Source organism: Engystomops pustulosus, chromosome 1, assembly GCF_040894005.1.
Source record: "Engystomops pustulosus chromosome 1, aEngPut4.maternal, whole genome shotgun sequence".
Lineage (NCBI taxonomy): Eukaryota > Metazoa > Chordata > Amphibia > Anura > Leptodactylidae > Engystomops > Engystomops pustulosus.
This window is the reverse complement of record NC_092411.1, coordinates 49,832,786-50,076,578: the sequence shown is the minus strand read 5'-3', so window position 1 is coordinate 50,076,578 and position 243,793 is coordinate 49,832,786. Positions and strand designations below refer to the sequence as shown.

General features: G+C 41.5%; 1 protein-coding gene and 1 long non-coding RNA gene across 7 annotated transcripts; one reads left to right on the top strand and one right to left on the bottom strand.

Annotated features, from left to right (window-relative positions):
- Positions 1–347: 347 nt before the first annotated feature.
- Positions 348–117,896, bottom strand: PAM (peptidylglycine alpha-amidating monooxygenase). 6 transcript variants are annotated; one of them, XM_072140103.1, is made up of 26 exons: positions 117,740–117,896; positions 114,488–114,939; positions 110,323–110,443; positions 101,076–101,133; positions 78,830–78,917; positions 66,669–66,754; positions 63,427–63,510; positions 56,990–57,038; positions 54,561–54,628; positions 49,995–50,075; positions 49,842–49,918; positions 47,212–47,315; positions 41,861–42,045; positions 41,684–41,755; positions 27,055–27,366; positions 18,773–18,902; positions 14,719–14,835; positions 11,969–12,041; positions 10,961–11,165; positions 10,680–10,880; positions 7,939–8,054; positions 7,667–7,766; positions 4,664–4,717; positions 3,465–3,677; positions 3,248–3,304; positions 348–1,092 (listed from the first exon to the last, which is right to left on the bottom strand). In XM_072140103.1, exons 2-26 carry the CDS (start codon positions 114,577–114,579, stop codon positions 908–910), a joined length of 2,928 nt encoding a protein of 975 aa, XP_071996204.1. In that variant the 5' UTR covers positions 114,580–114,939; positions 117,740–117,896; the 3' UTR covers positions 348–907. The 6 variants fall into 6 exon arrangements, with proteins under 6 accessions (XP_071996204.1, XP_071996218.1, XP_071996211.1 ...); XM_072140117.1 differs by lacking the exon at positions 117,740–117,896 and adding an exon at positions 115,539–115,562; XM_072140110.1 differs by lacking the exon at positions 117,740–117,896 and adding an exon at positions 115,473–115,495.
- Positions 20,028–41,518, top strand: LOC140121026 (uncharacterized). Its single transcript, XR_011854018.1, has 4 exons — positions 20,028–20,238; positions 34,417–34,482; positions 40,730–40,808; positions 41,440–41,518. It is a non-coding gene; the product is annotated as an uncharacterized lncRNA (long non-coding RNA).
- Positions 117,897–243,793: the final 125,897 nt, after the last annotated feature.

Genomic DNA, 243,793 nt, shown 5'->3' with positions numbered 1-243,793 from the left:
CTTTAAGGTTCTAAGCAAGTCAGGATGGGTTTCATTTAAAGCCATTTTTTTGAGACTAAAATATTCATGGTTGCCAGTATAGCCCCACCTTCCAGAGACCCTCATTATACTAAAATGCAGTGGTGAACTCCATTGTTGGGGCATTATACCCCATTGTGCATAATTTTGCTGAAATTGCTGAATAATAACAGATGTACTAGAGCATTCATATATCCTGTTTGTCGGATTCTTGTTTGTGTATGTGCATGTGATTGGGACCCTTCTAGGATGGGCTGCATCCTCAGTATCGGTCAGAGATTGGGGGGCCTATACTACAGAAAAAGGAATGCACAAATGCCAAAGTAGTCTGAATTTAATGCTCTGCGAACACTTTATTACACAAAGTACATTCAGTTTCTGAAAATAGTGTTCTAAACAGTGTAACCATCAAAAAATAAGACATCCCAATAACACCAAACCAAAACGAAAATTAAATAGTCTCTTTTTTTTATATCTTTTACAGTTTTAGTTATTTTTGGATGCTATATCATTGTGAATTTAAAAAAATAGAAGAGATTTAGCAGCTTTGCATTTTATGTGGCACACATCTTTGTACTGCGATTAGTAGTGACCTTAAAAGGCATTAAAATAATAAATTGGCAATTAAAGTGCTATTGGAGAAGCGGAGAAAGGCCATAAAACAATGAAGAACTCTCAATGAACCAAAAACGTAAGAAGTACGCGGTCTACGAAGCTTTCTATAGTGATAACAAAAGGGGTTCTGAATGTTCACATAAGGACTACAACTGCACTCAGAAGGGAAAATAAAGATAACATGACACTTGTACAGCCCACAGAGACTAGTACAGTTACAATTAAATACACAATCTTAAACGTGCTAAAGGGCCAAGGGCTGAATGGAAGAGTTTCAGGAAGAAGATACTGGCACTGGTGGGATAGTGGGTGCCGAATACTCTTCTTCTGAATCGGAGCCATCATCGTCATCTTTTTCTTGGTCGCTGCCTTCCGTGCTAAGTCTGTCAAAACCTTTTCGGCTGTATCCTTTGTGACTAGCAAAGAAAGTTCCTAAATTGAGGCCTCCAGTTCCTTTTCCTACAAAAAAAAGATATAACATAAAGTATAATGTAAAATAGTTACATGGCTATTCTGGGCACAACAACTTCTCCCCTGTCCACAAGACAAGGGATAACTTACTGATTGGTTGAGGTCCTATAATTGGAACCCCTAGTGCTGCCGATTTATTCATTGTCTATGGACCACTGTGCCGTGATCCATGGATGTGCCAGTGATCCTTCTCCTGATCATCAGGTTCAAAGTCTACTGGGGTAAGAGATCCAACATCCCTCTCCCCCTTTAGTATAGACTGGATGATTTAAAGGTTAAATACACTTTTGTATCGTATATTCCTGCTCCCATAAACTGATACATCATTCTTCAACTTCCACTGAATGATATTGGAGTGACTAATAGTAAAAGGGTACATAGCTTTTCAATAAAAAAAAAATATTGGTAAAAAAGTGTGACATTACAATAGAACCTGGTGTCCTAAGAAACATTTACACACTATAAATCATGGGGGTTTCCTTTCTCAGTCCTAAAAAGACCTAAACTGTACAAGAAAAACCTTACCTTATCACCCACAATATATCCGGAACACGATAATCTTATGAATTCACAATATGTGGAAAAAATTTACAGCAAAAAGCGGACTTATAAGAAGTTAAACACAAGCCACATGTGCACAAATTAATTAAATTGTGGCTGTTTTTCCACTACAGGCAGTCCCCGGGTTACATACAAGATAGGGTCTGTAGGTTTGTTCTTAAGTTGAATTTGTATGCAAGTCGGAACTGTATATTTTATCATTGTAATCCCAGCCAGAACTTTTTTGGTCTCTGCAACAATTGGATTTTAAAAATGTTGGGTTGTCATAAGAATCAGGATTAACACTAAAGCTTCATTACAGACACATTTGATAACTGTTACAGCTGATCATTGTAGCCTAGGACTAAAGTACAATAAATTACCAATATCCAGAGGTCTGTTTGTAACTAGGGGTCGTATGCAAGTCGAGTGTTCTTAAGTAGGGGACAGCCTGTACTTTTTCCAATCTTTCAAAGATCTATGAGGATAGGACCCCCTCTAAGTCTTACTGGACATCCTTTTAAACCAATATCTGCAGCTCTTAGAGATCACACATAGTACACACATGTATTGACCTGAAACAGTGTGTTCAGATGTTTTTGGCCAAATGACACAGGGACACGCTCTAATTTGGTCCGTGTTGTGGACCACTGACTTCTGTTAAAGCTTTATCGTAAAAATAGAACAATCATGGAGGACGCACATCCATAATCTCAGGATTGTGCACTGTCCAAGGAGAACACCACATCTGCGCAAGGCTTTACGCCAGTACAGTTTAAACCCAGTGAAAATCAGGTCCCGAAACCACTTAAAAGAAATCTAACACCAGTATTGTAAACCAAGCACACTTACATGCTGGTGTGTGCCCCCTTCTCCTTTTAACTTCGTTAAAGCCTTTACAAAAAAAAAAAAAAGACTTAACAAGTATGCAAATGAGCCTGAGGGGCTCTGGACTCCATAGCATAAGAAGCTCAAAGAAGAGCAGATGCTGCCAAAGGGGCAAACACCAGTATGTACGTGTGCTTGGTTTACAATCCTTCATCCTGGTGGTGCATTTCCTTTAATCGATAACTACATAAAAAGCAGCATATCATGACACTGCGGGTTGGTTTTATGTTGTATGCAAATTTCTTTAAATTGTGTAAAGGAAAGCTTTCTGATCAGTCAAATTACAAATATATGAATTGGGATAAAGCAATCATAAATTACAGCTTCAGGAAGATTTATTTACTCCAGTGCTAAAGAGCATCAAACTTTCCATGCCTATATCCTATAAACTTTCCATGCCTATATCCTATATACTTTCCATGCCTATATCCCATATACTTTCCATGCCTATATCCCATATACTTTCCATGCCTATACTCTATATAGGACAAGTGAAAGAAGGGACTGCAACCTGACAATGGAAGGAACTGGATTATTTTCTGAAAGAATAAATACATACACTAACCCGCTGTAGGTAAACTAACCCACAGGATTATTCCGCTGTAGGTACCCCCCCCCCCCTATACCTAAACTGCCTAAACCTAAACACATCACTACAAGACTAAAAAATAGGATTTATTTCCATGGCATTTCAGTATACAAACAAAATCCAAACCTCTTAGTTTTCCTAGGATTCCTCCAGATGAGGGTTCGGATTTGTGTTCCACGTCACCTGGAAAAAGTACCAAAACATTGGCTGCTCTTAAGCCATATTTCTACTGCCATGGATATGAAATGGTGATGTGTTTAATGGGTGTCACTACTTCAGATCACTATGACCTATGAAGAAGGAAAGTCATCTCTTCTATAAGTTGCCACTGCTTGGTACATACCCCCATATATTCTGCCCTTCCTCCATCGTATGAATATCGCTATAGCAACAAGGACCACTACAGGAATTATCAGCAGAGTGATAATGAGGATTAAAGGCACTCCAATTTTGTTTTGTGGAATCATGGTCTGCTTTGCTTGTTCATGGTGCTGTTCTTTGGCTGTAGTGTTCGATTTAGGTCGGGTTCTGACATGTGTCTCCAAAATTTCAGTTTCTGTCAAAAGAGTATTAGCAGACAATCAGTACAAAAGAACACATTCACAGAAAAAAAGAGAAAAAAATCCCCCAAAAACTTATTTTAGGCAGCCTGCATTTGTATTATTTTAGGGGTCATTAGTAAAATGAGAAAAGGGATTACACATATAATAAACAGCACAAGTACAATAACCATGAACCAACTCAGTAATTGATACAGAGAAAGGGAGGACTACACTATTCAAGTCAAGACTGAAGACGTTTCTCAGGTGATATAGCACAAGTAGCAGGGATTTTTATTTCTAGAAGAAAATGTCCTTTTAAAGGTTACTTTTAACATTACAATAGTGAAAATGAATTTCTTGCCATACTTGGGAGCCCAAAATTGTAGCCCATATATACTCGAGTATAAGCCGACCTGAGTATAAGCCGAGGTTCCTTGATTTTACCCCCAAAAACTGGGAAAATGTACTGACTCAAGTCTAAGCCTATAGGGTGGGAAATTCAGCCGCTACTCATCAATAAATCTCCAGTAGTCTTCCCTCATCAATAAAATGTTCTCAGCAGCCCCTACAATCAATAAAATATCCAGCAGAGTGCCCCCATAGATTTAACCTCCAGCAGAGTGCCCCCAAAGATTTAACCTCCGGCAGAGTGCCCCCAAAGATTTAACCTCCGGCAGAGTGCCCCCTTAAAAAAAATAAATGTAGTACTGCCGGAACAGTACTACTACCACCGCAGTAGTACTATGGTACCATGGTGCAAAGTGGAGAACCCAGTTAAGCAATATGTATTACAGATGTGGAATAATGCCACAGGATCTCTGTACTACTGGGTGACCACCATTGTTACACATGAGCATCAAATTAGAATATTTCTTTAAACCAGTGATCCATGAACAACGAAGCTAAGGTTTTGTTCAACAGAAAGCATGCAAAAATTAAAAAACGACATGTAAGACTATACTAAAGTGATCACATTTCCATGTCGCAGTGTAAAGCACACCTGTTATTTCTTCAACCTCAAAGCCGTCCTTCTTCACTGATCGATGCTCGTCAACTAAACGATAAAAAAGATAAAATAAACATAAAATACAAAATGATGGAAATGATGGACTGGTTGTGCCAAGGATTATTACTGCCCAAAGGCTTCTTTCTCCAGAAAAAAATGTATTTTCATGTCCATTTATCTTGATGCTTTACCAGAGACAACTAATACAGGACTATGCAGAAGATAGAGTTCTACATAAAAGTGGTAACCAATATGTCATCTCTTCTATACTGGCAAATAAACATAGGATGTATCACCTAGAGCAGTGATGGCAAACCTTTTAGACGCCGAGTGCCCAAACTACATCCAAAACCCACATATTTTTCGCAAAGTGCCGATGCGACAATTTAAACAGTAACTTATTACTCCCTGCTCTGTCACAGGTTTAAATTGTATAGGCACCTGAGGACACCAATAAAGAGAAGGAGAAAAAGCTTTGGTTATCATTGTAGCTTCCTTCTAGGGTCCTTGGCTGCCTGGGACTGCAAGAGGCCTTGAGTCCTGTCTGCCGCACTCTGCCCTGGGGTGATGGCGCAAGTGCCCATAGAGAGGGCTCTGAGTGCCACCTCTGGCACCCGTGCCATAGGTTCGCCACCACTGACCTAGAGTTTACCGAGTAAAAACACCCTCTCAAATACTTTTTAGAATATTTAATTGTCTATGCTCTGTATGTGATTAAGGGTTAGTCATTTGCTTGAGCGGCTACTCAGCTCTGCTAAGGGTATGGGGGCGGGCATCGGCCCGATCGCGTATGCGTTTCTATGGAAACACATGCAATCGGTAACCAGAACCACAGTGCTAGCGGTACGTGTGACCGCACCCTAAGAGTTGTAGCTATATAGTTTACAGCTGTTACATGGCCCATACAGACCTTTGGCTAGATATCTTCATCGACTTAGGGTCAGTTCACATGTCAGTTGTGTCTTCAGTTATTTTTATCAGTTATCTTGAGGTAACTACGTAGACTTGAGGAACAAAGGAAGGACTTGCACCCGTGTGTTCGGCCACACATGGTTTTGGCTCACAATAACTAATGCAAGTAACAGAGGACAAAACGAAGATTTGGCCCCTAGGCTACATTCACACTGCCGCTGGCCGCCTGCGGTACACTCCCGCCCCTCTCCCTAGGGATATATGGCGCACGGGGCCGTATTCCGGAGAAAGATAGGACATGTCCTATCTTTCTACGGGGTACGGAGTGGTACAGTGCTGCACCGTGCCGCTCCCGTTTGGCGCCGTGCGGCCACCTGTCCAACTGTTCGTTAACACTTAATTTCTAATCAGCCAATCACATGGCGGCAACTCATGCATTGAGGCATGTAGACATGGTCAAGACAATCTCCTGCAGTTCAAACCGAGCATCAGTATGGGGAAGAAAGGTGATTTGAGTGCCTTTGAACGTGGCATGGTTGTTGGTGCCAGAAGGGCTGGTCTGAGTATTTCAGAAACTGCTGATCTACTGGGATTTTCACGCACAACCATCTCTTACAGAGAATGGTCCGAAATAGAAAAAACATCTAGTGAGCGGCAGTTCTGTGGGCGGAAATGCCTTGTTGATGCCAGAGGTCAGAGGAGAATGGGCAGACTGGTTCGAGCTGATAGAAAGGCAACAGTGACTCAAATCGCCACTCGTTACAACCAAGGTAGGCAGAAGAGCATCTCTGAACACACAGTATGTCGAACTTTGAGGCAGATGGGCTACAGCAGCAGAAGACCACCCCGGGTGCCACTCCTTTCAGCTAAGAACAGGAAAATGAGGCTACAATTTACACAAGCTCATCGAAATTGGACAGTAGAAGATTGGAAAAACGTTGCCTGGTCTGATGAGTCTCGATTTCTGCTGCGACATTCGGATGGTAGGGTCAGAATCTGCCGTCAACAACATGAAAGCATGGATCCATCCTGCCTTGTATCAACGGTTCAGGCTGGTGGTGGTGTCATGATGTGGGGAATATTTTCTTGGCACTCTTTGGGCCCCTTGGTACCAATTGAGCATCGTTGCAACGCCACAGCCTACCTGAGTATTGTTGCTGACCATGTCCATTCCTTTATGACCACATCTGACCCAACATCTGATGGCTACTTTCAGCAGGATAATGCGCCATGTCATAAAGCTGGAATCATCTCAGACTGGTTTCTTGAACATGACAATGAGTTCACTGTACTCAAATGGCCTCCACAGTCACCAGATCTCAATCCAATAGAGCATCTTTGGGATGTGGCGGAACGGGAGATTCGCATCATGGATATGCAGCCGACAAATCTGCGGCAACTGTGTGATGCCATCATGTCAATATGGGCCAAAATCTATGAGGAATGCTTCCAGCACCTTGTTGAATCTATGCCGCGAAGAATTGAGGCAGTTCTGAAGGCAAAAGGGGGTCCAACCCGTTACTAGCATGGTGTACCTAATAAAGTGGCCGGTGAGTGTATACGTCCCCCATACGGCAGTGTGAATGTAGCCTTACATGTAGGGCATGTTCAGTAACCGTCCAGAGATGACTGTCCAGGGAGGGAGTGGAGGGAAATTGCCCAACGACCTATTGTCAAGTTGAATCTGGTGTTATTTGTAGGGTTGGGGTCGGTAGAAAGTACAAAGTCCAGTGCTGGCTTCAAAGTGAAACTGTTAATTATTACGTTTAAGATTCATTAATTAAATGCAGAATTTGCTCCATTTTTTTTTTTAAGAAATGCTAATCATATAAATATGTTATGTTTATCAATGTGATGTCCATATTTATTTATATTGGGTTTTCCTCATGGTCTGATTATATATTAAATTAACTATACAAATATTGTTTACCTAGAATTATAATTTTTGATTAAGAAAACCTAATATCTGAGGTTCCTGTGCTACAAACTAACTTATTGAATGTGTTAAACAATGTACTTGGTGGTTTAAAATAAATAAGTGGCAAATTACTGTAATAAAATACAGTGGACTGATTCACAACTTACTTTCCGAAGGAGAGAATTTCCATACAATATCGGCGTGAGCATCTCCAACAAAAACAGTGCCCTCTTCAGAAGAGACAATGTCATGAGGCATATCAAACGTCTGTAACACAAAGCACATGACTCTCATGTGGACTGAAGATCAATACTGGGTCAAGTGTTCTAGCACATGCTTGCTCAATATCTCGTTGTGTATTTTGTGTGTGGGTAGAACATGGGTTCTGGACCCCCCAAAAGGTCAGCTGCCCATGCCAAGCCATCCATAAGCAACTTACCTTTCTGACTGGGACAAATGAGCTTAGGATCTCTCCCAAGGAATAGTTCATCACAAAGCCTTGCACGGGCATAGAATCCAAATAGGACTTGCCATTGACTGCAAATAATATGCCACCTGGAACAAAAATGTAATACAAATTTGAATTGAAAGTAAAAAAAAATGTCTTAAAAAAACTTTAAAAAGCACTGACATTTTTAAATAATAAAATGTATATTTAGTGGATATTGGCGTAAGCAGTGCCCATTTTCATTAGGAATATAGGATTAGGTTATCCAATTACTGGAATTGTTAGAATGTTCAAGGTGCTAATAGTCAGTATGCCATCCAAACCAAGTACTATTCAAGGACACCGACTATGCAAGAGACTAGAAAGGAGCAACAATGATAAACCAATTCTATTAAAACTTCTCCATCTTATGTGAAATCTCATCCATTTACCTATTAAAAAAACCTCCTCCAAAGTCATGTGAAAATGAGTCATATTTTACCTGAGATGAGTAAACCTTAGAGGCTGCAGAGAACTTGTTCAGACGCCCCTAACTTTAATTGTATAGTATCTAGTAACATTTCTCTGGTGCCATATTATAAAGTAACTGTCATTTCACATACCGTAATTTTTAAAATTGGGTGGGGGAGGTGTTGTGAACATTTTTCTAACATACCATATATACTCGAGTATAAGCCGAGGTACCCAATTTTATCACAAAAACATTGGGAAAACCTGTTGACTCTGTGTATAACCCGAGGGTGGGAAATGCATTGATCACAGCCTCCCAGTATATAGCCAGCCAGCCCCCTGTAGTATATAGCCAGCCAGCCCCCTGTAGTATATATCCAGCTAGCCCCCTGTAGTATATAGCCAGCCCAGGCTGTCCTCTGTAGTATATAGCCAGCCCCCAGTAGTATATAGCCAGCCAGCCCCCAGTAGTATATAGCCAGCCAGCCCCCAGTAGTATATAGCCAGCCCCCAGTAGTATATAGCCAGCCAGCCCCCAGTAGTATATAGCCAGCCAGCACCCAGTAGTATATAGCCAGCCAGCACCCAGTAGCACATATCCAGCCAGCCCCCAGCAGCATGCAGCCTGCCAGCCCCCTGTAGTATACAGCCTGCCAGCCCCCTGTAGTATACAGCCTGCCAGCCCCCATGTAGCATATAGCCTGCCAGCCCCCATGTAGCATATAGCCTGCCAGCCCCCATGTAGTATATAGCCAGCCAACCCCCTGTAGTATATAGCCAGCCACCCCCTGTAGTATACAGCCTGACAGCCCCCCTGTAACATATAGCCAGCCAGCCCCTGTAGTATATAGCCTGCTAGTCCTTGTAGTATATAGCATGCTAGTCCCTGTAGTATATAGCCATCCAGCCCCCTGTAGTATATAGCCCGCCAGCCCCCTGTAGTATATAGCCCGCCAGCACCCTGTAGTATATAGCCCGCCAGCCCCCTGTAGTATATAGCCAGCCCCCTGTAGTATACAGCCTGCCAGCCCCTGTAGTAGACAGCTTGCCAGCCCCTGTAGTACAAAAAGAAAGATTAATACAGTACTCACCTTTCTGACGGTCCTCTTCTGCTTCCGATGCCGCCTCAGGTTTTTTCGCTCCTCTTCGGGACGTTCCATTCCTCTTCAGGTCTTTGTGCTCGGCCGGCACATAAAATGACATCAGCCGCTTGCCGAAGCCATTGTTTGTAAGCCGCCGGCATCATGAGGGGATCCGAAGAAGAGCAGAAATTCCCGAAGAGGAGCGGAAGAACCCAAAGAGGGTCTGAAGGACCCGAGGCTGCACTGGAGCATTGGACGCAGAAGAGGACCTACGGGGGACATCGGAAAGGTGAGTACAGTGTTATTTTTTATAGACTGAGTATAAACCGAGTAAGGGTTTTTCAGCACAAATTTTGTGCTGAAAAACTCGGCTTATACACACGTATATACGGTACTTAATTAAGACATCTGCTCCCTCCATGGCAGTAGTATTCTATGAGGATTATAAAACCTCAAGCTCAAAGTGAAAGGGTTAATGCTAACTGCTCAGAGCTGTTTAAAAAAAAACTGGGAGATTAGATGGAAGCTTTTAGCCGGCCCCATAGACACACACTGTACAGGTTGAGATATGGATCTGTACAGGAGGGAGTTGCCGTTCATTTACCAACCAAGCAGAATTTCTTTAAAAAGTATCCTATAAAAATGTTCACTAAATGTTCACTAAACTCGCCTCTCAACATAATAATAAAATTATATTAAATGACGGTTACACTTTTAAAGATAAGAATCTCATTTTTTTGTCACATCCAGTTACTGAACCAGAGTAACTGAAATATGAGATTCTTAAGTTTAATATGACAAAAAACAAGTTCCTACTACGTATAGATGCTTCTTTGCTCACGTTCACATGACTTTGGAGGACAAAATTTACAGGTAAATGGGCAAAGTTTCCCATAAGACAAGGAATTCTAGAAAGGACATTTCATACCGTACCCGAGGGGGTAAGTACCGTAGTTTAAAATCCGTAAAATCTGCTGACAGGTTCCCTTTAAAGTTTTATTTTCTTAAAATGAATAACCTCTTTGCATGAACTCCAATTTACAGTATGCTAAAAAGTTCTTCATAAAATACAACTTCCAATACCACAGACACAGGGGCCACACTTATACATGGAAAGGAACTTGCTATGAACTGTTAATCTAATACACAGGAAGAACAAAAAGGTTTATTACTAATGTAAAATACATTTTGACAAAGTACCTGAAATATAAGAGATGGCAAACACCTTTGACCCAAATTCTTTGTGTTTAATTTCTTTGACAAAACGTCCAGTTTCTGCCTGGAAACACTGGATCCTCCCGTTCTCTCTGTCGGCCACGCACAGCTGCCCATGGTCGGGTATCATGGCCAGACTGTGGGGAATACTGAATTCACCAGGCTTAGCCACTCTTAGAGACGTTTCTGGAAAAGATATTCATTGCTTCAGTTCCACCAATAAATAGAATTTAGACAGTAGGACAGTCTCCATCACAAAGTCTCACCTTCTCCCCACTGCATGATGAACACCCCATGGGGTGAATACTGTACAATTCTACTATTGCAATAACCATCAGCTACATAGAAGTTGCCGGTTATGGGATCAACAGCAACATCAGTTGGCTGACAGAAATGTCGCCTGTCACTGCCGGGTTGGAAAGCTACCCCAAGGGTCAAAAGAGGAGCGCCATAAGGCCCAAGCTTGAAAACCTTTAACCAAAGAAAGAAAGAAGGTTTATTAGTTTTAGTACCAACAGTCCAAAATACGCTACAAGTCTATGGATTACTAATTCCTCCAATGATTTAAAAATACAATTAAAGGAAATCTACAATGAAAACCAGGGACACTTACTCATAGATCCAGGCACTGTGATTGTGGTAATCTTCCTTTATTTGGTATCCATGGCCTCCTTCCTTCTAAAATAAAATTTTAAAATGAGGCTATGATAATGAGCCTGAAGGGCTCTGGGGCGGTATTATCAGAGCACCTCCGTGCTGCAGTTTCACAAGCTGTACCACGGTCTCCCCCACTGCACTTCCCCCGCTGCCTGTTGTAATCTCACTGCAGCATAGAAAGTTTTAGCACACAGTGGAAGAGGGGGAATTGCTCTTTGCCCAGTGTAACAGCCTGTAAAGCTGCAGCAATGAGGGGCTCCCAGAGCCCTTCTGCCTCATTAGAATAGTTAGAGAAGTTGATTTTAGAAGGAAGGAGGACATGGATAACAAATATAAGAAGATCACCACAGTCTGGGTGCCTGGATGTATGAGTAAGTGCCCCTGGATTAACATGATGGATATTGAAGGTAGCTTTTCTTTAAGCAACTTTGTAAAAGCTTCTACCATTTTGTGTATAGAGCCCCATGTTCATACTTCACTTTCATGTTTCCTATTGTGTTTTATTTTAGGCCTACAAAAAAATATTATGTGTGCTCCTTAAGTGTACAGAATTTTCATCTAACACCATAACGTGTCTGGGAGTATACAGCAAAACACATTTTTCCACCGCATTTTACCTGGTGAAGGGCAACATCAGTGACCCAAAAATTGCCATCTCCATCAACCGTCAACCCATGGGGCAAATAAAATCTACAAGAAAAAGATGTCAAATTTTGGTTGTTTGTAAAGCTATACAATGCGTAGAATGATCATCTTGATGTATTCAAAATGCATTGCATATACATTTATCTAAACACCAAAGAAAGTCATGAATAAGATTTTATTCCGAAACACGTAGAATTTGTAGATGTATTTAAGTGGATTTCGATATTCAGAATAAAGCATTTCAGATTTTATATTAAAGGGGCATTCTCATGAAGACAAAATTCTTACACATTCTCTAAGTCCAACTTGTCTCTATCAGCCCTGGTGTTTACACTTTTGGTTGCCCCTGGATCCGACTGTAAATCAGACTATGGTTGGGCTGGACAGATTTTTCTCATGAAGAGTGTGATGAACCCTTACTCTCGAGTCCAATCAAGATGGAGCCCCAGAATTTAGCCCTTATGCTCCGCCCACAATGCCATCTCCACGCTAAACTTACTCCCAAGCACTCGGCACCCAGACAAACTCAGTGCCACCACCCACAAATTACTGGCACTTCCGCCCAGCAAGCAACAGTGCTATAGGCAAGATAAGGTCTTTATTTGAGGGAGTCATATAGCAGAGCTGCTCTATGTTTAACTGATTAGGAGAGCTAGCAGTGCTGAGAGTTTCATTGTGTTTTATATCCATCTCATGGATTTCACAAACTCTGATCTGTCTCTTTCTCAGATACTAATAGAATGTTCAGAAGCTAAATGAAAGTGTAGATAAACCCTGTACCATGATAATCAAAGCACATTGTCAGAACACAGCATCTCACAACAGCACTAGTGAAATCATCAAGTTTCTGCTTAGACCGTCCCCGTCCACACTTTGGAATTTTACACTGACCAGTGATAAGAGCTAAAACAGCAATAAAACTGACAATTGTAAAGTAAAGTGTTAAAAATTATCTTTATCGTGTAAACATTACTAGGGGATTAAAATTTGAGAACTTTCTTTCATGGGCTGGAGCTGGACTTATTGGATCTGATATACATTTATCTGTTGCATAATGAGACACATACCAGGTTGTCTGTGACTTACATGAAGAGTCTGCAGCACCCTGTATAGTGGCTGTGCTTGGTATTGCAGGTTAACGTCATTCATTTAAAGGAGACTGAGCTACAACAGCCCATGTGACGAATTTACATGTTGTCACCAGCCTGTCAAGTAATAGCGACGCTCACCAGAGGGTCACAACCACTTTAGGCAACTAGAAGCTTTTTCAAAACCAGACCCAGACCTGTTTATGGCGGGAGGATACACACTGATACAATCAGTATACGATGTTAAGAAAGTGCCCTGTGTCAAAAGAAAATGACAGCAGGAATAGCTACGGCTTGGATAAAAGGGAATTCTGGGTAATATGACAGGGGGCTAATAGACCCTGATCTAAGCTATACCAGGAACAATGATGCCACCATTTTAGAAATCCACTTGGACTTATCAACCAGTTACCATACAGGTATAACTGCCCACAATAAGCCTTCCTGCTCACTGTATGGACATTTTCAACTTCTTGTCTTGAAGTTTAATTTCCATAGAAATGAAAAAAATACCCTGGAGAAATGTTCGTCAGGTGGAAGATGCAGTTTCCACGGCTGATGTTTGTGGCCAACACTTTGCTCTAAATAATTAGTGAATGTGCCCATCTGTGAGCGCCAGCGCCCTCCAGATACAGACGAGCGTATATTTTCACATCACATCAAATCTTACGTTATTAGTCTGTCATATTACGTTACACAAGATAACGCCGTGTCACAGGGAAACTGGTGGAAATACTCAACCTCCTAAGGACATGACTATGATTATAAGAAGATGTAGAGTCCCTGCTCTCGCAGATGGGTCAAAGATATAAAATTAGTGCTCTACTCCTTATACTGTTTGTCAAATGGCGAGAGCCTCTCACCACCTCTTCATGGACTGGAAATAAAAGATATCCCCGACTCCTTGCATCGCCAATCGTCCTCCTTTAGTGGGTTGAAACACAATCCTCGTCTCGTTACCGTGTCCGCGGTGTGTTCCCGATTGGCGATGCAAGGAGTCGGGGATATCTTTTATTTCCAGTCCATGAAGAGGTGGTGAGAGGCTCTCGCCATTTGACAAACAGTATAAGGAGTAGAGCACTAATTTTATCTCTTTGACTCTGTGACTTTGTGGCGTATACGGGAGTATGCCGTATTAGTGGCTCCTCCATATTTTGTATGTTACATTTTCCAGATGGGTAACTGGGAGAGATGAAGCTTCAGCAAATGACTAGAAGTGGAGAGGCACAATTTATTTTTCTTCTATGTGGGGGAGTGAGGGCAGTGCTTCCCTCTAAGAAATAGGACTAACAAAGGTGTCAAGCTGTGGGTATGATCAGGCCCGTTCAGCCCAGTTGCATGATGTTTTATGGACGGGTAGTGTAAACTTGGTTGCATAGTACCCCATTTCTGGCTAAGGTTTTTCCAGTCTTGTGCCATTTGGTCTTTCACCTACTATTGGCCATGTGATAAATGTCATTTATACACTAGATCATCAGATTATACAGCAGAAAATCTGCCCCTCTGGATGTACTTTCCAACAAGTTGATCTCTTGGACTATAGATTATAAACAATTCACAACCAGCAGTGAGATACAGTAAAAGTATATAAAGCCATACACAATATACACAATGGCAGATCACACTGTACGTACAGGTTTCTGCCAGTTGAATGTAGAATGGCAGAGCTGTTTGGGTTGACCACCAGTATGGTGCTTTCTTCAATGGGTCCAATTCCTCTTTGTTGATAAACATATTTCCCGTCAAATGAGCTGTAACCAAAAATATCAAAAATTAGTGCAAACAGAAAAACATCCAATATAAAAATTAAAACATGCCAGAAAAAAAAGAAATTCTTGAATCGATGACCTTTCTCAAATAGTAATATAACCTGTATAATGATGTGGTGGCTTACCATGAACAATGAGAAGTAACAAGCTTCCCCTTTCCCACAGACAAAGAAAATGAAAAATCATGGCTGCAATTCAACATTTATTCACCAGAGGGCACAAAAGTCAAAGTCATGAAACAGGTCTAGAGTTTAGACGCTTGTCGGGAGGGGGTAGAACTCACTAAGGAACCATATATATTACAGACATTGTAGACATTAACAACGCAGAGAGAGAGACGGGCACTAGTGATATAACGATAGAGGGTGAAAAGGTTGTACAATTTAACGGTAAAAAAATGTAAAAAAAAGTTTTCGCTGTTTAAAAAATGTTAAAGTGTTGGCCACCTTATTTTTTTTTTTTCAATATTGATTTTTATTGAAATTTTTTAAAGTATGAAAATACAAACATACATCACATCAGAGTTGCGTATACATCAAAGGTATATAGATTTTACATATGACAATAAAATATCTCCAATATCAATTGCGTTCTGTTATAATAGCTGGAATATGCATACTTTCTTACTGTCCTTTATTCTTCCAATTGTTATGCCATTTATTTAGGAGCTATTATTTCCATTTAAAGTGGTAAAGTCTCCTGTGTGATGAAACAAAACAAGGAAGAGCAGACTTTTGTTTTTCCTCCGGACCTAAAGCTGGTCGAGTAGCTCTGCTCAACCTTAATTACCATTAACCGCAACAAATTTTAACTAAAACAGTTAACCAGAACTGTGACCCGGTTTGCCTATAAATCTGATTTTATTCAGAATAGTATTTACTTGATATCCACTTCCCCCAATTTTTTATGAATTTAGGGTGTGTGTGATTCTGGAAGGAGATGATTTTTTCAAATCTGCAGGTTGTGTTAACCAGACTCAGTACTTCTTCTATTTTTGGGCACTGCACCTCTTTCCAATGTCTCGTAATAATAAGTTTGGTTGCCATTGCTAGGTGAATAGCTATATTTCTATTATCTACTGGAAGTTGATCTATATCTATCATTAACAATGCAGTAGCTGGGAGTAGGGAGACTCTGGTATGGGTGACGTTCTTATATATTTTGGACGTCTCTTCCCAGAGTTCGCTTATGACTGGACAGGACCACAGAGTGTGTAAAAGAGAACCAGGTTGGTTGCAGTTCCTCCAGCATAGATGCGTGGAAGAAGGGAAGATTTTGCTGAGCCTAGTTGGGGTAAAATACCAGCGTAGGTGTGTTTTGGTGATAGCTCTCACCGTGCGTGCCACGGATAATGCTTGGAGCAAATTAAATTCCAGCCAAAAAGTAGGGAAATCAATTCCATACCAGCAAATTCCATTGGAACTGCTGAAACTAAACATATCTAATATAAATGTTTCCTCCTGGCATTATCTGGGCATCCACTCCTTAGAAGACATCAGATCTGGCAACACAATAGCACCCTTTAACCTACTCATGAAAAAATATTCTATCACAGAAAGAGAATTTTATTCTTATCTGCGGGCTAGACATTTCTTGCAGGGCCTCTCAAACACTGGACCTACACTAGACTCATATCTTTTTGAATTATTACATAGCCCTACCACCTTCAAAAAAGGAATCTCCCTATTCTACAATATGATCGGAGGGAAAAAACTTTTCTCTAAACTACCACATATGACACGTTGGGAACAGTCTTTAAACGCTATATTTTCTGACAAACAATGGCAGGGAGCTCTGCGTATGACGAATACATATCTTAGATGCACATCTCACTTGGCCACCTTATTTGATTATAAGTGTAATGTGTGAGGGGCAAGAAAGCAATTCAGAACAATTTCTAAATTTCTAGAAAAGTAAAGTAAAGCCTCCTGGTTCAGAAATGTCTTTTAACTTAAAGGACATCTACCACTAGGATGAAGGGTTCTATGCAAATGCGTAGGTGTTTAAAAGGTGTTAATGGACTGGGAGCCCCACAGGCTCATTTGCATACAGTCTTTCATCCTGGTAGTAGATTTCCTTTAACAGCTGCCATTCCTGTCCATAAAATGGGTGTGTATGGAGGGTCATGTGATCTCTAACTGTCCATGACAATCTATCTTCTAGGACCTTTAAATTGTATTCATGAAGTATTCATAAGGTCCTAATAGGGACCTTTATCTGTGAACATTTAATGGACAGGAATGGCTCCAGATTAGGTAAAGGACATTTCTGATCAGGTTATTTACTTTACATTTCAAGAAAGCAGCTCAGAACTTTCAATAGATGTATATTTCTAAATTACCTAATTTCCTGCCCCCCCCCCCAAACCTGAAGTTTTTAATGATTAGTAAAGTAAGAGTACAGCAATGTGGGCTTAACTAGTGCATGCCATGGACTCTGAAATGACCTAAGTACACCACTCATCCCAGCAAATAGTGTGGTTAGGGACAAAATCCGATAGTTTAGTCCCAAAAAGGGTTTTATAATATACACAAAGGAGGCTCTGGCGCTCTACTTCCATCACGGGGCCGATTCCATGCCCCTCCCATAATTAATTATGCATGCCTCCAAATTTTTTTTGGTCCTCCTCCTAGTGCAGAGAGCCAGTGACGTCACTCAACTCTCAGGACTTCTCATGCATGCGCCGTCACTAAACTTGTGCAACCCAATATATATATATGTGTAGCTGCTGGCTGTGTAAGATTAAGAGGAATCGGTCTGCTAATGTAAGTGGAGTGCCAGATCCTCATTTGAATATATTATACAATCCTTTTTGTGACTAAACTATTGGGTTTTTGTCCACAACCAAACTATGTGCTGGGATCAGTAGTACAGAGCCCGGAGCGTGGTGTCCTCAGGTAATTTCAGCCTAAGTCAAGTGGTAGATTTCCTTTATTTTACATTTAGTTACTAAAATCTAATTAAAAGTTCATCAGGACATCCAAGAATGCATGTGGCAGGAGATGCAGTAGAACAGCCCAAATCTGTCTGGAATCGTGGAGTGTGGTCGGGGCTCAAGTGAAATTCTCCAAAAGAGTCTTCTTTGAAGATGTTTATTAGGCAATAGCAACACGTCTCAGAATACCTGACGTAGGCTCGGATGCCGAGCCGAAACACGTTGCTCAATAAACATCTTCAAAGGAGGATACTTTTGGAGAATTTGACTTGAGCGCCGACCACACTCCACACTTCCAGACAGATTTGGGCCATTCAACTGCATCAAGATAGCGTTTCTGATCCCCCTGGAGCAGTTTACCGATACGAAATGGATGTTGGCAGCCATCCTAAAGACAACACCTGAAGGCGAGCACATTACCAGTAATTTATTTGATCTTTACAGTTGATCTACTATACTAGGACAGCGCTTTCTGTCTCTTTTCGGTCTTTGATACTTGACCGTATATCTGGGGTTCCCGCGAACTCCAGAAAAGGTCTCCAGGTGATTTCTCCGCTATGTGGCAGAAGAGGAATCATACATGCGCTGCTTTCTGACAATTGACAATTAGATGTGCATAGATTTGGCAGACACTGTGTATGCTTATAGATTATGATAATAATGGAGACAATACTGAGAATGTTATTAATGGAAATGTTCTGTATCCCTGTTTTACCCAGGTCATGGTCACATCACCATCTTGCCTTCCACTGTTCTGCTGTGTTATAGAAATAGAGCAAGAAACAGATGGTCCAATGTGCAAAAAAAAAAAGAGGATAACAGTGATGTCTACATGATCCGATTGACCATAAAGGGGTCCGCCATATCTTATTTGACTGGATGTAAATCTTTTTTGTATGCTATTTATAATGAAATCTGTAAAAGACAGGTCTAGCCTGAAATATGTATAACTACCTATATGCCTAGGAGTTAGAAGTTACTTACTTTGCATCCCACACATGGTCACCTCTGTGAAAAATAACTAAGTTGTTGTTGCCATCCAGAGCTAGTCCTGAGACTTGTCCTAGGTTTAGGTTTACTCCAGGCCAGTCAATATCTTCTTCCAAGTGATAACCTGAAGGCAAAAAGCAAATAATAATGTCTCATAATCAATGCTTAATGTAGTGTGTGTGGTCTACAGATAAAGCAGCCAAATCTAGAGGAACTACCGTATGTTAGTGCAGCCATTAAAAGTCACAAAGTTTGGTAAAACCAAAATCCTAATCCCTAAATAAGCATTACTAAATTCTGGCGTAATATCCATTGTACAAACACTGAGCAAAACCCCATTTCTGAAATCACAAGATACTGATATTTTGGCTCATATTTATACAGGTAGATAAAGAACATATGGGCTATATGAAAAGCCACATTGTCATAAAGGTCATAGAAATACAATTGTATGGACAGAAAACCATCGAAAATGTACCAGATAATATGCTCTCATGTCACAAGTAACTACTATTTAAAAGGCTTCAGGTATTAAATAACAAGGGTCAACTATGATATTAAACATGTCCAAACCAAAGCAAAAAGTAGTTAATACAGTTCGTAATCATAAAAAAACACAAAAAAACTGCACTAACAGTACTGGTCCTAAGAATTCCAGTCATTGTATCAAATAATATCGGATAAGTTAGCTCATCATAGTGGAGGAGATTCATTGGGGCACATTAACTAAGGGCTTTGCGAAGCACTTTAGTCGGACTGTTCCTGTTCTTCATTGCTAAAACGGCTTGCACAGGTATTTAAGAAGTGTCTGCACTGGAATTGTGGCACACGAGATCCTTTTGTGGCGCAGCTGCGCTAGCATCCATGCGACACAAATTAAGGGGCGTGCCGTCAGATGGTCCAACTGATTCGGACCGAGCGCAGTATTTGCAGAAGACCTGTCACCGGCCTATGGAGTAGGAAGGGCGGTCCGGGGGTGAAGCAGCACCTTGGACCACCCCCTCATGAATACGCCTGACAGCTTACAGTGCGGCAGTGTTTGCTAGCGTTTTCGGAGGTTTTGGTTAACGCTAGCAGTGTAACAGTGTAATTTTTATAGGTGACAGGTCCTCTAACTTTCAAATTGTGTTGAACGCCATATGTGTGAGATGCACCACAAAAAAGATGGTGAGACTGGAGTGGGGAAGCAATATATTCACGATTTGTGGTGCACACTGCATTATAGACGGACAATGCACTTTCTGTGAACTCGAGTGACCAGGTAAGTAAATGTGCCCCATTATGTCTTCTCTGACCCGCATGCCACTTTGGATGTGTCGGGGAGCAGGGTGGGCAAGGGTGTCTACGTCCAGCCCAACAGATTTACTAAACTGCCAAACCAGCGGAGGCTTTAGCAGAAAACTGCCAGATCAGACTATGCAGGTCCAAGCCGGCGGGGATTGTGTTGTGTTTACGAAGAGGTTGGATCTTCTTAGTAGATATGGGCGCCGGATCAGGAATTTTAAGACTGGCATTATAACGACTGTCTTAATGAATTCCCCCCACTAGGAATATAGGGCAATGTGGGCACAGTAACACATAAAGTGCAAAGGCTCAAATAGCAAAGACAATTCAGAAGGCCGATAAACCAAAAGAATTATGAATGAGTTGATATACCAGTGCCTAAGGGATGATGCCAGACTCCCCAACACTTGTTCTGTTTCCCGTGCTTCCTTGTGGCCCCTGAGCATCATTGCAAAGCGGTGTAAAGGTGCTGCTTCCTGGTCCGTCAGACCAGATTAATTGTTTTAAAAAGGGAGCAACAAGGAAAGTGGAAACCAGTAAGTAAAATCACTCAACAGTAAATACACTGCTTTTAGTATTTATATTTCCTGGATATTTCTGTATCCGTTTTACAATTTGAATGCATTCAATCCTTCTTCATGCTTTATACCGCGATGTCACACTCCCCATGGCTCTGTAAAAGTGTCCTTTGGAGGTTTCATCCTTCATATTTGTATGATGTAAGGTGTAAAGATAGATCTAAAAGTCTGCAAACCACAGGACACTAATGCCCCATATTGTAGATAGTTATTCTGTAATTATAAGGTTTAAACTGTGGAGAATCTTTCTTATTGATTGAAAATTAAAATGTCATATTGGCCATAAAATTAAGACATTACAACAGAAATAATTCTGTCAGAAAGCAGCTATATTTTTCTAATCCTATGAGTCCCATTCAGCAGCTTCTAATAATCTGGTCTCAGATGAACATTCATAGAAAAAACTCCATTTATAAATCAGGTTGTACTATAAAAATACATTAGAGAGAACAGGAAATCCTTCTAATATATATCCTCATGGCACCAAGGGCACACACTGGCCTGATAACGACAAATGCGAAGACACGGTAATTAGTATTGACTGTTAAATTAAGAGACTGAATGGTCATTAGAAAATTTCAAGACTTCAAGCTATAAATCAGAATGGCACAAGCGGAGTGCCAAGTGAGTTGGAAGAAAGTGTTAGAACATGACGGCTGTACTATTCATCGCCCTGTGAGTGCCGCGTGAGCCAGTTATCACGGTTATATTTGTGTCTGATAAATTAGTTCACAGTGTAATTATTTCTAGTCTCTGCCAATTGCTCTACCATGCCAAGCAATTGTCTTCCACAGAGAAATCACTTATCGGTTTCACATTGGTGCACCATATAAAAAGCACAACCAAGAATTTCAAGACTTCTAGAAACCAGCAAAGAGTATTTCTAAGATGTCAAAATCTGCTCTTAGAAAACAAAGCAGGACATTGTTTTGTGCTCACTTCTACTGTCCTCCTCAGATTTTAACTTAAACTCCACCAGTGTGTCCTGTAAGAACAATGTGAGAGACTAAGCGACATAGAAATGCAGTTATATATGTGTTAGTTTATCTGCCCTGCTTGCCAATTTATAAACAGAAGAAGGACTGTATGTCAGGAGGCGGCAGTTCTGGCATATAAAATCAGATTTTTAGTTTTACCAAATGTGCGTTGGAAGAGGGGTAGTCTTATATGGTATATCCCAAATTCTATATATTTCATCCTGCCGCCTCCCATGATGTCACTATCCTAATATGGACAGTGACATTACTGGATCCCCCTCTGGCTGAGATGTATTTGCTTGGCGGGGCTGTGAGAATAGATGCAATATGCTGCATCCGCTCCCCATAGTCATCCATTGCCTCCGCTTAGCGCATGTGTCACTAAAAAGATGGCAATGAAAAGACGTTTTGCAAAATGGCGAAAAAGTGGCGTTTCAGACATTTGGGCACTATTTTATGTTATGGGGTTAAACGCAGAGAAAACTGGTATTACTTTTGATAGATTTGACGCGGCAATACCTAACATGTTTATGTGTACCCCCCACATCAGCCCGCCACAGTGCCTCCCACATCAGCCACAAATTTATTCACCTTTCCCCGTTCCCCCGAAGCAGCGGCCGCCCTCTTCTTTACTGTTGTGAACGATGGCTGTACACCCCAGCTTTGAAGCCGGCAGTGTTGTTGAGGTCATCACACATGTCTGCCGGCTTCAGAGCCGGCGTTCATAGCAGTAGAGAAGACGATGGCAGCTTCTTCAGAGGAGCGGGGAAAGGTGAGTTTTGCAGTCTTTAGCTGGACCAAGATGGTGGTGCCCACATTTAAAGATTTAAGTCCCGTGATCATGAAGGAGTTAACACCCAGGATCTTGCTTCAATAAGGTGCCCTCCCTCACCCAGCGTAGGAGACAACCCTTAACTTTTGAAAAGAAGTTTGGGGGTTTAAAAGTCGTCTTATGTGGCAGCTAGTAGCTTAGATTTTAGTTTCTAGTGCCCAGACATATTGGAATTGTATTTAAAGTTTCCTAAAAATTTTGAAGCAGATGATTTACACCACAAACACAGTTCCGTAACCACATAGATGCTTTCTTCTCTGCATTATCAGTACATAGCTTGAAGAACCTGCTATGACAACATGGTCAGAGGAAGCTCATCTCATTTCCCAATTGCCACCAGCACACCACCACCAGTGGGGGACAGCATTAACTTTTATACTTCCTCTACCAAACTAGTGGAAGCCCTTCTATGTTGGCAGCGGCAGTTCCCCCACTCCTTACTCCCTAGCAGCAATATTCTCCCTCTTGCCCTTTCTCGGTGGACACATTCTCTACAATGCAACCATGACATCTTGCTTTCCACATCTACTCCTCAAACAGCCAAAAACTTTGCAGAATTCTCTAGGAGTGGACACATTGGTATAGGCCGGATGAAGAAGAAAAGGCAAGCGAATACCACACAGGACATAAGACAACACCAGTGAGTCCCGATATATAATAGATATTCATACTGTATGAATCTGGACAATGCTGGATGCACTTGTGCACCCTGTGTACATCTGGGATCTCACCATTATATGAAAACTATATGGTAATATTACTGGTTTTTGGGTAGCAGTATGATAAAAACAGCTGCCAGCAACTGTACCTGCTATTGTTCTATCAATTAGAAGAAATTAAAATTTTCCACAATCTTCCATTATATATATTAGCCTACACACAAATATTATTCATTTACATAAATGTACATGAGCTGAGGCCTGTGTCATGTAATGTGGCCCTTTTCACAGCCATGAACATCATTTGAACATTGGATTCATAGTCAGTATAGTCATGTGTGCCATCCAGAAAAATACTAACGCCAACTTAGCCTGGTATCTATAACTCAAACCAGAAACTACTAACTCAACAGCTGCCACATTGTTGCTTGAACCTCATAATTAGGTTTCTATCAGATACAATCTACCCAGAATACATGTAACATAAGCTCAGCGTTGCCAGGGAAACCACCCATTTTCCCTAAAAATTTACTGTTTCAAAATAAAACTGAAAAATAAACCAGGGACTTTTAACACGTTCCAGGAATGTCGTGCAGTAAGACATGGAAGAAATATTTTCATACTTGACGATCCATTTGTGAAACGTTATATTAGTCACTGGTGAATCTGGAGGAAATGACACTGCTCTTTTTGCGTTTTATAATTATCCAGCTTGTTGGCATTCAATCCAAGAAAACATGGTAGAAAAATGTATCTGACAGTTCATAAATCATATTGTGTAATGTACCAGGGATAATTACACTAAAAGCAGCTATAGCAGCATTCAGGAATCAAGTGCTCGCGTTATCCTTGTCCTAAAGAGAACTAGAGCAGCTAAGTACAGCAGGTAAAAATCATTAGTGCGTGGCTTCCCTACTTATTCCCAAGACCAGTGTTATTGGCCAGTGGTTAGCGGACCCCGACGCCCTTCCCCATCTTCCCTCCCTACACCTCTCCCCCTTCCCCGCCTGCACACTCACCGGGGCACATTTACTAAGAATGTGGAAAACTGCTCTAAAAGTGCTCTGCCTGTGTATAGTGCAGGGTGTGACAGATTCATTAGGGCTCATTTACTTACGTTCCTGTAAGTCCGACAGCACTCCCCCCAATTTGTGCTGCATGGAAGCCCAAAAACGATTGCATGCGCCAAAATCCCCGCGCAGACACCTGTTAAATACTGGCCCAAGCCATGCAATCCCCGAAAAGGGCGAACAGTCTGGCAAAAGTGCGATCCGTGACCCTTAGTAAAGAGCCCCATTAAGAATGTGCGCCAGAAATCATGAATCTGGCGCTTCCCTGCACTGGCCTGACAGGCTTCACCAACATTTTTGTGGTGCACCTTTAACATTGAGCATGTGACAGACTTTACATAATAAATCAGGCGCACGGTCTGACTGAGCGCTGGAACACCCTCTGATTTGTGTCGCATGGTGTCTAGTGCAGCTTTTTATACCCCTACACAACCTAGTGTGCAGAGACGTGCAAGGGCGGGGAGAGGGACAGAAACCTGGAACAGAAAATAGCAGTATTCTATGTGCTCAATACCTCTGAGTATATTAGGCGCATTATGCACCAGGAGAGAAGAAGTGTGATGACTGGCGCACAATGTGATAAATCTCCATCACTACTAAATGTATAAGTAATCTGTAATCTGTGCCTCTGGCTGTAGAGTACTGCTGACGATGTGCTGAGTCAGTTTGTTATATTCTACCTCTTAATGTGAACATTGGTATATCCATTCACATGGCAACTTTTAGTGATTTGCACCACACGCATCTGTCCCCTGCAGACTCTTCTCTGGTTCACTAATAGTTAACTAGCTGACACAATCTCTCCATTCCCATTGTCATCCTGTCTGATGTCAGAGTATTTATCCAATCACCTTTGTACCAGGGCTATAGTCCTGTTGATAAATACTCTTTGCCTGCTACAGTCCTGTGCTTGGCTAGCCGTCTCATTCTGTCATATTTGACCCTTTGCTGGTATTCTTGACTATCCGTTTTACCTAGTGATTTTGTACTGCATTTCCTCTTGGTTTTAACCTGTATTTGTTGACCATCTCTCTCTGTTTGTATTGTCTTGTAAATTTAGACAATGGATTTCTAAATAACTTTTTATTGTACCCAGGTTATGAAAAACTATAATCTATTGAAAAAATTCGTTAATTTGCAGCAAACCTGGACACAATGCTACGCTAATAATATGCATTTTTTACCACTGTGTGTAGTATAACCCTGACAAACCTTGTAATATTACTAGGGTTGGTCAAGTTCCAACAGTTCCTTCACTCACTGATCCAAAGACATATGATGAAGGATAGCCCTGCACAATGCAATGTCGAAATTTATGCCATGCCGGGAAGAAATTGCACAGTGGCTGTTGCTTTTTACTAGCACTGAGACCATTTGGATTAAGTGAAAGTGGAGGACCTAGTAGGTGGACTTTTTTGACCACCAACTAATGAAATACTCTGGCAACAAAACACAACATTGCGTAGCATGAACATGAAAACAGCCTTCTATACATTGTCTCTCAATGTCCTATTACTACAAACATGGATTACAGATTTATTATCCATTATCTACCCTACTCGTGTAGTCAAAATTGGTCTTTTAACCATGCTTACAGCATACATATATGACAAAAAAAGGATAGTTACAAAAACTGCAGAACCAGAGAATAGATAACGGTTATATCATTAGTCTTAAACATCTTTAAAAAGTAAACTGCAGGACACAACAAACGGTGCAGTCAATAATAATGACTTCTATTCATTAAGATATTGCAACATTAACTTGATGTATTAACAAAGATACCATAGAGCTATTGATTTTTTTTTTTCGGTCTGCAACAGAAGCATCATGCAATACGAGCTCTAAATACACAGACAAGGAAAAAGGAAAGGAATGTAGTGAATGATTAATACGAGACGGAAAGATGTATTTGGAAACATGGAGTCGGCAGCCAGAGAAGTGAAGACAGCCTGCAGAGCAGCCCACGCACAGATGTCTGCCATGCATACATATTGCTTACTTTTAAAAGGATAATCGCCACATGCCATACTATTATCTGGCTTTCCACATTAGCAAGAAAGACTAAACACAATCAATATCGTAGAGACCACAACACGTATTAAAACAAAAGCAATGCCGTCAGGGTTTGCTGCCATAGAAACCTGAAGGGAATGAGTCAGGATTGGAAACCTGTACTGTGGACACAGGGCAGAAGATAAAAAGGCTAATTAGTACAGCAGGAACTTTAGCGCCTTTTCACGCTGTTCTGCTTCTGATTTCGGCTCTCTTTTAAGCCCGAATACTGTTCAAATTACAAATGACATCCATAGGTAAGGGCGCCTAGTTGGACTACTGCTGAGCAGTTCACAGTCAGGGGTCGGCCCGATGTTCAGATGTATGTCGTCTCTATGTAATATGATTTTATAGTGGGTCTAAACTTTGGTACATTGAGTATATTTGCAGTCATACAGCTCTTTTTGCTAAGATTAAGCTGCAAGACGTATTATTTTTGATTTGCAACAACAATAAAAAAAATAGTCGGGCAAAATTTTCAACGTTGTGTTACAGTGGGCTGGTGCAATGGCATATCTTATGAAACCAAAGATCTTCAGGTTTTTAACTTCAATGTGACCACATTTATAATGACTGCTGAAATGTAGGAGACAGCACAACCAAAGTCACAGTGTAGCCCTTGCTTTAAGCTCTGGTTGTGGATGTCACCATGATGCAGGCCTCAGCAGAGGTCACAGTTTCTACAATGGGTAGGTTACACGGCTGTGTGTTTTTTTTCACGTCAGGAACGTCACAGGCTTTCTGGATTATCACCAGACTTCCCTTCAGGCTAATGTGGAGCGAACATAAGCAAAACTACAGGAGAACGTTTCCCAACCAACCTCCTGGACGCTGGTTGTCCACTTGATGGCGTCTAGCTGGCTGCACCAGGGAGAGCATATTGCCTGGTGGTCTCAGTGTGGATTCTAACTTGTGGAATTTGTGAATTCGATCTCTGACCAGAATGGCATCAGGCCTCTCGTCATGTGCTAAGACTTGCCTGGATATGTACAAGCCAGGCTCTTTCTTTTGGACCACATTAGATATCTCTGCTACCAGATCAGACCCTATTATATCAGTGGGGTTATATTTATGGACATGAACAATATCTTCCCTTTCTCCTAGGAGTTTGGAAAGGACGGAATAGAAATCACCTGTGCAAGGAAAAACAGAACAGATAAAAATAGAAGAGAAAAGGAGAAAATAAGATTAAGACAGATCACAGTGGACACAAGTCAATTTATCTTAATTACATTCACCTAGCACATCCATACGTCATATACAATACTCAACAAACAACATTTTCTGAGGCTACAAGTGCATCCAGTACATAGATACAAGCAGAGGTGTCCGCATTGTGTTACTAGGTAGGATCATTTGACTATCCTTTGTAAAACGGTATCATAGGAACGATCACACATGAAATTATTTTTGGGATTTTCTTCTTAATATAAATACATATCATTTAGGCGTGACTTGTCTCCGGTCTTATTGAGAAATATATCTCATTTTACAGTATACTTATTTCTAGTTCACTATATGACTGTAAATACATCACCTTCTCCACTCTACATTAAATAAGCCAGAAGATCTCAAATGAAAAATAATGGTCAAATTCAGTGAACTGGTGACCCGACATGAATTAGCCTGTAAAAAGCAATACAGTATATCCAGATACCTGACCTGCAAGGTCTACAGAGAATAGAAGCATTGTGTAGAGCTCTGGCCTCCATAGGTCTTTATTTAGTCTGGAGCTCCTCAGGCTCATTAGGATAATTTTAAAGCCTTTTTTTCTTAAAAACAGGGGCATAGGAATCTCACAGAAAAGTGGAACCTGCCAGAGGAGGGACACACCAATATGTCCTTGGCCAAGTGTGCAATTCTTCTCCTGGTGGTAGATGTCCTTTAAAGAATGGGGTAGTAGGGAGATCCCTAATAAGATGGAATGGCTGGGATTTACTAACAAAATAAAGTAATACGAGAATATCTGGTTTGCCAGGCGGGCCAAAGGGTATGGTTAAGTGGAGGAAGATCTGGGCAAAATAGGAATAATTACATATGTCTCTTTTTTTTCTCTCTACCAGTAGGAAGGGGAGGTTGTTGAGGGTGGGGGATAGTTGAGGGAATGAGAAAATAAATGTTTAATCTGTATGCTATTTTGTCTGTGAAATTTACAGCGAAATGTCAACTTTTTACTGCTGTTTGTACTTTTTGGATCACTAAAAATGACATAAAAATAAATAAAGCATTCTTACTTTTGTGGTTTAACCCAAAATAGCTTAAAAAGTGAAGTTCCTACCAATGGTTTAAGCATGTTCTGAAAGATGGAACCCATATCCACTCCACATTAGAAAAATGTGACATAGACACTACTTAAGCTCTGACAAATACACATTTTTTTAGGTGGTAGTTGATACTATATAGTTACACCGTAGTATGCCAGTGGTAATTAATAGTGTTTAAACCAAAGATTTCTCTCTGCAACCATCTATGTATTACCTTCCTTTTGCTGTAGTTCTATAGATGTATAATAGTATACTGGATAATAATATGCAGGATTGTACAGCTCTGGTGGCCTGACAGCAGCCGCCAGGTATCTCAAAGATATGGGCTTATCAACAGAAAATTGGCCTGCAGCTTCAATTTAGTGTCCGCTAAGTCAACCAGTTTCTACCCTGTTTCCCCGAAAATAAGACCAGGTTTATAATAATTTTTGCTCCTAACAATGCTATGGGTTTTATTTTCTGGGGATTTTGATGAACAAAAATTTTGAATTATTGTTGAACAAAAAATATGGTACATTTGCCGATCCTGGTAGTCATATCAATCTTCTGGATCCTCAGCAAAACTCTCCAAACCCTAAATTTCATGCTGAATTTCTTGTAGAATCATTGGCCCCAATCTCTCATGTTTAATGATAGTACTTTCCATAAATGAGCTCTTATTGCACAGGAACCTGCTTGTAGTGCAGTCGTAATGCAACTTTCAGTGATTTTATCCAATGAATTCTTCACCCATGTCACAAAATGTCCAATATCTACTTATATTAATGAATGGCGTGGAGGGAGCTACAACAATGGCTACCGCTAGGTCTTATTTTCAGTGGAGACCTTATATTAAGAAGCGTGAAAAAAAAGTCCTAGGTCTTATTTTAATTTTTTTTTTTGGGGGGGGGGGGGCTTATATATATATATATATATATATATATTTTTTTTTTTAGAGAAAAATGGTATTTCTTCCGTAAAATTCAATAATTATTTTTGTCCATCTCCTTCTACTATCTTTTGCTCCTCTCCAGGCCCCTGGATACTTGCCATGAAGGTGTTCTTGGTGTGCACATCACATTAGGCTTTCCTAGTGTTGAACTATTAATACAGATCAGTAACATGTGGTTAGAGAGAACTGTCTAGCTATAAATTGTTTCAAATATCTCTCTTTCGGAAACTAGTACAGGTCATACTAATACTGGTTGTATTAACAATTCTCAATGACTATTGTGACTGCCACCATAAACTAGTAGGTGGTATATAGCCAACAGTATGTCCAACTATTAAAAACGGATTATGAGGACCCGATGGAAACCATATGCTCTGCTTGGGAAAAATGAAAAAAACCCAATACAACTCCCACGCAAAGTATGTTTTAATATATAGTGTAACATTTTGTACAGAACCTTCTCAGCTCTCAGACAGATCTCCTGAGCCTAATTAGGTATTGCATTAAACTGGCTAGACTAAACACACAAGGGGATTTGAATAAAAAAGTTGAATAAAACATATTCAGAGAATTTTCTTCAAAGTAAAAATAATCTAATGAACAAAAAAAAAACTGACAGTAATCAGTGAATAATAAGACTGAAAATACCCGACCTTCACACAGAGGCTGTGGCTATCCTTCCGTTATTGATGTTGGACCCCCATTGATCTGATACTAATAACAGAGCCGTATTTACGGTACCTTTCACAAGCCCTAGGCCAGTAGTAGGGAACCTATGGGTACCAGCGGTAAAAGTGAGAGCCCTCAGTGAGAGTTCACCCAACAGGACTCAGAAAGAGTAGGAACGTGTGGGCAGGTACCAGATTATCTTTGGAGCTCCTCCTGCTGGGCCCATCATTCCTCCCGTTAGAGAGGGATCCCTGAGAGAAGCTGCAATGATAGTTGATTTTGCCCTACTTCTTTCAACTTTGTTGGTGTCCTAAGAAGGCCCATATGATTGAAAGTTTTGGAAGAATAGGGAGCAATAAGTTACTGATTAAATTTCTGTGTTGGCACATTTGGTTAAATAAAGGGGTTTTGGTTGTAGTTTGGGCACTTGGTCTCTAAAAGGTTCACCATCACTGCCCTGGACACTTAGGTCAGGCACACGGCCCAATTAAAGAACCATTTATATGCAACAATTATCTTCATCTCTTAGTGCTATTCATCAAATGTGATTTCATATAGGCCAGAACATGTATCCCCATTTCTAAAAGACTATGAGCCTCTTGTGACTCACTCCAGTAAACAATTTTCCCCAGTGACCTTAGTTCTATACATTTCCCACTTGATTTCCCACTCCTATTAACTATGACCTGACCATGGAAAATAAGAATTTTCAAAAAATAAAATTACAAGTACCGTATAAGGCGCATTAGTCCGATGCGCCTTATATATGTAATAATTACATATATAAGGCGCATCGGACTATAAGGCGCGGGGTCCGGGGGCGTGGCGGAGACCCGACGGGACGCGACGCGACGCCGAGACGCGACGGGGAACGCGGGGAAGGTGAGCGGGGAAGGTGGAGGAGGGCAGCGGACCATACTTACATAGGTCCCCGCTACCGGAGACAGCAGATCTCCAGCGGGAATTGCAGACCATGCGGCAGAAGTTGTTCGTGCCGCGTGGTCTGCAGTTCCCGCTGGAGATCTGCTGTCTCCGGTCTCCGGTAGCGGGGACCTATGTAAGTATGGTCCGCTGCCCAGCGCCATACATAGGGCGCACCGGACTATAAGGCGCACTTTGGATTTCCACGGAAATCCAATGCTTTTAAGTGCGCCTTATAGTCCGGAAAATACGGTACCCACACATATTGGCTCCCATGGATGCCCCTCTGCAATAGGACGCCCTATGCACAGGCCCTGAGGTGCCGAATGGCAAATATGGCCTTGATTGATAACCTATTCTATTAGTCAATATAGCTATAATTTGCAAAGAGAAAATATCAGGTGCTGCAATGACTTCACACAATACAAAGCAGTTGTAAGACCACTACATAATGAGATTTTAATGAAAGCAAAGAAACTCCTGTTTTAATGTGGTGACCGCCAACCTGGAAACATGACCTTAATAGACTATGTCATGTTTGCAAACAATCTTCAACTTCCCAATTACTTGAAGCAGAATTTCTATGCACAGATCCATGAGAGGAGTCCCTCAGGTGAGATAAACTCATCTCAGGAAATAATTACTACAGTTATTAGTACACCTTCCTAAGTAAATTATAATTAAGAAAACCACTTTCCTGTACCTGGAACACATCGACAATGATGATGACAAGGAACAAAGCATCATTACAGCTCACAGCTCAAAATATCATCTTAAACTGAATTGTTTACTGGCAATTAAAGTCTAACAGCTCTCCAGACTGTATTAAACAGTGAACAACAATAGAAAATGATGCATACACTAAAGATTAGATACAAACCATCTAAAATTATGCTTCTCTAAGCCAACAATATAATAGCTAAGGATGTATATGTCTAGTTTTGCTTCTACAATCTATAATGAGTCTGACATTGTCTCACAAGGTAGCACTAGATCTTGCATCGTTTATAGTAGGGGGAATTGACCTACAATAAAACATTCCGGCACCAGCTGGTGAGAACTAGTACTTTGCAAGAACTACTCCAAAATCTTATTCAGCCAACCTGAACTTATGAGGATAAAAAACTATGAAACCGTCCTGTCTGTGGATGGGGGGTCTATCGTTTGACTGAATTACTCGTATGTAAAGGGGTTATGCCAAGTTTTCCTGTTGTCTATTAACAGATAGGGACCCCTATCCATCACAAGAATAGGGCTCCCAGCCATCCAAAAAATGGAGTCCTGTTCTCACTAATGGCTGGTGCGGCAGGTCAATCATGCACCCTATCGGCACGCTACATTCACTGGCATGGATAGGTTGGAGGGTCATGTGTAAAGAAGTTATGGCAAGTATTCCTGTGTCTATTAACCTGTTGGACCCCAATCTATCACAAGAATAGGACTCTAAGCAATCCAAAACAATGAGTCCTGTTCTCTCTACAGGGTGGTGCGGCACATTCAGTGGCGTGGGAGGGACGGAAATTGCCAAACACAACTCTTGGCTATCTGTGGCATTCACTAAGACCGCGAATGGAGATAGATGACCTCTGTGCTCCGCATTTTCCAATACATGCAAACTATTAAACAGAGCTGAAGGATGCATGCTTGGCCTGCCAGTCCACCCAGGACCCCTGTTCTCTGGATTGCTAGGGGTCCAACCCTTACCAATCAGCTTATTATTCCCTATCTAACTCTGTCCAACCCCTTTAAAGAGGCTACAATCAGTTAAACACTGGCTTAAAAGATAGCTACGGGTAGGGGGCTTATTCCCATCCCGTTCATCTAGAGGAAAGTTTATTTGCTTATTAAAAAATTATTTGCGGGTTTTGCTCCTATGCCGCTCCATAACTTACTAAAATGAAACTTTGTGCAGTCTGATCCAGCAGTAACATTAATACTAATGTACATTTGGAAACCTAACTAGACGTACAAGATGAATGTTATGTTTACTACTGAAAAATAAAACCACAGCAAACCACAGTAGAAAAAAAAAAAAAAATTTAATTCAGGTCAGGCACTGGGATTTGTGCAATGAATAATAATGTTTTACAATAAAAAGAAATTTCCTTTATATAATAAATAACATTAAAAATCACCTATTATTACCATTTGCCGCACTAGTGTTCAAGGCCAGCGGAAATCGACCATGATTACAGATCGGACCTGCTGTTTTGCAGGGAAGAAGGGACTCTTCATCTTATAATACTATGGAGGCATGAAGTCCCATTATCTGCACCGTGGTTGGTCCATGAAATGCAGGCAATGCATACAGACCAGCCACAGCTGTGTTCTGCTGGCCGTGGTGTAGCGGCAGTGCTGAAATTGGTATAATGGGAAATAAGCCTTGAGGACAGGGTTTAGGTAAAAGTGATATCTGATCTTGTTATTTTTTCATGTATCAAGCTTACAAACCTTTTAACAATATGTTGTCCTAAAATCCTGACCAGTTGTTTTTTAGAGCGGCTGGAGGGAGCTGTAGATGTGCACCATCGCTAAAAATAACCATATGTGAAGGACAGAATTGTCCACAACTATGTGAAAAATGGATCACCCATGACAAAAATTACTTAAGCATCAAATTTTTGGAACATTTATTACAAATGTTCATTATCCTCTGGTCTTTGCTGTTAAAATGTCTCATATGTTGGTTGAGGTTATAGCTGAAAGCCCTCCACATACCACATAAAAAGAGTACTAATAAGGCAATGATTACTATGGATGCATCACATGCTTCTACAATTATACACAATATTAAAAGATGTTCCACACTAAATCTATAAAACACTTGGCCTAAACAAACCTCTTACAGCTTCAGATTCTGTATACAAAGTCTTGAGATGTAAGTTAGGCATTGGTGTGGTATTTTAGATCTATATAGTGTAGAGATCTACTTGTCAAACGTATAGAAGTCTAAAATTATAAAGACCATTCCTGGCCTTACCAGCTATTTTAGGATACAAAGGTACCTAATTTCTTTTTCTTTCCCTTTGCTGCTTTGGAGAGATTCATAAACGTTTTGTAATAATCATCAACATACACTAAACTAGCAATTTAAACATTTTTATATTAAAAAGTAAAAACTTAAATGGTTTTTGTGAAGACCTACTTTCGAGTTAGATGTGTAATCAATTTCTGATTGCTATTGTGCGGGAGGGTTAACTGTTAGGACTTTAGATTACTCACTGAAGCAAGTGAAAGGACTGTGTGGTTACTAGTCTAGGGGAGAGCTGTCGTTATCTTGTAGGCAATAGTGGAACGGAAAATTTTTGTTGGGTGTCTCTCGAAGCTAAAAGGTAAAAATGCTGCTTTTACTGGAGCTAGACACTTGACTTTGATATTTTCTTCATTTATTTCCACAGTAGCAAAGTCAAGATCTACCAGCAGGTGCGGCATTACCAATGTAGTCAACTTGAACTAAGCATAGGGTGAGTAGTTGCTTTCCAGAGAAGATCACAAGAAAGAGGACAAAAATGTTCCAAATATTGTAATATGGCTTATACCATTTGCTAGAATGAAGAGGCAGAAGTATTAGGAAAGCTCTGTGTTACTTTGTCTCCTGTCAGCTCTACTTAGCCTTAGTAAGTTGCATGGCTGACTCATTATGGAAGTCAACAGAGCTTATGAAGCACCCAAGTGGAGGCGACAAGAGATTAGGTATTATAGGACCTTACAATCGGCCACAGAAGTCACCACCCACCAATCAGCCATCGATTGCACATCTTCCTAATTTCAGCTTCTTTCTGAACATAGACTCGGAAGGTTACGTGCCCGGCCACAATATTTGAAGACTCTAGTACAGAAGAAAGGTCTGCGAGCTGACCGTGAAATGATGTATGACAGGTGGCAATGTGCTGTTTATAGAAGTCATCCATCAGTCCCGACTCTTCATCCTTCTTATCAGAAGGAAAAATGCACAGAAGGATAGACACTACATTTATGTGCAAACACAAGCCACACACAAAGGTTATCATTACTCAGCCTGTGACACCCAGTATCACCCAGTATCTGGGATCAATGGTCGCTATGCTAAAGGACATGTTATTGCTTAGGTGTAAAAAGAAAAAAAAATCAAATACTTGCAGCTCCGTCTTCAAAGCCTATTGTAATAGGTTGTCACTGTGACCTATGAACTAATAAGGAAAAACTAGGAAGAAACATATTTAGAACTAGCTCAGGTTCCTCTGGAATTGCAATTGGAGCCCACTTCTTCCAATATTAACTCTTCCAACACCAATTCTTTTATTATCCAAAGCACGACGGTTTGTTGGTAATAATAATCTTTATTTATATAGCGCCATCTATTTCTGTAGAATTTTACAAATTTACTTTAATGGGGTTTTTTGTAGTTCAAAAATGTTGTCATATGGACCAGTAGTGGATTACAATATAGACAGTTCAGGCGGTAGCCCAAGTCCCAAGCTTTCTAGGAGGCCATGGACACCCAAACTGCCCCCCAAATTTCATAATGAGAAGGACCTTCACCCATTAAAAATCCTTTTGCTTGTTTTCCGTCTCTCAATACACATGTTCACAAGAGCCATTTTAGAACCTTTGAAGGTCCTTCAAAAGGTCCTGGAACCACAGATGGAAAGCAGACAAAAGGAACACATCCTCCATTCTCCAAGAAGCTTCATTTTAGTACCATATGTAGGAAGTGATTCCAGACTTGTATGGGCTATAATATTCATACAGCCCAGGGCTCATGGCAGTCTAAATATGCCCCTGATATGGAGCCATCTATTGTGGAGGCAGTCATGATGAAGAAGAAAAAGATTCCAGATCACTGATTAAGTCATTAAATCAGATTTATTTATTCATCTGTATATAGATAAGAAAAAAGCCTGACAATAAGATCTCAGCATTGCCAGTATGTTTAATGAGTGGGCCGGAGAGGATGTCTTGAAGTTATATCATTAGCCAAAAGTTACAGAGCAGGAAAAGATTTTAGAAAACCGGGCTTCATTTTGTCAACTTTCGCTGTAACGCCCAGTAACATGCAGTCATTGTGCTGTATTATTGACCTGTTCTGGAAAAATGGGTTTAAGGAAAAGATTTTAGAATGTATTTTATTTTATATTTTAAAAATATTATGTATTATTACACATAATGAAACCGCTACCATAAGGAAACGTTATAAAGGTAATCAGCTTCATTTTATTCTGGCTTCTGCCTTGTGGTTGCTTTTTAGAGTCTTAAAACAGAAACTCACACCATTTTTATTTTACATCTAAGGCTGAGTTCACACTACTGTCAGCGTTTCAGTTTATCTCCATTCAAAGAAAAAAAAAAAGGTGATAAGCTGAACATAACTGAAGACATGTGAGTTACTGTACTTTTTAACATTTATTGTGACAAATCGTTGATCTATATCTTATGTTTATCCATTCATCTATCCATCTGACAAGAGTGTAAGCTAACACCCCCCCCGATGTTCCTGCCACACACAATGCCACACTACCATCTAAGTTTCCATCCATCTTTTGTATAGTTTAACTATACTCTATGGGGCAGATTTACTTACCCGTCCCGTCGCGTTCCTCGCTGTGCGTTGTCCGACGAGGATTCGGGTCTGCCGGGATTCACTAAAATCGTGCGTCCAATTTCCTGCATGTGTCGCTTCCCCCGCTGAGGTCCGCCGGAGTTCACCTGACGAAAATGCGGTGTTCGGACCCTTAGTAAATGTGCCCCTATCTGTCTAAATTCACACTACTACTCCTTTCCTCCGTTAAAGTTATGTAGGTTCAACAGAGGTTTAAAGTATCGGTAAAAAATCCCATTAACATCAATGTAAATTTTATCCAATCCATTATGGTCGGTTTGTCTAGATCCATTATCCATGCGGTTTTCTTTCAAATGAAGGAAAACTACTGCAGCCTCTGTCATTTTTTCCATCCAAAAAAACGCTTGGAGAACGGATCCCTGCCAAAACGGAACATAACTCATGACATAAAATTTACATTGACGTCAATGGGATTTCTATGTGATCCATTAAAAATGTAAAGAATTGAGGTTTAATGTAGGACAGGAACAGTAGTGTCAAATGAGCCTAAATCTATAAATCTCTCAATCTAAAAAAAAAAAAAGATGTAATAACTATCCGTCTCCCATTGACTTCCATGTAAAAATGATGACTTCTGTTATACATAAGTTGTTTTCAAACGAAAAAAAAAAAGTAGCCTGCATAACCGATGACTGCTGAACTGAACACAACTATTATCATACTATTATCAACACCACTGTCATAATTAATATTAAAAAGGAAATTATGAACATAGGAAAGCACCAGAAGGCATCCGACACTTAAAATTTGAATAAACATAACCCACAACTAAATCAGATGTACCAGTTAAGTGTATGTAGTGTATATATGAATCATACAAAGGATTAGCTAATGACTGTATGCAAATATATTCCACAATAAAACAATGGAAAATTTAAAATTTTAGGTCAGCATCCAACACCATATACTTTAAAGGAAACCTATCATCAGCAATCTACCTATTAGGGTAGATCTGTTGGTACGTTCCTAGTAACATGCTAAGCCCTAAACTATCTTTCCCTAATCCTATAATATTTTGCAACCCAATCTATACGTTATCCAACGAATATGCTAATTTCCGGCGGAGGCTACTGGGGCATGGAGCACACTACTGGGGCGCGCGGCTGTCGGAGCAAAGGCTACTCCACTCCATAGGAGCCTCTGCTGAAAATGTGCATATTCATTAAATAAAGTGTAAATTAGCTTAGCAAGTATTATAGAATTAGGGAACGATGGTTTAGGGCTTAGAATGTTACTAGGAACATACAATCAGATCTACTGTATAGATAGATTCTTAATTGTACCTTTCTTTTAATAGAAAATAAAGTAAAATGGATGAAAACATGAAGCAGGCAAAATGCTGATACTGCAGAAAATTAGCATCTCTTACACGGCTTCCATTGTCATAGAAAAGGATTATCATTTCAATGCTATCCCTCTTTGGAAATCTTTGTGACTGAGGAGGTCTGAGCATACTGTGAGGGGGACATAATGGTGGGAATGCACTCACTGAATGCCAAAATGAATGTGTGCCCAAAGACTATAGCGGCTGCTCAGTCAAGCAAAAGACACACACACAAAAAAGTAATGAACATGAAAAGTAAAAAAAAAAAAAATCTCTTGCCTCCTTCAACAATACACTGATATGCAGAAATCTCACCAAATGTCATATAGACTTCTAATAGAAGTTCACACTATTGTTGGATTACTTTCACCTGGCATTTTACAGCAATATTTTGGAACAGTTTAGCACATTTTGCAGACTTTAAAGGGAACCTACCATGAGGAATCTACCATTGGAACATCTGATGGTCGATTCCTTCTGCCAACCTCAGTGCTAAACTGTAATTTAACAATACTGGAACCTATCCGGTGTATTAAAAACAAAGTAATATGTCAATTACCAGTTATGGTTACTGTGGCATGGAATAGCCTGGCTGGGCACTGGGAGAAAAAGCTACTCCACGCCCCACTAACCATAGTAGTGCCGCCTCCTTCGCATCCTTGGCACACTCTTCTTCATCCTCGTTCCTGCGGTTTCTGTGGAGCTACTGCACATGGCAGCACGGGAGCCATAGCTAGTGTGCATGCACCGTCATTCCACTTGTGCACAGGAAAAAGGAAAGTGCCGGCACTGCCAAGGATACTGGGATGTAGAGTAGCCTATTTATGTATTACCAGCATAAAAGTTTTTAACAAGTTGGTTTAAGTTCCAGGATTATTAAATTACAGATTAGAGCAGAGACAGGAAGGAGGAATCTACCATCAGAACAACACCTAGATTCTCCTGCCTGACTCCCCCCTAATCTGTAATCTAATAATACTGGATCCTAACTTGTTAAAAAGGTAATTCCTCATGGTAGGTTTCCTTTAAGGTGTACCACAAAGGCACTTACTTACACCAAGTTTAAAAATTGTAAGTCTTAAATTTGATGTAAAAGTAAAACTGTGTAAAAGTAAATTATTACAGTTTGAGTGACAGATATTTAAATAATAATAACATCCCATATTTTTCGGACTACAAGGCGAACAAAAAAACCTCAGATTTTCTCAGAAATCAAAAGGTGCGCCTTATAGTCCAGTGCGCCTTATATATGAACCGTACTTACAGACAACAGCTGCCTGGAACTGTGCACAGGTCTGCCACCTGCTGGTCATTCATCCTTATAATCAGGTGCACCTTATAATGCACTGCACCTTATATAAGAACCTAGACATTTAAGCAGGCATTTATATTCAGGTGCGCCTTATAATCCAGTGCACCTTATATAAGAACCTAGACATTTAAGCAGGCATTTATATTCAGGTGAGCCTTATAATCCGGTGCGCCTTATAGTCCGAATAATATGGTATATAAAATAATTCTATATACATGGCCTAAGAAAGCGCTCTAATGGTTTAAGTACTGCAGATATTTTCTTCAGTTATATTTCTATGAATAGGATGAAGCTGAGAACACATCACTCAGCCATGGGACAGGCAAAGCACAGTTTTGGGAAAAAAACTTTTTTTTAAAGTTCTGGACAACCCCTTTAATGTATTTTTTATGTATCATGCTTTATGTGCAGCTCCGGTTTCTCATCTAATTTACTTTCAGTGATGCTGAATTAAAAAAAAACTTTACATGAGGCATTTCTGAATGAGAAACCCCATTTGAAAGATAAATTCTGGTCTACTTTATTTGATTACGGGTTGTCCAAAAGAGTAATTAAACTTTTCCATTATAATACGAATAAATACATTTTATTTTATTATATAGGATATGTAACAAAATATAAAATGGCATATAGCTGCTTTCTTTTAAAGGAAATCTACCACCAGGATGAAGGATTGTAAACCAAGCACACTGACATACTGGTGTCTGGCTCTGGCTTTCTGCTTTTCTTTTAGCTTCTTATTCCCTGGTTTTACAAAAAAGGTTTTTGAAATTATGCAAATGATCGTAAGGGGCTATGGGCTTTATAGGTGTTAATAGGCGTGGAGCCTTTCAGGCTCATTTTCAAAATTCTAAAGCATTTTTTCCCCTAAAAACAAGATCATAAAATCTCAGATCCTGCCAGAGGGGGCACACAGCAGTATGTCGATGTGCTTGGTTTACAGTCCTTTATCCTGGTGGTAGATGTTCTTTAAATTCAGTGCTGCACTTGTGTGTGCCACTACAGCCAGGATACACCAAATAGACACATAGAACATTTAGCATGGTTGTGTAGTGGAAGTCAAAAGTTATAATCCAGTTCTGCAGTTCTTGCAAGGGCTCTGGGTCGGTCTTTCAGCCTCTCCCCTCTGCTACTTGTATAAGCTGTATCAGGATTTTGTTTGGATACTTACAGCAGTTACTCAGAGCAGGGGGGAGGGGCTGTGGAACAGCGGAAAGCTCTTCAGGCTCACAGACCTGGGTAGAGCATGTTTCACAGTCCCGCTCCTACTTGTAAAACACACAAAGGTATGGTTACACAAGTCTCCAAGGCCTATACCTGCAGGCACTGTCTGCAGTGTATTTTGATCAAAACCTATGATGGATTCCCTCTAAATGAGGTGGAGTTGCAGATCACATTGAGCTATATATACATTTAATTAACTAGAATTGCAGATTGTTAATACTAATTTCTGATTATTGTCCCACTTTAATGAAGATTGAAGAAACATGACAACGTGACATCACAGGAGCCGTCTCTAGAGCCTTCCTGGCCTTCATCTATACAGAGGTCCAAGGTAGACTGTGTAGATAAGCCTCGAGCAAACAAAGGTATTAAACTGGGACCTAAATCTTTTTATAGAGCGAAAACATTTATTATCTGAAAACAAGATCATCTGTAATTTGTAACACTTCTTCGATTCAACATCAGAATGACATCTCCCTGGAGACCAACTCTCTCAAGGCTCTCTCAAAGAGTTAATGATGGTGGTATCACCATAGCAACAGCATGTCTACGCTATGTGACAAGACCTGCGGCCTTGGTGCTGAATATAAGTTATTTTTATACATTTCTGCAGTGTTATGTCATCCTATTCTCACAACAAGTGAATAATACATATATTAAATGTATGGAGAGGTATTTGCGTGCCCAAACACCCACATACTTTTTCATTTAGCAAAACTCATCCTGACATTCATGACATTTAACCTGTGGTTTTCTAGAAGCTCCGGTACTCATTTAATAAGAAAAGCAGCTGTGCATAGATGTATTGTTATAGTTTTTACCTTTGTACAAGGGCATATTGTAAAATGAAATGTGATATCATACTGCTCATTATCTGGCTGTGGCAAAGTGGAGAAAGTTCCCTATTATCTAGCTTTCTTTAATAATTAAGAGAAAATATATTCTCCTCTCCCCTCTCACAGCAGGAAGTCCCAGAAGCTGGAGCAGCAACCGATTGTTATATAATATCAGAGAGTTTTTGGATATTAACAAAGAGACTGTGACTGTATGTACTACATTTATTTATGAATTAAAAAAAGTTAAGGTTAAGTAGGAATTCTGTTCTTAATTTTTTAAATTGGATAAAGTATTGGTTAAGTAAATGCTTTCACCATACAATACATTTATTTATTAACAACTAATAAGGATATTGATATGATTACATACCCTGATCCAACACTTCTTCCTCTTCTCTCTTAGGTTGCTTCTGTATGTTTCTTGCTTCTGGCTCCTTCAGGTCTTAAATTAAGTAAATACATATAAATAGAATATATACATAGAGATATATACATACAAAGTACCGGTAAAGATCTACAGTATATTTTAGAGTCAAAACCTACTTACCATTGTGATGGCCATGATGCATCATCATATCAGGGCTAACAGGTATAGGAATATTAGCTATTTCAGGGATGTGTTGAAATAGTTTTGGGTCCCCGTTCCTTACACATGTCATGTATGAACTGGCATGAGCAGCATCCATATAATACATAATATAAAGGTTGCACATTTCGTCACTTGATGTTCCTCTGTTGCAAGAAAATATAAAAAAAAATATATATATATATATTATACAACCAATTTTACAAATATCAGCTTATAAAACACAATAGATTATACATAAAATATATACAGGCAGTCTCCGGGTTACATACAAGATGGGTTCCATAGGTTTGTTCTTAAGTCGAAACTGTCTAATTTTTAAATTATAGATCCAGACAAAAATATTTTTGTCCTAGTGACAAATGTAGTTTCAATAAAGCTTGATTACAGACACCTTACAACTGATCATTGCAGCCATTGCAGCCTAAAACATTCAGAGAGCTTCACCAGAGGTCACAGTAGGCAGAGGGGTCCGTCTTTAACTATGGGTTGTCTGTAAGTTGGGTGTTCTTAAGTAGGGGACCGCCTGTACTGTATATTATAGTTTATATATATTACACATATGTGTCTAGCTTTACACGACTTTTGTGAGGGCTTAAATTGTGCCAAAACTTTTGGTACATGATGGGCCACATCCAATTCAGCCTCCTGTTCACTGCGCTGCAAGAATGTCTGAAATACATCAAATTATTTTTACAGCTAGGTCCAGGTATCTGCTGGATAGTAAATGTAGTACATTAGGGGAAATCTAAAGTCTAACATGCCTAGAGCCAGATTTGCCACCAGGTGTTTACAACAGTTGTGAGACACTGTTATAGCTGGCATGTAAAAAGGTGCGGATTTACAGACAGGTTTGTGTGTCCACAGGTTTGTGTGTCCACCCGTGGAATACATTTTTAGCAAATTTTACTTACATGAAATAAGCCAATAAATAAAAGGTGGAAAGTAACACTAACAGTCAAAAAATTTAACTGATTTATCCAGAATGAGACACTTGCAGTACATGAATCTGTCTCTGTACAAGATTAGTATATTGTTGGATATATTTGCTGCTGGTTATTGCGGTAATTGATAAAAGGGGTTGTCCACTTTCAGCAAATAATTGATATTGTTCGTGTGATGAAAAATTATGCAATTTTCCGTTATACTTTCTGCATTCATTGCTTACAGTTTTCTACATCTCTGCTTGCTGTCCTGTATAGAAAGCTTCTATGTTTACTTCCATTAGATATTAATCTGTCCATAGTCATACAGGTGCACAGCTTGTTATAACACACAGCTCTGATTACTCTCTGTGATATAATGACCCGTGCACCTGTGTGACATCACATGACCAGGGACAGATTTCCATCCACTGGAAGTAAACATAGAAGCTTTCTATAGCAGGACAGCCAGCAGAGATCTAGAAAACTGTAAGGAAATGAATGCAGAACGTATAATGGAAAATTGCAAAACTTTTCCTCACACAAACAATATCAATTATTTGCTGAAAGTGGACAACCCCTTTAACCTTCTCCAAATTAGTAGTTTGTTCCATAATGTAACATTAAATGATATTCTACCCACAATACATCCCTCGCTAGCTCTAACCAGCGCTCTGTTCAGCACAGAAAAGATGATTACCATATTGTGATGGTACGACTGTGATTTACATGGGGCACGCAGCAAAGACGCGACATCAAATCACCGCTGCATTTCTCAGCAAATATTCTCCTTATTATCTTACAAAGAACTATATTTATTTGACATATTGCACAACCTGTTTTAAAATATATAAAGACAAAGATGAATATAAGAGGAAGCGAGGGGGTGGACATTTGTTCGGCTTTGAAATCTGTGCCAATGCTGTCTTTTCCAGTGCCGTCTAGCAGGATTCACTTATTTACCATAGCAACAGTAATGATATGAGGCAGAGGCAAAAGCACACACACAAGGGCTACAAAAAATGGAATTGGTTTCTTCCGTGCGATGAAAGCAGAGAGCCCCCGAGAGACCACACGAGTCAGTCTCCCACCTATGCCCTTGCTAGTGATGCTGTGAAAATGGCTGTGCCTTACTGTGTGCATGGACCAGCCGCCCCTGTAATTGCTTTCTCCAAGCACACAGGCAGACAAACATGTAGTGCGAAGAAATTCACCTACAGTCACAGGAGACGAGCTTCCGGCACAAACATATCACTAAACTATTTTAATGCTATTGATTTTCTGCTTCTTGTATCAGGGCAATGCAATGTTTCTAAGCAAAAGCCACTTGTTGGGAAAATAACAGAACGGGAAAATCATTGTTACAGAGCCCGTAGGATATTACAGACATGTCACGATTCACTGAGGTTTTTTTTTTCCCAGGCTAAAGGCAAGAGGAAGCGATATCTGTTTGACACTGTAATACAATCACTCATCATTTAGAACCAAGCACGGATTCTACAAGAAGCCTACAGTAGTCACTGACCTTTATGTCAGGCGTACATGCCAGCTCCTGGAGGCCTGAGGGGGGGAGATGGCGAGCAACAAGCCATCAGGGTTGTAAATGTATTCCCTCTCATAAATATTTAGATTCACATTCATTATATAGGATGATTCTGTTTCAGCTAGGGTTTGTTGAGAGATTATGCAGTCATATAAGAATGGGATAGGAGATAGGAAATGAACACCCTATTGGGTGTTCTGCATTTGTGAAAGGGGTTGTCAAGGTGAAAACTATGACAAATCAATCTAGGAAACTACTGCAGGCAGCGGTGCTGACACATGGATAAAGTGGGTTTAGCTTCCAACATAATGGGGCACATTTACTTACCCGCTCCAGTTGCTATCCCCGGTGTGTGTTGTCCGACGATCATGAACCCCGAGTGCGATTCACTAAGATCGTGCATGTGTCGCTTCCCTGCTCAGTTCCGCCAGAGTTCACCTTCCTCTTCCTGGTGCAATTAAATGTTAAATCCCGCGCTCAATCCGATTATTTCGGATTGTCCGACAGCCCCCCCCCCCCCCCCCCGATTTCTGTCGCATGAAAGTCGGTGCTGATGCGTCAAAATCGGTTCGCATGTGACACAATCCTCTTCTAAATGCCCGTCGCAGCGACGCGATCCCTGAAAAGTCAGAAAACCCGACGGAAATACAGCTGCGGGACCCTTAGTAAATAAGCCCCAAATGGGTCATCTTCCCCACTGAAAGGAGGCTGACTTCAAGATCATGACTTCAGTACAGATGGGCCCCTACTTAAGAACACACCGACTTACAGACGGTCCCTAGTTCAAAACAGACCTCTGGATGTTGGTAAGTTACTGTACTTTAGTCCCAGGCTACAATAATCAGCTGTAACAGTTATTAAACGTGTCTGCAATGAAGCTTTATTGTTAATCCTGGTTATTATGACAATCCAAAATTTTTAATATCCAATTGTCACAGAAACCAAAAAAAAAAATTCTGGCTGGGGTAACAATTATAAACCTATCTTGTACATAAGAAGGGACTGCCTGTACTGGACAGAGGAACTAGATTAGGGAATCAGTAGCAAGCAGTAGTGTTGAGTGTACCCAAACCGAACCTTGTGAGTTTGGGTCCCCCGCTTGTTCAACTCAACCCACCTCACCGTTAACACCCAGGATCGGTGCTGGGCAAAGTTGGCAGCAGAATTTAAATTAGCCAGGGCTGTGCGTGCCGTACCATGTCAGCTCATCACTAGCCGGCGACTCAAGGACCAACTATACAATTTCTGGTTGCACCCATGTTTACCTTTGTCCCAAGTTCTCCACAACAGCATTTCTGTCTGGTTATAAAAATATATGACATTGCAATGGGGCAATGTATCAGGCAGCTATACCATTTATAATGACTAATCTCATTAGGAGTCGCCATAGCGACAATGGTTTCACGCATAGTATTTTCAGAACAAGATATCATTCAGGCTTCGGTGACTATTGTAGTGCTCTTTACACTGGAGATGTAAAGAAAATCCTGCTCTCTTTCACTATACCTACAACGTAGGTAAAACAATTATATACTGGCACCCATAGTGACTTCTATGTATCTCACTCTTCTAGTATCGCCGGAAGCCTCTCCTACAAATATCTCAATCGACTATGAAATCTTGTTATGCTTACTAAGCTTTAGGTCTCATTTTTACTCTTCTGTTCTCTATAGCAGGTCTTGGTTTATGGGTGAATACAGCTATACATATGTTGAACATATGGTAAAATTAACTTAATCAATTTCATCAAAATTGGGATTTTTTGTTTCTATTACATACATCTAAACATTTCAACAATGGATCAGCACTGAATAGTCAGATGTTTCTCTTCTGTCCTTTTCCTATTTAAGCGTTAGGCAATTTTATGCAAAGAGTGGTCCAAATGGGAATAAAATCAAAGACATTCCAGACTGATTCCCAATTAATCCCTAATTAGAGGCCGTTTTACGTCATTTGGAAACCGGCGCGTTTAGAAGCCATGCCTGAATGAAACCCACATGGAGTAAAGTCTACACTTTGGGGCTAAGGAATGTCAGCTGTAAATGCGCTGGTACTATTTTACAGCTACCTTCTGGCATAGGATGTTTGCCTGATGCCCCAGATAGCTAGTAGTTTAGAAGTAAAAAGTAGCTCTTTATCTCCACCCACTCTCTATTATCTCTACTAATATATCGATTCAAATACCCATTATCACAGAACAATGATCCAAACATACAGATCACCGCAATCTAGAATTTTGGGTCATTTCACCCTTTTTTTAAAGGATCTGGGGCCATAATACAGTCTGTGCACAGTCTTGCCCAGTTTCGTCACACAGTACTTCTCACTCCACCTTGATCCGGACCCGCTTATACCTCTATTTCCCACCTCTTCGGATATGGGCAAACCGGGAGGACCTACCTTGTTGCTATGCCTGTGTTGTGCTCCAATGCTAATATGAACATAGATTAAAAAAAACAACCATGTCTTTGCATGCCATTCACTGATTTTCTCAAGAAAAACCTTCTAGTATAATACTTACTGTAAAAAGGCCCGATGCTTTTCTCCACATTGCTTCCCTAATACAAAGGTATATATCATGTACTGCACTCACTACGTATTACACACACACACTCAGAAATAAATCTATTATTCATAACAACTTTCTATGGCTCCCCAGAAAACCGAACAGCGCAGGCGGCTTACAGACAGGATTGCCATAGGATATTTATGTCATGGAGGTGGCAGAGCGTCCACAGCTCTGGAACAGCAATCAAATGTTTCCCTGGAGTTTATTTCTAACACTCATAAAATAACAAATTGTGCAGAACAGTAATTTTTTTTTCCTCTTCAATACAGATACTTACCCAATATAAGTACTGGATGTCCTGCCCTGACCGGTGAAAACACATCTGGCTGCTAGAATATCTCCAGGACGGACTTCTAGTGGATCTTCTACAGGATAAAATGCCTAGAAAGCAATGAAAAATGTCAATTCTGAAACATGACGCCTGCAGACTGTTTTCAGCTTTTGAGCTCATTTAATCCTATAATTCTACAGGATTATTAAAAGTAAGGAAGCCCTCACCAGGCATATAAAATGATAGACGCCATAGAGCAGATGCACTACTTTGCTTTCAGAAACATATTTTATAAATCTTTACATGTCTTAATAAATATATACACATACATACATATTTATATATATGACACACTATGAAATGTTATGGCTTCTCTGCTGTGTTTCAGAGAGTGGGAGTAATCACATTTAAAAGAAATCTTCCATCAAAATCCATCGTGATAAACCAAGGACACTTACTTATAGATCCAGACACTGTGACTGTGATAATCTTATATTTGTTATCCATGGCTTCCTTACTACTAAAATCAACTTTAAAATTATGCTAATTAATAATTATGTTCCAAGGTGTGTTACCAGAGCCCCTCTGTGCCTGGATCTATGAGTAAGTGGTTTTTCAGGCTTGATTTTGGTAGATTTCCTTGAGAAGCTTGAGAAATAAGTTTTATAACTTATATAACACATGTTTGAGCTAAGCTCACTTACTGTTTGGTGTGTTCTTACTGATAACTGTGGTACTTTTCTTTTTATGGGAAACAATCTCTTTTATGTGGAAAACAAAAAGGTTTAAAATCCACCTCAGGCACTGCAGTCAGGCGCTAGGTCTTTTCATCTTTTGCACGCCTCCTGTGTGCATAGGCATCTGCTCCTCCCCTTCCCGAGAGCCGGTGATGCCAGTCTTGGGCATGCACAGCCAACTGCCAGAGAGGGAGGTGTAGATGTACATATACATAAATATGCAAACACAGAGCGGTGAGCACCCTAGCAGTGCTGGAGCCTGACAAGAGCACCCAAGCCCAATATTAAAACTCAGCAAAAAGATTGTTTCCTGTAAAAAGAAAATACCAACGTTATCAGGAAAACCACACCAAACATTAAGGAGCTTAGCTCAAACATGCATTATGCAAGTAGTTGATTTCCTTTAAAGCATAACTGTAAAGTTGCTGACAAAAAATAGTGTTAGCACAGCTGGAGAGTGCCTTTGATAACAATTCCAACGATAACTGTATCATTCTGCTGGCTTCTTCCGAGCATTAGATATATCTGGTATATATAAAATTTAATTCAGATTCAGCTAATTCTGATGTGGGTGGGCACTTCCTGGTCACCCCATTGAAGCCAGAAGAGGAGAGCATGTTTGTAATTGGCCGATCTTAAGCATGTGATGAGTCACATGCGTGTGACATCACTATAGGTCCTTTGCATCAAACTAAGTTCTTTCAAATGATCCAGGGCAGCTTGTTTGTTATTGGCCGGCCTGAAGCATGTAATAAGTCACATGCTTGTGACATCACTACAGGCCCTGCAGACCATCTCAACAAGCCTCCTGTTGTCTCTAGCTGTACTATACCGTTTCCCATGGAAACCATAAAGCATGGCAAATGGGAGCAAGGAGCATGGGAGCAAGGAAAATCCTCTGCTAGCAGCTAAATACCTGCAGATACCCAATTATAGTAAATTAGAGAACTGCTTATTTTTGCTTTGTTCAGAGCTACGCAAAATTTTTCATACTTTACAGTTGTACTTTAATTGAAACTAGTGCTACAAGACAGCACTGCTAATGATAACCCTTTACATAGGAACCAGGGAGTTGTAAAATTTCAAAATAGTTTGTCAGAGAAAAGCTCTTATGGTATTTTTCACCAGTTTACTAAAGTAGAGGCAAAAAATTACCACTGTATATATACACATGGAGACCCAAGTCACAAGAAACTATGCTGATGAGAATTCTCCAAATAAGCAGGTCCAAATAAAAAGTTGAACTTAGCCGTTTCACATTTTATGGTAACTCCCATAAACAGCGAGAGTTTGTCTCTCTCTAACTCCTAACTAGCTAAAAGGAGTTGGCCCATGACAGTCTTTGCTTCTAAAGTCTTCCAAAATATTATAACTTTTTTGGAAAATATACTTATATTTTTACCATCCTGTGCAGAGTCTAAGAGCAGAGAAACTGCCATCAAGTATGAATCCTTGACACTCCCAGTTTCCTACCTGTCCCACAATGCCTTGCAAGTATGTCCTACCGATTGCACACAGAAGGGAGACAGTTGTGGCTGATGGTGAACTTCAGCTAAGTAGTCAGTAGTTTCCTAGCTCCATGTTGTTCTTATTGCTGATATAACGGACAGGGTTGGCATCATATATTATGGATTCCACACCGTGAGGTAAAAAGGAAGATCCAATATAAGATATATAAAAAGATGCTATCTTTTCTTGGTTCTGTGAGCTTCAGAACCAAAGATACAATCAGTTAAAGGAATAATTTCATATGAAAGAGGGAATTCTAGAAAGGACATTTCATACCCTACCGGAGGATGCTAGTAGTCCAATGGGGTAAAATCTAATGATTTCTCTTTATGAGAGAGAAATTAATAAAATAAAAATAGGACAACCCCTTTAACTCTGTCCAGGACATACCTGTGGTAGCTGTGGGCTCTGTCTTCCAATTGGAGCCCACTTTCCATTTCTGATTCTGTAGCCACTTACAACTTGACCTAAAAATACATAATAACCATAAATGTATAATTGATGCAAAAAGTTACTGAAGTCTCCACGTGGAGGAACACTTACCTAACTGATGTGTATGGACTCTATAGGCAAATGGGTGCATCGTTGGTTTTTCATATTGACAAGCAATATCTGCATATACAGCTAAAAGAAAATACAAACCAGATGTTACTATACATGTACATATAGATTTTACTAAAGCAGCATAAAAAGACATAGTCATATAAATGATATGCCATTTGAGAATAATATATGTCTATAGCGCAGCTCTTTAGTGTATTGATAAATTATTCATACGATAATGTATCCCCTACTGTACATTACAAGGTAATAAAAAGCATAAAAGGACATAAGGGACTCGAGTCTATAGTAAGACAAAAATTAACAGATCAAAAACCACCATTCTGCAAAAGCACTCGATACCATCAAAATCAAATCAATATAACAAAATTAGTATTAAAATGTATTCTATATGAATTCTGCAACTACTAGCAGCTTCCTCCATCATGTACTGTACCATATCCTTAGCAACCTGATATATTGTAATATAATACAGCAAATAAATCTAAGCCAACATTCTGACATTTCAAAAAAATAGACCAAGCTTCTGATATTTTGCATTTTACAGGAAAATGGCTCCACACCTGGAAATGAAAGACACGCTGTGACTCACTATCCTGCTCTGTAACCTGATAACAGGCTCTCCGTTTTCCTTTCTCAAGGACAAGGACATGAAAATTTGGAAACAATAAGGACAGGAAATTCTTTTAGTGTCAGAATGTATAGCGTGCACCTCCAAAAGGCTTCTATTATTACAAGGTTGGAACAAAAAAAAAATCACCCATTGTGCCAAGTGCCATCATTTCCAATAGTATAATATGTGCTGATTATACACACTGTACGTCTGGGATTATATGGGAGGGTGACTAAATTGGTAGTCAGACAAAGGTTTTGTTAGAATGATCCTTTAGTTTTCAGCTGATCCCAGGTTATGCTGCTTAGACACACAGAGATCTGCTGTAATCTGTGGATTTTAATCTATTTTTTTTACCATATTTTTGTTGTTGGGTGAGTGAGTGAAAAGTACATTCCCCTTCTCGTAGCTCAGAATTCCCTAAAAGGGGTATACTAAACCTAAGAATCGTGCTGAACAAAGATGGAAACATTAGAAGGGAGAACCTGGATGCAATAGTTTAAACTTCCTCAATAAATGATTTCTTTTGACATGCTGAATAGCAGATAAAATAAATATTTTCTAATATGACAGTGCTCTAGTAAAAACACTAAATGGAAAATTAAAGGAAATCGACCACAAATCAAGGATGATAAACCAGGGGCAGTCATGGACTCATGGATACAGAAGATGTGGTAATCTTCTTAGATTTTATATCCCTGCCCTTTCTTCTAAAAATCTACAAGCCCCTCCATACTGCAGATTCACAAGCTGATACACGGTGCAGAATTCTTTCAACCTCCCACTGTACTGAAACTAACTTCCTCTGCTGCCACGAGATCACATAAGGCAGAAGGAGGAGGAATTGCTAAGCAGGAGCAGGGCGGAAGACAACTGTGAGGTTACAGCAAGTTGGAACTCTGATAATGCCCCTAAGAGTATTCAGGTTAATAAGCATAATTGTAAAAGTTGATTTTAGAAGGGAGGATAACAAATACAAGAAGTTAACTACAGTCATGGTGCCTGGATCTATGAGCAGGCATTCCTGGTTCATCATGATGGATTTTGATGGTAAATCTCCTTTAACCAGTTGGCTCTCCTAACATGTCTAATTTAGTGACTATTTGCATTCTTATTTTCATACGACTTGTTATTGTGCCATTGCTCTATTATCCCTCCATAAATGTACTAATTTGTAGCAACTAAGTGTTACTATCTAGGGGGGGGGGTATTTGTGACAACGATAATGTTGACTACGAGTAGTCAACTTCTTCTATTTGTAGGAGAATTAACAGAAACATTGGAGTTCTTCAAAAAAATATTGTAATGTCAAAAGGAATACAAGATTTTACTAAAACAGACATAAGAATAGGTAATAGTCCTTCATAAAGAGCAGTTTATATTTAGACCATCATAACCATCAACCATCATAGATGTATCTGTGAACCTATGGGCTTTCACCTTACAAGCTCCTCACAATTGGTGTACACAATTCTTCCTTCCTATCCTATGAGAGACACACATGGTTTATAAAACATGCTGAAGAACCGGTCCAGGCAATTGTCAACACCTCTGAAGGTGGACTAAAATTTATCCTCTGTGGATCTAAACAGATGAATATACACGGATTAATACCATCCATTATACTACACGGTCTTCTTATGTCTAGTCCAAGAACTAACCACACAAGTTGCATGCAGAACATGGACCATGGAATTTTCTTTCATCCAATGGTCGTGGAAAAGGAATGCAGTGCTCCAGCCCGAAATTATAGTCTTTGGAGTATAAATCAACACAACGTGGTTATTTATTGAAGAGGTTTGTTAGAGCTAATTATGGAATGCATGTCTTTGGCTTTGAAGCGGAACGGAGATGTTGAAATAGGTTTTAAAAATAAAACTTGTTATTCCTTTCATAAATGATCAAAAAAAGGACACTAATAATAAGTGTCGACGAGCACATTATTTCCGTTTCTAAACAATAAACCCAGATTTTGGAGCAAGTCATGGGGTCATAAAACAGGAATTTAACAAAAGAGGGGGAGAGGAAATTAGAGATGTGTTCCAAATAATGAGGAAACATCACTCATGACTTCAACACATAAATCTAACTCCTTCTACTACTTCTTATTTATTGTGAAGGATCTGGATACACCTAACACAGTGTAAAACATGCAGCATTTTCCATCCAGAGGCCTACCATAGCCGAGTGATTTACCATCATCTTACATGACAGAAGTAATTCAAGGCGGCCGGCAACCAATTACCAGCAAGTAACCTGTGCTGTTTCTAGGCCACTCTCAGCTGCAGGCACGGAGGCGAGCAGACAATCCTCTCCCTAAGGACTAGGCTTTCTACAATGTATTTCTGTAAAATCATGGGAAGATCCTTCTGTGCAATCCTGTGCAAAGCTGGAGTAAACGCCTTTCTCCAACGCTAAGTCGGAAAGGTCAAGATCCGCTTTTCAGTGAACCAAGCTGAACTTGTAACATTTCCGAAGCATATCTCTACAACTAGATTTGTGACTTAGCCATTGTCCTGTACATTTTTATGCTCCTTTTTATGCCTATATTACAGAATACCAAGTACAGCAATGAAGAATATTACATTGTCCGAAATGATAATGTTGCTCTATTGTTGCGTCACCTTAAAATGATGGTAAGCCAGAACCCTTCTGTTTTCCATCCATTTCAACTGACTTACAAGTATGCAGGTTTACCTTCTTTACTTGTCTGTTTTTGTAAGGGCAGTCCACATTATTTTTGCGGTTACATATAAAAGAAGTGATGTCCACTTATCCTAACATGTTACAATTCACATCACAGCATCTGGATGGCAACACAAGGTATATTAATCTCTCAAATCTTCCAAAACTGGTAATCCCGAACCAGATATTTTGAGTGTAGTATCTAAAATATTCTCCAAAAATGGCAAGTGATGGAACATCTCTATAGAAATCTACGAGAAACGTCTAGAGACTTGCAGACATTTAGGTGGGAACCGATTCATTATGGTGCAAATCCGGCCACCTGATATCTGGCAACTTGGGCACATGCTCCTGGCTTAATTCTACACCAGACGCAACCTTAAACTGACTCAACACTGCCCCCCTGCCTGCCTAACTGGTAAAGAGGGAAGAGTAAACCCAATTCCTGGCTCTGTGACTAAATCATGGCTTATACTCTGGTATTGAGTCCTACAAGCCATGATAAATCCCACCCCCCTAGTCTGGAACCATGTATTTTTTCTCTTTTTTTTTTTTTAGCATGGGTGGCTTTTCACAGGTCTCACACATGTGATGTTGTGCTTAACATGGGTTGGGAAGGAGGGAGGGGGGTGTTAGTGGTCTCCGTAGAAAGCGGATGCGCCACAAATATGGCCAAAAGATATGACCTTCCCTATAATTTGCAGCCTCAATAGTGGCCGTGACTGCCAGATCATGACCCCCAATAGGGTTGTGTAAATGAGGCCTAATATCTATCCATCCACCTATCATTATAAAAAACAATTCAGCTCAAGTGATATCTCCATAATATCAGTACTTAATAAAACTAACTGATCAGCAATTACGATTCACATAATTCCCCTTTCCCACACATTGACTATAGTTTCCAAAGTTCATGTGGCTGCTGTAAAGCATCTCTCTATATGCTGTTAACAGAAGCCCAACTAACATGGCAGGCCTGATAATAATGGGACAAAAATAAAAGATGCTAATAAGTAAAATTTTTGCTACATGGTTTTTATTTCTATTAAAACATTTTCTAAAACAGAATAAGTGATAGGTTTCCTTCAAAAGGAGTATAAACAGGGATGTAAACAGGGTCGGTAAATGTCTTACACAAATCGATGAGTTTATTTAGCTTTTTAAATGAAGCAGGAGGACTGTGACATCCATCTTTCTTGCCATTGTATTATCAGGCTTTAAATATATACACATTTACAAGAAATACTTACCCTTTTCACCCGGTGGGATTACAGTGTCCATAGACATCAGAAGATAAATGCCAGCAATCAGCGGCTGCCTGGGAGTAATAAAACAAGCGCTCGTTCATAAAATGCCAGTCAAATGGATATAAATACAACACAAGAATGGAAATCTTCACTGAATACTGTTCCTATTACATATAAACAAAAGCAGCAGAAGAAATAAACTACTGACATGTATTTCTTGTGGAGGTCTGCCCCTGGTTTCAGTTTGGAAACAATTTCCTTTAACTCAATAAAAAGGAATATATAGACTCTGACCATAGTCAGGCTTTTTCGGTTTTCTGCTCTACTATTTCCGTAGTCTTTCAAGCTGTAACACAGATGGAGACCTGACAGATCCCGTTACAAGTTAATGGGGTTGATCACGATTCATCGGAGCCCATTCAAGAATGGATTATAAATAGCCAGAATAGCCTTGTTATAAATAGCGGGCACGTCTGGTACAAGTAGGCATAGGGGAATAACATATACAAGATGGACAGATACGGAGAGGAGGAAGGAGGCAGCTTGACAGCTTAATGGGCAGTTCTTCATATAAAAATGTAAAGGGCAATATCTTCATGGCGACTGTATGTTCTCCTTACGGTGGGTTTCCTAAGAATTGTGTGTGATTGAAGGGAATCCGTCATTAGTTTGTACTACCTACATGGAACCAAATTTTACTAATAGTATCGTACACAAATGAATCCCATCATTTTACTAAATAATCAAATCTTGATTTAAAAGGGGTATTCCTACCAAGACAAATTTCTTATATGTACTCAGGATAACAAAATAACACATTCTCTAAATCACTGTTATTAACAAAAATGCTGCATTTCACAGATATAAGTCCAACCTGTCTCTATCAGTTCTGGTGTACACAATTTCAGTTGCCCCAAGACAAACAGTAACTTCTGACATAGGGTTGGACGCCATTTTGAATGAGAAAGTGCCGATGAGATTTATATCTCTCTATACTGCCTGGCTGAAGTCCTGCCCCCTGCACGGAGCTCAGAGACTCTCACTAATCACTTCATACCAGGAGATCGTGAGCAGAGAGAGAGGCTGCAAACTACAAACAAGGAGATAAGTGATCAGGGGTAAGGTGGAGGCAGGCACATGTCTATGAGATGTAGCAGAGCCCACAGTGTAAGTTTATCAGCCTCTGTGTAATCATCTCATGCATCTCTTATCTGTCTCATCTCTCTTTCTATGTGTCAGTGTGTTATTTCAATGTCAGAAGCCTGATGAAAGTGCATATACACCTGTACCCTGATAATCCAACCACACTGTCACCCCACAGAACCAGATGGATCATAATGTGCCTGCTTGGAGAGGCCCCGTCCACCCTGGGATTTTGCATTGAGCAGCCGAGGGAGAGATAGGAGCAATAAAACTGAGTAAAATTGTAAAGTAAGGGGTTAAAATGATCTTTATTGTGTTAATATCACTAGGGAATAGAAATGTGAGAATTTTTCATTTTTATGGGAAAAGCTCTTTAAGCATTAACCCCTCCACAACTGCCATATGGCTATATATGTCCTAGTTGCAATAATGCAATGCAGCACCATACAATATACCCCAGGCCTTGGGTCTTTATCGGGCCCTCAGCACAGAAGAAACAGCAAATGACTAGAAAACAAAAGAAGTTTATTAGTCTACGATGAGTGTTCCAATTGGAACTACAAATATGCTAACCCAAAAGAGCTATAAAATAGAAGACAAGGCCACCGGACCCCAAATGCTATCTATAGGAAATAAATATATGTTTAATTTTATATGTTTCGTAAGTAGCAGCAGGACTGTTAAAAGGTTTTGCAGCTGTGCAAGTGCTTTGGGTGGATATTTCAGACAAAAGAGCGTGTGCTCTTTAACTGTTCACAGCCCTTCCCCTCTGCGGTGTCTGCTGTAAGTATCCAACCAAAATCATGATACAGCTCCTACTCATAACAGGGTTGAAGGGCAGTGGAACAGCACAGTGTAGAAGGCAGACTGTTCTTCTGGCTTAAAGAACCACCCAGAGCCCTTGTAGGAGCTGCAGACTTGGATTATCGGGTGGGCATACACCCTGGGGCCCCCAACCTTATCTGGCCCAGCTGGATTATAACAACAAAACAAAAAAAATGTATGGTTACACAAATCTCCGGGGCCAGTAACTAACACTGTCTGCCTCTTTATTTGGACAATACTGATAACAGATTCCCCAGATAAGGCAAACAAATTATATTTAATAGTTGTTTAACTTATTAAGTTATTGTAAAAGAAATACAGTTCTGGGGCACAAAGTGCTACTCTAATAAGTGCCATACTGTGAAGAATTCTATTACATGATTAATAATTTATAATTTTGGTCAAGATGTGTTAAAATAATTAAAATTAATTAATGATCATAACACAGAAGTAATGACACTTACCTTTCAGGTGTGATTTGTACCGTCACTCCAGTGCAGTCTTTATGTTTATCTGCAAAAAACCAAAAGAATACAGTCATTGACTCCACTGTGCTGATACTTCTAGTACATCCGAGGAGATACATTAAATGCAGGGGATGTAGCATAAGCCATTCCTAGGAAAACTGCAAATTCAAAGTAATTTGGGTCACATTGTGTCTCTGATAATACCAATCATCTTAATAGACTGCACTCCAGAAGATGGGTCTTACCACTATTATTATATATTTATAGAGTACCATTTATTCTATCCTTTTGATCAGGGGTTCACATACACTGCATAAAACAACCAAAATAGAAATGGACACACTACAATACAATGAAACGGGGGGGGGGGGGGGTGATGGGGGCACTTATCACTTTCACTCCTATTCTCTTTTTGACCAGGCAAACTTGAGATTTACCGAGGTCGTAAACAGCTCCCAATAGCATAAGACACTTAATTCCACTTAGAAAAATGGTGTGGTACTCAACAATTAAAAGCCATCTATTTTATTTCGTCCAACAGTAAAAATAAACATAACATACCGGGCAGAACAGAGGTTTACAGGAGCGACAGCCATTTCGTGCTGTACAGCTAGAGGCTAGAGAAAGCACCGTAGGGTGTGAAACGGCTGTTGCCTAACACTACTACTTTTTCTAAGTAGAGATAGAAAAGGACCCTGTCCGTAGAGGTTCCCAATCTATATAGGAGTGTATATGGAGCAGAGGGGTTATTGCATGTTTTAGGTAATTCTACATACATGGGATTCCAGTTTACATTTGAAGGTAAAGTTTAGGAGAGTAAAGCAGAAGGTCAGAGATTAAGGGTTGGGTGGTAAATATATAGAAATATATAGGGGGGGTGTTTTGTGTAAACTTGTAAGCAAAGTTTAGTATTATAAACAGAATTTGTTTTGCAATGGGTAACCAGTGGAGGGACCATCAGAGAGATGGATCAACCAGGCAGCAGAGTAAACGATGGATTGGAGGGTTATTTGAGTTTTAGCTGGGAGGCTACATAGTGGTATGTTGCAATAATCCAAGCAGGATATGGAGAGGACATAGGACTATTCATTTTGTAGACTGTGGGGTGAGGAAGGTCTGGATGTAAAAGATGTTCTTAAGGTGGTGGTGGTAGGTTGTAGTAAAGGCCTAGATGTGGAGTTTAAGGGATAAGTCAGGGGATTACTCCAAGGTAGCAGACCTTCGGCTGCATGTAGCTCCTGCAATATGTCTCTCTAGTTATAAATGGATTAATTATCGTGTGTGTAAATGTATACAGATACAGCTCCCTCTACAATCTTGCGTCACTATACAGGAAGTGATTTGCTTTTGTAAAAATAAAATGCTATGTGACAAATATTTGAAGAATTATAATAATTGAGCTAAATAATGTATATACAGTAATACGATTCTAGAAATAGAAAGCTGACTACACGTCAGAATAATGTTGTCCAAATGAACATTACATTGGGATGATAAGAGATACTTTGTTTCTAATAGCAAACAATACCAACGAGTTCCATAATATAATCCAATGTTTTCTATTTAACATATTTATAATGTATATGCAAAAAAATTTCTAAATATACACTAAAACTACCTGTATAGTGAGAAACAAAAACATATGACGTACTTGTGACAATTTGCCACCCACACCTCTCCTGCACACAGCTTTGTCTTGGGCTACATGAACGTAGAGTTTGTGTGTGTGTGCCATCTGTTGATTCAGTGGATAGCTCTCTGACATGTGCTTTTCTAGGGGCTCATACACACACAGCTATGGCTTCCTTTGCCACAGAGGAGACTTCCCATGCCACAAACTACACAACAGGCCCTATTCCTGCCAGTGTTTGCAGCTGGGGCAGTTTCTTTCTATAGTAATCAGCGGGTAAGCGGTCCTCCATGCCAATGACACGGCAGCACATGTGTGCATGGGGCCTTAGTATGAGCATCTGACAAGATCAATAATTTCATCATTAAGAATTTATGACCCTTACAGTTGATGCAGGAACGTGACCTCAGGAGAAACAATGTGGACATTTTACCGCCAAGAGTAGTCATGAAGAAATGCGATGTGTGACAAGACAAGATGTTAACTCAAGTGCTTTGACTTGTAGAAAGGCAAAGTGCAGGATCATCACGAATCCTTGAGTAATATATAGACAGCTTGGCTAGATTGATCATTCCTTGTACAACGGTTCCTGCATGAAAAAGTCACATCTTTGGCACCCCTTAGCACTGATGGTCCTTTTCTATTTTGAGTTTCAGTTTCTTGCTCCCCTCCTTTTTTAAGGGCCAAAACATTTTTTTTCCGTGCAAAGACAATTAATGCCGTGTACTGGGAAGGTGGGGAAAAATGGCAAATGTGGTAAAATGAAATGTGGAATTTGCACTAAATTCTTGCTGGCTCTGTTTTTAAGTTTTCACCAAGTGCACCAAAAGACACCTCTCTTTTATTCTTTGGGTTGGTACAATCACTAATATACCAAATTTACATAGATGTTAATACATTTTAAAAAAATTGTTTATACAAAAAAAATTCTTAGTTTTGACATATTTTGACACCAATAACTTTTTCATACTTCTGTGTACAGACTTATGCATGGGGTCGTTTTGATCACTTTTTATTCATATGTTTATTGTTTATCTTCTTTTTACCATTTTTATGCCTCCTACACTACTCCTGATCATACCATATACTACTGTATTGCAGTACATTGTGAATTTGCTGCTAAATGTAACAAGTGTGGCTGAATGACAGGCCCAGGAGCCCCAGATTGGTGCTGGGGGTTTGCTGCATTATGCCAGTTAGTCATCTTCATACATAATTAACGACACTTTGACATATTATTCTGTCACATGTAGTTATAGTGTTAATAATGGAAAAGCATTTAAACCAAACCATATAGGTAGCCCATTATTGTACTGTATTCGTGTTCGTCCGACTAAACAGTCAAGTAAAAAAAAAAAAAATAATAATTTCCTCTTTATCCCATTCATTTTAGCTAGTCAGTCAAAGTAAAGGGAAGAAAGGAACAATGTGGGGTCGAATAGATAGACGCGCTACGTCCAGAATAAAGTAATGAGCATTTTATTAGTATTATGACAACGCGTTTCAACACTAACAGCGTCTTCATCAGGTCAAAAACTGCAGGGGGATCCTGCCGGGTGAGTGGCAGAACTGTGCTGCCTGGTGTCCAAGCCATGGTGTCCAAATGCTGCAGAGGAACCATGGTTCATCCCGCGCCAGTGCCAGCACGCAGCCGTTCCTCTGCAGCATTTGGACACCCCGGGGCCTGACGCTGTAACTCCACCACAACTCCCCCCACAAACCCCACTCCCCTGTTTGTGCACATATTCTATTGGTGTCTGGCTGAAGAAATTCCCCAATATTTTTTACCTTAACCTCAACGTAAAGGGAAGAGTGGATTACATTTCTTGGTTTTCAGTTGATGGCAGTACATATGGGCGCAGTCCAACAAAAGTACCTTCTGACTACCCCATACAAAAAATGAGAAGAGGGTAACGAGGTTTGCCAGATAGCTCGGTTGTGGTGTTCCCTCCTTGTGTGAGCAAAGGATTCTGCATGATGAAATGAAATTTTACCCCGTCACGGTAGTCGGAAAGCCCCGAATAGAAATAAGGTTGTATAACACTACTGTGATGGTTTGAGCCCAAATTAATCTAAATTAAGCTAATCCCATACATAAGGCTGTCACAATGACCGTCAGTTCCAATTATAGTAAACAATGTGCCATAGATGTCGGTATACTCAACACCATCCCAGACAAAATATACATTTACCAGAATAGCAGAAAGTAAAACTGGAGTAGTTTAAAAACTCAATCTAAGATGAAAGATCACAATGTCCTATCAGTCTGGAACACAGTAAATCTGTTACAGTAAATATCCAATTGTTAATATCAAGAGAAATCCACTGAACACTGCAACAGAAGACTTTCTTCTTTGGTACAAGATAATTTCAAAGTCTGACCTTTTCTGCTTTCAGAAATTACATTGCTAAAAACAATAAAATGGAAAAAATAAATAAATGGAAGTCACTGTAGTAAATGAATGGAAAGGCTTTGCATTAGCCGCTTTCATATTGATCTCCTGTTCTTTGAGCGTGTGGCATAAATCAGCAAACCATTTCCAATTACAGAGTTCAAGTGGCCATTGACATGCCTTAATATAATGTTAACAATATTCTAGTCATCCCCGCCTTTATCAAAGGTCTTTTATGTGGCACATTAAAGAGACAAAACTATTACTTTTATGCTATTTTAGAGAATGATATACCGTAGTTAGAAGGTGTGGCAATGGATATTGTATTATTTACTGTACATAGTTGATGTAGCATCCATCACACAGCTCTAACAAAAGTCACCAGCAGGGAGGCGACCCCGTGTAATCATATATGGATTATTGTGATAGAAGTGATGTATAGTGCGCTGTGATTATTACAATATTTCAGGAACACAAGCAAGGAGCAGGCATAAATACATTATTAATGATGTATTATAGAGAAAGAAGAGATTATGCACTAATAATTCAAGTTTATACCTTGCGGTCCTAACTCTCTTGTAGTGTTGCCCTGTTCTGCTAAGAGTAAAATGCTTAAAGAGGACTTGTCGTTGCTCCCGTTGTTTTAGGACTTGTATTTGGTCCTTCAAATACAAAGCAATTGACCATCTTATTTCACGGACTGATTGTTGCCCCAGGAGCGGGACTCCAAGCAGCTTTATCTATGATGCTACACGTGTGTCTACTGTCCTGTACTGATGTTTTCAGTATAGAGCTCTCATAGCATTAGAGTGATGACTGTTGGTGTCCTATCCTGGAGTACCATTTGGTCTATAAATTATACATGCAATATGCCTGTATTTTACCTAGTACATTCCCCATAATATAAAGTTTCTGGGGAGTATTTTCCTGTACTATTTTGTGCCATTACTCTGTTCTTTCTCCTAGAAATTCATGAACAAATTGATAACTCGATGTTTGGGACGAGTACATACAGTCTGACCTGTCCAAAGAGAGCAACAAGGGTCAGCTTCTGTAAGGACGTACCATGTTTGACAAGAGAAAAGTGGAAAAGTGCTGTCTTTGGGTGAAGTGAAAGGTCCATTTTAAAGGCTTTATTCATCAGCACCCCCTCTGTTCCTCGGAGACAAGGGAAGGCTTTCTTAGAGAGTCCTGATAGAGACGAGGAAAGGCACCTGTCTTCCCTTGTCTCCATCATGACTGTCATGAAGGCTAAGACAGCTTTCCCTCGTCTCCGTTGTGACTGTCTAAGACAGTGAGAGACGAGGGAAGGCTGTGTTAGACAGTCACAACAGAGACGAGGGAAAGCTGTCTTAGCCTTCATGACAGTCATGATTGAGACAAGGGAAGACAGTCATCACTGAAAACTAGAAATGCTAAAATACTGTAGTGACTTAAGACTAGGATGTAGGACTCAACAGCTGGGCTATAGATGGAAAGTATAGAAAGACTCATTGGAAAACTGAGTTTGTGCAAGTCCCTGCTGATTGCCTTACTTCCATTTGAATATTTATGCCATATCTACAAACTACATAGTAAATTAGCGTCATTTGAATGCCCCTTTAAAAATCTCTAACCCCTTGTGACAAAACTATTAGTTTCCACGGCCCCTTAATGCCCAGAGGGCAGTCCCAAAGCCATGGTTCCCCAGAGGTTTCCTCCTTTCCTTAGTGGTGCTGGATGACTCTCCATGAGTCCATGAAGCTATGATACAATGATCTAATTAAATAACTGGCTTTAATAGATATAAATTAAAAATATGTTTTTTGCATGCCCGTTTCTGATTCAAATTATATTGTTTTATATAAAATGTCTCCTCCATCTTTAACACAATGCACCACTGGAAACTGGGAATTGAAAACCAACAGACTGGCTTGTCAAATTGTGCTTCCCATCGGTTTTATTGAAAATTGTGTGCAAACTGGGGAACTGGAAAAAAAATCCTAAGGGCTTTGTCTGTACTGCTCTTACCTTTTGATCCAGATCACTGTTCCCTAGCGACTGGACAACAGCCCAACGCAGGGAGATGTTAGACGAGTTTAGGCTCCTACAGTAAACTTTCAGTCAACAGTTGATCCTGCCTCATCTTCTTCCTCCTACACACAGCTTCCCCTTCCTCCTTCATACTGGTCCTCTACTGGTTTCCGTTTCAAAGTTTATATGATGCAAAAAGGGGGAACTATTAAGACATGTGTCACCCATATGCCCCATTCCACTACATACATTTCATAGGACTTTTCTCCAGTTCAGGTATGTCATTTATAACAGACAAAGAAAATGCAACACTCCTGAATGTGCACTGCATAATAATACATTTACAGCTTCCTAAATGAAAGGATTGTTGAATTTCCTCTAATGTTCACTAACCATACCTTGGAATGCTTTGGCATCACCGTAATGAACTTGAAGAACTAAATGCTTAATTCCTGAATTTCCACCGACTTTAAATCCAACACCTGAAATCAGAAGCAGACATATATAATAAGTGACAGAACTCCACAAAACTTAAAAGAACACTACTTTGAGGACAGTAAGAGATTACGTCTAATTACTATTGCTACTTTTCAGTCATATATATACACGGACAGATTGGATTTTTCTATAAAACTTATGATTTAATAGGATTTATGGTTCCTTAAAGGGGTTTTCCAAAAATCCCGGAAATCCCTCTAGGGGCTGAGGTAATAAATTCCATTTCATTCTATGATGGGAGCCATGGGATCTGCATCAACCAATAAGTGGCATCAATGGTGGAGGGACATCCTGGGGACCACTTAAGACACTGATCGGGTAATATAAAACCAGACCAGGAGGCTTTGCACCGCTGGAATTGGGAGTAGTTTTGGTTGATCCTGCTATGGACCCCAGGGTGTTTTCCAGAATCTGCTTGGGTAAAAGTTCTAATAAGCTCTAATAATTTGGAGATTAGATCTGAAAGAAGCTAACATATATTAAGGGGCAATGTATCCATATTACAGCTGCAAATCTTCTTCTAACTGAGGGGCCATTAACCTGAACTAGCAGCATCGTAGATCTCTAAGGATCTGCCAGTCTGGGTCATTAAGCTGACATTTGGTTGGATTTGCGGCCATAATATGGTCCAGATAATGTCCATTTTATGGATGTATAAATCATAAAAATGTGATTGAGTTGTGCCACTTTATTAGATCCTAAGAGAATTTAGCATCATAAAGTCATTCTGTACATCTTATAATAATTTGCCATGAACTGCAATGGATCCCACTATAGGAAATAAGAAAAAGCCTTAAACATTGATGACTATAATTTACAGTAGAAAAATTTCCATTCAACATTTTACCAATTTGTAAGTGTAGCTACAGGGTTTCCGACAATGTTACTGCACAATGGTTCAAATATGTTTGAAGTACGAAACAAAAAATTTCCGTAATGAAAATCAGACATCATTTACGTTGAAAGATTCTAAGAACTATATAAATATGATGCATCTCATTATATATTTCCAGGAAAAAGTCAGCAACTAGATCACAGTAATGCATCATACATGACATTTACTGACAAAGTTTGCACTATACTTGAAGGAATAGGTCATTAAACTCTGCTTTCTATTCCAAGGGCCTAAAATGATCCTCACATGTTCTGTCTAAAAATGAAAAGAAACCCATCATCAGGTTTTGACCTTATGACAGGTTCCTGCAGCTGTCAAAATCAAAAAGTGTAATTGCCAAAACAGTCTTCAACTCAGAACAGAATATAAAATCTGAAAATTTATCTGGCTCATAACTAATGAGTCTCAGGGGTGGGCACAGAGCGGTCTGAGTCACTGAAGTCACCCTGGTAAACCCTCAACGTATCTCCTAACTCAGCCCCAACACTCCGGCACCGTTCATAACACGCATGTGGGGATACATCAGTCACTGCTCAGCTCTAGACCTGGGCACAGACATGTGAAGTCTGAAACCAAAGAGCAGAACGAACTGTGCATGTGCGGAAGTGGCAGATGACCCATGTTATATAAATATGTGGGAGATTTGAACCCTGTTGGACTTTTATTAGGACGGTGCTATGAACCATCCCCATGATTCATGTAGTTTAGCAATGACTGTTTTGATTTAGCAATGAGACAGGTACATCTACAAAGTTTTTTTTTTTTGCTCCATAGAGCCGAAAACTTGTTTTTTGGGAAAGGACACATTAGATTTGTGTGTCTTGTAATACACAGACATCTGTAATAATTTTTCAAAACTTATGACAGGCAAAGAAGAGGTCCCCGAGGAAAGCAATATTTTGAAGATCAATAAAATAAATTTAGGGATAAAAGCAGCCTTGCGTATTAAAATGACAATGGCTTAAGGTCTGTGAGATGTTTCTTAAGGGCCCCATTCTCTCTTCCGGTCTCTCAACTTCCTGTTCCCTTTCAACATACAGTAAATACCTGTAAGGAAGCTATTGGACCTCGGAAACCTCATAACTGCAGCAATAGGGGATCTTATAGGGGAGTAATGCTTCTTTTATTTTTAACCCACCCTGACCCCTTTTCTCAAAATATATATCCCATTAGATAGTGGATTTAGATGATGCAGTTAAATAAATTGTGAAAACTTTTAACTACTTGCAACGGATATAGTTATGGGAACAAAATGCAATTCTGAATAGTGTACATGTTAATGCTAGCTAAACCTTTTACATGAGATTACATGTGCAGCTGTATTTAACCTAGAACTCATATTAATATATATGTCCTTTCATAGCTCAGTAAGCTCAAAACTCAGGAACAGCAGCGACAGGCTTGTGTTTAGCCAGAGAGATCATTATAGGTCACTTTGTGACGGGCATGGAATACATTTGACAGAACATATCATAACCGCGGTACTCATGTACTCAGAGCTCAGTTTATTGACTTCTAGGACATGAAATAAAAGCTGCGTGCAACCATTGTTCTCCTTTGCTCCAATATGGATAAAGCACCTTTGTAAATGTTTACATTTACAAAAATAGGCTACAGTATTAGGTTACAGCTGTAATACAAACATGTGCCTCCATGGTTACAGACTGCAAACAAACATCGCGTAGTCAGACCCTGCAGTTGTGCGTTTCTGTCTCTCCTATGCTGTTAGTCGTATTATCAGATCGGATAAAAAGTAGAATAAGGGTTCAATGCCTGATGCATTGTAGCAACAACTAGAGATTGACAATATTAGGGGCCTTTTGCACCTCCCAATGCAAACTTTATAAAGACAAACCATCATTACTACAAATTGTTTAGTTTCCAATGGCATTATATCCCCTATTTACACGGTGAGATGTGCCACTGACTACATAAAAGTTGTCTTTGTTGGGCAATCACTATGTACACACAGGCCAAAGATTGGGAACCAGTGCACAAAAATACTGTAATCTCAGTCACTGGATTGTTAGCCTGGGTAAAAGCGACTTTACAAGATCAGACTAAAGGGTATTGTAGTCTACAACCATGGAGAAGTAGGTTACTTGTATTAATGTTAATATAACTGAGATAGCTTGAAAAACTAATTAAATGTAGAATCCATGGAACTATAAGAATGTGTATGCTAAGCTATAGATAGACTTTAGCTGTACAAATGTGTCAATAATAAATAAATAATGAGCACTATACCTTTCGGAAGCTTGGTTGGTGGTGCATTTCTTGCCCAGGCATACATAATACTGGACTTATCTGTGCATGGTCCGGCTCCACAGTCCCTAAGCAAAACATAAAAGTCATTATTTGATTGCAGATGATATATCTGCACATATACATTCATATATATTATAAAGGAAATCTATGGACACTTACTCATAAACCCAGGCACAGTGACTGTGGTAATCTTCTTATATATGTTATCTATGGCCTCCTTCCTTCAAATATCAACCTTAAAAATAATGCTAATGAGTATCATCTATGGTCTGGCTTTACAGACTGTTACACCGTGTCATCCCCCAGGAACATTGGGGAGTCTGTAAAACCAAATCACACGGAGGCCAAGAGGCTATCCCTGTGGGCTCATAAGCTTAATTTTATAAGTTGATTTTGGGAGGAAGGAAGTCAAATATAACATAAGAAAATAAAAAAGACAATAAAATAAGAAATACAATATAAAAAGATTATCACAGTAAGTGCCCCTTGTTTATCATGTTTGATTTTAGAATATTTCCGTTAAAAGGTAAATATCGACAGTAATTAGAAGTCATGTTAAATTGAACCTGTCACCACCTTTTCTCAAATGTCATGTGACCAGTATGACGTCATTGAAGGTCCTTTATCCAGTTACATAAGCAACGTCTACCCCATGTCTGTATCGGATCACATGAAATCACAGCATGCCTCCATGGACCTCTACTCTTTCCCATGCCTCCACGTTTCAGAAGTAACAGGACGTTGGGTGACATCACCCTGGTCACATGACATGAAGTGCCCAATGGTGTAACAGAACTCTCTCTTAATGTTCCACACAGCAGCATGTCCTAGCAATGAGATCTGTCAATCAGAAACAAGGAGGCAGGGCAATGCAAGTAAAATTTCTATGCAGGACTCACTTAGTGTGATTGCATCAGGTTTCATATAAGTTTACAAACTGTTTAACAGTGTAGCCATGGAAAGGGATAAGGGCAATGCTTTTTAATCATAGTTTTGTTGGGTGGGTTAATTTAAATGGCAGGTTCTCTTTAGTATTAGTATTTCTTCCTTCTCGCAATGCTCCAAGAGTAATATGATAAAACAATTATGGTTGTGAGGTTTACAAGTATCTAGAAGGGCAAATATATCTATGACAGCAAACACAGTATAATGAGCTAGACTAGCCCGAAGCATAAAGATCCAGACTAGCCCAAAGCATAAACAGCCAGTGTGAGAAACTTGTCTTGTGATACAATTCCTACTGAAACTATAAGAGTTTATATTATCTTTTATATGCTAGATGTTTTTTTTAAATTTCTGTTTCTATAGAATATGAGCTCATTAGAATGCCATGGCCCCTTAACCTTATGTAACAATAGCGATTCGACGCATTTGGTCCCTAAACACAATGATGTCCTATCTTTCCCTGGAAAATTGTAAATGGACTTCCCGGGAAAACATTGGTGGAAGGTTAGGGGAAAAAAACAGTTTGCCGGTAGAACAGAGCCCTAATGATGGTATCAGCAAACTCATAATATAGCCGTTATTGGAGGAACAATTCCTTAAAGACGTTCCCCTTCTGATCACCTAGTGCTGCTATTGAAGATTCTAACATTTTTTTCTAGAATTTCCTGCAACTGAAGTAAGGGAACACATCAATATCAGCATGGAACAAGACGGATACAAAGAGCCTCAAACTGAGCAATGGCGTCTACTGGCAGAGGATGCCAGCAAGCACAAATAAATTCTCCTCTGATATACATCTCTAATTCATTTATCTGCCTGGAACAATTTTCTGGCTTCTACTTAGAGCCCCCGCCCTCTTTTAATCAAAGCGGTAATTGCATCAGATATTGGCTAACATGCTATTACTACATTCAGTAGATGGCAAAGCTCCAAAGTTTATTTTGCAGTTACCTACAAAGTCACAGCTTTAGTAATATCTGTTGAATCTCTTGGCAAATTTCCCCCGTCTGCTCCAATTTAGGAATAACATAAACAGACGCATTTAAAACATCGGAAAACTAAAGGGAATGATTTACGGGGAGAGAGATTACAAGTGGGATTCTAACGGCATCAATGAAACGAGGCGTCATGTGCTAGACTGTGTTACTAAACAAGTCTAATGAAAATTACCATAGTGATTAACATGTCGGTACAATGGCTTATCACAGGATGGGAAGAAGCCATCGTGGGAATAAAGGATTTATATACAGATGGCAACTAAATAAATCAGGAGGTTATTGGCCTTGTGTGCAGTCAAATCTTACTTTTAGTTTTAATTATTATTTTACATGAATTTCCCAATCATTGAAAAATATCTGGAAATAAAATAAACTCCTTTTAAGAATTGTAATATTCTACTCAGTCTGAATGTTTTACCAAAAAATAATATACAATATATAATTAGGAGAATATACTCACCTCTCTCCCTACTCCCACTCATCCATGGCACCGCTTGTCACTGCGGGGTCTCTGTATATTGAGGCTTTGCACCACTTATAAAACAGGGATTGAGAGCTGAATGGTGCTAAATCTATGCTAAATATATGAAAATACCATCTGCAACTGTGCAAGCTGCGTCACCAATAGTAGCTCCGTGGAGAATATATTAAAGTGAATATAGTGGGTTGTGGGCTGACACAACTACGCACGGTGAGCGTACATCTCTGTATACATAGACCGGAGGCGCTGCGGCTGAATGCAAGCACCAGAGGAGGTGAGTATATGCTTTTTATTACTTTGTATACAAAGGTTGGTACCGAGAACCGCGACTTAACAGGACCTTTCAACCGTTTTATGTCTTTGGAGTTCTTCTGTAGTCAGTGGCTTTGGCCCTAGATAAATATGTGGGTTGCTTTCGAAAAGTAGCAAAAAAACCCCATCAAAAGTCCCAGCTTGGACAACTATGGGGACTGGCATAAACTTGCGCCTAAACAGAAATTTGCTGCATTTCGCAAATAATGAATTCAGCCGTATTGTGAAAACTAGTCTATGCAAATAATGAAATTGGCACAAACAGGGTCTATGTCAAAGTGACTTTGCAGTGTCCTATGTTCATTTGGTGCAATGAAAACAGCATTTGTACCACAACTGTGTGAAAACAATGCCAAACGTAGACAAAAAGCCCAATGATAAATTAGCGCCTTTAAAAACATATATATTAAAAAATCATATTCCTGGACAACCCCTGTAAGAGCTGCAAACCAATGATGGAGATCATTAAAGTAACTACAGGTTATTGTTTTTGCAAAAATACTAAATGACCTTTGTAAACACTTATTAAAATATCAAAGGTCATATTTTCCACTCCGTTCTCTCAACATTCAGCATCACTTTCTCTCCCCACCAATCATACAGCTCAACGGCAATAAAGGAGAGGCTATTGGAAGATTCTCTATAAAATCGAGGGATTATTTGAGACTAACTTGTTTGTAAAGAGTTATTGTATTTGAAAAAGTTATCTATATGGTAGTTATTGAGACGGGACAGAGCAGGCACTGGAAGATGATCCAGCCATAATAGAGAACTCATGGGTGGGGTTTCTGATGGCTGAAAGTTCTTACGTTCCTGGTTGTACCCACTACCAGCTTTATTAGGCAAAAGACTGTCAACACTTAGGGGCTCATTTAGCAAGGGTCGTGCTGCTCACTTTCGTACAGACTGTGCGCCTTTTTCCTGGGATTACCCAGTTTGCACAGGTATTTAACTAGTGTCTGTGCTGGGATTTTGCAACACAAATTGGGGGCGTGCCATCAGACAATACAACTGATTTGGACTGAGCGCGGGATTTAACTTTCAAATTGTGTCGCAAGCCCAAGACCTAACATGCACCACTAAAAAGATGGTGAACTCTGTCGGACCTGAGCGGGAAACCGACACATCCAGGATATCGGGTGCATGATCTAAGGGAATTGCGGTGGAGTGCATTATCGTCGGACAATGCACTTTCAGTGAACTCCTGCAGCCGGCAAAGTAAATGACCCCCTTAGTTTGGTATAGATAAAGCAGTGCACAAAGAGTTGAACAAGATGGAGAAGATTCCTGTGACATAGGACATTCTGTTATAACAACAAATCGTATGGATTAAAATAAAGATTAATAATAAGTAGCAATACAGAAGGGGGTTTTGATCTGTTTTACAGAATTGTGAGCTGTCGTTACAAGGAGCGACTCATAATCCATCCTGCACAGACCTCAGCACCAAATATCATCCTTTAACTATACAGAGGCAAGTCGATTTTTTTACATGAAACAACTCTAGTGTGCCAAGGTCATCAATATTGCTGCCGCACTTCATTCACTTCTAAAGAATCTGAAAACTGTGGGAAGTACATCAACGATCTTGGCATTAACGTTGAACTGATCTGGCTTAATCCCCCTTTATCTGAAGATTACCGTGACGGGATGAGCCTACAGCATGGATCCGGCTCCTCTTTGAACTTTTTTTTTCTATAAGCACATCAGTATTAAAATCATAAGCCTCATCCAGTCTGGGAAGCCTGATAAAAGATTTAAATATGGTGTTTTATGGTTTTCTTCTTTTAACAGTTTACATTCAATAACCGATTTCAACGCTACTAAATTCTGCAGATTATATTACATTTCAACACTACTAAATTCTGCAGATTACAAAATGATCCTGAAGACAACCATTTTGGATATATAGGTGGTCATACACAGAAATACAGTGACATCAGAGACTGTGGGGGGAATGGGGAATTAAGACTGGTGGATTTTGTTGCTACAGTCTTTTTTAGGTTTTTTGGTGGAGACTATAGTGAATATGGTGGGCCGACACGTTCTCCGCCCTCTCCGCCCTGTCTCTACCCCGACACACCCATTGTGACATGCAGGTCAGTGAGGGAAATTCATATGGTTTCTCGGCCAGAAAACTGGCGGAGAACCAATAATGAATCTACCCCGGGGAGCACAGTCAGAATAACAAAAGCATAGCCAAGATAACATAGTACCGTTTATACTTGTGTATAAGCAAAGTTTTTCAGCATAAAAAATGTGCTGAAAAACCTCACGTCGGCGTATACACGAGTCAATTAAAAAAAAAAAAAAAAAAACTTAATACTCACCCTCCGGCGCCCGGATCCTTGGCACGGTTCCCGGTGGCAATTCTTCTTTCTTCTCTAGCCGGCAGAGTCGCTTCTATGCGATCTGCCAGCAGGTGCACACTCTAATGAGTCGGTGTTGCCACTGATGACACAAGAGAGAAGAGGAGCCGCACCGAGCTTCGGGGGGTGAGTGAGTATTGCCGGAAGGTGAGTATTACGTTTATATTTTTTTATGTGCTTGGTAAACAGGGGGCTGGCTGGCTGTATACTACAGGGGGCTGGCCGGCTGTATGCTACAGGGGGCTGGCTGGCTGTATGCTACAGGGGGCTGGCTGTATACTACACTACTTAACACCTTGAAAGTTGAAGGGTTATTTTCAAAGTGTAAATTTAGCCTTATCCTTCATAAGGACCTTTCTCTGTCTCCAATAACTACCTACATACTTAAAGCAAAAAGGTCGCAAGGAATGTCTCCCTCATCCAGCTTCCTCACCCCTCTGTACTTCATGTCATGTGCATTGAGCAGGCAGGGAAGAAAGAAAGATGGTGTGCAATAGAGGAAGAATGAAAGAGGAAATACAGGTACATAGGCTGCTGCACCTGTGCCCCCCCTCCTCTGGGGCTATGCTTGCAGGGAGCCAGGTAATGTGAAATAAAGTTCTGTAAAGTACTGAAATGATTCAATGCTGACAAAAAGCATTATGAAAATCAGCACAGCAAAAACTATTAGAACTGGTCACAGGCTAAAAATGACATCCTGGTGGCAGGTTCCCTTAAACTAATCACATTTTCTGGCCCCCACTGCAATTAGTGTGATTAGTTTCAATTGTTAGGTTAATTAGGCTCTCCACCGTCAGATGGGAGATCCTAGAATGAGAACACAGCATCCCAGACCTTGCAGTATAGGAAAGTAGAGAAGAAATTCCATATATCAGTAAATCCAACCCTATTAAACAGTGCAAAGTTTTTAAGTTAGCAGGGAGTGGCTAAAACAACCTTTTTATGGATTATAATGGAGTATACTATGATCCGTAGATTGATTCAGAATGACATATGCCACATGTGTGTACTTGTGCCATGTAGTGATCCCTGGCCTAGAACCCTGACCACATCATGTAGTAGGTAGAGTGACCTGCATGTGTATGGAAACTTTGGATTGCATCAAGTTTAGCGGTCAGGACACTGGTGGAAAATGCCATATTTTGTTGCCATTATGGCTTACACTTTATCGCTCCTCGACGTCTGCTCAGCGCTTTACCGTCCTTCTGTTGCAGTCAATGCCGTGGAGAATTGACATTTTTAAAAGATAACAGCTAATTTCGCACACCAGAGAGACTGGGTAAATTGTCTTTCTAACACAAACCAGCGGGATGATAACTAAATGCAAAACTGAAATACTGTATAATTATGTGGATATGATTTTGTTCTGTTCTGTAAAGTTATTAAAAAATGTGTAAATGTTTCATTGGATTTGAATTTTATCTACAGAAAAAAAAATAAATCAGGACATCTACAAGTATATAGACCCTTAGGCTATCTGAACACTTAGTATTAATTTTATGCCACAATTTAGGTACATATCAGATTTAGGTCCATATGTAGGGGCACTGTTATTAAAGAGCATTGATCACCTATTCTGAAATCAGCACAGCTTGATAAAATACATTTCAATTGGTAACATTGACCTGGCCAACTACATATAATCTTATTTAAGGCACAACATACTTTGAAAATAAGATTTTTTTGAGAGGTTTTTTATTAATATTTTATGAGGAAAGCAATTACAGGCAGTGCCAGACTTATGAACAGATGACGGATAGTAACAAATGGACCGCTCTGTCCACTGTGACCTCTGGTGAAGCTCTCTGGATACTGGCAATTTGCTGTACTTTGACCCCAGGCTGCAATGGTCAACACTTAGTAAAGATCTCTAAACTCTATTGTTTATTCTAGTTCACATGACATCCCAAGATTGTGAAAATACTGTGTCTGTAGTTACACTTACAAAATATACCAGTTCCAATTTACATTCAACTTGTATGTAACCCGAGCACAGCCTGTATTCAATAGAAAAGTCAAATCTGGAGAGGCGACAGGTTTTCTTTAGAGGGAACCCGTCACCACATTTTTACAAACACAGCTAGTGATCGTTAAAAGGGCTCCTATGGGAACCTAACTGGTATCTTTCTTTTAGCTAAAAATTGTTTTGCTTACACCCCATAAATCAACTTTAAATTATATTGCCTGGCATCAGAGGAGGCATGTCCTGCCAAGCCAGCCCCTCCCATCTACTCTTGTCAGCATGTCATGAGACCAGGGTGATGTCATCTAAGGTCCTTGACCCAGTTACATTTTGAACGCCTATCTCATGTATGTATCTGATCACATGAAATCACAGCATGCCTCCATGAACTTCTACTCTTCCCCATGGAAGCCTCCATGGAGCCTTCTGTGATTTCATGTGATCAGATACACACGTGGGGCAGACGTTTAAAATGGAACAGGACTTGGGTGACATCACCCTGGTCACATGATATCAAGTTTCCAGTGGTGTAACAGAACTCTCTCTCAATGTTCCACAAAGCAGCATGTCCTAGCCATGAGATCTGTCAATCAGGAACAAGGAGGCAGGGTAATGCAAGTAAAATGTAATATGTAGCCGGTTTCCATTGCTTATATGACAACCGTTTAATACTGGGCTCCAACTTAGCAGAGCTGGACCATATATTTCTGTAAATGTTGGATTGTTTTTGTCCTCTAGTCGCTCCCAAAGAGCGTTGTTTGTAAAATTATTCATTTTGGGTGGGTTAATTTAAATGGCAAGTTCTCTTTAATCAGACAACAATGTTATTCAATCATTTCCAATGGTATTTCTTCCTTCTCACAATTCTCTCCAAGAGTAATGTGAGGAACCGTAAAAACTATTAGGATTGTGAAGTTTGCAAGCCTCTAGAAGGGCAAATATATTTATGGCAACACACACAGTACAATGAACTAGACTAGCCCAAAGCATAACGATCCAGACTAGCCCAAAGCATAAACAGCCAGTGTGAGAAACTTGTAGTATGATATAACTCCTATTGAAACTATGAGAGTTTATATTATCTTTTATATACTAGATTTTTTTTTAATTTCTGTTTCTAAAGAATATGAGCTCATTCGGATGCAATGGCCGCTTTACCCTACGGAACAATGGGAATGCTGTGGTTTCTTGTGATTATATACATACATGGGGTAGACATTTCAAATGTAACAGGCTGATATCACCCTGGTCACCTGACATGAAGTGCCCACTCATTTACAGAGTTCTCTCTCAATGTTCCACACAGCAGCATAGCCTAGCAGTGAGACCTGTCTATCAGGAATAAGGAAGCAGGGCAGCGAAGTGAACATTGTATATACCGGACCGCATAACAAATAAAGTCCTTTTAGACTCTTCATAACTAGTAAAACACTGGAGGAAAAAGGCCATTTCACATCTCTGTTATATCTTCAGTTATTTGTAACCATAAGTGTTGTTTTTGCTCACAAAAAAAACTTAAAACAGGAATGTGCCCTTTCTGTGGTTAGATTACAAGAACCGAAAACTACACCAGGATTGTTATAGTGATATACGATGCAAGGAGTCCCTGCTTCCCAGTGGAAAAACAACGCTGTGTGCTCCTTACTATGATGCTTGAAATTCGGTCCCCAGCAAATTGCTTGATCCATGAAATCCAGCCACCACAAGGTATGGGATTCACGCACCAAGCACATTCATCCGTATTTAGCCTACCGGATACAAAGAACTTCTATAAAGGAGTTGTGAACCCGCCTTAACCTTTGATTTAGTAATAAAATACAGTAGTACTATATACAATATTCCTTGCACGGAGGAAGCATAATAATCTTTTCCCAGTAGACATAGCAAGTGTTTGTTTTTCCAGCTAGAAGTTCAGGACACTTTGTCTTTCAAGCATCACATTTCAATCAGTGCGCCAGAGGCATAAATAAGGGGCGAGACCCACTTCGAATAAACATTGAAATCTGAACGGGAAAGTAATTTGCATTATTGAGGTTAAAGAGAAATATTCCCCAGGGGAAGCCGGTTAGCACTAGGACGCATCACGCTGCTATCAGTGCGGTAGAGCAGTCCACGTCACTGGCTTTCACACACTGTTAATCAGACTATATAGGCATAACCCAATTAAGAGCAGTGATGATGCCAGGACGAAGTATTACTAATGGATTAACCTTTTAGTGGGTTCAATATTGCTTGTGTAAACACTATTCATTTGCATATAGCTCATCCATATTAAAATAGTCATTCTAAATGTCAATAAATAATGCATACTATGGTTACGTTCATATACAGAATGAATAGGAAGGGATACAACCGTATACATAACTCAAGATTATAAACAGGGACCATAAAGAAGCCCAAGAAGGTAATTTACTAAGTGCAGACACAAAGCGCCGCCTGCGGAGACAAGCTCATACATCATCACTCGCACCAAGTTATGAGCTCATTTGTGTCCACCCAATGAAGCGAAGACAACATGGACAGATTCATGCGTTTACATTCACAGGTCTTAAGGGAACAGCATGTCCTTATAAAAAGAGAGATGGTTATACCACAGGCAGGAATAAAACAGCAGCCGCTTATGAACATCAGCCCAATAGTCATTACTCCAAAACGGTTCTACATTTTATATGTATGATAATGCAAGGGTTTATAGATTGTCAAATGACAAAATCAATTAATAAATAATGCAGTAATATGCGCTTTGACCCTTTTGCAGGGTTTTCTTTCAAATTGCCGTATCAACTTTATGTATAAGCTACCCCATTCTTAAAGGGAACCTGTCACCACATTTCCTATACAGTTTTATTAATAGACACCCTTCTTTTAGCTAAAAATTGTTTCGCTTACATCCTCATAAATCACCTTATATTACCTGGCATCAGAGGGGGCATGTCCTGCTCAGCCAGCCCCTCCCATCTAATATTCCCCATGCCTTATGCCTCCTTATTGGTCACAGTTCATGTCATGTGACCAGAGTCACATAGTCTCAGGTCCTCTAGCTTCTTAATAATAGCAACCTGTACCCCATGCATATATCTGACCACATGAAGTCACAGTAGCCTCCATGAACCTTTACTCCTCTCCTTTCTCCATGGAGGCTGCTGTGATTTCATGTAATCACATGCATGGTGTACAGTTTGCTATTCTTAGAAGGCTAAAGGACCAGCGATTAGATCACTGATCACATGTCATGAATGTAACACAAGGCACCATGTAAAGAAATTCAAGCACTAATTGTTGTGAAAAAACTGGCAATGTGCCGCTGCCGGAATGCCATTGCCATCTATGGGGACGTATATGCAGCTGCATATACATTTCCACAGACGGCCGTCTAAATGTACCCTCAGTCTCACCCTAGTCTGCACTACCTGTAATCTCGGCAGCAGTGAGCACACTGTGGGAGTGGGGAAGTGCTCATTCAGAATGTAACAGTCTATGCAACTTGAGCATGGAGGGGCTTTGGTAACATGCCCATAGCCGTTCTGATTCATTAGCATAATTTTAAAAGTTGATTTTAGAGGCCACAGATCACAAATACAAGAAGATTACCACAGTGATGCACAGGGGTGCATCCTTTGGCTTTCCCCTGATCTGCCCAGCGTCTGTCCATGATGTTTTCGGGTGAGTGTGCAATGGTATTTTGATATACATTTTGTTCTAACACTGGATGGTACCACCAGTGTTGTGCATGGTTCATATTTTCCTCACTGCACTATTGCCACTTTTGCCCTATGTATTTGAGTCTAATACTTTGACCATATTACCTTGATCTACAACTATATTATTTGGACTCTGGACTAATAGGGGTAGCCATTGGTCTCCTGTGTTGCCCTTTTTCCATCTGGGGCCACTTGTGTCCCTCATATACTGTATTTACATTCTTTTCCCATTTGAGGATTATATATTTTGGATCTATGTATTTTCAATAAAGAATATTATATTTTTTATATATTGGTGTTTATTGCCACTCTGGTTCCTTTTGGTACCACAGTGATGATGCCTGGATCTAGGATTTTGATGGTAGATTTTCAACAGTGGCTGGTAACGGATGCCATGCAATAGTATCCATCTCCAGTGGTATATACATTAAGGACCTTATCTATTATGCAGAGAAAACCAAAACGTAGGGTGGAAAAAAACTTGCATTTGAGCATTGTAACCTGCCAGCTGCACTTCTGTCTTCAGACTCAAATTTCCTATGTACTCTCCACAGAAAGCAAACTCAAGTGGCTGAAATGACGGTGTTAAAATGTCCAGTTGAGGGAAAAGTGAAAATTTCGGCATTGTGAACCCCACATTTACCAAGGTCTCTAACATATAACTCTGAAATGACTAAAGTTTTATGAAATGATATTTACATGGTATAAATGGTAGTAGAAGTCTAGAAATGCCTGAGGTGCATAGAATTTAGTGGAATGGAAGTGATAATTCTGGATCTTTCTAGCAGCCTCACAAAAACTACATTTCCGAGAAATGATTCATTATAAAAGAAAACTTCCTAAATAATAAATACAGCGATCCACAAAGAGAATATTCCTTCTCTATATTTACAGATGGAGACCACGGAGGAGCTGACATGGTGACAAACCTGACAAGAGGAGGTCACGCTATATTGCTTGTCACTTCTAAATTAGCTTATCCGCAAGTGACAATTTATTGTCACTTTGTTATTAACAGGACAAACCAATAAGGCAGCAATAGTTGTCAGATGATATAATAAAGTGCCAAACAATAAGGAGGAGGATCTCAAAAATGGTGACTGCTGATGGAATAGCAAAAGAAGTAATAATAAAGAAAGAGAAGATTTTGTTTTATCATTTATTCCTTTTATAAGTTTGCTTTCAACAGTATTTACTAAGTTATCATCATTATCCAACCACCCACGACAATATTATTAATGATGATATAATTAGACCCTTACCATTTACAGATCAGTGAAGACAACAGATTCATTGATAAGAAAATTAAATCTTGGGAAAATTTGAATCACATTTTGCATCCAAAATGTTGGAAGTTGAGAGATCACCTACCAGTATTCTTCGTTGGAAGCAGGGGAGCCGCATCCGAACAGGAGCATGTGATGTGTGGTATCCATATTGGCATGAGGCCTGAAGTCCACTAGGATAAAAAGAACAATATATTACTCAATAAGAATAGCGTTGCATTTCATTGACATACTAACGAGTCCAGCACCAGTCACACAACCTGACAAAGGCCACCAGATAATCCCATTATTTCTGTCAATGTAAATATTTATGAAACTAAAATGAATACACAAGACATTCCCTTTAAAGTGTGCAACATATTTTTCTAATCATTGATGTACTTTTGTAGAACTCAAGCCCTTACAAATCAAAGAGTTCACATAGGTCTTACTAGACCAAATGCGTCTCATTATTCCCTTTGTCTCGAACATTCATGTTTTGTTCCAGTAACAAAAATTGCTTAAAAGAACATATTTACTAATATCCCAATGCCACCGTCACCAGGCCTTATGTTCTCATCAGGGTGAAAAGCGTACTGGCAAAACATCCTATGGCTACCCATATCTTTCGTCATGAAGGAGTTGAGATAATAGCAAAAATAAAACACTGTAAGGAACAGGTATAAACAGGTATAAGACTCATTTCACCATTTTCACCAAATTCAACTCTTTGGATCTTTTAACTGTTGCTTTTCCATGGATTTTGGCGCATTTCGAATTTCTGAAGCCACCACAGTTCCCATGTGATCATGATTGTTACTTTGGCATCCAGTGTGCTAGTGAGGCTCTCTAGTGTCAGGTGGGTGGTACCAGGCTGTCCATCTCAGGACATCCCATCTAACAGTAGAGAGCCTACTGTGCAAATAATGGCACAGATTGCTCAGGAATGTTGAGTGTGAGAGGAATATGTCCAATTGTTGAAAAATCACAGGAGCGCGACCGATTGCAAGATCTATAATATATGTAACAATATAGATGATACTCCCCTCACTGATCCCGCTAGTTGAATATACTTTTTTGTCCTATGCTGGTTTCTACCTCAAATCATGAAACCCTATAGGTCTCCAGGTAATTGACTACAGTGGTGACCAAACACAGCCACTAATTCTGTATAAAAGCCTATATGAAGAAGAAGTAGGGAGTTGAACCCAGATAGAGGTCCCAAGTGTTCGATCAATTGCAGAAGATGATTGATGTGTCTCTTAGCACAGTCGCGATTGCTATAGTCAATAAGTGAAGAATAGGACTTCACTTATTTGACATTGCAGGCATATCAGAGGATGCAAGAGGTGGCCAATGGTGTGTATAGTGTTTTCACATCTGCCTGCAGGGTCCAAAAAAGAATATAGAAATCTTATTCCTGTTTTGGGTGTATTATATCCCTTAATATTATTAACATATTATGTGACAGAGCAGGACCAGCCATCAGAGTGAGATCCCAAAATCTATAAACTAATTGGATACTCTATGACTATATAGCTATATTTAGGGAAATTCAGTTAAAGGGTTGTTCCACAAATTATAAATGATCAGTTATCAACTGTGTGACAACTGCTCCATTTTAACTAGGGGAAAAGGAGCTACATTTCCATTTTGTATTCGCCTAGAAGTTAGATCCCCAGTGACTATATGGTTCAAATCACCTATCCTATGAAAAGGGTGGATAATTGTAATTTATATGGCCTGTCCCTTTGAGGTCTAGGCCACGCTGGTAGGATCTTTTCTTCTATAATAATTCCAGTGCACTACAGGGAAACATTCTTTTCATGTTAAAACATAAGGTTCAAGTTGACCCAAAACTTGAAGAATAAACCCAAAGATATATACTATTAATTTTGCTTTGGTCATTATTTAGAAAAAAAAAAACTATGATAAACCTTTATAAATGTTTTAGATTTACTTGACTTCCTGGAATACCAGATAACTAGCATGCAATGTTTATCAACATTTAGAAATACTGAAAACACAAAACTACAGATGGTTATTACTAATTAAACACTATCATTTTCACCACCAGAAATCCTAGGGTAGACCTCATCTCTATGAACACAAATTAATGTGCAGTGCACAGTGACAGATCTAAAACAAAGACAATATGAACAATGCTTGGCAGAAAATAGCTGTCTCCAGTAACACAACAGATATGAAATCTAAATATAGTACTTCCAACGTCGTAACCAGAAACAAAAGCAATGCATGCCATGTGAATACAAGGGAAGACCGTCTGGTTTAGGCTCTTTTATTCTGTACAGCACAAAAATTGGTTTATATGACTTTTATAACATTTCATCGAGTTGCCCTACCAAGGTGACTGACAATGAGAGCACAACTAGAGACAACTCGTACTCAATTATGTGGAATGAGTTGCAGCAAAACAAGGCAGAGTCAACTTTACATAATACAAGTATTGAAAAACCCACAGACTTAACATTATATTTGTCTCCCGAATACTTAATAGGTCCCCCCCCCCTCGCTTGTGGTTTCATCCCGATTTCCTTTATATACTTTTTTTTATTGAGTCATGATTCAAACATACAATAGTAAATGCCAGACTCATTCTACATACAAAAGCATTACAGACTTTATTTTCAACATAACAGAGAAGTGAATATGAACTTTCTAACAATATAGCAAATGGTATCACAGAGAATGTGGTCATTTCTGATATGTGTGGACCAGTGTAAGATTTAGGAGGGAAAAATATAAAGGGAAGTATCAGAAACATTGATTGGACAGAAGGAACTAGAGTTGAATTCTGGTTTCAAAAATTTACCCCTTTGATTCTATACCTGGCATCCCATGTAGTGAAGAGAGTATTGAGGGTGCAGCCACATGTTTTTTAGATGCTGTTTTTGATGCCAAAAAGCAGGTTTGGATCATAATGGGTCAGGACTTATTATTAAGAAGTGCTGCTCCTCATTTATTCTCACTCCCCTCCTGGTTTGGGAAACAAAAACTGCATCTGAGAAACTGAACATATGGACGCACACTCAGGGTCTTGTTTCGGAGTTCTTTACAATGATGAATTAACATATCTTGAAGAGCTTGCGTAAATGCTTCTTTCCATTAGGTCCATGAAAAGTCCATGTCAAGAGCCTGCTCCCATTTTGTTACATTGGTTTCCATTCTGGAAATAGTTGGTGTAAATGAACCAATCCCTTTTTAAATAAGATGTCTAATGGGGATTATATTCCATCACCTGGATAGGGATTTGAATGAAGCTCATAGGAGAGCTGGATTGGCAAGTAGCGTTTTCCAGGCCTGGATTGGGCCGCTTTACTAGGAGCTTTGTTGTGGGGAAGGGGGGGGGGGGACGGATTTTGGGACATAAGGTGTGAGCTAACACCAAGTGTAACAGAGGTCAGTTATTAGTGAGAGTTTTCTCAATTAGTGGCCAATGATAGGCATGAATATATACCCACCGGGAATGTATTTGTTGTAGTAGGAAAGCTGTTGTATATCTCTAGAGCAGTGGTTCTCAACCTTTCTAATACTGTGACCCCGCAATACAGTTCCTCATGTTGCAGTGACCCCAAACCATGTTCAAGAATATTGTATTCGTGCCAAAAAATGCAATAAAATCGTGGCTTAGATGGTTTTAGGAGACCCCTGTGTTTTAATCGTTCGACCCCCGCCGGGGTCGCGACCCACAGGTTGAGAACCACTGCTCTAGAGATTAGGTACCCCTAAACCTCCTCTGGTTCTGTGTAAAGAATTGCCCTCCATATAAAAGAAGAACATCTGTTTATCTGGCAGTAAAAGCATTTTTTAGATTACTCCCCATCCATGGGAGTAAGTTAGTTTAAGGCATACTGGTCCTTTTGAAGGGAAGAAAGAAGGGAGAACATATACATTTATGCCCAGTGTTTAAAGGGGTTGGAAAGTTTAATGCCTAGGTAGGCCGATTGCTTCTGCTTCCCATTGGAAGGGGAAGTCTTGCGATATATATGAGATATAGTCTCTTCTTTTTAAATTCTGTAAAATATTGTAGTATTTGATTTGACACCTGAGTTCCTAGGTGTTTCTTCTGCTTCACTCAGGGTTATAGGAGGCGAAGTGCACCTCACTAATTCATTCAGTCACGATTAAGGGTGGAAATACCACCTGAAACGCGTTGACCTTTGAATATTTTTTCTGGACATGCACGCTTGAAAATAAAACGGAAGACACAGTTTTTCACAAATGCTGGATCGTGACTTGTTTATTTTGAAGCTGCGTCTTTACACCAGCCAACCTTACAAGATATCAGCTTTAAGAACGGACTGTTCACTCTAGTGCTTATTCATTGAATTGTACCTTGTGTCAGGCCTGAAGGGAGAAGCATGACTCCAGGTTCTAGCAAAGTTCTAGAAATACAATGAAAATGAGTCCTGCTCCTCCCTTCAGGCTCCGCGCCATTCACTATTCAATGCATTAGCTGTGAGTGGAGTGCTTCTCTAACATCTACTAAGCCCCAATACTTTACATAAGGAACCAGTGTTAAGAATGGAATTATTACCAGAAAACACCAATCTAGACATAGGGTTTCTTTTCTTTTATTTCTGTATTCCCTACAAACAGAGTTTCAGAGATTTCAGACCAAATTAGTATTTCTATGGAGAAAGCACATTTCAGCCTGCAATATTAGAGGTCTGCCGAAAGCTTAGGCTTGGCAGGAAAACATAATAAGCATATTATGGGAACCAAATTTTTTTGCCAACCATGAAAGCACACACCAAAGAGAATGAATCAAATCACTGCTGCTTCATCTGATAAGTCCTCCAGAAGGAAACCAATCAAGCTGACTGCGGATATCCAATACAACGGAAAAATTATCTTCTCTGCTCAGTTTCTTTTCTTCAGACATGCCAACTTCTAACAAATAACTTCAGGGGGTTGTAGACGGATGTAAAAAAAACTGTATAAGAAGCAGAAATTTTAATACGTAGATCCCCTACAGACTACCCCATCCCATTAGGTCAGTAAGACAAACTAAGTCCAGAATTAGTTCTACTTCATAAGGGGAGAATAGTGGATTTAACATAACTTTTACTCCATACATTATATATATATTCCAACACAACAGAATCAACAAGGGGAGTAATTTTTAAAAAGTCTACGGACCACATTTACTACAGCAGGAAGGAGGCCATGGATAACAGATATAAGAAGATTACCACAGTCACTGTGCCTGGATCTATGAGTAATGTCCCTGGTTTATCATGTTGGATTTTGATGGTAGATTTCATTTAATAAATAATGTAATAGCTATTAGGAGCTTTTGTCTGACAAATCATTGTGCCAGTGTAGTTCACTAGGGGGACGAAATCATTCATGGCACAAAAACCAGTCTCTTTCTCCTACCCAGATACTGTGAACCTCCAAATCTGTGGTACATTTAATCTTTTATTAGGTGGTGAAATGAATACAATTTTTTATGTCCTTGGTGATTCTGTTGTTGTTGGCATTTTGTATATATTTAAAAGGTGGTCCCCTACTTTAGAACAACCGTAATACAGACAACCCCTAGTTACAAACGGACCTCTGGATGTTGGCAATTTACTGTACTTTAGCCTTAGGCTATAATAATCACCAGTAGGAGTTATAAAAGTTGTCTGTAATGAAGCTTTATTGTTAATTCTGGTTCTTATGACAATCCAACATTTTTAAAATCCAATTGTCACAAAAGACCAAAAAAAAAAAAAATTCTGACTGGGGCTACAATAATAAAATATACAGTTCAGATTTACATACAAATTCAACTTAAGAACAAACCTACCTATGTAGGTAATATGTAACGTACATATATTTAATAAAAGTTATATTTTAATCCCAGTACCATGCTTCATATTGTGCTTTAAAAGTTGGTGGAATGGTTGTCATTTTTTTTTGCTAGTATTAGTTAAACAATTGCTTTAACAAATAGGAAGTACAGTGTTTATTAAGGATTACAAAAATATGATTTTTTCTATATGGAGGAATCCAGCGAACAATTCTAATCAGCAGCAAAAGGCCTTCCCCTAGTGGCTGATTACCAAGTCGGGCCACCCATAGGAATCCTAAGTATTTAATCCCCATGGTAATGTGTCATTAGTATAGAATTTGTTGATGAGCCATATGTCCACAAAAATGGACTCCGTTTGTCATTTATTTTTGTGGATCCGCAAAAATTTGAAACTGGCAAATGGTGGGGGGTATTTATCACTGTTTCTACGCCACTTTTCTAAGCAGTGAAATAATCACATTCTTGCGCAATGCAAAACTGTGATTATTATGCAACTTCGCCACCGCTATGCATGGAGGCAAAGTTTTGCAGGTTTTTAAAAAGTGCTTTCTAAAAACCTGCGAATATTCTTTTGCAGGCCTTTACACAGAACTACACCAGAGCGGACCTGGTCTCGATCACACATAGCCTTGAAGGGTCATGTGTTACCTAGCATCTTTTCCACAAATACACAGAGCATGTTGATGACACTGACTGACTTTTTATGGGAAGGCCGGAAACAAACAAGAGAAGGAATAGGACCTGATCTGAGTCTTCTACTGCCTAAAACATGTTCATGTGCATGGATCTACTGAAATTAATGTGGCAGTTAAAAAAAAACGTAGAGCATGCAGCTAAAAAAAAAAAAAAAAAAAAAACTGTCATGTGCATGTGGCCTAATACTGCATCTTTCCATACAAAACTATAAATCAATCAGCTCAGCTAATCCTGGTCTATACCAGGACTACACATTCAATGCGATATGTTTCATTTCAACTCGCCGTTAGGTCCTAAATATTTCTTATTGTATCGCATCATGTAAAGATTTATAATAATTCCAGCCAACAACGATAAAAACCCACCAAAAATGTCAAAACACAATTTTCAAATGTATAACTCTTAATAAAAATAACAGGAAGAGTGTATTCACGATGAACAATAGATCAAATAATAAAATGATGCCGTAAAACTATATTACCGCCATTGATCCCGTCACCCTTGCTACGGCACACATTAAATTGTGACACGCCGCGAATTCAATCAGTCACCATGGAGAACAGAAGACATTTGTTTACTGGCCAGTCATGTGAGTGAAAGCTATGGATGAAGATGATAGCTACATTTCTTGGCTGAGTAGCCAGATGTCAGGCTCAATCCTTCCAAGTGTCGCTAAGACACCCTATAGCCATTAATATTTTCTGCAAACTATAACATAAACTGCCAGGACATTGCAGTGAGAGAGTAGATGTTCTTGCCTCAATCTGCAGATTCACAAATCAAGACATCATTACTATTCATCTGTATGTTGCAGATAAATAAGTCAATTCACAAAGGTAAATGCAGTAGAGACAGGTATAGACTAGCTACTATCATATTCAGTGCTGATGATTAGATATCACCATTTTACAGGATGGGACAGCCATTGACATTTATATGTAGGACATTTAGATGGTCAAGGAGAATAGAGAAACATCTATAATGACCTCAGTTAGGTCATGTGTTTATGTCATCACAAGAGTAACAGCTTATGCAAACAATCATGTTCAGTCCCGTTGTGCCTCGGACTGGAGACAGCTCTTTGGCTCCAGCTTATTGTTTTGTAAAATGCATTGAGTTCCAGTCTTATTATTAGCTTTTGTCCCACAACTGAACAATGAGTACAAAATATTACAGTAGCCTTGCAATTAGTCTTCAGTATGGGGAATGTGGCCAACACATGGAATGTGGACATTCGAGATACATTTACTTGCATAATATTCCTCTACCTCTCAGGGGCTACAGCTTCTATGCAGACCTCCATCTCCTCATGTTACATACTACAAACACACCAGGTTTACTTCATGTAATCACATCTTACAGCTTTTTCCTTTATCTTACAATCCTACTATGTGTAGCTTACTATATTTATCCGATGGCCAAACACATCAAACAGCTTTATCTTTTGGCCTCCATGAAAATGTTTGGCCAAGCTTGGATGTCTTTTCTTATATATCAGAAGACAAAGGTGCGCCGAAGATTGGCCTTCCTGGCTGTTGTCTCAAGATGTTGCTTCACTAATAATGTTCTTTCCTAATAATGCCATCCATTTTGTTTCAAAGGATGGTTTTCTCATGCTTGCAAGCTTTTTTTCTTTTTCCTCCAAATGGAACAATGGGCATCATGGCCAAAAAAGTTTAATTATAATTTTGTGAGCAGAGCTCCGGCGCCCATACCACTAATATACCTTACTGTAGGCAGCAAACACAGTCCGGTGAGCAAAGATGGGTCCTCGGAAGCCAGGGAACCGCCGTCTGAACCGCAGAGATGCGGTCTGCGGCTCGATCGTCCAGTTTCTGGACTCCACACAGGATCCCGGACCGACCGCGCATACAGCCAAGATGGCGCCGGACCACGAGGCGCCGGCCACCGTGCGCTGTGAGAGGGAGCCGGGACCAGCGCTCGTGCTTATGCCGGGCACCACAGGCACACCAGCTGTTGGAGCAGCTATAACGGGGGAAGGTCCACGAAGTATGGAGGTATGCTCCCCCCCACATGAAGCCCCCCCACACGCTGGAACAGAGGAAGGGGACTTCCCGCCACTGCAGGCCTCAGTGTCACACACCAGGGGAGAAGCTCCTAAAATGGAGGGGCGATTTGCCAAATCCCCAATCTCAACAGAAGGCCAGCAGCACACCCCATGGCCCAAAGCTGGCCACGACATGAGCCTAGAAATTGGGGGGCACCCATCCTCCCCTCATCTCAGCAGCTCACCCCGACTCACTTTTAGCTCTGAGGGCTCATCCCCAGCATGGGCAGCAGCCTCCCCATCACCACCATATGTGCCATTGGCAACTCCAAACCCTATAGCACAGAACGTTGGATGGGACTGGCAAACCCACCTGCACTCCATACCGACTAAAGGAGATCTGGAATCCCTTTTGGCTAAACTTGAGACCTCACATAAAAGGGACATGGATATTTTGCGGCAAGATATACATCATGTGGGTAACAGAGTGGTGGAGATTGAGGAGTCGCAGGAACATACTCTTAAACTTATCGCGGATCATCATCAAGTAATACAGACCCACTCTAACCAAATTTCTGATATTTTGACACACATAGATGATATTGAAAATCGCCACAGGCGAAATAACATCCGGATAAGGGGGCTGAGTGAAGAAGTAGAATCCTCCCAGCTGGAAAAGTGGGCCCAAGGCTTCTTTGCATCTATCCTCCCTACAGCTAAAGAGCGTCCTATTGAAATCGATCGTATACACAGGGCATTGGGTCCTAAACCTGCCGACGGCTCTAGGCATAGAGATGTCATCTGTCGCATACATTTCTTCAGAGATAAGGAAGCTATTCTGCGAGCTGCTAGGGCGGCAGAGCCGTTATCTTATAAAGGACGACAGCTAATAATTCTACCAGATTTGGCGAGACGTACATTGCAATTACGGAAAGCCCTAAAGCCGTTACTGACTCTCCTCCGTGAAAAAGATATCCCCTATAGATGGGGATACCCATTTCAATTGATCGCCAGCCGTGGGGGGAAGTCTGCGGTTTTCCGCTCATTGGGTGACCTGCCACAATTCTTGGGGACCTTAGAGCTTCCTATGGTCAGCCTGCCTGATTGGCCAACTACCCCCAGCCTACCCCCGATCCCTCCTAACGCAACCTGGCAGAAAGTGCAACCGAAACCAAGGAGGGAACCCAAAAAGCAAAGAAGATCACCTGCGGACCAATCACAGGAATAACACGCGCTATCTTTGCTTGATATACGATGCTCATACATTACCTTACTGCTCACATAATGTTTTTCCTTTTCTTGCTGCCTACTTATTGTTAATTCCCTAGGGATCATTTCGGCAGGTATGGAGCGACCTGGGAGACCTCACAGGCCACAGCTTCCCTTTCCTCCACATAGGGATAGTAGCTTTTGAGGCTACACTAGGTAATCTCTGACGAGTTACCATAGATTTGTTTAAATTTTACACCACTCACTGGTTATTGTTAACAAAAGAATTTTAGAAACCCTAGTCGGTCGTGTCTTACGTATACCGCTCCTATTGTACTTCCCCCAGTGTTTCTTCCCCACCACTCCCCCCTTCTACAAATAGGTCATAACACATAATGGCCCAACTTTCCTTCTGCACATTTAATGTACGGGGCCTTAACGCTCCGAACAAAAGGGGCCAGATTCTCTACCGCTTACATCGTAAACGCATAATGATAGCCATGCTACAAGAAACCCATTTCTGTGCCTTACATATGCCCAAATGTCCCACTAATTATTACTCTACCTGGTTCCACACCCGGATCGCAAAGCGGGAGGTGTCTCCATAGGCATTCACAAATCTCTGCAGCACACAATTATAGCATCAACCACAGACCCCAATGGCAGATATGTTTTCATAAAGTTGTCATATGCTAATAAGGTGTACACCTTTGCTAACATTTACTTTCCTAACCAGGGACAAGTCTCATTTGGCATTTCCACATTGCAGAGGCTAGCGGAGTTCACAGATGGCTCGCAGATCATCCTGGGTGGAGACTTCAACCTTTCCTTTGACCCTTCACTGGATTCCACAACGGGTAAGTCTGCCATTCCACTGGGTCAGTTGAATAGACTGAGGAGATCGCTGAGAGAAATGCAATTGATTGATTTGTGGAGGATTCTGCACCCACACGAAAAGGATTACTCCTACCACTCTCTGGCACATAATAGCTATCACAGAATAGACCACTTGTTTCTTTCCCATCACCTCCTTGATTCTACACCTAAATGCTCCATAGATAATTTCTTATGGTCAGATCATGCCCCAGTAATGGGAGCTTTAATGATCACAAGCGCCCCAAAACGCATTAACACGTGGAGACTCAATGAAAACCTATTAAATGACCCATTATGTGTCGCAGACATTAAGAACACTATCCAGACATTCGTCACAGACTACACCATCCAAAACTCCAACGCACACACGAACTCAAAAAGCTATTGTCAGACCCCACCAAGGCAGAGCTGTCTGCGGTAAGACAGAAGATCTTGTCAATTCTAGATCAGAAGACACAATGCGCGCGTAACAGATTACGAAAAAGCTACTACGAATACGGGGATAAATGCGGTTCATGGCTTGCAAGGGCACTACACCCAAAGGCTCCTCGCACACATGTTCTCTCTATCACCTCAGCAGATTAAGGCATAATTCATTCGCCACAGGGTATAGTAGATGAATTCCGAGACTTTTATAAGAGGCTCTACAACCTAGATCAAACCACTCAACAACACCCTCGACCCAAACACACGAAAATTGAGGAATACTTATCCAATCATGGGCCCAAACCTATATCACAAGACCATTCTGAGTTATTAGAACAGGATTTCAACGAGCATGAAATTAGAAGGGTCATAAAAGACTTGAAATCCGGTAAGAGTCCTGGGCCAGATGGCTTCACGGCTCGGTTCTTCAAGCTGTTTGAAGAAGACATCACGCCTATACTCCTACAGGTGTTTAATGCAGCAGCTAATGGTACTCCCTTCCTGGCTCAATCCTTGCAAGCAATTATCACAGTCTTACCCAAACCGGGGAAATCCTTAACCACATGTGGGGACTTTAGACCCATATCATTACTAAATGTGGATGTAAAATTGTTTGCAAAAATGATAGCCTATCGCCTCCAATCTCATATCCCAAACCTCGTACATTTAGATCAAGTGGGCTTTGTTCCAGGAAGGGAGGCAAAAGACAATACGGTAAAAACGATCTCTCTGATAGCGAGAGCGCGAGCAAATGGTAACAAATTATGCCTTCTCACAGTAGACGCGGAGAAGGCTTTTGATAGGGTGCGATGGGATTTTCTGATGGGAGTTCTTAGGAAGCTCGGTCTAGGCCCCAAGACCATGCAGGCCATATTGGCATTATATCGCGATCCCACAGCTCTAGTCCGAGTTAATGGCACGCTATCAGATCCACTTCGCATCACAAACGGTACGAGACAGGGTTGCCCCTTATCCCCCTTTCTTTATCTTTTAGCAATGGAACCCCTGGCTAACGCTCTGAGGTCTAACCCTGACATTCGTGGTCTTCTAGTGGACGGGAAACATTGCAAACTCTCACTATTCGCAGATGATTTATTATTATACATCACTTCCCCGAACACGTCCTTACCCGCAATAATGAAGGAATTCAGTGTCTATGGAGTGGTAAGCAATTTTAAAATCAACACGCATAAGTCAGAACTTCTAAATATCTCCCTCCCCGCAGTTGAACAGGCATGGTTACAAGCTAACTTCCCCTTCAAATGGGCGACTGAATCTATACACTATTTGGGTACACACATCCCCTCGGACATGACCTCGCTTTTTGACCTCAACTATAAACCTATGCTCCAGACCATTGGAAAGGACCTAGAGAAATGGGCACAACTCCCCTTATCGTGGTTTGGCAGGATCAACGTCCTAAAAATGGAGATACTGCCCCGCATCTTATATCTCTTCCAAACTATACCCATTCCCCTTCCCAGGTCATACTTTGATAGGCTCCGACGCATAACTCAAAATTTTGTATGGCGAGGCTCGCACCCACGTATTAGGCACACAACTCTCACGCAACATAAACTTGATGGGGGAACAGGGCTCCCAGACTTCCACAGCTACTATAAGGCAACAATTGCCACCTATATCCTAGACATCTTCCACAAGCGTTCCTCAAAACTCTGGGTAGAGATGGAACTAGAGCAGAGCCCCACACAAGCTCTGGGAGCATTCTGGTGGTCTTCACTGCCGCCTAATACAGACTTTTCTCCCCTTCTTACACTCATTCTGACCTCATGGCAGAAATTCGCACGCACCTCAGGACTAATCAAAATCCCCGGTCCACTCACTCCACTAATTGGTAATCCAGCCATTGCTGGACTCTATTCATTGACACAGGCTGGCCTCCCATGTTTCCCTAGAATGAGAGACATTGTCACAGACACAGGAATTAAGACCCAGAAGGAGGTGACGACCTTACTTGGCGTCCCACCCAACAGATGGCTTCTATATTTCCAGATTCGTGACTATGTCTCTTCACTGGGAAAGGTGGAACAATTATTGACCAACACCTCATTTGAAGACATTTGTCTTTCAACCTCTGCACCTCCACACGCGATCTCCTTGGTCTATTCCATGCTGACACGGCTGGATTTGGCGGATGCCCGCCCGGTTTGTGCAGGAGCTTGGGAGAGAGAACTTAACAAATCCTTCACTCCTACACAATGGCAAAAAGCGTTAATATTGACGCATAAGTCGTCCATTTCCTGTCGTATGCAGGAACTGAACTACAAAATTTTAACCCAATGGTACAGGACTCCAGTAAGGTTACACAAAATGTTCCCCTCTGTCCCGGACACATGTTGGCGATGTGGAGCGGGAAGGGGCTCCATGCTTCATATTTGGTGGGAGTGTGGTCCAATCCAGGATCTCTGGCGGGCTGTCTTTGACCACTATAACAGCATATACAAGAGAAACATTACTCCAACTCCTGAGGTGGCGCTTCTGTCCATGTACTCCGGAACTATCGCAAAATATAAAAAAAGAGCTTTACGCCACTTTCTTATGGCCACACATCAAATAATTCCTAGGCTCTGGAGATTGACTGAAGCACCAACCAGGTTGCAATGGATAGAGGCGCTAGACGTAATCAAACAAATGGAGGAATTGAAGGCGAGTGATGAAGGTAGATATGACCAATTCAATGCCATATGGTCTGCTTGGATTGACTATCGGGACACCCCGGCTTTGCGTGATTGGTTAACCTCAGGTAACAAGATACATGTCCCTTAAACTTAGGTGTATGACGGAAAGTGCGGTACACCCCTCCCCTCCCCCCCTCCCCTCCAAACCCTCGTATGTGTTGTCTTGTATTATGTTTGACACCCACTCCCAAGTTCTTCTCCCCAACTACTCTTGACAGACCACATGGTCGTCTTAGCATTCGTTGATGTTCTGATGTTTCTAAAAAGTTTGCTTTTTCCACCAAATACGACGTATACCATCATAAAAGTACATATGCACCAATGATATAAATGTATACACATTTCTACTTGTTACAAACCAAATAACATGTTGTTACACTCTGTATTTTCATGTAACAGTCAATAAAGTTTGATGTTGAACCATAATTATAATTTTGTTGTCTCCACAAAAATGTCCTGCATTTTCATACCTTAATATACCTTTATCAATTTTTACTTTGGAGTAATGGCTACTTCCCAGCAGAATGGCTCTTCAGCCCATGTCAATACAATACTTCTTTCATTGTAGATAACCAGCTTTAGCCAGCATCTTCAAAAGATCTTTGCTTTTGTTCTTGGGTTAATATGCACATTTCGGACGAAGGCACGTTCATCTCTGGGATTCAGAACCAGTTTCAATCCTGAGGGGTATGATGGCTTGACATACGCATCTCGTTTGTACTTGTGTATGGTTGTTTATACAGGTTTCTTGAAATTGACTTTTGAAAGTCCACAACTCTCTTTTGGATGTCTTGGCTAATTTATTTAGAATTTCCAATTACACAAAGATGTACCTTCAAATACATCCACATGCGTGTCTCTAACCAAGATGTTGCCAATAAACCTATACGAAGCATTTGAAGGAACAACATCATGTGGGGTGTCCCAAAATGATTAAAGTAGTAATCTTTGTTAAAGTGGGGCATAACAACAGGGGTGGCATCCATAGTAGTTGGCCACCCTACCTGCCACATTAAAGAATGGAGCAAGTGCACCATTATATACATATTAATCTGCACAGCAGACTGTGCACATTTTCCGCCGTTCAAAGCTAAGCCGGCAGGTCAGATGAGAAATGTCGGGTGAGGGGACAGCAGAATGGCAGGAGGAAGAATTTCTTTGGGGTACATTCACTGCTCCATCACTCCCCAGCTCTCCCCTCCCCCCACTGATGTCAGCTCAGCACACAGTGAGCTCTGTCCCTATGTGAGTGAAGGAGCAGAAGGGAGGAGTTGTATTGGAGCAGAAAGGTGGGATTGAGCACCACAGACAAGGCACATGTTTTTTTTTTTTTTTTTAAACCATCCAAAGCAAACCCTGTGACTCAAAACAGGATGCTGTCAGAAACCCAGTTAAGTTAAATATACAATTATATTGTAATGCAAATACTCATAGAAAGCAGAAAGGCAAGGGGGAATTAAATAGTCTACCAAGTGCTCCAAAATTTCCTTGTACACAGCGGTGTTGACTTTGGTCTTGATAAAACACAGTGGACCTTCACCAGCAGATGACATGGCTCCCCAAACCATCACTTATTGTGGAAACTTTGTACTTGACCTCAAGCAGCTTGGATTGTGTGCCTCTCCAATCCCCCCCCCCCATATGCTGGGGCCTTGATTTGCAAATAAAATTCAAAATTAACTTTTATCTGAAAACACCACCTTGGACCCCTGAGTAGTATTCCAGTTCTTTTTTTTTCCTTGACCTTGGTAAGACGCTTCCGATGCTCTATTGATCAGGAATGGCTTTACACATGGAAAGCAAAACTTGTAGCCCATGTCCCAGATACTTCGGTGAGTGGTGGCTCTTGAAGCACTGACTCCAGCAGCAGTCCACAACTAATCTTCCACACATTTTTGAATGGCCTTTTCTTAACAATCCTATCAAGGCTGCTGTTATAACAGTTGCTTGTGTACCTTTTTCTACCACACTTTTTCCTTACACTCAACTTTCACTCTGCCAATAATATGCTTTAGTACAGCACTCTAAACAGCCATTCTTTTTTAGCATTGACCTTTTGTCTCTAAGCCCCTTTTGGATTATGTCAATGACTGCCTTCTAGACATCTGTCAAGTCAGCAGTCTTCCCCATGATTGTATCGCCTACTGAACTAGACTAAGGGACCTTTTAAAATGCTAAGGAAGCCTTTGTGGGTTAATTATTCTAATTTTCTGAGATAATGACTTCTCGGTTTTCCTTGGCTGTGAGCCATAATCATCAACATTAACATAAACGCTTTATAAAGAATAACTCTTAATATAATATGAGTTTCACTTTCTGTATAGAATTACTGGGAAAAAAATTAATTTATTGATATTGAATTGATATTCTAATTTATTGAGAAGCACTTGTATATATAGTAGCTCCCAACTTTACATTGGGGGCAAATGTTTGGGGAGATCTGTTTTGAGTAGTTTGATTTGTCGGATCAGACTCGTCACAGCTTTATTTGTATGAACAGCTAAAGTTGGCAAAATGATGGATTCATAAGATGCCATTTATTTTCTTAAAATATTTAAAAAATTTAAAATATAGAACATCTAACATCTTTTTAGTGATTAATTGGATTTTATTTAACAGAGATATTTTACACAAAAGGGATTTTTATTATCCACCAATGTTGCAGGGAAACACATTGTTGTCATTATAAATGTATCTACATGCACATTAATCTCCTATAACACACACCACACAGGCAGTCCATAAAACTACTTTGTATCGCCCACTGACTGTACTGTTCAGAGACAAAGATTTAGAGGAGAAATCATAGCCTAACAAACCAATAAAAAATGAATGTACTGTAATACACAGTTGTGTTTTCCAGAAGGAATGTACTGTATAGGCTTTCTTCACTGTCGTTTTATCAGTATACTTGACACTCCATTAAAATTTCACTTTATTTTGAAACTATGGATGAGTCTACAATCCTCTGAGAACATTTTTCGAGTTCGTGTTACAACACACGCATAATGCTTGAGGAGTTGCAGTCAAGGCTCGGTGTAGGTCAGTCATATCCTTCCACACCAAATGGTCAACTAGGAGGAGGCTTTCTTTAAACTGTTGTTGTTAATCTATATTATATTCTGAGAGGAGGAGATGCATCCACTTTATTCTCAGGATTGGCAATGTCAGGCCCGGCATTGTTAATAAAATGATGGCATATCGTAGCAACACCCCCCATCACTGGGCCCAGATTTTTACAAAATGCCCCATTTTTGTTCTCCTGTTTCAGCCACAATTTCGGCCAAACAGTTGTCTGTAATTATGGCCATATATTTCAGACTTAATTGAATTCACTCCATCGTAATAATTTAGAAATGCTGTGAGTTCCAGTGTGAACACTCTATGACAATGCGGCCGATCCTCATGCGGATTCATGGTACATTGGATGTAGAAATCCAAATGTCAAGGGGTAGTAAAATAAACATTGGATTGGCCATAGGCAAGTCATCTTATCCCATCTGCTCACTACTGTCCTGGTTCCTCTAAAATGCGAACAGCAGGGAAGTGATACAGATTTCTATTTATTCCATTGGATCAGAAGGCATGTGGAACGTAACATTGTAGGTTACAAATGAGTCCAGAAATCTGAGGGCTCATTTCCGCTTTCTGATGCAGATTTTCTTTCCAATCAACCGAATTTTTACATATAAATGCATACATAAATCAGCCACCCGCACACTTTCTCTAATCTCTTGAGTAGCCAGTACATCACCTATGTCTTGAATTAGCAGAGTAAGGTCCACACAGCTATTTAGGGAATGCTCATCCACATTTCCAGTTTTTTTTTCCCCTGCTAAAAGCTATGTTTTTTCTACAGATGTTCTTCCTGCATATCAAGCAACACATTAGAAAAGCAGATTCCTCTGGGGTTTATTTTTCTTGCGTGTGACTCCATGGTCAGATCACTTTAAGTTCCCAATTAGAGAGAGCTTCGGACGTCATTGTAAACTGCGGTAACCGAGCATCCAGCCCTGTGTCTTTGCCTCTGGCATTGGTAAATGTAAAAATCCTCATCCTGATGGACGGTATCAAGTAGACAGAGCAGATTTGAAGGAAAAAAAAAAACCTCTATCAGGACATGAAAGACCATGTAAAATTAATATTTTATTCAAGAACACACACATGGTGCTTGTGAAATGGAAATGTGACAGTCAAAGCTTCGGAATAATAATCAGGCAGAACATAAGAACATTCCTATTATCTGCTGGAAAAGAATATTTCCACTATGTACATGTATGGGGAAGATTGCTATAAATGTTTGGACAGCACTTATTTGTAAATTTATAAAAGTGCGTGTTCAGCTTATAAAACTATGGTTAGAAACTAAATTAACATGTATCAGCACCGTTCATTGGCTCAACACAAAACTCCAATTATGTGGTCCATTGATGCCCAAGTGATGGGAAAGGTGAAGCTGGCTACGGTCAAGAATTGCACATCAGAAGACGACATCACTGAATCTGGAGCAGGCGATCGGCATAGGAATCAAGGGGCAAGATATTATTTGCAGGAGGGCTGCACTGAAGATTTTAAGATTTTCATTAAAGTCAATTATTTCTTTCAAAGGGGTTGCCTTATCTACAAATTTTAGACAATAAGGACATCAGATCCTTTGTCCTTTGCTCAGATCGACCCTTCCCCAAACGTGATAATTGGCAGTAACCTCTCACAGCAAAATTGGTTGCTTACAAATTAATGAAACTGTTTCTCTTTGTCATGAGATTACCCCTTAAATTGAACCTTCCACCAAGTTTGGGATCTTTGGGTTTTCATACGGGAAACACAGCTGCAGTTCCAGGCCTTTGTGTAAACCACATGTAGGAAGGCCCCTCTGGATCATGTGGATATCTAAAATGGAAGGGATGGATGTTGTGCCAAAAATGTTTAGTTTTTTTCTACCTTGATTTGCTCCCTGTTGCATTGTTTACACTACTGTACAATTCTACTTGTCTCAAAATTTTGCTGCTCTTGCAATGTTTATACATTATGGTTTGGTGGAGACAACATCGTACCTACTTGGACCACGATTTTTAACCTGTACATAAGTCCTTCTATCCTTGCTCTGCTGGGTCCTGTGCGACCACCCTGTACGTCCTTATTTGTAGCACAACTTATCTGTCTAGGATCCCTATAATCGAGTTTAGTGTAAAAAAAAAAAACCTTTGGTGCTGGATGTCATATCACAGAGATGTCTTTTTAAAGCAGGAACACTATAAGAAGTTGAATTAAACAGGAAGAGCTGAAATAAAATCTGATTTTTTCAGAAATAACATACAAATACACAGAAAAGGATTTTGTATCATTTGGGAAACATTTAGTGATAGAGGTAGGGATCATTCTGTGCACTCTCTTTCATCCCATGTGCTCAGGCTACATTCCTCGCCGTGTACCGAATGCTACATTTTCCTTGGAATGTTGAAAATTATGTCTGAATTCCAGAGATGATGTCACTGCTCTGTGTCTCTCTTTGGTTTCCTTTCATTCTGTGTAAGGCTTCATATTCATACGCACAACAAAATATGCTGCAAATACAAATGAACCTACCATCTTCTAATACAATAAAGCTTTCTTTTAAGAGGCAGAAATCAAATGAAAATTTGTGTTCTTCATGGATCGGGGAAGCCCCGAGTTCATACAAGGTGAAACACATTCTATAAAGCACTAAACAGAAGCAGCGTCTAAGACCCCCTTCCGCCCCTATAAGAATTTGTTTCCAGAGAACATAGTTACCATGGAAACATTGGAGCCTCGGCCTCCAGAGATACACCATTCTTAGCCTACCAGATCATTCAGATGTAACATTGATCACATCTACAAAGAAGCAAGATCATACAAAAATATACCCTATATAACAAGCATATCCATGACTTTAAGAAACAAAATGTTGATTTATATGCAGTATTCACCTTTGCTAGTGTGTTCCAAGTATAAATATGGTCCAATACCAGTAGATATTTATTTTGCAAAGAAAAGCAACACAAATATAAAAAAAAAAATTGTAAAAAGAGTCAACAATACACTATAAGGGTACATACACACAGCTGTATGCCTGCCTGGCTGCATATACCGGCACATCCCCACAAACGGCCCTCTAAATGTACCCCAAATATTTTAAAAAAATATTTTTTTTAAATCATCCAATTTCCCTCCAAACCATTAGACAGAAGCATAGATTTAGCTTCTGTTGACAGGAAATGTTTTCTTTGGTTCAGATAAGTAAACTATGAGCTTTAGTCCATGGAGTAGAACATGACTGATGATGGCTCACAGCGTGCGGTAAGGCTTTACATGAGGGTAAAAAAGCTGTACTGCTCTTTACAGCATTTTAATTGTAATGAAATGTGATAAGCAAATTAAAAGGGCAGTAACTTTTCAACAGACTTTGAAAAGTACTACACGTAACTTTGGAGAAAAGTTCTTCTTTCTCCACTTTATCTCGTATCCACCCTGGCTTACAAGCAAGATGGACAGATAGAAGTATATAGAAGAAGTATATGGTTCTATGGTTATGGTGATGTGGTTGGTATATACCAGCTAAAAGTGAAAAATAAAGCTACAGAGAAGAAAGCTGACTGCAAGTCACATAATGGTCAGAATCAGCGTTAGTCATGTATAGAAACGGGACTACCAATTCCAACACAAATGTCTGTGTTATTTGCTACTTGAAATAAAGTATGTAAAACTTTACCTGGCTCCCAGCTAGTGTGCCGCAGAGAGGAAAAAAATCAAATGACAACTTCCATCTGCTGTAAAATATACTTAATTCCTGGAAGGCAGAGAGCAGTGAGCATATTATACAGCAGACGGAAGTTGTCATTTAAAATTCTCCTCTCTGGGACTCACTAGCAGGGAGCCAGATAAAGTTTCACATACTTTATTTCAAGCAGCAAATAACACAGATATTTTTTAAAAACATATTTGGCATTTATGGTCCTTAGTCTATAGCAACCCGTCCCCTGATAAAAAAAATAACTCCCCACACTCGGGATTGGCTGTAGAGGAGCAGCGGGCATTGCTATGCCAAGTGATGGGTGTTTTCATTTATTTGAAAAGGACACACAGAAAACTTTCTTCACAATGTTCCTACGGATCATGTGGGGTGATGTCAAATATACTTTCGTTGTCCAAAGATCCCTTATCAATCAAGACCAAGGGGTAGATATTACAAACTGCATTCAGGATTAGATTCCTCCTTTCTTCTGCAATCAATATGCTATAAAAAGCTAAAAGGTATGGCCCGCTTATACTTAACTTTAAAAAAGTAAATATAAGATCCTAATAGGTTTACCTATATAGTATTTACCCATGTAAAGCTTTTAATTTGCTGGAGGGAACCACAGACAACAGGACTTGTGACATCCTCTATCCTACTGGCTTTGGACGAATGAAAGGAGTTGTGCAGTCATTAATGTCTTCACACTCATCCAATATAACCAATACCATATCAATGCTTGGAGAAGTGTGGACATCCGCACAGGAAGTCCAGAGTCCTGCTGTCTGGGGGTCACATGACCTGCGGCTCCCAGCAGCACCCAAGAAACTTTAATAGGGCAAGTATAATCTGGGTGACGCTATTAAGTTATTATACTTATCCTGTTAAAGTTTAGTAATTTAGTCTAGTAGGGAGGACATAAACTCCTGAGCTGTCAGATTATACAGAAACTCTAAGTAGAGGGAGCAGTGAGTCACAGCAGCTAGGTCTCCTCACCCACCATGTAGAGGTGGATTGCAGATTCCAAGACTCAGACTGCAGAGAAGAAAATACAGGCATTCCCAGACTTAAGGACACCCAATTTACAGAAAACCCCTGGTTACAGACTGACCACTCTCCCCATTGTGACCTCTGGTGAAGCTCTCCGTTTGCCTTACTTTAGTCCCAGGCTGCAATGACCAGCTGTAAGGTGTCTGTAATGAGGTTTTATTGATTATACTTGTTCCCATGAAAGCAAAAATTTTAAAAATCCAATTGTCTCATTTAAAAAAAAAATAAAAAATAGTTTTTTTATTTGCTGGACTTACAATCAAAAATTAGACCAGTTTCGACTTGCATACAAATTCAACTTAAGTACAAACCAAAAGAACCTGTTTTATACGTAACCTGCGGACTGCCTGTACAAGTAACACAGCTCAGAGACACCAGACTATGGATTTCGGAAATGTTTAGAGGTACGCTTTAGACTCTGTAGTAGAGCTTGAGCATACATCATTAACTGACCTGGCACATTGATCCCAAAACATATTATACACTTTAGGTAAATAAAAAGTCCATATTATGGCACAGAAGTAAGCAGCGAGCCAGTGACAGGAAGCCGATATCTTACAAATGGCGCTGCGTGGTAACGCTTGCCACAGGCATCGGAACGCAACTCCTCAGCTTCAATTACTCACACAGCCCCCAAGACACAGTTTGTTATCTCGACTTTAAGTAGCTTTTTTCTGCTTTGTTACTGCGTTACATAAGATAAATGTCAGTTTAGGTCTCTGTGACAGACGATTAAGCTTATAATTTCAGAAGAAAAACACTTGAATAATGCAAAGAAATGATGAAGGCTTCTCTCCATGCGATACATACCTACATAGGCTTCATCCTTAAGCGGCAGTGGGTAAGACTTGCAGAGATAGGTGTCAGACTGAAAAACAAATTGATTGCTCTTAGAAACAAGGAAACATTCGTTTGGATTGTACGCATTTACAACACAACCAAAATCATTAGAGAGTGACACTTTCATTTACAATACAGACAGCGGAGCGCAGAATTTACAACCTCATCACATGACGGATACAGAAAATCAAAATATCATAATCGGAGGGCGCTCGAGTAGTTAGAAAGGATTATCTGAGGTACTACCAAGCGCCTCAGCTCATGTATATATAGAAGGGGTTGTCTCATGGCAACAAAACCTACCAATATGTCCCAACAGATAGAAGTAGGAAGTCTCCCCAAACTAGAGAGTCTCTAGGAGAATGGGACAAGGTTTTCAAACTTCACCAGACACAGTACAGATGACCTATTAAAATCACATGGATTTATATAATATACATAATGTGTAAATATATATATTTCTACATTATTCCTGTCGTTTCAGGTTTCTTCTTTATGCATTATAATAAAACAATAGGATAATGATGGTGGCCACAGTTATAGTGATAGCCATAACCACTTCAGCAAAGATTTATGTTCTGAATGATCACAATGGCAATAATGATTTCAATGGTAGACTGTCACTAAAGGGAATCTGTCAGCTATAGTGTGTGGATATGACCAAACTACTTAGTTACTACAGCAGCGTAACACTTGCTGAAGTAACACACTGTATACATAGGATCCAGTTTATTTACTAGGAGAGTGCTCAATCTGCCCCTAGAAGCTACAATGTATGCACAAATATATGCTACGGAGGCAGATTTATCTCAGAATTCTGAGTTTTAGACACTTTTCAGACGTTTTGCAAGAAGGCGTAGCTTTGTGCAAGTCTGTGTGTATCAGCTCATGTTTGCCAGCTTGTCTCTCATACCCGCTCACTTCGGCAGTGCAGAGAAAAACAGATGATGGCTTCAGTCGAAGGGAAGAGGGGATGAGGGACATGCTGGAAGAATTTAGCTTAGAGACATAATGCTTCACATGGGTAACACATGCCCTTGTGACTCGCTGCTCCTTCTGGCAGAGTGCCAGGTAGGCTTACAAGCTTCATTTTTTGGTGATAGGAACTATTAATTTTTTAGATTAAAAACAGAAAGTTAGTAAAGTGCTATAGGGAACGGACGATAGGTTTATTAGTAAAAAAACATGAAGGTCCCCTCGAAGGGCATTTTTACATCCTTATATTGGTGTCTGATTCGCCACAGTGCAGCCTCTAAACTTGATAAATCTACAGCAAATATAACTCATGTTCATTTTCATGTGATTTTGGAGATTTGTTTTTTACAGTATAAGCGGGTGAGATTTCATATAAAAGAGGGAATACTAGAAAGGACATTATGAGGGGGCTGGTAGTTTAATGGGATAACATTTTGTGACAAGTTTCTTTTTAAGAAATGAAAAACTCTATAATGATTCAAGTAATATTACACATGACCAGCTGGAAAACAAGCTAGCAAAATATGATATATAAAAAATATAAAAAAACAAACACATGACTTAAAAAAGCAAAGGAAAGAAGAAATCTTGCCCTGCAAATAACATTAAAGAAATAACATAGCTGTGGGTTCTGTGACCTTTCAAATGCCAATCATTTATCATAGAGAAAACACAAACCCAGCAGGAAATCAATGGAGAAGTTGGATGTATATCAGACATCATAGAACATCACATGGCTGAAGAATCATCTGTCTTCCCGGGACTATAGGATTACTTAGCCTTGGAAGAAAACACAACTTCTACTGCCCACAGGTCATTCCCTTTATAACTTCTGCAGAAATTGTTGAATTAGTTGGATTTCAGCAGAATTTTGAAAAATACATTTTACAAATACATAATAAATGATACTGAGTGAGCAAAAAGCCAGAAGCTCAACTTCTCTTTAGTAAAACTGAATATACCAAGAAAAAAATGCTATAGTGCTATATATTATGTGGCCATCAGCACAGTGACCACTGAAGGGAGGTCCCCAACCATACCTAAACTACTAACAGATATGACACCCGACAACGAGACAAATATCCAACCAATTCAAACTGATCTTAAAAATGAATGGTTGGCCCAAAAACTATTAACATATAGTATGATAACCATTTAGTATGATTACTATACCAATATCACCGCTGTCTCTTTTCCATGGTCTATTGCCACTGAGATGTTACATCTGAAGCACAGACTTTACATGAACCCCTTAATGACTGGGCATTTTTAGTTTTTACGTTTCCATTTTTAACTCCACACCTTCAAAAATCTATAACTTTTTCAGGTCCTCTTCAGGTCCTCGCGCACAGCTGGCTGCTTGCCGATGTCACTGTTTGTGAGCCACCAACATCACGAGGGAACCCGAAGAGGAGTCAAAGAACCTGACGGACCTAAAGAGGCACTGGAGCATCGGAAGCAAGAAGAGGACCTACATGGACGTCGGAAAGGCGAGTACAGTGTTAAGTCATGTTTGGCTTTTTCAGCACAATTTTTATACTCGGGTATATACGGTATTTTTATGTATATTTATGCTTATGAGTTGGCTTCCCAGCACTTTTGTTGTGTTTTTATCTCTGGATCATCTTTCATCTATGAATTTTAATGCATATCTAATAAAATGATGTATTTTTATAAAATGGCTTTGGAGTTTAACCAGCATTTTATTATTTATGTGGCCTAAATATACTTGAGGCAGCACAGCTGTGTGTCATTGTGTCTTATATCCATCTCATGACTGTGATCTGTCTCATCTCTCTCTATGTGTCTAGTAGATACTAATAGAATACTAGTGATACTACGGTAGTAGAATCTTCAGAAGGTAAATTAAAGTGTATATAAACCTTGTCCCCTTATAATCTAAGCACATTGTCAGCACACAGCATCTGGTAGCACAGAGGGATCGTGAACTGCTTGCCCACATTGCTGAATTTTACACTGACCATTACTGAGTGATAGGACTAAAAACATTAAGAAAATCAAGAAAAACTGAAAACTAAGGGGTTATTATCTTCACTCTGTAAACATCACTAGGGGATTAAAATTTGAGGACTTTCTTTCTGCCAATGTATTAATTTCTTGGATGAATAACAGAAGAATACCCAGAATAGTGATTTTAAGAGCAATAGAAGTATAAATGGACTACTTTAAAGAGCTTTTCATCAGACCCATAACTAGCGAGATCACTCCCCTCATACACACGTTCATATATTTATAATATACCAGTATATAATTATAAAGGAGAGACCCACACAGCAGATTTTCTTGCTATACAGTCATTAATGAGAGTTCCTAAGTGAACTGGAAATTGCTCTCAAACAATAAACTTTATCTGCTGTCTTTAACGTAATCCAGATCTGTTATTCTGGCAGTCAAGCGAAACACATATCTCACAAGCTGGGAACCAATTCCCATTCATTGCTTTTCTCACCAGGAGCCAATATGATAAGGACCTGTTATTGAAGTGCTCATGTCTAGGAACAGCTCCTAAAATGTCTTAGTTATCAGCCTGAACATTTCTAAAAATAGATTGGATATGGGAACACTAACAAACTACAATACACTCAAAACCAACAAACAATGGCTGAAGAATGATGTAACCCAGAACAGCATTTGCCCCATACAGTGATCCTGCTGCATGGATCCAATTACCTCATTGGTCTTGTATATGTGACCAAGGTCAGTGACTGGCTCCTGCAGTCCTGTGTGCCCGATCACTTCTGGTTTAGCTAGGGCTAGGATCAGTATGACTAAGGACCGCAATACTGAAATAGAGTGGATTCAATCTGTTTACGACAGAATTGTCTTAATTTACACATCCTAAATGCTAATTGGCAAATTTATTTAAAGGAAATCTACCATTTTGTAAACCAGGGACAGCATGATAAACCAGGGACACTTACTCATAGATCCAGGGACTGTGGTAATCTTCTTATATTCTGTGGCCTCCTTACCTCTAAAATCAACTTTTACAATGATGCTAATGAGCCTGTGGAAACACCCACCAGAGCCCCTCAGGCTATTTAGCATAATTTTAAAAGTTGATTTTAGCAGGAAGGAGGCAATGGATAACGAATATAAAAAGATAACCACAGTCACGGTGCCTGGATCTACGAGTAAGTGTCCCTGGTTTATCCATGCTTGATTTTGACGGTAGATTTCCTTTAAACTAAATACACTTGCCCATCTGCGTCTTCTACCATGTCCTGACACATATCTTTACTAGTCTTTAAGAGCACGGAATTCCTGGGGGAAAAAAAAGAAGGCTTTAAAATATGTTTATTAGCCTCAGTTAATAATTTTGCATGCCTCCATTGTGAATTCATGATAGAGGCATATATAATTATTAGCCAAGAGCAGTGGGACGTACACAGGGCCCAAGGCTAAGTAACATCTTTTAAAAAGTATTTATATTCAGGAATACCGGAATTTCAAGACTAATGAAGATAAGTGTCGGAATCTACATGAAGACCCCAACAAGTTAGTACAGACGACCCCTAGTTACACATCGCACATCTGGATCTTGGTAATTTACAGTTCTTTAGCCTTAGGCTACAATGATCAGCTATAACAATTAACAAAGGTGTATGATATTAAGCTTTATTGCTAATGCTGGTTCTAAAGACAACCCAACATTTTTAATATCCAATTGTCACAGAGACTAAAATAATTTTGACTGGGGATACTATTATAAAGTATACAGTTCCGACTTACATACAAATTCAACTTAAGAACAAACGTACTGAACATATCTTGTACGTAACCCGGGGACTGCCTATATATTTAGTTTCAATGGCTACTATGCAAGTGATAGATTTCCTTTAAGGTTTTAAGATGATGGAGCCAAGAAAAAAAGACACAATAAAAAGGAAAGGTGGCTTTGGGGGAAAAGTAGGTCCACCCAAAATTATTTGAATGCAAGTAAATTTTGGTGCGGTTTTCATGCCATAAATGAAGCCAACTAGTAGGAGATGCACAGTATGACTAGACAGTCTTATACTGCACCAGATTTAGCATTGTAAAATGAAATCTGCTGCCTTCTAAAAGCGTTACCGTACATCAGGGGAATGGAGTGAATGAGAGAGGAGGTGCAGTAACACAGCATGGCCACTACACAAAAACAGAGCTGGGCTTCATGCTCTATTATTTGCATCAGTCAACTGATCAGTGGAAGTAATGAGCGATGGATCCCCACTGGTTTATAACCTTGCCAAAAGAACCCATAAAACCCCATTATGTAAATTGTTTAACAAGCATAATAATAATAATAATAATAATAATAATAATAATAATAATTCTTTATTTATACATATACATATCAACCATGGACACTTCCCGATCCTGTTGAAGTACCGAAGCAGCAGCTATAAATATTGTGCCATAGATTAGTTGATGGTTCTCTCGCTATACAAGAAACTCTTACACAAAGGGAAAGGAAATAACAAATGTAAATAGTAACGAGATCATATTTTTAGCGTGACTATAAACTTTTACCAGAACAAACATCTATCAAATAACAGAAAAGGAAATACTCGTGCAAATAACAAAGGGATCACATGGCATGAAAATATACATTCATATTCACACAATCATAAGGGGATTTCTGGTCAGTAAGAAATCTTCTTATTGAAGGTTATATTTCTCAAGTTTATCAAGAGTAGGATTTTATTACATGGTTGTCTTTACTCAATCTGCAAATTTTGAAGAGGGACACAGGGTTAGACCAGGGGTCATAATAGCCATGTGGTGGCCGCTATGGGTTTGCTGGCCAATAGCAATTCACATGCTAAATACATCATTGGGGAGATTTCTCAGAAGTATCTGAAAGCTGAACTATTCCAGTTGTCCATGGTCACCATTCAGAGCTCAGCTTTCATTTTCCAAGAGCTGTTAATAAAATTACAGCTGAGCTATGATTAGTTTCCATGAGCAACTAGAACAGTTTTACATCAGACACTTCTGATAAATCTCCCCCAAGGTGACTGGATGGGCTGTGGATTTTCTACTGCATATCAATGATTGGTGCAGATTTGACCAATGGATTTCAACCATAACTTAAAGCTGCTGAGCCTCAATGCAAAATCTGCATATGCCCCCCCCCCACATTATAACATAATATTTCCATGAATAGGGTCTTTATGTGGGGGGAAAAGACACGATCCTGGGATTGGGGGCTACTGGACCCTACTCATATTACAAAGTTGTAATTCAACTTTTGAAATGGAATGGTGGAAAACCATAGTAGGACTGAATCAGATGTTACTGTTGTGATGTCGATGTGTAAATTTTGCACTGTTTTCGTACTGTGTTTGGAGTATCTTATGAGGGACTTCAATATTGGAGACCGATTATTAAAAGAGGAATAAATAGGTCAGGAGTTTTGATCATGCAATATTCTAAAAAGTATACTAAAGCAGCCACTCAGAGGATAGAATATGGAGGAGTTCATCTTTACTTCTCCCGCCTTCAGGTATAAGGATGTGAAACCTCCCCTTAGGGACATTATGATGTTCTAACCTGGTCAGCTGTTAGTGGTGTAAAGGAAGAGGGACCCCGGTTATTATTGTCCCTTCCATTTTCTGGCTTCCCTTCCCTATCCGTTTCCTAGCTGTCTGAAATGGGAGCCAGGAGCACTTGGTGAAGCTATGAAGCTACAATCCTGGAATATATGGTCCATGTACAACAAGATACTTCTCACCCCACCCCTACACTTGGAAGGCAAACCTCAAGAGAATAAGTATTCATAATTGGAAGGTAAAAGTAGAAAGTCAAAAGTAGCTAATAGTGGAGACTTAGGCAAGTCCACAAAATCTTACTTGGCCCGTAGTACAGATCTGCTCTGACCCAAAATATTAAAGATTTCAGTGGTTGAGGCAATCAACACTACAGACATTTACTGGCTGAGGTGGCATTTCCACCCATTTTCTGTGTAATGAGAACGGGACAGGAAGTAGAAAGCAGCGGGTGCTATACCAGAAAAGTCTGAATGCAAGTGATGGGAGCTGGGTAAGGAGAGTACTGCTTATTTCTTATTTTTAACACATTCTGGACTTTATTTTTCTCCCCCTGAACTGATGACCCAAGATATGCCACTTCCTGGTAGATCCAGCACAATTCCAACTCACTGTAGAGCAGACCTTTCTTATCGAGACCATGCAAGGAAAACGGTGGAAATGTTCTGGATGTCTTACGATTCACCCAATCTTCCCCTGCGAAACCCATTTAAGCAGCATTGACACATTTAAACCAATTTAGTCTTGGGGAAAACATTTGATCAATTGGGTCTGACTACTTGAACCCCCAGCAATTACAAATGTGCACCACCTTCTCATTTACACGTTGACCACATAGAAGGTCAATCTTGGGATTGCTGAGGTTCCCATTGTTGTTCACATCAGAATCAGACAATTATTATATCCTGTACATGGGTTGTCCTACAAATTTCACTTATAACCTATTTAAAATATCTGGTGTCATCCTATTTAAATGTTTGTTTTATTGTCCCTATGATTGAAATAATAAATGAAAATAAAATAATGCTTCAAAGATTTAGTAACTCTTTGAGGGAACATTTACTGGAGCCAAGTCAAGGTATGGCGTAGCATCCAACAAATGAAACTAGAACATTTCAATCTTCACTATGAAAAAGAATAAACCTATTCTGTTACAGACACATAATATAGCAGTCCTATAAATATCCTATTGAAAAAAAATATGTATAGCAAACCCAAGAGCAGCACAGATGCACACAAAGTCAGGCTAAAATATTCCCCGTCAACATGAAAAATAAGTTTCAATCAGGCTGTATTTAAGATATCTGGGAGAATTACGATGCCACTTAATCATTCCACAAGACATCCCACGCCTGGTGTAGCATGAAAAGATTGTGGGGCCCAATTAAAGAAGCTACTGCGTGCAGACTCCTAATGCCCTGCATACATTTTATTGTGCCGTGGTTGAAGGTCTACAGGGAAACAAATGAGCCTCCAGTTTCCTCTCCCTCTTCCCTCACTAATGGGATCCCTTTTATTTCCTCAATAGAAAAAAAAAACTTCCATCTGCAACAATGAGTCATCACCTACTGCAGCATGACAACAGCAGACCTCTTCCCCGTCAGCCTGTGCAGCCTTTATAGGTGTAGAAAGGTTTATTATACAGAATATTCAAAGAAATAAACCTCTCTTATGGGACACAAGGGTTACAAACCCTACAATAAAAGGGAAATTTCAAGCTGCATCAGTACAATATTTAGTTCCATAATTATTTTATACTTTTTCTAAGTAGCTCCCTGTGCTTCTTGCTGTCCTACATCTACCTCCCTACCGCTCTCATTCACTGTCCCACAAAATCCAAGTTACTCTCTACATTGGGCCACAACTGGGGTATTGTCACCACAGACCAACAAGGATCAAACTGTAGCCACATTAATATGTGTAAGGGAGGAGCTAAACTTTTTTTTTGGTGTTTTCAAACTTTATTTAAAGGATCGTCAAGTTTATGTCTTAAAGTGAACCCAAACAAGTGGTCTCAGCTATCTCTTTATAAAACAGAGACCAGTCTCCTGAGCATAGAAAGAGCAGGCATATGAATAAGTAAGTGGCATTATACCAAGATGTTTTCTGCTCTATAACATGGTGTCTCTAGATAAGACTCTATACAATTGGCTTGCTCTAGAACATGCAGCCTACAGATGGGACACCACGTCACGCGCATATATGGTGTTTGGATTCCTAAACAAATGCACACCATGAGTAAGGATGTAAAGCAGTGTCTCCTTTTGACAGGAGATATTACAGCATGTAATTTTTATTACACTGAAATCAAGGATGACATTATAAGATTTGGAGTTCTGGATTGTTCCGTTTCTTTTTGTTGTTTCCCACCCTTTGCTATAACGTATTCTGTTTATATAACGTACCACATTATGAATTTATTTTAGTGACCTCAATGCATTTTATGGTGCAATAGGGGGTGTAACAATAGCTTTATACATAATATATTGTGCTCAACAGCTGAAAGATCAAGAGGAAGGAGCTTCCAAAAGGATAGGAATGGAAACAGGAAGTACATTGCCCAAGGGTCCATACAGTGCAACCTGCCAGCTGCTGTTGAACTGTCACATCAATAACAAGAGGACAGCTTTAGGGATTAAAAGCCTCACAACATATCTCCAGTTTACGTATGTATAATATAGGCTACTCACCTCTGTTGGCGTTACCCCTGGCATTCGTACATCCAGCGTAAAGTCTGACGAGTCTGGTGACATAACAGGCCTTGTTGGTCCTGAGCATCCATTAGAAAGGGTGCTGGGTGATTCCTGATACCTTAGGGGAAAAAACATCAGAACTATGTTATTTTGTGCTGCTATCAATTTCAATAGCCCTTTAATCTACAGCTGCAAAATACATGTATTATAAGAATGTACAAGAATAAAAACGTACATGGCATGTCACTGCTTTTATGCAGTGGTAGATATCAGTCATTAATAGCAGGAAAATAGGAAAATAGCACAGCAGTTTGCATAATTTTTTTTTAGCAAAAAATAATGGAACCATGATGGAAGTTACCTTTACATACATGTACCTCTCTGAAGGATGGAGGCGGAACATTATCCTTCCAAATTTTGTTACGCATTTCTATAAAGGAAACCTCTGTACACGCAGATGTGAACATGGCCTAAGACTTACAAAAAGAGTATATAAACTACTAATGAGCCAGCCGCCGATCCCATATATTGACCAATAATTTATCTTCACAGAATATTAGGTACATTTAAAGGGAGTAGACAGGCTAAATGTTAATAATAATAAATAATAATAATAGATATTGGACTGATATTAATGAACTCTGTCTGCTATATATTTTACAGACGCAGGGCACCCAGCCGTGGTTGGTCTGTGCCATCTAGCCACTGTACAGTTCAGGATTCACAGACCAACCCCAGTGCCAGGGATGTAACTCTTAAGCATCATGTCAGCGCTGCTGTTTTGTGGGGAAAAAGGGACTCCTTTAATTTATCACTATGATGCCCGAAGTCCTGTCCTCTACACTGTGGCCAGTCCGGGAAACCAGCCACTGCATGGTCCACGATTCACAGACTGACCACAGCTGCATGAATGAGCCCGTACTGGATATTACTTATGTAAATAAAGCACCTGGAACAAGACAGAATGTGAGAAGTCTATCTTGGAAGACCAAGACATCATCAGCATTGATTACAGAAAAACTGAGCGGTTTAGAATGTTGAAGAGGGGACAACAGATAACTACAGATAACTGTAGAAAATTATCTCCGATAAGATTTATATCAGCCCTTCTGACCTCGCTTGCACGATGGAACAATTTTTTTTTTTTTTTTTTTAAAGTCAATAAAAATTTAACATATACTAAAAATAACTTTCTAAAAATTGGTATTGGAACAATAACAATCCGAAAAATAAAACAAATGTATATAATAAAATGAAGAAAATAAAAATGTCTGAATTTTCTCCCTGTTGCCAGAGACCTGAAAAAACGCAACTGATCTTACAAAACCAACCCCTCATACTGCTGTGTAATCAGAGGAAAACACTGGCTCACGGAAATTGGCAATGTCCCTAGGCGTCAAATCATCCTATTCTTTGAAAGATACTAATGTCTTTAAGCCGATATGTGTTACCACTTCACTGACAGTGTTCAATATATATATAATTAGATAAATCCAAAAAGTGGAAAAAAAAACAGGTGCATCTCTTTGGGAAATTCAAATACAACCCATGGCTAACAGTAATGAAACTTCCCGTTTTACATCAGGCAGGGGTGGAGAAAATCTTGTGAGCCAACAACTACAGAAAACACCACAAGATATTAGATGCCAGTAAGAAACTTTTGGATGTCTTAGCCATTTTTGGCGCAGCTCCTCCACACCCTATTTTGCAGCAGTGAACACTCAGCAATCATCCAAGCTAAGATTTCTCATGTGTACTTTACCTGTAATGTAATATTTCTTCATATTTACTATAACACATCCTTTTTAACAAAACTGTAAGACAACAAAGTGACTATTCTAGTCTATAACTTCTTGTCCACAGCTACAAAGTAGCAGGGAATGAAAAATGAAGTCATATTGTACATCCAAACTATTTAAATCTCCTCTTACACCTCTACAGAACTATATAGGGACATATGTCATCTATAGGTACCCATGTTACCAAATAACCAACTGTACAGCACTTTTATAGAACACTAAAGTGGTCCAAATATTGTCATTTACCAAATTGAAGGAAGCCAAAATGGTCTTTGGCCCTATGGATACATATGACATATGTGTAGAGAGTTTGTACTAATACAAAAGACTAGATGTATGTTTTACATACTATATCATGGCATTTTACCAAGCATAAGCGCCAAAATTCACAATATTCTGAATGAGGTTAGAAAGTGCTGGGCTGTTTGTGAAGAGGTCAGCACTAAGGCCTGTGATTGGCTGCAGCAGTCATCATGTACAATTAGAATAGAGCAAGGAGAATCCTGCTATAGCAAGGGGGGGGGGGGGTAGCAGCATAGTAAAGAGATCTCATAACACCAGTGTATAAGAGTGCTCAAAATATAACTGCATTTTCACAGCCCTGCTGCTACAAACAACACAATAGTTAGATTATCCAGGTCTGCTACCTAACACTCTGTAAAGCTTTCTATTGTCAAAACCGATGACCGATTCTCTATAAAGAGATTTTATATATCCTACACACACACATATATATATATCCTACACACACACATATATATATCCTACACACACACACACACACACACATATATATATATATAACTTGTTGAATATATGTTGAAAGAAGAAAGGATCGGGAAGAAGAACATCAACATGCTTAATCCTTTGAGACACTACCAGAAGTGTCAGTCATTCCACTCTCTCTACTGAAAACACATGTATGCTCAGCCAAATTGAGCATGCATGTCTTTGAGGAGCTCATTTGGAATAACTCTCAGCTAAATGAGCATTCGGCAAACAGCTGAAAGTATATGGTCCGCTGGAGAGGGGAAAAACCATCCCAAAAAACATAACTGAAGTGTGACATCTGTTCCATTCTACTGTGTAATCACCATGTTGTGAAAGTAATAGTCGATCGAATAGAATTAATAGTAGGGGAAAAGCAGAGAAGCCATAATATACTGCTTTCTCTCAGCGGGGTCCGTCTGGTTAATTATGATAGAACATAGGCTACGGCATCAGTAAACACACACACATATATATAGCCACAGATACATATGGAAGTTTTCTGTCTGTATCGGCTACAAATAGAAACTTTTCCCAGCTTTGTTGACATACAGTGCTGCTAATACGGCAGGAACATAAAATATTTTTGCAAATTTATTCTTTTATGACTTGAGTAGAGAGACGAGCGTCTGTAGCCCAGCCGAGGATGAGTAATGGAAGGTGGAGAACATTTACAATGGGAAGAGGTGGTAGCATATGGAGAGAAATATTCTGGGCACTGTGGTGAATTATATATGCACACATAAATATTTAATGCTGTGATTATGGAGATAGATGCATTTAGAATCTCCCAGTGAAATGGAGGCTTGGATTTAAATACAATTTTCTTGGTATCAGATGACAAAATTTTATATTAAGGGTTGATTATCAAAACGACATACGCTGGCAAAGTGGCATTTCAGGGATTTTTAAAGAAGCTAAGAGGAAATTATTGTAGACGCAGATGGAATGGAGACACATACAGTACAATGTAGGAGGATGGCTGACATGTCTACACCACATCTACATAAAATTCTACATCAAATATTTACATTATAAAGGGCAATGTAATAACACAAACACACAAGACCAGTCCACCGGATAATAGGACACTCATATATATATTATATATCTATCGGGGGCTTAGTGCAGGGAGACAACAAACCACTTTAGTGTGGCTGGGGAAATGAACTTTAGCCCTTATGATAAGGAGACCATATACACAGATTAAAGAGTAACACTAAAAGTTTAAAACAAAAATATCCTACTTCCGTCATGTTACACTCACAGGAAGCTTACATGTGGGGAGGTGTTTGCCAAAATCCTCCGTTAGTAAGCTCATGGTTAATTTTTTTCTTTCCAAATAAAAAGGGAAAAATGACCAATCACACACAGATACTGTTTTATAGGTACGACAGGGGACTGGAAGTATCAGACCGAAATGATTTGGCTCTGAGTGGAGTTTGAGAGAAGGCAAATACCTGTCACAGGTGAGGATACAAACAACTAGAATATAACAATATGAATAATATTCAAATAAAATAGCAAAAAAATGCAAATGGGTAGTTAGTATCTAAGGATATAATAGAGGACAAGGAATCCAATGTGTCACTTACCTTTTAAATACTGAGAGGGGGCTTCTGAAACAATAACAGCTGTCTTGTAATATTAGAAATAGTATAATGAAACTGCTAATAATGCTGGCCATGTCCACCCTGCTGCTCCAGCTCCTATTAAAGGAGGAAATTAAAGGCAGTGTTATAATCCTGGCAATTAAAAATCCCTTTATTCCATTAGTGATAGCCCTTCAGGTGTCCAAGAGCAGATAACAGCTCATCCGTCTCCTCCAGCTGCTGGTAGACAATAATCTTGTCTTTGATTATCCAGAGATAGTCATTAGAGTCCGGTTAGTTCTAACTCTTCATGAAGTGAGGACAATGTGACGGAGTAGAAGTTGAACGCCAGTCTCCTCCAGGGGCTTGCACCCTGCTGCTCTGCTGATCACCCACAATTGCAGAGCCCTTGGAGTGACATCACGCAAACACCAGCATCAGTCTTCATTGAGAGGCTGCAAATAGAGGGGAACATAATGGATGACTAACATATTACACCATTAGTCCTCAGCAAATCCCAGCTGACGTTTCTCAATACATTTGCTCTTTGAGAACCCTAAGCCCAACCCCATTAACAAACTACATGCTGCTGTCTCTCTCCACTCACACAGTCGTGGCTGCACACAATGACAGAGCTGTCTCACACTACTGCAACATCCCCAGATTTGTACAGTTACATTGTCTAAAACTATGAGCAAGTTACATGTCTAATATAGATAGATAAACTCTGAGGCAGTGCAGGGACACAAAAAACAAAGAGCAAGACTGACCCCAGGAACTTGCAATCTCAGTATATGTTATCAAAGGACAAGCAGCCACTATCAGTTTGTTTATACAAATACATATAATACAATATAAATATTGACTAATAACAAGAGAAAGGAACAATATTGATTATTGGATGAAACATGATAACAAGAACATTGGATACAACATGATGGGAGAATTAATAAGAGATGACACTGATGGTGTTACACAAAGCACTCACCCCTGCTCCTATACTAACTGGAAATGGGGAAGGGGAGGACCTGCAGACAGACACAGAAACTCCCACCTTTATTTGGTGATGACGTTAGGGGGACCTGTGACATGACCAAAGGATGAGGGAGCAGCAGACGAAGCATACCAAGCACTCGCCACACTCCACAGATTCACAGTATGGAGCACTTCCAGATAGAAAAGTCACCAGTGTTGTGACTACAAGAGGAAGCAATCGTACACACATACTCCTTAAAGGGGAAATCCATCTCATAGGTAAAATATAAAACAGATATTTAGTCTTCCTATCCTTAGTTTGACATGTCAAGTATCATCTTCATCCTTATTAAAGGCGGTACCTGTTTGTGGTTGGATGATACTGGTTGCGGCTATACAGAAATTTTGTGCTGTGTTTCCTATCACAAAAAAGGGGTTTCTGCGCCGTTCTGCCACACATTAAGTGTGCGATGTCACATTGTGGACAAGAGGTAGCTGAAACCACAACTGTGAATAGCAAGAAATAAAAATTTGGTCCATGCACAATTATTTTTCATCCAAGCACAATCTCTCCACTCCGCTATGGGCCACTTGGCAGCTTCTGGTTGGATTTAGTGCTCCAGAGTTCTCTAATTCTGGAATCTAAATGCATTTTCCACAGTCCTGCTGCTACTAACATACACAAATGTATGATAACAGGGGACAATTCATAACACTGTCTGCTGCTCAAATATGCTGGGAGGTTCCTTTTAACCAATAGGGCTTACAGCTACACATCCAACAATGGCTCTTTCTGGTACCCTAAATTCACACAACGGGGCACATGTATTATCGCATCTGCGCCAAAAAATGCCAGAATTTAAATGTTTTTTTTTGGTGCTGAACTGTTGCGGATCATTTATAATGAGTTTGCGCCAGAAAGGCGCAAGTGGGCGTGGCCTAATGTTTCCACATTATCCTCCACATTTATGTGTATTTTGTCTGCATTTTTAGGTGCAATTTTTGGCGCACGATAGACCAGGAAAAAATTGTTCAGAGAACAAAATTAAGATGCAGTCCATGTAAGATTTTGGCACACATCTCATTGATGTCGGCATTTTTATGGCGCCCGACTGATCAGTTCCGTCTACCCATTAATTACTAACAGCCCTGCCCCACTTAAACACATCGGGCTGTGCTTTGCGGAGACTGATCTCCGATGCTGACAGACGTGCTTGCGCCACAATTAGTAAATCCCCCCAACATGTTTTAAGAGTGGAACACACGCTGCACTAAATCCAATAACTTTTAATGACTCATTACTCATAACCGATATTTAAACAGACTGCGTCACCGATCTGTCAAAATATAGAGCATGTCCTAGTCAGATCCACCAAGACAAATGGCAAATCTGTTGTGAAAAATGGAAGGAAATGTCAGTTTTTGGGCACATTCCTGTGCAGGTAGTCTTGTAAGCCCTAGAGATATTAGGGCTTACAAGACATTAGGGCTAGAGACATTAGGGCTTAACGACAAAACAAGAACACGTCATAGGGCATAGAGTCACCATTACCCCATGGGGTCTACACAATGTAGGACAAAAATAAAAAGTGCCAAATTGCCAAAATCTGTAATATTGAGCATATCAAGCACAATCTAGGTATAAAAGTCAAGAGCTCATTAGCTAAATTTAAGGTGACAACCATTGTGGTCTACAGACTGGTAGGGCAGTCCACCACCAAATTAATATGGGGATATATAGACAGGTAACAAGCCATGGACACTTGTTGCCCAAATTAAGAAATGTAAAATGCATCCAAATGATCAAATCCATTTTTGTTTCCATTACCATTGTAGAATTTGTGCCCAAATTTCACCCACAAGTTGGCACGATCTGCTTTCGTCATGAGGTTTTTTTCACATTCTATATTTTTTTACGGATGAACAGGTAAATTGAATGCGCCCGTCAGGGACTGTGCATGGCACCTCTGGCAGGTGATCACTAGAGTCATCACAATGGGTTTGTTTAAGGAACAAGATGCCAACACAAACCCAGTGTCATGCCAATTTCTCTAAGTCAATAGGACCTGAAATCACACCCTCCTCCAGTGAATAAGTCAGCAAGCGGGAGACTAAGTGCCCAGTAATGCCCTCCTGCCATGCAGCTGATGCCAGTGTGGGGACAGCCTGGCACTGCCAGGGGGAGCTGCCGCTCATCAACACAACTTTTACAATTTAAGGAACATGAACTCGCAACTGCCCCCCAGCACCCCCGAAGGGGGCACCCCATACCCGGCTCACCTGTGCCCGTGTGCAGCCTCCCCGCACCCACACCCCGCGGCTCCTCACGCTTGACCTGATTTTCTTCTCTTCGCTGCGGGTCTACGTGCATTTAGACAAGGAAGCAGCACGAGCAGGGAAAACTACAACTCCCAGAAGCGCTTGCGAGAAGAAAAGAAATTATTCAAAGTGCGGCGAACTTTATTTAAGAACGTGCAAAAGATGAAGGAAGGGAGAGGGGAGCGTGGAGGGAGAGCTAGTGCTAATGTTATAGAGCGCTGTGCCTCCTGTATAAGATTCTATTCACATGATATACGTATGCATTTTACTGTAAACATAGATCAAATGTAGATAAGGATACACTGCAGACATTTGAATGGAATATCAAAGTATCTGTTTTAAGGAAAAGGACTCAAATTACAAATTAATTTCCCATGCACCTATGAAAATGTATGAACTCTGCAATAATGTCCAATTTTTTTATTTGCAGATCGATAAGCTTTTGTGTTCTATCACAGAATAATCAAATACATATATATATATATATATATATATATATATATATATATATATATATATATATATTTATATTCAATAAGACAAATCCACAAAATTCACTGTAATATACTAGCATCCTTGTGTAGTTATGAAATCTACCATCAAAATCCATCATGGTAAACCTGGGACACTTGGCTAGATCCAGGCACTGTGACTGTGGTAATCTTCTTATATTTGTTATCCATGGCCTCCTTCCTTTAAAAATCAACTTTTAAAATGATGCTAATGAATCAGAAAAGGCTATGGGTTACAGAAGCCCTCTGTTTTCTGCCTTCACAAGCTAATGTTACATTGCAGCAGTGCTTCTCTGTCTCGTCCTCCTCCTGCATTACTCATAGCAGTGCTCCTTCAGAATGTAACAGCCTGGGAAGCAGCAACACAGAGGGGCTCTGGTAATCCCTCATTGCCTTTCTTGCTCATTAGCATCATTTAATAAGTTGGAAGGAGGCCATAGATAACAAGTATAAGAAGATTACCACAGTATGGTGCCTGGATCTATGAGTAAGGACTCTTCCCATTGGCATTGGTGCTGCACGTTAGTTGTGCATCTGTTGCATTCTGTCTCTGTGTTCCTCTGTCTTGTCTCTGCATCCACAAAAAGAAAACCTGCAGGTTTAACATTGGTTTGAAAAGATAAGACCCTGTTTCTCAGCCTCATCAGTGAAAGAAAACTGACCTGTCATCAGTTTTTCTTTGCAGACCCATGGACTTATTTTGCCGTCATCTGGATCAGTGAAAATAAAGGGACATGTTTAAACATTTTCTCCACGGACAACGGATCAGTGAAAAAAGAAGCCAACGTGAAAACACCCATTGAAAACAATGGTTTTGTGTGGCATCACTGGAAATCACTGAACCACAGATGTAAAAAACAATGCCAATGTAAAAGAGACCTAAGTGACACTGATTTATCATGAATGATATATGAATTTCCACATGGAAAATCAGCAAGTAATATGCATAGTGTGATGGCGGCCTAAACAGAAGTAGGTCCTACACAGAAGATCTGTTCTGTGCAAATCCATTATATTTTGCCTGGTTTTAGTTACCACATTCGGTACTGATGCAAAATACTAATCTGAATAGTGAGAAAGTTGCCAAAAAAATGTTCTGGTTTAAAGGCCTAACTGGGATAGGTCAATACTAGTATCTGATCACTTGGAGTCCAGTCCTACACATTCCCAATAGCAGTGAATATAAGCTGCTGCAGTAAAGTTTCCGTAAAGGGAAGATGTCATTTTTGGTGCTAGCGGCTTTTGTGACCCTTTAAATGGGGGCATCAGTATCTATTAACCACAATAAAATGTTTTTGATTAAAGGGGCTTAAGGAGGGAGGCAATTCTTTGTACATATTTGTTAACATGGAAGTTTTCATCCAGGGTCTGGTGCAGTTCCTCGTACAGTAGCAGTGAAGAATATTGAATATAATTGTAAACAGGAAACATCTGGTGTAGCACAGTATTGTCCGGTTAGTCATTAGGGTCAGTGTCTAGGGTCTGGATGATTTACCAGCAGAGTAGATGTCATCTATCTCTCCTATCAATGAACATGGTAGTCACATTCTATGCAGTTGGCCTTATTGGGTGGAAGGGAGACACATGCTATTGTTTTTTAAGGGGTAATCCAGGGTTCTAAACTAGGATAGACCATCAATATCAAGTCAGTGGAGCTCATAGTGGACATATGATCAGATAATAAGATACACTGGTGCCAGCACTGGAGCTTCATCATCATCATGTACAGTGTTTTGTGCTCTGCTGGGCATTGTTATCTAATTCAAGTAAATAGGACAGTACCCAGCACAGCCACTATGAAAAGTATGGCACTGTGCAGTATTTATCAATGTAAACAATATAGAGGCTGTAACCCTTATCTGAAAGGCTTATCTGAAAAGATGTTTGGCAGAATTCCTTAATATAAAGCCTCCGCCAATCCGATATTGAGGGACTATAACGAGGAGGCTATTCATTTAAAATGGAGAGAAAACTGAATATTTCTTAAAACTTACCAGACTTAAGATACTGTGACTTGCTGAATTGAATTTGCAAATCATGAGCTCATACCACCCTCACTAGAGCCAACACTGCTTCAGTTTGACCCTCATTACCAGGGATATGTTTGACCTTTCTTGGACCTTTCAAGGAAAGTTATGAGCCCCCCTCACCTAATACACAGCTCCCCTTAAAGCATAACTGTAAAGCTATAGTGATTTTACCAAATTATTGTATGTGATTCCCCCTTTGGAGAAAAACAGAACGATGCCTACTTTGTGCTACTCACCTTTTTTATTTTTCAAAGTTATGGCATTTTCTGTTCTGAAAGTGTTTGACAAAAATCTCTCCCACCAGAGGTGAAGTGGGCGGAGACTAATGTCTGTCTGTCTATACCCTCAGACTGAGGCCAGTTAGCTTGCCCCAGATCCCATGATGCCTTGTGTTCTCTCTAGCATAAAAGCCATATAATTTCCCACAAGTAAATCCACTGAACACTGCACAGTGCACATACAGGATGTATATGGTGACCGTCTGGTAGCTTCCATCACATGGAGGAGCCGGGGACATGTAATAAGTAGTAGAAATCATAAGTAATACAGTTGCATGCAGTGTATAGCCTGTGCTGTGTGAGCAATAAGGGTAAATAGCTTATTTGCACAGTGCAGAAAGTGCGGATTACAAGGTGCGGAGGGAGCAGCATGAGGTGCAGAGAAAGACAGAGAAAGTCCTGTAGAATTACAGACTGGGATGGAGGGACTGATAGGGAACAGCCAAGATCTTGTACCTCACTATTCTGTGCACGAGATAACTGCATTCACACATCCAGCTCTGCTTCATATACTGTCACATGACCTCCTCCCCTGTGAGCAGGAAACAGCAGCTACTCCCCTCCCATGAAACCCTAGATTTGTTCATCTAATGTATATACTACAGCTCACAGGGCTTATCAGACCATGGAGAGGAAGCAGACACTGCATCGCTGAGGTAATCTGAGGGGTATAGCAAAGAAATGGATGCATATAGGTAATAAAGATAATATGCAAAGTTATTTTACATTCCATGAGCTATTGATTTGTGGAAAAAAATTACAGTTACTCTTTAAATATTGTGTGCAGGAAGGATGTGGGTCACATCTCACTTCTCCTTGGTTCCCTTAACCAGCCTAGTGGTTGCAGCCTAACCACCCACCCACTCACCCAGTCAATTACATTATCATCATCATCGATAAATCCACCCCTGCTCATTAGTACAGATGTAACTGGCTGGCTAATTTACATACTTTATCCAACGGAGCATTGCCTGAAGAATAAGCCTTTATGTACTATTGTGTGTCTCCAATGAGTAACTGCACCTGTCCAATCACTATAAAAACTGTGTGTTTCTGCAGTTATCATATAGGTTAAAAGCTGTTGACAGTTCTTGTTATTTCCTTAATTTTATTACTTATGGATTGTGTATGTACTACACTTGGTAGTGCAGTCTGCTAAAGCCATATAGGTGAATTTCTCCAAAGATATCAATTTTTCCAATAATAAAGGAACCCAATTCTTGTAGCATTTAATACAAAGAAAATCCAGTTTTTCAAGCATTAGAGGAATGCTACAGTGTATACCACAGTGGTCAGAACCTCTGTATATTCTAACTCCAGACAATTTTTTTTGGTCCCTGTAACAATTGGATTTTAAAAATGTTGGATTGTCATAAGAACCAAGATTATCAATAAAGCTTAATTGCAGACACGTGTAATAACTGTTATAGCTGTTTTTTTGTAGCCTAGAGCTAAAGTACAGTAAATTACCAATATCCAAAGGTCCGTTTGTAACTAGGGGTCGTCTGTAAGTCTGTAACTCGTGTTCTTAAGTAGGGGACCGCCTGTAAATACTGTAAGTATGTTTTTGTTGTATGGTAGAGATTCATCATTGCTACTTTGACAATTTTTTTGGCGTAGAAGCACTGACATAATCGCAATTTCTTGTGAGGAGTAGGACTCATTTTCATTGTATTCCTAGAGCCTTGCTAGAATCTAGAGTCCTGCTCCTCCCTTCAGGCCCTGCACAAGGTATAATTCAATTAATCAGCTGTGATTGGAGTGTTCCTTTAACAATATATATTTTTCATACTTAAAAGAAGATTTTATTGGTCATAAACAACCATTTTAACATGAAATTTCGGTCATAAGAAATTTCGGTCATAAAATGTGTGGATTGCTAATTATTCTCTTCTAGACCCAACCACACTGTGGCTTTTTCTTAATGCAACCAATGGTTTTCCTGGCTCTTATCTAGTCTGGAATTGATGATGTACTTGATTAGTGATGGTCAGACACAGGGGCCCTGTGATTAAGTGCTCTGCCACCTATGGAACCAGAAGCAGAGATGAAACCCCAAGATTACATAAAACTCAGTTCATTTATCTGCAGGTCAGTAGTTAAAATGAAGCGCTACAGAAATTGGCGGCATAGCCCTGGCCTCTGAACATGATGTTTACCTGATCCTTTCTCTGGGTAAGTATTTCATAATGAGCAGTGCATAAGGGGATATTACTGTGTTAATGAACCAACCAGACCCACAGCCCAGAGAGCCCAGCAAATTGTCTGTAATTTCCAGTAACAATACAAGATATTTGTTCCTGTTTCTTTTGGAGTAAAACATGAACTGACGATATAACAGTAAAGTAATTGTGCAAGGCACATTACAGGGAAAGATATTCTCAGTGAAGAATACGTTGGGCAATCATTTAGTAATTAAAATAAGACTTGTGTTTGGCTCACAAATTACAATGATATGCTTGTGTCGTCTCTACTCATTGTAATTGCATGTGAAAGTTTTATGACTTTCAGAGGATTCAGACCTGCAATCTTCCCTTTTAACGTGGTAATTTAGCATATGACAAATTAGGTCATTTTCTGTGCTTTCCTGAGGAAACCTGTTTGGTCAGTGAAATATCCAGGAGGACAGCACAATCCTGATTTGCCTTGACTTGTTTCCAGCAGACCACTGTCTATAGAAAAATCCATCCGAATATTACCATAACTATCAGCTAGATATGCACTCAAATAACCTACAAAATGAGACCTTAGTAGATAAATGTCAAAAAAGCTCAAAACCCAGTTACAATTCATCACTTTATCATTTTATTTATTTCTTATAAAATAATTAAATTATTGACACTTGGACAATATGAACAAATAGATAAGGAACAATTAATTAACTCATTCAGGCAGAGTTAATAACACAGATTGTGAAAAGCGATTTCACTTTTTTTTTTTACTCTGACACTCCATGGGAATGATCGAAATAGCCGAGCACAGTGCTCAGTGATCGCTCCTAACGAATGCAGGGTCAGAGTGTACACTCATCCTGCCCATCCACCCATTAGTGAGAACAGGATTCTCTTTCTCTGAAGACATGAGGGTCCGGTTATCATGATTGGTGGCTGTCCCAGCAATCAGACCCTCACCGATCGGCTAGTTATTCCCGATCCTGTAGCTAGGCAATAACTTGTATACTTGGGACAACCCCATTATAATCAGATTGAAATCTGACACCTCTTTCAATCATCCATTATTCTATTGTGAATGTTTGTGGAGTTGTTGCATTTATTTATGGACCAGATACTTACCGGTATATGGAAATGAATGGACACTGTCACCACCAGATATTACCACATTACACAGCACCCTCAGGTAGGGTATAAAATGACAATCCTTGCCAATATATGTAACAACAACCATTCTTAGAATCTCCTCATTTGTCCTTTTGTGGTCCCCTGGTGCTTACTTTTTAACACCAGGACAAGGAACAGGACTTTGTTGTATGGAATTATCCCCTTTCAGTGACAGCTGACCTAGGCAGGTTCAGAGAGGCCTGCTCATGGCACTCAGTGGTAATCTGACGTTTGGATAGGCCAAACAGGGTCAGAATAGTATGAAACCCAAGAGACAAAAATCAGAGGATCCACAGGTCCTTATAATTTTATTAGATCACTTTAAAAGCCACATATGTTCATTACATAAAAACTATTTAGATAGTGTGACCCCAATAGATTTGTAACATGGCTAATTCCATATACTGCATGATCCAAAAAAAAGAGAACATCAGGGTGAGGCAGTTGTAAAATCTCATACTTAGGCCTCATTCAGACGACTGTCTGTAGGGATGTATATGCGGCCCCATAGACAGCAATGGCAGCACGTCACGGTATGGTGGCGCACGTACCACTCCGTACATGAGGAAAAGATGTCCTATCTTTCCCCGTGTTACAGTGTTGTGCGCCGTGCATCGCTATCGAGAGGAGAAGAACCACCTCTCCTCCTCTCCATGGCCTCGGGCGTATGCCAGCCTGGCTATGGCCCGGTGGGCATACGTTTGTGTGAATGTGACCTACGTCTTGTACAAGATAAGCACATGGATAATATGTGTTTCACCTGCTGCAGTTTTCTCTTGGCTCACCGCTGGTACAGTATGTGCACAGTTATAGATGTGTACGGCTTTATCCATGTTAAACAGCTGATACATTTGTAGCCAGTGCCACATTCTATTCTTTTGTAAAATACCCATGATACATGCAACAATGATTAATGTCAGGATTTGAGGAAGCAATTACTAGGAGCCTTATTACATTTGTCCTATGAGGGCAGACTGCACCTGTAAATGAGCCTTCTTGGCCCCGTGAGATATAAAACATATGATTTGGCTCATTAGAAAAAAAATCTGAATGTCGTTGAAGAGCAGTAGACTAATAAAGCATGGGTGACCCACATGTTCAGGAAATATTTCAGAAGACAGTTTTTAAAGGAAATCAAAATCAAAATCAAGCATGATAATCCAGGGGTATTTACTCATAGATCCAAGCACAGTGACTGTGGTAATCTTCTTATTTTTGTATCCATAGGGTCAAGGTCAAAGTCAAGGAAATGGAGAGTTTAACACTGAAGTCAAGCTCTCTCTTCCCCCTTCCCTGTAATTGATGGTCCTGCATCCAGAGAAATCACTAACCACATCTCCTAAAGTCCACTGCACAATGTCAATCACAGAAGAGGAGGCATTCAGAGCCCCCAAACTTGACTTCAGTGTTAAACTCTCTGCCTCCTTGACTTTCTACAACCAATCTCCTTCAAAGTTGATTTTCTGGATGATGCCACCACACTGGACCATGAAAGAAAAACTAGAAGGTAGTATGCTGTTTGACAACATACTGGTAGTTTATTAGGCTGATAACAGATTCCCTTTAATGGTTGCTTATGTGATTTGTCTCCTATTGATATCTCCCCTGTGACAAGATTTGGGGAGCTGATATGTAAACCTGATCAAAGTTCCAGGTCTTCCATACTTACTTCACTTCAGCTCTGCAGCAATATAAAAAAAGAAAAAAAAACACAAATATTTGGTGTCATAAATGTTTTTTTTTTCAGGCTCAATGGTCAATGTATACATTTACAGGAAATCTATCATGAGAATTGAGGATGATAAACTGGCACCTCTCCTTTCAGAGCTGTTTGATGTACTGTTTTGTTCAAAAAAAGAACTGTTAATATGTAAATGAGGCTGAAGTGCCCAGGGTCATCACCAGAGCACTTCTTACCCACTGTCTTCCTCCTCCATACCTTTCTCAGCAAACAGCAATGTCATTTGTTCATTGCGAATCTGCCTGCGGAATCCAGAAGCTTTGTATCACCACCTCCAGTGGGATTTGGAGATAGCCAGGTGGCATCACCGGCTGCTGAGGAGGGTCCTGATGAGGACGGCGATGGGAGCTTTATCATCCTCAATTCTGATGATAAATTTCTTTTAAACAAAATAAAATTATCTTTGTTGCAGGGACTGGATGTAGAACCATTAGCAATATTTACCATGCAAAGTAATTTGACAAGTTTGAGTCAATAAATATCATAACAATAGATGAACTTTAAGATTGTAACCAAAATATACATCAGTATAAATGATTACAGGTTACTCTGCTCCGGTCTGATGCGTCATGTAATTATAGTCTCCATGGAAATGATATTTATACATCTAAGAACACACATATAATTTCAAAATTCCGATTTATGAAAACTAGGTACAGTTTTCTTGAAATAGCCACCAAAACAGTCACAGATAAAAAATGCCATGAGCATTCTATAAGTCATCCGAGGTAAATGTTTACAAAAATCAATGTACTCTGTGTAAATTCATGCACTTCCATTGTGATTTATAACTCTGATGGTATAAAGTGAACCAGGGATGTGGAGCTCTCCATCATGAAAACAAGGCTTCTTGACCCTTTACAAAATGTAGTCCAGTTTCCAGCACCCACCAACTTGTAAATGCATCAAAATACAATGTCATATACTTTCTGTAAAATATTCATTCTGGTCCCTCACATTGGGCCATCTAGGTTACAGTAACTTTGTGCCTACAAAGGCGTCATTTCAAATGGATGGACCCACCAATCCCAATGTAATACAGAGCAACTGTGTAGCATTGCATCACTAATTTATCAAAATAGATCCAAAAGTATCTTGTGTCAACCTTGCTTTATAGGAATTACTAAGGGTTTAAAGCCTTACATCAAACATCAGCAGGATATCACATGTGGTTAATTGTATTCTAATAATAATAATAATTTTTATTTATATAACGCCATCAAATTCCATAGTGCTTTACAAATCATAGGGGACATATACAAATATAATATGACATTACAGAGTACAAACAGTCATATGGAACAATAGGAAGTTCCATTATTTACAGCACATATACTGGACCAGAACCAATTCCCAAATGACATATGTACAGAACCCTCTAATTTACATGTATACAGTAATTTACATGAATATATGCAGCCCCTCCCCTGGACCCACTGGACTACCGTGGACGATGACGTAAGTCGACACCTGGGACCGGAGTCTAAGTGGCACCTGGTCTTCAGCAGAGCTTGCCGCAAAGTGGGTTGTACTTGTTGCGGCAAGGTTGTTCCACAAGTGCAACTTTGTCTGCAGTGGCTGCCAAGGCTAGGTACAGAAACGGAAGGCAGGTTCGTGGTCAGGTACAGGCAGGAGGTGAAGACAGGTGGCAAAGGTTCAGAGTCAGAGGTAGAGCAGAAGGTCAGGGCTGGCAGCAGAGTAGTGTAAATGGGAACAGGTCCAGGGTCACGACGGCAAATCACACAGCGCTGGCCCTCTAAATCTGCAGAAGCCAGTGCGCGCGCGCGGCCTAGGAGCCAGGGACGCATGCCCACAGCCGATGGACCGGAGGCAGGAAAGAGGACAGGTGGGAAGCGGGTCATATACAGTCATATACATGCATGGGGTACAGTATGCTATTATTAAGAGGCTAAAGTACCTGAGATGATGTCAATCTGGTCACATGAACTGGCATGGGGAGGATTAGAAGGGAGGGGCCGGCCGACCAGGACACTCCTCCTCTGATGCCAGGTAATAGAAGATAAAAGGTGATTTATGTAGATGTAATCTAAACAAATTTTAGCTAAAAAAAGGGTATCAGTCAGTTAATAGACCTCTATAGGCACCTGTAACTGACTATATATGTGCAAATGTGGTGACATGTTCCCTTTAAGAACAAAACACAGCAATATTCACTTGCCTTAACTAGGAAATAACTCTTACTGGATAAGTAAAATGATACAACTGAAGGAGAAAGATGATTAAGACTACTTAGAGAGGAAGATGGAAACTGAAAAAAAAACAGTGAGAGCAAAGAAGTGAAACATCCTAATTGCAGCTTCTTAATTGATTTCCCTCATTTTCCCATTAGAATGGAGGTAATTTGGATACAGTTATAGCACTGTGCTTATTGGGAAATAACTTCTGTATAAATACTATTGTAGCCTTTATGGCAATTCCTCAGGAATATATGCCTAATGGTCTGTGAAACATTTAGGTAGGCTTAAAGGGAAACTGTCAGTGGCTTTTAGGACACTAAACCACCTACATTCTCCTTATGGATTAGTGTCCCAAAATATCCCAAATCTGTCTTGGAATGTATTAAATTTTTTTTCTTCTTCTGGTGCCAGGTTACCTGTCATCCTTGGCATGCTGCATTAACTCTGACTGCTCTCCTCCCTCCCTCTTGTGGTGTCCTGGCATGTACCTCCCCATAGTGGGGTGCCTGAGCATTAATTCCCCAGTTTACTAGTGCCCAGCAAATGTATCCTGCTTACTTACTACAGGGAGTCTCCGGGTTACGTTCAGGATAGGTTCCATAGGTTTGTTCTTAAGTTGAGTTTGTATGTAAGTCGAAACGCTATATTTTATAATTGTAGATCCAGGCAAAAAAAAATTTCGCCCTAGTGACAATTAGAGGTTCAAAATTTTCTGCTGTAATTTGGGCCAAGAATTATCAATAAAGCTTCATTATAGACACCTTAAAGTCGATCATTGCAGTCTGGGACTAAAGTAAAGCATCCAGAGAGCTTCACCAGAGGTCACAGGGGGCAGAGGAGACCATCTTTAACTAGGGGTTGTCTTTAAGTCAGGTGTCTTTAAGTAGGGGACAGTCTGTACTTTGTTCTGATACTCTCTTACTACAACTATGTTAATGGTTCTTGTTTTTAGTCTGTTACTCTCCTGTGACGCCCTATTTGTGCTGCCTGCCCTTATTTTTATTGTGATTGTTGACTCCTGTCGTATATATCCTCTGCCTTAACCTTGGATTGTTCCTAACTATTCCTTGCCATACTCACTAGTGCACCAAAAATACTTTAGACTTTGTCACTTTGCATTAGTGCACTCGAAAGACAGTTTGTTTCTGGTTTATAACGGTATTTAATACTACAGGCATTTATCATGAGTTCTGCATCATAACATCGGACCCAACTTCTCCCCCAGGGACAGTATTGACAGTATGTAAAGCAGAATTCTTGTACCTACCTGCTGGTTTTGAAGAGATTAATCACAGATAATGTTGGCAATGTCCTTCTGGACTGTTATGGGTTTTAATTATATTTATTTGCTGGAGGTCTGCTCCATACAGGATAATCTCCCTTTTGTTGATTATGTTGTGTAATGAAGCTGTTTTCTGTTCAAATTCATTAGGATATATGACTCATTCACTCAGATCAATGGGCAGAGCTGTGGGTAGATCACACTGCAGGACTTTAGGGAAAAAGAATATTCCTGGTTATGGGTAATTGTTTTGCAAACAACAGGTCTTGGTCATGATTAGAGATGAATGGACCCAGTGATTTGGTTCCGCAGTCTGACCCAAACATATTGTTGGATTCGTGGCCTAACTGTTAAAGGAAACCTACCACTTGTAGTGGCAGGTTTCCGATGGAAATACCGGGCACCAGCTCAGGGTGAGCTGGTGCCGGAGCTTATTTTAGTTAGTGTTTTAAACCGCGGTATCGCGATTTAAAACACTTTTTAAACGTTATAGCCGGCGCAGGCAGGTACGCGCTCGGCGCTTACCGTGCACGCGGCTACATAGGAAGTGAATGAGAGCCACGCGCATGGTAAGCGCCGAGCGCGTACCTGCCTGCGCCGGCTATAAAGTTTAAAAAGTGTTTTAAACCGCGATACCGCGGTTTAAAACACTAACTAAAATAAGCTCCGGCACCAGCTCACCCTGAGCTGGTGCCCAGTATTTCCATCGGAAACCTGCCACTACAAGTGGTAGGTTTCCTTTAAAACGACAAATTGCTGCACCTAGCAACAAAGTTGGGGGGAGGGGGGGGTCTGCTAATCTCTAGTCATAAACCAAGGGAAAACCATGATATATTTAATGTCTAAGTCTACCAGCTCCCAAATCACTCCACACAGTCTTATGTAGGGAACCCTATAATCATGACATATATACATATCCTGCTTAGAACAGTTTTTATCTTTCTGCAAAGATCTTCAGTTGGGCTGTGATCCAGTTGGACCTCTTCTTTTTTCCAAGCTTTCTTTCTACCAGCAGGTAGCCTTAAACCCTTTTTCTCAAAAATTACAATACACGACTCATATTACTGTAATATTTCATGGATGTGGCATATAATTGCTCTGTTTTTCCTCTGTGCCCCTGATCTATTCAGCATCTGTCTGTCCAAAAATGGTATGGTAAAGAAAAAGTTACTGTCTCTTGGCTGGTATAGCAAAGTCACAAATAACAGTTTGGAAACAAGTAAATGGAAAACATAAACTCTTTGGGGTGATTCAATTAAATTAGGTTTTCAGATTTTTTGTAATTGGTGATAGGTCTCTCTTAAAGGGGTTTTCCCACTTAGCAAGTTTGGCCTTATCCGCAGAATAGGGCATAAGTTACTGATCGGTGCATGTACCTCGGACTCCATCGGATCCCCCGTTCTCGTGATCTGTGGGGTCTCATCAATTAGACTCCCACTTATCAGCAAGTTAGGCCCTATACTGTAGATAGGGCCTAACTTGTTTAGTTGGAAAACCCATTTAAAGCTGTTCCCCAATGCAATATTAGCACCAGATCTCCACTATATGGCATCATTTATAACTAGTCTCTTTAGATGATCAAAAGACTCTGTATGGGACTTTTAAAGATCTTGAGCCTAAATTCAACTTGAGCCCAAACTCAACCCTCCCTGCCCCTCAAGTCATACCCCTTGCTGTATGCCTCAATGTTTTGCCATATTTTGCATAGCATGGTCAATATGCTGTTGTATTACTCTAACTTCATACATGGAGCAAAAGATGGAGCATGTTCAGCTCAGTGTCTATGCACTGCAATTCCTACTCTGTGCTAATATCTCTAGGCAGCACATGATCCCTGATATCCACCAGGTAACTGACCTAAAAAGAAATACCGGAAGCTGAATTCTAAATACAATTTGGATTACACAGCAGCGCAATAATCTACAGATCACTTTACAAAATCTGCACGGGCATTTATCCACTCCGATATCTGTGAGGTCATGGATCTGACTTGAACTTCACATCACCTCAAAGAAAGTGTAAATGCCCTGTGGTCTGTAGCCTTGGATCTGTATATAATATACTGTATTTTTCAGACTGTAAGACTTTTTAGCAAGAAAGTGTCCTGCTGATTGGGAGAAGTGCTGACAATGTGCTTCACCTGATGTCTGGGAGAGCAGAGCCTCTGCGCTGCTCTCCTTCTTCCTGTTGTTCTGACTGTAACGTGACATCAGACAGAGACTCTGGAATAGGATGAGTTACCTACATTCTGCAGCTATATGAAGACTGTGGGGGAAATTTAACATGCCTTGTCTGTCTGTTTTCTAGCAGACAAGTCATGTAAATAGCAGCATTTCCTTCATCTTGATCAGTCTTTCGCCCTGCATGGTCAGAATCCATCAATACAGGGTACAATGCATTGAAATGGCATCACATTTTAAGTAGAAACTAAACTCCATGTAGCATGGATTGTACATTCAGCTATTTGCATCAGCCAGGAATTACTATTACTGCTTATTAACAGAATACCCTGGAGTAGGCTTTGGCACCAGGGGGGTTATGATCGGCATATGAGAGCCCCGCCGTCGATAAGGTGCGGCCAGATGCATGCCGGAGCCTTTTGATGTATTTGTCGGGTCCTGCGCAGTGTTTATCTATATGCCAGGCCCTGCCTGGCATAGAAATAAGTGCAGCTGGCAACCTATTAAAAGTCGCCGGCTGCTGCAAGTGACAGGAGCAGGGACAGGAACACCCCGCGCCGGCCCACTCCCAGCTGGCCACAACCCCTGGCGGAGAGGTGGCAGATGGAAATAAATATTCTGTGTCCTGTGCTGTTACTGGATGCACCATATCTGCCTACATATGTGTTCAGTGGCAATAAAGTCAATTGAAATTTATAAAATTGGGCCCTCCATGTCAATGAGCTTCCTGTGTTTTAAGTAATAGTTCTGATGTAATGTACATCTTTTATTTTATCAGGCTAAAGTTAATTCTCTCTTTGTCTCAAATTTAAAAAATACCCTGAGACCCGAAAATTCCCACAACCATGTTTACTCTTCATGGCCACGCAAGGAGCGCTAATTATCATGGATTTTACTTGACCTTCTTATCCCTTACTGAACATTTATGGAAACAATTGTGAAAATGCCCTCACAAGTTCAGTTATATCGATATTTCATTTTCATGAATTATTATGAACCACAATCAAGCTGTGTAAACTAGACATTTAGTAAAAATTGCACCTTTTCTGTGTGTTTGATCACTTCTTGTCTTTGCTCACAATAACTAATAAAAAATAGATGAAATAACTGAGGTGTGAAGTGGTCGTCAGACATACGGCAGTTAACAATCAATAATTATTTTCCATTGATCTACTGTCAAGAGCTCAGATGTCTAATCCCAGGACAAGGAATTTACCTAAGGGGCTACTCATTAATTAAACAGGGACCACTCTGGAGAAGTGCCTCCAGGCCTTTTCTTCTTATAACATATGTTTGATTATATCAATTTATAGGGTCTATACTGGTGAGTACCGTATTTACTCGTGTATAAGCCGAGTTTTTCAGCTAAAAAAATATGCTGAAAAACCTCATCTCGGCTTATACGCGAGTCTATTAAAAAAATAAACTTATATACTCACCCTCCACGGCGCGATGCTCCATGCGGCTCCCCGATGTACCCGATATTGGCACGGATCCTCTACTTTCTTCCCCGCGGCTCCTCTTCTTTCCTCTGTCTTCTGTAACAGCTGGCATGGGCGCGGCCATGTTATCTTCCGGCCAGCGCATACTATGACGTCAGCAGAGGCCGCATCATAGTATGCGCCTGCTGGAAGAAAACATGGCCACGTCCATGCTGGCTGTTAAAGAAGATAGAAGAAATAAGAGGAGCCGCGCCAATATTGGGGACATCTGTAGCTGGCTGTGCACTACATGGGGGAAGACTGGCTATATACTACTGGGGGTTTGCTGGCTATATACTGGGGGTGGGGCTGTGACCAATGTATTTCCCACACTCGGCTTATACTCAAGCCAATAGTTTTTCCCCGTTGTTGGTGGTAAAATTAGGGGTCTCGGCTTATACTCGGGTCGCTTATATACGAGTATATACGGTAATCTATATGAGATTTGCCTGAAGGAACTCCATAATGCAACCCATTTCAATTAAGAATACTTTAAAGGGACTCCAGTTTTTACCCAATTAGACTACTATCCCCCAAGAAAGAGTATTAAATATCATTTCTAAAATGTCCTTTTTATATGTTAAATGTCACTTATAAAAATTACCTCCAAAATCATATGATATTGTTTGTGTAATGAAAAGTTATACAATTTTCCAATACACTTTCTGTATCAATTCCTCACTGTTTTCCAGATATCTGCTTGCTGTTATTCAACAGGAAATGTCATTATTTACTTCCATGGATAAACACTGGTACATTGTCATGTTATGTCATACAAGTACACGGATTAACTCCTCTCTGCTCTGCTCGGTAGAAAACGTCTATAGTCAGCGGGTTCAGGTCTGGAGTCCGCAGCAACATCTTTAGACCGCTCCTACGCTAGCTGTGGGAGCAGGGCCCGGTCTCAGATACACTCAGAGACACCCAGAGACCCTAGGCCTAGGGAGAAGGGAGATGCGGTTCATTAATGCTTCATAGACTCGGCTGTCACATTATTGCCAGGCCTAAAGGGATTAAACAGAGCTGCTTGGTCTAGACCCAGTCCAGCTCTTATCAGAATCCCCAGTCACCGGTGGTCATTTCCCCTGTAACTGTGGCTCTTATAGATGAAAAATTAAAAATAAAAAAAAATAAAGTAAAATTTAAAAAAAAAGTGAAAATGGCCCCCAGGGGTCTTTTATGACCTCTTGGGGGACATATACAGTAAAAACATGCAACATCCCCCACCGGGGCCTAGCCCTTTGCGGTGAGGCCTGGAGACAGCCGGGGCCCGCGGTACCGGAGTGGCTGGCGGTTGCGGCCTAAGCACGCTATTGTCACGGTGCCTGGTACGGGGGAACCGGAGGGCTGTCCTACAGCCTGGCAGGTCTCCAGCAGGGTGGTGTTGGCAAGAAAAGATGAGGGAGAGGCTGCTATAGCGGATCTCCCTGGGGCAACCCCTTGATGTCCCGAGTGTGAGTCTCTGGGTGATGGACAGGGTGCCGGTGATGAAGGCAGCCGTATTAGCAGGGACCAGACGGAGACAGAAGTTGAAGAAAACAACTTACAGTTCTTTATTTGAACCGGCAGGAACCGCAGCAACGTGCCTTTAACAGGTAGATGGAGTGCTGAGATGTGAGTTGGAGGGAGCCTCAGGAGATAGTTCACCAGCCTGGATGTAGAGGGCAGGCTGGGAGGCAGCTGTGTCCTGGTAGGAAGCTTCAGCTTGTCCTGTAGGGCTTCAGGTATCACCTTTAAAGGTAATATGATACCCCTTTTCCTCACTACACTAACTCTAGTCTTATACTCCACTCTTCAGAGGCAGGGGCTAGGCTCTTCCTGCTCTGGTATGGGTTAGACAGAGATTGCTCACTCACTCACTCTAAGATTCTCCTACACTGGAATCTCTCTCAATTCTCCAGAACATTCCTGGCCAGGGGGTTTTATTACCTCCCTTTGGTCAGGTGGTGGCTGCTCCTCCAATCACATCTCAGCTTACAGAGCACAGGATGTAACACATATCATTGGACAATAGCATCTTGCATCATACAAAATACTTAACTTCTGCCTTGCCAGGCAGGATTAACCACTGCAATACCCCTATGTCCTATAAGGACCATGTAGTGTAATGGGATTACATGCAGGTGGGACGTATTCGCAAACACTCCCTCGCCATTGCATCGGCGAGGGTGTTGCATACCCCGGGGGCAATTGAAAGAGCCGCCCTCGGCTCGACTATAGATGTTTTGGGGCACAGAGGGGGCTAAGGGCACTTCTGGGAAGTGCAGGCTATGTGAGGTGTAGGGACAAACCGCCCATGGTCCTGGAGACAGGCACCTGGGTTGGTGTCGGACTAAGACAAAACATGTAGCTGTATGACAGTTGGTCGCTGACGCCATTAAACCGAACTGTACAGTAGGAAAGGTGTGGTGTCATGTCCTGTAATCCACTCCTTGCACCAAGGCCTGTATATTTGTTTTATCAACGCTTCTTCCCTGGCGGCAATTATATAGTGTGTATATCTGCATTGCGTTAGCATATGCGACACGAGTGCCTCCTGACTGGCATCCTTACCCATGTATGGGTGGCATCCAGGTGCTAACTCTGTAACACCCCCGGTCCCCGAAGGACCCGCAGTTTACGGACTACCCCCATGTGCAAACCTCGGTTTGAGGGATCAGGTAGCGGTCAGTGTTTTACACAAAAAGACGGTCCGACACAGCCACACTACAACCTGAAAAGCCTATGAAAGGGTTAATGCAGACTACTGGCATATATGATAGTGTGCAAACAGGTTAAGATCACATTGGCTTAGGAGCCCAATGGGTACACAGCTTGAACGTTACAAACGTTACAGAGGTAGGTGGGCTACTCAGGGTAGCACGATAGCAAATGTCTCTTTTCCTGCAAAGAAAAGGCATAAAGAGTGCAAGCAGAATGTCCATACCTAAAAAGGAAGGCATTAAGTGCAAAATGATAATAAATAAAGTAGCAACTTTTCCCTGGAGTATCTGGCAAAAGTCTCACAGAAGGTCTCTAATGACAAAGTCCATCTTCTGGGTACAGCCCTTGATGTGGGGAAAAGTGCACTGAGAGGCAAAGGGTCTCCTCTATTTGGAGAGGGACAGAGTCCTTTGAAGAAATCTCTGCTGTGGCAGAGGAAGGGGTGCTATCATAGCACAAGACAATGTATAATCTCTTGACTGAGATAAATAAGGGTAAGAGTCTCAGGAAAGTCTCTGGCTCTATAGGGTTAGGACAGAAATATACAATATGTACAGTACCTGAAGTGGGCTACAGCCCTTCAGGGGTTACTCTGCATCTTCGCTGGGTTCAGCAGGGACAGGATCCAAAGTCAGCAGGGGATCCTGTGCATCCTCAGCGGGAGTAGGTGCCGGCTGGGGACACCCGGTGGCAGTAGTGGGTACTGCAGGTGCAGCAACATCCTCCGGACCTTCAGGGAGAGGAGCGCTGTCGCCCGGGGTATCGGCTGTTCCAGCTGGGGGCTCAACTGAGCCAGGGACCACGGAGGGGTCCAGAAAGAAATAAACAGGGACCTGCGGCAGCGCCGCAGCTCCTTCCAGCTCCGGTTCTTCCGGGGCCGGGTCATCACCCCATTGGTAACCGGCAAGGGGAGATGTGGGCCTAGACGGAACCTCCGGACAAGGCTCGCTAGCCGGGATGTCTTCTCCCACAGAAGAGCCACGGGACCTGGCAATGCCCCCGGCAGGGGAGACGGTGGGGGTGGCGCCCTGGATCATGCCCGGGCCATGGATGGCAATGGGACCCGTACTCACGATTACCGTGGATGGGGCATTCACGTGGGTCACCGCCCGGGGACTCGCAGCCGAGGAAGAAGAGGTGTTCGGGGATTCCGGCCACTCGTCGTCCTCATACCAGTCGTCGTGCGGGAAGTAGCGGTCCTCATCGGAGTCGGGGATCCGGATCACACCAGCCGCCCAGGGTCCTCGGGGCCCCTCTTGCAGGGAGAATTCAATGCACTCGCCTGGCTTCAGGTTGTGCTGGCTCTCCGGCAGATCAGGCCTCTTGACAGACCGGCGGGGTATAAATACTTCCCGTCCGGTGTAGTCCTGAGTGGCGAAGCCATAGCCACGCTGCTTATCGGAGAACCGAACCATGCCGGTGGTACGGTTCTTTTCCACCCAAGCTCCAGCTGTAGACCGGCCGGCCATGTAGCATTGGGCCTCCTTCTCGCGGCGTCGCTGCTCCGAGACAGCGTCCCGGAGTCGCTGGCGGGCGGCCTCACCTCGGCCTCGAGGCTGCGGAGGTGCCGGTGCTGGGGCTCGTGGCTCCGGTGCAGGCTCGGATCTCCGTGATGGTCGGGCAGGTGCCGGAACAGGAGCGGGAGCAGCCGGAGGATCAGGAACCGTCACAGCAGGGCTAGCAGGCCGAACAGCAGGGACAGTAGGCCTCGGAGCAGGTGGCACAGCAGCAGTAGGCCCAGGCGCTGGCTCGACAGGAGTCGGGGCCTCCCCACGTGGCGCCTCCACGTGGGCCTGCGGTACCGGAATGGTAACCGGGATAGGTACGAGGAACCGCCCGGGTGGGACTTGGTACTGCGTCACCGTTTGAAAACACGTCCTGGTGACGAAGGCCCGGGTCAATCCTCGGTGCAGCCGTTGTCCAGCGGAGGGTCTCGGCTGCGCAGAGACCACCACCATAGTCTCTAGCACTTCATAGAACTCAGGCCGCTCCACAGGAGGGAAGGGCGGAGGACCCCACATGATGTTGTCCTCACTGCTCAAAATCCACTCGAGTTCTGGCGTTTCTCTGAGGCGGGGCAGGAAGTCCGCCTCTAGCCAGTGGGAGGAGTCCAAGTCCTTCCCGCCGAGAGCTGTGGCGGGCTCTAATTTTTCCTGCGCCACAAGAGGCGGGGTTCGCGCCATTCGTGCGTGGGTGGAGCTTGGTGCGTCATCTGGGTTTCCCGCCAGTGAAGGTTTTGGCGGGCTGGAATTACTTGCTGCGCCACAGTTTCTGAGGTAAATTCTTCAGCGCGGCAGCGCCGGATGTAGCAGAGCTGGTACAGTTCTTGCAAGGATTAACCTCTTGGGTGCTGGAGCGGAGCTCGACAGCACGTGGCAGCATTAACACAGTTCAGTCCAGAAACACACAAGTACTTGGGCCTAAACCCTGATGGCAGCAGGGTTAGGCAGCACAGTCTTTTTAATAAAGGAAAGTCTTTAATGCCGTAATAAGGCACAGAAGTATCAATCCTGTTCGTGACGCCACTTGCAACATCCCCCACCGGGGCCTAGCCCTTTGCGGTGAGGCCTGGAGACAGCCGGGGCCCGCGGTACCGGAGTGGCTGGCGGTTGCGGCCTAAGCACGCTATTGTCACGGTGCCTGGTACGGGGGAACCGGAGGGCTGTCCTACAGCCTGGCAGGTCTCCAGCAGGGTGGTGTTGGCAAGAAAAGATGAGGGAGAGGCTGCTATAGCGGATCTCCCTGGGGCAACCCCTTGATGTCCCGAGTGTGAGTCTCTGGGTGATGGACAGGGTGCCGGTGATGAAGGCAGCCGTATTAGCAGGGACCAGACGGAGACAGAAGTTGAAGAAAACAACTTACAGTTCTTTATTTGAACCGGCAGGAACCGCAGCAACGTGCCTTTAACAGGTAGATGGAGTGCTGAGATGTGAGTTGGAGGGAGCCTCAGGAGATAGTTCACCAGCCTGGATGTAGAGGGCAGGCTGGGAGGCAGCTGTGTCCTGGTAGGAAGCTTCAGCTTGTCCTGTAGGGCTTCAGGTATCACCTTTTAAGGTAAGATGATACCCCTTTTCCTCACTACACTAACTCTAGTCTTATACTCCACTCTTCAGAGGCAGGGGCTAGGCTCTTCCTGCTCTGGTATGGGTTAGACATAGATTGCTCACTCACTCACTCTAAGATTCTTCTACACTGGAATCTCTCTCAATTCTCCAGAACATTCCTGGCCAGGGGGTTTTATTACCTCCCTTTGGTCAGGTGGTGGCTGCTCCTCCAATCACATCTCAGCTTACAGAGCACAGGATGTAACACATATCATTGGACAATAGCATCTTGCATCATACAAAATACTTAACTTCTGCCTTGCCAGGCAGGATTAACCACTGCAATACCCCTATGTCCTATAAGGACCATGTAGTGTAATGGGATTACATGCAGGTGGGACGTATTCGCAAACACTCCCTCGCCATTGCATCGGCGAGGGTGTTGCAAACACACAAACAAAAAAATATTAATAAATTTTAATAAAAATACATTGACATGTATTGGTCAAAAAATTATAAGGTTGCACGCCCAAAAAAAAAGCTATGGCCCTTAAACTGGTGCTTACGAAAATTTGCTAAAAATGCCTGGTCAATAGAGCTTTTTCAGGCCGTCTCACTAAGGGGTTAATAGTGTCATGGCTCTATCACATTGGCATTGTTTTTCACATCTGTGGTTCATTGATGCATCACAAAGCCATTGTTTTAATGGCTGTTTTCACATTGGCTTGTAATTTCGCTGATCCGTGAAAAAAAATATGAAACCTGTCCTATTTTTTTCACAGATATGTCTGTTTTTAGTCACTGATGAGGCTGAAAAACCAGGTGTGATGTTTTCAAATCTATGTTAAACCTTCATTTTTTTGTGGACACAGATACAAAACAAAGGCAAAATGGAGACAAAATGCAATGAATGTGCAACAGAAGCTGAGCGCATACTCCAATGTGGATGTACCCTCACATAGAGTAATCAGAGCTGTGTGTTATAATGAGGCAACTGTGTGAGACCACATGACCTTCGACAGGTTTCTATCCGAAGGAAGTAAACAAGGAAACTCCCTGTTCAATGTCAGCAAGCAGAGATATAGAAAACTGTGAGGAATTTATACAGAAAGGATATTGGAACATTGTATGACTTTTCATTGCCCGTGAGCAAGTGTGATGCGAACTTGCATGGTAAGCTTGCCTGAATATTTGGCCTGAACTCTTCGAGACTAGAACAGAACTCCACATGTCAGTAAGATTCCAGTCTCTGAGCGTTTGAGCCGGACATGCAAACTTATGATGGGAGTTTGATTCAAGTAAATCACATCACACATGCACGTGGGCAATAGGCCACACACAAGCAATCTAAATTATTTGCTGAATGTTGCCAACCCTTTTACGAAGCACAATATTCAGTCTTAAAGAATTAAGCACTATTGCCTGCTCTAAACTCCCAATGATTCAGTATTTTCCTTTTGAAACATTTGGGTTCAGCTCAAACAGTGGGGTCGGCAGTGACAAAGGTTTTCAAGACAGCAGGATTTCAAATTGAAACAATTGTTTTATCCAAGATCTTAGGGTTGTCCATAGCAAATGTCTGTAAGGTCCTGTCACAGACAGGACCGTTCAGGCAGTGTGTCGGCCTATGCATTACACCTCCATTTTGTTTTAATTACCTTGAAGTTCTCAAAGGGTTAACACACTTCCTAAATCCCCAAATCCCCCCAAAAAGTCAAGTCTGAAACTTCCTTGAAAATACGGAAAACCGATGTTCAATTTGTAAGCTACGTGACATCAAAATAAAATATCCAGAAATTTTTTAAATTATGAAAACATAAAGCAGACATTTGGGGAATGTTATTTCATAACTAATTTAGTTTAGTAGCTATACTAGATAATTTCGAGTTTCTAAAATTTTGAAATTATTTTTTTTAATATAAATATACAAAATACTTGTTGGACAAAATTTACCACTGCCGTGAAGTACAACTTGTGATGAAAAGAAAGAATCTCAAAATCACTTTGATAAGTTGAAGTGGAATATTTTAATAACAACACATAAATGAGTCTGAGTCTTAAGCTATTAAGTGGCTGTGTCCTAAAGGGGTTAGGGGGCTTGCCCCCCTACTTTCATTATAATACCAAACTGAATGTGGAAGTTTTGGTCGGGAGTGGTGATTACACTTCTATTTCCACCCCAACAACTGGAATTCTGTTTCTGTTATTCCGAGAGACCAACACTTGGGGAATAGCTTTCAGTGAGATCCAATATACATTTTAGTAGCTGTAATACATTTCCTCTCCAATAGGGACCATGTCCCAATTTATTGATTTTTAATTTAAACTAAACTTTTAACTGTATAGATTTTAAATGTAAAAAAAAAAAGGGGGCTCGAATATAAAACATATTTATAATATATTACATTTATGGTCTGTCTATAAAATTTATGTGCCAAAGACGCTAATTACAATCTGTAATCCTGGTCCTTTCATGTGTAAATGAACTGCAAATGATTCCGGAGTTAACCTTGATTCATCCAAGCTAATCAACACAGCCATCTGAGCATGAGAATGCGAGCGCGTTAAAATAACACATCCAAAAGGAATTTCTCATTCGCTTTTGTGTTTTTCAAGAGTGAAACTCTCCAGTATCCACCCACTGTGAAACATTTAATAACAATGGTGGAAAATAATTCCTTTAATGTAGAGCGTTACCATTGTTTTATGTAATAATTGCAAAATTCCATCGGGACCGGACGACGCGTGTGAACGTTAGGCAGATGGCAGTGATGAAGTGCCCAGAGTATAGCGCCGTTGATCATACTGTATCTGCCAATCATAGAGCACTTGGGAAAGAAATGAGCTGCATCTGTGTTTTAATTACTTCAGCACAGTCATCCAGTGGAAATGCCAGGGTTGCTCATTTTTATGCTCTACGGCAGGAAACACATGCTTCTCCAACAGTTTATTTTATGATATACAGTCAAGCCTTCAAATAAATTGAAACAAAGGAAGCATGCAGTTTACTGCGGGAGCTTTCACTGATGCAAGTACAGCTATATTTTTGGATGACAGCATCGTAATGTCTTGAGCAACAACTAGTTTTTGCATTATATTTCCTATAGACCTAAGATCGTAAACAGTTTTTCTCTTGGATTCAGACTATGAGAAAGAACCCAATGGAACTTACTTCATGCCCAGGGACCATGTAACAACAGTTGTAATAGAAGGTTATTCATTTATTCTTCCGCTCCATTAAGGCTGGGTTCACATCACGTTTTCTGTGTACGCTCAGCGTCAGGAAAGTTTCCCAATGTATGCACATTGACATACACTGGCATAAGTAGGTATAGTTGTTGCCTCTGTCTCATCACTAGACGTTGGATCTGGCAAAAAAGGCAGGATGGAAAGACACAGCAACCTCAGCAGGAGTGGGGACCTGGTAATGTCACTGTCCATGAAAGGACAATGACATCACTGGGGAAATACCTGTACAAAGGCCAATGGCCGGCTGCTGCCGATGTACACTACTCTGCATTTACAGGGGAGAAGGGGTCACTGGGCGATGTACCCCACTGTATAAACATACAGAGGGATACATCTTCTCCATACATTGTAAGGACACATTGGAATCTCCCTGACGTGTCTTTACAATGTATGTAAAAAAAAACAGCCTTACACAGTTACCATTGCTTTTCCGTTGCATCACTGAAAAACAGAATGGATCCCATCCATTAAATAATGTATACATATAGAGCACCATAGGTCCCATTGTTTAATGTGCCACATTGGTTTTTTAGCCGCATTAAAAAGGACATGTATAAATGTAGGCAAAAAAATAGGGAGCAAAGGCAGGGCCCCATAGCAGACTTTTAATTGGGGGCCCCTCTTCCCAGTTAAAAATATTCATATTACACTCATATATACACTCACATCTATATACCTATAAACATAAACATACAGTTTTTAACTCATGTACACACATTTATACACTCTTACACACATTTAAACATTCCTACATACATATAGTGCACTTAAACATTACAAAAATACACACACATACTGTGCCATGTACAGACGTACAGCATATATACACACATGCAGTATATACACATCACAGGTACACACACACAGGATATATACATTAAATATATGTTATACATACTATGCTGTACAATGTGGTGCAAATCCCCCATTCTTTAATGTCAGGTCGGATGATGGTGCCCCCTGACACTGTTGGCCCCATAGCGACATGCTATAGCTGATACCTCTGTAGTAAGGCCCCTCATCCCAAATACACATATATTATAGCAAAACTGTCAGTAGTTTAAATGTAATGTATAAAGTTGAGTGCGTGTGTTTGTATGTCTGCTAAAGAATTCTGCACCCTTGCATTTACAATCACCAAATTTTGCACAGCCATCCTCATGTGAATGTCATAGACTAGATTTTGAGTTGAAATTTTCACCCTGTACTTTACAAACTACATTTTTAACCTATTAACCACCATATACAGGAGCCATTGTCTGCTGGCAGCTGTGGCAGTAAGCAACCAATCACAGCTCGGCTTCGAGCAAACATTCAAAGCTCACCTTCTATTTTGCCACATGTCATTTATATGAGCTTTGAGCTTTAATTGTATACTATAGGCAATGAGTATAAGACAGCTTATGTGTGAGATAACATGTGAGGTAATATGATAAATAGATAAAGATAGATAGAAATATATATAGAGATAGATATAGATAGATATATGGCTTGAAAAAGGTATATCATCACCGAAACATTGCACTTGAAATTTCAGTGTGGATTACATACTGGTGTGCTGGCCGATTTTCTACAATTTGATATAGAGATAGATAGAAAGAGATAAATAGAAAGAGATAGATTGATAGACATAGCTAAATAAAGATAGAGAATATCTTTTGTTAACCCATTCTATTTTGTTATAACTAAGAGCAGTTATTTACTATCCTGGGTAACACCTAGTTACTTATAAAACTGTAAACAGTTCTGTTTAATCAAAAGTTTATGTGTGTTGTTAGTGGCAGCAGGACTATGGAAAATGCATTTATGTTTCAGGGTTTTAGCTGGATTTGGATCATTATAGTGCACTGGTGTGTGAGATCAGCAGTGGCAGGTGGTGCCATGGGAGAGTGGGAGAACCAGAGGGGTTTAGTATAAGTAGTTCATTGTTTTGTAAGTTCTCTCAGCTATATATCCCTTTTTCATTCCTGTATAACCCTGTGTTATATTAGCATTGTGCCGTCATGGCATCATTCTATGTCGCAGTGTACAGGGACCCTATAGCTATTTCTGTTTTGAGGGGAGTGTGACTAAGAGCTCTCAGGCAGCACAGTCAACAGGTATGACATGATGCAGCTCGGACGGCATTATTATGGGGGTAAAGTATAATGGGGCACAGAGGATGACAGTGGACAGTTTGGGATGAGGGGACTCTGATATGGGTACTGTCATATGATATGACTCATTAACTATACCCATCTCTCACGTGCAAACAATAAACAATGTTATTTTCCATAGAATAGAACCCAACCATTACATGCTGAGATAACTGAAACAGTATAATATAACAACAAGTTGTTGTTTTGCCTCCTATAACTTCAGTTATTCTATTATATTCTATCCGTTATGTATGCATTACATCCTCCCTCTTCTAGATACTTAGTAAAATATTCTCTCTAGACCACCAGTTTTGTATAATTTCTTTCTGTCAATTGTCTTAATGAAAGAAAGTGCATTTTATAAAGAAGAAGGAAAATATTATGGAAATGTGTTGAAATATATTCAAGTGCGGAAGCAAATAGAAGCAACTGGCTTCAAATACATGTTTTTCTCTGGAATGGGAACTGTGAAAGCAAATATTTGATAAACTTGCACATAATATAAGTTTATTTGGTAAAGAGTAGGAAAGCAGCAACAAATATAATAAGTGGGTGCAAAGCCCCTACAAGTTGACTAAATTAAAAAAAAAAAAAACACATTTCCCCTGTCCATTCTCCCAGTATGTAAACCGAAATCGGGAGGACTAGAAGAGAGTGCTCCATCCTTAGCTGATGATATCTCTAGAGAAGAAACTTAAGATGAAGGGAGTGGAAAGGACAACATTTATTATTTGAGTTTCTCGGAATTATAAAACTATATGTAAGGAGCTGTACATGGGGACAGCTAAATAATATGGTCCCACTATACACAAAACCCTTCCAACAGCACAGTAAACACTCAGAGAGGCCTGCCCAGCCAATCTCTTTCCTTATTAGTGAGACTATGTAAAAGTAGGGAGGGATCGAGTCCTGACTACCTGAGATTACGTATGACTGCTAACAATCCAAGTCCTATGGAGAGTGCAGGTACCACGCTGTAGGACTTACCAGCTAGCCTGCTGGCTAGGAGGTACGAAAAAACTGGATATGGATACTCCAGCCAGACATTTTTTCCTCTTGTTACTGTTGTTCACAATTGTGTAACCGATGACACTTGTTGTAACCAATGTATGTAAACAGCGAGGAAAAACTGAATTTCTTTCTTGAACATGGATTTAGTCACAGAAACTTCAAAAGGATCATAATGATTATACAGTGGGCACAGGAAGTATTAAGACCATTTCCATTTCCTTCTGATCCTCCTTGAGTTGCTTCTACTCCTTCAACGGAGTCCAACTGTGCTTAATAAACTGATTGGACTTGTTAGGTAAAGTACACACCTGTCTATATAAGACCTCACAGCTCACAGTGTATGTCAGAGCACATGAGAATCATGAAGTCTCAGGAACTGCCCAAGGAGCTCAGAGACAGCATTGTGGCAAGGCAAAGATCTGGCCAAAGTTGCAAAATCATTTCTGTCACTATAGAAAATGTCTTTCCCGCTAACCCATTTGGCCACTTGTCCTCAGCACAGATGTAAATTCCTCCAGCAGTACCCAATATTGCAGCAAAGAAAAAGGGCTGAAACATCCAGCTTCATAAAAAAAGCTTGTTCCTTTATTGATCCATTTGTAAATACAGAGAACACATAAAGTAAAAAGCTGACCCGTTTCTGGTGTACTACACACCCTTACTCATGGCTGCAGTACTCTGAAGCACTTAAGGTTCCTGAGAGCACAGTGGCTCCTATAATCCTTAAATGGAAGAAATTTGGGAGGGCCCCAACTCTTTCTTGACCTGGCCCTCCAGCCAAACCACGCAACTGTGGAAGAAGAGCCTTGAGAGAGATAAAGAAGAACCCCAAAATCACTGTGGCTGAGCTCCAGAGATGGGAGAAAGTTCCACAAAGTCAACTATCACTGCAGCCCTCCACCAGCCAGGGATTTATGGCATAGTGTGCCAAGGGAAGCCTCTCCTCAGAATAAGACATATGAAAGCTGGCTTTTAGTTTGCAAAAAAACACATGAAGGACTCCCAGACTATGAGAAATAAGATTGCCCTGTCTGATGAGATGAAGATTGAACTTTTTGGCGTTAAAGAGAACCTGTCATCAGAAATTGGCCTAATAAACCAGTACGTGTTCAAGCAACTAAGCGGTTTCTTGATCAAGTTTTATTCATGGTCTTGTGTTGTGGCATTATTCAGAAAATCAACTTTGAAATGAGATGTTACTTATTTTTATAAAGTCAAGGACGGGGAGAGTTTAACACTGAAGTCAAGCTTTCCCTGCCTTAGAATGCCCCCTTCACTGTAATTGATGGTCCTGCATCCAAGTACATTGTTGATCAGATCTCCAGAAGTCCAGTGCACATTTTCATTTCCAAGAAGACTCATGCACTACTTCCAAAGGTGCTTCTACTGAATACTGAAAAAAGGGGCTAAATACTTATTACAATGTGATATTTCAGTTTTTCATGTTTAATAAATTAGAAAAATGTACATTAATTAGCAAAACAAAGAACTAATTTGATCTTACTAATTGGCTGCAATGAAACAAAGAGTAAAAAATTTAAAGGGACGTGAATGCTCTCCATACCCGGGAGCTTATGACCATCATATTCTGGGAGCTTATGACCATCATCATAAGCGACCTTCAGGAACTGCAACTGCAGTTAATGTATGATGATGTACCTGGTGTATCGGACATCCGTTAAGCCATATGGGGACAACCTAGTGACTCTTTACAGATAATTTGAATAAAGCTTAATGGTCAGGGAATACAGAAAGACATCATTGTATACATGTCACCTTCCTGGATGACAGATGATTAAGTAAATCCTTCTGACAGTTTTCCTTTCAGAACTATTAATGTGCCGTGCTTGGGCCATATTGTATGACATATTCTATGGTTGGAAGTACAATGTCTACCGCACTAATAGAAAAAGAGGGATTCGGTGTAAGACTGCACAACCACGCATGTTACCTAAAGGGAATAGTAATGATCCATCTGATGGAACATAACTTGTATGCACAGGTATATGCACATACAATAACGTTCCATATAGTACTGTACACGCATTATTACGGTAATTTCTATGCAGTTTTTAGTTTCATATTTGAGCATTAGAGGTCCCTCATGGCTCTAATATCGGCAAAATTCCCTTAAGAGCTCTAATTGAAGCAATGTATTTAGAGCCTGTGTTTCTACACATAACTATATCACCTGTCAATATATATGTCGTATAAGCATACAGTACTTTGGTATTGATGCTTAGTACAATGGAACAATTACTGTTGCTTTTTGATGCCCGCACTTCTTTCCCTCAAACGTTATTGATTTGTGTTAAATAAAATAACCTTACTAATTGTGAAACTTGACAGATTCAGTGCATCCGAAACATAATTGACTCAATCTTTTTTCATGGATGTTTCTTTTTAATCAGCTATAATTAAATCACAATTAACAAGAAATTCCAACTTTTCCGATGTGGATAATTATATTAAAACACATAAAATGAATCACCACTGAAGTGTGTTTGTTTTGTACATGCTTTTATTCCATATTATTTTAATCTCTAACCTCCGCCTTTTCCAGCGTAATGTAAGTTACTAAAGATACTAATATATATTTGTGCTTTCTCATAAATAAGAAGCAGTTAAATTCATTGCCTTCCACACAAATTGAGAAAGTCATCATTCAGCTTTAACACGAATGGAAGAATTATAAAATGTGATATCAGGTTAGTGAAGTAGTAGATAGAAATGAACTGTTCTAACAATAGGTTTTTTTTTGATATGACATATATGTCACTATGAATACTATATATCTTGTACTTCATTGTATCTGTCTTTACCACCTGGTCCTAGAGCTCCTCCACACAAATCCAAACAACAATGTTGTGTGGGCGAGATGTGCTGTGCTACAAATGACGTAGATAGGAGACCAGAGTCGAAAGGTTGTGCAGAGAGAGATCTGTGCTCGCTAAGACCTGCGTTTAGCATTTGGGGACTTTTCATATTTTTCCTGTGAATGTTTCTAGAAATTACAACCCCACTACAATCAATGCCCTACTCAATAATTCGCTGCCTGTATTAAAGGTTAAAACTTGAGTGTGGAATGAGAGTAGGGGGATAGAGAATGCTCATGGCACATCTATTGTTGACTGCCTATGTCAGAAAAAATGCTCATATATTCCCATTAAACAGCTGTGTCTGGCTGTCTGACTCCTAGACTATCCGCCTTCTTGTATAACTCTGTCACAACTGGAATAAAATTTGAGTAGACAGTTACCACTTAAGTCAGTTCTTTCTAAAGTTTTCACTAGGCTCATTCACCTGAAGCACGGTTGGAGGCACGTTTCAGAGAGTCCCACTTCCACAAAGAGCTAGGGACCTGCTAACACATTGGAGGTACATTGACTAAGCGCTGTGCACCAGTTTTCTGTCGGACTTTGCACATTCTTTTATGTGCAAACTGCTTGTATTTAAGAAGTGCTTGCATCTCTTTTGTGTCGCACTCAACCGTTTAGTAGCGCGGCTGCACTATTCTTCATGTGACACAAATTTTTGCACTGAAGCGGGCGTTCCAGTGCTCAGTCGGACCATGCACTACATTTATTATGCAAAGTCCAACAGAAATTTGTTTAAGGTGCACCAAAAAAAGGGGTCCACTTTGTCTGGGCAGCGCAGAGTACGCTAGATTCTTGAAGAGCCAGTGCCAGAAATTATGAATCTAGTGCACTCTGCGGACTACACAGGCAAACTGCACATTTTTAGTAAACGTGGGCCATAGACTGCAGAGGACTTTGAATTCTGGCGCCAGCATGTAGAGACGTGGAAGGGTGCATCTTTGCATCGTGGCACCTGCTAACACATCTCTGCCCAACACACAGCTCACACAGGTCTCGCCAGGCACAGCTTAACTGCATTTTCCTGCAGTACAATAAATACAATTCTTTCTTGATTGTACTCAGTGCTTTTTATATGGACAAGACTGCTGAGCTATCTGCAAAAGCACACTTCACGATGAGCACCCTCTTCATGGAGTTTAGAAACACTCAGGTAAAATAAATCACTTTGTGTGACCTGCTGGTGGATGCTCCAGAAAATGTGATACATAAATTCAAATTGTACAATAGAAGGAAAAATTTCAATCAAATTAGTAAGAAAATAATACTGACGGAAGCCAAAAATAACAATAGAAAGCGTCTGTGTGTCAGGTTTTTCACAATGTTTAGCAAAAATCTTTCAGCGCCTAGATTTTGAAGTATTTTAGAAAGGATTAGGCAAGTCTCATAGTCAAGCTTTCTTTTGGCCATGACAATTTTCCTAAATGTTTTGGGTGAAGAATTGTATCCATGTGTTAAAGGGAATCTGTCATCAGGAGCCCTTTTTCTGGCTCCCCCCACGTCCCCATAGAGAATAGTGTACAGTAGAGTTTTATACAGTATTTATCAAAGTTTACCTTTCGGTATCTAGAGCTGTGTCCCTAGTCCCCTGGAAGTAGCCAGTGAGGAGTCTTAACCCCCTCAACCTCTCATGCAGTGGTGCAGTACTTTTGCATGTCCACTGCAAAATGGGCATAGCTGACTGCGTTGAGTTATGTAATGGAGACTGTTGTAAACGTCTAAACTGTAATAACGCAGGGTTTGGACTACAACGGATCTGAGGTTAATGACCAATCCTAAATAGGTCATCAACAGGGTCTGACTTGTCTACTGGTGTACTGGTGAACCTACTAGTGGAGATGAGGGGGTCACAATATAAGTGGGGGGTGTGAAGGGCCACAATATGAGGGGGAAATGGGGAAGGCAGAGGTGTCTTTTAAAAAGAATTAAGAGGTTTTACCTTATGAAAGGGGCCACAACATGAGGGGAAAACAAGTGGGAACCTAAGTATGGGGAGGGGGATGAGAGTCTACAATATGAGGAGTCCAAAATATGAGGGGAGATGAGGGATCACAATCTGAGTGGGACATGGGATGGGGCCACAATATAAGGGGAGATGAGGAACCACAATATGAAAGGGAGATGAGAGGGGCCACTAAATGAGGGGGTGATGTGAGGGGCCACTATATGAGGTGGATATGGGGAAGGCACAGATTGCTTTAGAGGTGCCATGTTAAAAAAATACTTGTTACTATTTACCAGATGCAAGTCTTAATTATGCATTTTGCCACATGCACATTAATGTATTTCCAATGCATTTCAGTATGGCTTAAAAATATACATTTAATATCAGTATGTAGCAGTAGGTGGGCCCCCATAATCAATTTCCCTGGTGGGCACTAGGCCCCCCAGTGCAACCCTGGTCATCAGTATTAATTATCTCAAAATAAGGTAGATTTGTTCCCCATAGCAGATAAAATAGTTATCCTTGTCTTATGCTAATTATCAGCAGAGGATACTGGGGCGTGGAGTAGCCTTGCCATGAAGCCTGAGTCATTGCTGCCTACCGCCTCGTCTTCAGCTACTTCCGGTTGCTGCTGCGCGCACTCATCTGTTAAGACGGAGATCTGCGCATGCACGGTAGCTCTGACTTTGGAGCTGTGGCAGTGCAGCATGCATAGATATCCAGCTTTGCAGATAAGTACATGCAGCAACAGGAAGTGTGCTGAAGTCGGGATGGTAGACGACCTCAACTCAGACTACTGGGGTGTGGAGATATGTATATAAGATGGCGTCTCATGACTGGTTTGACCAGCAAAGTTTTTATTTATTAAATTATTTTATACTGTTTCCTTATAAAGAATGGTTGGAACATCATACACGCTGTTATACCTCTTGTGTCACCCCCTTCATCCTCCTAGACTGTAAGCTCTTGTGTCACCCCCTTATCCTCATAGACCGTAAGCTCTTGTGTAACCCCCATCATCCTCATAGACTGTAAGCTCTTGTGTCACCCCCTCATCCTCATAGACGGTAAGCTCTTGTGTCTTCCCCTCATCCTCATAGACTGTCAGCTCTTGTGTCACCCCCTTCATCCTCATAGACTGTAAGCTCTTGTGTCACCCCCTCATCCTCATAGACTGTAAGCTCTTGTGTCACCCCCTCATCCTCATAGACTGTAAGCTCTTGTGTCACTCCCTCATACTCATAGACTGTAAGCTCTTGTGTCACCCCCATCATCCTCTTAGACTGTAAGCTCTTGTGTCTTCCCCTCATCCTCATAGACTGTAAGCTCTTGTGTCACCACCTCATCCTCATAGACTGTAATCTCTTGTGTCACCCCCTTCATCCTCATAGACTGTAAGCTCTTGTGTCACGCCCTTCATCCTCATAGACTGTAAGCTCTTGTGTCACGCCCTTCATCCTCATAGACTGTAAGCTCTTGTGTCACCTCCTTCATCCTCATAGACTGTAAGTTTTTGTGTCACCCCCTTCATCCTCATAGACTGTAAGCTCTTGTGTCACCCCCTCATCCTCATAGACTGTAAGCTCTTGTGTCACCCCCTTCATCCTCATAGACTGTAAGCTCTTGTGTCACCCCCTTCATCCCCATAGACTGTAAGCTCTTGTGTCACCCCCTTCATCCTCATAGACTGTAAGCTCTTGTGTCACCCCCTTCATCCTCATAGACTGTAAGTTTTTGTGTCACCCCCTTCATCCTCATAGACTGTAAGCTCTTGTGTCATGCCCTTCATTCTCATAGACTGTAAGTTCTTGTGTCACCCCCTTCATCCTCATAGACTGTAAGCTCTTGTGTCACCCCCTCATCCTCGTAGACTGTAAGCTCCTGTGTCACCCCCTTCATCCTCATAGACTGTAAGCTCTTGTGTCACCCCCTTCATCCTCATAGACTGTAAGCTCTTGTGTCACCCCCTCATCCTCATAGACTGTAAGTTCTTGTGTCACCCCTCCATCCTCATAGACTGTAAGCTCTTGTGTCACCCCTTCATCCTCATAGACTGTAAGCTCTTGTGATCAGGTCCCTCAGTCCTATTGTTCCATATGACTGTTTGTACTCTGTAATATAATATTATATGTGTATATGTCCCCAATGTCCGCAAGATAAATAAAGGCCAGTTTCGCACACCATGATATGGGTCTCCCTCCTTATCGTGGCTTATGAATATTGATGCAAAATACTGGCTGGTGTGTAAAAGTAGTCTAAGTAGAGAGAAATACATTTGTTATTTCCACTGTAATTATTTCTTCAATGGAACCAATAATAGAATAGCAACAAAAAAGTTAGGTTAAAAAATACTGTGATGAACAAATTGGTGCAAAGATGCATTAGCAAAAATTGCTTTAAAACCATCAGTGAAATAAAAGAATGATTTCTTTCTAAACTTCTGCCTGATGTCACTTTGCTTAAGTCCTAATCTAATCACGACTGGGAAGGGACATTAGGTCTTTATTAGATGTGTCTCCTGGGTATCTGCTTTTCTTTCAAATGAACTTCCCAAGACTAACTGGAAAATGCAATGTTTCACTGAATCTTTTCTATTGTATTCTCCCAGAACAGCCTTGACATCTTTTTACTATGGCACCTAAAAAGTTGGTTTTGAAAACATCTATAACTTTGGCAGGTCCCATGTTGCGATGGATAGATTATCGGGTTAGATTCTCCCTGAAAAAGGTCACCCAGCAATAACTGATGGCTGCAGCAATGATCAACTGGTAACTTTGGGACCTGGCACCCTGTGGCATAAGTATTCCTAATCTTAGCATCTGTAATCAGCAGGAAAATGCCAGACAGTAAAAAGCATTCAGGAATAGTGGGAAAAGCATGGCAAAAGTTTCACAGCGTTTACATGGTTTCAAGATTTCCAGATCTTTAGCCAATTTAGCGTCAATACAATGTCGTGCAAAAACAAGTCCAATCTATGGAGGCCTGACCTTGCTATCTAGCAATGGTCTGATGCTAATGACTTGGTGCCAGATACCACAAGTTCACCACAAGTTCCCTTGAGAGCTCGTGTGGAGTTGGTGCCTCAATACAATTTTTTCCCACCAACCCCCCCACAGAATGATAATCCTTCCGTGTATGCACAGTGAGTTCCCTGCACCTGGGAAGACAGGAGGGATTTCTGTCACTAGGGGCCCCTTCTCCTTCTTGGAGCCCCCTGAACACAGTCACACTAACCCCCCTCCTGATGGCGGCCCTGCCTCTATATGTCACAGTTTTATGGATAGCATGAAGGGGCCTACATACACAGTATGGTTTTAATGTTGTGGATGATCAGTATTTATAGTATAGCTATACGATGCAGTCTCCATGATGTAGAAAGAAAATCAAGATACAGTACATAATTCAGGTAACAGAAAACTGTAAATCCTCTCCAAAGACAGGGAACACTCTCCTGTGTCTGATTCAATCAATACAACCTAGTAAATTGGAAGTGTAAAGACTCATCAATCATGGAGATCTGGTTTCTGTTGTGGCCGCTAATATAGATGAACTAAAGTTTGTCCGTATTTCTTACCAGTAATATATCAAAGTTAATACTGTATTTTCCTCTACAGCTCAGCAGTTCAGCGTGCAGATGGAGAAGAAATGAGATTTGATGTTATTAGACCCAATGTAACAGAACACAATGTAACAAACTAAAAATGTGCACATATCTTTAGAAAGCAATAGCTATTATCTGCACCATCAATGAGGCACGGTGAGAAATTGTGACCACAGGAGGTCACAGGGAAGCACCAACCACCTTAGGCTACCTGCACACCACTATGGGCAACCTATGTGCCGCGTGTCAGCCTTGAGGTAGTCTCACACCCTGATGACAGTAGAAAAAGGAATAGGATCTGCTCTGAATCATATGTCTTGGGCATTCGGCTCATACGCTGGGCCTTGGAAACCATGACCGTGTGTATGAGTGAATTGAAATACATGAGGCAGTGTGCTTGGGGGGTCTTGCTGGTCTAGCAATGCTGCCGGCTTCTCTTACAGGTCCCCGCTGACAGCGGCGTAAAACAGAGGGGCGTGGTGGAGGAGTGTCGGCCATACAGAGGAATGCCGCCCCCCTCATGAATAAACCCAACTGCAGGCGCAGGAGATACTTCGATCCAACCACTTATTTGGTAAGAGGTCTGATCTTTTAGGAACAACTTTCCCAACATACATTAAAATAAATTTAGTATATATAGAAAGGGGCTGGGGAGAGGATTATGGGGGGCATGTTTGGTGGGGGTGTTTTTTGGGGGTGACAGGTCCTCTTTAATAGTGAGCATGACCCGTTATTCAACAGTCCTGCATCCTAGGCAGGCTATGGATGTGATCAGTGTGAGTGGCAGAGATTAGCTGTTTGTAAGTAAACTAGTGACAGTGGGCAAGAACAGGTAAGAACAGGTAAGAACAGGTAAGTGTGGGTTTTCTATTGAACTTGGCACTATGGGGATTCTGCTGGGAGAATACTAAGAGCCTGGCCCTATAGGAAATACTATGTGCATTGTTAAGATCGTCTTGATGATGAGAGGAGTAATTTGTAATGGAAAACCTATTTTAAATGTAAGGATGGATTGATAGCCATAGAAAGAGTGCCATTACATATAATAGTTGGGGATATCACATCATTTAACAAAGGCATTTAAATATATACACACATCGCCACATGAGCACTGTTTGATTTTATTGCCGTACATTCAGTACCATTAGTTTCAGTACTTAGATTCAGCCATTATATTCAGTATGGATCGTGGCTTTCTAGTAGGTGGACCTGTGCTTGAGCAAATAGCTTGGCACCAGTGGTGAATTGTAATATAGGGGGGATTTCGGCAGTAGCCCCCCGTCTTGGGGGTCCATGGGTCCTGAAAGCAGGTAGCAGGGACGCATCCTCCATTCTCCAAGAACCTTAATTCTAGTACAATATGTATGGGGTGAATTCCACATGTATAGGGGCTATAATATTCATACAGCCCAGCGCCCATGCCAGTCCTAATCCGCAACTTCTCTGTGCTTACATATATGGAACTGTAATTAATGATGCGATAGTTCACAAACAGTGGGGGCCAGAGATACATTTCAATGTTGTTGGATTCAGTGCAGTGGGTGTAAAAACCCTGATAAAAAAGGTCTTTTTGGTTTACACATTCCCTTAAAATGAAATTTGTCCCCCAAAATGCCCCCAACCCAAAAATAACATTGTCCTATAGTGTACATTAGTTGGCTAATCCAGTATCTATCTACAAAAAGAATCTATTCTCACAAATTCTCCCTCAATTCCTCTTTGGTCAATGGTTTGAGGAACCGCTTCATAGCACGAAACCAACCATAACCTGTGCCGTGTACTGCGTCCCCCATGAACCGCTAATGCAATGAAGTAAAGCTTATGGATTTTACTCAGCGAGCGCCACTGCTCTTTCTTCACCTATATGATCTTCTTCAATCTCTCTACATTGCTTCTCTTTGCCACTCAACACCATTCCTATAAATGTACTTCACATGTGCAACCTCTAGGTGGTGTTGGGTGGTAAATGAGTAGTATTGGCAGTGACTGTTGTAGTACTCAGCTAGAAGCCTGCTATAGCTGTTACTCAGAGTAGAAGGGTTCATTGTTTCATCTTATTACAGAAAGCTAAGAGCACAGCTGTGTGAGGACAGTCAGATGGAAATGTTCAGATGGACTTGCTCTGAACTATCAGTGGACAATGGCATTTTCTTTTATTAATGAAGCTCAGTGCACTCATCTCTATAGAGCTGCAGGAAAAAATTGCTTAACAACTTAAAAGATCGTTACAAGCGTGTAAATTATGTAGTATACATACAAATGTGATCACTAGTTTTCACAAAGCAAAGACGACAGGCGTTCTCAATAACTGGCATTGCCCGACGATAACCCAAGACCAGAGAAGAATCTGGTTTCGGTAAGACACAAAGACAATGCTAAAAGAATGTATTAATCGTCTGGTGGCACATTAGGGGTTAGCATACATTGTAACGGCAGATAACACTGGAGGCTGTTTTCTGTATCCATTTAGAAAGTCATTGCAGACGGCAGCAGACACAACATGGGACGTAGAAATGTCATTACAACACAAACTCCGTCATATCCATGTCATACAAGCCCCTTGCATACATTCTGGCACCGTGTAAGCAGACGTGAGTGGAGATGGTGCTATGGTAACCAAGGCAGAACCCTTTAATTGCTTTATCAACTTTCCTTAAGGCTTAGCTACAGGGATTCGATTTGCTAAGCAGGAAATGATGGCTGTCAGGGGCGGTGTGTGACATGCAGCCTGCGAGCGCAATGCATCTCCAATCTGTTTCTAATCATTAACCATCTTCCAGAGACACATGGAGCCGGCTCACGTCCACAGCAGAGATCCTCAGCTTATTAGACGCTCCTCTACAGGTCAATAGTTCATAAAGAAATGGCCTTTCCCAATAGTTCTGGATTTACATATTGTTTTCTCATTCAGACCAGATCAATACCTCATTTTAAAAGAAAAACTTCAGTAATTAAACCATTTAATCATCTCATTGCCAGAGCTTTGGATCCTCGAACAAAAAAAAAGGAAGTGTTACTTACGTAGGGGGTCACAAAAATAACAGCCGGTGTCTGGTCTGCATCAATGGCCCTTCTCAGAATGAAATAGATTGGTTTACTGGTTACTACTTATATACTTTTCCCAATACCGTAGTCTTTCATCCATAGATGAACGGTGGTGCATTATAGTATCATAATGGATAAGGTTGGAAAAAGACACAGGTCTATCAAGTCCAACCCATAAGGTTAAAAAAATATTTTTTTTCCAAATAATGTGGTATTTTCATTCTCCAGAGAGTCATCCAGGCCTTTCTTGAAGACATACATAGAGTCCGCCATAACAACCTCCTGTGGCAGAGAGTTCCACCGTCTTACTGCACCTTTGTCTATGGCGATGGTAGAACCTCTCCTAAAGGCCTCATGCACCCCTCTGTACAAACTGCCCCACCGCACCATTAATAGCACATTCATGGCCACACAGTACATTAAAATGCAGGTTTGAACCCTGAGCGTGTTGGGGCATGGCTGTTCTTTTTTAACCCCTTTTTCGTTTTTGCATTTTCATTTTTCACTCCCCACCTTCAAAAATCTGTAACTTTTTTATTTTTCCATGTACAGAGCTCTGTTTAGGCTTGTTTTTGGCGTAACAAATTGCACTTTATAGTGATGGTATTTATCATTCAATGCCATGTACTGGGAAGCGGGAAAAAAATTCTGAATGCAGTGAAAATGATGAAAAAACGCATTTGCATGTCTATTTTATTCTTTGATTCAGTACGATTACAGGGATACCAAATTTGTACAGGTTTTATAATGTTTTCATACATTTAAAAAAATTAAAACCTTCTGTACAAAAAAAAATCTTAATTTTGCCATGTTCTGGCACTAATAACTTTTTCATACTTCAGTGCACGGAGCTGTGGATGGTGTCATTTTTTGTGACTTCTGATGAGGTTTTTAATGCTATCATTTTGAGGACTGTATAGGCTTTTGATCACTTTTTATAGAATTTTTTATATTTTTCAAAATGGCAAAAAAGTGGCATTTTCGACTTTGGGCGCCAATTTCCGTTACGGGGTTAAACGCCAGGAAAAATCGCTAATATATTTTGATCGGACATTTTGGGACGTGATGATACCTAATGTGTTTTACTGTTTACTATTTACTGTTTATTTATATTTATATCAGTTCTAGGGAAAGGGGGGTGATTTAAACTTTTAACCCTGCAGGGTCCGATTGCTAATACTATATACTGCAATACTACTGTATTGCAGTATATAGCTATTTTACTATGATTTTTAACAGCCTGCCCTCTGCTGGCTATTAGAAATCATTGCACAATGCAAGCCTACGAGTCTCAATGAGACTCTAGGCTGCCATAGAAACCGATCGGGTTCGACCGCGGCACTTAACAGGTTGACTGCCGCGATTGGTGCCAGCACCGACCGCGGCAGTGACAGGCGGGTGTTGGCTGTTTTATACAGCCAGTACCCAGTGTGTATGGAGAGAGCTCAACTTGTGAGCTCTCTCCATACACCCTTTGCCGCACGAGGATGATATAGTTCATCCTCAGTTGGCAAGGTGTTAATAGACATTGTATTACAGTCCGCCCATTCACCTAATAATCTTTGTTGCTCTCCTCTGCACCCACTAGTTCTACTATGTCCTTTTTATACACTATTCGGAAGCATCCAATCAGGGTGCGTTTGTCCTGTCTTCCAATTTTGGGACAGGAATCTGAGGAAGCGCTTAGATCAAGCGCGAAATGCATCATTCCGTTTTTAACTTTTAACTAACTTTTATTGTCAAAACATTTTTTGCCGTTCATGGCTTAAATAAAAGAAAACCTTTTTTTTAACAAAAACTTCCCGACTGAGCAAGCGCCTTTTTCACGTCCCAAAATTGGAGGAGAGGACAAACACACCCTGAATGGATGCTTCCAAATACTGTACACTGTCTACAGGAGAGCGAACAGTGGGATTGGCAAGCAGCAATAAGTCTCATTACAGGCTTCAAGTGGAGTTGTGCCCTTTGTGCACAACCCCAAAAGGTTAGTGTAACATCACACCATTAATATTTATTTTATCAAGGGTAATACACTATAGGAGCGCTCTCTGTCTCTCCTTGTCTCTCCACTCTACCTCTATACCTTTTTATACACTGGTTCCTACAACTGTACACAATATTCCATGTGTATCTGACCAGGGATTTGCATAAGGGCCAAACTATGTCCTTATCATGACAATCTCTTGATACATCCCTTAATTTTATTTGCTTTAGCAGAAACTGCCTGGCTCTGGTCACTAAAATTAAGTTTACCGTCCACCAATACCCCCAAGTCTTTTTCTACTGAAGTTACCAAGAAATTGAGTATTTAGAACATAATTGTCATTTTTGTTTTCCTTGACCCAGGTGCATAACTTTACATTTATCTACATTAAACCTCATCAGCCATTTCTCCAGCTCCCACAATCCCTCTGTAATGTTATACTATCGGCCTCAGTATTAATTACTTTACAGAGCTTAGTATCATCTGCAAATATGGAAACTCTACTGTATTAATGCATTAAGAGGTCATTAATAAAAATATTAAAAAGAGGTTGTCGCAATACTGACCCCTAGTAACATAAACCCAATTTGAGAATGTTTCATTACTATCCAGAGCCTGTCATATTCAGGGCAGCTTTCAAAGATAACGTTCCATATATTCCATGTATGTGTGGGACTTATTGGACCAAACCCACAACTGATGAACTGAACTCAAATCAATTTGGTTCAGTAGTTGTAGGTTGTTTGAACAAACCTTTCTGTGGGCAGCAGGCTGTAGGGCAGAATTTATCAATAGATGTTCAACTTACTTGAGGAGCGATTGTTGGGGTAGTTTCAAAATTTTTGTTCACCTGCAACTTTTTGGGGACTTTGTTTGATTTTTAAGATTGTAGATGCATTATGATTGATGGAAAGTAAATATTTCCTGTAAAGTCTTCAACATGTCTGTGGTTCACTAACGTGCAGCGTTTATCAGGTGCTATATTTTATACGTCACATCACAAATGCATTCCATCACCACTCCTATTTTCCAAAACGTACCATTTCTTTGCATCTCATGCAACATTTTAACAAACTGTGCAGTTTCCCTGAGAATACCAAAAAGTCTGGAAAAAGGAAGCGGAATACTGGTTCCTTTAGTTAGTTTGTATTGTGCACCACATTCTTTAAAGGAAACCTACCACTTGTAGTGGCAGGTTTCCGATGGCAATATCGGGCACCAGCTCAGGGGGAGCTGGTGCCGGAGCTTATTTTAGTTAGTGTTTCCGTTGTAGCCGGCGCAGGCAGGTACGCGCTCGGCGCTTACCGTGCACGCGGCTACATAGGAAGTGAATGAGAGCCGCGTGCACGGTAAGCGCCGAGCGCGTTCCTGCCTGCGCCGGCTACAACGTTTAAAAAGTGTTTTAAACCGCGATACCGCGGTTTAAAACACTAACTAAAATAAGCTCCGGCACCAGCTCACCCTGAGCTGGTGCCCGATATTGCCATCGGAAACCTGCCACTACAAGTGGTAGGTTTCCTTTAAAGAGTACCTTTCACCACCTTCTGCAATAACAACTTTTTGCATCATGTAATGGTCATTGTACCAAAGATTTTGGCATTGTTGGAATTTTTTCTATCACCCCCATTGTTCCTGAGCATTCAATTTCAATTGTTGAAAATTTTAATTACTTCAGAATCAGTAAAGCATTGTCTATAAATCCTTACCTGACAAAGCCCTTTTTTTTTTTGCATTTCTGCACTTTTTATTTTTCTGTTTCCAGAGCCACATGTCACAGGGCATGTTATCTTCAGGACAAATTTTACATTTTTATTGCACAGTATTACAATAAAAAGCCAATTGCGCCATTGTGTAATCTATTTATCTCGTTTCATTGTGCGATCCAAATGACACCGGTCCTTTTATTCTTTGGGTCATTAAGATCACAGAGATACCAAATTTATGTTGTTTTGTTTAAAAATATGTAAAGATTTTTCCATTAACATCATTTTCTGACATCCACAAGTTTTCCAAACTTTGGCATATGGATCTGTATAAGGTATATTTGTATTTTATGTGTGATGGGCTTATCTTTTCATTGATACCATTTTGGGACCTGTGTGACTTTTTGATCGCTTTTTATTCAAATATTTATGGTTTGAAATATAGCTAAAAAGTAGCAATTAGGACATTTGAACATCACTATCTACAGTTTGCCCGTGTAGTATGCAGAGGGTGCACTTTATTTATTAATCTGGTGCCCTCTGCACTGCTCCGACAGAGTTCACCAACTTCTTTTTGGTGCACCTTTAGCATGGGGCATGCAACACACTTCTGTCGGCCTTTACATGATTATTGTGGCGCATGGTCCGACTGTGTACCGAATCACCCTTTTCAGTGACAAAATTTGTGTTGCATGAAGAATAGAGCAGCCGTGACACAAAAGAGTCTTTTGTAACACATATGTGGTGCATACACTTCTAAAATACTTGTGCAAACAGTTTGGACTGAAAATAATGTGCAAAGTCCAACAGAAAACTGTCGGAGGCACCTTAGTACTTGTTCCCCTGTGTCTGCTTGCTCCTTCCACCTGTGCCAGGGCCTAGCCTCCATACAAGTGTCCAGCACAGGCTGCACTCCTTGTTGCTCAAACTGCTGTCAAGCCCTATTTAGACTAGTTCTACTATCTCTAACCTCCTTTTAAAACCTACACATTTATAATGTGTACTTCCTAGTGATCTGTGGACACAAATTGTTGTTGGTGTTGGTAGATGAAGTCCTAAAAGATGTCACAATTTAGACAAATAGGTGCATTTTCTTGTACCAAGAGACTTAGTACTCAGGGCCGGATTAAAGGAGGGGCTCATGGGGCTCGAGCCCCGGGCCCCCACCACTTTCACTTTTTAAGGGGCCCCCACCAGTTTCGGACAGTCAGCGACTTAGCTCAGCTCTGTGTCTCTGTGCACAATGCGCAGCGGCCGGTGGCCGCTCGCAATGCACATAGGGGTCTAGGATGACAGCTATGTCAGTGAGACACCGCTGCCTTCGCTGGGGGAGATCGCCAAGATCGCCATTTTCTACAGGGGACTGGCAGCTATAGTCTACAGGGGTCTGGTGGCTTTATACTACAGGGGTCTGGTGGCTTTATACTACAGGGGGCTGGCAGGCTATATACTACAGGGGGCTGGCACTCTATATACTACAGGGGGCTTGCAGGCTATATACTACAGAGGGCTTGCAGGCTATATACTACAGGGGGGCTGGCAGGCTATATACTACAGGGGGGCTGGCAGGCTATATACTACAGGGGGGCTGGCAGGCTACTAACCTCCAAAATCATTGTTGGAAGGGCCCCCACCAGTTTGCGCCCAGGGGCCCCCACCACCCTTAATCCGGCCCTGTTAGTACCTACACCTCACCTGGCCACCTATGGCAGCCAACTGTAATTAAAGGCATTAATTAAAGGTAATTAATTAAAGACTTCAAAAGTGAGGCACACAAATGTGTTTACACCTCTTCTTTGATTGATAGAATTGTCACTTATTGTCAAATTTCTTTGTTTTATGCTGTCCAAATGTAGGAGAATAATAACACAGCTTTCCAAATGTCCACTGAAAGGCTTGCATTCTAATATTTCTGTATCAGGAACATGCATGCGTTTCATAGGAATCCAATATTATCCAAAATTATAATTTACCGAGTGTGAGGTCATCATTGATCTGCTCTTTCTGGCTCCAGATGTATATTTTCTATGTGTTTAGATGTCTGTAGTACATACAGTATAGAATTATTAGTGAAGTACTTCATGTAAACAGTAAGTGCTCATAACAATAATGTGCTTTGCTTTCAATCAAATATAAGTAGCGAACCTTGTTATGTGCTCAGTGGTATGGTAATATGTAGCTCTCATTAGGTTCTGTGAAGGTAATATGCAGTCCATGAGCATTTCTCCACTTGGAAGTAACATATGTTCTGTAGATAATGAGCGTTACGTGGAAAACGCTAATCTCATTTTCTGTGCCATGTAGCTGGATAAAAATAAAAGCCCCTGCTCTTTCTCAGAATAAAAGTACAAAAGCTAATGAATGTACTGTATATATAGGAACAGACACCATCTTGACAATAATAACAGCATCTATCATCGGAATAATTTTCTCAGCTAACTCATTTTCAGATGTACTTTATACAGTGGGTACAGAGAGTATTCAGACCCCTTTATATTTTTCACTCTGTGTTTCATTGCAGCCAATTGGTAAGATTTTTTTTGCTCATTAATGTACACTTTGTGCCCCTTCTTAACAGAAAAAAACCCTGAAATGTAGATATTTTTGTTAATTTATTAAATAAGAAAAGCTGAAATATCACATGGTCATAAGTATTCAGCCCCTTTGCTCAGTAGTGAGTAGAAGCACCTTTTGAGCTAGTACAGCCATGAGTCTTCTTGGGAAAGATGCAACAAGTTTTTCACAATTGGATTTGGGGATCCTCTGCCTCTTCCTTGCAGATCCTCTTCAGTTCCCATCGAGTCTGTTAGCTGCCGGATTTCTCTGCAATAGGTCCAAAATGGCAGACCATCCTCAGAAGCCATCTTCCCCGGCTGGGACTCTGGTTCAACCCCTGCAGAGAACCCTCTCCACTATTGGTGTACGGGTTCCGTATGCACCAGAGGGTTTTCGGTTTTGTTTGGGGAATCTGCCGTAGCCAGCCCAAGCGGCGACTAAACCGCTGCTATTCCCCTGGGCTCCCTTCGCCCTGGAAGCTATCTTAGAAGAGCCCAACATTCCTGTAGCCATTGCTGACAGTCCTGCGGAGTATCCAGGACCATCTGCTAAGAGGCCCAGGCCTTCCGGTGAGAACGCCCTGCCAGCTACAGAGGTTGCCACCGTCAGCGCAACAGCGCCCCCAACAGCTACAGGTCAGTCCAGGAACAACAATCCTTCAGCTGTCATCAATGGAGAAGTTCCAGCTCCTGCGGTTATCATCATGCGCTCTACAGCGCCCCCAGCTACTGAAGGTCAGTCAGAGAAATGCCTGCCTCCTTACTTTGCTGAGATGCCTATCGCCGCAGATGACCTCCCTGCTGTTCCAGCTCCAGCTCCTGGGTGCCCTATGTCAGCAGTACCAGTTTTTACCACCAGATGTCTTCAGATGACAGATCTCAACACTGCTGTCTTCACCCAGGCTGATGATGTCCATGCTGCAGTTCCTGCTCCCATGCCTGTAGCCATTGTTCTTGAGCATCAAGAATAGTAACCCTGATGGGCTGTAGCCCTAACAGGTACTGTACATATTGTAAATAATGTTCTTTATCTGCTACTATTCCCAGTTGGACTGAGCGCCTCTAACCCATTGAGCCAGAAACTTTCCTGAGACTCTTTCCCCCATTTATTTATCTCAGTCAAGAGACTTTCCTTGAACTGCACAACAATATTATATTGTTATTGTTATTATATAACAATAATATTTATATGCATACCGCTAGCCACTCCGGTATTCTGGGCCCCGGCTGTCTCCAGGCCCCAAGAAAAGGCTAGGCCCCGGTGGGGGATGTTTATCATGGTTTATCATGCTGGATTTTGATGGTATATTTTCTTTAAAGGGATTTACCCATGATAGAAAGTTCACAAATTTCAATCCCGTAGTGATGTTTTCACAATAAAGATCATTTTTAACCCTTTACCACTAACCACTTTAAAATTTTACTCAGTTTTATTGCTTTTTTTAGCTCCTATTACTCAGTGATGGTCAGTGTAATATACCAGTGTAAGCAGGGTCTCTCTAAGCAGACATTTCATCCTCTGTCCTATGAGGTGCTGTGTGCTGACAATCTGGTTTGGGGTTTATCTACACTTTTATTTAGCTTCTCAGCATTTTACACATAGAAAGAGCGATGAGACAGATCAGAGATGAGATGAGAGACGATGAGATAGATATAATACACAATGGCACTATCTGCTCTGCTAACTCACTTATAACACACACAGTGTCAGCTCTGCAATATGCCTCCCTACTGGATAAAGACAATGGGGTAGATTTACTTACCCGGTCCAGTCGCGATCCAGCGGCGCATTCTCCGACGCTGATTTTGGTTCTGCCGGGATTCACTAAGGTCGTGCGCCCGATGTCCACTAGGTGTCGATGCTGCACTGAAGTCCGCCGGTATGTGCGTGCTATTTTTGCAACACAATTTTTTTAAAAAAATTCTGCGGCTTTTCCGAATCCGTCGGGTTTTCCGACAGCCACGCCCCCCAATTTATGTTGTGTGAAAGCCGGCGCCGATGCGCCACAATCCGATCGCGTGCGCCGAATTGCCCCAGGATTTTGGAAAATCAGAAAAATTCGGGAAACCCGGCGGAAAAATGCGATTCAGACCCTTAGTAAATGAGCCCCATTATCTGTCTGTAGCTAGTAGAGTAAGTCTCTGCACGCTGTTTGCTGGTAGGTAGTGTCTGTGTCAGAGCTGGTCTTGAAATGCAGGATGAAAGGGCAGGAGGCAGCGAGCACTGCTTTATGCAGACAAGAGAAGCTATTCATGAGAAGAATCTGAACTTCTGAATCTGAATCAGAAGGTTAATGTTCGGATCCAGGGGCCACCAAACTTGTGTAGACCAGGACTGATTGAGACAGGTTGGAATTACAACTGTAAAATGCTAATTTATTTATAACATTAAATTAGAGAATGTGTTAATTTGTTATCCTGGGTATATTTAAGAATCTTGTCTTCGTTGGAATACCCCTTTAATGATACACCCCAAATTTGTCTTGGAAAGTGGAAACTTTTTTTGTAGTTCAATTAGGTTCCCTACAACTGTCATGTGCAATATAAGTGTCACATCACAAATTATCGCAGATATTCCCCCCCCCCCTTGTGTGATATTTTGATAAATTGTCTCAAAATTAAATGAAAATAACCCCAAAGCATGTCAAGCAGTAAATTGTCCATCGTTCACCTGTAGCTTCCCTTCCTATTTCAGGCCAGTTCCTATAGCTTATACTTTAACTATGAATATATTGTTTTAAGATGAAAATATCTTTGTACTTTATTTGTCCTACTGCTGACTGAGTCTCAACACATTTGTTAGGGCGACACTTACTCGATTTACATTCTGCGGTGACTGGCTAAGTATGACAAATGTGTTGTGTATGTATCATTGCTTGACCAGAAAGCCATTATAAATGATGCTGTCAGGACATTTTACTTCTTGAAAATATAATCCACTGTATTCAGAATATTTTACACTTGGCGGTGCTGCAGTAAAACGCTGCTTTATATTCCAGGCTGGAAGGAACTGCCTATTTATAGAGTAAAATATAGGTTATTACTACAAGGCAAGTTATTACCATCTCTCTTTTATACAACCTACAAGTCTGAAACGCCTTGAACATGATAATGCTATTAAGTTACGTTTTGTCAAGGAACAGACTTAATAGCGTGATGCCTCCCTAAGAACATTTGTATTTTGTTTATGACGTGTATAATAGCATCTCATGAGTCACAACGCGCCGCGGTAATTACCGATTCCACAAAAAACAACTATTTCTATTCATTGTTAGATGAGATTTCAGCTGGAAATCGGAATGAACACAAGACTCAGATAGTATGTTGTATCTCCACTATTTACCATGGTCCATTTTATCTTATCTAGACTTTTTTTCTGCAATATTCCCATCTCTATAACCCGCAGTTTTCTTATTTTACTAACTTAATATCCAGTAATTCCGACTTGGTAATTTATAGACTACTTTAACAAAAGACGCTCTTCTACCGCGTCCAAGTATAAGAATTTGTTCTCTCTTTATGCTTTTTATTTTCCCTATTTTGCTGTAACCAATTGCTTTCTAATTCTATGGTTAAACGATGCTCCATTTAGCAACTTTATATTTACTGTGTTCTCCTTCCACATACTGTGGGATTTTATAGTCGCTCTAAGTTAGTGATAAGTACTTTTATATTTTGAGAGTGAGAATGTACATTGAAGAAATTGCAAAGAAAACTATTAATAATAATAATCTTTATTTATATAATATAATATTACATTACGGAGTACAAACATTCATATGGAACAATGGGAGTGACGGCTCTGCTCAGAGGAGCTTACAGTCTATGAGGATGAGGGGGTGACACAAGAGCTTACAGTCTATGAGGATGAGGGGGGGACACAAGAGCTTACAGTCTATGAGGATGAGGGGGTGACACAAGAGCTTACAGTCTATGAGGATGAGGGGGTGACACAAGAGCTTACAGTCTATGAGGATGAGGGGGTGACACAAGAGCTTACAGACTATGAGGTTGAGGGGGAGACACATGAGCTTACAGTCTATGAGGATGACAGGGGTGACACAAGAGCTTACAGTCTATGAGGATGACAGGGGTGACACAAGAGCTTACAGTCTATGAGGATGACAGGGGTGACACAAGAGCTTACAGTCTATGAGGATGAGGGGGTGACACAAGAGCTTACAGTCTATGAGGATGAAGGAGTGACACAAGAGCTTACAGTCTATGAGGATGAGGGGGTGACACAAGAGCGTACAGTCTATGAGGATGAAGGGGTGACACAAGAGCTTACAGACTATGAGGATGAGGGGGTGACACAAGAGCTTATAGTCTATGAGGATGAAGGGGTGACACAAGAGCTTACAGACTATGAGGATGAGGGGGTGACACAAGAGTTTACAGTCTATGAGGATGAGGGGGTGACACAAGAGTTTACAGTCTATTAGGATGAGGGGGTGACACAAGAGCTTACAGTCTATGAGGATGAGGAGGTGACACAAGAGCTTACAGTCTATGAGGATGAAGGTGACACAAGAGTTTACAGTCTATGAGGATGAGGGGGTGACACATAGCTCATGGGCAGCCAAATATCTTGATGATGCCCTTTACTTTGTAGCTAAGTTTAAAAAATAAACAGAGAGGTTTTTATTGTTCTGAGAATTGCTCTGCCATGTAGGGGCCTTGTTTCCTTTTCAGTGTTTTCCGAAACTGTAGAAAAAAAAACTTTGGTGGCCGGGAGGGGGTTGCTTTAAAAAATAAACATTTACTTTCCTCCCAGCGCCCTGCACTCTCATCTCATCGTTCAGTGCCAGTGCACTCAGATACCAGCCGGCCGAGGTTTTTCTTTACAGTCTCGGACAACCCCTTTAGGTCTAAATCCCTGTACAGGTAGGAAAGGATGAAAAACAGTAGGGACACTTAGATAGCATCTTTAAGACTAGCCCTAAGCCAAACTGGTTATGTGGTGTGTGGTTCACCACCTATAGCATTATACTTATAATACCTAAGAATTTAAATATAAAGTATTGTCACATTTGACATTTATGGCACATCCATTAGATATTCCACAAATGTTTTCTAGCTGTTAGTCCATAGTGGTGCCCATTCTAAGAAATGCCATCTAATTTTGGATGGTTGTCCTAAAAAGGGTTTTACAGTATTTGACATGTAATACTGATATTCAATAAGCATCTGGGAATTATTCTTTAAGTATTTATGGTTAATATGTTGCATTAAATTGACTGTACTGTACCAAATATAAAACTGGAATTCCTAATTGCCATCACAATGACCCCAATAATTTCCCCTGAATTGTGTATCCTCCTGCATATGAGATAATCACAGACTCATACTGTTTATTCTGCCTTCCAAACATTAGTCATAATTTCTATAAAAAGTCAGTAAGCCGTTTGTATTTCAAAGCAACCAAAGCAAAAAAATGTTGGGAAGCACTTAAATAGGTACAATGTGATTTTTTTTTTCACTCCATGGCTATTATGAACCCTATCATATGAAATAAGGATGAAAGAAAACCTACATTCAGGAATCTACCTTTTAAGGTAAATCCAATATTAAGTTCCTCCTTCCATCCTTAGCCCTAAAATATCTTTCTCTAGTCCTTGTATATTAGCAAACAGCGACAATACATGCCTGCACTCTTAGCATATCGACACTTCCTCCCGGAGCTGGAGCCAATGTACATGCATAGAGCTCCACAGAATCCAGCAGCATGACTACAGCTTGTGTGCAAGTGCAAGCAAAGTGAAGGGCATGACTTGGACAGGCGGGACAGTAGAGGCTGTCGATAGAGGTTGTACTTCCTGTACAAAAAAAAAATTCTTCATTTTGCCATCATCTGGCGCTAACAACTGGCGCTAACTTCACAGGGTTTAACACCCATAAATGGTGCCAGAACCAACCTTGTTGATACCGGTGGGTGTTTGCTGCAATATGCATCAAACGTCCGACCTTGTATGTAGACTGCTCAGCCTGTGAGCCCTCTCCATACACTCGCAGCCGACATGTGACATACAGATACATCACACGTTGATAAAGGGTTAAAGAGTAAAATAGTAAAATTTATATTATTCTTTATTGGGAAAAATAAATCTCTGAGCCTTGAAGGTCTAAATGTTTATATTGCGTATTAAATAAATTCAAAGAAAATATTGAAGAAAACCTCTGTTGTGTGCCGTGTTTCCACCCGTCACCGACCAGCAAGTGTGCTGTACCTCCAAATCTATCTTCTATGTGAAGAGTTAAGTCATTAGACACTTTATCAGGTTCCTTTATTTCTCATTTATCAGTAGATACAGGATAGAAATATTTACACAAACTGCTTCAATAAGGAAGAAAGGCACAGAAAAATAAAGGACACAGGAACTTACCGTATATACTCGAGTATAAGGCAAGTTTTTCAGCACAAAAAATGTGCTGAAAAAACACTCGGTTTATACTCACTTCTGTAAAAAATATTCATTCTGTACTCACCTTTCTGACTTTCCCCACAGGTCCTCTTCTTTATTCCGGTGCTCTGACTTTGGCTCCACCTCCCTGAAGGCAAGAAGATTCCAAAATAGTTTCTGGTTACACGGTTGTTATTCTCAATGTAACACATTGGGGCTTATTTACTAAGGGTCCTGCGGCCACATTTTTTCCAGGGATTGTGTCGCAAAAGCGATCGGATTTTGGCGCATCGGAGCCAGCTTTCAAGCAACTGAAATCGGGGGGAGGGCCGCCGGACGTTCCGACAGATTCGGACTAAGCGAGGGATTTTAAATTTGTGTCGCATCCTTTTACATACTTACATCCTCTTATGCACTTGCATACACTGGGAGGAAGATGGTGACCTGATCAAGGAAGCAACAGAAGCAGGAAATCTGGCGCACAATCTTCTTGAATCGCGGCAGATTTGCATTCCGGCGGACATTCCGGATCAGGGATCGCGCAAGACTGGGTAAGTCAATGGGGCAGATTTACTTACCCGGTCCATTCGCGATCCAGCGGCGCGTTCTCTGCGGTGGATTCGGGTCCGGCAGGGATTCACTAAGGCAGTTCCTCCGCCGTCCACCAGATGTCGTTGCTGCGCTGACGTCCGCCGAGGCCCGTCGGAATGCCCTGAAATTCACCGGCCTATACCTGGTGAAGATAAGTGCAATTTTCGCGACACATTTTTTTTTTTTTAAATGCGGCGGTTTTTCCAAATCCATCGGGTTTTCGGTCGGCCACGCCCCCCGATTTCCGTCGCGTGCATGCCAGGGCCGATGCGCCACAATACGATCGCGTGCGCCCAAATCCCGGGGCAATACAGGGAAAATCGGCGCAAATCAGAAATATTCGGGTTACACGTCGGGAAAACGCGAATCGGGCCCTTAGTAAATGACCCCCAATGTGTCCCATTATGTTATGCTTACAATGGGCACAGTCCTTACTTTGTCTTCATGTCAGTCTATAAGTTAGTATAAGCAATACAGAATATGTTTCAGCCATAGACCAGAAGGTTATTACTTTTATTATTCACATAATTGAATATAGTGGGCCACATTCACTTACAAAGTCTCTGTAGTTCACTAAGACTGCATTGCCTGTCTATAATTCTGCGTGCGGTGATTCACTAAAATCGTGCGTCTGAAATCATGAATCTGTTGCTTTCGGGCTCAGGTCCAATAGAGTTCACCATCTTTTTTGTGGGGCATGTTAAACATAGGGCTTGTGACACCATTTAAAAGTTAAATACGGCGGTCAGTAAATGAGTCCCTATCTTCTTTGTCAATTGTAGAATGTGATATGATATTTCTTTAGAAGGGACGTGTTAACTCTTTGTTAGCAAACATAATAGACCAGATTCACAACAGGTTTTAGCCCTTAATAAGTTATCTACCTTTGAAACATGTTCCAAAATGTGATGCAATTTTATAGCAAGTGATTTTTGTTATGGATTTGTCAATGAGATCTGCCCAAAAAAGTAAAAGCTTGACATTCTAATGATCACAGAAGTAAACTTTTTGGCCTTTTAATTTTTTCAAAGATACAGTATGATATCAAGAAGTATAGAACCATCCTACATGTTGGATATATTCCCCATTATGCCAAATGGAGACACATGTCCCATCTGTCTATAGTTCTGCACAATGATGGTTGCATTGTCATGTCTGTATTGCAAAGTAATGGATATTTCTATTTGGTTTAATAGTCCACAATATGACACAGGACAAAGGCAAATTTAAGGCATCTATATACTTCAGTATATTTTACTAGAAGACATTTATTTGCACTTTGAATAATAGAGCAAGACAATGACATATGTCATACAATAACAATAACAAAGTGACATTTTTCCCCCAACATGAAAAACCCTCCCACCCCCCACCCCCCCAAAGATCTGAACTTCTATCCTAATTGACATAACAATTTATTCTCCTAAGGGACATAGCACCCATATTATTATATTCAAACTCCCAGCAGCCCTACAGATTGCCACTGTTTTTATCCTGGACATTCAATCCACTTGCTCCATTGCTTTTAAAAAATTTTAAAAGCTCCTCTTCTCTATACACTTTCATTTCAAGTTTAATCATATTGTTTAGCTTCTGCTTCACCTCTGCAATAGCCGGCGGTTCCGCATCCAGCCAATGTTTGCCAATCGATTTCCATACATGGTGAAGGATTGTGGCCACTGCTAATTGTTCTGGCCTGGTTATATCTAGTTCCCCTACACATCCCAACACACATACTTTAGGTATGTTAACCAGAAAAACTTTATATATCAGCCTACTAGCTCTTTCCCACAGGGGTTTTAGCGTGGAAGACCTCCAAAACATGTGCATATCATCAGCGCCCTCCTCCCGACATCTCGGACAACACGAGTCCTCCCGTAGCCCCATCCTTTGCAATACAATTGGAGTACGATACATCTTGTGTATAAGAAATAATTGTGACCTTCTCCGCACCATATTCAGTGACAATAAAGATGGTGACTCCAACACTTACCCCCATTCCTCATCCATAACATCTTCTGCTGGCTTTTACCTGTATATAACATTTTACCATTGGATACATAAGCGTCACTCACAACCAAAGCAGTGAAGAAAACACAGCTGCAGATATTCCATCGAGGATCTTTCTATATATACAATGATTGCATTCTAAATCATGCTAATAATATTAGTGTATTCTGCTATGCAAATATTTATTTCCCAGGTGAACCTGCACCTCTGTCCCTGACAAGTCAATATGATGTGATATTCATTGACAGCTCACATGTACTGTGAACCTGAGGGAGAGAAGACAGCCAGCCAAGCCTTACACCATCTGTTCATATACTATTTCTAGCTTCATCGTCACGATAGAAAGGATTCATATCTTCTAAATCGTTACTAGGAAAAGAGGCAGGAAAAACCTTAAGTATAAGCTATAACTTACCTGAAGTCCCAACAAAAATTGGTTTCTAAGAAATCTCCAGTAAATAAGAAAACTTCTGTAGATAATGACAAAGCATAGTGAACCTCTCATCATAGTAACAACGGGAGAGCAGCTACCGAGATAACGTGAATAATTACATAAATACAATGGAAGATTGTAAAGGAAGCCGAGTCTAAACAGTAGTATTTCATTATTATTATTCTGGCATTAATTTGGATGCTTAGAATTGTCTGTACTGCAGCACCTGGGTGTATACTGTAATATAATGGTCAGGAGGTAGTAAAGGGGTATTCCATCAATATCAAGTTGTCCTCTGATAACTTAGGGGTCAGTGAGCTAACAGGATCATGATTTTTTTAAGGAATCCCATGGAAGTCTATAAGTCCGCAAAAAAAAAAAAAAGATGAAAAGTCCGTTTTTTTCAATGATGAGGCTGAGATGTTTTTAAACCGTAGCGCACAGAGAAAAAATGGAGGCAAGATGCAACGGATGCGCAACAGAAGCTGAGCACATACGCCGATGAGAAAGAACCATGACAAGAATGTTCAGGATCCAGGTATAAAGAAAGGACACTGGGGTGCACAAGATACATTTACAGCTTGCAGGAAACCCACATTGGGGGATATTTATCATACGCTGGCACTCGGTCGCGCCCCCTCTTCATGCCCCTCCACACCCCACTGGCGTGAAGGTGGCGGATCAAGGCAAATAATCGCAAAAGCTAGCAATAGCAATTATTTCAGGGCCTCTGCGCTACGCCAGTCCTGATAAATATGCCCTATAGACTTTCTTACAACCTTTGTTTTTGCAAATTTCTCTTTGAAGTCCAAATGGCACATTCCCTTTATTCTTTGGTCAGTATGAACATGGAGATAATAAATGTGTCTTTGTATATCCTTACTCATCAGCATACAGAGCTGTTTAAGTTGATAATTTAGTTTAACTATTTTGAGAAGTATACAACTGCCATATAGTGTCGATTCTGACTTTTGGAAATTTGTTTTCCATTATTAAGTTCATCTTAAAGGAAATTTACCATTTGTATTTTTGCATTGAGAACCAAACATATCTTAAGAATGCTGTAGCGACACTGATGCAGAAACAGATCTTGTTTGATCCCTGGACTGAGTGGTTTTGCTCAAAAAACGATTATAAAATTCAGGACCTTGTGAAAGCTGGGTGCAAGCTGGAAGCCATACATAAACACATTACTTCCACATACACAGGAGCTGCCTGAACTGTCCAGACAGGACTAATCAACCTGAGCATTCTGGGGAATGGTGATTGATTACTTCTGCCTGTCAGGGACAACACAGTGATTATGTATTCTCGGAGTATGCTGGGCAGGACAAGGCTGGAGGAGTGCATAATTAGGGTAAGAGGAGAGTGCTGGGGAAACCTCAGTTTACCCTAGTAAACTCTACTGTATATTAACATACAGATTCCCTATTATACATTGCTTCCGACAGGGTGTAAAAGGGATTGGGACATGACAGACCTGGGAGCTTTTGAGAGTTCATGGGGAGCATCTATCTGCATCAATATGGTTGTGCCCATGTAATCATGATGATTAGCAGGGAGCAGTGTAAAATGTTTTGTTAGAGGGTTCCAAAATATACACATGGTCAGAGATGTACCTAATAGAGTATTTGATATACACGTAACTGTCCAAACTCTATGATTTGATTTTATTGAGTTATTTTTCTATATACAGCAAGTTCTTGGTAGCATAAGGTTAAATGTGTAGCATAATTTTCTTTACAATCGGAATCTATGTGTATTTCTACTATGTATATTGAAGACTAAAGAGCAATAACTAGAAGGACATTTACTGTGTAATATAACAAGCTTGGGAGATATAGATAATAATCAATATCATTCCACATTCCAATTACATTATCAATGAATCCCTTTTGCATTCTTAATTTATAGAGTTTATGTTCAGTTCTAGTTACCATTCCAAACCAATAAATATCGCTGGTGTCTTGAAGGATTGATTGGTTAATAAGGAATGAGCTGCAGAGTCATATTTATGTTCATATCCCTACAGTTCTAATCAATGAATATTAGTAAATCTGCTACTTTCATTTCAGTCAAGTATAAAACATTGCAGAGCCAGTAAATATTGAAGGATGAGCCAGTCAGCATTCCCGGAGCTATAGAGCAGATAATAGTATGTAATAACTGTCGGGGTTTAGATCAAGCATATTAAATGCATAAACAGAAAGAATTCAGGTATTAATGGAAAGTTAAAATAATAAACTTAAAAAAATATCAATATTAGTATATTTGGTCTGAGCTGGCTGTGCAAGGAAGATACTACCGCACAAGTAGAGAGATGGGTGACGACACCAATTCTGTTCCTGGGGGCAGGTGCGGGATGAGGAGTGAATAATTTACATGGCAGAGCCATGATGGGCTCTGATGATGCCCCCAGAGACCTACAAAATCAATGTATTTGTAAAGGCATAAGTCAATAAATTTCATGGCTTACATTTCCCTTTGGGTTGTAAATTGTGTTTTTTAAAGGAATGCATCACCAATTATTATAATTATATATATTTATATAGCGCACACAGATTACGCAGAGCTACACAGAGTTTGCCAAATCGGTCCCTATCCCCAATGGGACTCACAATCTATTCAACCTACCAGTATGTTTTGGAGTGTGGGAAAAAAACAGAGGACCCAGAGGAAACCATTCAAACACAGAGAGAACATACAAACTCTTTGCAGATGTTGACCCTGTGTCAACCCAGGTCCCCAGGTCTCCCTTATTTGTTTTCTAATCTGTATTTATTTTCCAATTATATAATTATTCTTCTGTTTAACCTCTTAAGGACGCAGGGTTTTTTCGTTCATTTCTCGCTCTCAACTTTCAAAAATCCATAACTTTTCATTTTTCCATGTACAGAGCTATGTAAGGGCTTATTGTTTGTGTAACAAATTTTACTTTTCCGTGATTTTGTTTATTATTCCATGCCGTGTACTGGGAAGCTGGAAAAAAATTCCAAATGTGGAAAAATAATGTGACATGCGTCACATTCTTGTGGGCTCAGTTTTTACGACTTTCACTGCGTGCTCCAAATAACACATCTGCTTTATTCTTTGGCTCAGTATGATCACGATGATACCAAATTTATTAAGTTGTATTGTGTTTTAATACATTTTCAAAAATTAAACAAATGTGTATGAAAAAGAAAAAAAACATTTTGCCATCTTCTGACGCTAAAAACTTTTTCATACTTTGGTGCATGGAGCTGTGTAAAGTGTCATTTTTTGCAAAATGAGACAATGTTTTCATTGCTACCATTTTGAGCACTGTGAGACATTTTGATTACACTTTTTATTACATCTTTTATGTCATGCAAAATGGTGTAAAGTCACTTTTCAGACATTTTTCATTATGGAGGTCACCGCTGGCAATAACTGGTTTTATATTTTGATAGATCGGGCATTTTGGGACTCGGCAATACCTAATGTGTTTGTGATTTTTACTTTTTATTATATTTTATATCAGTTCTAGGGAAAGGGGGTTGAATAGAATGTTTTATATTTTATTGATTGTTTTACATTTTTTAACCCTAGATGGTGTGATTGTTCCTACCATATACTGCAATACTACTGTATGAATATGGAAAATTGCATGGGGGTTGGGGATATTGTAGGAAAAAAAGAACTTATCTCTATCATACTCCATCTCCTGCTTCTCTCAAGTACTTCTGGTTTTCAGGCCAGAAGGTCCCATGGGTGAGGGACCTGCTCTATACTATGATTGTCTTCCTCAGACAATTGACTTCCTGTCTTGTCCCCTGTTCTGAGGAGGCCACTCATTGGATGAAGCAAGACTCTCCAACCAGAAAACCAGGAAGTACTGTTGGGATGCAAAAACTTTGAGCATGAGAAGGGTAGGTGGGAGTTTTCCATGTATGTTGAACTTGAGAAGGAGAGGCTTGAGCAGGAATCTTAATGTTCTGATGGGACCCCCTTTTCAAGAAAATGGACAAATATTTGTGGAATTTCAATTAAAGTGTAAATTGAAAGATAAATCAAACAATTATAAAATATGTAATAAAACAGAAAATATGGCAATGCCATCCATAATGTTCTATGATATCATCATTATCATAAATTTAGAGGTTTGGACTGGAAAAGTCTTTGCATAATGTGAAATGCACGTTTAAAGGGAATCTGTCACCACATTTGCACCTTTACAGCAAGTGACATGTTCCTAGAGAGCCCTATTAAGTAATTGAACCTGGAATCAGAGACGTCTAGCCCCTTCCATCTACTTCTCCCTATGCCTTATGCCTCCTTACTATTCAGCAGTTCATGTTCATGTGACCAGGGGGAGGTCATCAAAGCTCTTGTTCCTTTTAGATTTTTGAAGTGTACCCCATGTATGTATCTGATTACATGAAATCACAGCAGGGCTTCTACTCCTCTCCATTCTCCATTAAGGCTGCTGTGATTTCATGTGCTCAGATACATACAGTACAGTACAGTATGGGTACAATTTGCTAATGTTAAGAGGTTAAAGGACCTGAGAGGATGTCACTCTGGTCACATGAAATGAATGTAACACAAGGCAGAGATGTCAGACAAAATAAGGGGGCATGGTTCACTGGCAGCCCAGGAGAGTCAGAGCCAGCAGACATGAGTAAGGAAAACTAATTTGCATCTCAGAAAAATGTCTGTAATTAAGGTACAGTGCCCTACTGGCAGCTAATTTTAGGTGATATGGTGAGGACTTTTAACCCTTTATCAGCAGTCACGGTGGTACAATTCTGGTGACAGGTCTTCTTTAAATATGGTTCAGAGAAGGCTGAGGAGCAAATGTGTCAGATTAGAAAAGTAATGGGGCTACAGGTACAGTATATTGTATCCAATTCTGCTAGTACTTTCATTCTGTATAATATTTCGTTCATATCACACCATATAAAGAGGGTCAGTGGATCATCTCTAGATTTGATTTAAAATTATACTTAATGGGAGAAAAGTTGCACCACAGTTATTGTGACTCTATAGTTTTCAATGCTTTTCATGCCGTTCACTCCACTTTCACAAATTGAGCGTATAAGTGAAAGGGCTTAGCCTGGCTTGCTGAAGTATTCGATTTGCATTTCAATTGCATTTATAACATGCAATTTTTCACAAAAGTCACCAAAAAAATCACAAACATCGTAACAATTTAACATCTCAAGGCTGAAAAAACATTTAAGCAGAGAAACATATAACTTGATGGTTTAAACGCTGTGATAAACTCTACACGAATTTCTGCAATTCAGAATCCACAAAATACAAGTATAGAAATTCCCCTGATGAAAAATATTCCTCTTTATATTTTAAGGTCTATAAACATTAAAAGATGATGCCAGATCACTGCGAGTAAGAGTCTTTAACATCTGTGGGCCCAATCATAAAGAAATTTATTTCATGCTCGTAGTAATTAGTCTTTGAGCAGTACATTTTCCATAATTACTGTAACATTAAGACTGTGCTTTCTACAAGATTGGAGTTTCAATAACACATACCCTCAGGCGCTTATTAAACTTTAATGTAGCAACTGAGCAAAAGAACTATTATTACACCAACACAAAACATTCACATAAAGCATATAAAGTATGCAGGAAGTGTCAAAAACAAGTTTTGGCCATGTATTCTTTTTATTTTGAAATATAAGGGCAATAAGATTTTATTTTATCTTTAATACAACTTATACTAACTAACTAAGGAAATTTTTTTTTTACAAAATTGTACTGACTGCCTATCCTGAAGATGTCTAATTGATGGGTCCAACATTCAGCGCTTTTGGCAATCAGCTTTTGTGTCCTTGCGAAGTCAAGTATGGTGGTGGAAGCCTATGTCTTTGCTGTCTATGTACCATTCACTTCAATGGGAGTTATGACTTAAAGGGGTTTTCCTATGAAACAAGTTCATCCCCGTTCAGCTCGGCAACCTCCATTAGCTCCATAGAGATGAACCGGGCAGTCAGACCATGTGCTACCAGCTGTTCCGGCCTTTTTGGGGAACGACGAGGGGCCCACCTGGGGTATTTTGGGGTGTTTTTTTCTGTGTGGTTCACTTTGGCACAGGAAGGGAGTGTTTCCGAGTGGTCACCAACCATCTAGGGTAGGATTGGCAAATAGGTAGGAACAGCTGGGTGAGTTCACCTTTAGGGCTCAATGTTTGTTTGGTTATATTTCCCTAAATTTCTATCAACAGCCAAACGAAATAGTTGATCTTAGTTAATAAAAGTAGAAATACTTTCTAGTAGCTCCCTGGGGTAAGTAGTTTTGTAACTTCAAGGGCACCCAGTGGCTTGTTGTATTAAGACACATAGAAACTATTAAAACTGGAGCCACAAAATATTAGATTTCTTTTAATTTATAAATTTCTCTAATTTTTCCAGCACCATTCACCGCATGTAAGTCGGAGATGTGAGCCAACTTCCCTTAATCAGCAGACAGATTTCTCTAAAACTCTTTATCATCATAATGTATTCTCTGGTGAATTGTTCCTGAAGTGACCCTGTTATTCTACATTACATACAGTGTCATTATCATATTTCTCTTTACAAAAATAATTGGAGTCATTGATTTATAACGTGTGCTCTCAGTAAATCCTGAATATCTAATTAATCATAATTATTGAATGTAAACTGTTGATAGCAAAGATACATGGTCTATTTATTCTACAGTGTTGCTGCTTTGTATTATTATATGAAGTTGACCTGATCCAAATTTAAACTCATTTCATGTAGAATGGCTATGTTTGTTATGGACATTATATCACGTCATGATCATATGTGTTATTCATCTCAATTATCATATTATATGGCTTGCTATTTAAGTAACACAACCATATAATGTATAAGTAAATCTTGCAGTTTTTATTGAAATCCCCCTGAGTATTCAGCTATGGGACAAGCAAAAGACGTTTGGGGCATAGTACCCAGGATTTGGTATATTATATTTGAGTGAAGACAGGTCAGAGAGGGGACAGGTTATGTTGGTGGGTGGTGAAGTGGGTGGTATATGGGGGACTAAGACAGTGGATAAGGAGTACAAAACAATATTGAGAATATATGTGCCAGTAAAATGACTTTAAATCAGATAAATAACTGTGGAAAATTAAAGTGTATGTTCACAAATGCCAGAAGTATCACAGGCAAAATGGGAGAGCTTAAGTCTCTGGTATTAGAGGAACAGTTAGATGTTGTTGGTGTAGCAGAGACATGGCTCGATGCATCGCATGCTTGGGGTGTTAATATTCAAGGTTTTACACTATTTCGGAAAGACAGGGCAAATAGGAGGGGAGGTGGTGTACTGTATGTCTGTATGTCAGAAGAGACTTAAAACCGATTGTGAATGAGACTGTGGTCTCAGAACAGTGTGAGGAGGCTGAAACTTTGTGGGATGAAATTGAAAACCAGGAGAGCTTTGAAAAAATTATTTTTGGTATAATAGAGGGTCACCTATATAAACAGATGGAGCGGGCTGCACAGGAGGGGACCGTAGTGATAATGGGAGACTTTAACTTTCCAAATATAAATTGGGGTCAGGGCTCTTCTTCATCTGTGAAGGGGAGACATTTTATGGTGCAGCTTATAGAAGATCCCACAAGAGGTGACGCATTGTTGGACCTTGTGATTTTTAGCAAAGCGGAGATTGTCCAAAATTCCAGTGTCCGGGAAATCCTTGGGAACAGCGATCATAACATAATTATTTTCCTCTTAAACTGTAAAAAGGAAAAACAGGTGGGGAAATCGAAAACTTTGAATTTTAAGAGGGCGAATTTCCAGAAATTTAGGGCGGCAATACAGGATATAGACTGGTATCAAATACTGTCATGTGATAATACTAATGTTAAATGGGAGAAAATCAAATCTATCCTGGGTCATTATACTTCTGAATTTATTCCAATAGGTAACAAGTATAGACGGGCAAGATTACACCCCGCATGGCTCACAGCTACAGTTAAAAAGGGCAAATAATCATAAAAAGAGGGCATTTAAAAATATATAAATCTGATGGGTCACCTGAGGTTTTCAATACTTACAAAAAACTTAACAAAATCTGCAAAAAGGAAATCAAATCAGCCAAAATACAAAATGAAAGACAGGTGGCTAAAGATAGCAAACAAATACCAAGTAATTTTTTAAGTATATCAATGCAAAAAAATGGGTCAGAGCAGGTTGGACCCCCTTATTCTGAAAATGGGGCATCAGTGACTGGTGACCAAGAGAATGCGAATATACTTAATAGGTTTTTTAGCTCCGTTCATATGACAGAAGAAAAAACTTGGGTGGTGTCAGTGTGGGTCATGCATCCTGTAATATACTAGACTGGCTGAATGTAGACATGATCCAATCTAAGCTCAATAAAATCAATGTACACAAGGCTCCTGGACCAGATGGGTTACACCCCAGAGTTCTTAAAGAAATCAGTTCTGTTATTGCTGTACCGCTGTCCAAAATCTTCAGGGATGTCTGGTGGCAAGTGACTGGCGCAAGGCAAATGTGGTGCCAATAAATAAAAAGGGCTCTAGAACTTTGCCAGGCAATTACAGGCCTGCAAGCTTAACTTCCATTGTGGGGAAAATATTGGAAGGTTTACTAAAAAACTATATACTGGAGTATGTGACATCAAATAGAATAATAAGTGTCACGGGTGCTCCCGCGATCCCTGTCTCGGATCGCGGGCGCATCCGTGCCCCCCCGTGTGCCCCCGCTGCAGGCCGGTCTCTGCACTCACCTCTCCCAGCTCCTGCTCTTCCCCAGACTGCCGTGTGCACGCGTCCCCGCCTCCTAGGGCGCGCGCGCGGCTCCTGCCGAAAATTTAAAGGGCCAGCGCACCGCTAATTGGTGCACTGGCTGAACCTCACCTTTAAGAATCCTGCCTCTTCCTGTGTCCCCTGCCGGATCTTTGTGCCTCATAGCCTTAGAGAAAGCTTCCAAGCGAGTATTCCTGCGTTCCTGTGAATTCCTGCGTATTCCTGTATTCCTGTGTTCCTGTGTATTCCTGTGTGTTCCCGCTCCTGAGTCCAGTGTTGCCGTGTTACCTGAGTTCCTCCGTGTTGCTGTGTTCCGTGTGCCTGTGTTCCCGTTCCCACCTGCCTGGACCTCCTGTTGCTGACCCCGGACATGGACCTGACGTTGCATCTCTGCCGCCTGCCCTGACCCTGTGCCTGGACCTGTCTACGAGATTGTCATCCGCTAAGGTACCTCGACCTCGGCTGCCACCGTGGGCTAGTCACACCTGGGAACGACCTAGTGGTATCCTGCCGCAGCAAGTCCAACCCGCTTTGCGGCGGGCTCTGGTGAATACCAGGTGCCGCTAGGCTCCGGTTCCGGATGTTGGCTAGTTACATCTCCCGCGGTGGTCCAGAGGATGCACTGATCCTAACAGTAAGATCCGGCCATGGATCCCGCCGAGGTTCCGCTTCCCACTCGACCAAACTTTGCCGCCATAGTGGTCCAGCAATCCCGGGAGATTACCGCTCAACGCGGACAGCTGGATCAAGTCACCACCATGCTGCAACAGCTGCTAGCCGCCCAGCAACAGCAACAGGTTCCCGTGTCTGTTCCCGTGGCTCCTGCAACCCCGGTCTGCCTTCCTGCTGCTGAACCACGACTACGGCTGTCTATGCCCAGCAAATTTGACGGAGACCCCAAACAGTGCAGGGGTTTTATTACTCAATGCTCCCTACAAATAGAACTTATGCCTTCGCAATTTGTCACGGAGCGTTCCAAGGTGGCATTTTTCGTCAGTCTTCTCTCTGGGAAGGCCCTGGCCTGGGCCGCTCCTCTTTGGGACAGAGGCGACCCGGTCACGGCTACTCTTGCGGCTTTTCTGGCGGAGTTCCGGGCCGTTTTTGAGGAACCAGCACGGGCTTCTTCTGCCGAGACTGCGTTGTTGAACCTGCGCCAAGGCAACTCATCTGTGGGAGAGTATGCTGTTCAGTTCCGCACCCTGGCCTCTGAACTTGCCTGGAACGATGCAGCTCTCATCGCCACCTTTAAGAAAGGACTCTCACCGCAGGTCAAAGATGCGCTGGCAGCTCGGGATCTACCTTCAACTCTGGGTGGTCTCATCACACTGGCCACTCGGATAGATGTCCGGTTTAAGGAACGCGCCGAGGAACTTCGCTCTGAGCATCCTCAAGCTCAGGTAAGACGTTTTCCCCGCCTCGCACCTGCCTTCCAAAGACCGCTCCAGCCTCCGCCTGTATCGTCTGCTGAGGAACCCATGCAGGTGGACAGAATCCGGCTCTCTCTACAAGAGCGTTCCAGAAGACGACAGGAGAACCTTTGTCTGTATTGTGCCAGTCCAGGGCACTTCATGGGACTTGTCCTGTTCGTCCCCAATGTCCGGGAAACGCCAGCACCTAGGGCTCTTGGGAGAAGCGTCCCTAGGTGTGTGCCAAGCTTCTCCACGTCTGATTATTCCTGTGCTCCTCAGCGTAGACACCGGCACCCAGATTCAAGTTTCTGCTTTCCTGGATTCAGGCTCTACAGCGAACTTTATGGACGCAGCCCTGGTCTCCCGGCATCACTTCCCAGTGGTTCGTCTTGAGAAACCATTGTCCATTGCCTCAGTCAGTGGCCAGATTCTTTCCGTGCCCATCCGGTTTCGCACGGAACCCCTGCTTCTGCAAGTTGGAGCCTTGCATAAAGAAAGCCTTTCTTTTTTTGTACTACCCCAAAGCACTTCCACCCTCCTGTTGGGTCTCCCCTGGTTGCAGCAACATGCCCCTGTGCTGGACTGGTCCTCTGGGGAGATTCTCCGTTGGGGCCCGGCTTGTTCTTCTCATTGTATGGATGTCCCTCGTCCACTCCCTGTTTGGACTTCCACCTTGTCTCCCAAGCCCCTGGAGGGGATCCCCGCTCCATACTTGGATTTCGCAGATGTGTTCTCCAAAAAACAGGCAGAGACTCTTCCTCCACATCGTCCCTATGATTGCCCCATCGACTTGCTGCCCGCCTCTTCTCCTCCACGGGGTCGGGTGTACCCGCTCTCGGTACCCGAAACAGCCGCTATGTCTGAATATATTAAGGAAAATCTGCAAAGAGGTTTCATACGTAAATCGTCCTCTCCAGCTGGCGCAGGTTTATTTTTTGTCACCAAGAAAGATGGCTCTCTTCGCCCCTGTATAGACTATCGCGGTCTTAACAAAGTCACCGTTAAGAATCGCTACCCCTTGCCGCTGATCACGGAGTTGTTTGATCGTCTACGGGCGCGAGAGTCTTTACCAAGTTGGATCTTCGTGGTGCCTACAATCTTATTTGCATCAGGAAGGGTGACGAGTGGAAGACTGCCTTTAACACCCGTGATGGGCATTTTGAATATTTAGTTATGCCCTTTGGACTTTGCAATGCACCAGCCGTTTTCCAGGAATTTGTTAATGATATCATCAGGGACTTATTGTACAGGTGTGTTGTGGTTTACCTGGATGACATCCTTGTGTTTTCTGCTGATCTCGAGTCCCATCAGTCCCATGTACAGCAAGTGCTCAGTCGCCTCAGGACTAACCATCTCTATGCCAAACTGGAAAAATGCCACTTTCATCAAAGGAGCCTTCCATTCCTTGGCTACATTATTTCCGACAGAGGCCTGCAGATGGATCCCGCTAAACTATCTGCAGTTCTTCAGTGGCCACGCCCAGTGGGACTGCGTGCTATCCAAAGATTCCTGGGCTTTGCCAATTATTATAGGCAATTCATTCCACATTTTTCATCCCTGGTAGCTCCACTGGTGGCGCTAACAAAGAAAGGTGTCAATTCTCGTCTCTGGCCCCCTGCGGCTGAGGAGGCCTTCACGAGATTAAAGACGGCGTTTTCCTCTGCATCTGTTCTTACCAGACCTGATACCGAGAAGCCATTCTTTCTGGAAGTCGATGCCTCTTCTGTAGGAGCTGGAGCGTTCTTACCCAGAAGGGGCCTAGGGGCCGAACTCTCTCCTGTGGCTCCTTCTCCAAAACATTTTCCTCCGCAGAGAGGAATTATTCTATAGGGGATCGTGAGCTTCTGGCTATCAAGCTTGCCTTGGAGGAATGGCGTCATCTGCTGGAGGGAGCTCGATTTCCAGTCAGTATTTTCACGGACCACAAGAACCTCCAGTACCAGCAGACAGCTCAACGGTTGAACCCACGTCAAGCCTGGTGGTCCCTATTCTTTTCCCGTTTTGACTTCCAGATCCATTTTCGCCCAGCCGAGAAAAACATCAAGGCTGACGCCCTGTCACGTGCTTCTGATGTTATCGGGGAGGACTATGCTCCGAGACACATCATTCCTCCAGAGAGGCTTGTGCTGGCAGCGCCGGTGGACCTTCGGCAATTACCTCCCAGCAAGACTTATGTACGACCTGGACTTCGAAAGAGGATCCTGACCTGGGGACATTCTTCTCGAGTGGCTGGGCACCCTGGGGTGCAGCGCTCTGTGGCCCTGATTTCCCGTTTCTATTGGTGGCCTGACTTGGTCAAGGACGTTCGGGATTTTGTGCGGTCTTGTGCCTCTTGTGCTCGCAATAAGCCCTCACGACAAAAACCAGCTGGTCTTCTGTTGCCGTTACCCGTGTCTACCTGCCCGTGGTCTCACGTGGCTATGGACTTCATTACTGATCTGCCGCCATCATCTGGCAATACCGTTATCTGGGTGGTAACAGACCGCTTCTCTAAGATGTCCCATTTTGTCCCTCTACCAGGTTTTCCTTCAGCCCCACGTCTTGCCAGTCTCTTCTTCCAGCACATCTTCCGGCTTCATGGCCTTCCCCGGCACATCGTTTCTGATCGAGGTGTTCAGTTCGTGTCCAAGTTCTGGAGATCTCTGTGCAATCAGCTGCAAGTGAAATTGGCCAAGTAGAGAGGGTGAATCAGACTTTGGGATGCTATCTCCGCCACTTTGTGTCCACTCGTCAGGATGACTGGGCTTCTCTTTTACCATGGGCGGAGTTTTCCTACAATTCCCTGGACTCCACTTCTGCTGGTTCTGCTCCCTTCTTTATTAATTACGGACTGCACCCACGGCCTCCTCTTCCGTTACCTGTGTCTGCAGATGTTCCTGCTGTGGAGGACTTGGTACAGGATCTAAAAGCCATCTGGGAACAAGTCCGTACCTCATTGCTCCAAACCTCTGCCAAGATCAAGCATCAAGCGGACAAGAAACGTCGGCCTTTTCCTGTCTTAGCTCCTGGTGACAGGGTCTGGTTATCCTCAAGCTACATCCGACTGAAGATCCCTGGCTACAAATTGGGACCCCGGTTCTTGGGTCCATTTGAAATCCTCAGTCGCATCAACTAGGTGGCCTACAAATTGCGGCTGCCTCCTAGCATGCGCATACCCAACTCCTTCCACGTTTCCCTCCTCAAGCCAGTCATCTTAAACCGCTTCACCCGACAAGTTCCTCTCCCTCCGGCCCCACAAGCGGACTCTACTGATGTCTTCGATGTGAAGGAGATCCTGGATACTAAGACAGTGAGAGGTAGGCGGTTGTTTCTGGTAGACTGGAAGGGATTTGGTCCTGAGGAGAGATCTTGGGAGCCAGAGGATAACATCTTGGACAAGAGCCTGCTCCAACGTTTTCTCAGGCCCAAGAAGAGAGGGAGGCCTAAGGGGGGGGGTACTGTCCCGTGTGCCCCCGCTGCAGGCCGGTCTCTGCACTCACCTCTCCCGGCTCCTGCTCTTCCCCGGACTGCCGTGCGCATGCGTCCCCACCTCCTAGGGTGCGCGCGCGGCTCCTGCCGAAAATTTAAAGGGCCAGCGCACCGCTAATTGGTGCACTGGCTGAACCTCACCTTTAAGAATCCTGCCTCTTCCTGTGTCCCCTGCCGGATCTTTGTGCCTCATAGCCTTAGAGAAAGCTTCCAAGCGAGTATTCCTGCGTTCCTGTGTATTCCTGTATTCCTGTATTCCTGTGTTCCTGTGTATTCCTGTGTGTTCCCGCTCCTGAGTCTAGTGTTGCCGTGTTACCTGTGTTCCTCCGTGTTCCGTGTGCCTGTGTTCCCGTTCCCACCTGCCTGGACCTCCTGTTGCTGACCCCGGACTTGGACATGACGTTGCATCTCTGCCGCCTACGCTGACCCTATGCCTGAACCTGTCTACCTGTCTCATAGATGTCTGATGGGTAAAATAAGGTCTTTTGGTTTGGCAGGAATCATTTGCAATTGAAAACTGGCTGAAGGATCGTATCCAGAGAGTTGTGGTCGATGATTCCTACTCGGAATGGTCACCAGTTATGAGTCGTGTAATCCAGGGTTCTGTGCTTGGCCCCCTACTATTTAATATATTTATCAATGATATAGAGGTGGGAATTAATAGCACTGTGTCTATTTTTGCAGATGACACCAAGCTGTGCAGTGTTATAAAGTCTATGGAGGATGTTTATAGGTTGCAGGGAGACTTGGACAAACTGAGTGTTTGGTCATCCACATGGCAAATGAGGTTCAATGTGGATAAATGTAAGGTTATGGACCTGAGGGCTAATAATCCAGAGGCAAAATATGTCCTTAAGGGAATAAATCTGGGAGAGTCCCTTGTTGAAAAGAATCTGGGGGTACTAGTGGATCATAAATTGAATAACAGCATGCAATGTCAATCAGCTGGCTCTAAAGCCAGTAGGATCTTCTCATGTATGAAAATGGTATGGACTCTTGGGACAGGGATGTAATATTACCACTGTACAAGGCATTGGTTCAGCCTTACCTGCAATATGCTGTCCAGTTCTGGGCACCGGTCCATAAAAAGGATGCCCTGGAGGTGGAGAGGGTTTGACGTAAAGCCACAAAAATGATAAGGGGTATGGAGGGTCTCAGTTATGAGGAAGGATTAAAACAACTAGATTTATTTAGTCTGGAAAAGAGACGACTATGAGGGTACATGATTCATTTCTATAAATATATGAATGGTCCATACAAAAATATGGTGGTGAGTTGTTTCAGATTAAATCAAATGAAAAGACGAGGGGGCACTGTCTCCGTCTGGAGAAATCAAGGTTTAATCACCAGAGGTGACAGGACTTTTGGAATAGCTTGCCTCATGCGCTGGTCACAGCAGGGACAACAGAGAGCTTCAAGAAAGGCCTATATGACTTTGATGGTTACACCTAAATAACATTGATGGTTATGTGATATTGTTTCCCCTAAATCCCTTCCTCATCCAATCCCTTCCCTTTCTTGGTTGAACTTGATGGACATGTGTCTTTTTTCAACCGTATAAACTATGATACTATGATACCATTTGTTTCTTTCTGTACTTTATTTTACTAGGAAAGTTTTTTTTAGTTTTGTAAAAAAAAAAAATATGTTCTTCAAAGTTTTGTTTGTGCATTTTGTGGCCAATATGTGATTGTTACATTTAAATCCATAGTAAAATATTAAAGTAGATGTCAGGATTCGGGATAAGTGGATACACTGGATCACCACAGGAGGTGGTACTAGCTGACACCTGGGACTGGAATCTAAGTGGTACCCGGTCTTCGTCAGAGCCCGCCACAAAGTGGGATGGACTTGCTACGTCAAGGTACCACCAGGTCGCTCCACAGTTGTGACTAGCCTGCGGTGGCAGCCAATGTCGAGGTACCTTAGCGGAAGACAGTCTTGTGGTCAGGTTTAGGCACAGGGTCAGGGCAGGCAGCAGAGATGCAAGGTCAAGTCCAGTCCGGGGTCAGCAACAGGAGGTCCAAGCATATGGGAACCGGAACACAGGCACACGGGACACAGGAAAACAGAAACGCAGGAACATGGAACACAGGAGTCAGGAACACACAATAATGCCGGAACAGGGGACTAAGGAGCAGGAACACACAGGAACACAAAGATCCGGTGAGGCAGGAAGGTAGGTGCCGGATTATAAGTAGATGGAGTTCAGCCAGCGTGGTGCGCTGGCCCTTTATATTCCTGACAGCCATCACGCACGTGCCCTAGGAGGCGAGGACATGCACACACGGCAGTCCGCTGCAGAGCATGAGCCGGGACAGTTGAGTCCGTAGCCCCGGCCGGAGCTGGGTCACACAGAGGATCAGGACAGGGATCGCAGGAGCACCAGTGACAGTACCCCCCCCCCCCTTTGCCCCCCCCTCTTGTTGGGCCTGAAATATCGCTGAAGCAAGCTCTTGTCCAAGATGTTATCCTCTGGCTCTCACGATCTCTCCTCAGGACCAAATCCCTTCCAGTCAACAAGAGATAAGCATCTACCTCTCACCGTCTTCATGTGGAGGATCTCCTTCACCTCGAAGACAGTCGGTGGAATCAGTCTGAGGCGTTGGAGGAGGAGGAACTTGCCGGGCGATGCGGTTCAAGGTGACTGGTTTGAGGAGAGAAACGTGGAAGGAGTTGGGTATGCACATGCTGGGAGGCAGCCAAAATTTGTAGGCCACCGGGTTGATGCGAATTGAGGACTTCAAATGGACCCAAGAACTGGGGTCCCAATTTGTAGCCTGGGATTTTCAGCCGGAGATACCTAGAGGACAACCAGACCTTGTCACCAAGAGCGAAGACAGGAGGAGGCCTGCGTTTCTTATCGGCTTGGAGCCTGGTTTGGGCTGAAGCCTGTAACAAGGAAAGACGAGTCTGCTCCCAGATGGCCATCAGGTCCCATAAGAGAACAGAGTGGACCAATCATTTTGAAGGGCAGAAACGAAATGGCGTAGATAGCGATCCAAGATGCCAGATGTTCGGTACCAAATTTCTCATTAAGGTAGAGTGCATAGATTTTTTCAGACTATAAGGCACACCTCACTATAAAACAGATTTGGACATCAAATAAAAGAAAAAATATATTTGACACCAATTGAAAATTTCTTGGTGGTAATACACACACAGCTCTGCAATATACAGAGCTCTGCTACATGCACACATGCAATACCCCTGCCAACGCATGAGCAGTGGAGTTTTTACGAATGAGTCCCTTTTTCTGTAGTTCCCCAGCAGGTGAGCCTGCGCAGCTCACCTTAGGGATGATGCAGTCATTATTCGGCATCAGCAGCTGTAGATACTGCCTGTCCAAGCAAGGGTTAACTTGCTTGGACAACCAATTGACAATTGAATTGACAACCAATTGTATTCCTTTATGTACACTGTAGTGTGATTGGAGAGTGAGTCACCACCTGACAAGGTTTAACAAAACCCCTTGACAGGGACAACGTTGCCTCCGTCTGATCCATGGATACGGTTGTTACCACCAAAGGCTCCCCATCCATCACCCAGGGACATATATTACAGACACTAAGGGGTTGCCCCAGGGAGATTCAGTACATCAGCCTCTCCCTTCATATTTCTTGCACACACCACCTGCTGGAGACCTGCCAAGCTGTAGGTCAGCCCTCCGGTTCCCATACCAAGCACCGTGACATCATTGTGCCTAGGCCACAACTGCCAGCCACTCTGGTGGCTGCCTCCAGGCCCCAAGAAAGGGCTAGGCCCGGTGGGGGAAGTTGCACACAGAAACATTTAAACTCTGCTACATGCACAGAGAGAGCTCTAGACTAACATAACCAGCCTACATTTCTCCTACAAAGCCCCCTCCAGCAAATCCTTCCCTCAGTAAAACCAGCCTCCACAGGCCCCACAAGCTCCTCATCATCTCTATATTACCAGCCTCCACAGGCCCCAACAGCTCCTCATTCCCACAGCATTACCAGCCTCCACAGACCTCAGAAGCTCCTCATCCTCTCTGTTTTACCAGACTGCACAGGCCCCAATACCTCCTCATCCCCTCTGTATTAGCAGCCTCCACAGACCCCAACAGCCCCTCTCCCCCTGTGTATTAGCAACCTACAAAGGCCCCAACAGCTCCTTATGCCCTTTGTATTACCAGCCTCCACAAGCCCTTCAGCTCCTTATCCCCTCTGTATTACCAGCCTCCACAAGGACTCTGGTGTCTTATCCCCTCAGTATCACCAGCCTACATTTCTCCTGCAGAACTTTCCAGTTAGCCTCCACACCCACATCTCCTCAGTCTTAGTTTAGCAGCAGAGTAGAGAGCAGGCTACTGCTTTCAGGTCATGTGACCTGATGATGTCACTCAAGGTCATGTAGAGGTTTATGTCGGGATGGTAGGGAGAGGAAGGTAGTGGTGCAGACGCCCTTTTCACTCAGAATTTGGGTGAAGTCCTTTATTAGCATTTTACCCAGTTTCCTAGTCAGCAGTCAGGGGGGTCTGGTACTTCTGGATCCTTCTGACTTTGGACCATAAGATCCAGGCACTTTTTAGCAACATTTTCTCTTGCAAAAAGTGTGTCTTTTAGTCCAGTATCTCTTTTATAGACATCGCCCACTGTCCCTAAAATGTAAATTGATGAAAACATTGAGAGAACAAACACACTACATAGAGATGAGGTACTATAGTCAGGATATATTCTATAATGATAGAGATCTCTCAAACCCAACAGTTTTATTAGCACTCTAAATTCTTGTTAGGTATAATTCATACATAATATAGTATTACGATACAAATCATATTACAGGCAATGGTCCAGGCATCTAGAATATACATTTATCTCTAAACTGATAGTTTTTGTAGAGAATGTATAATTTATCTACCGGTATATTTGTTTGTGACATTTCCCCTATACCATTAATAGGTCACAGTAATTTAAATGCAAGGCTTGTGGTATTGCTCTAAAGGGTTTAAGGTGAGAATGAAGACTAAGTAATTGACTGTGGAGACACAGATAAAATGTGCGCACGTTTCAGAATGAAACAGTATCCATGGCAACCAGTTTTCACATTTTCTTTAACAAAAGACAAAACGGAAATGTAGAATTGTATTTCTGATAACCATGACTTTCAGAAAATCGCATATCTCCCTCATTCTTTAATGCTACCAAACAGATGTAGGAAAAGGATTATTACTTCATTGAATATAATACACTATTCTTTTGATATTACATTGAATATCCATAACTATTAACATGTAATATTGTTGGATAAGATAACTTCTTATTACTGCCTGTATATAATCTATATGCCAAGGTTGTGTAATATTAAAACTGGGTCAATAAAGTATTGTTGGATTCTTTGTTGAAATAAGGTGCCCAGGACCCCTAGAGCCCACATTCACTGCTTCATACAAATATTACCTGACCCCCACTGACCCCGATTGATAAGCGATAGTGTAACAATGTCTCACCATATCCCACCATCCTCTACTGCAGGGCTCCCAAACTTTTTACATAGGGGGCAGTTCACTGTCCATCTCAGACCGTTGGAGGGCCGGACTAAAGTTTAAAGGGAACCTGTCACCGCTGTTTAAAAAAATTCAGTTGCGCGCAGGTTCCCATAGAGCCCTTATAGCATGAGGGCAAGCTTTCTTCAGCTAATAAAATCTCTGTGCAGAAAAGGAAAATAATTAACATAAATTCTCTGCCTGGTAACCAGAAAGAGAGTCTAGCAGATACGTACGTGCGAGTTCTGTGGCTTGCTCACACTTCCTTTCCCTACATCATCTGACTATCGGCTGAATTATAACACAAATGCCTACGGCGCATGCACGGCTTTACTGCTTAGGGAAAGGCTTTACTGTTTAGGGAAAGGAGGTGTGAGCAAGCCGCGGGACTCGCACGTATGTATCCGCTAGACCAGTGGTGGCGAACCTATGGCACGGGTGCCAGAGGCGGCACTCAGAGCCCTTTCTGTGGGCACTTGGGCCATCACCCCAGCACACCATACAGGACTCAAAGAATCTTTCTGCAGTCCCAAGCAACTTAAAAGATGCTGCTTTTAGTCATATATTATAGTGATACTTCGCTACTTGGGAATGTAGGAAGAGGGAGAATGAGTAGAATGGGCCGAATTATCTTTGGAGGACCTTCTGCTGGCCCCACTATTCTCTGTGTACAGAGGGACACTGGAAAGGAGCTAAAATGATGCAAATTTTCCATCTTGTCCTCAGGAGGCCAATATGATTGAACGTTGTTGAGGAACAGGGAGCAATAAGTTACTGCTTTAATTTTTGGTTGGCACCTCGCAATAAATAAGGGGGGTTTGGGTTGCAGTTTGGGCACTTGGCCGCTAAAGGGTTTGCCATCACTGTGCTAGACTCTCTGCCTGGTTATCAGGCAGAGAATTAATGTAAATTCTTTCCTTTTCTGCGGAGCGATTTTATTAGCTGAAGAAAGCTTGCCCTTATGCTATAAGGGCTCTGTGGGAACCTGCTTTTTTTCAAACAGCGGCGATAGGTTCCCTTGAAAACACAGCGCTAGCGGTACTTGTGACCACTTACTAATACACCCCCCCCTGAAATAAATTATTTAATATACTGCACCCCCTTGTGAACTATTTTATATATTGGCCCAATTGATTAATTAATTGGGTCAATTAATTATTAAATATACTCTCCATTAATTATTTCCTATGCTTCCCCTCATAATTAATTATTTCCTATGCTGCCCCTCATAATTAATTATTTCCTATGCTGCCCCTCCACCATTAATTATTTCATATAATGCCCCTCATAATTAATTATTTCCTATGCTGCCCCTCATAATTAGTTATTTCATATACTGCCCCTCATAATTAGTTATTTCATATACTGCCCCTCCACCATTAATTTTTTCATATACTGCCCCTCCACCATTAATTATTTCATATGCTGCCCCTTATAATTATTTCATATGCTGCGCCTCATAATTAATTATTTCATATGCTGCCCCTCATAATTATTTCATATGCTGCCCCCACCATTAATTACCGTTTTCATATGCTGCCCCTCATAATTAATTATTTCCTATGCTGCCCCTCATAATTAATTATTTCTTATACTGCCCCCCACAATTTTCTATGCTGCCCCTCCACCATTAATTATTTTCTATAATGCCCCCACAATTAGTTATCTCATATATTGGGCCCCCGGCCGCCACAATCTTTTTACTGCTGTTTTAAAAATTTAAAAAATCCTATACTCAACTCTGGCTCCCGCGTCTTCTTTCTCCTGGCTGCTGCCAGACAGGAAGGGGTGCATCCAGGTTCAAAGAGCAATGTGCACCGGGGTTGTCTTCCGGCCACATCGCTCCACCTGCTGTAATTTGCTTGAGCGGCCGTTTCCGGCCGCATCGAGCACTATACAGTGACGGGCAGGAGCTTCCTGTCCGGTTGGACGGAGGCCCCTGCCCGACTGCCGAAGGCCACAGCCTATGATTAGGTTAATCATTGACACTATTGGAGCACCAGCCATGGGACCCCTAAACAATAAATCCCCGCTGGCGCTCCAAGCGCTCGATGCGACGGGGGGCCAGATAGAAACACGGGCCGTAGTTTGGGAACCCCTTCTCTACACCTTTGAACATGACACCACCATTGTTTTATAGACAATCATGATGGTTTTCTCATACTTAAATTTGACTTGCAATTACTTAGCATATGGTTATTTATGCAGATTCTTGCCATGTAACTGCATTGTGATTGTTTTGCTCCTGGTTGTAGAACATTTTTTTAATTCTTGTATATTGCAAATCACAAACTGTTCTCATATTCCCCAATAACTCAGTGTGTTATTAGGTTGAATGCCCAAATAAAAGGTCTCCAGTTCAAGTCGAGGAGTGGCCGTTAAGATTTCCCTAGAAAAGAGAAACAGCATTATTCAGCTCATTGATAGCGATCTCTTACCAAATAAAATTGCCAAAAGTTAGTGCTATGATAGTTAGAAGAATACAAAATTAAGCCTATTCATTCCAAAGCCAAGCCAAAAGGTGGACATCCAGGGAAAATAGCCGAGTGAACAAGTCAGATCATCAAAAGTTCTGGTGTCACAAACACAGAAGTGGAGGTGGCCTGTATACTCTGTAATAGTTATAATGGAAATAGCATCACAACGTGCATTAAACAAAGCTGAAATGGTGGTACAAAACAAGGCGAAGGAGCCCTGACTGAAATATAAAAAAATAATTACTGCACAGTAGAAGATTGGATACCAATGATTTGGACCGATGAGACAAAACTCAATCGATTAGGCTTTGATGCCGGCAAATGGGTCTGGAAGAATTAAGGGAAAAGAGGGATAATGGATTGGAATGGAACTGTACGGTAGAGAAAAGGCCAAAGCCAAAGGCGTTAGATAATTGATGGTGGTCTCACTGCTAAGCTATTTCTGAGTATCCTTCAAGATGAGTTTCTTTGTGCACATGAGTACTATTGGAATGAAACAGGTGACATACTGTTCCAGCAGCACAACAACCCATTGTACGCAGAAGAAATGGTTCAATAACAATCAAATAGAGTTGCTTAACCCTTTCACGACCCGTGACGTAATAGCACGTCACGGGTCGGCCGCGGGTGCATGGAGAGGGCTCACGCGCTGAGCCCTCTCCATAGCCGGTAAGTCTTTGCTGCATATTGCAGCAAAGGCTTACCGGTAACACCCGCGATCGGTGCTAGCACCGTTCGCGGGTGTTTTCACCTCGATCGCCGCCGGCAATGCTGCCGGCGGCTTCAAAAGCATGGCGACGCGTGGGCGCCGCCATCTTTTCGAGGATCGCCGCTCCCCGTGACGTCATCGGGGAGCGGCGATCCGTCGCCATGGTAACCTCGGGTCTCGCGAAGACCCGAGGCTACTTTTGGTTAACCCATGCATTACAATGTGCTATCAGCACATTGTAATGTATGAGGAGTAAAATCCCCATATACTGCCATACTGTAGTATGGCAGTATATGATAGGATCGTGCAGACCCCCTAGGGTTAAAGTACCCTAGGGAGTCTGAAAAGTACTAAAAATAAAAATAAAAAAAAGTTAAAAAAAAAAAATTATAATAAAAAACCCTAAAAACTCAAATCACCCCCCTTTCCCTAGAACTGATATAAATATAAATAAACAGTCAAAATCATAAACACATTAGGTATCGCCGCGTCCGAAAATGCCCGATCTATCAAAATATGATAACGGTTTTTCACTGCGTTTAATCCCGTAACGGAAAATCGCGCCCAAATTCGAAAATGGCACTTTTTTTGTCATTTAAAAAAATTAAAAAATTCTATAAAAAGTGATCACAAGGTCGTACAGTCCTAAAATTGATAACATTGTAAACGTCATCAAAATCCGCAAAAAACGACACCACCCACAGCTCAGTACACCAAAGTATAAAAAAGTTATTAGCGCCAGAAGATGGCAAAATCCCCAAAAAAATTTTTGTACAGGAGGTTTTAATTTTTTTAAATGTATGAAAACATTATAAAACCTATACAAATTTGGTATCCCTGTAATCGTACCGACCCAAAGAATAAAGTAGACATGTCATTTGGGGCGCACAGTGAAATCCGTAAGATCCAAGCCCACAAGAAGGCGGCACAAATGCGTTTTTTTACCAATTTCACTGCATTTGGAATTTTTTTCCCGCTTCCTAGTACATGGCATGGAATATTCAATACCATCACTATGAAGTGCAATTTGTTACGCAGAAAATAAGCCGTCACACAGCTCTGTACATGGAAAAATAAAAAAGTTATGGATTTTTGATCATGGGGAGTAAAAAATGAAAATGAAAAAACAAAAAAGGACCAGGTCCTGAAAGGGTTAATTGACTGCAAAAATGTGCAAAACCCTCATCCCAAACCAACAGTTTTGGGTAAAGTTGAAAGAAAAACTGTATTGGTGCCCAGTTGATAAGTATGCACAAACATTGCATATGTATGTAAGAGACCAGGGATCAGATTACAGTTAAAGGAAACCTACCACCACAAATCTACCTATAAAGGTAGATCGGGTGGTAGGTGAATCAATGGGACGTGAGGATAGCCCTTTTAAGGGCTAATCCTCACGTCCCCGCACTGTTTTATAAACTTTTATTACATTAATATGTTAATTTACTTATGCGGCTACTGGGGCGTGGAGTAGCCGCATCTGAGGTTACACGAGGCGGCTACTCCACGCCCCGGTAGCCACATTACCCCTCCTACTCACCATGTTCGGCGCGCAGCTGCTCGTAGCTGCGCGCCCTCGTCCGCCGATCCTGCCGTCTGCGCATGCGCAGAACAGCAGGCCCGCGCCTGCGCAGCCCCGGCTTCAGAGCAGTGACCGCGCAGGCGCGGGCCTGCTGTTCTGCGCATGCGCAGACGTCAGGATCGGCGGACGAGGGCGCGCAGCTACGAGCAGCTGCGCGCCGAACATGGTGAGTAGGAGGGGTAATGTGGCTACCGGGGCGTGGAGTAGCCGCCTCGTGTAACCTCAGATGCGGCTACTCCACGCCCCAGTAGCCGCATAAGTAAATTAACATATTAATGTAATAAAAGTTTATAAAACAGTGCGGGGACGTGAGGATTAGCCCTTAAAAGGGCCATCCTCACGTCCCATTGATTCACCTACCACCCGATCTACCTTTATAGGTAGATTTGTGGTGGTAGGTGCCCTTTAAGGCAAGCTTGAATCTGATGGGTTGCATGCCCAATATGATTAGTACAGTGTTTAAGGCCAGAGCTGGATTTCCAATTACTAACAAAATAGTAAAGATTAAGATGTACATTTTTATAAACAATACATTTACATGACAATAATCTGCATAACTAAGCATATGCGATATATTTGCAAGTCAATTTATCTATGAGATAGATGAGTGTCTATAAAATAGTCATAGTTTTAAGTTCAAAGCTGTAGAGGATGGAGAGATACCCTGTTTCCCTGAAAATAAGACTCCTCCTAAAGATAAGCTAAAACTTTTTTCTAGCTCAGAAATATATATATATTCCAATAGAAATTGAGTCAACTTGAAACCTAGGGTTTGGAGAGTAAGAAGGATGTTAGAGAAGTTAATTTTTTTTTCAACAATAAATGTGAATTCTTCATGTCAAAATAAGAAATCCCCTAAAAATAAGACCTAGCTCTTTTATAGGAGCAAATATTAATATAAGACACTGGGGCATATTTACTTACCCGACCAACGGAGTTCCTGAAATACGGAGTGTCCGACAATCATGCACTCCGGCGCAATTCATAAAGATTGTGCGCTCCAATTTCCTGCATCTGTCGCTTCCCCGCTCAGGTCTGCCAGAGTTCACCTTCTTCTTCCTGGTGTATGTAAGTGCATTGGTTGCGACACAATTTTAATCTTAAATCCTGTGCTCAGTCCGAATCAGTCGGATTGCCCTCCCCCCGATTTCTGTCACATGAAAGCCAGCACAATTGCACCACAATCCGATCACATGTGACAAAATCCCCAGTTAAATACCTGTCACAGCAGCGCAAAAATTTCTAATATCCGGCGTAAATGCGATCCGCAGGACCCTTGGTAAATAAGCCCCACTGTCTTATTTTCGGGGATACATGGTATGTAGCCTGAAAACCAAAACATTGTTACCATTTTGCTTGTCAATATAAAATAAATAAATAAATAATAATCTAAAAAGTTAAAAAACGGGCTATGTTGGTGTTTGTTCTTAATGGACACACTTTATTTATTCAATGTCTTAGTATAATGTTTGATTAGTAGCAGCTTGTGGCTGTTGTCTCTATAACAGGAGATAGCTAAAGGGACATCAGACTTAACAGTCATGTGGGGAAAAGATCATTGCTAGCAGAGGTTGGAAGGCATGTGATACAAGTTGCGGATGCTAAAGGGGACCATACCACTCTATCTGCTGTAAAGGTATTTAGATACAGATACACACAGCTACTTGTGATAAAAGGGTCTGAAGTGTAAAATTGACAGGAGACAAAGCTTGGGAGAGGTTGCTGCTATTAATATGGTTAGTAAGAAATGCAGGGATTTCCCAAATACCAACGATAGCCTTTTTCAGGGCACTTGGTATAGACAGATACCAAAGTTGAGGCTTTGGTAAATTACATGGCAGACAGTGGGGCAGATTTACTTACCCGGTCCGTTCGCGATCCAGCGGCGCGTTCTCTGCACTGGATTCGGGTCCGGCCGGGATTCATCAAAGCAGTTCCTCCGCCGTCCACCAGGTGGCGCTGCTGCGCTGAAGTCCGCTGGAATGCCTCGAAATACACCGGCCTATCCAGGATGAAGGTGAGTGAAATTTTTGCGACACAATTTTTTTTTTAAATGCGCCACAATTCGATCGCGTGCGCCAAAAACCCGGGGCAATTTAGGTACAATCGGCGCAAATTGGAATTATTCGGGTAACACGTCGGGAAAACGCGAATCGGGCCCTTAGTAAATGACCCCCAGTGTCTCAACTTCCATGGGATTATCACCACCACACTCAACCTCTGTTGAAAGTGCAGAGTCCTCCACTTGCTCCTTCAAAACAGCAAAGCTGTCTCATAGAAAGCAGTCACTCATGTTGTATGATGACTCACCTAGCTGGCAACTGGCCCTTCCACCTGTCCCAGACATACAGTTGTAAGTCCCAAAGACCCTGGGCCAGATTTATTGAAGCTTGTAGGCCCTGTAGCCGGGAATTGGGATTTTTATGAATTGCTGAGGGGGAGTTGCTGGGCAGTGTATTTGGCAACACCCTGTGCATGCATACTGCTTATAGACTATGCCTGACCTGGCGCAGAAGTGCCCCGGCAGCGCCGGGATTTATTAGATGGCCGCAGCTTTCTGATAGATCTAGTGCATGGCAATGGGTGGTGGATAGAAATGAGTGAGCACTAAAATGCTCGAGTGCTCGTTACTCGGGTCAACCTTTTCCCGATGTTCGAGTGCTCGCATCATATAAAAACGAACCCCATTGAAGTCAATGGGTGACTCGAGCATTTTTCACTGAAAGAACACTAAAGAAGAACACATTGCAGATGTTTGCAGATGTTTTCACTGAAAGAACACATTGAAAGAACACAGTGAAGAACACATTGCAGATGTTCCGTACATCTGCTAACTTATCCGAAGACACACTTGCCGAACGGTGTTCTTCACAATAGTATATGAAGAACAATATGTGTGAAGAACACATTGCAGATGTTTCCATAGATCTGAAGGCACTGATATTTTGGATGAATAGGTTGTGATCACAAAGCCCCAGGCAGCTTGCAGAACAAGCAAAAGGGTGCCAGGGGGGACGTTGTCACGTTGTTGCATGCTACCACACCCACCCAGGGACCCAGCAAACAAAGGTCATTCCACACACTTGTGTTTGTTTATTTTGATAGATACGCCAAAATGTATATTGCATCAATACATGGCGAGGATGCTACGTGGCAGGGCTGGAATATAAAATTACCTTGAATTCTTAATATTTCTATGTATTTAACATTCATCTACATGGCTGTTTCAATTCATAGGAGATGCTATGTGTATTTCTTTGCTGTTCAGTTGTATGGTGTTCAGTTGTATACTTGTATGGTGATGAAAATTTGTCTGTATGTTTTTATACAGTTTATTGTAGGTCACTATCCATACTTATTAATATGTTTTAGCATAGCATCCTTCTAACCTCCTAATTTGTTATAAGAGCTATCTGGTCCCTAAGACAATGTACAGTATGCCAATTAATTGTTGGTTTTATGTAACCCTTACGTGAAGTCACAGATGAAAGGTTCTCATAGCGACATGTGATTTTATGACCAGGTCGATCCCTTGTGTGATGTCACAGGCAGGCCTTTTAACTAAGTGTAGATCATGAATAAGACATAAATAAATAGTACATGTTTGCTGCATGAAGTTTTTTATTCAACAAAGATCCATTTATTGTATTCCCTGTGATGCTTTGGTGTGTCGGACATGCTTTGTTTATTTGCCATTAGTGAGTCCATGGACTTCGGACTGTATCAATAACATTACTTGCAGTTTGAAGTTAGAACAGAATCAAGGTCTCCATGGTTGAGTTGGTACATCCACAATTTTTATTCTATGCATAAATGAGGGAGCATGAGCTTGAATTGGTTCAGGCACTACTGGTGGAGCTCTCATCCAACATTGATAGCTCAGGGATAGCAAAGGGAGGGGGAGGAGACCAACACAACTTGAAAACCAGCACCACCAAGGGAGGGAGAGGGGCATGATAACAATGTGGAATGTCCGGCTCAATTCTCCTCAACCTCCACCACCAACGTATATGGCATGTAGTACCTGGAGGAAAACTGTGCGGAAGATCTGTCTACATGTCTCCTGGTACTCATGGATGGGTCCTCCCCATTCAATTTCTGGGTGGAAAAATTTCACACGTGCCAAGAGCTTGCATTCTATGCCCTGCAGGTGCTGTCTTGCCTGTGGCAAGTGTTACGATGGTGTCATCACCGACAAGAGGATATGGCAATTTACAGACGATTTAGACTTCCTCATGTTCATTAAAATGAACCAGACATGGATCCCACACGACTTGGCTGCGTCAGTGTTTAAATAAATTGGTAGAAACTGAAACACTGCAGTGCCTGAAATGAAACTTGAAATTGACAAATTCTGGAGTACCGGAAATTTAACTTGAAATTGTGAAATTTTGCAGTACCTGAACACCACAGTAAAAGAAGGGTGTTTGGTTTTTCCATTGCTTCTTTTAATGCTGTGAGAATAACTGGGTCTTACCACCCAAAGCGCCTTAAACTCGCTGTCATTAACTGAATTTTTTTTTTTTATTATTTCTTAATTTTATGTGATACTTTAAGTACTTCTCCTATCCCATTTTTATTACTACCATTTTTTTTACCCTCCACTTATACTACCACCATTTTACAGCCATTTTTTGGTGGTAGTATAAAATGTAAGACTTCCTTGATCATTGATCTTTCCCGGTATTTAGATAATGCCCTAGCTTCTTTGTGCATGTGCCGTACCTACAGTGCTTGCACAGTGAATCCAGTGTGTACTATGCTATACTAGGCTTCACTAACCACAATTTTTTTTTATGCCCCCGCTTACAAAAAAAAATCATACAGGACGATTTGGGACAATAAACCACATAAAGACCTATGGTTGGTTTAGTGTCCCAAATAGTACTGACAGGTTCCCTTTAAACACTTTTGTTTATCCACATACTTCATGTTCAAACCTCTATGTAGCTATAAAATAATAAAAGCCTGCTGAGTGACAATGTGATGCCAAGACAAACAACCCAAAGCCAATATTTATTATCCTGAACTTGGAGTATATTTTGAACATGTGATGTATGATCAAAGTCTGGCTTATTTGCAGGTTGAGGGTATGTTTGGGTTTTGTGAAATAAAAATGTCTTCATTGTATAATAAAAATATATGCAAACTTTTCATATACTGTGCATTATAACTCATCACCATTTAAATTGTGTTGCGACTATCCTTTCCTCGAGGTAGTACCATGGTGAGCACCCAGCCTTTTTACACCTTGTACAACCAATTAATTTTTCTTATTGGGGACTTGAAATTAATGAATAATTCACCACATTTTTAAAATATTTTATTGTGTCTGAACAAGTTCTATTAGACCTCTTTCTAGCACCGGTCGAGGGCAAGAAATAAACTCTCAAGCATATCTGCAGATTATCTATTTAACCTAAATGTGCTAGAATTCTGGCTCAAATTCATTGCTGTGACATTTTCTGACTCATTTGACAAGGGATGTGACTTAATTGAAAGAGGTGTAGCTTCAAATGCACCAAAAAAGCAACATTATTAATGTGTACAAATTATTAGCATGTGGGAGGGTATACAAGTATCTCTATAAATACACTAGTTTTATCAGCCAGCATAAGCTGATAAGGTCAAGCATATTTAAAAAATGTATGTGGCTGTGGCCACTCCTGGCAAACCCAGTAGCTGGACCACTGCGGGAGATGGTACGAGCCAACACCTGAGACTGGAATCTAAGTGGCACCTGCTCTTCACCAGAGCCCCCGCAAAGCAGAATGGTCTTTCTGCGGCAGGGTACATAATCAGCATTCCTGATCGAGGTCAGGAACAGGCATGTAGACAGGGCTGGTGGCAGAGATGCAAGGTCACAGGTCAGGTCTGATGTCACAATTCAGGCAAGGCAAAACGGGAACAACAGCTATGAACATAGGAAGCTTTCTCTAAGGCTAGTGAGCACAAAGGAAAACCCGGAAGTGGCCAACGCCAATCAACAGTGCACTAACCCTTTAAATCACCGAGTGCCGGTGTGCGCGCCCTAGGTAACGGGGACACGCGCGCAGCCAAGACGGGAGCGGGATCGTGATTATGTAAGTGAGAGCCAGGGGGTGCTGCGCGACAAAGAGGGGCACAGGTGTGCATGACATGGATCGCGGAGGCACCTGTGACATTACCTCCCCCTTCTTTGGCCTCCCCCTTTTCTTGGTCCCAAGAAACCCCTGGAGGAGACTTCGATCCAAAATATTCTCATCGGGCTTCCAGGATCTCTCCTCAGGCCCGAACCCCTTCCAGTCTACAATGAAGAACCGCTTACTCCTCACGGTCTTCATGTCCAACACATCCTTGACTTTGTAGACATCAGTCGAGTCAGCTTCAGGAGCAGGAGGAGGAGAATTTTGAGAGAAGCGGTTTAATATGACAAGCTTCAGGAGGGAGACGTGGAAGGAGTTTGGGATGCGAACAGATGGAGGAAGGCGGAGTTTGTAGGCCACTGGACTGATACACTTGATAATTTCAAAAGGACCAAGGAAGCGTGGACCAAGCTTGTAGCTAGGTATCTTCAGCAGGACTTATCTGGAAGATAACCACATCTTGTCACCTGGAGAGAAGACAGGAGGAGTCCTATGCTTCTTATCAGCCTGAGTCTTGGTGTGATCAGTGGCTCAGAGGAGAGACTGGCGGGTTTGTTGCCAAATGGATTTGAGGTCCTGGACAAGAGCCCCTCTAGCAGGGACATCAGTGGAAGTGGGTAGCGGAAGAGGTGGACGAGGGATTCGTCCATAGATCACAAAGAAAGGAGCTGCCCCAGCAGACCCAGAGTCCAGGGAGTTATAGGAAAACTAAGCCCATGGTAGCAGATGAGCCCAATTATCTTGACGGGCTGAGACAAAGTGCTGGAGGTAACAGCCCAAAGCCTGATTCACTCTTTTTACTTGACCATTTGACTGAGGGTGGTAGGCAGAAGAAAAGCTGAAACTTGCATAGTGCGGGTACCATCACTGAGAAGCACATGAACTGTCAGGCGTTGAGAAGCTGTATTCACACCCAGGGACGCTTTTCCCACGAACCGTAGGTGCTGGCATTTCCCGGACGCTGGGGGCGGATAGGACAAGCCCCAATGAAGTGCTTATGACTGGCAGAGTACAGGCACAGATTCTCCCTGCAACGTCTGGAACGTTCCTTGGCAGAGAGACGGACCTTGTCCACTTGAATAGGCTCCTCTGCAGACTGTGCGGATGGAGAATGGAGCGGCCTTTGGAAAACTGGAGTCAAGTAAGGTAGACTTGGAAGCCATGCCTGCGGTTGCTTGTGACGCAACTCTTCAGCACACTCCATGAATCGCACGTCTATCCTAGTGGCAGCCTAGCAGAGACAGAATCAGGATGGTGGAGAAGTAAGTGAGGGCCGGGGAGCGCCGCGCCATGGAGAGGGGCATGGGTGTGCCCGTGATCCATGACATGGATTGTGGGTGTATCCGTGACAGTAGCAATATAGTAGATAGAATTTTATGAAACTAAAACATAGATCATTATTATTATTATAGTTAAAAACCGACATTCTGATATTTTGAAAGCAGTATTCTTGAAGGTGTGCTATTAAGAAACTTTGTAGGTAGAAATACAAGTTACAAAATTTCCATGACGAAAATGTAGCATTGTGTCTGCCATCTGTGACCTCTTCCTAAGGTAACTTGTGCTACAAGTTGCAGACAGGATTAATAAATCTTAGCAGTTGTTCTTATTAGCTTGATGGCATCTCCTTTGAAGGAACATGTACTGTTTACTCTAGTAAAGTGTAGGTGTGTTTCCACATAGGATAGGAAAAGTTATGGGGAGAAGAGATTGGCAGAGACGTCTGAAAACAACTAACTATAAACTGGAGATAAAAATTAGAGAACTACACACAATTTCAATGCCAAGGTCCTTGTGTGGTCCTATATGAATATATCCTTACATGAGTAAAATAGCAGTATTAGAAACTTATTTCATAAATTGTATACATTCTAAAGAACAGAATAAAACTGTAAATGAGACGATTGTAAAAGACCATTGATCAGAATTAGAGAACACTTATTATTGGTGTTAATCTGCAACCTAATTTCCTTAATCTGACAAACCCTATTCAACTTCTGCTTAAATTTCCAGTTTTCACTGACTTTGCAAAAATGTTGTGCCGTTCCAAAGTGACTCAAACCCTCTGCAGGTTGTCCAAATGAACGTCAAAGGGGTGACCCTAATAGCCATAGTAAGAGGAGTTGTCGTTCCAAGTCTGCGATTTCTAGAATGTTGCATCCTTACAACATCACAAACTCATTCAAGACCCCCAAGAAAACTGGTTGCCCTCAAAAGACAAATGCAAGAGAGGGCAGGATAATGCAGAGAATCTTTATGGTTTCCACACTGCTGCTGGAATTGCTCACCTGTTCATCTCTAAACAGGATCGTTCTCGTCATACAGTCTCGTCTCCAGATTTGAGAGCACTTCGATTGAAAGCCTGCTCTGCAGTGACAAAACCTCTCATTAGCAGAAAGAATTAACTTTTGCTGAGGAGCATGTAGTATGGACAGCGAAGTGGTCCACATTTAGGAATGAAATGCTTATCTGATGGGAAACATAGGGGCACATTTACTTTTACATTTGCACAAGAGTGGTGCAAACTGCACTAAATGCGGTTTGCTGTGTACAGTGCTGGGTGCGCCAGATTCATGAAGAACCAGAAGTCATGAATCTGGTGCTACTTCACCGGCCAGATAGAGTTCACAAACTTTTTTGTGGTGCGCCTTTAACATAGGGCTTGCGACACACTTCTGTCTGACTTTGCATAATAAATCTGTCGGACGGTCAGACTGTGGTCCGGAAAGCCCCTTAATGTGTGTCACATGATGCCTAGTGCAGCTGCACCACAAAATGGTTGTGAGTGCACAAAACTGTGCAAGCAGTTTTCACTAGAAAGAACATGCCAAGTCTGACAGGAAACTGGTGCAAGGGCCTTAGTAAATGTGCCTCATTGTGTTAGCCAACAAACTGGGGAAAGGCTGAACCCACAGTGTGTAAAGAAGTTAGTGAAAGGTGGTGGAGGAAATGTCATGGTTTGAGGAATGATTTCTGCAGTAGCCGTTGGACCTTTTATACAGCTACATGGCAGAGTGAAAGTCTGTATCAGAATCTTCTTCAACAACACGTGACTCATACCTTGCATTCTACACTTAATCAGCCAGCAATTTTTTATGCAGGACAATGCCCATGTCAAACAGGAAAATGGGTAAAACATTGGCCGCAGATGTGCCCCAGTTTTGATTAGTCTGGCGCACTCTTCACACTCCACATGCAAACTGCACATAGTACCGTTTACAATAGTTTTGATAAATGTGGGACATTGTTCTCTAATTTTGATCTCCAGTTTATATCCATTTTTCAAAGGGACTTAACTACAACAACATGGGGCACATTTATTAAGGGCTTTGCACTTTCTTTCGGACTATGCACTTTCTTTTAGGTGCAAACTGCTTGCACAGGTATTTAATAAGTGCATGCAACCATTTTGTGGCACGGCTGCACTATGCTTCACACGCCACAAATGTCTGCATTGAAGTGGGCGTTCTGGTACTCAGTGGGACTATGCACCAGATTTAACATGCAAAGTCCGACATAAATGTGTTGCTTATCCTTTGTTAAAAGTGCACAAAAAAAAAAGTGGTGCACTCTGTCGGGACAGAGCACGGAGCGCCACATTCATGAAGAATGGGCGCCAGACTGCACATAGTAAATATGTAAATATGTCCCTATATGTTTATACTGGTAAAGTATAGTAGTAGATTAAAAACCTTGTCTAATGCCTAATTAACTGATTGTACACAACAGTAGAACTTAATGGGGGTTATTCATATTTATTTTTCTTTCTGTTTTTTCCATCTTTTTTTAGACATTTTTTTGGCGCATTGTAATTTTTGCGCCTTTTTGGGGAAATTTTGAAATGTCTGCCAGACATTTGTTTATCGTCAGTAAGACACATTTATCTTCCATTCCAGATGTGCTAAATGTCGCAAATGACATTTATAATTTCAAAATGTCTAAAATTTGCGCTATTTTTGGGCATAAAAAACTCCAGACAAAACCATACTCAAGGAAAATAGAAAGAAATTACTTGAGACATTTGAGCGACAGTTTTGAGACATTTGTAACAAATGTCTCAAAAAAGGCATCTGAAAATAAAAAAACATTTAACACAAGGAAAAAGTGAGATTGATGAATTACCAAAGAAGCAGACAGAAAAAAGACAGGCAAAAACTAGCCAAAACAAACAGAGATTAGACAAATGGTCCCCAATGATACATGCATGGAGTATAAGAAACATAAAAATCAGCATAGACATGATGGACCACTTCCCACTGATAACACGGAAAACAAGCATACAACAAATTATCACTGGTGGAGAAATTGCGCTCTAGGACATTTTTTTATTGCTACAGTGGAGAGGTAGCAATGAGAAACTAATGGAGCATTCATTCCTTACCTGGATCCACTTTAGTCCCGGAAATTCGTCATTTGCCCTGGAGCATCTGCTGTGCAGAACACTCTGCCTTCTGTACCTCATTATTTCTTAAGTGTCTTTCTATTGTTTCTTTATATATTTGTTTCTATAGTGTAATGGCTTCCTTAAGAATAGTCAGTTACTTTTTATGCCCTAGAATCTGACTAAGGTATTGAATAGCATGGACATTTTTATAGTTTAACTTGCATATGTGTTCTTCCACCTACAATTAATGATATACAGACACAGTTAGGTTAGTGTTACTTGTCTGTTGGGATATCCACATTTTCTGTTCCATCTAACAGCGAAACCACAACTAGACTTGGGGCAAGCTGTCAGACTAACCCTGCAATGTCTCTGCAGGCTATGGTGCTGCCTACAGCAGATAAGAGAAAGTGTGGACCCACTATCAGGAACCTAACTTACGGTCCCTGAGTGACCCTGAAAGATGACAGGGAAGGCCTACTTCGCCTGTCAGCTGCTGGATGGTGGAGGGGACAGGTAACAGGAAGTCAGAGATAGACCAGTGTTCACACAAGTATACAGAAAACTGTCAAGCAATACCAAACACTAGTCAGAATCAGAGAAAGCAGGGTCACAAAAGGAGAGGCCCAAACAACAGATAATAGTAAAGTCAGAGAAAACCAGGTTAAATCCAAGATGGTGGCTAGGCACAGATGTATAGTGAGAAAATGGTTGAATAAACATAGCTGAGGTTGGATACACAGAATAGCGAAAAAAAGCTACACAACAGCTGTTTCAGAGGCTGTAATACCCAGGATGATATGGCCCAGATCTGGTGGCACTTTCCCAGGGTTGCCTCTTTCTGTAACAACATTAAGACCCTTTATTAGGTATTGCAACCCCTGTAACCCTAGCTGTACTCCTTCTAGGGGATAAACCAGCAAGGGTCAAGAATAAAGCCCATCGCTTGGTTCAGTTTATAGCTTTAGCAACTTGAATCCAAAGAGCGGCAAAATGTAAATCAATGGACCTATCGTTCACATCGGTTAAGAACGGAATCAATTTACTCATGTTGTTTGAAAGGATAGAGGCAACCAGGACAGACACCTTACCCCTACTTGAAGGCAAGGTTCGCCTACCCTTGACTGGGCTCTAGCTTTATCCCCCTAATAACCTTTTGTAATCTCACTTGTCATATCTGTATACATGGCTACTCCAGTTATCTATAATGATCATGTACTAATGCCATTTCCAGGTTTCCTACCCCCCCCCCCTGTGAACCTCCCCACCTTTTCTCCCCCCTTCTGTTTTCTCTTTTTTTTTTTCCCTCTCTTTTTTTGATTGAAAAAGTAGCTGGCTATGTATCATACAAAATTCAGTGAATTCCCCCTGCGAGGGGTATGTGTTTTGCCGTGACCTATTCTAAGGCACCATTCTGTTTTCCTTCAATAAAATTTTGTTGAAACTAGAATAGCGAAAAAAAGCAATAGCACTAGACTAGCACTTTTCTAAACAATAACCAGCAACCTGTAATGGGACTGGTTCAGCCATCCATCACTCTAGCCCCAACTGCACGGCTTTCTCCAAGGAAAAGGTCCTGAAAGGAAGTTGTCAATCAAAGGCAGCCCTGGGTGTGGTTTTCAAGCAAGAAGCCTAAATCTGATCCAGTTTAGAGCGATTCCGGGGGTTCTGACGAAAAAATAAAATTTCTAATCAAATTGAGCCATGTTGTGAAGGACACATGAACGGTTTCTGTTATGGTGTCCAGTCAGCATGACATAAGTGATTTTTGCCCGTGATGTTTGTTTGAGGCTCCTACCAGAACCTGTACTGCTGATGTAAACATAAGTTTCCCCATGTTGACTGTACTAAAAGAAATAGCAAACTTTAAATTGAAGTTGAGGTGTACTAAGTAAGTATAATGGGCAAATTAATGGATCTAAGCAAAAAGGACCAAACTGTGATAGCTAAATGATTAGTGAGCTTGCCTCCAGAGCAACATCTTTGTATCTCCAATGCTTTGTAGGGGACTTCATTACCACACAGTGTCCAACCTGCCACTGGGCATGTGAACAACACACCTGGAAATTGGGATTATGCAAATGAAGAAGATGAACTGCTGGGAATTACCATATATACTCGAGTATAAGTCTAGTTTTTCAGCACAAAAAGTGTGCTGAAAACCCTTATACTCGATTAAAAAAAATATAGGTTTTATCAGGCTTTTGTGGTAAAATTACACATATACTTGGGTCGGCTTATACTCCAGTATATGCAGTACTTTTTCTTTGTATCATATGGTAGGATGGTCTGGAGGAAAGAAGAAATGCCTGTAGGGGCACTGTGATATCATGGGCAATGTTGAGTTGGGAGAGTTGGGCCTAGGCATTATTGTAAATCCTACTTAAACACATATCCCCTACCAAAGATCTAACATGACTCAAATATATCAAAACTCGTGCAGTTTGCCTCACCAATGTGCACTTTGCGCCATATAATCCAATAGTGGCGCATGATCTTAGTAAATATGTTCTGTTTTCTGTATGTGCAGAAGGCTGCACCTTTTTTGGGTGTCCTTTGCCTAAAACGCAGTAATAAATGTGTCACAAACTCCGATTAAGCACTATCACTCCCCTCTAGGTGCACAGTGTCGGACTGACCCTTCCAGTGCAATATTAGACAAAAAAAACTAGTGCAGACACAATTATATATTTGGGCCAGTATGTGTTCCAATTTTCAGTAGAGTTCCTATTACTTTCTATGTACCCAGTACAGCTTCAATATCATGGAAATTTACGAGAGGCAATGACGTAGCTTTTTCTCCACTGTCCTGAACTAAATAAAAAAAATTCAGTGGTGGAGCATGCATGGTAAACATTCTGTTTTTTATCTATTCCCTTTGACTTGCATGTCAATGTCATGCAAGTCTTCCCTTCCAATAGGCATCTGTTATTAATAGTGACAAAAATAGTGCAGCAGTGAGCATTATTATTGGTGATGGACTCTACAAACTTTAAAGGGGTTTTCCCAGGAAATACAGATCTCAAATTGCAATCCTCCAGTGATGTTATTCAATACAGATCATTTTTAACCCTTTACTTCACAATTTACTCAGTGTTATTGCTTTTTTATCTCATATCCCTCCCTAGGCTGCTCAGTGCAAAATTCCAGGGTGTGGGCGTGGACTCAGTAAGCAGACACATTATAATCCATCCAGTTCTGAGAACAGACAATGTGGTTTATATAGACTTTCATCTGGCTTCTGAACATTGTACTAGTATCTGACACATAGAGAGAGATGAGACAGATGAGAGATAATGAAATCCATTAGATGCCTATTGCACATAATGGGGCATATTTATCAGGACCTCTGCCAGTGGCACAGAGGCCCTGAAATAATCGCAAATTGGTAGCTTTTGCGATTATTTGCCCCGATCCACCACCTTCGAGCCAGTGGGTCATGAAGGGTCGTGAAGGAGGGGGGGGGGGCGCGGCCGGCCGGCCGAGCGGAGGGCGCGGCCTCCTGGGAGTGGGCCGACGGGGGGTGTTACTGTCCCCACGCCGGTGCACTCGCTGCTACCTGGCGTTGGGTAAACGCTGCGCAGCCGGCTGCCCCGATACAGCCTCTTGATGTTTCCCGCTGCGAACATGCACGAGCGCCAGCGTATGATAAATATCCCCCAATGACACAATCACCACTGCTATTTTACAGCACACTAGATCTGCTGTGCCCAGATGAAAACTTACATGTGTGTAGTTTGCAGCTTCTCCTCTGGCTGCTGTTGCCTCAAGAACTCAGATTCTGTGTCTCAGTGTGCAGCAGTGAGTGAGCTCCATGCTGACTGCAGGTGGGCCGAGCTACAGTGCAGAGACCAGAGACACAGAAACTGAGAAAGCATGGCCATCACACACAAATCCAAGATGGCGGCCCGACCCCAAAGTCAGAAGTTACAGGGTCGTGTCTAGGGGCAACTGAAATTGTGCATAGCTGGGCTGATAGAGACAGGATGGACTTGAAATGCTGCATTTTTGTAATAACAGTGAATTACAGAATGTGTTATTTTGTTATCCTGAGTACAGATAAGAAACTTGTCTTTGTGGGAAATCCCCTTTAAATGTGCTATGCATTATAAAAAAATTGTATAAGATTTTGTTGGAATCCAAGCCGAAGGGGTTAGTTAAGGGTTAATTGAGGGACTTAAAAACTTAAATGAAACTTGAATCTTGCTTATTTTTAACATTGTAAAATGATTTTATTTACTTTGCTTGTTACTTATTATTGATTCAGAAAAGTTAAACTTCGGTATATATGTTATATAGTTATAAAGTACTGCTGCACATTGGAGTGAATACAAACTGTAGCAATAACTGCTAGCAGCCTACAGTATTTAGGAGCAGCAGGAACCTGGGGGCTATTGCAGACTTTGCATCTATTATTTATTTGGATTCATAGCTCCATACAATAGCCAGCTTTTCCATCTAGAAATATCAGTGGTTTCATCTCTTTTCACATGGAGAAAATAATAAATCTACCGTAGTGTTATAGGATTGTACTCTGCCAGTCTGAAGGGCTGTCTGACTTTGTGAATTGTGGGATGATAGGAAAAAAACGAAAGCGGGAAAAGGCTTCTGTTATAATAAGAGAGAATGGGAAATTAGTGTTATTCTACTATAAAACACTCAATGGAGTTTCTCCAATGACATATAATCAGAATACATCCAGATACTGGTGCCAATAATACAAATAAGAAGGGCACCCCCTACTGGCAGAAACTATCTGTTTCAGATCACCTCAATATCCTCTAGAATAAAGAATGGAATGACAGCTTCTAGCACAGTATAGGTGAAAGAAGGTGAGATGGATATGCAGTATGTCCTGTATTTTATCCATTGGGGGCATTGTGGTTGGCCTGACATTGTATATTAATGTATATTACATTGGCTAAAATATATCAAAGTGTAGAATATTTGGGTGTACGAGTTTCGGTGTGAACTGAATCTTTAGTGACATATTTTCAAGATAGAGACAGCCTGAGTTGTTTACCAATAAATCTGTAAAAAATCCCTTGCCAAGGCCTAGGCATGCTAGTGTCACGGTGCTTGGTATGGGGACCGGAGGGCTGTCCCACAGCCTGGCGGGTCTCCAGCGGGTGATGTGTGCAAGAAATTAGATGAGGGAGAGGCTGTGGTACTGGTTTACCCTGGGGCAACCCTTAGAGTCTGTGGTCCTGGATGGTGGATGGGGCTACCGTGATGGTGATACAGCCATAGCAGGGACCAGATGGAGGCAATGTTGTGCATAAAAGTAACTTACAGTTCTTTATTCGAACCAACAGCAGCACAGGCCAAACGATTCTGTACAAGTGCAGATTACTGGAGTGATCTTGGAGAAGGAACCTTAGGAGTTGGGTCACCAGCCTGGATGCAGGGGCAGGCTGGGATGTAGCTGTGTCCAATGCTTGAAGCTGCAGCTTTAATCCTGGGTATTGTTCAGTAACAGCCCTGAAGGTGGACTGTTAGCAGGTCTCTCACTCTTGGCTAGCAGCAGGTGTGCTCACTACACAGAGCTCTGCTTCCTCCTCTCCTCACTCACTGTCTCACTCTTCTCTCTGAAGTTTCTGGAACTCTCCCCAACTCATCCCCTGACTAAGGGTCTAGTTAATCCCTGGTCAGGTGATCTCCTTCTCCAATCACACTCCAGTTACAATAGTGGAACATCAATGGATGATAAACATTAAATAATTTTAACCTTTGCCTATCCAGGCAGTATCTACCGCTGCACAATTACCTCTGAATGTATCAAATGGTACGAGGGGCTTATTCGCAACTACTCCTCTGCCATGTGCATTGGCAGGGGTGTTGCACAGATTTAACCCTTGCCTGTCCAGGCAGTATCTACCGCTGCTAATTACCTCTATCTGACTATATGACCCTGAAGTGAGTTGTACAGGTTCACCTACTGGGGATACACAGACAAAGGGGCTTTTTCGCAACTACTCCTCTGCCTATACATCGGCAGGGGTGTTGCATATGTAAAAAACAGCACTCTGCTGACATCTGTTTGCAACCAGAGGTTAATAGTGAGGCCATGTCATTATGACATTACGTGCAACGTTACAGCACTATGTACAGGATCTAATAGACGCGTGGCTGTCACCGATGGCCTCTGTATACAAACACAACCCATCAGCGACAAGCAGCACCATGGCTGAACTGGAGCACCAGGCTAGTTGTGTATTAGTTCTTTGTTGTTTATACAAACCCAAAAGCCATCTATAAAAAATAAATTAATTCCACAAAACCCCTTTGACGCAGCACACCAAAAATTAAAGTTATGACCCTTAAACCACTACATACTCAAATATTCTAAAAACGATAATGCTGATACAACCAATTAAATGACATGAAGACAAAACCCCACCCACAGGCTTAGGCCAATTTTGTAGGTTAAACACAAATTCATTGGCCAATCTCCAGTAGGTGGAGCTTCAGTCATAGTTTGCCCATATATTCTTACATATGAAAATTTTCCATCATTCTTGCAACAAATACGTAATGATTCCTACTAACAATCATGTTTTTGTTCTTGGATTATTCATTTTGCTTCCAACCTTTAACCTGTGCATAAAATGTTACTTTGCATGTAATTCTTCTCTCTTCTGATAGATTGCCTGTTCTCATTATACAGAAACTGAAAGTGTAGTAATTCATTATAATACGGATGCTAAAGAGATCCGCTCACAACAAATATAGCCGTGCTCCTGGATGTTTAAATTTTCTGAGTCTGTTGCTATGGCAACTAGACCTGACTACGATACCCTACTGGGTTAAACATGAATTATTCCAAGTCACAGCATACAGAAAGACGATTCTAAATTTAAAAACAAAACCCAGTCATCTCCAAATGCATGACAACAAAATTCATGCAGTTCCTGTTGAAATGAAAGCAAAACTTAATTAGATTTTCACTGGAGAAAATTAAAATGCTTTCGCCTCGGTACCTGACGCCTTGATTTCCTGTGTTACAATATTATCGAATGAATTCATAAATCTTCATTATTTTTTTTATTGGATTCTTATTGATGATGTCCCGAAAAATATCCGGAGCAAAGACCCTTGACTTACATGTAACCTATTGTGAGCATGAAAAGACTTGTTCAATTATAATGAGATTTCTGTTTCTATATCTTTTCTATTTTTGATCGATTGTATTATTTTTTCTTTAACCCCTTACTGACCTTAGGGAAAAGGCTTTAATAACTGGGGCATTTTAGTGAATTTTCGTACATATTGGTTGAAGGGCCATAACTTTTTTTTGTGTGCTACCATGTTTTTCATGACCCTATTTGTAACTATGGCTAGTTAAAAATAAGCAAATGAGTTTGTGTGTTCTGTATCAGTTTGGTGTTTTAAGATATTTTAAGCTTTTGCAAAAAATGGGAAAATGCGAAGATACATAAAAGGCTTGGGATACATGTGATGTAATATGTACAAATGCAAATGTATCTATTGGAATGGCTTCAGTAGAGTTTACTTAAAAAAAATAAACTAATGTAAAACTATTTTTATTATTTTTAACGGGTTAAATTTACAAAAAGTATAAAAATGCTTTTTTGTAATGTATAGTGCTGTGATTTTCATACTATATATGAACCATACTTACAGACAACACGTACTGCCTTGAATTGTGCACAGGTCTGCCACCTGCTGTTCATTCATCCTTAAAATCACGTGCGCCTTATAATCCGGTGCGCCTTATATATGAACCTAGACATTTAAGCAGGCATTTATTGATGGTGCGCCTTATAATCCGGTGCACTTTATAGTCCAAAAAATATGGTATATATTTTTCAAATGCTCAAATTAATTAAAATCATTATAAATTAATTCCCTAGTGTGTGCTGGTCGTTTTTATGAATAATATGCATAGTTCCGGGCCAACTGGCGACTATGCGATGTTTATTAGAGTGTACATTTATTTTATTGGAAAATATTCACGTTTATTTCTTGTTTATTTTAAACATTTATTAATATCATGTGTGTTACAGACTGATGCTTCTAAAGCCACTGTGCAATCCAACCAGTGGGATTTTGTGTTGCAACAAAGGGTGCTACCCTGGACCATCTCTTGTTATATCTCTTGGTGGTCAGTGACCCAGTGGGGACAAAGACACTGGCACGTTCCATCAAGCAAATAATCAGGAACAGTGTGTAATTTGGACAAGCAGCAATGTAGCACCATCAGGAACAGGCAGAGAGTCTAGACAGGCAGCACAAGTTCGAAAGTCAGGAGCAAGTAGGAGTCATACACCAACAAATTGGAAAAGACACAAAGAAAACCTTCACTAGGAACCTGGATGCTCAGGCACCTCCATTGCACAGGGTACCTTTTATTTCCACAGGTGTGCACAGACTGGGACATTAGCAGTGAGCTCTATCACTTAAAATCTTAGGGGGGAGAGTGCTAGCTCATGCCCGAGGACCAAGAGGTCGCAGGCCGGCAGCAGCAAACAGAAGCAGCTGTACAAAGGCATCTGTGCCTACTGGTGCCTTAGAGGTGGGCATGGACCACTACTGTTACATCCAGGGTTTCCCAAAGTCTAGATATGATTTCTGGGTGTCCAGGCAGGAGAACACTGTGTGATCAACCTTTTCCATGGACATATTAGTAAAGATTGTTAAAGTTTATGAAAAAAGATTTATTCGTTCTGTGTACAAGAAAGAAAATGTTGTGTTTACTGATACTATTCAGATAAAGTGATATCATTTCTTATTAGTAGGAAATTCGTGTGAATAGAAAAAGGAACGCCCATATTCCCTACTGCTCAGATGTAGCCTGCCAGATGGCAACAAATAGGATAATGTGACTGCATGTAACAAAGTCTCGGAGGAATATAAACTCCTTATGGAGATTTTGCCTGTTCAGACGCCCTTTACAGGCATTTGGAAACCTAGAAGCCATATGTGTTCTGCTGGAGATTCTGGGTAAGAAATATGCAAATACATTTTCCAGCTATCCATACAACTAGTAGACACCTAGTGACATGACCTGTGGGTTATTTCCATCTGGTTCTTTCTCAGGACACAACTTAAACATGGTCCCTTCAAGCTGTGCATTGGCCTCTCCCATCACACATTGGTCAGCCAACATTGGCACTATTCCAGGAGGTGGCAGCTTGGTGGAGTCCGTATACCAACACAATGCTTGACAAGTGGAGGCCAAGGATGCTGATAGGGCAATGTCCTTAGTAGCAGCCCAAAGTCAAACCCGTTAAGTAATTCAGTTTGGCCTATTGGATTTATCAATCTAAGATCTGTCTTGATTGGCACAAAAAGCTTTCTAAATTAAAGGGGATGCAGAAATATGCAAATGTAACTACAATTACAAAATAAGCAAAATAATTTATTCAGCATTAGGCACTTTATTAAATTTGGTCCCCATCCACTGCATTATAATGGGGGATATTTATCATGGCCTGTACCCCTAAAAAAAAGCAGTGATTTAGACGTAATTTCTGGAGCAGAGACAGGAATTGCTACTTCTCTGCCCTTATGCCAGTTGGGTTGGGAGGGAACGGTGCCCGGCCATGTAGAGGGTTACCTTCCTCGCACCTGCGCCAGTATATTATAAATGTGCCCCCATGTGTCTGGGAGCTAGTGGCATGCCTCTGATGGAGGTAGACCGTACTGCTGCTATGGGGCCACATTTGTAGTTAATCGCTGACAATCTGTTTTACCTTGTGATGTCCTGAACTCCCTTTAGACAGTTTACAACATTAACCATTGGTTACAATATTTTGGCTGTAAATAACAATATCTTATACCTCATTTTTCTTGACAATAATATTTCTTGTCCTCCCTTTTTACGTCTTAGCATCCCCAGCTCCTGTGCTAATATGATAGATGTCCTATGAATCACCAGCTAATAGATGTCTGACTTTTGAAGGAAATGCAGCCGAGCTAAGACTCTGTAAATTTAATCAATCAGTTTTATAGAATTTTACAATTTGGTTCTGCTAAATGGCATAATCAGTGACAGAAAGCCATATCTTTTGAGGCTAGAAGGTAATTCCCATATTGGCAGAGAAAGCTCTGAGGCGTAAACTTGCATAATTGATACATATGTTACCGTCACCTTCTGTTTAATACATTTTTAATAACATATAATAATCACCATTTATGAATAAATTGTACTACATTATAATGAATTGACAGAATTTTCACTACTGCTTCAATGCTTGGGCTAACTAATAATCTGCATGAAGACCAAAGCAAATTGTATGGGCTGCGCACACAACTAGGGCCCACCATCCTTACAGAGCCCTTTCATCATTTCTATTCCCAACATCAGGACACTTCTTTTCTCTTCAACCTACACTAGGGGAGGGAGGCAATATCCAACCTACCAACTGCCCAGAAAACTTTCCATTCATACCCACCACCAACAACCCCAACCTCCTTCAGAAACTGCCAATACCCCTTAGCCAGGCCACATCGTCTGTTTTGTTCTGGACTAAGTTTAACCCATTATGAGCCACCTACATGTACACAAGAGCTCAATGGAGACCACTATCAACTTCCCCAACCCATCCTTGTCCTGTTTTTCTGCCTCAGCATCCTCATACACAGCACTAGCTCCCATACCCACAGCCGAGCTACCTGAACCAATGTCAGATTTGGGGACTTTATCATTTATACAGTTGTGTGGGTGTTTAGGAAGCCAAGGCTCCTCCCTGGAAGCTCAGATCTCAGACACCCACCCAAAGGAGGATCCACTACTGCATCTTCTCCCAATGCAGATTTAGTCTGACTTTCTAATGACCACATCAGCATCAAAACTTTATTCTCGACTTACATCTGAGCCAGTTAAGATTTTTTCAAAAAGTTTGTCAAAAAATATATGCCACCACTTAGTTATCTGCTCCTGGACACTACCGTATGATGGCCATTAAGGTTAAAATGTAAGTAAAGGTGCTGTATAGCCACTAAACTAATAGTTACCTACCATTCCAAGTGTTTTCTGTGCATCAGGAAATTCAGCATAGAGTTGTGGTAGACCAGGGTGCGTTATGTAAATTTTCAACCTTGTGGCCCCTTCTGGGGCCCTTGTACATGTGATTTTTTTCTTACAGGTCACCCTCATTAAATAGTCTATACAATTCTGTCTTGAATTGGTTTTTCCCATCATTTTAGGAAACATGACCAATGTCTACTTGCTGGCTTTGGGACCACTGGAAACACCATTGATTATGAGAACAGGGGAGTCCCCTATGTGGTCTTTCTGTTAATCCTCTGTTATCTTCTATGGGAGCTTTTGAAGTGCTATCGGAGTGAAGTTTTATTCATGCGAAATACTTGTGGGAACGCAGGTTCCCATTAATTGCTTGAGGTCAAAATGGTTGAATACCATCAATAAAATATATGTTGGAAAACTGATTTTTTTTCTTAATAAATGATTATGACAACCAAACTGTCCTTTTTCTTTTTAATACTGTGCATAGATGTGAGAATAGGCCTTAGAACAGCCCATCCTTCTACATTCACGATAATGTATATAAACATAATAGAAGTAGAATAAAATCAGTTATTTCCATTTAGCAGCAGATGATTTTATAATATACCATAGAGCAGAGTACATGAGATGCTCAGAGGTAATGCAGATATAATACTAACAGCTACAGTATATTACTAATAGGGTGAAGGTTTTATTTTAACATAAGAACATTGAAATCACTGACTTGTATTAAATATATTGTGAATATATCTAAGGCATATAACTAATAAAGGGTAACTTTTACCATTATGTAAGATATCTAATCTAGGACACAGTCTACAATGAAGGATAATACAGAATAATACATATAATACACTGACATTAAGGCGTTTCAGCTCCTCACAAAGAACCCACGCCCCCGGACCCCGCGCCTTATAGTCCGATGCGCCTTATATATGGAATTATTACATATATAAGGCGCATCGGACTAATGCGTCTTATATTCCGGTGCGCCTAATGGCCCGGAAAATACGGTACTTAAAGTGTGATCTGCTTTACAAATCAGGTAGCAGAATATATGATTATTACCGAAACCAAAGAATGGGATTTATTTTTATGTGAAATGGATTGATGAAACTCATGTCCATAAACTTAAAGAAAATCTACCATCAAAATCCATCATGATAAACCAGGGACACTTACTTATAGGTCCAGGCACCGTGACTGTGATAATCTTGCCTTCTTCTTTCTAAAATCAACATTTAAAATTATGTTGAGCACTTCCCCACTCTACTTCTGGTAATAATACACAATATTTTGTAGCAACTCTCATTAATGTATAATTGAAAGTTATAAGTCACGCTCCCCATCTAAAAGTGACTCAGGGAAAATATGACTCTTCTCTGTTCATTTTCACATGACTTTGGGGATTTTATAGGTAAATGGACAAGATATCACATAAAAGGGGAAATTTTAGAAAGGACATTTCATACCTTACCCGAGAGGGCTAGTACAGGCGGTCTCCTACTTAAGGACACTCGACTTACAGACAACCTCTAGTTAAAGAAGGACCACACTGCCCACTGTGAAGCTCTCAGGATGCTTTACTATAGTCCCAGATTACAATGATCAGCTGTGAGGTGTCTGTAATGAAGCTTTATTGATAATCCTTTGTCCAATTACAGCAAAAAAAATTTGAAACTCCAATTATCACTGGGGCAAAAATTTTTTTTGTCTGGAGCTACATTTATAAAATTCACAGTTTCAACTTACATACAAATTCAACTTAAGTACAAACCCAAGGAACCAATCTTGTATGTAACCGGGGACTGCCTGTAGTATAATGTCGTCAAATCTGGTGCCATGTCCCCAGAACATGTCTTTATGGAAAACATTAAAGCAAATAGGCACTAGAGCTCTGTTAGTTACATGTCCTAGTAGGCTTCCATTAAATAAAGCACATCTTTGGAAGGGTAGTTTCTTAAAGGAGTTTTCCCTTCAAGCTAGTAAGGTCCTGTCCATCACTGAGACCCCCACAGATTATGAGAACCAAGGGTCTGATATGGTCCCAGGTACCTCCATCAGACCCTTCGTCACTCCCTGAGAGAAAAGGAGCAGACTGCCGCACATGACGGTTCTCCTCCATTCATCTCTATGGAGGTAACAGAGATTACAGAGGCAGCGCGGCTTCAGCTCCATAAAGATGAATGTAGCAGAATGCTCATGCGCGGCCACCTGTTCTATGCATCTTGTGGATTGACAAGAGGTCCTGACAGAGGTACCTGGAACCCCATCGGACTCCTCGTTCCCGTAATCTGTGGAGTCTCATTACTGAGAGCCCCACCAATCAGCAAGTTAGGCCCTATCATGTGGATAGGATCTGCAACATCCCCCACCGGGGCCTAGCCTTTTCTTGGGGCCTGGAGGCAGTCGGGGTCCAGAATACCGGAGTGACTGGCGGTTGTGGCCTAGGGCATGCTGTTGTCACGGTGCTTGGTATGGGGACTGGAGGGCTGTCCTACAGCCTGGCAGGTCTCCAGCAGGTGGTGTGTGCAAGAAATATGGACGGAGAGGCAGAAGTACTGGTTTCTTCCTGGGGTAACCCCTGAGTGTCTGCAGGATGAGTCCCTAGGTGAAGGATGGGGAAGCCCGTGGTGGTAGGCAGCCATATCCAGGGATCAGATGGAGGAAATGTTGTGCAAATCAACTTACAGTTCTTTATTGAACTCCAAACAGCAGGCAACGGCCATGACACGATTAACATCAGATTCTGGTTACTGGAGTGGTCATGGAGAGTGGTCTGCAGGAATGGTGCACCAGCCACATAATTGGATAATTACTTACACCAATTTAACTGTTGCTTTTCCAGGCAGAATCTACAGCTTCAATTTACCTAAGTTTTCCTAGCGTTATCCTTTGGGTGAATTGCACAGGCTTTATTGAATGAGCATAAGTCAGAGTTACATACATTTCAACAGACATACAGCATATACATGACATATACAATAAATTAAGATTCACACGTAGTGTTGACGGCACACAGGAGAATAGTCCTCAACTGTGCCATGAAAACACTATACTAGCACACAGCTCGCTCAATTGACCTAACTAAACACGCATTGCATCTCACTTACGGCGACGACAAAGTGTAAAAACGGAAAAGGGTGCGGGGTGGAAGGGGAAGGGGTGGGGGTAACACTTGCCCGAAGCTTTATTGAAAGACAGACACAGAAGGGGGAAAAAACAAGGAAGGGAACCTAGCAAAAGTCCACTTCCTGGTTTGGGTCGTTTGCATAATGTATGCGTGACCCAGAAACCCCTGTAAAAGTCCAAATCTAGTGGAAAGTGAGTGTTTTCTGGCCTTTGCCAGATAATCACAGCCTGCAATTCCTAAGACACCTAATCTAAGCAAAGTCCAGCATTTGATACAAACGTCCTGAACATGTGCAAAGTGTAGATGTCTTGCAAAGTCCATAAAAGCGGCTTTCGCCTGGATTCTCCCTGAGGGAGGCAGTGGGCGCCTGGGGAGGCGATCCTAGCTCACAGCAGGGGGTCCAAATCCAGCTAGGCGTTAGCCTGTCTTGCTCTTACTGTGTCCTCACAGATAAGACATTGACTCCTGCCGAGGCACTGCAGCATCATCATCTCCGCCGCTCGGTATACCTCAGCAGAGGGGGGAGGAGCCTCCTGTGAAGGGGGCTTCTCCTTCTTGTCAATGTCTCCCTGCTAGGGAGTAATCCAGCAGGCTGTTGAGGACAAGTCTGTAGCAATCTGGCGTCGTCAAAGCTGTCTTGTGCCAAGTGAGGAGTCTCCTGGCGTACCAGATCGCGTCCTTATAGCAATTTACAAGGAGCCAGGTGGCCTGGATATCCTCAATGGCATGAGTGCCCTGGAACAGCCCATAAAGCACCGCGTGGTGGGTCATGGAGCTCCTTGGCACAGAGTCTTGGAAATGGGGCTCCAGGGCGTCCAACAGGCTCTGAGCAAAGGGGCACCCCCAAAACAGGTGCAGGGGAGTCTCCTCCGACCAGGGGCACCTGGGGCAATAGGGGGTGTTGCTCAGTCTCCGGGCATAGGTGAAGGCCCGCAGGGGCAGCCCCCCTTGGATGGCCATCCACGAGATGTCCTTGTGCCTGTTGAGCAGTCGGGCCCAGGACACATTGGCCCAGACCGCCTGGGCCGTGTCCTGGGTGACTCCTGGGACAAATTCCAACAAGTCTTTGGCTCGGATGAGCTTGTGCACGGTCTTTGGTTTCCACAGGTCGGGCTTGAGTCCCTCCAGTTGGTGCTCCCTCACAAAACGGACGGCCCGGCCATAGTACCAGGGCGCGTCCCAGTTGTAAGGGATGGAGCTGTCCCACTTGTCCCAGCCTAGCCCCCTCCAGAGGGGCAGGAGGAAAAAACGGGACATGGACTTTCCCGCAGACCTTGCAGAGTTCCTCAGGGTCCTGCGCACGCAGTCACAAACAAAGAAGATCCAGAGCAAAGTGGAGATGTCGGGGACACCTTTGCCCCCCTTGCTTGGCTCCTTGAACATGACCGCTCGCTTGACCCGGTCCATCTTTGAGCCCCAAACAAAATGAAAAACGGTCCTGGTAACGGCCTTGCAGACGGGGGCCGGGGGCGGCCACGCCTGAGCCGCGTACTGGAGTACGGGCAGCACCTCGTTACGCAGGACGAGCGTCTTCCCCTCCAAGGAGAGCTGTCTGAGGCTCCACAGGGTGACTCTGGTGTTGACTTTGGCCAAGCGTTCTTGCCAGGTCTTCAGGGCTGCGCCTTCCTTCCCGAACCAAACCCCCAGGACCTTCATGAAGTCCGGCTGAATGGTGAAGGGGAAGGGGGCAGAAGAAGCAAGCTGCCAGTCTCCGAAAAGCATGGCCTCCGACTTCCCGCAGTTGACTTTTGCCCCCGAAGCCTGTCCGAACTCCTCGCAGGTCTGGACGAGCGCCGTCACCGAGCTCCGGTCGGAGCAGAAGACGGTCACGTCGTCCATGTACAGCGAGCACTTGACCTCATCGCGCCCTGGTCCCGGTGCGGTGATCCCTCTGATCCCTTGATTCTGCTGGATACTCTGCGAACAGCTCTATAACGCAAACAAAAAGAAGGGGTGAAAGAGGGCAGCCTTGCCTGACCCCCGAAAGCACAGGGAAGGGGTCAGTCTTCCAGCCGTTCACCAGCACCGAGCTGTGGATATCAAGGTACATTAGGTCAACATAGGAGCAGAACGTCTTACCCAACCCGAACCTGCGCAGGGCCTGGCTCATGAAGCGGTGAGAGACACGGTCGAAGGCCTTCTCCTGGTCCAGGCTGACCAGGGCCGCGCGGACGCGGCGGCTTCCGACGTAGTGCAAGGTGTCCCTCACCAGGGCCAGGTTGTCCGCGATCCGGCGGCCCGGAACGCCGCAGGTCTGGTCCGGGTGGACGATCCCTCCGATGACTCCCTTCAGCCTGTTGGCGAGCACCTTGGCCAGGATCTTGTAGTCCACGTTGAGCAGAGAGATGGGACGCCAGTTCCGCAGGTCGCATCTCTCTCCCTTGTGCTTGTACAAGACCGTGATCAGTCCCTGCCTCAGGGACGGCGGCATCCTACCCTCCACCACCATCTCCTCGTAGAGCTCCAACAGGTCCGGGCAGATGAGGTCCCCCAGCGCTACGTAGAGCTCGGCCGGGAGACCGTCACCGCCCGGGGTCCTGCCGGGTCTGAAGGATTTAGCGGCAGAGAGCAGCTCGGCCGCCGTCAGAGGGGCGTCCGTGGCCTCGGCACCTGCAGGATCGAGGGTGTTAGCGATACCTGACAGGAACCTCTCGGCGGCTTCGTCGTCCGTGGGCTTGCGGGAGTAGAGGTCGCCGTAGAAGTCGCTGACGACTCCCTTGACGGCGTTCCTCCCCCTCTGCACACATCCGCTTTCGTCACGTAGTTCGTTCAGGGGCGTGTGGCCGGCGTGGACTTTCCTGAAAAAGAAAGAGTTACACTTCTCACACTTCTCCAGGTTGTCCACTTTGGCACGAAAGATGATTCGCCTGGATTCCTCCTCAAAGTGCCTCTTCAGGCCCTTCTTGGTGTCCTCCAGCTCCTCTCTGACGTCCCAGCCGCAGCGCTGGAGGTCCTGCAGGGATCTCAGCTGGCGCTGGAGGTCTCTGAGGCCCCTCTTGGCCGCGGCCGCCTGCCGCCTGCCTTTGTCCTGAAAGAAAGAACGGATTTCAACTTTAGCGTATTCCCACCATTCGCTTACAGTTTCAAACAAACATTTGTCGTTTCTCAGGACCATGTAGATGTCCCTCAGCTCCGCCTGCACTCCCTCCTCAGCCAGCAGGGCACAGTTCAGCTTCCAGGAGCCCGGGCCCGGCGGGAAGCCGTGGCCCAGGGCGCACCTTACCTGCACCGCCCTGTGGTCGGAGAAGAAGCAGGGGACCGTGGAGGACCCGCACTGCCTGATCGCCTTGGAGGTGAACACAAAGTCAATCCTAGAACGGGAAGCGCCGTCGGAGCTGCTCCAAGTGTAATTCACGGAGCCGGCCCCAACGGCGTCCCTCAGGGATGCTTCCGTCACTACCTCTATCAGCAGTTTGGACGTGGCGTCCAGCTTGCGCCACTCTTCCTCTATGACGCAGTTGAAGTCGCCGGCCAACACCACTGCCCTAGTGGTGGCGAGTTGCGGTCTGAGGTTCTGGAAAAGCTCCAGTCGCTCACCCCTGTCAGGGGAAGCGTACACGCTGATGAGCCGCATGGGCTCACCCGCCCAGGAGCCGTCCACGACCAGAAGTCGGCCGCAGACTAGCTCCTGGACGGAATCAAGCGTGAAAGCGCTCCCCCTGAGAAGGATGGCGGTACCAGCAGACCTGCAATCGCCCCCACCGGACCAGTAGGAAGGACCGTGACTCCAGCCCCTGGCCAGATGGTCGTAGGACCTAGAGGAGGGGATACCACATTCCTGTAACATGTAAACATCACACGACTGGGAGGCAAGGTAAGTTAGTGCAGTCTGACAACGAAACTTATCTCTAATGCTTCTAACATTGATGGAAAAAACGGTTAGGTTAGCCATCATGAGGGAAGAAAAAGAGGGTTAGGTTGGGACGATACCGCCTTAGTTACCTGTCCGGTCGGGCGGCTTGCCTTCGGTTCCGTCCGGAACCTTTTTGAGGTTCTCCAGCACCTCGTCCAGGTGCTGTTCCTCCGCGGTCAGGTCGATGGAGCTGGAGAGGGGGCCGTGTTCCCTGAAACCGGCTTCCATCTCCTCGAAGAACTCCTCCTTTTCTGCGTCCTGTTCGGCCGCCTGGGGCGGCTCCGCCGCCTCCTCCAGCGGTTTCTTGCTGGTGGAGTCGCTGACGGGGCTGTCCCTCTGTTTCCTCTTCCGTCGACTTGGCTCTGGGGAGACAGGGTTGGAGACAAGGGCCTGGGAGAGGTAGGGGAAGTTTGTCTCTGTCATGGCAAGAGGAGAGGCGGCGGGGGAGGAGGTCATTAGTGCCGCCTCTCCAAAGGAGGTGGGGATGGACTGGGGCGGGAGTGTTGCCCTAGGGGCTGGTGACAGAATTTCTGAGATGCTGGCTAGGGAGGGGATGGCAATCTCAGCTGGGGAGAGGGGGGAGGGAGGGTTATGGGAGGTCAGGGAGGGCTGGGAGGTGGAAGGTGTCACCTTCTTTGTCTTACCAGACTTGGGTTTTGACGCCTCCGACTGCTTGTTCGCATTCTTTGACGCCTTCTTCCTGGCCTGGGGTGTCGACACAGCGGGCGTCCGAGCTTCAAAGCCCTTGGCCGGAGCCAGTGCGGCAACGTCTGCCCAGGTCCTTTTCCTCTCTGGACAATCCTTGTAGAGATGTCCAGCTAGTCCGCAGAGGTTACAGGTTGTTCTCCTCGGGCAATCCTTAGAGACGTGACCCGTCACCCGGCAGTTCTTGCACGCCTCCTCCTTGCAGGCCTTGATCACGTGCCCTTCTTGTCCGCATTTCCGGCAGGTCCGCGGCATGTCCGGGTAGAAAATCAGGCCGTAGGAGTTCCCCAGCGTGAAGGACTGGGGCAGGTGCTTGAGTCCGTCCTTGGCTTCCGGGTCCGGCAGGAGCCGGACGGTCGCCGTCCACTTACCCATCCAGAGGCCGTAGCAGTTCAGGATCTTGGCCGGTTCCTTCACCACTATGCAGTACCTCGAGAGGAGGGTGTTGATGTCGCTTCCGGGGGTCCGGAGGTTCCACATGGACACCGTAATCTTCCTCTCTTCCCTCTGCAGCAAGCAGTTGCCGACAAAGTTGGAGAAGGGAGAGTCCGGGGCCGCCGCCTTGATCGCTTCCCAGTACCTTCTGCAGACGTTCACCGAGATGAACGTCACGTAGAAGAGCCTGGTGACCATGGCCTGGATTCCGAAGATGTCCGAGGCTTTCACCCCCTGGTCCAGCAGCATTTTCTTGCAGAACACTTCCTTGGTCATGTCCGGCACCCTTCCGTCTACCTCCTTCAGTCGCAGCGCCACCGTGTCCCTCATGTAGGGCGGGAGCTTGGGGGGCTCCTGGCTGGTCTGCTTAGCCGCTGGGGGCTGCTGCTCAGAGGAGGAGGCTTCAGGGGTAGAAGCAGCTGCTGGGGCCTGGGGCTCCTCTTCCATCCTTTCTTCCTGGGTGTGCTTGCTTTTCTTCTGTTTCTTTGTTCCGGTGGCTTTGCTTGAAGAGGCCATGGCTTCTTTCAGGCTTGCTCCGGAGGTGTGAAGGGTGAATTGCACAGGCTCACCAGATCCTGACATAGAGTGGGTGCTATTTGCAACTACCACCTTGCCTATACGTTGGCAGGGGTGTTGCAGATCTATCTTACTTGGAGGGAAAACCCCTTTAATGGTCTTTCACATACATTACGGTGACTTTAGAGTCTTTTGTGTGTTTTTCTCTGTGTGTGCCTAAATTATCCTGATTTATTGCCCCTTTTGAAAGTTGTGCTAAAACAGTTTTTTTTAAAATAAAAATCACTCCCCCAGTAAAGCAAGCAGACAAAAATGTGTAAAAGAAACCATTTTCATATTTTTTCCAGAAAATTTGCAAAACGTTTAGTAAAGTTATACTTGCACGCTTTTGATAAACAACATCAGCCAACCACCGGAGCCCAAGAATAGTGTATCAGGTAAACACAGGAGTAAAAAGCTGCAAGTGATAAATGTACCCCAATTTCTTGATGCCTTAGTATAATATTTTTTCTTGTGCAAATTGGAGGAAATTCTAGGTGGAATGTCAAACTGTAATTTAATATCGCCATCTTGTGATAATCTGATGCTACTGCAGTTTAACATTTTATCTGACACTGATGTACTTACAGATTAGGCAGTTTTTTCTGTTTTGATTTTACTTTTTCCTATTTATGTATACTTTCTAAATTAATTGGAGAGAAAAGCAAACTACTGTGTATGTGTGTGCTGTATTTTCTTGCAGTACTTTAGTTTTCTCAACTTTGATCCAGGAAAAGAAATCTTTTTATATAACATTCAGTCCAGTTAAGCAGGTGCATATGATAGAGCAGGAGATACATTGTTTAAAGGGGTTGCACAACCTTTTTTAAGGGAACCTTTCAGGCAGATATAGCCCACCAAACCAAGGCTCTACTTCATTTACTGTAGTGAGTTGTATTGCATGATGATGAGTCAGCAGCTAATGTGAATTATAAAGTGACCGCCCCCCACCACCCCCTCTCTGGGTTGTAATCCTGGGAATTGAGTCAGCTGGGTGTTCCTGAGCTGCCCTGAGTCAGGCTGTAACTTCCCCTTCCTCCTCTGCCCTCTGGTAAACCCGACCCTGCACACATCTCCTACTAAGCTGCAGCACAGAAAGGGTAGGACACATGAGGAAGGGGGTGTTGCAGCCTGACTCAGCTCAGGAACACCCGGCTGACTCCATTCATGGGATTACAATGCAGAATGAGGAAGGGGGGGGGGTGATTTTATAATTCATAGCCTCTGAATCATTTCAATATTATTATGCAGAGCAACTCTCTACAGAAGATAAGGTAGGGCCATTGGGGGGGGGGGGTATATTCGCTAGTCAGGTATCCTTTAAGTTTTTTCCTATCAATTGTATAGGAGGTAAGTAGCTGATTCCTGAAGATCAGACCACCATCAATCTGGAAAATGGGGGAGCTGTTGTCACTAATGGATGGAGGGACAGGTTAAGCATGCTTCCTTCAATTCCAATCAATAGTATAAGAGTGTCAGAAAAAAGCACAGGCCTGGGCCTCCAGCACACATAGGCTATGTGCTTGGCAATAGTGATGAGCTTGCCATTTAAAATTCAGCTTTGGCACCAATCATGCTTGCTGACTGTGTAAATGCCACTGTCAAAGACACCGCTTTGGGGAGGATTGTTTCTCCTGATGATGTCATTGAGAAGCGAGGATCCACCCACAAAGTGACGGCACCCTGCGACACTGGTATACTGGTGACTTTGCCAGTGGCATTTAATGAGTTCAGTAGGTTAAAGAGTTTGGAATTGGAAGCTGAGAAATTGGAGGTTTGGTCCAGGGTCCCAAACCCACTAAGTTCGGTACAAACCCAAACTTTGCCGCTTGGGTTTGCTCAACACTGTTTACCAATTTCTGATTCTCCCAAAGTATTAAATGGAGCAGAAGGATAAGAATGTGCGTCCTGCTACCCCCCTTCCATCAGTTAGACCGGGACCCTGGTTCCATGGATTGATACGGATCCCTTTGTGGAAGTTCTTGGCAGTTGGACCCTCACTGTTATCTCCTATCCCTTGGAGTGTGGATAGTTAATTAAATAGTTGTTACAACCGCTTTGTTGTGATGGATTTAGTATAAACTACACTGTCTGGCGGGCTTCACATCAAGATTTTTGGTTACATTTTTAATCTACAGGAACTCTCCTAAATGTGCCCATACAATTATACTGGTAGATGGTGGCATCTTTTTTGCCTTCTGTATTTTAATGTAGGTGAAATACACTCACTGGCCACTTTATTAGGTACACCATGCTAGTAACGAGTTGGACCCCCTTTTGCCTTCAGAACTGCCTCAATTCTTCGTGGCATAGATTCAACAAGGTGCTGGAAGCATTCCTCAGAGATTTTGGTCCATATTGACATGATGGCATCACACAGTTGCCGCAGATTTGTCGGCTGCACATCCATGATGCGAATCTCCCGTTCCTCCACATCCCAAAGATGCTCTATTGGATTGAGATCTGGTGACTGTGGAGGCCATTTGAGTACAGTGAACTCATTGTCATGTTCAAGAAACCAGTCTGAGATGATTCCAGCTTTATGACATGGCGCATTATCCTGCTGAAAGTAGCCATCAGATGTTGGGTACATTGTGGTCATAAAGTGATGGACATGGTCAGCAACAATACTCAGGTAGGCTGTGGCGTTGCAACGATGCTTAATTGGTACCAAGGGGCCCAAAGAGTGCAAAGAAAATATTCCCCACACCATGACACCACCACCACCAGCCTGAACCGTTGATACAAGGTAGGATGGATCCATGCTTTCATGTTGTTGACGCCAAATTCTGACCCTACCATCCGAATGTCGCAGCAGAAATCGAGACTCATCAGACCAGGCAACGTTTTTCCTATCTTCTACTGTCCAATTTCGATGAGCTTGTGCAAATTGTAGCCTCAGTTTCCTGTTCTTAGCTGAAAGGAGTGGCACCCGGTGTGGTCTTCTGCTGCTGTAGCCCATCTGCCTCAAAGTTCGACATACTGTGCGTTCAGACATGCTCTTCTGCCTACCTTGGTTGTAACGGGTGGCGAATTGAGTCACTGTTGCCTTTCTATCAGCTCGAACCAGTCTGCCCATTCTCCTCTGATCACTGGCATCAACAAGGCATTTCCGCCCACAGAACTGCCGCTCACTGGATGTTTTTTTCTTTTTTGGACCATTCTCTGTAAACCCTAAAGATGGTTGTGCGTGAAAATCCCAGTAGATCAGCAGTTTCTGAAATACTCAGACCAGCCCTTCTGGTCTGTTGCCGCCATGTGATTGGCTGATTAGAAATTAAGTGTTAACGAGCAGTTGGACAGGTGTACCTAATAAAGTGGCCGGTGAGTGTAAGTATCAGACACTTAACCAATTTTCTAAGTCAGTTTATCCATAGTTCCAATGGCATGAAATAATTTATCTCATCTAATCAACACTGGCAATTTATAAGAATATTATAAAGGAGGTCCTCTACTTAACCCTTTAAGGACGCAGGGTTTTTTCGCTCATTTCTCGCTCTCCACCTTCAAAAATCCATAACTTTTTCATTTTTACGTGTACAGACCTGTGTGAGGGCTTATTTTGTGCGTAACAAATTTTACTTTCCCATAATGTTATTTATTTTAACATGCCGTGTACTGCGAAGCTGAAAAAAAATTCCAAATCTGGAAAAATTGTGGGCTCAGTTTTTACGACTTTGATTGTGCGCTCCAAATAACACCTCAGCTTTATTCTTTGGTTCGGTGCGATCGCGGTGATACCAAATTTATATAGGTTTTATTGTGTTTTAACCCTTTCAGGACCTGGCCCTTTTTTGTTTTTTCATTTTCATTTTTTACTCCCCATGATCAAAAATCCATAACTTTTCCATGTACAGAGCTGTGTGATGGCTTATTTTCTGCGTAACAAATTGCACTTCATAGTGATGGTATTGAATATTCCATGCCGTGTACTAGGAAGCGGGAAAAAAATTCCAAATGAAGTGAAATTGGTAAAAAAACGCATTTGTGCCGTCTTCTTGTGGGCTTGGATCTTACGGATTTCACTGTGCACCCCAAATGACATGTCTACTTTATTCTTTGGGTCTGTGCGATTACGGGGATACCAAAGTTATATAGGTTTTATAATGTTTTCATACATTTAAAAAAATTAAAACCTCCTGTACAAAAATTTTTTGGGGGATTTTTCCATCTTCTGGCACTAATAACTTTTTTATACTTTGGTGTACTGAGCTGTGGGTGGTTTCGTTTTTTGCGGATTTTGATGACGTTTACAATGTTATCAATTTTAGGACTGTTCGACCTTGTGATCACTTTTTATAGAATTTTTTAATTTTTTTAAATGACAAAAAAAGTGCCATTTTCGTCTTTGGGCGCTATTTTCCGTTAAGGAATTAAGCGCAGTGAAAAACCGTTATCATATTTTGATAGATCGGGCATTTTCGGACGCGGCGATACATAATGTGTTTATGATTTTTACTGTTTATTTATATTTATATCAGTTCTAGAGAAAGGGGGTGATTTGAGTTTTTAGGGTTTTTTATTATAATTTTTTTTTTTTAACTTTTTTTTTATTTTTATTTTTAGTACTTTTCAGACTCCCTAGGGTACTTTAACCCTAGGGTGTCTGCACGATCCTATCATATACTGCCATACTACAGTATGGCAGTATATGGGGATTTTACTACTCATACATTACAATGTGCTGATAGCACATTGTAATGCATGGGTTAACCCGAAGTAGCCTCGGGTCTTCGTGAGACCTGAGGTTACCATGGCGACGGATCGCCGCTCCCCGATGACGTCACGGGGAGCGGCGATCCTCGAAAAGAATCCGCCGGCAGCATTGCCGGCGGCGATCGAGGTGAAAACACCTGCGATCGGTGCTAGCACCGATCGCGGGTGTTACCGGTAAGCCTTTGCTGCAATATGCAGCAAAGACTTACCGGCTATGGAGAGGGCTCAGCGCGTGAGTCCTATCCATGCACCCGCGGCCGACCCGTGACGTGCTATTACGTCACGGGTCGTGAAAGGGTTAATACATTTTCAAAAATTAAAGGAATGTGTACAAAAAAAGAAAAAAAAAATTTTGCCATCTTCTGGAGCTAATAACTTTTTCATACTTTGGTGCACGGAGCTGTGTGAGGTGTCATTTTTTGCGAATTGAGCCGACGTTTGCATTGCTACCATTTTGAGGTCTGTTTGACATTTTGATCATTTTTTATTCCATTTTTTATGTGATGTAAAAAGGTGTAAAAGTCGCATTTCGGACATTTGGGCACCATTTCCCGTCCCAGAGGTCACGGCCGCCGTAACCATTTTTATATTTTGATAGATCGGGCATTTTGGAACGCAGCGATACCTAATGTGTCTGTGATTTTTACTGTTTATTATGTTTTATATCAGTTCTAGCGAAAGGGGGGTGATTTGAATTTTTAATATTTTATTATTTTTTTTATTTTTTAAACTTTTTTTAAACTTTTTTTTTCTCTAATTCTTAGACCATCTAGGGTACATTAACCCTAGATGGTCAGATCGTTCCTACCATATACTGCAATACTTCAGTATTGCAATATATGGCATTTTTGCAGCTCATTCATTACAATGAGCCACTGGCTCATTGTAACGAATCTGCGGAAGCCATTACGCCTCGGGTCAAACGAAGACCCGAGGCTACCATGGCAACCGATCGACACCCCCCCCCCCCGATTGCCGTTCAGGGGCGCGGCGATCGTAATAAATATGGCAGTGCCCGCGCGCCGCCATCTTTTAAATGCCGCCGGCGGCAATCAAAGGGTTATTGGCCGCAATCGGTGCAAGCACCGACCGAGGTTATTAGCGGTGGGGGTTTGCTGCAATATGCAACAACCCCCACCTCTGTATGAAGAGGACTCAGCCCGTGAGCCCTCTTCATACATTCCCTATACCTCTGCGAGGTAGAGCTACGGCGCAGAGCGTTAAGGGGTTAAAGGGGTTTTCCCATGAACGTGAGTTGAATGTCACTCCTTGAGTCCAATAAAACCCTGCATATTCATGATACTTGCATTGTTCTGCCTACTTGTTCCAGATTTATACGTCGTAGTGTTACATCATTGGTCACTTCATGTCATGTGACCAGGGTGACATCATCTAAGGTCCTGTTACATTTGCACAGTCTACCCCATGTATGTATATGATGACATTAAATCACAGTATGCTTCCATGGAAGATGTGGAGGAGTGGCAGGCATGCTGTAATCATATTACTGCCATATAATCAGATATATGCATGTGTAGTTTGCTAATGTTTGCAGGCTAATGGACCTGTAAAGATGTCCCCTTGGTCACAGCACTCACCGATCTCTGTTAGCTCCATAGAGATTAATGGAGCAGAATGGTCATGCATGGCCGTCTTCTCCATTAGTCTGACAGAGCGACGAGGGGTCTGACAGAGGTACTTGGGACCCCATCAGACCCCTTGTTTTCGTGATCTGTGGAGGTCTCATCGCTGAGACTCCCACTGAACAGCAAGTTAGGCCCTATCCCGCAGGTAGGGCCTAACTTTAGTTTGTGGGAAAACCGTTAAAAAGGGAACCTTTCACCACATTTTCATAAATACAGATAGTGACAAGGTCCTGTAGAGTCTTAGCTATAAATTGTTTCCCTTACATCCCCATAAATCAACTTTATCTTATATTACTTGGCATTAGAGGGGGCATGCCCTGTTTGACTGGGCCTTCCCATCTACGCCTCCCCATATCCCGTGTTTCGTCTCAGCATGTCATGTGACCAAGGTGTATCTTTATGGCAAGGCAGAAGAATCCACATCAATGGCGCGTCTTCACTTAAAAACTGTCTTTATTATTATTATTGTACCAGCGCCTTCATCGGGTTCAGAGTAATGGATTATAAAGTGATGAGTTACAAAGTATAAAAAACATTATATGGAAGTGTGAGAGCATTTCCAGTATGTGAAGTGCTTTAGGGCAGAGATAGGGGGATGTAACTGTCCATCAATACCATTCCTGAACATCAGGGCATTAGTTAGCTTGGTACATATACAATATAATTAGATTGGGTCTTGTATATAACTCCAATATATATGTAATATAAAGGCTAATTTGTGCAGATGAGATCTGTTGCGCGAATGCTCGCGGAGGAGTCCCACATCCATATACCTTATAAAGTGACTAGATCTAAGGATCACATGTAGAGGGGAATTCCCCCCCCCCTCCCCACAACTATTGCCTCTATGTGCTCAGCCATATTCTACTTGGCTATCTTTTTTCTTCATTTGCTATTCAGTACTGACATTAATTACGTTGTTTTGTAAATGCAATGTCTACTGTCTTGTTTGCTGTGTTATGTTTGTGAATAAAATGATTCAATATAAAATGGGAAATCCGGCTCGCACTTATAATCCGGCACCTCCCTTCATGTCTCGCTGGATCTTCCAGGTTCTTCCAAGGTTTCCAGACCTAGCTTTCCATAGCTGCTGCTGTTGAAGAGAAAGCCTTCCAGCATTTCCTGACGCTCTTGTGTTCCCAGCGTTTCCAGACGCTCCTGTGTTCCCAGCGTTTCCAGACGCTCCTGTGTTCCCAGCGTTTCCAGACTCTCCTGTCTCCTGTGTCTCCATCTTTCCCAGGCGCTCCTTTCTTTTGTGTCTTCAGCATTCCCAGACGCTCCTGTGTCCTTTATGTCTCCAGCATTCCCTGGCTGCCACCGTGGGTCTAGTTACTCCCGTGGAACGACCTGGTGGCACCCCACCGCAGCAAGACCATCCCGCTCTGCGGCAGGCACTGGTGGAGACCAGGTGGCACTTAGCTGTCTTGGGTGTCGGCTAGTATCATCTCCCGTGGTGGTCCAGAGGGTCCACAGACTCCTTTTCCCGGAATCTTCCCACAGAGACCCTAATTCTGTTGTCTGTGTACCGTTACAACCAAACTCAAACCCCAATCTCAACCCCATTGAAATCAGTTGGGACCTAAAGTTTAAGAGCCAAAAATGGCTATAAAACAGGGTTGGTAAGGATAGGGGAGGGTAGAGGTTAATAACAGGGCAATTACTCTGCTATAAATGGGCATGGGAAAGTACTTAATTTAGTTGAATTAGAAAAAACAAAATGCTGTTAATGTCATTGCACATGAAGACTATATGGGTGTATACGTTAATGTCACTGCAATAAAACATATAAACACTAAATGTATCCAGACGCAGTTAATTTCACTGCACTATAAGATGCTATCAGGGCAAATGCCCTAAATCAAATGGGCTAGGGAGAGTACTTAAAGGGAACCTACCACCACATGCGCAGACGGCAGGATCGGCGGACGAGGGCGCGCAGCTACGAGCAGCTGCGCGCCGAACATGGTGAGTAGGAGGGGTAAAGTGGCTACCGGGGCGTGGAGTAGCCGCCTCGTGTAACCTCAGATGCGGCTACTCCACGCCCCAGTAGCCGCATAAGTAAATTAACATATTAGGGTAATAAAAGTTTACTATACAGTGCGGGGACGTGAGGATTAGCCCTTAAAAGGGCTATCCTCACGTCCCATTGATTCACCTACCACCCGATCTACCTTTATAGGTAGATTTGTGGTGGTAGGTGCCCTTTAAAGTAATTACCTAAAATTTTAAAATTAAATAAAGTCATAAGTAATGAAATACATTTAATAAAAACAAACAAATATATAGTACTAAGATATAGATGACAATAGTACTAACACTGGTATTGGAATGTAGTACTATATGAGGATGTAAGTAAAAAATAGTAATTACAATGGTACTGGAAGATAGTACTGTATGATAATATAGATTAAATTATTCCTTTCACTGGCTTTGCACTATAGCAGACAATGAGTAGCGACATATGGTTCTTCAGACTGCCCTAAAAAGTGCAATTATTTCAGATTTCAACCCGTCTTTTAGAAAAGCAACCTTCTCTCCCTACCTAAGTGCCCAGAAAAGAACAATTGTTCTTTTCAACTAAGTCCCTGCCTGTCTGACTGACCCTATCTGGAGCCGCTAGCTCTCCCTAGCTCTATCTCCTGTCTGTAATGGCTTTTGATCATGTGCCTTTCATACAGCACGGTTACATGACCCGTGCGGCCAATCGTAGGCCACTATGGGTCACTATGGGCATGGCTGGGGTTATCAGGGGCCTAAACATTGTTTGATCAAATGCTCGCTCCTCACTAGTCAGTGTCAAATGTATAAAATACAAATAACTAAACATTGGATGTGCTAAGGCAGTGCAGTGATCTGTATAATAGTAAGAATACAAAACAGACAGAGACATAGACATCTAAGGGAACTGCTGGAAGGAAGCAAACGTAAAATCATGGAATGCAGTAGTCAGATCCAGTCTAACAAGTTCAGTACATGGGCTGCAGACATCATTCATCCTGACAAGGTAACATCAGCTATGTAAATGTCTGGGTTGGTTTTAGGTTAATTGGCCTCTTGGGCGTCTTGTCTTCTGATAATATATAGAACCAAACAATGACACACAATTAGGAAATAGTACAATCCTGATGATAGAATTATATTATTTGAGGCAGGGAATAGTTTTCTTCAGTGTACAACTTCTGAAGTTCGTGAAAATGTGTAACTGGTGGCACAGAAATGCGTGTTGTTTGTTGTGTAGAAGAGGTTATCTGGTCTGATAGTCTATTACTTTATGATTGCCCCCATACCTAATAAATACCTATATGAAGTGGCGGCTTAATATGTGGAACCAACCCCAGGAATTAAAGTGGTTGGCCAATTTATTCAAAGGGGTATTCCGGGAATATGAACTTCTGACACAAAAAACCATAATGATATAAATAAATGAATACAACAATGCTCAATGTAATTAGTTGCAAAATGAAGCTTAAATAGTTTGATTTTATGATTTACAAAATGTATGGCCTCTCTAAAGTAGGTGGAGTTATCACTAAGATGACTGCCACTGGAAACTACAAGTTCCATGATCCTTTAGTTCTCAGTAACTCCTCCTCCCTCTTATGCTCTGCTCCCGGTGATGATATAACAGACTTTCTTGCTCTGTTACCATAGTAATGATGTGTAACTGCCATCACCACAACACTGACCATACTGGATGCACTGCAACCAACCGACTACAGCCAAACTTAGTGGTGATCACATGACCTGCCCAGGCAGGTGCAGGACATGTGATGTGGACATGTGACCAGCGGCCATCTTCTGTCCTGTGTATGCTCAGCTACGGACCGCGCGGAGGAAATTAACGGACTGATTAAAGGGCCGGTAGCATTTTAATTCTACATTACAGTCTATGTCACCAGCATTTTCTGCTAAGGGGAGCAAAATTTTAAATAACAACTAATTAACTAATTAATAGCTTATATTTTGAGTACCCATTTGTATAAGAATTATGCTTATTCCTGGAATATCCCTTTAATGTTATTTGTAATATGTGTATAAGTGTGGAGGCAGGATATTAGGCAATTTACCAGTCTTCATCTAATTATAGTCTCGCAGCACAGTCTTGATATGCAAATTAAGGCCCCTGGTGCAAATAATGTCTCTGACATCATCAGCTACCATTCCTGTCCATAAAATGTCCAGAGATGGAGGGTCATGTGATCTCTAAATGTCCATGTCAAATTGTAAAATTGGATAATTTTACATAATACGAACAATAACATTAATTTGCCAAAAAAGGGAACACCTCTTGAAGCTTGTATTAATGAACACAATCATAAGGATTGGTCATGGACAGTTATGATCATATGGTCGGCCATTTTATTGACAGGCATGGCATCTGATGAGGCTATAAACATTCAATTCACTTCACAACATTTAATAGATGTATATTGGTAATTAACCAAATGTAACCCCCCCACACTTACACACACATTACAAAAAATAGGTTATGTGGCCAAACCCTTTAAATATCATAAAATAGAATAAATAAAGTAATATGATAAAAAGACGTTTAAGAACATGTAGAAATCCCCTCTACCATAGGAGGCAAAGAAAATTAAACCACCAAATCATAAACAAAGTAAATGTGTCCCAAAATGCTTGACCTTTAAAGCATTAATGTAGTGTAACAGTTAAAATGTCCAAAATTTCTAAATAATTGCTTTTTCTCCAACCTTTAAGAGGTGATACATCTCCCCCTAAATGTCTAATCAAACATTACAATTTGTTACTTCCCCATGGGAGTAGAGAGTTGAACTTCAACAGATGTTATATGAGTGATACATAAAGCTCATTGTACATTGCTGATTACCAAATCATATCATGTGGATGGAGACTGAACATCAGTTATGCTGTATAACACACACAAATACATTTGTTGCTAAATCTGTAAACTAAGATGTGCATTAATATAATACCTGGCACATTATGATCTTCGGGCTCTGGAGTGTCTTCTTTTTAAGACTGCGTTTATGAAACTACAGATGTAGTGTAATGGCAGGACACAAACAAGGACAGTGAGCCCTAACACTGAGACCCCCAATCTGTCCCTACTTACTTATTGGGTCCCCCCTAAATGGAGGCCAATAACTGGGCGAAGTTTCCTCCCTGGGTAAGGTGTGAACATGTAACAATACAGACAAACAAATACAATAAGGCGAGGTATACAATCCGAGTCGGCAGCAAATCACAATCCAATAGAGAAGTCAATACACAGGCAAGAGGTCAGAAACCAGAACTAGAGAATGCAAGAAAAGCTAGAAAAACACAGCAACATAGCAGTTTGTCCAGCAAGGAGTGAAGGCTAAACTGGAGACTTATAGGGAAACTCAGCCCTGCCACAGGTGGAATGAGCAAGCAATTACAGGTCCACGGTGTTAACTCTTGCAAGACAGAATTAGAGAAGGATGTGGCAGACATCAGGTCAGAAAGCCATTAACCTAGTTCAGACTGCAGGATGATGACAGACTCTGTGGGGGTCATTTACTAAGGGCCCGATTCGCGTTTTCCCGACGTGTTACCCAATATTTCCGATTTGCGGCGATTTCCCCTGAATTTCCCCGAGATTTTGGCGCAAGCGATCGGATTGTGGCGCATCGGCGCTGGCATGCACCCGATGGAAATCGGGGGGTGTGGCCGAATGATAACCCGATGGATTCGGAAAAACTGCCGGATTTTTTAAAAAAAATGTGTTGCGGAGCTTGCACTTACCTTCACTCAGCCCGGCTCGGTGTATTCCAGCACGTTCCGGGGAACTTCAGCGCAGCAGCATCACCTGGTGGACGTTGGAGGAACTGCCTTAATAAATCTCGGCCGGACCCGAATCCAGCACAGAGAACGCGCGCTGGATCGCAAATGGACCGGGTAAGTAAATCTGCCCCAGTGTCTCCTAATCCTACCAGCACGGAAAGAGGAGACAGCAGGCGCAGACGTGACATGTAGACATATATTTTGGATGCTATAGGGCTGTGGTCCTCCTTAACCATTTTTGCCATATGGACAAGAATACGTGATCATTGCCCCGGGGACCAGGGTGTTAGAATTTGGCTGGAGCAGCTGCTTTTTGTAAATGTGGTGGCTATCGCCCAGTGGTTGAGGAATACTCCTCTAGGGGCCTGTTTTTGTCACCCATTCACAAAAGCTTCATCTAAAATCTTAACAATAAAATGTGTAACACTAAAATACTGTACTAGAGCCTATGAGGGAGTACATAAGTAGATGTGCATCAGAAATGCAGAAGGTTTCTTAGGCAGGTTTTTAATATTTTGTACACTCAACCAAATGCAAACTTTTAGTCTATCTCTTCACATACAATATATATATATATATTAATATATCCTAACTTAAGTAAAATAGCGGAATTTTAAGCTCACTTCATACATTGTATATATTCTGAAGCACAGATTAAAAATGTAAATGAAATGAGATAAGTGAAAAAGGCACTGATCAAAATTAGAGAACACTTTCAGTTTATTTCAAGCTATTGTTGTTACCTGGCACCTGTTGCTTATTTCCTTAAGTAACTGGCAGCCTACCTTCCCAGATTGCAAACTCCATGGGTAATTGTTTTAATATTGCAGTTGAAATTGATCACCAGTTCAGCACTGCACAGAGTAAGGATCTGTCCGGTCATGCATGTCCATGTTTTAACATTTAAGAGCATTTGGACTGAGATCCCTCTCTGCAGTCACTAAACATCTCATTAGCAGAAAGAATCAAAAGGCTAGTCTCACCTTTGCCGAGCATGTTGTGTGGACATAGGAGAAGTGGTTCACTGTTCATTTTAGTGATGAAAGCAATTTTAATTTTAAATTTGATGGGAAACATTATGCACATGGTCAAACTGGGGTAAGACTGAACCCAAAGTGTGTAAAGACGTCAGTGAAAGGTGATGGAGGAAGTGTTGTGGTTTGGGAAATGTTTTCTGCATTAGGAGTTATCCTTTTCATACAGCTACATGGCAGAGTGAATGCAATTGTGCAGCAGCACCTTTCCTTAACAACACATGTTTCTTTCCTTGGCCAGCCCCCCCAGAGCCATGATCTAAACTGAAAACCTGAAAATTCCATGAAAATTCATGGTGACAATGTTATGCCCAAGAAACTCACAACAATCACAGAACTGTGGAAGAGACTGGAAGAAGAGTGACCAAAATCATAGCAGAGCAGTGTAAGAGACTAGTTATGGCCTGTGGCCGCAGATGTGCTGAAGTCATTCAAAGCAAAGGCCTGTACACTTCATACTGAATGGTTACTGTTGTAATCTTTAGAAAATGTATTTATGATCAGCCATTGCTGTTCTCTAATTATGATCATATTTTTTGCAAAATAAAGGTTTTATGTTGATATACTGGAAATTTTGTACAACACTTCTAGAGGCATGGTGTACCCCTTACAAAAAAATCCATCATTATTTTTTAAGAAATCAAATGGTCATACATTGTCCTTTGATTTTGAGCTCCAGTGTATACATAAAATAAATGCTACTTGCACAATACCACCCACTCATATAATATTATGTGCACAATGCAGATACAAATGTGTGCTCAGATGTGACTTCCTGGTGTCATGTGAATAAATCTTTTTGTTTTCTTAATAAAACGTTGTGTAACTTTTTAATATACTGTGGGGAAAGTTTTATAATCCTTACATTTAAATTAAATATAGTAGCTAAATCTGGATGATAAATTAGTTCCACCTTGCCACAGCCCAGTGGTAGAGGAATACTTTCCCGGTACTTTCCTGATTTTGTCGCCCATTAACAAAGCAACCAATTATAATAGATAAATACTGCTTTATAATAAAATATGTAAAACTAAAATACCGAGGATTAACTGTACAAGAGACTATGGGGTATTCATAAACAGAAGTGCACTGAAATTTCAGAATGTCCATTGTGCAGGTTTTTAAGTTTGTTGCATAATTATCTGTAGAGAAGCTATGTCTTACTGGAAAGTAAATTTGTCTTATAAATCGGTCGTAGGTGTGACATTTCAAATGTCACAACACAAATTGTCACAAATGCAAACCTCCGCCCATGTCAGAAGAAGCCTACTCTTTCTCAACATCATTATATGCAACGTTTGGCATACATACAACATTTTGTATTAGTTTGTATTATGGACCTTTCTTCACGAGATGTGCAACACTTAATTTGGATTCCAAATCACATGAGGAAAAAAAAATGACTCCCAAAGCATATCCATTAATAAATCGACTCATATGCTTCATACTTACAGTAATTTTACACAATCATTTATGTTAATGCTTAAATTGCTGCAAGGCCTTCTAAAATTATCAGAGATGTGCAAAACTGGAACGACCCAAGGGTCACAGGATAAAGGGGTTGTCCAATTTCAGAAAATAATTGATATTGTTTGTGTAAAAGAAAAGTTATATAAAATGTATATTGGAAAATTGCAGAACTTTTCATTACACAAACAATATCAATTATTTGCTGAAAGTGGACAACCCTTTTAAGTAAGATGTATATGAGTTCAAAGCTGTAATGTAAATTACATGCACATTTTTATAAAATAAAACACAAAGCAGAACATTTCAATATATAACAATATCTTTGTATTCATTAACATTATTGGCTACATGTTTCAATGGAGTTGACTCAACGTTAGAGCAACATACTGTACTGTAGTCAAACATACTATTTGCTAAAAAGATCTATTGGGACACATCCGGCTAACAGAAATCTAGATGTTGGAAGAATTTCCCAACTGACCAAATGTGACCTAGTGTCCCAACACTGCACAAAACTTCCAGACAAACGCCTTTTAGTCCATCCTTTCACCATCCATATGTAATGTACAATGCCAACCACTCATATACTATTGTGTTTGCAAAGCAGATACATGCCAAATGCTTAGATGTGACTTCCTGCTGTAATGTGGATACATCTTAATTGTCTCATTTATAAAAAAAAGTGCACCTTTTTAAATCCAGATTAAAAAATATACCAGATTTATTACAGAAGCCAAATCTGGATGATAAATTTGTTCCACTATTAAACTCCAGCAAATTTCTAATACACATTTGGGGTTATTTATCATTGTTTTCCTGGGCTTTTTCTGGCATAAAAAAGTCTCTAAATAGTCGCATTGAGAGTTTTTGAGACTTTTCATTGCCAAGAAGTCTCACAGGACTATATACACCTATTCATTAATCTGAATAACCAGATTCATGACTTTAAAAAGTCTCATAATAAGTCTCACAGTTACTCCCGTCCTCTACTGGTGTATGACATTTTATGCATTTTGAGACTTTTTTGGGACCTTTAGAAAAAAAAATCCCAGATAGACCATACAAACATCTATTAAAGGGCCAAAGCCACTTTAATTCATCTGATGGACACTGGAGCTCCAAAGAGCTCCAGAGACCAAATGTTAAAGGTGCACCAAAATAAAAGTGGTACACTCTGTGGGGGCGCCAGATTCATGGAGAACGCGAAATCCTGAATCTGGCTCTCCTGTACACTACACAGGTTAACTACACTAGTCCAGACTGCACTTTTTTTAGTAAATGTTGCCCAATGTCTTTATATAGTGGAGGTCCAATAACCAAATATCTGACAGTACCAATGGCACAGAAAACAATAATTCAATAGAAGGGTTGATTCCAGCACTCTACCATTTGTACATTTTACTAAACATAAAGGGATATTCCCATTTCAACAAGTAATTGATATTGTTTGAATATTAAAAAGTTATACAAATTTCCAATATACATTTTGTATCAATACTTTATGGCTTTCTATATCTCTGCTTGCTGTCATTCTATAAAAAGCTTCTAAGTTTATTTCCAGGGGGCAAAAAAATCTGACCATGGTCACACAGGTGCACGGCTCGTTTTTACCCACAGCTCTAATTACTCTCTATGATACTGACGAGCCGTGCACCTGAATTACCATGGCTCTTGCCATGCAATGACGGTAAAGCCCCCAAAAGGTTGATCACTAATTCATAAAATTCTTAATACTTGTACAGAGCCATGATACAGATCCTTCTATTCATCTGTATGCCTTTAATTTAATTCTAGGCTTTTGCATGTTCCATTTGCTATAACTTTCATCATGTTTCATCAGATATTGGCCCAGATCTACTATTCTGGCAGTGCCAGATTTCTGGCATTGAACTAAAATGTGTACATGTATTTAAGAGTCGACCAGGGCCAACTCTAGCATTTTTGCTGCCTCCCCGAGTATTACACAGCCCCCCTGTATATCACAGCCTCCTCAAATATACACAGCCCCTCAGTAAATATGGCTTCCCTCAGTATACACAGCCCTCTCCAGTATTACAGCCCCCCCCCCAGTATACACGGCTCCCCAGTATTCCAACCTCCCCCCAGAATTACAGCCTCCCTTCAGTATACACAACCTCCCCCCAGTATACACAGCCTCCCCCAATATTACACAGCCCCCCCAGTATACACAGCCTCCTCCAATATTACACAGCCCCCCAGTATACACAGCTTCCTCCATTATACACAGCCTCCCCAGTATACACAGCCTCCCCCAATATTACACAGCTTCCCCCCAATATACACAGTCTCCCCAGTATACACAGCTTCCCCCAGTATACACAGACTTCCCCAGTATACACAGTCTCCCCAGTATTACAGCTTCCCCCAGTATACACAGACTTCCCCAGTATACACAGTCTCCCCAGTATTACAGCTTCCCCCAGTATACTCAGTCTCCCCAGTATTACAGCTTCCCCCAGTATACACAGCCTCCCCAGTAAATACACCCTCCCCCAGTATTATAAAAATATATTTCAAACTTTAAATATCACAACAGGAACAAAAGAAAAAGTTTGCTCTTTCTCTAGAACAGTGATGAACATTATCTCACCACATGAATTGATAAATCATCTCCAGGAAGTAATGTCTTCAGTGTTGTAACCTGACTGTCAAAGATTTCATTTTGACATTAGCGAGCACAAGCTGTAAAACTTCCTCTTGCTCCATGTGTAACCATATAATGATATATTAGCATAATTATATTATAATTAACAGAAACTGTCAGCGGGTTTCAGCTCGCTCAGATAACTGGATAATCAGGCTGAAGGATGATGCCAGTCAACAAGCGTTCATGTGTGCAAATAATCGAAAATTCCCATATACTGGACCCAGCCCATTATTTAAGGGTCTATTTACATGCTGCAGCCCCACTC

Coding starts and splice junctions, on each gene's coding strand:
- PAM (XM_072140103.1), bottom strand. CDS start 114,579: ATGGCCAGCATTATTAGCAGTTTCATTATACTATTTCTAATATTACAA. Junction 101,134..110,322: donor CAGGGGTAACGCCAACAGAG/GTGAGTAGCCTA, acceptor TTTGTTTTTCAG/TCTGACACCTATCTCTGCAA. Junction 54,629..56,989: donor GTACAAATCACACCTGAAAG/GTAAGTGTCATT, acceptor TATTACTCCCAG/GCAGCCGCTGATTGCTGGCA.